At 41.4% G+C, this 243,793-nt stretch overlaps 1 protein-coding gene and 1 pseudogene across 2 annotated transcripts; both read right to left on the bottom strand.

The window, feature by feature from the left end:
- Positions 1–10,343: 10,343 nt before the first annotated feature.
- GREM2 (gremlin 2, DAN family BMP antagonist) lies at positions 10,344–137,906 on the bottom strand. Of its 2 annotated transcripts, none has more exons than XM_077985865.1 (2): positions 15,845–15,951; positions 10,344–13,351 (listed from the first exon to the last, which is right to left on the bottom strand). In XM_077985865.1, the coding sequence occupies exon 2, from the start codon at positions 13,348–13,350 to the stop codon at positions 12,844–12,846; it is 507 nt and encodes a 168-aa protein (XP_077841991.1). In that variant the 5' UTR covers position 13,351; positions 15,845–15,951; the 3' UTR covers positions 10,344–12,843. The 2 variants fall into 2 exon arrangements, with proteins under 2 accessions (XP_077841991.1, NP_001253037.1); NM_001266108.1 differs by lacking the exon at positions 15,845–15,951 and adding an exon at positions 137,681–137,906 and having other exon boundaries at positions 12,515–13,351.
- Positions 137,907–156,766: 18,860 nt separating this feature from the next.
- On the bottom strand, positions 156,767–159,627 carry LOC100430084 (small ribosomal subunit protein uS17 pseudogene; annotated as a pseudogene).
- Positions 159,628–243,793: the final 84,166 nt, after the last annotated feature.

Here is a 243,793-nt window from a genome sequence, read left to right as displayed (position 1 = left end):
GGCCATGGAGAAGTGGCGGTAATTCCTGGAAGGCTAGGATGATCATATGTGTATTGCCTTGCATATTTTAATATATGTGTATTTAAAAATCATATGCATGTGTGGAGGAAAAAAAACACAATTTCCTCAAAATGCTAACAAATTATTTAAGTAATTTTTGAAGAAAAAACTCTGAATAACATAAATATGTCCTTGAAGAATCAAATACCTCAAGGTAAAGTCAGCCTGGGGCATCAAGGGGAAGCTTTAGAACTATTTCTGGCCGGACACGGTGGCTCATGCTTGTAATCCCAGCACTTTGGGAGGCCAAGCTGGGCGGATCACGAGACCAAGAGATTGAGACCAGCCTGTCCAACCTGTTGAAACCCCATCTCTACTAAAAATACAAAAATTAGCTGGGCATGGTGGCTTGCGCCTGTAATCCCAGCTACTCGAGAGGCTGAGGCAGGAGGATCACTGGAACCCGGGAAGCAGAGGTTACAGTGGGCCGAGATTATGCCACTGCACACCAGCCTGGGTGACAAGAGCAAGACTCCTCCTCAAAAAATAAAATAAAATAAAAAATTTTTAAAAAGAACTATTTCCATTAAAAATCAGGGACAAGAGCAGGCTGTCTACTTTCACCTGCTATTTATCACTGTTCTGGCAATGAACAAAAAAAGGTACACGATGGAAAAGGAAGAGGTAAAGTTAATTTTTATTTGCTGTTTATTAGATTATATGCTCAAAAAACAGACAATAATCAAGCAACTATTAAAGATAATAATAGAATGACATAAATAGACTAGGTCAAAAATTAATATACAGAAATCAAGAACTTTCGTGTAAACAAACAATACCCAGTCAGAAGAAAATTGGGAAATATCCCCACTTAAAATAGCAAACAAAAAATCCAAATAATATGGAATAACTGTAATAAGAAATGTGTAAGGTCTATATGAAAATAGTCGAGAGACGCACAAAAATGGAAGGGCATTGACAATGCCAGTACTCCCTAAACAAATTATAAATTTAATATAAATTTAGTGCATGCCAGTACTTTTAATGCGATCCAAATAAAAACACCTGCGGAATGTTTTGTCGGGGGAAGATGGAGGGTGAGAACTAAAGAAGTTGACTTCAAAGTTTGAACATAAAAATAAGCAAGAACAGTCAAGGTTTTGGGGAGAAACAACTAGTGGAAAGAGAAACTGGCCCAATTACATTTTACACATGTTAGAAAGTGACAATAAGTGTTTGTAATAGCAAAACATTGGAAATGTCTAAATAATGAAGTAATGTTTAGGCTTTAAAAGAGAAAAAACAGCCGGGTGCAGTGGCTCACACCTGCAATCCCAGCACTTTGGGAGACCGAGGTGGGTGGATCACCTGAGGTCAGGAGTTCAAGACTAGACTTAGTAAAAATACAAAAATTAGCCAGGCGTAGTGGCGGGTGCCTGTAACCCCATCTACTCGGGAGGCTGAGGCAGGAGAATCACTTGAACCTGGGAGGCGGAGGTTACAATGAGCCGAAATTGTGCCATTGCACTCCAGCCTGGGCAACAGACCAAGACTCCATCTCCCCCGCAACAAAAAAAAAAGAGAGAAAAAACAGACCCTTTATGTACTGATGTAGATGTTCAACGTTTTGTTAAGGGGAAAAAAAAATCCATAAAAAGTTTCTATCTTTGTCATTGGGAGGAAAAATCAGGAAGAAAAACAATGTTTATAGTACATTCTCATTTATCAAAAAATGATGGCAGCATGATTACTGAATTTCTAGAAATTAACATACATAGAATATCTCTGGAGTCATTGACAAGAAACTGATTATTAGTTACTTCTGGAGAAGAAAAATAGGTAGAATTTGGGATAGAGGAGAGAGAATTTTAATTGTTATTTCCTTTGATTCTTTTGGATTTTGTATGAGATGAAAACAATATAGAAATATTTTATAATTAATTTCGTGGAACTTATCTCATTTCAAATATCAAATGACACCCAGCTGGTCAATTCTGTTAAATCAAGGAGACAATACAGGTTGGGTGGTTTACGTGTTTCCACATCATAATATCAACTCTATCAGATATCCTCTCCAAGTACAATCAGGACAATTCTCACTCTAGACCACTACAGAGAGCTATCTGTAAGGGTAGCAAGCCAATCTTGTTTCCCTGTTGCCAGAATGAAAAAAAAGTCGGGGTCATCTGTAGGCCACTGGGCATATTTTCTCCTATGGTGGTCTGATTGTGACAGTAACATTGGGCTTTTTGTTTCACAATAGGCCCATTTTGGTTCTACTTGTGCAAAACTCCCTTTCACCTCAATTTTGGAGTTGCTTCATGCTGCCCTCCTGGACTATGTAAATGTTCCTAATTTACAGCTCCACTCCTATCATACGCTCTAAAGTTTTCCAGAGGTTAACATCACTTTCTAATCCAGGCAATGGATCATAGGAGCAATTTACACTTTACATGTTAGTCAACAATGAGAATTATCTGTTGGTTTCAGGCTTTTTGGAGTCAGAAACTGGCAATATACTTAAACATGTCCCAACAAGCCCTATGATAATGAAGTTTAATTAATCTAAATTAGGCCCTGCAATACTTGTTGTTTCCTATCCATGTATTTTACCTTATAAATGCTGTCTGTAATTTGTCAGCATACCCTTAAATTAGGGAGTTCATATTTTTCAAGCAAAGAGTGAGAATAAAAAAAAAATGAGTATTTAGCTTACAGAATTTCAGGATAGATCTAGAAATAGACCCCATCCACAGAGTTCCTTCCAGCACAAGGAAAACCAGACGTGTGGTGCCGATGGTAACACAAATTGTATATTCTTTGGCTCCTCAAATAAAACAAAAATTAAAATATATATATACCATGGTGAAAACAAAAACAGAAAGCAAGAAACTCCAGATGTAAATATTTGGATAACTCTCAAACCTTTTTGTTAGAGTTTCAAACATCAAATTTAAAATCTCCAGCCTTGATTAGACACCCAATTCATAATTTGGTATCCAATATCCCCTTCCCACAAATTAGCCATTGCATCATGTTAAGTAACTGTGGTCTTGCTAGATAAAGAATGTCCTGGCAGCAGAATATGACAGATAAAGGTGGTGGTTTGGAAGACTTCATGTGTGCCTAGTTTATTGAACACACTCTCCTTGCCTTCAGGAATGTGAGTTGGGAGTGGGGCTCAGGCCATCAGTGCGTCATCAGGAAGATGTGGCAAAGCTCAAAGAACAGAGCAAGGAGGGTTGCCACCAGGAAGGTGAAGAGGAGCTGGAATTGTCCATGGCAACAGATACGCATGGGAGGAGGGAGGTTTAGAAGCCTGTGTACAGCGAGAGGAAGGCAGTGAAATGAAGGATCCAAAGGTCCCACTTTTACATCAGGCAACGGGCAGACATTGCCTGAGAAATGTTACTCATTTTCTCTGATGTTTCTTCATCTCTGTACTCTTACAAATTTTTTTTTTTTTTTTTTTTTTTTTCTGAGACAGAGTTTCACTCTTGTTGCCCAGGCTGGAACGCAATGGCGCGATCTCAGCTCACCATAACCTCCGCTTCCAGGATTCAAGCGATTCTCCTGCCTCAGCCTCCTGAGTAGCTGGGGTTACAGGCATGTCCCACCACGCCTGGCTAATTTTGTATTTTTAGTAGACGGGGTTTCTCCATGTTGGTCAGGCTTGTCTCAAACTCCCGACCTCAGGTAATCCGCCCGCCTCGGCCTCCCAAAGTGCTGGGATTACAGGCGTGAGCCATTGTGCCTGGCCAAAGCAATTTTGTAATTGACAAATAATAATTGTACATATGTATGGGGCACATAGTGATGTAACATATATAATGTATAGTGATCAGATCAGGGTAATTGGCGTATCTATCATCTCAGATTTTTATTATTTCTTTGTGTTGGGAAATTTCAATACCCTCCTTTTAGCTATTTAAAATGATATAACATATTATTGTTAACTTCCTATTTTTCTAAAGAAGCATTTTCTAAGGTTACTTGGCCCCGTGTTCCTCCACTGCCCCTATTAGAAGTCTCATATATGGGCTGGGTGTGGTGGTTCAAGCCTGTAGTCCCAGCATTTTGGGATGCTGAGGTGGGTGAATTGCTTGAGCCCAGGAGTTGAAGGACCAGCCTGGGCAACATAGCAAAACCCCAACTCTACAAAAAAAAGAAAAATTAGCCAGGCATGGTGGCATGCACCTGTAGTCCCACCTACTCAGGAGGCTAAGGTGGGAGAATCTCTTGAGCCCGGGAGGTTGAGGCTGCAGTGAGCCAAAATTGCGCCACTGCAGAGGACAGAGCAAGACTCCGTGTCAAAAAAAAAAAAAAAAGGAGAAAGAGAGAGAGTTGGAGGAGACTTGACTGATTGAGACCAGGGCCATGATCCCACCACTGCACTCCAGCCTGGGTGACAGAGTGAAACCCTGTCTCACAAACAAAACAAATTTTAAAAAGTCTCATGTATGTTCATGAGTTTAGTTACGATCTTTTTGCTCCAAAATCAGTTTCTCCAGATCCCGCTGCTCACATAAATTTGTCGTATTTCTTCGGACAGGGAAAAAGTTTCGTTTACATAAATGTTTCACTGTCACCACAGACTCAGCATCTATGAAAACCTGCCCCAGTATTTTCTATGACCGGATCCTCATTTACACTGGGCTCCCCATCTGCTGCACTAACATCCCTCTTTCATCACCGCATTCTGTGACTACTTCACACATTTGTCTCTTCTTTCAGACCCAATTCTATGACCTGGTCTGGCCCTAACCTTCAGTTTATGTTGTCGCAAGAGCCCCTGAGCTGGCCTATCTGGACTCAGATTCTGTTCCCCCCAGTCACCTGGCATGTCATGACTGGAATAAACCTTAATTCAATCTACCAGCGATTTTCTATTTCCTACGATGTCAGGTGGAACTTGCTCTGCCTCTTTTTCAAGGCCCTTCGTATTCTTTCTTCTCTGTCTCCTCCTTCCCCCCATGCTGCAGCCCCCACGCCTACCCCTAACACACGGGGAAAGGAGATTATTATGATGCTCCCTGCAGATACCCTCTTCAGGGCTGATGCACCCATCCCATCTCACCGTCTCACCTGGCTGCTGACCCTCACTGAAACTAACAGTGGGATCCTCACTGAGATTTGCCCTTAGAGGCAACACATGCCCCATCCTAGGGATGGCTTGTGCGCAGTGACTGAGGGATGTGGGCTACAAAAACCTGTCTCTCTTTCTTCAATTTGGCACCACTCTAAAATGCGCCCCCCAGCTCCAGAGCTCCCCATAGGATCAGACAAGTCCTCAGTTGTGACCTGATGGCTTTTCCCACCGCACAGTCCTCATGTGCTTAGAGGCGTCTGTTCTGCAGGTGTTCCCCAATAAACCTTCTGCTCACAACTCTGGCTCAGAGTTTGGAAAACCAATCTAAGATAGACAATTCCAGTTCCCAGAGAAGGAAACTCGAACCCAGGATTTGGAGAAAGCTCAGTCGCTGGGTAGCTGCTGAGTATGGGTCCTGGCGTGCTGTGGCCGTGCATTGTTAAAACTCTTCCCAGAGGTAAGTCAGGATGGGATGCTGGTTGGGGAACTCGCGGCTGGTGCAGTATTGACACAGGCAGAGGTAAATCAGGATGGGATGCTGGTTGGGGAACTCGTGGCTGGTGCAGTATTGACATAGGCAGAGGTAAATCAGGATGGGATGCTGGTTGGGGAACTCGCGGCTGGTGCAGTATTGACACCAGAACTCAAATGAAATTATTTAGACAGATAATGAGGGTAAGAGAGTCCTCAATAAAGTTTCCCTTTTCATAAAAAGCAGCCCCAAAATCTTTTTTGTTTTTTAATAACAAAGAGCAGCCTGAAATATCAAGCTGCAGATATAGAAAAGCAGCCAGAAGCTTGCACAGGAGAATGCCGGCAGCTGTGCCGATAGGAAAAGGCACCTGGGGACCAAGCATGTTCTACAGGGAGGCTCGATCTTCGACAGGGAGGCTCGATCTTCCCTTTTCTTTGTCACTTGTGTGCAATCAGGGAACAGGCAGGGAGATAACTCATCTGCATAATAAAAGATGAGGGTGGGGCGGCCAGCTTCACTATGTAAATGACACACCTAATCCAACCAATCCGTTGCACCCTATGTAAATCAGACACTGCCTCCTCAAACTCATCTATAAAACCAACTGCATCTCCCCACGAATGGGGACATCCACTTGGAACCCTCTTCCTCTGCACGAGGGAGCTTTTCTCTTTTGCCTATTAAACTGCCGCTCTTAAACTCACTCCTGTGTGTCTACATCCTTGATTTCTTTGGCATGAGTCAATGAACCTCAGGTGTGACCCAGAGGAATGATGCTGCTTCGATATATTTGGTGCTTAAAAGTTGTGAGGGGCAGAGTGATTATAAGGGCTTTGGGATTGGGTACCTGCTTACAAGTGGCATGGACTTGTTTAAGAGATAATAAAAGACTCAAAGTGATTAATCACCAATTCAGACAGAATGTAAAAGCCCTAGATAGGGTCTTCTAGCTAGCATTCAGTTAAGCCCCAGTCTCCTGCAGTCAGAAGAAGGCTCAGTTGTAAAAAGGAGCTCTGTTTCAGAGAATTGTGTATTCTCAGCTTCAGCAAGTCTCTTGTCCCAAGATTAGAACCCTAATAGGGAAGTAGAACCCCTAAAATTGGGAGAGGAGTACTTGGGTAGATGCAGTTGGAACTCTCAAAGTCCTCTGAGCCTGCTAGGTCTGTTGTTAGCCTCTTATCTCTGCTGGGGATCTGCTGCATTGGCCAAGGGAGGAAACAGAGTATATGGTGAAATCGCAGCAGGAGCTGGGAGAAGGATGGGAATGTGTCCCAAGGCTGCTGTATCAAGGAAGAAGAGCAGGACATTACACTGGATAATGCTTATCATCATGGGAGCAGTCTCCTGTGATTCAGGATTTGAACCTGTGGAAAAATCCCCCAGGAATGGTGATAATAAGCTTCTAGGATGATTCTTGGAGTGTCTCAAACGCTTTGATTCACACTCCATGAAATAGAAATGTAAAAACTTCCATGGTGCGTGATGGATAAAACCACCCTAAGGCTCAGAGAAGTGGGCGTGCTAAAGTGGGTTTGTTCTGTAAAGCTATGAAAACTAAACCACTCACCAACTGTGTTCCCAGGAAGGTCTCTAGTTACCAAAGCTATGATGCTTGTGTTCATGAGAGGGGTAGCAGCTCTAGTGCTCAGCAGTGCCATCATCTGTAGGCCAGGGATAACTGTAGGAAGAGATGCTGCTATAAAACTAGGTTCCCTGAGGGACGCGAGAATACCAAGATCTCAACATAAAATGAGCCAGGTTGTAATGTTTACCTTTCAGAAATGGGCACAGTCATTGCAAAGAGGGGTAGGACTGTAGTGGCACCCGTGGACTCCCAATTTGAAAATGGTTACTAGAACATGATGCTTCTGAAGGCAAGATGGATAGGGGGTTGTAGGGGGAGGGAAACAAGAAGTATTGCTTAATTTACACAGTCAAAATAAATCAGTAAAGGAAAATCAGAGGCAGAGGGCAGAATCTCAATGAAAATCGCAATCCCTTGTTCGGTTTCCAGATCAGACCTGAAACCCATTGGCTGAAGAAGTGGCTGATTCCTTATGACCCGGCAATACCAGGGCAAATCTATTCATTTGTTATTTCCCTACTTCTTAACCAGGGAGCTCTCAGGATGACTTTATTCAGGTAAATGTGGTTTGGGAGAGAAGAACGCTCAGCGCTTTTGAGAATTATTGAATACTGCGTCTGAACTGACGCCAATACCTGGAGGCCCAGTGAACCACCATGGCTCCCTACTAATGTAGAGTCATGTAGGGTCTACTAGAGTCCTCCAAGCTCTGGCTCTCAGTGGGCCCACGGGTCCACAGACTAACCTAGTGATCCTTTCCCTCATTTCCAAATATGTAATTAGAAAGGGCACTCTTGGTAGTTTGAAGAACCCTCAAATTGATTCTTGAGTTCTTAGGTAAGAGCTATTGCAGTGGAGAAAGACTAATGGAAGACTCTGAAGCTGCTCCCCAGCCTAGAAAAAAAGAGTAAATAAAACATGATGCTAATTCCAGAAGGAATCAGGGAAATTATGAACCCGTCAAAGACTTTAGTACTGTAGTAGCCCTGGCTATATTTCCATTTACTTCACCATGCTGGCTCCTACGAAAATCAAATGGAACATGGCAGGATGTCCCAGCAGTAGCCCCAGTTACTCCTGCTGCACTCAGTGTGATCTCTTTGCTAAAGCAGATTAAAACAACCTCCAGAACTTTACCTGGCAAGCGTGTTTTCTGTCATCCCAATAGGTGGGAGGACCAGAGGTAGTCTGCGTTCCAATGGGATGAACAGTTTATGTTTATGACCTTGTCCCCGGACTATGTAAGTTATTACGCTCTTGGTCAAAATGTAAACTGAAGGGACATTCTGTAAATCACTACACAGATCCATCATGTGATTGGCATCATGTAATAGGACCAGATGAGAAGTATGGGGCAAGTTATGCTGGAGGACTTGGTAAGCGCACACTCCATACACCTTAGAAAGTGGGCAATAAACCTTATCAAAATCCAGGAAACTTCTGATTCTGGGTAAGATCCATTAGACATATTTTTTTCCTATTCCCTCCACTAAAATCTGCAGATGTTATGTGTGTGTGTAAGTGTATACACTATATACACTATACCCTTTATAGACACCATTCTCTACTTTTTCTCACACAATATATACACTATACACTATATATATATTGTGTATATACACATGCATACACACATATAACAAACATATGAGGCTGTAGAAGGTGGAGAAAAGAAGGCAGACAAGGTAGAAAACTCAGGATTCAAGGAGTGGTATGGCAGTGATTTCCCTGGTTTTGTTTGTTTTGCCTTCTATTCTAGACTAAATACTAATGAAGTCAGTAACATCAATGGATACAAAAAACAACAACAAAAATAAGCACAGTTTGCCATATTTTGTTTTTGATAAGTTGAATGGGCATCTGCTCTGTGTGGGAAGCAGGGTGAAGGGGTGACAAGGTTGGGGATTAAGGAGAATTCAGAAGATAACATGATGAATAAGACATTTTAGGCTGCTCTGCCTATGCAGTAGGAATTCTTTATTCCTTTACTTTCTTAATAAACTTACTTTCACTTAAAAAGTTTTCATTGCATTATTTATGACTTGGTCTTATTGCTATCACTCATGCAGACATTAATAATCAGTGGTGACAGGTCATTCATTAAATAAGCTTTCTGGGAATATATACATTCTAAGTTGTTCACACAATAGCAAAAGTCATTTTCATTGACTTTGTAACTTAAAAATCAGTTGACCAACTTCAAAAACAAGTGAGTTGAAATATGTTAGCACACAGTGAAATATTCTGTCCCATTTAATAAACGAAGATGAACTATTTACTAGGAAATTGAGTTTAATTCCTTTGAAGTCTACACAGTGGATCAACCATGTGCAATTTGATTCTGAATTTTATTTTATTTTATTTTATTTATTTATTTATTCATTCATTCATTTTTTTTTGAGACAGAGTCTCACTCTGTTGCCCAGGCTGGAGTGTAGTGGTGCGATCTTGGCTCACTGCAAGCTCCGCCTCCTGGGTTCAGGCCATTCTCCTGCCTCAGTCTCCCCAGTAGCTGGGACTACAGGCACCCCTCACCATGCCCGGCTAATTGTTTTTTGTATTTTTAGTAGACACGGGGTTTCACCGTGTTAGCCAGGATGGTCTCCATCTCCTGACCTCGTGATCCGCCTGCCTGCCTCAGCCTCCCAAAGTGAGCCACCACGCCTGGCCTGGATTTTATTTTTTATTGATAGTTGAGTTTTCTTGAATGGCAGATCAAGTCAATTCATAGAAAAATGCAGGCGCTGTAAACTAAGAAATATTTATATGAAGAAATGGTGCAACTCATGAGAAGTAAATGTGAAAATGAACAAAATTCAGGACAAGTGTGTCCCTGGTGCTAACGGGGAGACTAATGGTGGGCTTCCATTTGCTGCAGTTTCTCAAGGCTTCCTTGTTTAGTGTTTCTCATTCAGCCAGCACGTGAGAATACTCTGTCTTCAGCTGGTGGGGGATCTGGAAGAGGCTTGGAAGCTCCCAAAGACCAGGATTGAGGGCCACCTCCATCACTTCTGCTCCTTGGATGCCTGATTCTAATTATCTTAGAAGATTCCAGACTCCAAAGGAGATCATGTGACATAAGCCAGAGGTTGAACTCACTGCGGTTGAACAAAAACACTCTGAATCCACAGTGCTGTTTCATGGCTCACTGCAACAAGTTAAAAATTCCACTTTTATGGCACATCACACCAGGATCACATATAATCCTAGATTATCTTTATTTGTTCTATAATTTAATAGTATACCTATAAAATAATTACATTATACTTATAGCTTTTCTTCATTTATAAACAAAACAAAAAAATTAAATACAATTTGAGCCACTATAAGGTAAACTTTGTACATACGATAACCCCCAGAAGGAGCTTCACACTGCAGCATATCATATTGCTTTCATTGCTACACCCACAACTGGGTTCGAAGAGAGTGTGCTCGTGTTTGCATTCTGTAAGTTCTTACCTTAATCCCTCCCCTATCTGTGTGGGTTCCGTGTTAATCAAATGATAGGGGTTGGCTCTGCAGCTGGTCAGAGACTCTCCTCCACTCACCTCCCACTCCACCCCTAGCCTCCATTACAATCACGTAAATTTCCTTCCTTCACAGCTTTTCTGCTGCGTGTTCTGCCACCGAGTCAGACTTGAGGTTTTCCGCTAAATGCAAAAATCAATCCTGACCTTGAACACCCTTCTCTCCATTTTCTCTCTATCCTCAGGTTCCAGCCCTCAAGGATTTCTTTTGATTTCTGCCTCCTGAGTTCAGGCTGTATACACCCATTTATGAAACCAAGAGGCCCTCTGCAACAGTACATTCTTGCTCAGGTCTCATGGTGTTGCAGAAGTGACAGAAATGGACCTTGCAGTGCAGTGGCCTGAGATAGATTCACTAACCCACCCCACCCCAATCCTTGCTCTTCAAGTGAATGTCTCTAGATCCACCATCACTACCTAGTATCAGGAAGCCAAGTCCCCACAGCAGCTTGCAGAGGGTCCCTCTCACATACTAGGGAAGTGGCCCCTCACAGGAGCACTTGCTGGGGAATCATCAGTGAAAGGTTTGCAAAGTTTACTGATTCCCACCAATGGCAGCCTCATTCACATTTGTCAGATTCCATAAGCATTACTCACAGGGAAGCCTTCCTGGGGCAACTGAGCAAAGGGATCTAGAGGAAGTACAATTTTGCTGGAAAATAAGTTATGTCTACTTCCTTATATCAAGAGACCACGACATGGAAACTTCAATAATTCATTATAAAAACAAAAGGTGACCTGATGTTTGTTCGTCCCTTTTGAAGTCTATTCTTTGAAAAGGAAGCAAGTTTTGTGCAGAACAGTTCAACTAGATTACTATTCCATATATTTTATTCCTTATTCCCTTCTATACCACAAAGCGACTCAACTCCTTATATGTTTAAATATCCCTTTCTTTTTCTCTTTCTTTTAACAGGAAATAGTTTTTGCTTAGTGTCACGGCAGTGAAAATAGTATACCGCTTCACTCCACATATGCATATTCCACATTACAGGGGCTTTCGAGTTTCCGGTCATCAATTTCCCGACGAATGCCCCTCCCTATACCTATCCATCCCAAGCCAGTTTCTACATTGTGCTGCAATGTTTTAGTAACTTCAGTGAAATAATATTCAAAGTAAAAATCACGACTCCTCCCATCTCCCTGCCCAATCTAAAATAGGTGCATGACAGTGAATTGCTGACCAGGCATTTTTTTTTTTCTGAGTAAAACACCTTCTGGGCAGATCATCGCCTCCTCTCATCCTTACTCAGAATGGTGCTGCAAGCCAGAGTCAAAACATGTGAAATAATACATGAATAGGTCTATAATACTTTTTAACAGCTCTTTACAATATACGGTCACTTATAAAACCAGCGTTAATATAGAGACCTTTGTGTGTGATAATATTCTAATTGCAGCAATAATAGCATGCACACCAGAGTTCATCTTTAGTCCACAAATAGGGGGTGGGGACAGTGAGGAAGAAGAGGCGGTGGTGACTGAGGGTGGGGGATTGTGCAGCCTGCTGTGCTCAAGGTTTCCCGGGAAGCCCACTTCGGGATCCAAGTGGCTCAAGTCGTCTTCTTGGTATCAGGTTTATTAGGAGACGCCCCTGTGCACCGACATATTTATGGAGGTTGTACATATCCCCATCACAGCAGCAGCCGAGGGCAGCCTGCCAGTCACAAGAATGAGCGCTTCCAGCCAGAGGTCCAGGGACCAGCAGGAGAGGTCTAAGGGGCAGCTCAGAAAAGTGACGCATCCTTCACTTCGCGCGGGAAGGGGGCGAGCTGGAGTGCAGGGGGCGGGGGCGGGGCAGAGAAATCCTTGCTTTTCCACATGGTGGAAACATCAATGTCGGATTTACAGTGCATCACCTTGAAAGGTCCTCTCTGACTGCTGGGTGGCGGGTGGTGGTTTTCCAGCATTTTCCTTCGGGCCTGATCCACCACCTGGTTTCGGGGGGCACAGGTGGGGCCCGGGGTCGGTCAGGAACACATCAGCAAAAGCTCCACTTGCGATCCACCTTTGTGACAAGGACACCGTCAGCCCTAAGAGACGTGCTTGCTGCTGAGGGGGGACACCAGGCAGCGTGAGAGTGGGCTCGGAGGGCAGGGACAGAGGTGGCGGCGGCGCCACCCAGCGGCCGGGCGCGCGCGGGGCTGAGCTGCGTCCGGCCCGGCGCTCACTGCTTGTCCGAGTCGCTCAGGTTCACGGACATGCAGCGGCACTGCTTCACCTTCTGGATTTTCTTGAGTCGGAAGGGTGGGTCCAGGCCGGGGCACTCGAGCTCCACGAGGACGGAGGTGACGCGCTGAGGCTTGCAGAAGGCGCAGGACTGGAAAGACTCCTCCTCCTTCTTCACGTGCCGCGGGATGTAGAAGGAGTTGCACTGGCCGTAGCAGAAGCGGTTGAGGATGGTGCGGCTCCGGCAGCCCTCCTCGCTCACCGTCTGCCGCAGCGGCTGCGTCTTGCACCAGTCACTCTTGAGGTACTTGCGCTCGGTGACCACCAGGGCCTCCTGGCTGGAGGCCAGCACCTCCTTGATCTGGTGCTGCCATCTCTCCGAGTTGTTGCTGCTGCCGTCCTTGTAAGGCGAGGGGATGGCGCCCGCCGGCCGGTTCTTCCGGGCTTCCGCCACCTTCACCAGCACGGCCACCAGGAACAAGGACAGGGAAAGCTTCCAGAACATCCTGCAACGAGAAAAGAGAGGGGCTGGCTGTGAAGGTCGTAGAGTAGGGGCTCGGTCTTTTTTTTTTTTTTTTTTTTTTAATTTTAGACATGGTCTGGCTCTGTTGCCCAGGCTGGAGTGCAGGGGCACGTAGCTTGCTGCAGCCTCAAACTCTGGGATCCTCCTGCCTCAGCCTCCTGTGTGGCTAGAACTACAGGCTTGCACCACCACGCCCATCTAATTTCTTTTTATTTCTTTTGTAGAGATGGGATCTCACCATGTCGCTCAGGCTGGTCTGGAACTCCTGACCTCAAGTGCTTCTCTGCCTCGTTCTCCCAAAGCCCAGGGATTGCAGACCTGAGCCACGAAGTCTTTTTAATGCTGTACGGTTTTACTAGCAGTGTCAGTCAGGTGGAGCGTGGCTGACTGATGGCTGCCCAGGGGCTGCCGGAGGTGAAAAGGGATTCAATGGTACAAGTGTAGACAGTTAGGACTCCGCCCCAAATAATGCCTGGAAGGCAAGGAGGCAAACAAAATGGCCAGTAACTTGTGCAGTAAATGCAGTTGGGAGACATACACATGCTGAACAGTTACAGAATTACAAAGCAAATGCTGGGAAGAGAGAACTCAAGCCAGTTTGCAGAAGTACCAATGATAGTTAATACTCAACATTTACTGTGTTTCACCATGCGCCTAGTGCTGGCCTAAGTGTACATCTCATTTACATGTATCTCTCATTCATCTTAAAAATAGCCTTCAGTTGGAAGTGGTGTTATGACCCCTACTTTACAGTGAAGGAAACTGAGGCTGGGGCCCGCAGAAGTTGAGTCATTTACCTGAGGTCACACAACCACTCAACAATGCCCAGGATTTGAAGCCAGCCAGGCATCTACCTCCAGAGCCATCAGAGTTAACCAGCAGACATGGATATGATTACAAAAATCAGTAAGTACAAAACAGAGAGAAGATGGGTGTCATTCACAAGTTTCTTTAAAAATGAATATTAAAGATAGAACTGGACAAAGGCTAGGAAAATTACTAGTTGCATCTGTATTATTACATATGAATAATAACATTAGCATTTAAGATCTGCACACAGATATTCAAATCATTCAAATGAGTCATAAATTAGAGTCTCCTAGTAGAAACCAATTCCCAGGTGTGAATTAAGAAATTTCCCTAGTTGTATTAAAACTGTCTGGTGACAATGCGAAGTTTGTATTAGGAGACTATGACACAAATTCAATAGGAATGGGAATCGGAGAGAAATTATTCTTACGCTATCTAAAACGTGGCTTGCAGGGGGTAAGCCAAAGTCTGACTAAAGTGAAAGACAGACTTCAAAGTGTAATTCACGTTTTAAATTTTTGTATTTTTATTAGTAGCCCCAAGGAACACTAATACCCAGCAATATAGAGGACTCCGATCTCTTTTTACAGCTGTAGCCACCAATGTAGCTGTTACCAACATCATCATCCTCTTTACGTTTACTCATTTCCTCTGTTTTACCATCTCTAGGACTCCATGAATTCCCATTCTTTTAACATGCATACCCTAAAATGGACATGTAACAATTATATATATATATCATATGTATCATACAGTAATGTATATTCAGTTATAATGTTATTTTTATCAATCATGAGTATATAGAAATGACTAAAATCGGATATTAAGTATGTTAAATGTTTGAATATTTTACGTCTTACATATATCCATGCTAATGGCAATAGCGAATATTTATTGGTTCTCAAAGCACATCAAACACAGTTTCCTTTGATGTATAAACGTATTTAATGATCAGAGTTCTATGAAGTAGGTACTATCATTTTCTGCATTTTATGGATGAGGACACTAAGGCATTGACAGGCTGCCAAGATTCTACAGCCAGTATGTGAAATGTTTGAATCCAGGCATCCTGGCTCCAGAATCTGAGCTCTGGGTGAGTGTAGCTGCCTCTTTGTTAAAAATATTCACGTTAAAATATCTATGCTAAAATTATTTCTCTGAGTCTTAGTCTGTCTAAACCACAAGACGCCTTTGCATGCTACCTCGGAGATGATTCCTTTATTCATCAAGTATTCATGGAGCATTTATTCTGGAGTAAGCACTGTGATAGGCTCACTGCAACCTCTGCCTCCCGAGTTCAAGCAATTCTCCTGCCTCAGCCTCCCAAGTAGATGGGATTACAGGTGCGTGCCACCAGACCTGGCTAATTTTTGTATTTTTAGTAGAGACAGGGTTTCGCTATGTTGGCCAGGCTGGTCTCGAACTCCTGACCTCAAGTGATCCGCCCGCCTCGGCCTCCCAAAGTGCTGGGATTACAGGCCACTGCGCCAGGCTAGGGCAAAGTTCTCACAGGGTCGGACGAGCCTTTACAAGATCTCCCCTTTCCCCCGCATCTCACCAGCCTCCTCCATCCTCTCTCCCACTTGCTCACTCTGCTCCGGCCATACTGGAAACAGCCTATCTGTTTCTAGAATGAGCTTGGCATTCTTCTGCTCTAGAGCCTTACCTTGTCTTTCTCCCGAATGTCTACTTGGCCTTCTTCCTCACAGTCTTCAACTCTTTGCTCAGTTACCACCTGTGTAGCAAAGGCTTAGTGTTACCTTCACCACCATCCTGGACTTCACCATCTCCTCCTTCCCTGCTTTATCTTCCTCCAGGGAACTTATCATCTAATGAGATAGTATTTCATAATCTCACTTGTTTTTATCGTCTGACTTTTCTCCTGGGAATGTAAGGTCCAAGAGAGAAGTTCTGCCTGTTTTGTTCATTGCCATGTCTCCTGCTCTCAAAACAGTGCCTGGTGTACACTAGGCACTCAATAAATGTGTTAAGGCCAGGCGCGGTGGCTCATGCCTGTAATTCCAGCACTTTGGGAGGCCAAGGTGGGTGGATCCAGTGAAGTCAGGATTTGAGACCAGCCTGGCCAAAATAGTGAAACCTCATCTCTACTAAAAATACAAAAAATTAGCTGGGCGTGGTGGCACACACCTGTAGTCCCAGCTACTCAGGAGGCTGAGGCAGGAGAATTGCTAGAACCCAGGAGGCAGAGGTTGCGGTGAGCCGAGATTGTGCCATTGCACTCCAGCCTGAGCAACAAGAGTGAAACTCCGTCTCAAAAAAAAAAAAAAAAAAGTGTTGAATGAAATATGGATACTATATGGGTCATTGCCTTCAACAAGCCTGTAATTAAGAAGCTAGAGAAAGGCGTACAAATGACTGTGTGACGAAGGTGTATCGGAACAATGGCCTGGGTCCTCGTGGTAGTGATCCTGTGACCAATGACATCTGAATCACCTTACTTTACGGTGCACGTTCCTGGGCTCAAGAAGCATTATTTTTTTTAAAAAAAGTTTTAATTAAATTTGTTTTAGTTTTTAATTTGTGTGGGTACACAGTAGGTGTATATATTTATGGAGTACATGAGATCTTTTGGTACAGGCCCCAAAGCATTCTGAGTCAGTCGTGTTGGGGTGGGTTTCAGATCTGTGTTTCTAAAAATTGCCTCACATAATTCTGATGGGATCCAATGGCCACAAAAGATAGTGAAGGCAAAAGGAAAAAGCATTGGTTCTACCTGGAGAAAGAGCAGGAGGAGCCTAGGAAGTCACAACTAAGTAGGTCCCCTAAAATCTGAATAGGATTCTCAGGGCGATGATATGGGCAAAAGCAAAGGGGTTTGGTACTGTCGATGACACTGGGCAAAGGGAGTAAAATTAAAAAATTAAAAGCAGAAAGGAGAAAAAAAGGAAGTTTTTTTTTTTTTTTTGCGAAAACATTTTGTCCAGCACAATTATTAAAATTTTAGTGCCTCATTTTTAAAGGGTTTTTCTCATGCCTCCTTAGTTCCACACATGAAATGTCATATGAAAGCGGCCACGCTTCCAGCTGGCTCAGGCCAAGTGTCGAGTGTTGGACTTGCTCAGCTTACATAGCTTATTATATTTGTGGAATGATTTGTGATCTCAATAGCCTCTTAAAAAGAAAGTATTTTGGTTCCATTTTAATAATTTCCGAAATTATTAACATTCTGAGTAAACATAACCAAGAATTTGCAAGTCCCAGCCAGGAAAGAGTGACAGAGTCAGTCTGGTCCTCAATTCCTAGTTCCAGTAACAGCTTCACATGTATGGTTGATAGGCTCAAAAATGCACGCTTTCCTTCAACAGATCCTAGATCTTATCAGAGAGAACAGAGCTAAGACAGAGCTAACCGAGCTAAATCAGATCAATTTGAGGCAAAAACGGTTAGAGCCAATAGTATTAGATGTGGTGATGGGCATTCTTTGAACTCATTAACATGTTTTCAAAACATCTGGCCATCATCCTTGGAAGTTGTGTCTCATGGGAAGCTAAGCAAAAATGCAAACCTTCGATTTTCAGGAAGGGGGAAAAGAGGTTGAGGAAATCTCGATGACTGGGCCAAGTCAGTCTCTTCTCTCTTTCCTTTCCTATATCTCGTTTCTTTTCTCCTTCACACATAGCAATGGTAAGATGGCCAAGGATCTGGCATCTCACTGTCAGACAGGTGAGTAGGCTAGAGGTGTTTGGCCATGGTGACCCAGAGCGATTGTGAGGCTGTATCCTCCTACTTCAGAGCATTAAGGCAGTTGAGCCAGCAACTGCTAACAGCACCTACACTGCTGGCCCTTGGCTGTGCAGGGTTCACCAGGGGAGAGAACGTGCTCGCCTCTGTCAGTTCGCTAACCATCCCTGTGCAAGCATGTCAGTGGCCTCGCCAGGACCTGAATTTAGCACTTTATAGAAAGTCCTGCTCTGTCCTGAACCACTTTGCTACTCAAAAAAATGGTTGGCACACAATTAACCTCTCAGGAATGCTGCCACCCTTGCCAGTAACGACAGCACGAGGATACTTCATTTTATTCTCACATCTTGTATTTGGCTTGTATCAGAAGAAACTCATAAATAAATCCTGTTGGTTCTATTAACCATCTTTCTGGCCTGATGATGTTCTCAATTTGCAAGGGGTGCCAGGACTATAAATGCTGATGGTCTAAGCAGACTGGGTTGGCCAAAGTTGGTTGTGCAAAGAGAGGTAGTGGAAGTGCTTTCCTCTTAAGTGAACGCCCTCGGGCCTGGCCTCTGTAGATACCAGAATAAGGACTGCACAGGCCAAAGCAAGCTAGTATTTAGGCAGCTAAAGAATCAATCACAGGCCCCTTCTATCAGCCATTCCTAAAAGTGGCAAGACCTGAAGAGGGGTTCTACAATAGGAGCTTGACCAATAAAGCTTCCTGATTTCTAGGAAAGAATACAGTAGTGCTGAGTCATCCTTCCTGACAGGCAAATGCAAGTGACCAATGGCTAAGGGTACAGCGAAGCTGATGGACTCACTCCCAGAGTGGCCTTCTTGAGTTTTAGAAGTCAAATCAAGGTAGCCCTGGGCTGTGCAGGAATGGTGAATGGGGTGGGGCTGAAACTTTTTCTGCAACCTGAGAATTTTATGGCATTCTTGGAAAGTTGAAGGGAAGTCCCCAGGACTGAAGAGCTGAATACTGATAGACACATCTGGGATAAACTTGTTTCCATGAGCCAAGTGAAAACCATCGCAGAACCTAACAGAAATCTCCCTAACAAAACTCCCAACAAGATTACACTTCAGACGTCATTTTTATGAGGCTAAGTATTGCCAAAGCCTCAACTACTAAAGGCACTTCATCGATAACTTGAATTCTTAGGCTGGGAGGGTGGTGGTCTGGCTCTTCAATTTTAAACCTTTAGAGACAGAGGTCGATGTTTCTTGGCCCCAGGATCATCCCCGCAGCCAAAGATTGCTTGCTTGCTGTAACCACTTACCTCCAGCTTCTATAAACTAAGGCAAACTATGGCCCACAGGCCAAACCTAACCTGAGATCTGTTTTGTAAATAAAGTTGTATTGGAACACAGCCACAGCCACTCATTTAGTCTATGGCTGCTTTGGTGCTATAAGGGCAGAGTGAGTGGTGGAGACATGATAATATAATGCCCATAGTGTAAAATATTTACTTTCTGGCCTTTTACAGAAATACTTTGCTAAGTCCTGGTCCAAACATTTTCTGTCCAATTCAATCTTTGCTTTCCCTTTAGCGTTGAACTCTTTTGCCAAAAAGGTAGCTTTCAATTTTAAAATGTCTAACTATGAAACATTTCAAACAGAGAGCAAAACAGAAAATATAAGTACTCACCAGAAAGATGAAAACAATACTGACATTTCCCATTTTTATTTTGCAATCTCTCTTTCAGTTTTGAAAACGTAATATAAGTAAAGCTAAAATGCTCTATCTCCTCTCATCCCTCACGGAGATGACCAGCATCCTGAAGTTGGTATTCATCATTCCTGTTGATGCTTTTGCTGCTTATGTTCTGTGTATCAGAGTATGTTTGTGTGTGTGGACAATCTTTTTATTTATTTATTTTTTTGAGTCGCAGTTTTGCTCTTGTTGCCTAAGCTGGAGTGCAATGGCGTAATCTCAGCTCACTGCAACTTCTGCCTCTTGGGTTCAAGTGATTCTCCTGCCTCAGCCTCCCGAGTAACTGGGATTATAGGCCCCCGCCACCATGACTGGCTAATTTTTTTGTATTTGCAGTAGAGACAACGTTTTACCATGTTGTCCAGGCTGATCTCGAAGTCCTGGCCTCAAGTGATCCGTTTGCCTTGGCCTCCCAAGGTGCTGGGATTACAAGCGTGAGCTACAGTGCCTGGCCAATAATCTTTACATAAATTATATCACACTCTTCTATTGCAACTTTTTCCCCAAAAAATATGTGTTTGGGATTTTATGCACATGGATATTTGTAGAAGGAGCCTGTTTATCCCCACCACTGAATATTAAAGCACAGTTTATTCATTCAGCTTATGGAGGAAGAGTTATTTTCCTTCTAGTTTTTCACTATTGCCAATAGTGCTGCACTGAACATTTTTGCATGTGTTTATTTATGCCCATCTGTTAGAGTTTTTCTAGAGGAGACACCGGGCAGTGGAAATGCTGGGTCATAGGATATGTACAACTTGAGCTTGACTAAGTTGTGCCAAGTTGCTTTCCAAGTGCTGGTACCAGCATCCTTTTCCCTGGGTAATGTGTGAGTCCCTGCTGGTGCACGTACTTGCTAATTCTTGATGTTACCAGATTCATCACCTTTTGCCTATCTGAAACATTTGAGATGGCATCTTATGATGATTTTAATTGGCATCTCTCTGATTGTACATCAAGCTTAAATGCCGTGGCTGTGTAACTGAAAATAAATGATTACAAGTTACCAAGTGAGAGAAATTAAAATATGAGGAAAGGAAAACTAAGAAGTTCTAACTATAAATCTTCTGAACTGTCATGGAAATAATAGGAAGTGACTTGAGACTTCAAAGCAGAAAGATCAGGGCATCCCACATGACTCAGAAGTTTGAAACCCAAATGGATTCATTTACTTTTCCAAGTGACATTGCCTGAGTGGAACATTGACTATCATTTTGTTCCAGGAGAAGTTTAATTTCATCTGGAAAAATTATATTATGTTTTCTTAAAAAGGTTTTCAACAGAGAAGAAATGATACTATCATTACTTACTTTGACTTCTGGACAGCAAATGCATCATTAGGGAATTTGTAATCAACGTTCTAAATCTTTGAAGAAATTGTTGGGATAAATTCAGGTTAGGAAATGGAATGCTAAAGCAAGATGGCAGCAAAGCATTAAATGAAACAAGGAGATGAATGAGGAAGCTCTTGGAAAGCTGTGTGTTTCTACACACATGGGCTGCTTCTCTCTAGGTCACATCCACGTGGGGATGGGTGGGAGAACGTGGTTTCTGGGCCCTGAGCTGCCCGTGTTGTGACCCTATGTGACTCACTCCCAGGCTTCTCCGGGTTCTCCCCTGTAAAATGGTGTTAATGGCACTTGCCACCCTCTGGACCCTGTTGCTGTCAGGAGGAACGTGGCACTGAAATCACATCAAAACCCAAGAACGCTCTGAGCAAAAAGGACCATGAGTTTTATTTGAAAGGAGGGAAGAAATCAGAAGCCATCCATTAGAATTTTACAGCCAGTGACATTGTGCTCTGCAGCCATTAGGCAGTACCTAAATATATCTATTTTTTTCAGATAAAGATTTTAGGCTGCTGCCTGAAACACCAATCATGCTATCGTGATTCCACACCCCAAAGACCCCTTCTTCGACCTTCCTCGGACAGCATTCTGTGTCCAGTGAGAGCTAAAATAGAGATGTCCACTGTCCTGGGAGCAGAGTATAGATTTTCTGTCTCTATATACATAAAAATTCGAGAGGCCTGTCTAAAATGCTTTGAACAAAATCAAAAACATCCTGTCCAGGCCGGGTGCAGTGGCTTACGGTAATCCCAGCACTTTGGGAGGCTGAGGCGGGCGGATCACGAGGTCAGGGGATCCAGATGATCCTGGCTAACATGGTGAAACCCTGTCCCTACTAAAAGTACAGAAAATTAGCCGGGCGTGGTGGCAGATGCCTGTAGTCCCACCTATTTGGGAGGCTGAGACAGGAGAATCGCTTGAACCCCGGAGGAGGAGCTTGCAGTGAGCCGAGATCACGCCACTGCACTCCAGCCTGGGCAAAAGTGCGAAACTCTGTCTCAAAAAAAAAAAAAAAAATTCCTGTCCATGCAACCCACCAATTCTTCCTGTTCACTCTTACTTCAAGCTACTTCATTATACTTGCTGTATGATAGTTTGGAGGAATGGTGACAGAGCACATAGCAAAGCCTGACGAAACTATCACTGCAACCCCTTTTTCCTCTGGAACTCTTGAGAAAATATTTTTAATTATTTTGCTTTACTCTTCCAATATCTTTTCGTGATTTTTCTTTCTGTGCTCTCCTCTTAAAAGCTGGTGTTCCCCAAGAATTTTTCCATAACCCTGTCTTCTCATTCCTCACACTTCCACTAAGAATTTCATTCATGCCTACGACTTCAACTAGCTCTCTGCTCATGACTCATAGACCCTCTACTCAGCTGCCTATCAAACATTCCCCAAATGTCCTGTAGGCACCTCAAATTCCATATGTTCCAAATCTCATCATATCTTCCCACTCATCTGCTCCTCCTCTGATAGATGCTATCCCAATGAACAGAACAGCACTGATCCTTTCACCTCAACCAGAAAGTTGAATTTGAACAGATTCTGTTCACTTACTTCCTGAGAGTCGAGATCTCCATTCTTCCTTACTAACAGAACCACAATTTGTTCAGGTATAGGATTTGGAGTTCTTCATAGACCTTTCTATGCACCATGGAGTTGAAAGTTGGTTGGTCCAAGCCAACTGGTTATTCCACTCTCCTTGCAAGCGACTGATTTAGGCATGGACAAAAAGGTAACTGTGAGGCAGGGTGCAGCCTCCTTGGAAAGATTTTTTTTCCCTAATAAAAAGAGACATGCCAGGAGAAACTACTGTTCAGGTCTTTATTGTGGTTAGGCAAGGATGTGATGACTGAGGCTATAGCAGCTTCCATGAGGGAGCAAGCATGGGACGCAAGTCACATCTTTGCAGTATAGAGCACAAAATGGAAAGCAACTGGATTCTTGATTATGTTATTAAGCCACTGTACTCAGCAGCCCTGGAACTGCTTACCTCTGGACTTCGTGTTCTTGAGTTAAAGTCTTTAGTATTTAAATCACTTTTGTATAGCTACTGGAGAGTATCCCAGTTTATCTTCCCATATATTAAATCCATCAACAAGACCTCATTTTCTTTCATGCCTCACTTCTTAATCCCACTGTTACCACTTTGGTTTAGATCCTCATCATCTGAACATGGTGATAGTCTCTTCACTGGCCTGCCTTCTCCCTTCTGACTCTCACTCTCAGATCCATCTTCTCAACTCCTATCGGAGTAGACATTTTAAAATGCAAATCTGTCTGTGTTATTCCTTCATATTAAACCCTTTAAAGATTTCCCATCACTTACAAACAAGTTCAAAATCTTTGGCACAATGCATAGGCCTTCTGCAATCTTTGTCTTCTTCCTGTCTCATCAGATAGTATCCCTTTACCTTACACCTTATGCTTGAAACGCACAAAACTATGTGTTCTATCTACCACATGCAAGGCTGCTTTCCACTCCCAAATAGCTATTGCTTTAGCCTGAAATATTATTTCTCTGGCCACTGTTAGTCGCTTAGGTTTCATTAAAATACTATGTGCTTTGTGAAACCATGCATGTTTCCTGTGCTCTGTATTTTTGCCATTGTCATGACAGACGGCCTTAATATAGCCAGTAGACAGGGTGTAGCTACTGTCTGCACGTTTTCTCCCCCACTGGAGTCTAAGTAATTGGAAGAGAGGGGTATTTAATTGTTGTTTCCACAGTCACTCACCATGGGTCTAGAGCATAGTTTTAAATGTTCATTAATTTATGAATGAATGAAGGACTGGATGATTGGGTAAGTTTTACCTACACTAGTAAAGATGTGATGTTTTTACTATTTTTCAAAACTATAAAGAAGAGCTTGAAACTGGCTTAATTCTCAACAGGAGTGATACTTTCTACATAAGCATTTAATCACAATAATTTAATGCATATCTAGGTATCAAAATCAGAAGTGAACATAATTATTACAAATGGAATATTTGAAAAAAATGGGAAAAAAAACTGTTTAGTACTATTAATTTTTGCAGGTCCTTATCTTCCTTTTATTTCAAAGTGTTTTCCACTCCTCTTTGCTCCTTCAATCACTGATCTAATATTCTTTATTATTTCTCATCTTAACTACTACAACAATTCTGGGTAATTGGTCTTCAAATCAGCATATGTCTAATCCTCAGGGGCTACACGTAGGCTTTCCAAGAAGTATGTGTACAAGGGTAGTTTTAGGGGAATCACTATACAAATCCTCAACTTCCATTTGTTTCTTTTCTTCCATGAGATCTGCTTGAGGAAGTGCTTACAATGGAATGGACAGATTATCATTTCCTGCCTTGCTTCTTGCACTTGACAAAAGAAAGTGATAGCTCCCATCCAACCCACTCTTATTGTGGTGTATCACCTAACATACAACAAAGGCTCTAGGGCACCAAGCAAAGGGAGAATTCTAAATATTGTTACCCTCACTAAAAAGTAAATGACTAATCAATTCCTTTTGCAAGTCAGGCTGTTTCCCATAATTTTCTTTAAACTAAAATTAAAGGAGAATCTAATTACATTAACAGCTAATATATCACCAAAAATAATTTTTTGATAATGATTGCTGTTAGATTTTTTTCACATCTAAGTTTGAAGGATTTTAAGAAATCAAGACATTGCTATTAAGAAAATGCATTGTATTATATTCTATTTATGTGAACACATTTTCTTAGTATATATTATATATATAACAGATGATACAGTTTGGATCTATGCCCCCGCCCCAATCTTATGTCAAATTATAATCCCCAGTGGTGGAGGTGAGGCCTGGTGGGAGGTGATTGGATCATGGGGGCAGTTTCTCATGGTTTAGTACCATTCCCCTAGTGCTGTGCTCATGATAGAGATGTCACGAGATCTAGTTGTTTAAAAGTGTGTGGCACCTCCCCTATCTCTCTCTTCCTCCTGCTCCGGCCATGTGAGAAGTGCTGGCTCCCGCTTCAACTTCTGCCATGACTGTAAGTTTCCTGAGACCTCCCCAGAAGCTGAGCAGATGCCAACATCATGTGTCCTGTGCAGCCTGCGGAACTGTGAGCCAATTAAATCTCTTTTCTTTATACATTACCCATTCTCAGATATTTCTTTATAGCCGACTAATACAGCATATATTGCATATATGATTATACTATATAATCATATATGTCTACATACACACATAAAGTAGGGAATTTCTGCTGAGCCCTGTCTCTTTTCTAGGAAAAAGTAGTATTCATATATGAACACAAAAACAACAATTAAAAAACTCCATTCATGGGGCATCTATTTAAGAGACGAAAATCATTGAAATTTACCTTTTTGTATTTAATAATTATTTACTAAATTTATAAAATATTTATGCCATTTTGTCTTCTTTTTTTCAGCATTGCTGGGTGTATTTATGCCTTTTTTATCAAATACTGCTCTTCACTCTAATGTGTAATCAATCCAAAGAGCCAAAATTAAACCCCAAATTAAATCCCCAAATTAAAAAAATTAATCCCCAAAATTTAAATACTTACATCTGACCATAGAATTAAAATCAAAATCTACATGCATTCCTTTTATCACAGAAAAGAATGATAGGAAAAAAAGAAAAGAATGATATGGTGAAAAGCCTTTTAGATATAAAACCTGTTATGAAATAGTTCTATGGGTAGAACTACAATAAAATATGAATTAAGGAGAAAAATGTAAAATTTCCTTTAAAGGAGTATTTCTACGTGTATTTTTCTTAAAAAAATGTATAATCATGGGTATAAAATAGCAATGGTATTTATATTCCTCTGGAGACATTTTAAAACGTGGTTTAACCATTTTATTTTAAAAGATTCAGTTTGCAATACTCTTTAATATCCACCGCAAATTTTAGATGTCTACTAAAAAGTGTGTGAGAGGTCATAGATTTAGAACTAAAAATGTTTGGAGAACAGTACACTGAAGTATATTAAAGTATATTATTATATTATTATTATTTGCAAGCATGAGAATTGCATTAATGATTCTGGGCAAGAAGAATAAGTCATTCTTGAACTCTTTGATACATAAAAATTTTATGTCCACATGAAAATGTTTTTATAAAGAAAGACCTCAGGCTTCATTCCTCTCCTAGTCACTCACTCACGTCTCTTGAATTCTGCAGCCTCTCTTTCCTGACAGTTTTTCAAAACAGTCTATTAGCTAATGGGTCCATAGAGGACTGGAAAGTCCCATATTAAGTAATTTAATTGAAACAAGAAGTCTGGTTTGGTCGGTGTTAAGTCTTACGCACCCTGCCTTTTTCAAGTTAGCTTTATTGACAACTGATGCTGAATTCAGACAAATTAGAGTGCAAATTCAAGGCTCTCGACCAAGGAAAACAAACATAATCAGAGACAACCAGGAGACTTAAAACATGCCAGTGGATATGGAGTTACGGAAAAAGTGAAGAAAAAAAAAGTGTTGAAAACGTATTAAAAATGAATACCAATTCCAAAATCATTCTCCATGTAGGAGCCTATGCTAGGCAGCACTTTTGTTAAAGTTGTACACATTAATTTATTCATTCATTCATTTTACACGTTCCATGCGCCTTCGTAAGGTCTGAGATACAAAGAGGAATAAGACATTGACTTCATCCCCGGAATGAGACAAAGAAACCAAAAGGGACAATAAACCTGATATTGGAGGCCAGGGAATTGGCGGTTTGAGTAAGCCATGAAAGACAACGTGAGCCTGAGCTAAGTGGTGATGGGGTGAGGGGTGAAGGAAACATTTTAGATGTTTGGGCTTTAGTGTGTTGAAGGGATTGAGTGGACGCAACAATGAAGAAGGGGGATATCTAGGTAGCTGCTTCAGGCAACTGGATGATGGGGCTGGAGTGGGGGCTGGTATTCACCATGATAGAGAATATCAGAGGAAGAGCTGGTTTGGGGCGGGATAGGGAGTTTCTATGGCACAAGGAATGAAAGATGTCTGGTAGAACATGGGCCTCAGAAAATTGCTCTGCAGCAATGCCCAGCTCCGTGTGGGTAATAAGATTACTGAGTGGTAGAGTAAGAAGAAAAGTGGGCTGAGCATGAAACTCAGGGGAACACCAGCTTGCCTGCCTGCCTGCCTTCCCTTCCTTCCTTCCTTCCTTCCTTCCTTCCTTCCTTCCTTCCTTCCTTCCTCCCTCCCTCCCTCCCTCCCTCCCTCCCTTCCTTCCTTCCTCCCTCCCTCCCTCCCTCCTTCCCTCCCTCCCTCCTTCCCTCCCTCCCTCCTTTCTCTCTTTCTCTCTTTCTCTCGCTCTGTCATCCAGGCTGGAGTGCAGTGGCACGATCTCGGCTCACTGCAACCTCTGCCTCCTGGGTTCAAGCGATTCTCCTGCCTCAGCCTCCCAAGTAGCTGGGATTACAGGCGTGTGCCACCATACCCGGCTAATTTTTGTATTTTTAATAGAGACGGGGTTTCACCATGTTGGCCAAGCTGGTCTCAAATTCCTGACCTCAAGTGATACACCCGCCTCGGCCTCCCAAAATGCTGAGATTATAGGCATGAGTCACCGTGCCTGGCCGGAATACCAGTTTTTCAAGGAAGTAAAGAAATCTACAAAAGAAGACAAGGAAAAGCAGGAATAGCAAAGGCTATAAGAAGGCAGATGAGAGAAAGGCTGAAAAGTCTTCACTGGATGGAGAGAGGTCACCTTGGTGGAAGAATTTCAGAGAAGGAGGGTGGGGGTGGGAGGGAAACAAGATTGCAGTGAGGAAGAATTGAAGACAATGTGTACAGAATCCTACTGACTATGCTTTAAAATATTGCTGATAAACCATAATTCATCTGCCCTTCCAAATATTTAAGGATCTGCTCTAAGTGAAGTAAATGAAATAACTAGAGAGGATGGAAAGTATTTTCTGACCCACAGCATTGGAAACCCAAGATGCATCCTCCTGAAAAGCTAAACAATGAGGTATGTGCCGAGTTGGTGCCTGGGCTTGAAGTTCCCTCTACTTTTTCTGAAATTTCGCTTGTTTCTCAAATAATTAACCTTCTCCTCCAAATACCTAACTTACTAGCTCTCTACAACGGAAAACTTCATCAGGGTAGAGACTAAGTCTGTTTTGGTCACCACTGTATCCCTGGATTTTAGCACAGGTCCTAGACACATAGTAGATGACCAATACATATTTATTGAGTGGAAGAACACACATCTAATGTTTCAGAGAAACTGTAGATGTTGTATTTGCTCATATTCAAACAGCCAGAATATAACTGATATTTGAGAAGGGGAAAGTCTGGGAGGTTAGGAGAATCATTCCTTGGCCTTTTTATTTTGGAAATAAAGCAAATGTAAGTGTACCATTCATGCAGCAAATATTTACGGAGTGCACATGTGCTCATGATATTTCGTGTCCATTCTGCCTTTTACAACTCTGTTTAGATCTTTCCTAGGATCGGCCTAATTATAAATAATGTAAATAAAAAAGACTTCTACTGAACTTTTGAAGTATTTGTAGAGAATGTTTCTCGTTAACATCAAACAGAACCAGTTATACCTTAAGCCAAGCTTATCAAGTATTTTTAATACATTGTTTCCAAACACAAGTATTGGCACATTTTTCCATAGAGCAAGTTCTATTAACAATCTATTACTTGTATGCAACACAAATTCAATAAAGGACTCTCTTTCAAATTCAAATTCAAAAAAAGGACTCTTTTTCTTTTATAAGTGGATCTCAAACTTCATTATGAACACAACACACCTGGGAATGCAGACTCCAGGTCCACGTACTTCCGGAATTCCCTGACTCAAGATCTGTGCTGGAATCTGAGAATTGATATTTTTAATAAGCACCCCATACTCTGAAAAACAAAGCCCAAATTATTTGTCTGAAATGTAATTATTTGTGCTCTGGTCCATTGCCTGGGGCAAACTTCATTAATTACATCCTCATTAATAAGGACCAGAGACTCATGCAGTGATACATAGCAATCAGTGTTAGAGTTAATTGAAATTTAGATCTAACATCTCTTCTTTCTTTGAGCAATTTCCCCATGTTTAGAGTAGAGGACTTCTTTAATGATTTGTGACAGGAAGATGTGAGGGAGATGATTTGAAAGTAATTGTGACATGTGTTTCCAATTAGGATGCGTTTCTTCTCGAGCCTGTGTGCTGTGCCTCTGCAGCTCTATGGAGGCTCATGTTGAGAGAGGCCCCTGCACCAGGCCCAGTGGATGGGGTATGAACCAGGGACCTGGCTCACTCCCGCTCATGTGTAGTGAAGGTCAGCATGCATGTTCACGCAGAGGTCTGCCCAGGAGCCAGCTCATTTGATTCTTTTTTTTTTTGGAGACGGAGTTTCACTCTTGTTGCCCAGGCTGTAGTGCAATGGCACAATCTCAGCTCACCGCAACCTCTGCCTCCTGGGTTCAAGCGATTCTTCTGCCTCAGCCTCTCGAGTAGCTGGGATTACAGGCATGCGCCACCAAGCCCTGCTAATTTTGTACTTTTAGTAGAGACAGGGTTTCTCCATGTTGGTCAGGCTGGTCTCGAACTCCCAACCTCAGGTGATCTGCCCGCCTCAGCCTCCCAATGTGCTGGGATTACAAGCATGAGCCACAAGGGGCAGCCACCCTGCCCCTTTCTCTCCCCACTTTCCCATGAAATTCGAATCTCTTTCAGGCAACATACATTGAGTGGGAACTTAAGAAACAGAAGAGAATCCGTAGGCAGGCGTCTGTTATGGTGGAAGGGGTCATAGAAGGAATTCTACATATTCAGTATGAAGAATATCGTATGTATTTGGTGGAAGTAAGTACTGGAGAGGGTAGTGATGGGGTGTCAAGAAATCGTGATCCCTGAGAGCTGCTGTGAAATATTTGGAGTGCTGTCCTGTGGAAGCTATAGTTAAGCCTTCCTGGGCTACTCCAGAGCAAAGCTAAGACCAATGAGCAGAGAGACAGGGAGAAGTATTCTTACTCAATACATCCATTTTTAAAAATAATTGTAGTTCTTTAAAAAGCAAATGGTAGGCGGGGTGCGGTGGCTCACGCCTGTAATCCCAGCACTTTGGGAGGCCAAGGCAGGTGGATCACGAGGTCAGGAGATCGAGACCATCCTAGCTAACATGGTGCAACCCCCGTCTCCACTAAAAATACAAAAAAAATTAGCCGGACGTGGTGGCAGGTACCTGTAGTCCCAGCTACCCGGGAGGTTGAGGCAGGGGAATGGAGTGAACCCGGGAGGTGGAGCTTGCAGTGAGCCGAGATCACACCACTGCACTCCAGGCTGGGCGACAGAGTGAGACTCCGTCTCAAAAGAAAAAAAAAAAAAAAAAAAAAAAAGCAAATGGTATCCGGAATATGTAAATCCATAGGGACAGTTTGCAGATTGGTGGTTGCCAGGGAATAGGGGTGGAGGGAGAAAGGGAGAACAGCTCTTTAATGAGTACAGGGTTTCTCTTGGGGCCAATAAAAATGTCTTGGAACTAGATAGAGCTGGTGGTTGCAAAACTCTGCAATACTTTTCAGTACTAAAGGCTACCGAATTGTACCCTTAAGATGGTTAATGTTATGTCACGTGAATTTCACCTCAATTAAAAGAAATGAATTAGCAGAGACATTAATTAAAATGGAGATTTAAAAGTTCCACTTGTTTTAAAACTATTCGATGAACAAATTCAGTTTGTGCTTAACATTTAAATTAATAAAAAATCAAATATTGTTCTCTTTTTCTCTGAGAAAATACGTAAATGAAGGTTTTGTGATTATCTTCTAGGAGACCAAAAACAGACATCTGCATTAAGTAGAAAGTGGCAATAGGTATGAACCAAGTTAACCAGCTTTTCTTTTTAAAAAACTTAATCCTTTTGTCTTTAAATTAATTTTAGTTTGGTTACAAAAATTATTTGCTATTTGTAGAAATTTGCTATTTGTAGAATTTCGAATTATTTGCTATTTGTAGAATTTAGAATTATTTGCTATTTTGTAGAATTTAGAAAACATTAATGACAACTACAAGTAACTTTCAATAACTATATAATCTAACACATATGTGTGTTCAAAGTAGTAAATTATTCTTCTATTTAGGTTGTTTCCAGTTTTCAGTTTTACAAGTAACACTGTTTTGAACACTAGTATATATATTAATTTTGAATTATTATAATAAGTTAGGTATCTAAAAGTAGCATTAGTTTCTCACTAAGAGACTTTGAACTCTAACATTTGATAAGTTTGAGTATAGTCAGCCCTCCATATCCACAGGTTCCACATCTGCCTATCAAAAATATTCAGGAAAAAACCCAAACAATGAAAAATAACACAACAATAAAAAATAATACAAATAAAAATACAGTATAACAACTATTTACATAGCATTTATGTTGAATTAGGTATTATAAGTAATCTAGAGATGATTTAGAGTATATGAGAGAATATCCATAGGCTATGTTTACGCCTTTTATAAAAGGGACTTGAGGCCAGGCCTGGCGGCTCACGCCTGTAATCCCAGCACTTTGGGAGGCTGAGGCGGGTGGATCACCTGAGGTCAGGAGTTGGAGACCAGCCTGGCCAACATGGTGAAACCCCCTCACTACTAAAAGTACAAAGAAATTAGCTGGGTGTGGTGGTGGGCGCCTATAATCCCAGCTACTCGGGAGGCTGAGGCAGGAGAATCGCTTGAACCTGGGAGATGGAGGTTGCAGTGAGCCGAGATCATGCCACTGCACTCCAGCCTGCAACCTGGGCTACAAGAGTGAGACTCCATCTCAAAGAAGAAAGGGACTTGAGCGTGCATGGATTTCGGTATACTTGGGGGATCCTGGAACCAATCCCTTTTAGATACCTAAGAATGACTGTATCTATCTGTTTAGGAAATCAGGTGTCTGTGGTCCAGGGAGAGATGAATGAGATAGCTGCTGTACCCCCTCATACCCCAAAAAGAATAAGTGTGGAAACTGACACTTCAAAACTCCAGACCAGGCCAAGGAGCTAGCAGACCAGACGGAAGTTAAGCAGAAGAAGGGAAAAGAACATGTACTTTCCATCTTCTCTGTACACTTGTCACACCATTTTAATTGTAATTTTTGTTTGCTTGGGCAAATGGTTTTTAAGCATAATAGATTTATGTTGAAGATCCAGTTACCATTTCAAGGCAAGGGAATAATGAAGGACAAAGGAAAATTATTTGAGGGAGATTTTCTCTCAAGAAAAATACAAAAGAAGAATTTACTGGCGAAGAATAAAGAATATATGTGACTACAGCATCAGTATGAAAACTTCTAATAGTGTGTTAAATAAATACCTATTAATAAGAGAAAAGTCTCAGCATCAAATGGGACAATATCCTTCAATATTAATAGAAAATCTAAAATTTAAAAATAAAAAGCGACTTGTCTGGATAACTCAGCACCGGGCTAGTAGAATGATTCCGGAAGTGATAGCTAAAATTCCATCCATTTTCCTACTACTAAGCCTCTTTCCTTCTTTTCACAATGGATAACTTATTCATCTTGATCAGTTTCTTAAAGTGAGGTTCCCTGACCATAGTATAAACATCATCCGAGAACTTGTTAGAAACGCACGTTTTGTGCCGCCGCCCGCAGACCTACTGAATTAGAAACTCTGTGAAAGAGATGAGGTGCTTTGGAGCCCTGTTTAACAAGCCCTCCAGATAATTCTGGTTTTTCACACTTGAGCTTTCTGTCACAGAACTTATAAGCAGAGGACTTTAATGAAAAGAATTGGAACCACTGAATGCAGTTTGGTCTGCTTTTTGCTAGTTGTAATACATTCTTACTTCCGTGACACATTGATTTAAAGGAAAACAACGATAAAAGCAATATGACATTTGAGATCTTACTTGTTTGAAATGCTGTATATAAAAAAGTTTCCAGAATCATTCCATATAAGTTGTCGTGTAAAATACATTCATATTTCAGTTTGTTGACAGAATTTGTTATACATTTCTTTTAAGTTTTTATTTTTAAAGTTATGGCCCTGATATTAGTAGAAATTTCATATCCTCTAGAATCCCAATTCCTGTTCCTGAACTCTCCATTAGACTACACCACTTTAGCACTTTCAAGGAGATGTAAATTAATTCATTCTCAACACGTACTTTTTGTGAGCCTACTATGTGCCAGGTGCAGTGGTAGGTACTAGGAATACAGGAGATATGCTCTTGTCCTTCCTAGAATTTACATTCTAGAAAGGATACACAGATAATAAACTAGTAAATGATATAAAATATTTTCAGATAGCAGGAAGTTCTACGAAGGGCATAATAAAGAGACAATGGTAGAGAGAATGGTGTGGGGTAGGACATAATTAGATTGAATGGTTAGGGGACTTCCCTATGGCGTGCAATGTGAGACCTGAATAACAGGCAGGGATGATACCCAGATGTGTGAGAAGAGAGAACAGCTAGCATGAGAATGAACTGGGATGAGGGCAAACTCTTCATGTTCTTAGACGAGAAAGGCGGCTGGGCGCGGTGGCTCACGCCTGTAATCCCAGCACTTTGGGAAGCCAAGGCAGGTGGATCACGAGGTCAAGAGATCAAGATCATCCTGGCCAAAATGGTGAAACCCCATCTCTACTAAAAATACAAAAATTAGCCAGGTGTGGTGGCACGCGCCTGTAGCTACTTGGGAGGCTGAGGCAGGAGAATCATTTGAACCCAGGAGGCAGAGGTTGCAGTGAGCCGAGAACACGCCATTGCACTCCAGCCTGGCGACAGAGCTAGATTCCGTCTCAAAACAAAAACAAAAAAATGAAAAAAAAAAAAAAAAAACAAGAGGCCAGAATGGGTGAAACTTACTGTGTGAGGGGGGCAGTATCCAGAGGTGGCGATGAGGCAGATGGCGACCAGATCACGCATGGTCTTATGGACTATGATAAATGTTTGGATTCTATTGTATGTTTGGTGAAAAGCCAAAACAGGGTTTAGAGTAGCAAAGTGACATCATCTAATTTTATGTCTTGGAAACTTAACTCTTACTGCTTTATAGAGAAAGGAAGGTATATTGGTGAGAATGGAAGTGAAAGACAATTTAGGAATTACTGGAATAATCTACAAATGAAAAATAATGATGGTCTGCACTAGGGTGGTAGTGGTGGAGAAAAAGAAACAGAAATGGCTTTAAGAGTGTTCCAGAAATAGTCTGGGCATGGTGGCTCACGCCTACAATTCCAGCACTTTGGGAGGTTGAGGCAGGTGGATCACCTGAGATCAGGACTTCAAGACCAGCCTGGCCAACATGATGAAACCCTATCTCTATGAAAAATATAAAAATTAGCCAGGCATGGTGGCACACACCTGTAATCCCAGTTACTCAGGAGGCTGAGGCAGGGGAATCGCTTGAACCCAGGAGGTGGAGGTTTCAGTGAGCTGAGATCACATCATTGTACTCTAGTCTGGGCAACAATAGCGAGAGTCCATCTCAAAAAAAAAAAAAAAAAAAAAAGTGTTTCAGAAATAAAAACAACCTGTCATAACTTCCACTAGAGGTGAGAGTAGAGCAAAATTTTTGAAGTAAGCAAGACTAGAGGAAGAAGAGGTTTGGGCCAGAACTCAAGGGTTCAATTTTGGCCATGTTAAGTTTGAGATGTCTATTAGTTTTACATTTGAAAAACTCAGGTTTTCTAAAGTTTACGTGAAAGGTGAGAGTGAAATGTACACACTGGAGTAAGAACAATGCTTAAAGTTAGGGATATGGATGAACATATTTAGACAGAAACTAGAGAAGAACAAGAGGTAGAAGAAACAGCTCTGTGGTCCTCCAGCCTTCTAAAGAGAACTGTCAACTTTAACAAGAAGGCCATGAGCAGTAGCTCACACCTGTAATCCCAGCACTTCAAGACGGCAAGGCGGGAGGATTGCATGAGGCCAGGAACCCAAGACCAGCTTGGGCAACATGGTGAAACCCCATCTCTACAAAAAATTTTAAAATTAGCTGGGCCTGTATTCCCAGATACTCAGGAGGCCAAGGCATAAGGATGGTTTGAACCCAAGAAATCAAGGCTGCAATGAGCTCGATCTCCTCTGCACTCCAGCCTCTGTGCCTCTGCACTCCAGCCTGGGCTACAGAGCAAGCCTCTATCTCAAACAACAAACAAACAAACCAACAAAAACTGAACAAAACAAAACATATTTTAACAAGAACACTTTCAGTGGAAGCGTTTTGAAAATAAAGCCACATTAAATAGGAAAGAGGTGAGGATGTAGAAACCATACCTATAAGCAAGACTTTTTGGAGGTTTTACAAACACATAGGACAGAAATAGCAGCTGGAATGGGGAGGGGGACCGACGAGGTTAAGGAAGGGTTGTGGGTGATTTCAGTCCAAGTGATGTGTAATTGTGCCATTAAGCTTGCTCTTCAATAAAACAACTACAAATGATTCCAACAAATCCTGTAAATCCTCAATACATACACTTTTACAAGTCTAATTAATTGGGTACTAATTTCCTCCATTCATAGTTTTGATTATTTACTAAATGATCTTTATTAAATGGACCTACTAGTCCAACTTCTTTTTGCCTCGCTTTCACTCTCCATAGTTAAAATACTCCGTTACTTTCTCCCCCTTTAATGAGATCAAAGTACTTCAGAATTAGATAATATCTCAGAAGTGCTTTAAGCCTCTTGGAGGTATTCTATATCAGGGAGACTTTTATTATTTTTCCTCATTTACTCATTTCCTTTCTCTCTCTGGGAGGGCACTTTTGAGATTACATGAGGTTGGAATTTATGAGTAAAACAACACAAATACTTAACCCAAGTACTAGCACTTAAAGAAAAAGGGATAGGGGTCATTGCAAAATATTGTAAATTTGAGGACTAACAATTTGGTTTTGTGGGTTTTCTTCCTGAGGCTGTGTTCCAGAGAGGGCAATAAAGGGTAAAATTCATTAGTGCATCATTATCTTTTGTCTGAGGAAAACAATGTGTGGTTTCTGGGCAGCCCACTTGGTGTTTGCATTGGTCCTGGAAGTATTTCAAACCAACTATATTGTTTGAACAATTCCCCCTCTTGAACATAAAAAGGACCACCACTAAACCACAGAGTTGATGCTAAATTACTAGGTGATGATTCCTCTGGCTCCTAAAGGTTTCTAGATCTCAGTCATTGAAATCATGGATCTTTCTTCTAATGAGAAAGAGCTAAGCCTCTATGGTAGACCTCCCATGCAGTCCCCCGCCCCATGCCCCAAGTATACTCCATGGACTTCTGAGAAGTTTCGTTTGGAATCAAGGTCATTGAGTTCTCTCCAGTCCTGAATTTTTTTTTTTTTTTTTAAGAGATGGGGTCTTGTTATGTTGCCCAGGCTGGCCTCGAACTCCTGGGCTCAAGCAATTATCCCACCTCAGTATCCCCAGTAGGTAAGTCTAGAGGCATGCGCCACAGCACCAAGTTCAACCCTGACTCTTAGTAGTTAATTCTTTAGGAAGTGCAAAATGATCTTAGGCCAGATCTGCACATTCACAATTATGAGCAACTGTATAATAGATTAATAGATTTAATTGAGCAACTGATTAATAGATTTGATGTTGAAAATCCAGTCTGTTTTTTCTTTATCGAAATGAGGCATTCAATGGATACTGATGATTTTATTCGTATTCTGTTGTTCCCTAAACTTACTTATCTGCTTGGGGATTTCATAAGACTTTTCCTTTTGAATGATATTATTAGAAGAGCATTTATGAGGAAACCTTAAAAACATATTTGGGGGCATCTGGGAAGAAAACTCCTTCCATAGGGACTTTCAGTAAAGCATAACAGCATAGACTGTGTCTCTCCAAAAGAGTGTTGTTTGATTTGCTTTTCTCAGGTTGTAATCTCTTGTCTAGATTTAAACAACAACAACAAAAATCACCTACCTCCTCATTTATATTATTTCCCAATTATGAGAAAGTTTCAGGGCTTTAGAGACCAAGACAACTGTAAGTGCCAGCACGTGAGCCTTAATTCTGAGCCAGAATTGTGGGTTTTAATTTTTGTTATTACTGTTATCAAGTGCTCAGTATGATCCAATGATGTAACGTGTATTGGAAGATGGGGATCAGCCAGGCTGACTTCAGTCTGGGCCCTGGAGCTACACCGTCTAGGCTCCAGCTCCATCTCCAGTACTTATCACTAGTGAACACTTGGTGAACACTTTAGAAAGTCTTAGAATCGCTTTGTGCCAGAGTTTCCTCATCTATAAACTGGGGAAAATAATACAACCTGCTCATAATATTATGGTGAGGATTAAATAAGGTAATACACATAAGGTTCTCACAATAAATATTTGTCCAAAAAAAAAAAAAAAAAAAACCATGAAGTCCCATTTTCCACATGAGAAAACTGAGCTTCCACCATTTTTAAGAACCAGAATTCAAACTTATGATTTTAAAAGTTCCTGGCTTTTCCCAAATATATCACAACCACCTCCCTTTACCTATTTATAGTTTAACACTGTTCCTTTCCATTTGTATCCTTTTAAGTATTTAAGGAAAACCACAAAATTACATTTAACAATTGTAACAACCCTTTGTTGGATCATCTTGAAATTCTTAGTAAATTTTGTACAAGGAGTCTCATGTTTTTGTTGTTCACTGGATCTTACATATTATGGAGCTGATCCTTTATGCAGTACTATTTATTTGGAAATACAAATACAAGGAGAACTGGACACAAATACAAGGAGAACAAATACAAGGAGAACTGGACTTCTCAGGCCTCTGAATGGAAATTATAGTTGTGATGCTACGATAAACCATAGTATGAATTCTTACTCCTTACTGGACTAAGAGCTTCATAGCATAATGTTTTAAGAAAACGAACAGTCAAATTATCTTAAATCCATTAATGAAGTCAAACTTACTTTAGAGTTCACTATGTTTCAAAGCTATGGTTCACAATGTTTTTGTGTGCCATGGCATGCATGTGCAAGCACACAGATACAAACACACACATTAAGTAGCTCCTGGGGATAAATATGTAAGTCTGATTACACGTAGAGGGTTGGCTATTCCAGAACTCTCGTGGTCATCCTGAATTTCTGAGATTATTTCAAACCAACTATATTGTTTGCCAACTATATTATCAGGAACTTTATCATCTACTCAAGAGAAATTCCTTGCTTTTTTATAATAATGAATTTTGTTAAAAATGATACAGATTTCAAAACATGGCATTATAGCTAAGAACACACATAATGCTAGTAGAAAATAAGAGTCCTCCTACATAGACCCACTGCCTAATCCCCCAGCTTCCCAAAGCCCAAATCCTGCATAGCATCAATCAAAGGCATTTCAGAGATGCTGAGATAGTGAAGGCAATATCCTATGAAGCAGCAGATTTTGTCATCAATGTTACTTTTATTCATTTCCACAGTAAGAGCAAAATTTCATAATTCCTGCCAATCATGTCTGCTAAACTCCTTTTACGTCAGCCAAAAAGTTGTTTTTCACATTCCTAAAAGACGCCAATTTCTCCCAATTAATTTAGGCTGTACTTGGCCCATTTATGCTCTGTGAAAGGCTATATATTCTTGGAATAGAGAGATGCTTGGCAGAAGCAAAAATTGCCATTTTGAAATATTATCGTCTATCAAACTCTATCATCAGTTGGAGAGATAGGCCTAATTAAGTCATTCATTTGTAAAAGGCAAAATCAACAACTTTTCTTGACAAATGTACTTGCTTTGCTTTAAAGGATGGACACAAATTTTAAACAGAAAATACACCCTTAGTTTTTTTTGTGTGTTTTTTAAACATTTTATCTACTAATTCTTCTCGTGTCTGAAGGTCAAGAGTTAACAACTGACATCTAAGAGTTTCTGGATTTGTTGTCTCGATCAATTAATAAGAACAGATAATTCTATTTGAAAATCATGTTCTGATCAAAGAATTATATCTCATTCAAAAACATCCACCTCACTAAAATAAACACCCTTTTTCCTGGCAACAAATTTCACTCTGCTCCTATTTCAAAAGTTATGCCCTTGGTCAAAAGAGGCTTTAGATGAAAATTTGCACGCATGGCTTGGTGCTACTAAACATCACTAATTGGAAAACAAAGGCTCTCAAAGTACTATTGTCTTTACAAGTGACAGCATGTTTACGTTTCTTGATGAATTTATTTCTTGACAGACTTCAGTTATTTCTAAAGACTAGTGTTCTTGTGGGTTTTCAGGGTGTAATAAATAAAGAGACAATAATCTTAGTGGAAACCAGATTTCAGGAACTGATTCATTACACACACACACACACACACACACACACACACACACACACACAAATATATATATATATATATATATATGGCTAAAAGTTTATAACTATGTGAAAGAATTTTACAATAGATTCTTTCAAAAAGCAAATATTTTTGGAAGGTGAAGAAACACTCCTCAAGTTTTCTAAGTGTTCAATTCACATATTAGCCTAAGGAAAAAACAAAGGGCAGTGATATGTATGGGACCATGTGTCCACACAATAAATACTCTTAGACTGGATATAAAATTATAATTGGAAGTTTTGTCTCACCCTCCCTATGACGATACAGGTAACTCCTTGCTAATGTCATTGTTTGAATTGATTCTACTGTCACAACTTTCTTTTAACTTCTCTAGTTTTTTTCTTCCTTTCTTTTTGCCACCTTTAGTTTTTCATGCTTCATCTCTATCCTGGTAACAGGACTTAGCCTTTATAACCACCGTTTTCCAAAAATAAAATTGTCATATTCCCACTGATAAACCAGCCAGTAAGACTAAGTTTCAAAGATTCTTTTTGGACTCTTGGTAAGTTAGATATCAACATATATGGTATTCACTTAACATTTTTTAAAATCTGAAAGCATATTTGTTTTGATAGAGATTAAATATTCTTTCTTCCTCCATCCTTTTATTTCTCAAGTTTTCTGAAACTAATCCTTATCGTTTGTCTACTCTGTACTAGGAATAAAAAGATAGATTTTTTTTCTTGAGGGCATCATCAACTTATTTCTATCTTCCACAAAAGATATATAAAGCAAAATTAAAAAGACTTAGCAATGGTGTATGAGAAGGTCATCAAGGCCAGGAGCGGTGGCTCATGCCTACAATCCTAGCACTTTGGGAGGCCGAGGTGGATGGAATGCCTGAGGTCAGGAGTTCGAGACCAGCCTGACCAACATGGAGGAACCCCCGTCTCAACTAAAAATACAAAATTAGCTGGGCATGGTGGCGCATGTCTGTAATCCCAGCTACTCAGGAGGCTGAGGCCTGAGAACCACTTGAACCCGAGAGACGGAGGTTGTGGTGAGCCGAGATTGTGCTCTTACACTCCAGCCTGGGCAACAAGAGTGAAACTCCATACCAAAAAATAAAATAAAATAAAATAAAATAAAATAAAATAAAATAAAACATCCTCAAAACTATAATCAGGAATTGCTCTCCCACTTATAAAAGCCAGTTCAAACTTACTTCTTCAGTACACATTTTTTGTGTGTATGAGTATGCCAAGCACGTGGTCAATTACCCTAATTTGCTCTTAAAGCCTTTGAGGGTAGGAGTCACATGTTAGAGCTGGGATGAGCCCTGGTGGTCAACTAGTCCATTCTCTTTCAGACACAGGACTCCAAGCAGCAGAATGCAGGGGGACAAATAACCACCTCAACCTTTACTGTCTCTTTTCACAAAATGGTCATGGCTGAAAGAGGCTTTGGGATAGTGTGAGTGGACTCTGCTCATAGATAAGTTGCTTTGAGGAACAGGACTAAAATAGATGTTTCATGAGAGTGTCTTTTTTTTTCCCCTTCATTCAGATTATAAATTCATTGAATGCAGAAACTTTTTCTTTTTTTTTGAGACAGAGTCTTACTCATTACCCAGGCTAGAGTACAGTAGTGTGATCTCGGCTCACTACAACCTCCACCTCCTGGGTTCAAGCAATTCTCCTGCCTCACCCTCCCAAGTAGCTGGGACTACAGGCATGTGCCATCATGCCCAGCTAATTTTTGTATTTTTAGTAGAGATGGGGTTTCACCATGTTGCCCAGGCTTGTCTCGAACTCCAGACCTCAAGCGATCCTCTTGCCTCGGCTTCCCAAAGTGCTGGGATTACAGATGGGAGCCACTGCGCCGGTCCAGGAATTAATGTTTTTACATATGTTTATCTTTTCAAGGTTTTTTGGTATGATATTTTGTCTTCGTGAGCAAAAAAAAAGCATTTTAGTTTTTGTTTGTTTTTGCTAAATTTATCTTAGAACCAACAATCTGGTTCAGTATCCCATCCTTTGATTATTTTTTGCAAAAGCAGAAGGATAAAATAAAGTATCAAAATACGCTCTTCGTATAACTGTGGTTTAGGTGAAATCTGAGTTTGATGCCATTAAATTCCATCTGGGAGTCCCTTGCTCTGTTCCATTCCCTCTGCTGTCAGTTATGAAGGCTTTGTATTTTCGTGGTTCTGTCTTGTGAGTGATGGAAGCAGCTTATAGATGTCCACACACAAAAACATTGGTATGTTCTCTCTTTCCCCTGCTTTCTCACTGTTCTATATTTTACAAAATGAAAAGGAGGGCCGGGCACGGTGGCTCAAGCGGGTAATCCCAGCACTTTGGCAGACCGAGGTGGGCGGATCACGAGGGCAGGAGATCGAGACCATCCTGGCTAACACGGTGAAACCCCGTCTCTACTAAAAACACAAAAAACAATTAGCCGGGCGTGGTGAGGGGAGCATGTAGTCCCAGCTACTCGGGAGGCTGAGGCAGGAGAATGGCACGAACCTGGGAGGTGGAGCCGAGATCGCCCCACTGCACTCCAGTCTGGGAGACAGTGCGAGATTCTGTCTCAAAAAACAAAAAAAAAGAAAAGAGAAAAGAAAAGAAAAGGAATAGGGAAAGGCAGTTAGTATCCCAAAGGAAGCGCAAATGGGGAAATGGCAGGCGAAAATGACGTGTTAGAATATTTTCTAGTCACAGTAGAGAGCTTCCCTGGGGTCGCCCATATTGTGCTTAAAATGGCCAACTCTTTCTACCTGTAAGGCCACCAACATTTCATACACATTGGTGGTCACATATGTAATGTACATTTTTTTCTGTGTTTTTAAAATATAATTTTAAATGTAGGCCAGGGACGGTGGCTCATGCCCATCATCCCAGCACTTTGGAAGGCCAACGCGGGCAGATCACTTGAGCCCTGGATTTTGAGACCAGCCTGAACAACATAGTGAATCCTCATGTCTACAAAAAAAGTTATTTTTTTAATTAGCTCGGCATGGTGGCACACACCTGTAGTCCCAGCTACTCGGGAGGCTGATGTGGGAGGATTGCTTGAACCCAGGAGTTTGAGGTTTCAGTGAGCCATGATCGCACCACCGCACCCCAGCCTGGGTGACAGAGCAAGACCCTGTCTCCAAAAAAAAAGAAAAAAGAAAAAAGAAAAAACTAAGACAATAATTGAAATTTCAAAGAAAATCCTGAAACAAAAAGAAAGAGATGAAAAAAGAGATTATACTGAAATGAAAGAGCAAACACAGAGCACAGACTTTTGAAATGTGATTGCCAGGGAAAGCCGTGAATAATACTCTGGGCAAAGTCCTACCCTGACCACAATGTATTTGGCTTCTGGCACATTCAAGGCCCCACTGAATGCTTTACCTTGGCAAAGCAATTTTGGAACAGTGGTAATAAGACAGAGAGAAGAGATGTAATGGTAAATACAATTTTACCACCAACATCTAGTGGTAAAATGGAGCTGGAGCCATTAGTAACGAAAATTTACAGCAGATTTATAAAATGACTCCAGAGAAATCTTTAAAGGTCCTCAGAGAACGTCACTGTTGTCAGGAGTAAAAGGCACCTCCATGCTATCAGTTCCTTTTATAGGAATGTTTGCCCTTGTCCCTGAGAAAACATTGACTCACACATTTGTAACTTTTAGTAATTTAGGTGACAATTTTCTCTGGTGTTTGCTAAGACCAAAGCCTGTTGGTGAGATACAATACGTTGCAACTTCGTGCTCCTGTGTCACTGTTGTTTGGAGTTCCTTTCCAGGAAAGAGCACTTCATCTATCTTGAAACAACCAACGTAGATGTCCTTGAGCTTTCTTTACTTACAAAAGAACAAGGGGCCACGAAGGAAGAAAAACCACAGGTAAATCACAAGCAAAATCAAAGAGTTTTCTTCCCATCTCCATGAAAGACCTTTTTAAAAAAAAGATTCAACAATGACTTTAACCACGAAAAAAGAAGACAGTGCTATTTATATATTTTTGAATGGATAACATGTGTGCATACAGGTACATAATTCAACAACTACAAAATGGAAGGCAGCGAACACTTTCTACCCATCCCCGAATCTTAGCTCAATGGAATATAGGTATGGAATATAATCAGTTTCTTTTTCTTTTATTTTTGAGACAGAGCTTTCGCTCTTGCCCAGGCTAGAGTGCAGGGGCACGATCTTGGCTCACTGCAACCACTGCCTCCCGTATTCTAGCGATTCTCCTGCCTCAGCCTCCCGAGTAGCTGGGATTACAGGCATGCACCACCAGGACCGACTAGTAATAAAATCAGTTTCTGATCATCAGTCTAGAGCAGGGTTTCTCAACTTCAGCACAACTGATATTTTGGGCAGGATCATCCTGTGCTGAAGAGGCTGTCAAGTATATTGTTGAATGTTTCGTAGCATTCCTGGCTTCCACCCATTAGACACCAGTAGCAGTTTCTCCCTCCCTCTCCAGATGTGACACCAAAAATGTTCCCCAGACACTCCCAAATGTCCTTTGGAGAGACATTTAACAATATAAAAAAAACTCCCTAACAATACACAAGGAGTGTTCTTACTGTTTTTTGGGGAGCTGCATAGTCATTCATTAAATGTATTGTAAGAATTTATTTAACCAGTAACTTATTGATGATCCTTTAGGGTTTTTTTTGTTTGTTTTGTTTTGTGTGTGTGTGTGTGTGTGTGTGTGTGTGTGTTATTTGCCACTACGTACAGGATTGCAATGAAAAATCTTATACATGGGTTACTTAAACATATGAAATTTACCTTTAATATAAACTCCTAGAAGAAAAGTGGCTACGTCAAATGCTACGTGTATTTGTAATTTTGATAGGTATTTCCAAACAGTCTTCCTTAGAGGCCATGGCAGTTTATATGCTCAGCAACCACATATTTTTGCCAATGTTGTATGTTACTAACATTTGGATTTTGCCAGTCTCATATGTGAAAAATGGGATCTCAGTGTCGGTTAAGTTTTCATTTCCACATTAAAAGATTAAGTAACTTTGGATTTATTTAGGATCTATTTATATATTGTCTGTTTAAATCCTTTACTCCTCTTTTAATCATTTTGATTGATTATTTTTTTTTAAGAGATACAGTCTTGCTCTGTCATCCAGGCTGGAGTGCTGTGATGTAATCATAGCTCACTGCAACTTCAAACTTGTGAGCTCAAGCAATCCTTCCGTCTCAGCCTCCCAGGTAGTTAAAGCTATGGGCACATGCCACCGTGCCCAGCTAATTTTTTATTTTTTGTAAAGACGAATCTTGCTAAGTTGCCAGGTTGGTATGAACTCCTTGCCTCAAGCGATCCTCCCATCTCAGCCTTCCAAAGTGTTGGAATTAGAGGCATGGGCCACCACACCCGGCTCAATGGATTTTTTAGACGTTATTTACATATTATACTCATCTAGTTCATTGTATTTTGATTTGCCTATGAGATAGAATAGGGAGTTCAGAAAAAAAAAAAAAAACCTAGATACATATGGGAATTTAAGAAGTGATACATGGTGGCATTTTTAATAAGTGTGGAATTATAGATTATACAATAAATGGTGTTGGGACAACTGACAAATAATCTGTATAATACAAGGTTGGGCTAATGGCTCACAGTGCACCAGTACAAATTCCCCAGGGACCTAAGATATAACTGAAACAGAAAAGCATTAGAAGAAGCCATAGAAGAATTATTTTTTAAGATCATCTCGTTGTGGTGAAGGCCTTCCCAAGTGTGACATAAAACAAAGAAAGCCATACTAGATTGAAATGTGTTTATTTTTTGATGATCTTTCTTTTGCACGCTTTTTTCCTACTATGGTTTTCTGAACTACTTCCAAGACAAAAATAGTCATATCAGCAGGGCCTCAGCCCCTTTAGCACGAGCCCAAAGTGGCCTCATGATAATGATGTTGAAGCAATGGGATTTAACAGCTAGGCCAGTCGTGGAAAGCCCAGGGGCTTTGGGGTCAGGCAGGCCTAGTTCTCACCTCCTGTCCCAGCTACTGAGACACCATGACCTTGGGCAGTTCACACATTCACTCTGAGCCTTAGTTTTCTCTACTTCCTCAGGAACCTCAGCTACATTCGATGTGAATGTAAAGCACCTAGTGGGCGCAGGCCCTAAATGACTGGTACTCACTTCCTTTCTCTCCCTTCTCCCTTTAACACTGATTCTGTGCAAGCTTCTGACCATTTCCCGATGACACACTTACTGGGCAGGATATGTCCTAATTTCTTTCTTAAGATTTCTGAGCTGTGCCCAGTGCCGTGTCTCCATGTAGGGATTGTGCTGCAGGTAAGTCTACTGCTCCTTGCTTATCTTCTCTCTGGAGAGACAGGCAGCAAACCCTAAGGATGGATCTTAAGGCTCTCCTGGCTCTCAACCTGGAACCATAAGGGGCTTTTCTGGAATGAAGGGAAATGGCGAGGGCTCTGCCTCTGCAACCTGTAATCCTCCTGGATTTGTTTTCTGTGCAGCCGTAGCAAAGGGCCACAAATTCAGTGGCTTAAAACTCCACAAAGGTAATTTCCTTTTTTTTTTCCTAAACAGAGTGCTGGAGTACAGTGGCAACCAATCTTGTCTCACTGCAACCTCCACCTCCTGGGTTCAAGTGACTTTGGTGCCTCAGCCTCCTGAGCAGGTGGGATTACAGGTATGCACCACCATACCTGGCTAATTTTTGTATTTTCAGTAGAGATGGGGTTTCACCATGTTGGCCAGGTTCATCTTGAACTCGTGACTTCAAGTGATCCACCCCTCCTCGGCCTCCCAAAGTGCTGGGATTACAGGCGTGAGCCACCGCACCCCGCTCCAATCTTACTATCTTATAGTTCTGTCGGTTAGATATCTGATACAGGTCTCACTGGGCTGGAATCAAGATGTCAACAGGGATGTGTTTCTTTCTGGAAGTTCCAGGAGAGAATCATTTCCTTGCCTTTTCCTGCTTCTAGGGGTTGTATACATTGATTGGCTCCCGGTATTATTTCTCTATCTTCAAAGCCAACAACATTGCATCTCTCTGGCCATTCTTTGCAGCCACATCTCCTTCTGACCACAACCGAGAAAGGTACTCCTGCTTTAAGGAATCAAGTGTTTATATGGAGCCCGCCTGGATTACCGAGGATAATCTCTCCATTTTGAGGTCCTTATCACAACTACAAAGTCCCTTTGGCCAGGTTAGGTGACATATTCCCGGGTTCCAGGGATTAGGACGTGGGCATCTTTGGAGGGGAGCATTATTTTGTCTGCCACGCCTCTCTAACGTGATTCAGGGACCCAGGTGGTGGGCAATTCATCCTGAGACATTAGGAGTCTACTTCATAGTCGTATCATGACAGTAATTACGATGGATGGGTAGTTTGGGGGTGATTATTTTGTCAAAATTAAGGCGTTTCTTACAAACAGCACATAAGCTTAACATGCTGGTGTCTGCAGAAATCAAAGCAGCTCAATCTTCACTGTGCCTTCAGCACTAATCCAGCGAGCATTTGAAGCTGTGTTCTCCCTGGCTTGCTCGGCCATCAAGGAGAGCCGTGGTGCAGCTGCTAGCCTCGGTGCCATGGCCGAGATCAGGTTACTCCTGCCTTCTTCTCTAACTTGGCTCTCTCCCAAGAAGTACTTTGATTTAAATATTCTATTACTGATCTCCCAGGCACTCTCTGACCCCCATCTGTCTTTGAGGCAATTCCAAATCTCTGTGCTTACGTGGACCTGCCTTCAAGAGCATCTAATAGACAGATGCACATTGTTCTTTTGCTGTTCCAAATTACAATGTTCCAAATTATGAAAAAAAAAAAAATCTGTGCTTCAGTGAAAGTCCTTCAATATTTACACTCAGCAAAAAATGGAATTTGGATGTTGCCAGGTTAAAACTTGCATTTCTAAATGACTTTTCTGAGCATATGAAGAGATGGCTTAAGGGCACTGGCTGGAGAGAAACTTGAACCTCTAGGATGGGGTCACTTATCTTGTTACCTTTTAACCCTATTAGCTGATGTTCTACCAGCTAAGCAATACTTACTAACAGCAATCTTCAAAGCCCAGACTAGGGAGATGGCTGAGAAGTAAAAGAACAGAAAGAGCTAATGAGCAGGAAAGAAGAATTAAGTCCACTTCGAGCAGAGGGTACATCTTCAATGTCAGCAATCTGTCTCCTTGACATGTTGATTAATCCTGTTCTAAATCTGGCAGTATGTTTTCTACTTATCTCAGCAGCCCAGATATAAAATGTCATTAATTTTTATTAAAGACAGAGAAATTTAAGATAGATTTTACAAGATGTACAGTTTATCATCATGTATCACTCTGTATTAACTTGAAACCATTTATAGGACTCATTGGGAGTCTTTAAAATAATACTGCATAAAGATAATTAGGGCAATTTTATATCATTAAAGTAGATTAGTATTAATTTTAGTGTCTGCTTTTGAACCAACTTCTTAGTGTAAATACTCAGATTTTACAAAAATACCTTGTTTAAGGACAATCAAAGAGGACAGGGAGAAAATAAAAATATTTTATAATTCTGCTTCTCTGCTGACAGGAGAAAACATTTTGAATGTATGTGTTAGTGTGTTTATGAGAGGTCTGAGGATGGAGAGGGACAAGGGAGGTAGGTAGGTGTGACAGAAAAGGAAGAGGGAAGAAGGAATTTAGCTGAAACAAATTCTCATTTATTCAATGTGTATTACACAGCTAGACTATAATGTTCATGATCTCTAATCTCTACCACAGTACACAAATGCGGTACTGTTATCCCTACTTCGTATATAAGCACACAAAGTCTTTAATTACTTGTCTAAGGTCACACAGCCATGGTGATGTGAATACAAAACTCAAATCCAAGTGTCGTATTTCTATCTTTGTTTATTCCACCACACAGTATGTAAAATTACAAAACAAACAAACAAAAAATGTTATGGCCTCATGGTTGCGTTCTGGTTTTTTTAGCACCAGAGGAATATGAAATTATAGAAAGAAAACAAAAAAGGATTAAGTAGAAAATCCAGATAATAATTTTCAGAGATACAGAAAAGTTGGGTTAAAAAAAAACAATACTTATAATAGATAATCCTCAAAGCTAAGCTATGTGCCGGGCACTGTGCTAACATCTTGACACACATTATCTCATTTAACTGTCACAATAAATTATGGTAAACTTCTTATTCCTTTGTTATATTTGAAAAGACAGAGGGTCACAGAAGTTTGAGATCCATTTAAATATCTATCTGAGTATCAAATTTTACTCAGAGGGATATAGTTACCTTTTAAATAATGAAATTTCCTATGGGACTTTGACTTTGCTTTTTTACTGTGCCTCAGAGACAAGTTCAAGGGACTTTGACATTTCTGGGGTTGGATTTTACTATGTGAATTTCATGAAGCAGATGCTCAATAATGTTTATTACATTAGTCCATTTGAAACCCCAAATGGCCATGATTCTCACCAGCCAGTCATTCATTATTCACCTGTCTCCAATCTCTAATATTTTAGAAACATTATTGGCCACAAGGAGAAAGTTGTATCTGGGTTGAAAAAAATGTATAGGTATTTTAGGAATGGTAGGTACTGTTTTCTGTGGATAAACCCATAAGCCACAAATCAACTGCACTGAATTATTTAATTACCTAAGTAATTAGTACCATGCCCATTCTCGCTGTGCTTGGTGAGTGGCTGAGACGAATCTGCACTTGAAAATGCTTCTCACTGGCCCCTCCAGTGCAGGTCCAAGCACTCTGGCTTCTCAGTTGCAGCCGTACCAAGGCCTTGCCAGGGAAATGATGAACAGCCTGCCTGCTGGGGTTTTATGAGTTTTCTAGCCTTAGAACAGTCCTTTATATCCGAGTAGAGCTTTGGTTTTAGCATCCAGCTTTGCCAGAGCCACATCAAGGATAATCGCTTCACCTGAGTGGTTTTCCATCTCTGTCTCCTACACATCCCCGAGAAAGGGCTCTCAGGGCTTTCTTGAAAGGAGGACTTCATGAGTCCCTGTATTCAGCAGTCAGAGTTGCCCTAAGGTGAAATACGATGGAAACTGTTTGGATTGTATTTGCTTGACTATCTGACCATTTCTGACGCTCACACGAAACTTCTAGACTTCATTCAGTAGGTCTATAAAGGCCTTGGCTAGGAATTTTTCTGCAGGATTTCCTGGTGAGGCTGGGAAGACACATGGATGAGCTCTTAGGAAGTTTGGACCCAATGATGTCATCAAAATCCATCTCGTACCTTCTTGTTGACTCATTTGAACCAGTGAATAGGATTTTTTTTTTTAAACTGCCTGTGATTATGTTTTTTTTTTTTCTTTATAAAGTTTGTTCAACTGGTGATTGCACATTTGCATCAAATAATTTAGGAAATGACAACACGGAATGGAAAGTTGGAACCATTTGAATGAACATAGATGATAACAGCTCATTTAACAAAATCTCGGTCTTCCCACGTTGTCATTCTCATGACCCCAGCTAAAGAACCATCTCACTGTGAAATGACTTCGTGGAAGAATAACTTATGTGGGTACCTACCCTCCAGCAAGCTAATATACATACATACCTGATATATCTGTTATACAATATGGCAAGTAAAGAGATATGTCAGATGAATAAAAAAACAAAAACAGAAACAACTTAAGTTTGCTCAAAAGCCTCTTAATGAAATTCCAAGATTATCAGAAAGTCCTATAAATACATTTTTAATGATTTTTAAAAATGGTAATGGGGTGAGCATATTAGTGCTGTAAATTGCCCTAAATTTTCTGAGAGTAGATGCTTTGCTATTATACTCCCAAGCAATGTCAGGGTATCCTTAATCCCTTCAGATTCCCAGGTTTATTTCATATAGTCTAGGACACTGACATTATCACTGCAGCTTGAATAAGAATGACTTATTTAATAAGCAAACACAGAGGCAGCCCTTACTTTCACCACTTGAGGACTTTGAAAAGGTATTCTTAGGACACCGGTTGTCCTGAAATTCTGGTTCACATTTCAGCTTTATGTATGAAATATTGGACTTGAAGTCAGAAGACTAGGGTTCTAGTCTTACATACTCATTGACCATTTGACAACCTCATTGGGCACCAGTTTTTCAACAAAAGGGAGTAGCTCAACATTCCCTAAAACATCAATCTCTAAATGCTAGTTTCGTGGAACAATAAGGAGTTCTATAACCGTACAAATTAAGTCAACCAGGGTTAAAAAGAGCTACAGAAGCCCGTTTTCTGGAAGACTTAGATGTGACTAATGTGGTATGAATCTCTAAAACAGTTATAATGCACAGATTTCCTGAATTCTCAGACAATGGAAACTGTGGAGAAGTATCTCACTGGACTAGCATTACAAGCAAGGGACATATTTTGGAACCTGCCAGACAAGATGATTTCTAAAAGCCTTTACTGCTTTGAATTCTCTCACCATTTTTGGTTCACACACACAAAAACCAAGTTATTCTCCAGATACTTTCTACACGCCTAGCTCTCAACATTTGTCTCTAAAATATACGACTCTGTTTACTAGTATAAGGATCAAAAGAATCACATGTGGCTTCCATGAAAAGAAAGATATCTTAAATTTGTAGTGCATAAAACATACAATTCAAAGGAAGCATTACATAGAGTTATAAATAATAATTATCATCACTAACCACTCTAAAATAGGACTATCGCAAATGAAACCATTATTTTAGAAACTAAAAAGATCAGTGATCCATCAGGTAATGCAATGATAAACCACCAAAAAGTCCTGAGATTCTTTCTACACTAGCCGCGTATGAAGAACTCCAAGCCAAAGGCTATTCCTTCGGTTGTATTTTTCCTTGAATCTAAAGGACAAAGGGCCTCACAGTTTGAGAGAATCATTCACTTTGTCTAGCAATCAAATGTTTGTGAAAGATAGTAAAAAGTGAAGGAAATGAATGGAAAATCACAATGCTTTCTTGAGCTAACTTTTGCAGTTTTAGAGCAGAAGTAAACCGTCCTATGAACTTTCAAATGATAGACATTGAGAAGCCTGTGTTATTAAAGATTTTCTTCTGTTAAGTCTTCAATCAGATTTGGTGACAAATAATTGGGATAACTGAACTTATTGCCAAAATACTCATGGAATTAGAAAACTCCCTTAACCAAAGAAGACTCAGCCATTTGGATTCTCATAAGAGGAAGAAATATTCTCAGCCATATAGCTTTTTGCCCCCTTTCTGGCACAAACTGATATTTTTATTTCATGCTCTCTCCACTGTGTTCATCTCTATTTATATGAATTTTCTTTCTAACCCACTGGAGAAACAAATTGGTGACATAATTACAATTTTACATTTTTCTGGAAGATCAGTTAATAGGGGAAAAGCAGCACAGTCAAAGCTAGACAGAAATGTTGAAATTAAACATGATCAGAGCTGCATGTCAGCCTGGGAAATGTGTCCGTCTCAAGTTAAGGTTTACAGTTGCTGCAATTTTAATCAGATTTGTATGTAATAGTATTCAGAATTTTCCATTGAGTGCTTCTTCTTTTCATTGGAAAAGAAAAGCTTCCCAAACAAAGGGAATTAAGAAACAGAATAGTGGAGTTGGTGTGTGGTTATGTGGCAAGAGCACTGCTCTGCCCATTACCTGTAAGGCATCTGCCTGCTCCCTGACGTGGACTCAGCTCTGAGTGCCCTCATTTTCCTTTTCTTTTCTTTTTCTTTTTACTTTTTTTTTTTTTTTTTTTTTTTGAGACGGAGTTTTGCTCTTGTTGCCCAGGCTGGAGCGCAATGGTGTGATCTCGGCTCACTGCAACCTCCACCTCCCGGGTTCAAGCGATTCTCCTGCCTCAGCCTCCCAAGTAGCTGGTATTACAGGTGCACACCACCAGGCCCAGCTAGCTCTCATTTTTCTTAAAATATAATTGTCATGTGAGTTTCTTCAATCCAAACAACTGGAAACGATGGCCATTGGTAGACACTTGGTTTCCTGTCCAAGACAAGAAACAATTAGCCTTTAACAAGCTCTTTGACCTAGAACTTGATTTCCCTATATAAAAAGTGAGGATTTTGAACTAATTTTTTTTTTTTTTAAAGACAGAGTCTCGCTCTTGTCTCCCAGGCTGCAGGCTAGAGTGCAGTGGCACGACCTCATCTCACTGCAACTTCCACCTCTCAGGTTCAAGTGATTCTCCTGCCTCAGTCTCCCGAGTAGCTGGGATTACAGGTGCACGTCACCATGCCCAGCTAACTTTTGTATTTTTAGTGGAGACGGGGTTTCACCATGTTGGTCAGGCTAGTCTTGAACTCCTGATATCAGGCAATCCACCTGCCTCGGTCTCCCAAAGTGCTGGGATTACAGGCGTGAGCCAGAGCGCCTGACCTTGAACTAAATTATCTTAATTGTCCCTTCCATCTCTATAAATCTATGAGTCTCTAACTTAGTAACAATTTCCCAAAGTTAACCAAAGTTATGCAATTGGGTTTCATTCTTGCAATCATTTCTAACTAAAAGACTAATGAATATAAAAAGTGCAATTTAAAGCAATCTGCCAGATTTAAGGAAGAAGTAGAAGTGACATTCACTGAGAGCCAATCTTATGTCAAGTACTGGAATAACCACTTTATATAAGTTATATATATATAAGTGGCAAGAACCACCTCAGTTAAGCATCATCATTGTCATCATCATCACCATTTTATAGAGAAGAAATACTTAGAGAAGTGAAGTCTCTATCTAAATATAGTTAATTAGTAAATAGCCAAGATAGGAGTCAAACCCAGTTTCTTTGTTTCCCAAAGTCACGCACAGAAGCTGTGCACTTTACTGGCTATAGCATTCTGCTTTAATGTGTACACTGTTTCGCTTCATACTCTTCATACTCTTCAAGTCATTTAAGTTTTCTGAGCTTTATTTACATTCGTTTATTCATTCAACCTGTAACAAGCAAGTCCTCATGCACAGCAGGCACTATGATTGATACTGCGATACAGAGGGGACCATGATCCAGAACCTACTCACAAAGAACTCAGCATTTTGTTGAGGAGTTGGACAGGAAAAGGAACACTTACAATACAATGTAGTCAGCATTATGAGATGTATGAGACAGGTATGCCTGAGGTATGAAGAAGGGGGATCTGAGAGTAGAGATTGGGAAAATGAAAATCAGTTCCTATGAGAATAATAAAAAGTGGAGGAATATCTGAGTTGGCCCGTAAAGAACTAATAGAAATGAGCTAGCTGTGAAAAGGTTGGGAAAAGGAAAGTCATTCTAGGCAAAGAGAACAGATGAGTTTAGCGGTTTGTGAGGGCATTGCATGTTCTGAGAATTGAAAGTAGGTCTCTATAGCTAAAGAACACAAGGCACGATCAATACTTGGAGCTGAATCTGGAAAACTCTACAATTGAGAAGCCCTTGGTATCTCATGCTAACGTTATAGAACTCTATCCTGAAGAAACGAGGGAGTCCTTTGAGAATTTCAAGCATAATATATTTATGTAATAAGGAAGTCCCATCGGAAGCAGTGAGGAGGCACAAGTGGGGTAAGGGGAGTAGGTGGCTCTGCATAGTAGGACAAAGTGATTGGCATCTAGCAGTACACACAGCCCCCCACAAAGTCCAAGAAAGAATCAACAGTTGGGATATAGAGGAGCAGTTGGATCTGAGAGACATTTGGAGGGTGGGTGGGCAAGATAGAAAGGATTTTGGTGGTTGAACAGATATTGAGATACCATTGGCTGTGCCTCCAGGGTTTCCAGTGTGGCTGATAGAATGGATGGTGACTGCTTCCATTATTGGGAAACTAGTCTACAGAGAGAGGGGACAATTGTGATGAGAGGCTCAATTCCATCAGGAGCATGTCATTTTTGAGTTGCCTGTGAAGTTTAGTTCACATGGAAAAATGTTACTACTATTAAATATGTAAAGTAAGACCTGGTGCTACTTTTGGATGACATGTATTTGTTGGAAAGGCAGAGTTGCAAACAGATAAATTGAATCAAATGTGGAAAATGCACCAAAATAGTTATGAATGGGCTAGTCCTGAAATTGAAATCAGTTTAACTTTATGGTGTTGAATAAGGAAGTAGGGGCAAGCCTGAGAAAGATCTTAGAGTGTGTGCAGATGATGGACGATTCAGGAAGAGAGGGGTGAGGCATCTCAGGAGGAGAACAGCATGAGCAAAGAAATAGAACATACAAAATGTGAGAAAAACAATCAGTTTCCACTGAAACATAAAAGGCAAGGCAGGGACAAGGTCATGGAGAAATCTACATATGTGCTACTCAATAGATTGGGTTTTACGTCAACTATGAGGAATCATGGAAGGGTTTTGCTCTGAGAAGTGCAACACCACATCTGCAGTTAAGAGAGTGCAATAGTATGGAAGATGAACTGAAATGAGGAAAAGCTAAAATGCAGGAGACTAGTTAGGAGGCTACTGGAATCACTCCCGTAGGAGAAAATGAGGGCCTGAACAAGACGTTGGTGTATGGGTGGGAAGAAGAGAGAGAAATATGTTGAGAAAGCTAGGGTTTGGAAAATTTGGTGATGCCAGATACTTAGCTACCAACTGAGGGAAGAAACACAGCAGGATGAGTGGGTCTGGAGATGAAGAGACAGACGACCTCTCTGTTTCTGTACATTGCATCATTGAGGTACATCTGAGTAGACACCTATTTATTATATAAATCTAAACTCTGAGAGGACTGTTTAAGATGGTAGATTTGAGTCTATAACATACAGCTATTAGTTGAATATAATTATAATATATAATTATATTATATTACATATTATATATTATAATATATAATATTATATTATATATTAAATAATTATATTATGTTATATAATTATATTACATTATATATTTATATATTATAACATAGAAAATAATTATATTATATATTATATATTATAATTATAACACTATAATATATTATTATAACACTATATAATATAACACTATAATATATTATAATATATAATATATAATATAATTATATATTATGGTGATATATATATTATATATTATACATTTATTTATAATTTTATTTTTTATTTATAAGCCTAATTTATATTTATAATTTATTTATATACAATATATGTAAAATATATAATTATAAAGACAATAACAATAATAAAACTATAGTAGTAAGCACTTACTAAGTACAGGCATTAATACTTTATATTACTGCATATGTTATATCCATTGTACCCATGATAAAAATCTGAGTTCATATGAACACTTCCCTTTACAGAGGTGACAACTAATACTTAAAGAGATAATGCAACTTATCCACAGTTGTGTTGTTAGTAAAAGTGAGTGGAGAGCTGAGCTTTGTTTAGGTTCTCAAAACCAGTTTTTTGTTTGTTTTTGTTTTTTTGACTACAACATTTCTGTGAATTTGTAAAGAAGAAAGATAGTACAAAGGAGAGATTGTGAAAAAAAATTCTTAAAAGCCAGGAATGACATCCTTGGGAAACCAATGTTTAAAGGATGAATGTGAGAAAGAAATATTGGCTGGGCACGGTGGCTCATATCTGTAATCCCCACAGTTTGGGAGGCCAAGGCAGGGGGATCACTTGAGGTCAGGAGTTTGAGACCAGCCTGGCCAACTGGTGAAACCCTGTCTCTGTTAAAAATACAAAAATTAGCCAGGCGTTGTGGTGCATGCCTGTAATCCCAGCTACTCAGGAGGCTGAGGCAGGAGAATTGCTTGAACCTGGGAGGCGGAGGTTGTAGTGAGCTGAGATTGCTCCATTGCAATCCAGCCTGGATGACAGAGGGAGACTCCATCTAAAAAAAAGAAAGAAAGAAAAGAAAGAAAAAGAAATATTTATACCAGATAACCTGAGTAAAAAGAGAGAAAGCAAAGCCTAGTCAAGACTCCCATGAAAACCTCAGAAAGACAATTCCAAGAAGTAGGGAATGAGCCGGTGTCAGCTGAGTGAAGTGGAGTAAGATAATGACGGAAGTGAGCCCTCTGAGTTTGGGAACATGTAGGACCTGAGTGTGAGCAGGTTTCACTCTAGCAGGTGTCACAGAAGCCAACTTGCAAGGAGCTGAAGACTGGTAAGGACAAGAGAGGAAGTGGAACCATAGTACCTTCAATTTCAAGAAATTTGGTTAAGAAAAAAAGCCCTCAATTATGGTGGTTAGAAAGAAGGCAGCCCCAATGGAGAGAGTGTATTATTCATTCACTTATTTATTTGGATGGGATATATTTAAATATCTTTTTAAAGCTAAGGATGAACACCTAGCCTAAAACATGGGGTTTAAAACATATGAGTAAGGGAATATAACAAATCCTGGAGTAAGGTCTGATAATTAAATGGGAAGGAAGGGTCATGCAGCCAAGCACACAGGTGGATGCAGTGACCTTGAATTGGCCCATGGTTAATTTGTCTCTAACCCTAAAGAAAATGTGCAGGGATGGAAGAGTAAACTGGTATGAAGAGGGATGAGCAGTTGGTGTTCATACCTGGGCAATTTAAATTTTCTCAATCCCAGAGGGGGGTTGGTAATTGTTCCTAGGATGGGGAAACATGACATGGCAAAAATATGGGTCAGGAGTTGCAGACAAAATGGCAGCGGGGGCTGTAGATCTGGAAGCCATCTGTAGTTCTGTACATGAGGGTAAGATCTCCGAGGCATAGTGTGAGAGTTAAAAGAGGCAAACATTGAATCTTGAAGAACACTGATATTTGGGCAGAACAGAAGATAACAAACATTCAAAGAAGACCGGGAGGTTTGGAAGGAGGAGTACCACAGAATCCAAGCAAAGCAAGAATACCAAGCAACTAAATGCTGACCAAAGTGAGATGCCAACATACTAAAGAAGATAAACTGGAATGATCAATTAATTCCTAAGACTTAGATACGTTAGTGAAAGCACTTTTAGTTGTGCTGTAGTAAGATAAATTAAATACAGATTTTGTTCCCCAGAAGCCAGAATAGATCTTAGAAATGGTAGCCTCCCTTCCTCCCTTCCTTTACCTTTAAAAATTTTAAACTTAGGCCGGGCGCGGTGGCTCAAGCCTGTAATCCCAGTACTTTGGGAGGCCAAGGCGGGTGGATCACGAAGTCAGGAGATCGAGACCATCCTGGCTAACATGGTGAAACCCCGTCTCTACTAAAAATACAAAAAACTAGCCGGGCGCGGTGGCGGGCGCCTGTAGTCCCAGCTACTCGGAGGCTGAGGCAGGAGAATGGCGTAAACCCGGGAGGCGGAGCTTGCAGTGAGCCGAGATCGGGCCACTGCACTCCAGCCTGGGTGACACAGCGAGACTCCGTCTCAAAAAAAAAAAAAAAAAAAAAAAAAATTTAAACTTAAAATGGAAGCTATTTGAATATATTTAAACACTGAGAGCAAACAAATAAATGAACAAAAGCAAAAAATAGGGGAAATGTAAAAGTAGAGAAAAGAAAGAAAATGCTGGACAAAATTAGATATCTTTCTTTGAGATAGAAAATAAAGAAAAAAATACAGTTAGTTGTGGAGAGAGATGAGTTTTAAGGAGCAAGGAATTCCTGCCTGGTAGCCTCTCTGTTCTCTGAAGGTGTCTACCCAGAGAACACAGAGATGGACACTTAAAAAGTGTAGTAGATGCAAAAAACAGCACTGATAAAAAAAGAGGGGGAAAGGAGTTAATGCCTAAAGAAACAACAAAAGGAGTTCAGGCCAGGCGCGGTGGCTCATGCCTGTAATCCCAGCACTTTGGGAGGCTGAGGTGGGCGGATCACGAGGTCAAGAGATCGAGACCATCCTGGCCAACATGGTGAAACCGCATGCCTACTAAAAATACAAAAATTAGCTGGGTGTGGTGGTGTGTGCCTGTAGTCCCAGCTACTTGGGAGGCTGAGGCAGGAGAATCACTTGAACCGGGAGGCGGAGGTTGCACTTCAGCCTGGCAACAGGGCAAGACTCTGTCTTCCAAAAAAAAAAAAAAGCTCAGCAAGCCCTGCAAAAAGTGAGAGTACATGACTCTGTTCTATAAATAGAAAATATTAATCATATAAGTCATGCAAAATATCCATTATTTAAACAATAACTTTCATAATCTCCTGGAGAACCTTGCTTCAGATGTTGAACCCTGAAAGTGATTGGCAGAATGCCATGCCCATTTAAAAAACCTGAGGTTGGCTTTATTAAAACTAAAGAAACACTGAAGCTCATTACATTTCATATGTTTGAAACAACAGAATTCAAAGTAATGACAGTCAATAAACAGAGGAACAAGTCAAAGTAGGATTGTCTAGAAAGCAAAATTTCTTGACTACTCTGATCTTAAATTTAGTCACCCTTATTATCTATAAGCTAACCTAAAACGTTCAGGAGTTCAGGTTAGATGCACCCCTCAAATGCAATGATGGGTGGCTTTGTCTTGACTTGCACTTTTTATCCTCTTTAAACTTCCTTCTTAGCTCCTTTGTGATTGATTACTTATCTAACAAAGCCAACTCTTTCAGTAACCTGGGAAAAGGTTTAAAACAGCAAGGAATCATCCAGTGATTTCACCTGCCTGCATTTGTATTAAAGACATGCAGAGACTTTTTAGAGGTCAGGTGCGATGGCTCACGCCTGTAATCCCAGCACTTTGGTAAGCGGAGGTGGGTGAATTACTTGAGCTCAGGAGTTCGAGACCAGCCTGGGCAACATAGTGAGACCCCTGTCTCTCCAAAATAATGATAATAGTAATAATAATAATAATACAAACATTAACCAGGCATGGTGGTGTGTACCTATAGTCCCAGCAACTTGCGAGGCTGAGGTGGGAGGATCCCTTGAGTCCAGGAGGCGGAAGTTGCAATGAGCCAAGATTGTGCCACTCACTGCCCTCCAGACTGGGCAACATAGCCAAATACTCTCCAAAAAAAAAAAGTAAACCAAAACAACAACAACAAAAAACTATTTAGAACCATGTTTGGTAAACTGTATGTACTCTACTAATACTAGTCATTTACAAAACACTGAATTGAGTGAAATACTATGTGTGGGTGTCTCTCCCAAAATGAATCAGAAACTTGGCACATTGGCTACAAATGCTTTGAAATGTCTCTCAAATGAACAATTTCTAGATATTGCATTTTAGAAATGAAATAACAGCATCAGATAATTGGCAGCCAAGTCATTTTCCCAAGTACTGATGCCAAGTACATGGCAGACATCCACCATGGGTTGATGTAGATCAAAAGGGGCTGAGACACCATCTCATGCTTATAGAATTTCAGAATTAGAGACATCAGGAAGGGGAAAGTCAGCATCATTTGCCATGTTAAAGCCAAGCCTTGTCCACTGAGCAACTTTTCCTCACTAACCAGGCCCCCGTCATCCCATTCTTATTTGCCATCCCTTATGGATTTCTTATAGTAGCCCTACGCATGCCAAATTGGTCAAAACCAAGTGCCTCACTGCAGTTACAATGGCTGGCTTGGGGTCTTCCTGGTGGTGACAAGTCTCTTTGCTATGATGTGCCTAACCAGCCAGGATTTTGTCCCCTACTCAGGATCCACTCCCTGAGCTTGCATGAGTGACCCATCTATAAAATTAAACAAAAGAGAAAAATATGTACCTACTACTTTGAGATGAGAGGGGAGCCACACATCTCTTTCCCTTCCTGGACATCCCCTTCCCAAAGCCCTAATTTTTCTTCTGTTATTAGATTTTACTATACCCTCTGATCAGTCAGAACACCGAGCTTCTTAACAAAAGAAATTTCTGAGTTGAAATACAGTTTTTTAAATGCATGAGCATTTCTAGGACTTTGAAAGGCTCGAAATAACGTATCCAGGCTCTCTGGAACACATAATCCATATACCCATGAAGAAATGACTTGGAGCTAATGGTAGGTAGAAGGAGGAAAAGGGCAATTGACTCCTCATGTTCAACTCTGGGTAACACGGATGGAGTGGAGATTTTAAACTGCAATGTTATTGTAAATTTTCCAGTAATCTACATCTCTGAATTGCAAATACTGGAAACCAATTCTGCCTTCCTGCTTCACACTGACAGCAACACTTTGCTTGCCCACATCTGAGACCTTGTGGCTTTTGATTCATTCTGTTGTTGATGCCTCCTCTTTTGTTTTCTCAAAATGTAAATATTTGTTCTGTCTGCATTCTAATTGCTGGTCTTGGTGTCTTATTGAGTATGAGGGCTGCGGTAACTCAGATGCCTCAGGATCCCTTGCTATGTGCTGAGATTTTCTGTCTTATGACATTAGCTTGGCATAGCTGACAGCCCCTCTGTTCCTATGCTCCTGACTAAATTGCAGTTATGTCTTTAATTGAAACCCAGTATTATTTTATTCCTCTCTGCAGAGAGGAAACCCAGAACTATCATTCTGTACACACACCAAACCACAGGAGCCTGAGTGAGGGTCGGTAATGACAGAGCCTCCTACACAGCACATTTGCTAGCTTTCTACTAATTGCCCTAATTTTCTTTGTCTAGACTAACTTATTGCATTGAAGAGCTCCTTCTCCAAAAGCGGGGGATAAAGGAGCATCGTGAGTCCTTCAATTGCTGCCAAGTGAAGAGGGGAGAAAAACATGGCTAGGACCAAGAAAACAAACAAAACAGGATCAGGGGATTTGTCCTTGAACGGGCTGTTTCCTAGAGCACATATTGGTTTAAAACTGAACTGAGAGATTGTGTTCTAGTAAGACTAGAATCACTACCATTAACAGCAAGGAACACAAACAGCACATAAGCCAAAAGAAGAATGGTACTTTTTTTTTTTTTTTTTTTTTTTTTGAGATGGAGTCTCACTCTGTCGCCAGTTTGGAGTGCTGTGGCGCGATCTTGGCTCACTGCAACCTCTGCCTCCCGGGTTCAAGCAATTCTCCTGCCTCAACGTCCCGAGTAGCTGGGACTACAGGCATGCGCCACCAAGCCCGGCTAATTTTTGTATTTTTAGTAGAGACAGGGTTTCACCATGTCGGCCAGGGTGGTCTTGATCTCCTGACCTCATGATCTGCCAGCCTCGGCCTCCCAAAGTGCTAGGAATACAGGCGTGAGCCACCACGCCCGCTGGATAGTACTTCTTAAAAGAAGATAGTTACTAAGGAGAGAGATGGCACTCATTAATCAGTTTGTCGCCTTCCAGCATTCTGGACCTTACCCAACAAGGACGAGAACTCTCCTGTTTGTTCTGCTTTTGTGGCATCTTCCTAGTTCGGCTTTCCAGATTGAAAGAATCTGGAATACCCTGGGAATACCCTGCCTTCTCTTTGGCTCACACCAGTGGTGAACACTAAGAGAAATGTAGTATCTTGGCCATAAACCCTTTTGCAACTTCCCTGGGATAAAAGGGTGGGATCAGCTTGAATAATAGCAGATTGCCTTTTCGCCGTTCTTAAAAGTCTGAGTTGAAATGAACGTTGATGCGTCCAGATCGCATGGCCTCAGAACTAAGGAGAGGAGCCCCACAGGGTCCATGGATTGACCCAGTGGATTGAAAGAACACAGGGCAAGGCTGGAGCTGCCCTTCAGTTCAACATGCCAAAGCCTTGGGAACAATGGGATTGGCCAGGGGCCTTAGAAAAAGGGCCAAGAGTCCTTTGCTTGTGGGACATTCTCTTTAGCCAAATTTTCCAGTGCCTTCTGGCTAACTCACTTCCCACTTCTCTTCTGTTCATTACCTTACATTTTCTCCTGTACTTGCCACGTTCAAAGACTGATTGGTTTCCTAGAATATGATGACGGGTTTCATTTTACTGCTGTCTTTTGCGTCAATCATGTTTCCCTTGATGGATCTACTTTTCCATTTGGTTGCACTAACTCTCAGTGGGCCAAAAATTTCAAGGGTCTTTTTTCCCTGGATTTTTTTTTTCATGTTTACATGTTGAACATGGTAAGAATTTTTTTTTCTTTTTGGAGTAAGTATACTGATGAATTCTCAAACTGGGCATAAATTGAAGAACTGATGCAATGTATTCTTTCCAGCAAGACAAGGAAGTGGCTTGGATTTCTCTTTCTAAATCTGAGGGAACCACTCATGCAAAAGTCATAAAGGGCCAGTTTGTGTCACTGGTCCTAGGTTGGGTGCAGAGAATCCAGAATGGCAGTACACAGTTGGCTGTGAGCAATGCCATCACTGTCTTTGTCACTCATATCTCCATGTCTCTACTCTGGACTCCATTTCTGGGAGAGGAAATGATATATTGATGACATTAATGGTTTTTAACTGGTTGTGATTTTGCCCCTCAGGGGACATTTGTCAATGCTGGAAGGCATTTTTGGCCATCTGGCCAATATGAGGGCTGCTACTGAAACCTAGAAGGTTGAGGCCAGGGAGGATGCTGAACATCCTGCAATGCACAAGACAGTCCTCCACAACAAAACACCATCCTGTCCCTTGTCAATAACATCAAAATTGAGAAAACATAGATAAGATGTGCTACCTGATCACATCTCTCCAGACCTGTGGAATTCAGAGATATCTCTAACAAATCCACAGTAATTGATTCATCATTTTAATATCTAAGGAGCTGATATATTTTTCTCGGAAGGCTTGGTCACGCTTTGGATTTTTTTTTCACTCGGTTTTGACAGAATTTGAATTATCTGATGGTTTGGCATAAGAAGATTATGAATCAAGCTAATCTGCCGTGAAACTTTGCTATGCTTCTGATTTGAGACAAAGATACTGTAATATTTTGTGCTTATCAGGTTTTTATCTTGCAAGGTATATTAAAGCCTCCTCGTACATTGAAGGTTCTTGCAAAATTATTTGATCCTCTCTGAGAAAGAAAGCACTCTCTCCACTCTTAGAAGTTCTGTAAGAGCCCACCAAAAAATATCACCTTCTTTCTGAAGCCTCTTGTTTTCCTTCCTATCCATTGTCAAGATCCCACTAAAATATCAATTCCTCTGGGAAGCCTCCCAAAATGTCCTAGGCTGCTCTCCTTCTGAGGTTTCAAAAGCATTTCCTAGATCACTCTGTCATGATTATTTGACTATTATGTTTGATATATCCCCCATCAGATTGTGAATCACCTAAGGCTAGGGCCAGGCTTGCTTCACTTTGAGACTGCTCTACAGCCGAGGACAGTAATCAGAGAAAATGCACTGTAAAATGTGTTAGGTAATCTATTAGTCTGTCCTCATGCTGCTAATAAAAAGACATACCTGAAACTGTGTAATTTATAAAGGAAGGAGGTTTAATTGATCACAGTTCCACATGGCTGGGGAGGCCTCACAATCAAGGCAGAAGACAAATGAGGAGCAAAGTCACCTCTTACATGGTGGGAAGCAGGAGAATTTGTTCCAGGGAACTTCCATATATAAAACCATCAGATCTGGTGAGACTTATTCACTACCATGATAACACTAGGGGGGAACCGCCCTTATGATTCAATTATCTCTACCTGCCCTTGCCCTTGAAACATGGGGATTATTACAATTCAAGGTGAGATTTGGGAGGGTCACAGCCAAACCATACCAGGTAAGGAGTCTAACAATTCCCACAAAATATTCTATTTAGTTTTAGGAACAAGGCATACCTTCTAAAAAATTGATGTAAACACAAAATATACCATCAAGGGCAGCTTACTATATTAAACCTACCTTGACATAGATCTTTTTATAGAAATTACTAAGTAATTATATTTCAAAAGGGATTGATATATAGGTCTAACGCTTTTTTTGACACTTGATATCTTAAGAGAAATGCCCTATATAATATGAGACTATTATAATTTTAAAAGTACACTATTTGTTTTTCTTTTTTTTTTTTTTTTTTTTTGAGACGGAGTCTCGCTCTGTCGCCCAGGCTGGAGTGCAGTGGCCGGATCTCAGCTCACTGCAAGCTCCGCCTCCCGGGTTCGGGCCATTCTCCTGTCTCAGCCTCCCGAGTAGCTGGGACTACAGGCGCCCGCCACCTCGCCCGGCTAGTTTTTTGTATTTTTTAGTAGAGACGGGGTTTCACCGTGTTAGCCAGGATGGTCTCGATCTCCTGACCTAGTGATCCGCCCGTCTCGGCCTCCCAAAGTGCTGGGATTACAGGCTTGAGCCACCGCGCCCGGCCCACTATTTGTTTTTCAATGGAACAAGCACAGAACTAAAGGGTGACCCTCCATATCTACGGGTTCTGCATTCATGGGTTCAACCAACCTCAGATCAAAAATATTCAGGAAAATTCCACAGTTATAAAAAGCAAAACTTGAGTTTGCTGTGCATCAAGTACTACCTTGAATCCATGCAAATGAAGGGATGTATAGACACTGTGTTAGATGTTATAAGTAATCTAGAGGTGATTTAAAGTAGAAGAAAGACTGTGCATAGCTTATATGCAAATACTAGGCCATTTTATATGAAGGACTTGATAATTCACTGATTTTGGTATCACTGAGAGATGAAGTCCTAGAACCAACCCCGATGGCTACAAAGGAACAAGTGTATTCAAAATACTCCAACTGTGTCTTGAAAAACTCTTTATATCAATCAAGGCTATGTGATTTCTATGTATAAGAAAAATTATTTCATTCCTCTGTTTTTAACCATTTTCCAAGGCATCCACACCTCTTCACACATCTCTTTCACTTCATTTCTTTTGTGATCTTTGGAGTTTCAAAATATGTGATTTTAGTATCTTGACTGCTACTACCCTGTTCCCTTTCTCTATCTACAAAGCCAATGTTGTTTTATGTATAATTTACATATATGTTACAAAGAACTCAACTATCAGGCCTCTCTGGATCTTCTCATTCTTTCAGTCTGTGAAAATTCTCAATTTTCAAAGTTCAAAACTCAAGTTACTCACACCAATTCATTTCATAAAGAGAAAAAATAAGATCAAATGTTATTGTGATATTGTGAAATACACATTTGCTCTTCCTCCTAGTTTCCTGATGCACAGCTCCTAAAATCCTTGGGCTCTCCAAAATGATAAGGATCTTTCTGTCTGCTGATGTTGTCTGATGGGTGGAGGGTCCTGGATAGCTTCAGGATGGTGGCTGGTCAATGGAAAGACCACAGCAGGATTAGACGGTTGGGACTTTCAGCCCCATCCTCCAACCACTGGGAAGGGGAGAGAGGCTGAAGGTTAAGTTCATCAGCGATGACCAGTGACTTGATCAATCATGCGTATGTAATTAAGCCTCCACAAAATCCCCCAAAAGGGGTTCTTAGGGCTTCTGGATAGTTGGACATGTGGAGTTTCCTAGAGAGTGGTGCCCAGAGAGGGCATGGAAGCTCCACGCCTCTTCCTGCATGCCTTGTCCTAGATATCTCTTCATCTACATCCTTTCAAATAAGCCAGTAAATGTAAATAAGGTGTTTCCCTGAGTTCTGTGTGCTGCTCTAGCAAAATCAGTTGACCCCCAATTTATAAATGATGGGTCAGGAGCACAGGTAAGACAACATAGGACCTAATGCTTGGCATCAGAAAGAGGGTATCGTCTTGTGGGACTGAGCCCTCACCCTGTGGGATCTGATGCGATCTCCAGGTAGATAGTGTCAGAATTGAATTGAGTTAGAGGGCACCCAGTTAGTGCTCACTGCAGAACTGATTGCTTGCTTGGTCTGTGGGGAAAAGCCCCACACGTCTGGCGTCAGAGTGCAACATTGAGCAACTGAGTGAGAGGAGAACAGGAAGAGCGTATTTCAGTTGATTTTTTCCCATATCCTCAGAATTATATATCCCTTTGGTGCATCCAGAGCACCGCTGCTTTGCATAAAATGAAACAAAAAATTCTAAGTTGTTTAATTAACCAAGTAATGCAGATTAGTTATTATTTTAAGGATGAATAAATAATGTTTAATACAGAATGGATTAACAACTGTTAATTTTCTTGCTAATTTCTCCACAAACTCTTCCAATTTCTCTAAGCAGAATTTATTGCTGGCCCGGCATGGTGGCTCATGCCTGTAATCCCAGCACTTTGGGAAGCTGAGGCAGGCGGATCACTTGAGCTTAGAAGTTCAAGACCAGCCTGGTCAACATGGTGAAACCCTATCTCTACTAAAAAATACAACAAAAATTAGCCAGGCGTGGTGGCACACACCTATAATCCCAGCTACTTGAAAGGCTGAGGCAGGAGAATCTCTTAAACCTGGGAGGCAGAGGTTGCAGTGAGCCAAGATCACGCCACTGCACCCCAGCCTGGTTGACAGAGTAAGTGAGGCTCCGTTTAAAAAAAAAGAAAGAAAGAAAGAAAATTTTGTTGCTTAATCATTTGCATTAACCACTTTGTATATGTCTCACAACTCCACTCACACCCAGCGCTACACTCACATCCAGCACTAGAGGATGGGAACATGCGCATGTCACTACAAGGTCAAAACTCCTCAAGGGCAAGATTTCATCATATTATCTCTGCCTCCGCCATGTTCCTACCTAAAGTTTTGCACATAACAAGCAATCTACACGTAGTTGTTAGATTGAACTAAATTCTGTAGAGGTATGGACTACAGAGAAGCTTGCAAATGATACTAATTGTATCTGTATTTGAAAGATATACATTAGTTTCAGAGTTTTTAAAATGTACTGCAGCCGGGCGCGGTGACTCAAGACTTTAATCCTAGCACTTTGGGAAGCCGAGACGGGCGGATCACGAGGTCAGGAGATCGAGACCATCCTGGCTAACCCGGTGAAACCCCGTCTCTACTAAAAAATACAAAAAACTGGTCGGGCGTGGCGGCGGGCGCCTGTCGTCCCAGCTACTCGGGAGGCTGAGTCAGGAGAATGGCGGGAACCCGGGAGGCGGAGCTTGCAGTGAGCTGAGATCCGGCCACTGCACTCCAGCCTGGGCTACAGAGCGAGACTCCGTGGTAAAATGTACTGCAATGTGTTGACACTGTTCATAGTATCTTTTGGGAATGAGAGAGAAAATGAAATTTTTATCTGATTGAAAGAGTTGTCAACACAGGCAAGTGTATTAAACTTCACTAAATGTTAGCATCTCACATGTCAGTAACACGAAGAGGTAACTTGTTCTTCAAGGACTTATCATTTAGTTAAAAAAAAATGAGAATGTTTGCTTACATGTGTAAAAATACATAGCAACATTGGATATCACATGGAAATTGCTAATGGAAGAGAATAGACGATTAGTGCTGCAGGAATTCAGACAAGAGAGAAGACACTAAAGACTGAGAACATTGTAGGTGGCCTAATGAGGGATGTGGTGCCCAGCTTGGCCTTAACAGGAAGGAAGGGATTTACAGTAAAGGCTATGCTAGATGAAGAAGGGTATTCTTGGCAAGAAGGGTGAAGGAATGCTTTGGAAGTTTGAATGCACATAGCACAGTTACAAAAGAAGGAGTAGATAGGAGAAGAGTCTTTTGATGTAAAAATATGAATGGAGGCTGGGCACAGTGGTTCATGCCTGTAATCCCAGCGCTTTGGGAGGCTGAGGTGGGTGGATAACGAGGTCAGGAGATTGAGACCATTCTGGCTAACACCGTGAAACCCCATCTCTACTAAAAATACAAAAAATTAGCTGGGAATGGTGGCATTTGCCTGTAGTCCCAGCTACTCAAGAGGCTGAGGCAGGAGAATCGCTTGAACCCAGGAGGTAGAGGTCGCAATGAGCTGAGATCATGCCACTGCACTCCAGCCCAGGTGACAGAGCAAGACTCCATCTCAAAAAAAAAAAAAGAATAGAAGTTATAAAGATGGATGTGAAGAGGGAATAGAGGTGGAGAAGAGGGGATTCAAACTTTTAAGAATCTCCAATGCCAGACAAAGAAACTTGGATTTCATCTTGATAAATGAAAAGCTTTTTAGCGCAGCTTTGATGTGCATGAAGAGATGACTTAAGAACATTAATATGGTAGTTTAGGGGGAAATCTGGGAACAGAAAGATCCTTGGGAGAAAACTAAATCTCTCCACTTATTATATGTGTTAAAAACCACCCAGAAGAAGTCAGGCACAAGCAGAGAAAATGCTGACTCGCCAGCTATTGAAAAAGTAAGTAAATGCATGAGAGAATACTAAATATGTTATTTGATGAGAGAAGAAAGATAAAGGAAGGTAGCAGTGATAAATCAGTGTAGACAAAGACTCGGCTGGGCATGGTGGTTCACACCTATAATCCCAACACTGGGAGGCCGAAGTGGGTGGATCATCTGAACTCAGGAGTTTGAGACCAACCTGGTCAACATGTTGAAACCCCATCTCAACTAAAAATAAAAAAAAAAGAAAGAAAGAAAAAAAAATTAGCCAGGTGTGGTGGTATGCACCTGTAAGCCTAGCTACTCAGGAGCAGGAGAATCGCTTGAACCCAGGAAGCAGAGATTGCAGTGAGCCAAGATTGCGCCACTGCACTCCAGCATGGGCTGTAGAGTAAGACTCTGTCTCAGAAAAATAATAATAATAAATTAATTAATAAATAAATTGCATAGAAATAGGATCTTGGCTGCTCAATCTTTTTTTTTTTTTTTTTTTTTTTGAGACGGAGTCTTGCTCTGTAGCCCGGGCTGGAGTGCAGTGGCCAGATCTCAGCTCACTGCAAGCTCCGCCTCCCGGGTTTACGCCATTCTCCTGCCTCAGCCTCCGGAGTAGCTGGGACTACAGGCGCTCGCCACCTCGCCCGGCTAGTATTTTTTTTTGTATTTTTAGTAGAGACGGGGTTTCACCGTGTTAGCCAGGATGGTCTCGATCTCCTGACCTCGTGATCCGCCCGTCTCGGCCTCCCAAAGTGCTGGGATTACAGGCTTGAGCCACCGCGCCCGGCTGCTCAATCTTAAAAGACTCAAAATTTTCTTCTTAAACAACTCCCCATATCTTTTCCAATGCTTCAGATTTAACTTCTTAGTCAACCATATTTCTTAGAACTTTTGCACATAGTCCTCTTATCATACTTAAGTATATAATGTATTATTTTTGTGCAGAAAGACTTTGTTCAAAATCTTTAGGTTTGGGTTGATGGAACAATGATGTTTTCAGTTATATCTAAAAATTATAACCTGGTTTTGGCTAAAAATATGAGTCCAGTTTAAGATGCTAACAGTCTGAAGTAATCACAGGACTTTAGTAAGAGGTATCTAATTGCAGATAAAGATAAAGAGTGAGTTCAAGACTGAAGATTTGGGAAAGGTGTTCTTTTGAGCCATGAAAAGAGATGAAATGCCTGAGGGAGAAAAAAAAGGGAGGTGGGGGAGGCTGTGAATAATGAACGCTCAGGTTGAAGGAAAGAATGAGGGAGAAAAAAAGGAAAATGAACAACCTTGGTTAGAAAGAAAAGTTCAAGGTAAAAAGAGAACTAGATCCATGTAGAATCCTAGAAACTTAATAAAGAAAAGGATTTTAGGAGAAGCTACTGAGTAATCCAGAAGAATAATGACTAAACAAAAAAAGATCTCTGGGTTTGGCATTTAAGAGGACATTGGTAACCACTGAAAACAGATCCAGTCAAGGAAGCACCCAAATTCAGATCAGACTGTTAAGAAGTATAGCAAAGCCGGGCTCAGTGGCTCACGCCTGTAATCCTAGCACTTTGGGAGGCCAAGACAGGCGGATCACCTGAGGTCGGGAGTTCGAGACCAGCCCGGCTAACATGGAGAAATTCCATCTCTACTAAAAATACAAAAATTAGCCAGGTGTGGTGGCACATGCATCTAATTCCAGCTACTCGAGAGGCTGATGCGGGAGAATTGCCTGAACCTGGGAGGCAGAGGTTGTGGTGAGCTGAGCTTGCACCATTACACTCTAGCCTGGGCAACAAGAGCGAAACTCCATCTCAAAAAAAAAAAAAGAAAAAAAGAAAAAAAGAAAAGAAAGAAAGAAAGAAAGCAAAAAGTGATAGAGAACAGGAGTAGGGTGAAGACAATACATTAATTGGTTAAACTAAAAAGAGATAAATCCCAGCAGAGTCAAGGAAAGGGACTTTTTGTTTTTAGATAGAAGGTTTGAGCAGATTCACAAGGTAAAACCCAATACAGAATCAAAGGTTGAAGACACACACAAAAAACAGGTGCATCAGAAAGTGTAGAATTCAAAAGAAGGTGGGGGTTCCATGGAACTGAGACATCTGGAAAGGCCTTGGTCTTGGAGAAGAGGTGCTACAGCTTCTTCTCTGAGGTAACACTGAAGAATGAGAGATCCCTGAAGCTATGGTGATGTGCTTGGAGACAGTGACAAAGATGTGGCTCTGAATCACACAGAGTTGGCAAGGCAGAAAGGGGAAGGTCCGGATCTCCATGTATGAAAAGCAGTGTGGCCATCAGGAGTGGATCACCTAGAACAGACTCTGTAGGCAACATAAGGAATGATTAAGGGATAAATTAGAATCACAAGCCAGGGCATAGACTGTTAGCCAGTTCCGGCACCTGCTTCTACCATGGATGAGGCAAGTAGGAGTAGAAAGGATGAAGGAAGAATTCAAAAGTTTCTATTGTTTATTCGAGGGAATGTCATGTCAGGGGAACCGACTGTTTTTTGTTTTTTGTTTTTTTTTTTTTTTTTTGAGACGGAATTTTGCTCTTGTTGCCCAGGCTGGAGTGCAATGGCGCAATCTTGGCTCGGCGTGATCTCGGCTCATCGCAATCTCCCACCTCCTGGGTTCAAGTGATTCTCCTGCCTCAGCCTCCCTAGTAGCTGGGATTACAAGCATGGGCCACCATGCCCAGACAATTTTGTATTTTAAGTAGAGATGGAGTTTCTCCATATTGGTCAGGCTGGTCTCAAACTCTCGACCTCAGGTGATCCACCCACCTCGGCCTCCTAAAGTGCTGGGATTACAGGTGTGAGCCACCACACCCAGCCAGGGGCACTGATTATTAGGGGAACTAGTCATTTGCCAAAACCCCCAATTAACTTAGGCGGATTTACAGATTAATGATTTGTTAAAACAAACTAACTAACTAACTAACTAACTAACTAACTAACTAACTCCTGGCACAATGTCCTGCTCTTCTCCAACAATGCTCAGAAGACTAAGTGAATGTGAGTGTGATCCGGGATGGAGGATAGCATAACAAAAGGTAAAATGATCAGATTCTGTGCAGTGGTACTTGGGGAGTAGTGGGGAAGTTAAATAGGACACAATGTAGCATCAATCGTTTTGCATTAAAAATGGCAGGTGGAAATAGAACTCTATTGAGTATCTTCAGTAGTCAATTTATACTCTGGTTTTCTTGCTTTATAATGACATTTCCTTTTCTATATTCGCATTGGCTACTGATCTGTTGGGACAGTCTGAAAAGATTTAAATAATGTTTTTGTTACAAGTTGACTAATTCAAAATGTCTTTCATTGAATATTGCTATTATGAATGATCAAAAGCAGATATTGTGCTGACATATGCAATAAATGGACATTTTCAAACATCCCCAGCCTACATTCTTTAAAATACATCCTTCATTATTTGGACAGATTGCAATTACTATAGCAAAATCATGAAGACCAATTAGGATGGAAACTTGGAATTAAAAGGAATAATTTTGGAAAAAGAACCTTTTATGGCCAGAAAGAACCCATTTAAAGTTTTCTGTCCTGGGCTAAGTATCTCTGGATGTTCTTAAATTTGATTTATACTGTTGCATTCTGAAATTGAGCTGGTTTCTCGTCTTCCCCATGCTTTCTGTGGAGCTGATCCAAGCACAGAGTCTACTTTAGCACTGAAATAGACTCTGCATTTGGATCTTCTCCATGAGGGTTCAAAGTAAGATGAAACACTGGTTCTTGGGAATGGAATGACTGTGGATCTCAAACCCCTGATATCTGAAAATGAAAATTGATTTGCCTGGAAACTGAGTTCAGTGAAAACTACGCATTTTCAGAATTGAGGTCTAATTGCCATTAGGTTTACCTATCAAATAGGTTTACCTTGTTTGTTTGTTTTTTTTTTTTTTTTTTTGAGATAGAGTCTTGCTCTGTCGCCCAGACTGGTGTGCAATGGTGCAATCTTGGCCCACTGCAACCTGCGCCTCCTGGGTTCAAGCAGTTCTCCTGCCTCAGCCTCCCCAGTAGCTGGGACTACAGGCACATGCCACCACACTGGGCTAATTTTTGTATTTGTAGTAGAGACGGGGTTTCACATGTTGGCCAGGCTGGCCTCAAACTCCTGACCTTGGCCTCCCAAAGTGCTCAGACTTCAGGCATGAGCCACCATGCCCGGTCTAGTTTACTTTTTTTTTTTTTTTTTTTTTAGTTTACCTATTTTTTAAATGAACTATTGAATGAGGCACACTTAACATGTAAGCACAAATAAGAATGAAAAAACCCACAGAAATAAGATCTTCTGTTTCTTTTCTTTCTTTTTGCCTTCCTAAATGCTGAGTCCGGCTTTTGGTGAGGATATTGAAGACAAAAATGTGTTAAATTAATGGAGAAGGGAGGAGGAACCTCAGAAAGTCATAGTTTCTTAGAGAAAGAAGGGATCTTAGAGATTATGCCAACCTTCCTTACAAATTTTATAGAAAGGGAAAGTGTAACTTCTGCAAATAAGAGGGTGTGTCTAAGATTATACCTAATTTTAGTGAATAACCGAGGACTATGAAGCCAACACTCTCCACTGAACCACAGTGTCTGTCATAAATTTCTCTTACTCTACATACTTCATATACTGGATGACCTTCCATAGAGAACACAGATTTTTCTTGTAGCAGTAATATTATGATCCTTGGGTATAAGTGATGGTGAGATGATACCTAATTCAGTCCTCTGCCTTCAGCAATCAACTAAATCAAAGACACTCAACTAAAGGAATTTCTTATTGTTATCTTTGAAAGTCATATCCAATTTTTAGGGAGCTTTCATTTTCTAAAAAACACATTTCCCTATATACAAAGACAGTTTCAGCTGGGCACAGAAACTTGTGCCTGTAATCCCAGTGCTTTGGGAGGCTGAGGTGGGTGGGTCGCTTAAGGGCAGGAGTTTGAGACCAGCTGGGCAACATAGTGTGATGGTCTCTACAAAAAATAAAAAAGTAAACAAGTAAAAATTAGCCAGCCATGGTGGTATACGCTTACAGTCCTAGCTACTTGGGAAGCTGAGATGGGAGGACCGCTTGAGCCCAAGAGTTTGAGATTACAGTGAGCTGTGATCGGGCCACTGCACTCCAGCAGAGCAAGACCCTATCTTTAAAAATGTTTTAAATTGAAAGGCAGTTTTTGCTGGAGCATGAAAAGCTTTAGGGCAGGTGTCAGGAGATCTGGTCTTGTAGACCTGCTGTCTAGATACTCATGCAAGACTCAGCTTTTCTGAACCTCAGATTCATGAGGTATAAATGCAGAATGATAACGTCCTTCTAACCGATTTTGGTGCGGGGATGCATCTTAGAAGATGCTATAGTTGAAAGTTCTTGAAACATGCATATGTAAGGTGATATAACATTAAAACATTCTTTCTTTTTTTTTTTTTTCTTTTTTTGAGACAGAGTCTTGCTCTATCGCCCAGACTGGAATGCAGTGTCATGATCTTGGTTCACTGCAAACTCCGCCTCCCAGGTTCACGCCATTGTCCTGCCTCAGCCTCCTGAGTAGCTGAGACTACAGGTGCCCGCCACCACGCCTGGCTAATCTGTTGTATTTTTAGTAGAGATGGGGTTTCACTGTGTTAGCCAGGATGGTCTCGATCTCCTGACCTCGTGATCCGTCCGCATCGGCCTCCCAAAGTGCTTGAATTACAGGCGTGAGCCACCGTGCCCAGCCTAATTATTAAGCTCTTCTTCTCTTGTGTAGTGTTCTATAAATATTAAGAGTAGTTGATCACATTGTAAATATCTGAAGGCTCTTAATCTCATTTTAAGTCTTTCATCCCTTTCTTTCACATTACTTGCCTTAAGTACCAGGAAAGTATCTTTTAAGAAAGGAATTCAGTGGTATTTCTGGCAGAAACTCTGTACTGGAAATTGTATATGGCAACCTGATCTCAGCATGCTTTGATCGGGGCATCAGAAGTCTATCAGAAATCACAAAGACTTTGAAAGTAAACCCAGAATTAAAAGTGAGACAGCTGGTCTTTTCAGACATTGGGTGAAGCTACGCAAAGTCAATGGGTTTTATCGAGAGTGTTAGTATAAGCAGAAGAAAGGTATTTCCAGCCTCACCATTCTATTGCTTACAAGGGGAAGCTAGTCTGACTATGGGAAGCTAAGTTATTCTCTGAATCTCTTGCATTTGAGCTGTGTGCAGTTTTCAAGATCACAGGGCAAATAATACATGCAATTTTTATTGCCATTTCCTCACTTCCTAGGAGTCAAGTTATACGAATTTCTTTTGATATCCTCACTCGTGGTCCCTACATACTCATCAACTTGTCAGATGCATAAAAATATCAACTCAGCATGAAATGTGGATGTTGACACAGCTTGACAGGTCTCCACATTTAATTAGGCACAAGATCCCAATTAACAATCATAGAGAAGCTCACACACTTTAAACGGTTAACACTTCATGTTTAATGCAGTGTGAGGTCTCCAGCTCGCCATGGCTCATTTATATAACGAATACTTCTGAGACCAATTGAGATGAAACATACGTGGAGAAATATAATGAAACCCTGTGCATGCGTGTATAAATAATCCAAAGCAGAATTCATATTCCTCAATGGATAACAGCTGAACTCTTATCTTTACAGAGTTTGGTTATCTTAATTCTCCTCAGAAAGTTCCATGGAAAATACTCCACAGGTTCATGGAGAATGAGAATCTGATCTACAATATACAGACCAAGGAAACAAGAGTGAAAGTGAAAAGTAAATCCTAGGTATGTATGAAGGAAATCTCTACTCAAGAGTGAGCAATCAGCTGTGAGTGGCTGAGGGGCTTGTTGGCATTCTGCAACCTCAGCAAGGCCTCCAGCTTCTGGGGTTGCTTGGATCATCAACTCCTGACTTGGTTGCTGCTTGCATTAGGGTATTGCCTTCCACTCTGCATCATCCGGTTTTCCTCTTTTATTATTTATTTATTAGTAAAGATGAGGTCTCTAGGCCAGGTGCAGTGGCTCACACCTGTAATCTCAGCACTTTGGGAGGCTGAGGCGGGCGGATCACCTGAGCTCAGGAGTTCAAGACCAGCCTGGCCAACATGGTGAAGCCCTGTCTCTACTAAAAATACAAAAATTAGCCAGGTGGTGGCAGGAGACTGTAAGCCCAGTTACTCGGGAGGCTGAGGCACGAGAATCGCTTGAACCTGGGAGGTGGAGGTTGCAGAGAGCTTAGACCCTGCCACTGCACTCCAGCCTGGGTGACAAGAACAAAATTCCATCTCAAAAAAAAAAAAAAAGGCCGGGCGCGGTGGCTCAAGCCTGTAATCCCAGCACTTTGGGAGGCCGAGGCGGGTGGATCACGAGGTCAGGAGATCGAGACCATCCTGGCTAACATGGTGAAACCCCGTCTCTACTAAAAATACAAAAAACTAGCCGGGCGTGGTGGCGGGCGCCTGTAGTCCCAGCTACTCGGAGGCTGAGGCAGGAGAATGGCGTGAACCTGGGAGGCGGAGCTTGCAGTGAGCCGAGATCGCGCCACTGCACTCCAGCCTGGGTGACACAGCACGAGACTCCGTCTCAAAAAAAAAAAAAAAAAAAAAAAAAAGACAAGGTCTCACTATGTTGCCCAAATATTCATAGAAATAATATGTATATAGGTATTTTTTGGTGGAGTCTGCATTATTTGGTTGTAATAATTGTAGCTTCCAAACCCAGTGAATTTATCCAAGTAAGCAACGATTTTTCATAAGTAGGCGTTGACATGAACAAACACATTTTCACAAGCAGAGTACCAGCAATTATTAAATCGTTATTTTAAAATTGTGATTTTTACATTGTCACAAAATAAACAGAACTGGGATTTAAATTTCACAATTTGCACAATGGTTTTCACATATTGTTAACAGTTTTTATTCATTCCAATAATTACAGCATGTCTTCCTTCTTCGAGAATTTCAGCTGGCATATCTTGTGCCTTTTCCTCTACTTCTCCCCATTAATTATGCTAATGTTAAGATTCTATTGTAATTTAAGAATTGTGGATGGGCGCAGTGGCTCACACCTGTAATTCCAGCACTTTGGGAGACTGAGGCAGGCGGATCACCTGAGGTTAGGAGTTTGAAACCAGCCCGGCCAACATGGTGAAACCCCATCTCTACTAAAAATACCAAAAATTGGCCGGGCATAGTGGCGGGTGCCTGTAATCTCAGCTACTCAGGAGGCTGAGACAGGAGAATCGCTTGAACCCGGGAGGCACAGGTTGCAGTGAGCTGAGATCGTACCATTGGACTCCAGCCTAGGCAACAAAAGAGAAACTCTATCTCAAGAAAAAAAAGAAAAGAAAAAGAAAGAAAGGAAAGGAAGGAAGGAAGGAGGGAAGGAAGGAAGGAAGGAAGGAAGGAAGGAAGGAAGGAAGGAAGGAAGGAAGGGAAAGAAAGAAAGAAAGAAAGAAAGAAAGAAAGAAAGAAAGAAAGAAAGAAAGAAAGAAAGAAAGAAAGAAAGAAAGAAAGAAAGAAAGAAAGAGAGAGAGAGAGAGAGAGAGAAAGAAAGAAAGAGAAAGAAAGGAAGGAAGGAAAGAAAGAGAAAGAAAGAAAGGGAAAGAAAGGAAAGAAAGAAAGGAAAGAAAGAGAGAGAAAGAAAGAGAGAAAAAAAGAAAGAAAGAGAGAAAGAAAGAAAGAAAAAAGAAAGGAAAGAAGGAAGGAAGGAAGGAAAAGAAAAGAATTGTGACCGTATTCTGGGAGGCCTTATTTTGTAATATTGAAGGATGAAGGATTTGGGGACAGTTTAAGTCCTGCTTTTATTACTGACTAACTAAATGACCTTGAGGAAGTTATTCTGCCTCCTTGGCCTTAGTTTTCACATCTGTAATATTGGATTGCTGTAAGGGTTGAATATAGTTAATATACATAAAACACTTAGCACAGGACCTGGTGCAAAGTATAAGGCCAAAAAGCATTAGCTATGATTATTGGCAATGTGGAAATGGATGAGTAGATTTGGTTTCTAAAATTGGTGTAAATAATTCAAATATTGGTAAAAAACAAAAAAATATTTAGGACAAAGAGCCGAATCAGATAAAATGAAAGTATAGCAGTGTTCAGTGTGCCCTCTGATCTGAGGATCAAAATGAAAATTGTGCATTAACTAGTATTGAGTGTTCACGCTGGGAATGTTGGTATCGTGCATATTTTGGATGTAGATGATATAGTTAAGAGAAATTTATCAGGAGATCAAGAGTGATAAGTGAAAAATGGACCTTCAATAATTTGAGAGTTTAAAAAATTTGTACTGGAAAGATATGTAAAGTATGTTATCCATTAGCCACTCACCCCAGCTATCCTTGGAGAATAGCTTGATTGGAAACAGATGCAAAAACTGTAGTCAATTCATAATTCCCACAGAGTAGGCAGATTTTAATTGCCAGGATATTTTAGTCACCTTTGATTTAATAGCCTTTGGCTCTTATTTTCCCTTTTGAATTTATTTTTCTAAGATATGACAAAAATTAGCTTTCTAACATCTCTTTACAGTTTTTAAGAGTTTCTAATAAAGCATATCCTAATAATGTGTACTCAGTAAATACTGAAAATAACGAGAGATTGATGTTAGCCATCATTTATTATCAAACTCCATTTCTTTCTATTACTAGATTCCAATACCCTCAAGTAGCTTTATAAAGAAAATTCACTTAGGCCGGGCACAGAGGAACATAGGACACCAGTTAAAAGTGAGGCCATGTGCTAAGGTAATGGAGCAAATGTTTGAATAGTGAAATCCCCAGACTTCCTCCCCAACTCAGCCCCCAGAACTCTGCAGCTAGGCAGAGGATAAGCCTTCCTTGGGAAATCTATTAGCACCATGAGGGGATAAAAAGGCCTAATGACACTGGCTTTGGAGCCTTCCCAAATAAAGAGCCAAATTAGATCACTCTGCAGTACGTTCCACAACCAGGAAGTCTACTTATTAGTCTTGCCCTTCAAGTAAGTTTTTCAGTGCTCTAATTTTGAATACAACCCACAAACTACCAGGCATCAATCAGCAAACATCTGAGGAAATCCTCTAAGATTAGAGACAAAGCTCCGAGCAAGCTAACCAAAAGGCAAAAAACTCAAAGAAAAGAGAAATACTGAGGCAGAAAAATACTTCAAAATCTCATAAGAGATAAGAGAAGCATTATTCCTATGAGAAAAAAAGAAGACGATACTAAGAAAGCATTATTCAGAGAATAAGAAAGAGTTCTTTGAAATGAAAAAATAAAACAGCAAGGAATAAAAAATAACAAAAATTGGAAGATAAACTTGAAGAAATCTCCACAAACTAAAAACAAAATGACAAAAATGCAAAATAGGAGAAAAATGCTTTTTTAAAAAGTAAGGGACCACTGCAAAAGGTCCAATATCTGATTAAAAGAATCATGAGATGGCTGGGCGCGGTGGCTCAGGCCTGTAATACTAGCACGTTGGGAGGCCAAGGTGGGTGGATTGCCTGAGCTCAGGAATTCAAGACCAGCCTGGGTAACATGGTGAAACCCCGTCTCTACCAAAATACAAAAAATTAGCCAGGCATGGTGACGTGCCCCTGTAGTCCCAGCTACTTGGAAGGCTGAGGTAGGAGAATTGCTTGAACCCAGGAGGCAGAAGTTGCAGTGAGCCAGGATCACACCACTGCACTTCAGCCTGTGTGACAGTAAGACTCTGTCTCCATAAAAAAATAAAATAAAAATAAAAAATAAGATAAAATAAAATAAGTAAAAGGAATCATGGGAAGAGAGACCTGAGAAACTAGCAGGGAAGAAATCATCAGACAAAATAATTAAAGAAAATGTTTAGGTGCTGAAGAATTCACCAATATCCAGACAGTAAACTGAAATACATTCCCAAAGCACACTAATTTTTAGTAGTGGGGTCAAGGAGAAGATCTCAAAATTTTCCTGAAAAATAAAACAACCACCAAAACAGTTTTTGTACAAAGAACCAAGAATGAAAACAGCTTTGGTCCTCTCAACAGCTGTCCTGAAAGCAGAAGACAACAGAGCAAGGACTTTAAATTTCTGAAGTAAAACGATTTTCAAATGGAAATTCTCTTCCAAATTATGAAATCTATTTTTTTTTGGTTTATTCATTTACAATGTATTAATCCATGTATTTTTAGGCATATACATCTGGGGAAGTTTAATCTTCCATGTACCCTTTTTGGGGAAGCTACTAGAGTGTGACTCACCAAACTAAGGCAAAAAACAAAAAAGAGAAGGACAAGGGGTCAGCACCAGAGGGTGAGTCCTGGTGAAGAGATCCAAGATGGCCACCACGGAGGTGCCTGGAGAGCAACCACCCAAACAGGGTGACTACCTCAGCAAGATGAAAACAAGAGAACAGCTAATGTGATTACAATATCACCAGCAGATTATGCAAGTAAAGAAAAGTTTGAGGCTGAAAAAAAGTAAGCAGAAAGAAAATGAAAATTATTGATCTAGAGAAAACAAAAAAATTAAGAAAAACTGATGACTATGCAACATGGTTTTATTGTGAATCATGCATGCATAGTTGTCTAATAATGTATGCAGTTAAATTCTATCTAACTGAAATATTGGTTCAGGGAGAATCAGGACATGAGGAGTGTTTGGAAAAGGAGAGGGCTGGTTTAGGGACCAGGAGGTGAAAGGAGCTCAATTCTCATCTTCCACTTGGGGAGTGAGTAGATAGCACGCTGACAATTGCAAAATTAAGGCTTCATAGCATAGGTGTGTTATGGAAAGAGATGGAAGAAAATACCTGAAGAATCAGCTGGAAACTTTGACAGTAATTGCCTTTGGGGCTGAAAATTTGAGGGTGGGTTGGCAGCTGAGAGAGATCCAATTTCTCTGTCAAATTTTGTAGAAAATTTGCCTCAAAACTACGCAAAAACAATTTTGATGAATTTTTCAAAAAATATTGAAAAGAAAAAAGCCTGCAAAGCATATATGACATTGAAATTAAATAAATAGAATGGAAAGGGAAATATATGACATAAAAATGGCAGAAGGAGGAAGCTTAGCAAATTCTGAGGAATAGCTGCACCCTGATAATTAGTGAGCTTCACTGATTTCTATTAATCAGAGGGTAAAGGAGTACCTGAAACATGGGAAAAGCCTTCCCTGGATGCCCTATGATTGGTTAGACCAGCAGTTCTCAAACTTGTTCGTGTCAGAATCCATTTTGCCCTTAAAACATTAATAAGGACCTCAAAGAACTTTAGTTTATGTTGGTTATATCTATCATATTAGGAATAAAAACTGAAAAATTTTTAAATATTTATTTTAAAATAATGATAATAAACTCATTACATGTCTTATGAAAATAAACTATATTTCCCAAAACACCAAAAATATAAGTGAGAAGACTAGTTTTTTTTTTTTTTTTTTTTTTTTTTTACCTTTTGGCAAATCTCTTACATCTGGATTCCCCTAGCTGTCTCTGCATTTAAACTGTTGTATTGTTATTTTGGTTGAAGTATACAAAGAAAATGTGGCCTCCCACATACAGATTATGATCGTCCCTTTCTATGTAATTATTGTGGGTATTCTTTGTTAGTACACCAAAATTTGACATAAAAAAGTTTTTTAAGGGTTGGTTAAAATGTGACCTTTAAAACTACATTAATGAATTTCTTGAACTTTGTTACATTGAAATTCACTGGTCTACAGTGCACTTGAAATGGGTCTTTTACTTAAGCATGATTTTATAACCTCATACATTGGCTTAATGAATGTGCAAATCTACAGAATGTTGACACATCTATTGTACAATACATACTTTTTAAAATTAGTCATTAGTATCACTGCCGATCTGATCAAAAAGTCTTTTTTTTTTTTTTTTGAGACAGAGTCTTGCTGTGTCGCCCAGTCTGGAGGGCAATGGAGCAATCTCGGCTCACTGCATCCTTTGCCTCATGAGTTCAAGAAATTCTCCTGTCTCAGCCTCCCAAGTAGCTGGGATTACAAGCACCCGCCATCAGGCCCGGCTAATTTTTGTATTTTTAGTAGAGATGGGATTTCGCCATGTTGACCCAGCTGGTCTTGAACTCCTGACCTTACATGATCCACCCGTCTCGGCCTCCCAAAGTCCTGGGATTACCGGCATGAGCCATTGCGCCTGGCCAAAAAGTCTTTAAGTATTTACAAGCTGAGAAGTTACTGGTGGCAAATAAATATTTCCAAAATTCTAATGTTTTCCTAAAAAGTTAAATTTTTTTAATTTGCAAATACTGTCAGTTGCGTTTCTCAAAGTGATAGCTTCATTTTGTTAAATTTTGAGAACATTTCTCCCAGACGCTCATATTGGACTAACTGTAGTTTGGCATTTTAATTAAAATGTTCCCGGAAACATGCTGTTCAATGGTGCCCCAATATGTTCAACTCAAACAATGGCACAGGCGCCTTTAGCTTGAAACAGTCATCATGTTTCAGTGTGCGGCAGAAGTGCTTTATGCAGTGAGTCACAGGAAATATCAAAAAGACATCTGAGTCCCTGGAGCACGCCTGTTGTCCCAGCTACTTAAGAGGCTGAGGAGGTGGGAGGATCCCTTGAGTCCAAGAGTTCAAGACCAGCCTAGGCAACATAGTGAGACTTCACCTCATTTATTATTATTATTATTATTAAAAAGAGACATCTACTCAACTGTTAAAATTTAGTATGGTTAAGAATTTTTACCGTTGTATGGAGAACGTTCTTAAGTGAAATTGGCAATTTTTGTTTCTGCCATTGCCTGACAAAAGAATATGACAACCAGTACAGTTGGGTGACACTGCCGCCATGGGTGCTCAGGTGCCAGCAGTTGCACCCACCCCTGCTTTTGTGCTATCAGGGTTTATGGCAAAATGGCAAATAACATACTATCATGACCTTATGGACACCCAGAAAATGTCTCAGAACTTCCGTGCTACACTGTAAGCTCCTTGAGAGGGCGGATTGATTCTCACTTTGTTTCTTTAGGACTGTGTTTAGCACATGATAGGTGGTCAAAAAGTGTATGAATTGAACCAAACGAAGAGGACAGTTAAGTGAAACGCTTATTTGAGTGGGGAAGACAGTGGGTAAATTAATGGAAAAACAAGGCAAGAGGTGAACCCTCGAAAAACAAGTTAAAATTTCTATATTGAATATTATCTTATTGTGTTTACTACTTTCTTCTAAACCTCTTCCTTCCAATCCTCTTTCTGCTAACTGGCACCATAATGGCTTACAGAATGAAACAGCATAAAGCCCAGCCTCGTATTCAAGCCTTTCTCATCTAGCTAAAGGCAATGTCTCTAGCCACACCTTCTCCTCCCTGATCCCAAATTAATCATCCGGCCCCTTATAAATATCTGGTGACCAGACTGCCCACAAGTCACATACTTTCACTATTTCACAGTCACTCTTTTTTTCTCCTTGTCTTTAACATCCACCTAAAATGCAAACATTTCCATGATGTAACTCTTGGTGACCCCACCCCTAGTGATATATCCCATTTCTGGCCAACTGTTTAAGAAAGTTTAGGTCACACGACTTAATAAATAGATAAGCATCAATTGCTTGCTAATTGATTAAAGTGAGATAATCTTATTTCTCTAGATTTCAAGTTCCTAGAGTGTGGAAATTTTCTTTTTCAAGGTGAGACTAAGAAGTAAGGGGACATGTTCTACTTGTGGTTTGTGAACCACTAAGTACGATATAATCTGTCATCATTTACTTTTCTTGCATACCCCACAGTGTTTAATATGGCACAGTCTCAGTGGAAGTCTTTAATAAATACTTGTGGATTAATTGAATGCAGAAAGCTAGAGTTGTTATCTGGGAGAAAGATCACCAACAAGGGAGTTAAAAGACATGAAGGATTTTATGTGGTAAGTTTGAACAGAGCAAAGCCAAATAAAATTTGCCAAATTCCAATTTTTCCATTATTTTCCACTACATTTTATTTGCCCAACCTAACAGGCCCAAGCCAAATGTGGAAAACTAATAGAGAATTCAGTTAAAAAGAAGACCTTTTGATTCCATAAATAAGCTACTTCATATTACAGAGTTCTTTTAAGAATAATAAAATTAAATTTTCCCAGAATCAATCATTTTAATGCCTTGATAAGAGGCTTTCATGGAAAGAATTATTTGAGACCTTTGCTGAAAACTTAGGAAATTTTGTCATAAGTCACACAAAATAATCCTGCACACACACACACACACACACAAAACTGCCATAGGAACTGTGAAATGGAAATATCTATTGTCTACTTATTATTTGCCAGATATATGGATAATAGTTATTGAATCCTCCCAACAAATCTCCAACAGAGATATTATTATTTCCATTTAGAGAAAAAGTAACTGATAGTTAGAAAGAATAAGAAGCTTTTCCAAAATTACAGAACCTTCAAATTGAGCGTTCAGCATTGGGAACTATTGTCATCTGAATCTGAAAGCCATACTCTTTCCTTTTCACCTTATAACGCCGCTTCTTGTTTCAACAAGATGTCAAGTAGGCCGATGAAGAATTGACCAATTAAATGCATTACAAGCTACTATGTGAATATTAAATAAAATACCATGCTGCTTCTGGTTACTTCAGAGATTCTTTACACAAAGGGGGAAAAAATGAAACATTTTTGGGATGAAGTGTGTATTTGGGGTGACGTGGTTATTTGGAGGGCAGATGATGCAACTGCCTGCTTGTTGCTGACTCAGAAATGTAGAGAAATGGTCAATATAAACAGATGGCCCCAGGGCTGCATTCCTTTTGTGAATGATATGACCTGATTCAACAAATCTACAGTCGTGGCACTGGATGCCCTTTTACTAAAGTCCTTTTACCTTGTCAGCCTAGCAAAATGACTGAAATTAAAAACTGACAGGGTCACTTGTGAACTTTACTAGCAGTCCTGCCTCTGAGCCATTTTGTGCCCTCAGCGGTTACGATTCTTACACTAACAGGTGGTGTCAGAAATCAAAACCTAATCCTCCAGGGGCTGCCTTGGTGTCAGTTTCACCTTTCACCGAAGGTGTAATCCACGACATTAGTTTCATATTTCTCTGTGGGAAAGACACCAAGACACACAATCTTGGAGAATGTCCTGGGAGTTCCAATATCTCCAGAGGAAATTATTTATATTTGACATAGGTTTTTCTCTTTAGCATTTACTATATAGAAATTTGGGGCACTACAGGATTGCCGTGTGTGTGTGTGTGTGTATGTGAGTGTGTACGTGTGTGTGTGTATATGTGTGAGTGTGTGTGTGTATGCGTGTGAGTATGTGTGTGTATATGAGTGTATGTGTGTGTGTATATGTGTGAGTGTGTGTGTGTATGCGTGTGAGTATGTGTGTGTATATGAGTGTATGTGTGTGTATATGTGTGAGTGTGTGTGTGTATGCGTGTGAGTATGTGTGTGTATATGAGTGTATGTGTGTGTGTATATGTGTGAGTGTGTGTGTGTATGCGTGTGAGTATGTGTGTGTATATGAGTGTATGTGTGTGTGTATATGTGTGAGTGTGTGTGTGTATGCGTGTGAGTATGTGTGTGTGTATATGAGTGTGTGTGTATATGTGTGAGTGTGTGTGTATGCGTGTGAGTATGTGTGTGTATGAGTGTATGTGTGTGTGTATATGTGTGAGTGTGTGTGTATGAGTGTATGTGTGTGTGTGTATGTGTGTGTGTGTATGCGTGTGAGTATGTGTGTGTGTATATGAGTGTGTGTGTGTGTATATGTGTGAGTGTGTGTGTGTATGCGTGTGAGTATGTGTGTGTATGCGTGTATGTGTGTGTATATGTGTGAGTGTGTGTGTATGCGTGTGAGTATGTGTGTGTGTATATGAGTGTGTGTGTGTATGCGTGTGAGTATGTGTGTGTGTATATGAGTGTGTGTGTGTATATGTGTGAGTGTGTGTGTGTATGCGTGTGAGTGTGTGTGTATGCGTGTGAGTATGTGTGTGTGTGTATGAGTGTATGTGTGTGTGTATATGTGTGAGTGTGTGTGTATGCGTGTGAGTATGTGTGTGTGTATATGAGTGTGTGTGTATATGTGTGAGTGTGTGTGTGTATGTGAGTGTGTACGTGTGTGTGTGTATATGAGTGTGTGTGTGTATGCGTGTGAGTATGTGTGTGTGTATATGAGTGTATGTGTGTGTATATGTGTGAGTGTGTGTGTGTATGTGTGTGAGTATGTGTGTGTGTATATGAGTGTATGTGTGTGTATATGAGTGTATGTGTGTGTGTATATGAGTGTATGTGTGTGTGTATATGTGTGAGTGTGTGTGTGTATGCGTGTGAGTATGTGTGTGTGTATGAGTGTATGTGTGTGTGTATATGTGTGAGTGTGTGTGTGTGTATGCGTGTGAGTGTGTGTGTGTGTGTATGAGTGTATGTGTGTGTGTGTGAGTGTGCGTGTGTATGTGTGTGACTGTGAGTGTGTGTTTGAGTGGGTGTGTGTATGCACAGGAACATATTTGTTTTTAATTTAGTGTCTCTTTGGAAACCCGCTGCAGTGTTCTAAAAAAATATGAAGACTTGTGACTAAAGAATGCAATGCTCCTCAGGCTAAGTTCATGGTGGACGGACTTCTCTCTGTTACTGCACATGAAAGGGCAAGAAGTAAGCAAAAATTGCTGTATGAATACATTCTGTAACATAATGGCATAACAAATTGATTTAGACAAGAACAGAATAGCTGAGGATGGAAAAAATGTTCCGTGCCCAGCTATTAATCCAAGCATGGGATAGGGTTGCTACCTTGTGTCTGAGTTTCCCAGGATGTTTAGTCAACGGCACCCATCCATGGTAACCTTAGGCGGTCTCCATAGCAACTGCTTAGGTGGTCAATGACTGAGTCAGTGGATGGAGCTAAGAGGGCCAGGTAGACCTGGGATCCTGGGGCATATTGTAAATCTCTATGCTAGCAGGACCACATATCTAGATGACATTTCTAGTCCATCTCCCCATTTCTCACCCACTTGTTTCCTTTAACCTTCCTTTTTATGTTCCTGGTTAAATAAAACCTATAGGTAGACATGTACCCAATGGCCTTCGAACTTTCTGTGTTTAGGGATGTATTAAAGGCAAGATCCCCATGAGTGCCCAATGTTGAGGTTTTTAAAAGTTACTTGTTTAGACCTGGCCTGGGGGCTCACACCTGTGATCCCAGCACTTTGGGAGACGAAAGTGGAAGGATCACTTGAGCCCAGGAATTCAAGGCCAGCCTGGGCAATATAGTGAGACCCTGTCTCTCCAAAAAAATTAAAAATTGGCTGGTCATGGTGGTGCACACCTGTAGTAACAGCTACTCGGGAGGCTGAGGCAGGAGGATCGCTTGACCCAGAATGTGAAGGCTGCAATGTGCTGTGACCATGCCACTGCACTCCAGCCTGGGGGACATAGTGAAACCCTGTTTCAAAAATAAATAAATAGGGCTGGGTGTGGTGGCTCACGCCTGTAATCCCAGCATTTTGGGAGGCTGAGGCAGGTAGATCACTTGAGGTCAGGAGTTTGAGACTAGCCTGGGCAACATGGTTGAAACCCCATCTCTACCAAAGAATATAAAAACTAGCCAGGTGCAGTCACATGTGCCTGTAGTCCCAGCTACTCAGGAGGCTGAGGCAGGAGGATCACTTGAGCCTGGGAGATGGAGGCTGCAAAGAGCCAAGATTGTGCCACTGCACTCCAGCCTGAGTGACAGAGCAAGATCCTGTCTCAAAAAAAAAAATAATAATAAATAAAATTAATAAATAAATAATGAAGTTACTTGTTTGAAGAGAGATGATTTTAAGTTGTGTCAGTCTGTACTTCCATGAAGTGCCCTCCCTTCTTTTTCTCATAGGTGGGGTTAGGAGAAAGCTAATGAAGCATTACCTCAGGGACCCCAGGACCTAACACAATATGTGGTCGTATGGTTCCGTAACACCGGCAAAGGTAAGGTATATTAACTGCAATGGATTGATAGTGAATGTCTTTCCGTTCCCATTTGCCTTCCTGCACAGTTTTCCTTGTGTCAGGTGACACTGGTGTGGCCATGGACATATTTTGTACTTTTCATCTCGGGGAGACTTGAGTTTGAGCTACGTTTTGTTTGGGTTGGGTATGAGGTATTGATGTGGTTTATAGTTGCTCTTGAGGGTAGATCAGCCTTCCAGGACTGGAATACCTTTCAGGAATACTGTGTTGACTTTCTTTTTGTCAGAGTTACATATTTGAAATTTGGGATTGTGTTCCTTAGGGAAAACCTTCAAATTGTATATGTTTTAGGTTCCAGCAAATCTGGATCTACCCTTGAATTTGTTTTGTGTCTTGAGGTAACATATTTACCTATGTTAATATTTTATTTTACATGGATAGGGGATGCCCCTTATTGTTGAATGTGTGATTGTGGGGTTTGGAGATTAGCTTTATGGCACTTTCTGTCATTATTACACCTTTTCTTTTAGATCAGGACCAAGTTCTATTCAAGAGTTATGCATGGTTGTATACTATAATGTCATATCTTCACTTATGAAATGGTAACATCAAATTAGCAATATGAATCATTAAAATTGAGAGCACTCTCAATTTTCCAAACTTTGACTGTAATATTTTTTCAATGTACTTCATAAATTAATGCGAGTAAGGCTTCAGATAATAATATTTTACAAAATGGTTTTGTAGGCTATGTTTTTATCAACTCCGATAAGTATCATCAATTAAAGCAATGTTTTAGGGAATTCATACATTTACTTTGATCTGTTGGGTACCATCATTCCAAATAAGTATTTAAGAAGTTATTCCTGACCAGCCCAGTAGCTCATGCATGTAATACTAGCACTTTAGGAGGCCAAGGTGGGCAGATTGCCTGAGCTCAGGATTTTGAGACCAGCCTGGGCAACATGATGAAACCCATCTCTACCAAAAAATACAAAAAATTAGCTGAGTGTGGTGGTGGGTGCCTGTGGTCCCGGCTACTCTGGAGGCTGAAGCAGGAGAATTGCTTGAACCTGGGAGGCGGAGGTTGGAGTGAGCCAAGATCGCGCCACTGCACTCCAACCTGGGTGACGAAGTGAGACTCCATCTCAAAAAAAAAAAAAAAGTTATTCCTATTTATTGTGTTTTCCATAAACTCAATTATTTTACAGTTTAGGGTACAGTCATCCTTACCTAAGAGAAGAGACCCCTGCATGGTCATATAAAATTTTTTTTGCAGTGGTTTGCATTAGGGTCACAGACAGATAATAAATCATTTAACCTCTTAGCTTTTGCATATTTCTTTGAAACCAGAGGTCTTTATTTCCCCCATGTGATATTTGTACCATTAAGCTTTAAATTACTGTTTAAAATGCTGAGACATATAAGTATATAAAATCTTTCAAAAGAAAATGTAGACTAGTTTTAAAATAGGTTACAAATTAAATTGAGGACTTCTGTTTCTGGCCAAAGTGTAGTAAAGGGACTTAATTTATGCTCTTGACTGAAACAGCTAAAACCAATGCCGAAACCCAGACTAAACCAGAACAAACCACACAAAATATTTGAAACCATGGCTTTCAAGACACCAAACACCAGGAAAGAACAATGATCTTTGGAGGATGGAAAATAAAGTGAACCTTGTAATTTGCCCCCATCTTACTGCTTTGAGAGAGTTTCTAGGTTGCATTGCAGGGAGGGGAAACTCAGGTGGAGCCTGACAAACTTCTGAGTTGAGGAGATGAAACCAACTCTGGGGAGATCAAGTCCCAGCTGCTCAGGAGGCTGAGGCAGTTCTCAGGACGGAATTTGTGAGATGAGAGAGAGCTGCGGCGATCTTCAGAAAGCCTTCCTCTGGTATTCAGCTGAATCTGATCAAAGAATGCATGTGAGGAAACTATTCAGGGCCAGGGAAATAATTAATCCAATGGATAAGATACCTCGAAAGATCAAAATATTTTCATGTAATGTCACTGCTCCCCAGAACAAAACTCAAGAATATTTACAGGATTAAGGCCTGGTGCGGTGGCTCACGCCTGTAATACCAGCACTTTGGGAGGCCGAGGCGGGCAGATCACAAGGTCAGGAGATTGAGACCATCCTGGCTAACACGGTGAAACCCCATCTCTACTAAAAATACAAAAAAATTAGCCGGGCACGGTGGCGGGTGCCTGTAGTCCCAGCTGCTCAGGAGGCTGAGGCAGGAGAATGGTGTGACCCCGGGAGGCAGAGATTGCAGTGAGCCGAGATTGCGCCACTGCACTCCAGCCTGGGCGACAGAGTAAGACTCCGTCTCAAAAAAAAACAAAAGAATATTTACAGGATTACAAAAATATCCAGTACCCAACGACAGGGTAAAATTCACAATATCTGGCATTCAATCACAGATTACCAGGCATGCAAAACAAAACAAAACAAAAACCCAGGAAAGTATGAACCATAGTGAAGAGACAGAACAATCAACTGAAATGAAATAAGAACTGACACAAATGATAAAATTAGCAGAGTACTACATTGAAAAGTTATTATAATGACATTCCATATATTCAGAAAGTTGAGACATGGAAAATATAAAAAGTCTCAAACTTCTAAAGATGAAAACTACAATAGCTGCGATTAAAAATACACTGGATGCTGGCCGGGCGCGGTGGCTCAAGCCTGTAATCCCAGCACTTTGGGAGGCCGAGACGGGCAGATCACGAGGTCAGGAGATCGAGACCATCCTGGCTAACACAGTGAAACCCCGTCTCTACTAAAAAATACAAAAAACTAGCCGGGCGAGGTGGCGGGCGCCTGTAGTCCCAGCTACTCGGGAGGCTGAGGCAGGAGAATGGCGGGAACCCGGGAGGCGGAGCTTGCAGTGAGCCGAGATCTGGCCACTGCACTCCAGCCTGGGCGACAGAGCGAGACTCCGCCTCAAAAAAAAAAAAAAAAAAAAAAAAAAAAATACACTGGATGGATGAATAAGATTATGTATTGCAAAAGAAAAGTTTAATAAACTTGAAGACATAGCAACAGAAACTAAAAAGAAACACAGAGAAAAAGAATTAAAAAAAAATACAAAGATCATCAGTGAGATGTGGGATAACTTCATTTGATCTAATATATGTATAACTGAAATCCCCAAAGATATAGGAGAAGAAAAATAATTGAAAAACTAATAGCCTACTATTTCCAAATTTGGTAAAAATTATAAACCAAGAGATCCAAGAATTTCAATGAACCTCAAACACAAGAAAACTGAAACAAATCACATCAAAGAACACCATAATTGAATTACTCAAAATCAGCAACAAAAAATAAATCATGAAAGTAGCAAGATAAAAAAACACATTATATACAGAGAAACAAAGAAAAAAGTGCATTCTTCTTTGGAAAAAATTACAATGGAATAATGTCTTAAAAGTTTTGAAAGAAAAAACCCTATAAACCTAGAATTCAATACTCAACGAAATGATTTTTCTAGAAATAAAGCTCTCTATATATATCTTTTCAGATATACAAAATCTGAAAGAATTCATTAATAGTAGACTTACATAATAAGAAATGTTAAAGGAAATCCTTAAAGTGTAAGGGAAATGATATTAGGTAAAAATGTGCACTTGTACAGAGGAATGTAGAGCAACAGAAATGGTAACAAGTGAGTAAATATAGAAGACTTTTTTCTTATCATTTGAATCACTTTAAAAGATAACTGACCATTTAAATAAAAATAAAAACAGGCCAAGTGCGTCGGCTCAAGCCTGTAATCCTAGCACTTTGAGAGGTCCAGGCAGGCAGATCACTTGAGGCCAGGAGTTTGAGACCAGCCTGGCCAACAAGGTAAAACTCTGTTTCTACTAAAACTACAAAAATTAGCCAGATATGGTGGAGTGTGCCTATAATCCCAGCTACTTGGGAGGCTGAGGCATGAGAACCACTTGAACTTGGGAAGTGGAGGTTGCAGTGAGCTGTGATCACACCACTGCACTCCAGCCTGGGTGACAGAGGGAGACCCTGTCTCTAAAGAATAAATAAAAATAATGTATTGTAGCATTTATAACATATATATAAATACAATATATGACAATAATCACACAAAGGCCAGAAGGGATGAAATGAAAGTATACTTTTTTAGGGCTCTTATCTCATACACAGAGTTGTATACTATTGCTTGAAGATAGACTGTAATAAGTTTAAAATATGCAGTATAAATTCTAAAGCAAATGCTAAAGCAATAACAAAGACTTATAGCAATATGCCAACAAAGGAGATAAATTGTATGCATAAAAAAATTCTCAATCCAAAGAAGACAGAAAATGAAGTATAGTGGAACAAAGGAGAGATGGGAAAAATACGAAGTAAATTGTAGGATAATAGACTTATACCTAACTATATCAATAATCACATTAAATGTAAATGTCCTAAACAGCTCATTAAAAGAAAGATATTTCTTGACTGGATTAAAAAAAAAGCATATGCCATCTATATTCAGAGTAAACTCTGAATATAAAAACTAAAATAGGTTAAAAATAAACATACGAAAAACAGTATACAATGCTAACACTAATCAAAAGAAAGCTAGAGAGGCACCTAGCCTTTCTTTCTTGATTGAAAGAAAGCTAGATGAAGAATTAACACGTTGTTTATATTCTCAAACAAATGACATAATTGTCTATGCAGAAAATCTAATGGAATTTATAAAAAGATACTAGAAGTAACATATAAATTTAGCAAGGTTGCAGGATAAAAGGTCAATATGTAAACATAATTCTACTTTCATGTACTAGGAAGAAACATTTGGAAATAAAAATTTAAAAAGCAGCCAGGCACAGTAGCTCGCGCCTGTAATCCCAGCTACTTGGGAGGCTGAGGCAGGAGGATTGCTTGAGCCCAAAAGTTTGAGGCTGCAGTGAACTAGGATTGTGCCTCTTCTGCGCTCCAGTCTGGGTGATGGAGTGAAACCTCTTGAATTAAAAAAAAAAAAAGCAATATCACTTAACAATTACAACAGAAATATGAAACACTTTGGAAGAAAACTAGAAAACTGACGAACAATGTACAAATATGTACACTAAAAACTACAGAATATTGCTGAGAGAAATTAAAGAAGACTTAAATCAATGGAAAGAGACATCTTGTTCATGAGCTGAAACACTCAGGATTGTTAAGATTACCAATTCTCTCCAGATCGATCTACTGATTTGATTCAATTTCAATAAAAATTCCAGCAGTTTTTGGTAGACATTTACAAGATGATTCTAAAATTCGTGTGAAAAAAATGTAGAATAGCCAAAAACTGTTTTGAAAAAGAATAACAAAGTTGAAAGACTAACACTGCCTGATTTCAAAACTTCTTATAAGGCTACTATAATCAACAAAGTGTTTAATTAGTGTCAAGATATATAAATTCATCAAAGAAAAAGAATAGTTTGCCCAGAAGTAGAACTACACATACCTAGACAACTAATTTTTGACAAAGATGTAAAGTCAATTTGTTAGAGAAAGGATATATAGCCAACAAATAGTATTGGAACAACTGGCTATCCATGCATGGGGAAAAAAATATGAACTCTGATCCATACCTCACACCACATACAAAAATTTACTCATGATGGGTAAGAGATATAAGCGTAAAACTTAAAAATATAAAACTCACATAAGAAAAATAAAGGAAAGGTTTGTGACCCTGTGTTAGGAGATTTCTTATATATGATACCCAAAGCACAAACTATGAAAGAAAAAATTGATAAATTTGACATCATCAAAATTTACAGCAAAGTGAAAATGGACTAATACACATAGTTTATTGTATGTCAATTATACTTCACTAAAATTTTTTAAATTGCAGTAGAAACTTGTGTTGATTCTGTATCGGGCTGTTATTTGCCTCCCGCTGGATTTTTGGTAGTTACATTGATGTCTGATCTCCTATGTTTTTACAGTTCAGTTGAAAATATCTTCTATTCCGTGGATGCTTTAAGTGGTTAATACATAAACAAAGACACTTATTTGATTTTCATAGGCATTGAAATGTTTTTATTGGAAAGCTAGGTTGTTGGGTCCATGCTATTGTCTTTTTAAAACTAAATTAACAGCCGGGCACAGTGGCTCATGCCTGTAATCCTAGCACTTTGGGAGGCTGAGGCGGGCGATCACGAGGTCAAGAGACCAAGACCATCCTGGCCAACATGGTGAAAACCCCGTCTCTACTAAAAACACAAAAATTATCTGGGCATGGCGCGCCTGTACTCCCAGCTACTCAGGAGGCTGAGGCAAGAGAATTGCTTGAACCCAGGAGGTAGAGGTTGCAGTGAGCCAAGATCACACCACTGCACTCCGGCCTGGTGACAGAGCAAGACTCCGTCTCAAAAAAGGAAAACAAACAAACAACAACAACAACAACAAAAATTAAATTAACTAGAATATGGAAGGTTTGTGAACAAGTTTCAGAAAGCTGAAGAAACTAGCAAAAAACCAATATGCCCCCTTTTAATAAAAGGACTGAAACACTTATTGTCCACATATGACAATATGACAATATTCCTATGTAGACAATAAGAGAACCAATCAAATTGTGTTTTACACAAGGAGGGCTTTAAAGTGAGAAGAGAACTCACTTGGTATGGACAGTCCTGTTTTACAGTTTCACTACTTTGTTCATTACCCCCAATAAAGTCATTCCAGCAAAGACGGTATCAGGCAAACAAGATCCAAGTAATCAGGTATGTGTAGGCTGTCATGAATACTTTCACCATCACATACAATATTCAAGTCCTTTCTCTCTTTTTACATTAATCATCCCCGCACTGAGCTTAGTGCTGCTTACCTTGTGGACTGGAATGGACAGAGACTGACTCTGTGACTTAGGCAGGAAACAGTGCATACAGGAGAGAACTGGCATATCCAGGTTAAATACCTACATATTGAAATCACATATTTCGGCCGGGCGCGGTGGCTCAAGCCTGTAATCCCAGCACTTTGGGAGGCCGAGACGGGCGGATCACGAGGTCAGGAGATCGAGACCATCCTGGCTAACACAGTGAAACCCCGTCTCTACTAAAAAATACAAAAAACTAGCCGGGCGAGGTGGCGGGCGCCTGTAGTCCCAGCTACTCGGGAGGCTGAGGCAGGAGAATGGCGTAAACCCGGGAGGCGGAGCTTGCAGGGAGCTGAGATCCGGCCACTGCACTCCAGCCCGGGCTACAGAGCAAGACTCCGTCTCAAAAAAAAAAAAAAAAAAAAAGAAATCACATATTTCAACATTTGGAACACTTTAAAATTATCTTTGATAGGAATTATTTTGAAATTGAACTAGTATGTCTATAACATAAACAACCCCAGGTACATTTTTCATCTCAAATTTTTCTACTTTGTGTAAAAAAATCTTCCAATTTTATTCCATAATATTCTAACTATATTCAACTTAACAAAGAACACTCCCTACAACAGGCAGAATCAAGTGGTAGAAATAACATCAGTCATTAATAGGAAGTCTATAAATCTAGGTTTATTCTAAAAGATTAGATGACCTTGAACAAGTTTCATTATCTGTAAAACAAGAAGGGTTTGAATTGGCCAATTTCTAAGATTCCTCTAAAATAATTCTTTTTCTATAGAATATTTCTGCTTGGAACTACTCTATAGAAAAAGAGGCCGGACGTGGTGGCTCATGCCTGTAATCCCAGCATTTTGGGAGGCCGAGGCGGGTGGATCACCTCAGGTCAGGAGTTCAAGACCAACCTGGCCAACATGGTGAAACCCCATCTCTGTCACAGAAAAAAAAAAAAGAAAAGATTTGGGTCAATTTCTTATCTGGCATGTATGGTAATTCCTGCCTTATGATAAACTTTTCAGGGGTGCTCAGTGAACCTTCAAATGCCATTACCAGTCACTTCCCAGCATTCAGATTGAGGAATTTGAAACTGCTGATTTTGTTTGAGCACCAAGGAAATAAAGAAGCCAAACGCCAGAGCTGGGCTGTCCATCAATTCTCCCATTTCGGAGACATTCTGACTGCCAGGACCAGCCACCTACGTCAGCATGACCACTTGGAATTGGCCAAGTCCAGCAGGGAGTTTGATTACACCCACAGGGCCTCATGAGGATTTTGGCACCTTTTGATCCAAGATGTAATTGACACTGAACGAATGATAAATAAGCATCTTTTTCCCTGTCTCTTGTTGTCTTCTCCAGCTTTAATTACAACTGGAATATTTCAACAGATTTATTAGGTCAAAGGAAGCCCAGCATTTTTTTTTTTTTTTTTTGTATTAAAAAGATGTGTTCATGTCTGAATATTCAGACAAATCCTTTACATTGCCCATGGTTTAGAAGGATAGAGTGATAGCTAATCATGGAATCAAATTTAATCCACTGGTGTGTTCCCTTCATTTTAATCACCTCTGAAGTGATACTGTAAGCCTGTATTCCTGGAACAATAATGAAAGTAGTTGTCATTACTTGACAGATAAGACATAGAACGACTTTTCTAAGCCTTACTTGTTTGCATTCTATGAAATTAGACAAACCACTGGTAACTCAAATTACTTTAGAGAGTACAAAGTCTTCCCCAGCTGCTGACAAATTATGTCCCTATGTCAACAGAAGGGAAACACTCCCTGTAACTAGTCCGTTTTGTCCCCTGCTGGACTTGAAGCTAATGACTATAGGGAGTTAAAACCAAACTGTTTTCTTTCAGTTGTGAGATACACATCTCCCACAATTCTTGTTCCTTATAGATAATGTTCTAGTTTTCTTAGTGGATTTGTTGTTTGGGAAACCACCAGTTGAAAAATTTTGATGGAATCGCCTAAATATTTCAGGCAAGCAGTTGACTGAAGTGGCTAGTGGTTGAATAGTCATTGGATCAAGCACTTGTTTTAACTACTTGTCAGTAAGGAATATGCAGAGAGAGAGGGATGCTGAAAAGGGATGATCGTTGTGATAATGCAGCCAAAACTAACTCTCAACTGGCTTTATAGGTAAAATAAAATGTTTTCCTTACCTGAATAATAAACTCTTTACTCTTATAGTAGAATTATTTATTAGCCTGTGGAATTAAAACTATCAAAATAATGCTAAATAGAGCTCAGACTGGAATGATGCAAAGTGAGGCAGTTGGCTTCAATTCAAATTTTAAGTGAGAGCAAAAAGTACTCAGTAATTAAGATAAATAACACTAATAAAATATTTTTAAAAGAAATGGCAAATCAATTTGGAAAAACAAAAATCACAGTGAATAAAACATCAAAATTGGGCCAGGTGCAGTAGCTCATGGCTGTAATCTCAGCACTTTGGGAGGCCAAAGAGGGAGGATCACTTGAGCTCAGGAGTTAAGACCAGCCTGGGTAACAAAGGAGACCTCATCGCTATTTTTTTTTCAACTATTAAAAACATAAAATAAAAGACATCACAATTGTAAATCAGGACAGGATCAGTATTACTGATTTTTTTTCTTTGGCTCAGGCTTCATATACAGAAATCTACACGGCATTATTGCTGCCGCTGTCTTTATTTAAATTTTTGATATTTTGTTCACCATGGATTTTTTTGGCATTAATTTTGATTTTTTAAACCGTTGCATTTAGATTTTATTTATCTTCACGACTTAGGCTCTGACACCCTCTTAAGTCTTATGCCAAAGACGCTCTGGTCTTGCCCTGGCGTCCTACAATCTTGATGCCTAATTTGAGGTATAAAATTCCAGCCTAATTTGAGGTAGAAAATTCCAAAGTCACACAACCAATAAGTGGTGAAGTCTGGATTCAACACCAGTCCTCAGGAGGCCTTCCTTTGATGACTGTGCTATTAATGCTTTCCAAGTGGCTGTGGAATCTAACAGTTCTGAAAGAAGTTGCTTTATTCCTTTCCAGCCTGGGACCTTCCTTAGCCTGAATTGCGGGTAGAGAATGGTAAACTCTGAGCTAGGGGTCTCAGAGCTGGGACTGGGATCCAGGAATGAGTTAAGGGTTTCAAATAAGATAATAGAGGTAGGTTTGTTTTGTTTTGTTTTGACAAGCTCTCACACTCTCGCCCGGGCTGGAGTGCAGTGACTTGATCTTGGCTCACGGCAACCTCCGCCTCCCAGGTTCAAGCAATTCTCCTTGCCTCACCCTCCCAAGTAGCTGGGATTACAGGCACCCACCACCACGCCTGGCTAATTTTTTTGTATTTTTAGTAGAGACAGGATTTCACCATGCTGGCCAGGCTGGTCTCGAATTCCTGACCTTGTGATCTACCCACTTCGGCCTCCCAGGTGATGGGATTACAGGAGTGAGCCACCACACCCAGTCTGAGATAGGTTTAAAATTTATTTTCTGTTGTATAGAATTCAGTATTAAAATGACCTCCCCACTCCTCAGAAAAGAAAGAAAAAAATCAGTAATTCAAAAAGGTATCATCTAAGAACTAAGTTCTTAGAAAAGAACCTACTAGTAATATAAAAATAACTTCTCTTACGTGGCACGTGTGCTTTTCTTACATAACCTCACCTATTTATTTATCTGATGCAATGGAGTTCTGCGACACAGATGTAGATCGTAGAAGAGGAAGGGTTGCTTTTCCTCTAAGAAGGGACAGAAGGAGGAGGCCTTTGATAAAAGTAAGGAGAAATGTTTGTTTGCAGAAAAGAAGAGGAATATCAGGCATTTGCAGATGGGTCAAGTAAACTTAAAGGAGCTCTTGGTAATTAGCCTAGAACTCAGCAAAGTAGGACCCTGGAATTACTGGTGGGGACGTGGGGGTGTCGAGGGTGTGGAAGAAGAGGGCAAAAATGAGTGGGTGATTTTGGAACAGTCTTGGTGATCAGTATGGCCTGTAGTCAACAAGATACGGACACACACAGGAGGTTCTCTAAAATGCAACAAGATATATTGACAGACAAGTCCAAAATTAAAATAATATTTTGATCCTGGGCCAGGAGCGGTGTCTCACGCCTGTAATCCCAGCACTTTGGGAGGCCGAGGTGGGCGGATCACAAGATCAAGAGAGCTAGACCATCCTACCCAACATAATGAAACCCCATCTCTACTAAAAATACAGAAATTAGCTGGGCGTGATGGCATGTGCCTGTAGTCCCAGGTACTCGGGAGGCTGAGGCAGGAGAATGGGTTGAACCTGGGAGGCGGAGGCTGCAGTGAGCCAAGATCACGCCACTGCATTCCAGCTTGGCGACAAGAGTGAGACTCCATCTCGGGGAAAAAAAAAAAAAATTGATCCTTACGCTGCTACCCAGCTCCACAATCTGTTCCTTGATGTGCCTTGTTTTTCTGTTTTATTTAACTGTGATAGTATTCAACCCTCAGCCTTAGCTAGTAGTCGTCTCGGGGTAAATGTTGGTTCTGCCTCCTCTTTTATCTTTCACAGCTAAAAGCACCAAGTCTTGTCCCTTTTATTTCTAGAATGAGAATTGCAAAGCCAAATAGTTCTCAAGAATCAGGCAAGTAAAGCAGGCTAGGCTATGGCAGTGGGGGTTTCACTGTGTAAGGGGAACTGTCCTCTTATATTTAATGTGTTGCTGCATTTATATGATTAATATGTTGTTCATTCCAAATACCACTGTAGCAAGATCCACTTTTTAATTTTAATTTTTTTTTTTTTTGAGATTGAGTCTCACTCTTGCTCAGGCTGGAGTGTGGTGGCACGATCTCGGCTCACTGCAACCTCTGCCTCCCAGGTTCAAGCGATTCTCCTGACTCAGTCTCCTGAGTAGCTGAGATTACAGGTGCGCACCACCAGCCTGACTAATTTTTGTATTTGTAGTAGAGACAGGGTTTCACTGTGTTGGCCAGGCTGATCTCGAACTCTTGACCTCAAGTGATCTGCCCACCTCAGCCTCCCAAAGTGCTGGGATTACAGGCGTGAGCCAACACGCCCAGCACAAGATTCACTTTTTAACAAAGCTTACATAGAAGGAGAATCAAGAACAACATCAGAGCTTGGGTGTTGTGTGCTCTGCTGGGGAAAAAAAAAAAAAAAAAAGGTGGGGCGAGGGAAGAACAAAATCTTACCTGTTAAATTACAGAATGCTATCAATGGTAAAAACCCAAGAAAGAAAAGAGACGTGCCCGAAATAAGAAGAAAGATTAATTAAATTGCTATGCATCTTGTGAAAGTAACTTTAAAAATATTTTTTCCAACTTTCTTCTATGGCAAACAACCACATACCTTGTAGAAGATGAATTCTCTGGAGGATACGGGCAATAAAGGAAACCTGTGAGCTCAGTGATGTACACCAGCTGATTCATGGAGATAGCATACAAGCTTCGTTAGGAATTTAAATTCATAGATAATTCACTTTCATGAGCTAGGGCCAGCAATAGAATTGTCTATGTTTTCTTTGCAACTTGATTTGCTGCTCCACCTCCTTCCTCTCAAATGTAGCCTCTTACTAATCTTGTAAGGAGACCTTCCTTTCCTCTCTTGACGAAGCTTCCTGGTTTTGCTTAGGGTGTGAGGAAGTTTTTGTGACAGCTGCTCACGTTACTAGCATCACCAGTCCATATTTCCTGTTCAGATTTCAATCAAGCCACAAACCCTTGGGAATCATCGCTTTGGTTTGGTTTGGTTACAAAACTTTTTTTTAAGAAACCATAAAACCACACAAGGAGTCCATAATCCCAAAGGCTGTCAAACAACCCTGGTTGACCTAGTTAGTACTGTAGTGGGAAGTGGGGGAGGGGCAGTCAGATGACATTATTCTAATTAAAATATTCAGAAGACTCAAACTTTTTAAACTTAACTCTTTGTTTGGAGTAAAAACAACCAAATATTGAGGCCTGACAGACACTATATCAAAAATTAAAACAATTTTTTCTTTAAATTTCAGATACTCCAACTAGAATGAAATTAAACTCAATGAGTTTAAACTCTGAGTCGAGGTTTATTAAGCTCTGCCAGTTCCTTTTGCATTAGTTTACAGTATTTTATTTTTAAAATAACCACATAATTAATACTGCAGAAAGCAGTATATGATAAGAACTTACTTGGTAAGTTTTTAAATTTTGTTTCCGACGTGTATTTCTCAGTAAAGTGCTACATGGTGTGTCTTACAATTACTTATTTGAAAAGCAGATCAATGAGATTCATACTTGTAACATTTACACAAATTTTCCAAATTATTATTTGTCTCTGCTTACAGTGGGTGCCAAAATAAATCTTGGATCTTTATATTTTCCCTTACCAAGTCATGCAAAGCAAAGATCTCTTCTTTAACTGAGCTTTAAAACCATTGCTGGCAGTGTCAAGATCAAAATAAATAGAAGTTCCATTCCTGAAAACTGACATGGAATTGAGTCGACCATAAAAGTGATGTTGTCGCAACTTATTTCAACAAAGAAAAAGTCCTAAAATTAAAAACATGTTTCTTCTGTCATGTGTCATATAAGGAAAAAAAATGGAAAAAAAAAAGGAAATCTTAGTGTGTTCCTAATTTAGATTCTTCTTCTTTACTATAAACATAACTTTCTCCAACAATGACACACACAAATATGTTGTGTGTATCTTGAGAATTGAGGGCATTTCTTTGTTCAGTTTGGGTTCTCACCATTTGGACATAAAAAGAATGGAAGTTATATATGCATGTAAGAGTGATTGATGACGGGAGGTGGGCCTACAATTTACGTGCATGTTTTCTGAACACAGTTCTGTTCTTAACTTAAAAACCTCAACTTGCGAAGTATCATGAAATGTATTTCTTTGGGAATTACAGTTTGGGATGTCAGTCTTAGTGTCAAGTTGAAGATGTTTTGGTTAATTCACAAATGAGTAAATTGCCTAGTTCACAGTATTAGCGATTTTTAAATCATAACATGGTTACTTGTATGTCTCTTCTGAATAAAATATTTTATAAGTTTAGCCAGTAGGTTTATGGAAATTCACAATGAAAATAAATCAGGCTCAGACACATCTACGTGCGCAAATCTGTATTTCTAGATAATTGAACTACAAAAATCACTCATTAAAGACAAAATATCCAAGAGTTCAAAGTTACCCTTTCGTGAGAGCAGTTCATTAATCCTTGTAGCTATGTGGCAATAAACCCAAAAGTCAAGAAGCTGAAGGTGGGTCACAGGGCTGTTAGGTGTGGAGGCAATAGAATTACTGTTTTGTTGTTGTTGTTGTTGCTGTTTTCCAGACTGAGTCTCACTCTGTTGCCCAGGCTGGAGTACAGTGGTGCGATCTCAGCTCCCTGCAACCTCTGCCTCCTGGGTTCAAGCTATTCTCCTGCCTCAGCCTCCCGAGTAGCTGGGACTACAGGCACTCGCCACCTTGCCTGGCTACTTTTTGTATTTTTAGTAGAGATGGGGTTTCACCGTGTTGGCCAGGCTGGTCTTGAACTCCTGACCTCAAATGATCTGCCCACCGTGGCCTCCCAAAATGCTGGGATTACAGGTGTGAGCCACCACACCCAGCCACAGCTTACTCTTTTTTACAGCTTCTTAACCACACGACCTTTGACAAGGCAATTCTCTTTCAGTTTGCTCATCTAAAAAATGGGTATAAGCTGGGCACGGTGGCTCAAGTCTATAATCCCAGCACTTTGTGAGTCTGAGGCGGGTGGATCACTTGAGGTCAGGAGTTCAAGATCAGCCTGGCCAACATGGTGAAACCCCATCTCTACTAAAAATACAAAACCTAGCCAGGTGTGTTGGCGGGTGCCTGTAATCCCTCTACTCGGGAGGCTGAGGCAAGAAAATCACTTGAACCCGCGAGGTGGAGGCTGCAGTGAGCCAAGATCACGCCACTGTACTCCAGCCTGGGTAACAAAGCAACACTGTGTCTCAAAAATAAAATAAAAATAGAAAAAAAAAAAAAAGCAAATTCCAAGACTGTCCAGTAGACCCTAATGGATGAGAAGCCCTAGGGCCAAGATTGGGAATCTGCATTTTGGAACAGCTGCAGGCTCAGTGAATCTGATACTCTGCCTTATTAGAAAGATTGGGATTAAAAGGAAGACCCCTTCTCATTCAGGTGGGGGTTCCTCTGCGATTTGGCACTTTCTAGGTCAGAAGATTCTTTCTCTTTTCCCTTCAGACACTCATTGTCAGGTCATCCTCCTTAAACCTTTAGGGGATGGGAGATGAGTCCCCCAGGCCACATCTGTCTGATTCTACATGGCAGTTACATTCCACACCCATTCTCCCTGTCACCCCCGTCTGTGGGGAAGCTTGCAGATTTGTGGAGAAGTCTAGAAGGTTGTGGAGAAGCCATGGAAGGTTGTAACATCAACTTTGCAGTAGAATCCTTGATCCTCCCCAGAATTGATTAATTCATCTTTTAAATATGTCATTTCATTTAACAAATATGTGAAGGCAGATATGTACTAGAAGGAGCACAGATCTGGGGTCAGGAGACCCACAGTGGCATTATCCAAAATGCCTCCTCAATCTTACTCTCTGATTCTTCATCTGTAACAATGAGATAATAATCATTCTTGCTTCACAGGGTAGAGGTGAGGATAGAGTGAGGGTTTTAGTGAAGGCACTTTGTAAACCGTAACAACAGAGCAAGCTTTCTTATTTTCATGTGCAACACGCTGTGATAGGAGCTATGGGAGCACAAGGGTGTTTCGTTCACTTCTCTCATGAATTTGCAGACTCATAAGGGTGTGAACATCTATCTACATGAGTAACTACAATATGAACGTTGTGGGATTGGACAAAACGCTCAGGGAGTGCCCATGGATTCTGTCTGGGGTCATCAGGAAAGGTTCATCAGAGCTTGAAGGCTTAGCATTTGGGCTTTGCGGTGTGATGGATTTCAATTGGTAAAGCTGAAACAACAGGGCATTTCTGGGGGAGAGAAGGACATGAGGAGTGGCATTAAGCATAAAAGATAGAAGATGTTCCTAGCAAAAGAGACCTAAGTAACTTTGCTCATGATGCTGTCCCTACCTTGGGCATCCCCTGGCATGGGGCAGTGTGAGGGAGCAGACATTAAAGTGGAGGGGCTGGTGTCAGACATATGTATGTGTTTGTCCTCTGTGATATGCACATAAATCCAAAACCAGAACACCTGTAGAAATGTAGAATTCTCTTCTGGATGCTAAAATTGGAGCAACTTAAAACATGATAAAAAGTGCATGTCTGGCTGGGTGTGGTGGCTCATGTCTGTAAGCCCAGCACTTTGGGAGGTCAAGACAGGCAGATCACTTGAGCCCAGGAGTTCGAGACCAGCCTGGGTCATATAGGAAGACGTCGTTTCTTTTTAAATAAAAAATTGAAATCCAAATTTTTAAAAGTGCATGTTAATCCTGCACAGTAGTATGCACACAAAATGAAACATGAATAACTATTAGGCTTTTGTTAAATGTCTATTCTTAACCAGTTTACAATAAAAATGGTTTGAAATTTCCTAAGCTTTTCTCTTCATACCAATAATCAACTAATATTTTCATTTGCTGGCATGCCTAATCAAGATACAAGTTATTGTTTAAATAATTGATGACTTGCTTTAACAAAAAGTTTAGGGAGACACTTGACTAAACTTGTTAATTACTGCTGGTAGACATTACCTTCTGTGCAACATTTAGCTGAAATATATCCAATATATCCTTCCTTCCTTCCTGACAGGGTCTCACTCTGTCACCCAGGTTGAACTGCAGTGGCACGATCATAGCTCACTGTAACCTCAAATTCCTGGGCTCAAACAATCCTCCTGCCTCGGCCTCTCGAGTAGCTGAGACTACAGACAGGCCACCACGCCCAGTTACATTTAAATTTTTTGAAGAGATGGTGTCTCACTATTTTGCCCAGGCTGATCTTAAACTCCTCACCTCAAGCAGCCCTCCTGCCTTGGACTCCCCAGGTGCTGGGATTACAGGCATGCACCACCATGCCCAGCCTAGATATGCAATATATTGCCTATTTAATATGAACATTTGTGTTTAAGAAATTGTAATAATGGAGGGTGTAGCTTGTTAGTTAAGAGCACAAACTCAGCCCAGCATGGTGGCTCACGCCCGTAATCCCAGCACTTTGGGAGGCTGAGGCAGGTAGATCACTTGAGGTCAGAAGTTCGACACCAGCTTGGACAACACAGTGAAACACTGTCTCTACTAAAAATACAAAAATTAGCTGGGCATAGTGGCGCATGCCTGTAGTCCCAGCTACTCGGGAGGCTGAGGCAAGAGAATTGTTCAAATGGGGGAAGCGGAGGTTGCAGAGAGCCAAGATTGCGCCACTGCACTCCAGCCTGGGTGACAACAGTGAAACTCCATCTCAAAAAAAAAAAAAGAGCATAAACTCAAGAAACAGCCTAAGTTTGTCACCCAGCTCTGCCATTCAAGTAGCTGTGCAATCTTGAGTCGTTACTTAACCTCTCTGTCTCAGTTACCATCTGCAAAAATCAACTACTAGTACTCATCTTACATGGTTGTTATGAAAGCTAGCAGGGCCTGATATGTGGTAAAGTCTCATAGATGGTAGCTATTATTAAGTTCGAACATTTGAAGTTAAAATAACACCTATCTAAATATTTTTATAACTTTATAACAAAGTCATTAAAATCAAAATGAGTAACTTTTAGTTAATTTATACAAATCAATACATAATTTCTATCAAAAGTAATTATTTTTCTGAATTGTATTGCTTTAGAATTCAGTAAAACAATATTTTAGTATGAAATATTTTATCTAAGAATTGAGCTTTCTGTTCACTTGGAATTAAGCTTTTCTGTGCCTATTTATATATTTAAACAGCTGTTTTCTGAATATGGGTTCTAAAGTAAAATTTTTCATACAGATATTTCTGCCTTTTAAACTTAAAGAAATGTTGATTACATAATACATTATAGGTACACAGAATTTGATTTAGTTGGTTCTCCAAAATAAAGTAATATAAGTAACAGTTTAGTAAACTCTACTTTGGTTTCTACTTAGAGGCAATTCTGTAATACAGTGGTTCTCAAACTTTAGGATCTCCTGAAGCCTTATTAATGCACAATTGCTGGGCCCCACCTTCAGAGTGTCTGATTCAGAAAGTCTGGGGTGGCAACTGAAAGGTGCCTTTCCAACAAGTGTTCAGGTGATGCTGGTGATGCCAGTCAGGGAACCACACTTTGAGAACTACTGCTATAATTCATTATAAGAGTTTAAGATGGCCGGGCTCGATGGCTAATGCCTGTAATCCCAGCACTTTGGGAGGCCAAGGCGTGTGGATCACAAGGTCAAGATATCAAGATGATCCTGGTCAACATGGCGAAACCCTGACTCTACTAAAAATATAAAAAATTAGCCGAGCGTGGTGGCACATCACTGTAATCCCAACTATTCAGGAGGCTGAGGCAGGAGAATCATTTGAACCCGGGAGGCGGAGGTTGCAGTGAGCTGAGATGGTGCCGTTGCACTCCAGCCTGGGCAACAAGAGCGAAACTCCATCACAGAAAAAAAAAAAAGAGTTTAAGATATTAAATTCTTATTTTCTGACTTGAATAAAATTTTATTAAGAAATTTGTTGCCCTGGCTTGGTGGCTCATACCTGTAACCCAGCACTTTGGGAGGCTGAGGCAGGTGAATCACCCGAGGTCAGGAATTCAAGACCAGCCTGTCCAACATGGTGAAACCCCATCTCTACTAAAAATACCAAAAATTAGCTGGGTGTGGTGACGTGCACCTGTAATCTCAGCTACTTGGGAGGCTGAGGTGGGAAAATCTCTTCAACCCAGGAGGTGGAGGTTGCAGTAAGCCAAGATCATGCCATTGCACTCCAGCCTGGGCAAGAAAAGTGAAACTCTGTCTCAAAAAAAAAAAAAGAGAAATTTGTTATATATTTTTCTCCTCTTTGATCCAAGGAACAAAAATTTTTTCAAGTACATAGCTATTAGATTCCAAAAGACAAATAAAGTATAGGAAAATTTACTTCTCAGAAAACTATTTCTGGATTCCATGGCTGATTTAACTTTTTTCATGTTAGATTTGCTTGACTAAAACCTTTTGTATTTTCTTTCTCCTTTTTACCACACCTTCTTATTTTGATAGTGATGACGATCTTCTTTTGCGGGATTTTAGGATTCTGTTTTGCCTGGGTGAGTCCTAAAAAAATCATTTCCTGTATCTGTCTGTACAGTGCCTTGTAATCTGTAACTATATCGAATCATCATTTGAAAGTACAGTTTCTGAAATGTGACACTTTGGAAATAATCCTTAATTACAGAAAATGTTGCTTATGTGGCATATATACATTAATCTCATGGAGGAAAAAAGGGGGCGGAAAAATGCTCAGCCCAAGGAGACATCTAAATTATCCAACCACATAAACATGCAGACATGCAGACGTTATTTAGGAAAAATACAAAGATGTGACAAATAGCTAATGACAAATGGCCAATTTACTTATATAATTAAACTTTGCTACTAGAAACTTTCCATTCATGGAATAGCACCAAATGTACACGATATCAGTACCTTTTTTCAAGGCAGGGCTGCATTCAGCCAGCTGGACTTGTCTTCTGTAATTTGCTCTGATGACCAAATATGCTCTATATAAATTCTAGTTTTCTAAATCACCTTCTTCTCTTCCCTTTCTCCCACTTTCTCCCTTCATCTTACTCATCTCTATCTTTTTTTTTTTTTTTTAGACGAAATCTCACTCTGTCGCCAGGCTGGAGTGCAGTGGCACCATCTCGGCTCACTGCAAGCTCCACCTCCCAGGTTCAAGTGATTCTCCTGCCTCAGCCTCCCGACTAGCTGGGACTACAGGCATGCACTACCATGCCCAGCTAATTTTTTTGTAATTTTAGTAGAGATGGGGTTTCACCTTGTTGGCCAGGATGGTCTTAATCTCTTGACCTTGTGATCTTCCCACCTCGGCCTCCCAAAGTGCTGGGATTATGGGCGTGAGCCACCACACCCGGCCTTCATCTCTGTTTTATTCTGTTTTATCTATTTCTGTTTTTTTTTTTTTTTTGGGACGGAGTCTCGCTGTGTCTCCCAGGCTGGAGTGCAGTGGCGTGATCTCGGCTCACTGCAAGCTCCGCCTCCCGGGTTCACGCCATTCTCCCGCCTCAGCCTCCCAAGTAGCTGAGACTACAGGCGCCCGCCACCACGCCCGGCTAGTTTTTTGTATTTTTAGTAGAGACGGGGTTTCACCATGTTAGCCAGGATAGTCTCGATCTCCTGACCTCGTGATCCACCCGCCTCGGCCTCCCAAAGTGCTGGGATTACAGGCTTGAGCCACCGCGCCTGGCCTTGTTTTATCTATTTCTGAAATTAGCCTCTGCTAGTTGAATCCTTTAGAGAGGTTGCTGTCCCCTTCCCCAGGCAGGGCTGGAAGAAGAATAAGTGATAAGAACTGTAGGGTTTGTCTTTACAGTTGAGCCTCTGTATCCTAATTTCTGCATCAATGGATTCAACCAAACTCCAATCAAAAATATTTGGAGAAAAAACAAAAAGAAAGCAATGAATACAACAACAAAAATAATACAAATGAAAACAACGAGCCTGGGCAACACAGTAAGACCCCATCTCTACAAAAAAATTTTTTAAATGGCCAAACTCAGTGACTCATGCCTACAATCTCAGTACTTTGCGAGGCCGAGGCGGGTGGATCATCTGCGGTCAGGAGTTTGAGACCAGCCTTGACCAACATGATAAAACTCTGTCTCCCCCAAAAACACAAAAATTAGCCAGGCGTGGTGTGAGTGCCTGTAATCCCAGTTACTGGGGAGGCTGAGGCAGGAGAATCACTTGAACCCAGGAGGCAGAGGTTGCAGTGAGCTGAGATCGAGCCACTGGACTTCAGCCTGGGTGACAAAGCAAGACTCCATCTCAAAAAAAAAAAGTAGAATAATAAAAATTAAAATTAAAAAATAAAAAAAATTAGCTGGGCATAGTGGCGTGCACCTGTGGTACTAGCCCTAGCTACTTGGGAGGCTGGAGAAGGAGGATTGCTTGAGCCCAGGAGGACAAGGCTGCAGTGAGCCACGATTTCACCATTGCCCTCTAGCTTGGGTGACAGAGTGATACCCTGTCTCAAAATAAAGAAATAAAAAGCAATGCAGTATAACAACTATTTACATAGCATTTATATTGTATTAGTATTATAAGTATCCTAGAGATTATTTAAAATATATGGGAGGAAGCTCGTAGGTTATATGAAAATACAACACCATTTTCTATCAGAGATGTGAGCATCCTCTGATTTTGGTATCCACAGAGGACCTGGAAACAATCCCTGACAGAAGCTGAGGGATGACCGTGCTGCCATCCTTTCTCTCCATCCCTTGCCATTTTTGTGGGTTCCCTTCCATTTGAGGGAGGAAAAAAAGAGCATAATTTACTAGAGAGAAGGTGGCATTAAAATGAAGCTCTTGGTCCTAGTCCTGTTCCAAGACCATTACCTTGAAAATTCAGGCTCCTTATCAACTGGTGGGGAGGGATCCTTGTATTCACTTGATTTCCTCAGTTTGTAGTGAGAATCAGTTTAGGCAATGTAAGTAAAAGTACTTTGTGACCATAAGCACATGTCAGGGCCAAGACTAGTGTGAAAGAAGGTCCTGAGGGTGCGGCTTTGAAGGAGGCAGCCCCTCTCAGGACCTTGCCACCGTAGGGCACTGTGAGGACTACCACCTGTGACTGTTATGGTCGTCTGCAACTCAGCTGTGAACAAGGGTTAAAATCTGGCATTAAATAAATTAAATACCCTTATTTCTCTGATGGGAGATATACTCAACACAGACTGCAGTCTTGGGATTAAAGAAATAAAGTTCCGACTGGGCACGGTGGCTCACACCTGTAATCTTAGCGCTTTGGGAGGCCAAGGTGGGAGGATCACTTGAGGCCTGGAGTTCGAGACCAGCCTGGCCAACATGGTGAAACCCTGTCTCTACTATACACACAATAATTAGCTGGGCGTGGTGGCGAGCGCCTGTAATCCCAGCTACTAAGGAGGCTGAGGCGGGAGAATCACTCGAACCTGGGAGGCAGTGGTTGCAGCGAGCCAAGATCATGCCACTGCATTCCAACCTGGGTGACAGAATGAGACTCCGTCTCAAAAAAAAAAAAAAAGGAAAGAAAGAAAGTTCCAACCTGGTGGAGGGCCCCTCAGAGGTTCACAGTGGAGACATGGTAACCTACTCGACCTAGGAAGGCCAACCCTTGGTTTAAAGAACACTGAGTTAAGAGTATGAAGGGGAAGGAAGCTTGTGCATTTAAAAAGAACTTGCATCTGATGAGCTCTTTTTCAGAACAATTTTCCCACTTGGGCCCTCAAAATAAAGATTATTAAAAGAATCTTACTATATTTAATTCAGAACCCACAACAGGGAAAAAAAAAAAAAAAAAAGACAAAACTCACACACACAGCAGAAAAGTCCTTTCTGTGACTTCCTCTAGAAACTATTATGCTTCACAAGCAAATTTAAGAAAAATTTTTCTCTGCCTCAACATAAGATTAAGACAAAGGTTACTACATAGTGACAAAGCTAAGTCATCTCCGGAGGATAGAGTTACTTGCTCACTAATGACTATCATCTGCCAAGAACTAGTATGCTATTAATACTTGTAAAGCTCCCTGGACTAGAAATTCATTACTAGCAAAAGTACAAGTCCATTTTTATTCCAGGTAATTAATCTAATTTGACTTTCTCCTGATCACTGCTTACCAGAAATGGATGCTGACTCCTTTCTCTGTGAAGAACAAATAGATCTTTAGAGAGACTTCTCACTGAGTGACCTTAAAGAAATAGTTCCCCCTCTTGTTCCTGCTGCTTCTGTTTAGTGAATACTCCTTGTCCAGGACTAAGCTTATTAGCAGAGAAGAGACCCAGTTCCTGATGCTGGTGTGTAAGGAAGGAAGTGGACCCTGGGAGAAGAGCCGAGGAGAGACGCATGAAGCAGGCTCCCAACCCCAACAGAAAATAACCAAACTGCACGTGCTCATGATGTTTGGACACAGAGAATACAGAATAGTGGTCAATCAGGTGTCACCCTGGTACCTCGGTTACTTCCTCCAAAGAGAGTTGAAAAAGGGTTTGTCTTGAAGAATGAAGTTCAAAAGTGTCGATTTCAGTTTTTTACCCAACCTCCACTTAAGGTGCCTTTGGCAAAGAAACTCCATGTTTAAAAATGCCTATCAGGGGTTCTAGTCAGTTCTACTTTTCTACCGAAAGTGAATTACACTGGAAAAGCGAGAGACTGCAGCAGAGAGAGGAGAGAACTTAATATACATGTCACCAAAGCAATCAGGAGAGAATTCTTGGAAATATATATAACACACATTGTAGACATTTCTGGATCAAATTGACTTGACCCTCTCAAAGGCTTTATTTGACTGATCCTACTCCTGGGTCTGATTATTTTTTCCCATTCTGAAGTTAAGTCTTTGTAAATCATACGGATCAATTAGAGAAAAATGAGAAACTATAGATCAGCAGAAAATTAAAATCACTAAGAAGCCTACCAGTCAAAGACAGCCCTGTTAAAATACACACCATCTACATACATATGTACGCCCAGATTTTTAGGCATATTTATATAGACATGCTTTTAAAAAAAATGTAACTGGTATTTTCACTTTCTTTTTCTTTTTCTTTCTTTCTTTCTTTTTTTTTTTTTTTGCGACAGATTCTTTCTTTGTTGCCCAGGCTGGAGGGCAATGGTGTGATCTTGGCACACTGCAACCTCAACCTCCCAGGTTCAAGTGGTTCTCATGCCTCAGCCTCCCAAGTAGCTGAGACTACAAGCATAAACCACCATGACTGGCTAATGTTTGTATTTTTAGTAGAGACGGAGTTTTGCCATGTTGCCCAGGCTGGTCTTGAACTCCTGGGCTCAAGTGATTCACCTGCTTCAGCCTCCCAAAGTGCTAGGATTATAGGCGTGAGCTACTGTGCCAGCCATTTTCACTTTCATGAGCATTTTTTCATGTAAATAGTTTTAATATATTATTCTTATTAGCTGCATTATGTTACATTGTGTAGATACAGTTTATGCATTGATTAGGTTGAAATATACTATAATGAATGGCACTCTTAGCCATGCAGATGGACTACACAATGCTTAATTCTGTGTTTTCATTGTGAAAGAACACCCTACATGCTAGATTTTGATCCCACTGAGGTAGTGTTATTCTCTTCGGCCTGATTTGTAGGCCTGTTGGGGCAGATGTTTTCAGAACTCTGCCCTATTCCCTCCAGTCCCTTACCATTTCTGTGCCCTCCAGCCTGGCTGGCAAGGGCCAGCTCATTGCTCTTTGATGGAAAACTGCTGTGAAAAGGCATGGAACCCACAGTGCCTGCAGGCACAGGGAGCTGGAAGTGCCTGGGAGTTCACGTCCTCACAGGGGTGCTCCTTAACCAATGACTGGCAGACGTGGAGTATAAATATCTTTGTTTTGTGACGTCCCAGCAGGGACAATTCTGAGATGTGTGTTTTGTACTGTTTTTCAGTGCTTTCCCATTGCACTAACAGTCATTTCCATTGAGATGACTGGCTTAGAATGCACCTTTTATTGACTATCTTCGCTTCCCTGGTGATTTCTTCCATCACCTACCCTTGTTCCTTGCACTTCTCACTACACCGCTTGTACTGGAATCCTTGACTCAGCGTTTGCTTCTGGGAATACCCAAATTCAGACACCTGTTAGTTATGGTCAATTCAACAGCAGTTTCGGAGGTTGTGGCCTGTCTATTGCTGCAGAGGTATTGGGGACTTGATCCAGTCCTCATATGGTGGTAACTCTTCTTACCACCATTGTAGACATTCACAGGAAAGCAGGCCAGCTAAGGTCATCTTTATTTTTCTCATGGAAAAATTGTAGAGCCTTTTAGTCTCTAAGAGCTTTTTCGTGCAAGGTCATGCAACTAATTAGAAGTAAAGCCTGAACTGGAACGTATGTTTGCTGACCAGACAATTGTACCTCTACAAAATGACACTAATATGTCAAAAGTGAAGTTGAGTTGGGATGAATATGCTGCTCGAATTAAGTTTAGGAAGCCTAAACCTTAAAATGTAGTCTTTGAAGCATTTTCGAAACATAGTTATTTGTTTAGTAAGTTTGTTTCTGGCTGGGCTTGACGGCTCAAAGCTACAACTCCAGAACTTTGGGTGGCTGAGGCAGGAGGATCCCCTGAGACCAAGAGTTCAAGACCAGCCTAGGCAACATAATGAGACCCACATCCCTATAAAAATTAAAATTAAAATTAAAAATCAGCTAGGTTGTGTGACATGCACCTGTGGTTCCAGCTACTCGAGAGGCTGAGGTGAGAGGATTGCTTGCACCCTAGAAGTCAAGGCCATAGTGAACCGTGACCACACCACTGCACACCAGCCTGGGCGACAGAGCAAGACCCTATCTCTTTAATTTAATTTTAAAATGAAATTAAATTAGGCCGAGTGCAGTGGCTCATGCCTGTAATCCCAGCACTTTGGGAGACCAAGGTGGGCAGATCACCTGAGGTCGAGAGTTCAAGACCAGCCTGACCAACATGGAGAAACCCCGTCTCTACTAAAAATACAAAATTAGCCGGGCATGGCGGCTCATGCTTGTAATCCCAGCTACTCGGGAGTCTGAGGCAGGAGAATCGCTTGAACCCGGGAGGCAGAAGTTGTGCTGAGCCGAGATCATGCCATTGCACTCCAGCCTGCCAACAAGAGCAAAACTCCGTCTCAATAAATAAATAAATAAATAAATAAATAAATAAATAAATAAACAAACAAATAAGAAATTAAATTAAATTTTTAAAATGTTCTTTCCTCATCCTACTCTTCACCTTTCATTGCCTTATGTTCCTTTCCCAGTATCTCTTCTACTTTCTTTGGTACCTAAGGGTGCCTTGTTCCTACGAGAACAAGGGGATCTCCTATGAGGAGGATCAATCCCATAGGAACAATGATCCTATGGGATCATAAACTGATCATTGCCACCTAGCTGAACTTGAGCGGGTTGTACTCAGGAGGGAAGGTAATGTGCGTAACAGGTATAGTTCAAGGCAGAGTGTGGTAAGCACTCTAAGAGAAGTGCAAAGTCCTTTGGGAGGACAGAGGAAGGAAAGAAAAATTCTGGCAGAGACAGAAAGGCAAGGCTTGCTGGAACAGGTGGCCTTTAAGCCGGGTCTGGACGGATGGGTAGAATTTCAACAGGCGGATGTTGGAGTGGGGAAGGAGGAGAAAGGACCAGCATGAGCCTAGAAAAATGCAGTACGTGTTCAAGTGGAGGGTTGGTTGGCTCCCAGGACACATGGTGGGTGGTGGAAGAGATGTGTGTACAGTGAGATGAAGAAAGACCCTTTCCTCAGTGCCTGGGAGTTTCCATTTTCTCTGAACGGTGATGTGTGAGCAGGAAAATGTTATAACTATATCTGTATTTTAAGAACGTTTATCTGAAGATGCACTTATTTTATTATTAGATGCTATTCATTGTGTTGTGTTCAGCCATTCTTTTAATGTAGAATAACATTCACATAGACTAACATCAGAGCTCTTTACCTTGGCTGTGGCCCTAAAGTATCTTGATAGCTTGCCAGTTTTTGCACCTCAAATTGTTCCACTGTCATTTGCATACTAAGTTCTGAGCACAAGTGTCTTCTAGAAGTTCCTAGAAAACACCTGGTCCTGCTCTTTACGGGTTTGAGGATATTTTTTCTTTTTTTGGGGGGTGGGGTGGGACAGAGTTTCATTCTTGTGGTCTAGGCTGGAGTGTAATGGTGTGATCTTGGCTCACTGCAACCTCTGCCTCCTGGGTTCAAGCGATTCTCCTGCCTCAGTTTCCTGGGTAGCTGGGATTACAGGCGTGCGCCACCACACCCAGCTAATTTTGTATTTTTAGTAGAGACAAAGTTTCACCATGTTGGTCAGACTGGTCTCTAACTCCTGACCTCAGGTGATCTATGCGCCTCAGCCTCCCAAAGTGCTGGGATTACAGCTGTGAGCCACCCCACCTGGCCTTGTTTGAGAATTTTGTGCTTGTTCTTCCCCAAGTCTCATAATTGACTTTTTTTTTTTTTTTTTTTTTGAGACAGAGTGTGTCGCCCAGGCTGGAGTGCAGTGGGGTGATCTCGGCTGACTGAAACCTCTGCCTCCCGGGCTCAAGCGATTCTCCTGCCTCAACCTCCTGAGTGGGATTACAGGCATGTGCCACCACACTTGGCTAATTTTTGTATTTTTAGTAGAGAAGGAGTTTCACCAGGTTGGCCAGGCTGGTCTCAAATGCCTGACCTTGTGATCTGCCCTCCTTGGCCTCCCAAAGTGCTGGGATTACAGGCGTGAGCCACCATGCCCAGCCAGAAATGACTTCTTAACTGCCTTCTCCTTAACCGACATTGATTTCCTCAAAGGAAATTTCCCTGTCCACCCAATCAAAAGAAACACTCACGCTGTTTTCTGTATAGCAACTAACACAATTATTTATTATTTCCTTGTTTACTTGTCACTCTCTACCACTGTCATTGGCTCCATGAAGGCATGAATCATACAGTTATGATCCTCCAGGGTAGTCCCAGAGCTTGACAGTGACTAATACGTACAAGGGACTCAATAAACGCTTGTTGAAGGAACATATTGAATGAAGTGGAATTAATGTTGTTAGAAAACTGAGAAGAGATTATGTAGCTTAGCGATATACCTAAGTAAATTATTCAGTATTTGATGAAGGGGGCTGGTGTTGGGGAGGCCCATGTGTACAGAAAAACTTAGGTCTTTGGTATTCCTTCCTCCCTCATGTTAGTCGATGTTCATGTTTTGGTGGAATTTCCTCTTGGTACATTTATTCCTTCTTGCCCACATCTCCCACCTTCAACTTTTCTGGCCTTTATTTCAACCAAGTGCTAGGCTTGGTAATTTTCCTAATGATCTGGAAATGGATTGCTTTTTCACAGATGGCCACGGATTGGGTTGCCCAAGACCTGGTCATAAGTCACGACTTGCTGAAAAGTGAGGGAGTTTTTTGAAGTGAAAGGGGCCTTTGGAGGTCATCCAGCAGCTTTTGAAACAGCTCCAGCAGCCGAGCTAGTAGGCCCAGTACCTTCCCTGGCAATCTGGTTTCCTGATTTACTACAAGGTATGGAGCTGTTTATGATGCTTTTGATAGAAAATAAATGGTTCTTAATTCTACTGTAGGATGAAGTTTGTATTTGAAAGGTTTGAATAGGTTTTTCAGACCACGGTTCTACAATTGACTATAAAAGTTTACAGTCTTGTTCCAAGGAAATAAAAGTGTGTGACGGAGCCTCTACTCCAGGCTACAAGTAGAAGAATTCTAAAGGCTGTGGCTATAGCTGAGAGACACTCCATCTTGGCACTGGAACCAAAAATACATTTTACTAAAGAGTCAATGTAGACAGGTAGGCAAATTTGCTTTGAGACTACTTCTAAAATTTAATTTCACCTGGAAGGTGAATGAAATATTACTAATTATCACATCTCATGATTTTTAGAGTGAAATGCAATCAGACCTGTAAGGCACAACTCATTTGAAAGGTAAGTTTACACGTGAAGAGACTGACTTATAACTTTTTATCATGCCAGTGGACGCGACGAGATCCCATCATAACAGCGGCCTTTTGGGTAATTTGGGGAAATAAATAATAGTTTTTGAAAATATTTGCACCAAAAAGAATTTAAATGTTAAAAAAGCCATTAAAATGGTCCTTTTTAGTTGTCCTCAGAATTCACTTAGGTGGAACTCCAACATTTGATATCCTCTGACAAATACGGTTTGCTGAAGTCTTTCTTGACAGATTCCTTGACTGGATGTTTAACACAGACAGTCTACAATCCTGACATGTGCTAGAAACCACTTCCTAGGGACCATACAACTCTGCACGTGATTATGTATTTATGTGCCTCAAAAATCTTGTCAAGTTGGGGCCCTTTCCTGCTCGCCATTGCAGAGATAGGCAGCCTTCAATATACAGGTCCATCACTGCCCCTGACGCATTGGTGTTACAGAGGAGAAAATTGCTCCCCTGCCCCGTGTACTGGCCTGTGAGGCTTGGACTTGCCCTGGAATGTCTCCATTGCCTCTCTGCTCCCTGATGAAAGTCTAGGTAATCTTGGCCGGGCACGGTGGCTCAAGCTCGTAATCCCAGCATTTTGGGAGGCCAAGGCAGGCGGATCACCTGAGGACAGAAGCTCGAGACCAGCCTGGTCAACATAGTGAAACCCTGTCTCTACTAAAACTACAAAAAAAAATATTAGCCGGGCATAGTAGTGGATGCCTGTAATCCTAGCTACTTGGGAGGCTGAGGCAGGACAGTCGCTCAAACCCAGGAGGCAGAGGTTGCAGTGAGCCAAGATCATGCCATTGCAATCCAGCCTGGGCAACAAGAGCAAAACTCCATCACAAGAAAAAAAAAAAGAAAAGAAAGTCTAGGTAATCTTTAAGGCCCATCTCAAATGTCATCTCCTTTGTAAAACTTTCCCTTCTCTTACGTTCCCCATGCATGACAGGAATGGGGAAGAGGCTGCTTTGCAGTCCACTATCACTTGGCTCCTATCTCTTCCATGACATTTATCTCAGTGTCCTGTGCAGGGAAGCAGCAAAGCACGGAGCTATGAGCTCAGGCCTTCAGATTCCACACACTGAGTCCTGAATCCTGTTTCCACCAGTTGTAAGTTGGGAGACCAGTGGAAGACCAACATACAACTTGCCTCTCTGAGTCTCAGTATCCAGATTTAAAAACCCAGCACAATGAGTCTACCTAGTTTGTAAGATTAGGTGAGGATTAAATGAGATCATGAACAAAAGGCAATCAGCAACGTATGTGTCATGTGGAAAGTTCTCAATAAAAGTTGGTCAGTATCATTACTGTTGCTCGTGTAAGTCACCTTTGTGTCTTGCAGTAGACTCTGAGCTTCATGAAGGAATCCTTCACAGGGCCTAGCCTAGGCCTGGCGCGTAGTAGTTTCCTAGTGTTTGTAAACGAATAGGCGCGATTGTTCTCAGTGTCTATTAAATGACATATGTGATTTGCAAGGACTATGTTACCTACAAGGGCTGACACGACCTTAGTGGCCAGACTTCACTCTTTCTCCTTGCTCTTTCTTTGCCCTGCAATGGCCTACCTTCTGCTTGCTATCCCGGTGTTCACAGCACCCTCTTTCAATGTGAAAAGCAGTCCGGTTTGGGTGATTTATTTTATGGTCATCTTAGTTCATTGGTTGGTTTGTTTTGAGACAGGGTCTCACTCTGTTTCCCAGGCTAGAGTGCAATGGCATGATCACAGTTCACTGCAGCCTTGAACTCCTGCGTTCAAGTAAATCCTCCTGCTGCAGCCTTTCAAGTAACTGGGACTACAGGCACACAACACTACATCCTGCTAATTTTTTGATTTTTTGTAGAGATTGGGTCTTGCCAAGTTGCCCAGGCTGGTCTTGAACTCCTGGGCTCCAGTCATCCTCCTGCCTTGGCCTCCCAGAGTGTTGGGATGACAGGCGTGGTATGAGTCGCCGCTCCCGGCCTCGTCCTGGTTTTGAGACTTTTCATCAGCTTGATTCCCATAAATTCAGTTCCTCGCTACGCAATATTCAGACCACATTTGGCAGGCACTGTGGGGAGCATTCAGTCACTGCATGGAATTGATAAAAGAGTAAAAGGAGAAAAATGGATTCATTCTTTATTTGCTCTTTTCCCAGCAATAAACCAGGAAAGAATATTCGGTTGAACCTATGAAGATGGGAAAACTGGACTAAGAAACTCAACCATTTGGAGTAATGGGATAACCTTATATGGGTAGAACATTTGAGAATTTAGTAATAAATCCAAAAGAAGATACAAGAGAAAGAACCAAGAAAAACCAAATTGAGTTTATATATGTTCTTTGGCATAGATCTTATAAATAGTATCTTCAGGGAAATTCAAAGTGAAAATCAAAGCAAAACTACGTTGAGTAAAAAGTATATATTTTTATATATTAATATTTATATATATGTGTTATATATATGCAGTCGTGTCAATGACAGGGGACACATTCTAAAAATGTATTTTTAGGGATTTCATCCTTGTGCGAGCATCACAGAGCATACTTACGCAAGACACCTTGCCTATATGGTATAGCCTACTGCTCAGAGGTTACAAACCTGTTCAGAACGTTGCTGTACTGAATAGTATAAGGAAATCAACACAGTGGTAAATATTTGTGTGGTAAGAATTTTTCAGCTCCATTATAATCGTATGGGACTATGTCATATATGCAGTTTGTGTTAACCAAAATGACATTATGTGGCACAGGATTGTATAATATATATAAACAAGGCAATTTAATACCCACTCTGTTAGCCCATATAAAAAAAGTAAAGTATGGCTGGGCACGGTGGCTCACGCCTGTAATCCCAGCACTTTGGGAGGCCGAGGCGAGTGGATCACCTGAGGTTGAGTGTTTGAGACCAGCCTGACCAACATGGAGATACTCTGTCTCTACTAAAAAATACGCAATTAACCAGGCGTGGTGGCGCATACCTGTAATCCCAGCTATTTGGGAGGCTGAGGCAGGAGAATTGCTTGAACCTGGGAGGCGGAGGTTGTGTTGAGCAGAGATCGCGCCACTGCACTCCAGCCTGGGCAACAAGAGTGAAACTCTGTCTCAAAAAGAAAAAAAAAAAAAAGGCCGGGCCAGTGGCTCACGCCTGTAATCCCAGCACTTTGGGAGGCCAAGGCAGGTGGATCACGATGTCAAGAGATTGATCCCATCCTGGCCAACACGGTGAAACCCTGTCTCTACTAAAAATACAGAGATTAGCCAGGCGTGGTGGCAGACACCTGTAGTCCCAACTACTCGGGAGGCTGAGGCAGGAGAATCACTTGAACCCCGGAGGTGGAGGTTGCAGTGGGCTGAGATTATGCCACTGCACTCCAGCCTGGCGACAGAGCAAGACTTGGCCTTAAAAAAAAAAGTGAAGTATGTGCTTTCTTAATTACCTCCCAAGGCTTCTTTTCTTAAGTTCTTTTGCTCTCTTGGAGGCATAATTCACCCCCGCCTCCTGGGCAGCCCTTGGCAACCCAGAGTTCTTTGGGTCAATCTTCAAATACCCCAGCATGATTTTGCTTTTCCAGTTATATTCCAAATTATGGAATGGAAGGTGTTATTCCCTAATAAGGGAATTTCAGGGGGAAGAAAAGTCACTGGGAAGGCAATTCGGAATGAGGATAATGGCCTGGAAGCCATCTGGAGGCGGCATATTGAGTGGACAGAAAGCCTGGGCTTTGGAGTCAGGCCGAGTTGGGTCTGAATTCTGGCTCCTTGCTTTTGGCACTGCAGCTCTGGACTTTCATTTGTATGAAAAAGGACAATAATAATACCAGGCTTGTCTTGAGAATTAAATGAGACTGTGTTTACGAAACACCTAATAATGTGCCCAGGTCTTAGTCTAGCATGAAGGTTAAGAAGAAGTGTTTTGGAGGCAGACAGGAAAAGGGCCTACCTTTTCCTCAAGAGGAAGTGACCTGATGATCTGGTTTCTGGAGAATGGGGATAACAATGCTCTTGTCACAGGACTGTCGTTAAGGCTTAAATGCTCTAGAGGATTTACCTGAGTCCTTGGCATATAACAATTCCTAAATAAGTTGTGATGAATATAATATCAGTTATTATAGTAGAATACTCCAAATAAGTGTTCTGCTATTGTGTAGGCTGAATGATCGGTAGACATTATTTTTGTTGTCATTATTATTATTGCATCATGAACATTCTTGAATTCATTTGGGAGATGAAGATCCTACTTGTTTAAATATAACTTAGAATCCTAAGTCTAATCAATCATCACATATAAGAAGTGTTATGTAGGTCTTAGTCAGTGTTTAAGAGATCCATTAGGATCTCTTAAAGTTAAGGAAAAGCAACTAGAGAGGAATGACTCAACTTTTCTGTCCTAATGACCATGGACCAAAGGTCAATGGTGTATGCAACCACCCTATGAAACAAGGTGGCTTGCCGGGCACGGTGGCTCACGCCTGTAATCCCAGCACTTTGGGAGGCCAAAGCAGATGGATCATCTGAGATAAGGAGTTTGAGACCAGCCTAACCAACATAGTGAAACCCCATCTCTACTGAAAATACAAAAATTTGCCTGGCATAGTGGTGCGCAACTGTAATTCCAGCTACTCGGGAGGCTGAGGCAGGAAAACTGGTTGAACCTGGAGGCAGAGGTTGCAGTGAGCTGAGATTGTGCCATTGCATTCCAGCCTGGGCAACAAGAAAAAAACTCTGTCAAAAACAAAAAAAACAAGGTGACTCAGTCTATTTTTAATGCCATCTCAGGCTGTTGAGAGCAGTTTAGAGCATTCCAGGTAAGCCTATGACATAGGATTTCAATTCAGTTGCTTTTAGTCACGTAGATGTACCCAAACGTATGCTCTGATAGAAAAACAAACATTTGGTTATCTCCTTGTGCATACTTAGGGGAGAGAAAAAAAAAAGGATCTGACCTTTTGATAGTCACTTTCTCCATCCTGCATTCTGGCCAGTGCACAAGTAAATAAAAGCTGGAAGCTACTGGCCTGCTCTGTCCTTCTTTCTCATGAACTGAAATTCAGCCAATGCCAGATATGAAACCAGAAACAGGGTATTACTACTCTACTATGGCGCATTCCCTTCCTAGGATCATATTTTTCCAAAGAACTACACGTGAATGTGTCTTGCTTGGATTCCAAGAATCCATTTTAATGACCCTGGTTATGATACTTTAGAAGAAAGCCAGGAATGAGACCACTATCTCTGGTGTGCAACAAAGCCCAGGAGCCAGGGCTCTCAGAGCACAGATTGCCAAAGGGCACTCCTGAGCTACAAGCAACAAATCAGCGGCGTGTTTAGATGCCACAAACTGTAGACCTGTCCTTGTAGTTCCAGGAGCTAGGAAAAAACTTCACAGCAGAACTGCTATGCCGTCACGACAACAAAACTAAACTGCTAAGAAGGTGATGTGAGAGCTGGGAACTGCTGAAAATAACAAGCACACCATCTCTTCTAGTACGATATGTGCTCCACAGTCCCTGCTGAGCAAAACCAGTGTTTCAAATGTCCCTTTCCGCCTTGCTCCGGCCTCATTTTGCTCAGAGGTCACCCTTAATATTGAATGTGGCTGTTTGTTTACATGTTTGTTTCTCCTAGTGACCTGGGAACTGCTGGGAGGCAGATCTTATTCTTTTTTATATTCCCAATGCCTGGCACGTTGTAGAAACTCAATAAATGTTTGTCGAATATACACAAATCAGAACTGACGAAATAGGACTAAAGTTCTAAGCAGATGGCTGATTTGTTGGTATTATCTGTGTCTTTGTTAGATTTTTTAAATTAACAGATCCTTACTTTCAAATCTCCATGCTGAAGTTACTCTTTTTTTCATACACCCCCAAAACATTTTCTAAGCAACTACTCTCTGCCAGCTACTGAGGGGGTTACACAGATGGAAAATATATTTTCCCTTCCTTCAGTGAGATTACTGAGTGTGTCATAAACTACCCTCTATATATTCAGAAGCCACCCTGATAAATATTTTTGGATTTATTTGATAGTTTTGGCTGTCATTTGAAACAGAAAATCAGTTCAACACCACTGCAGTTAATATCGACTAAACAGCTCCAAACCTCAACTGGCCAATGTTTTAATCATATGGAGACAATTTGAATTTTACTGCCATCAAGAAATAACAGGAATATTTAATGCAAGAATTAGGAATGCATATTGGTTTTCACAGTGCAGCTTGGTAATTATGAAAGCACACTTTCTTCTTGTCATTAAAGGGACTTTTGGTAGCCAAACTATTGTTCTGGTGTGTGGTGAGTCGAAAGACCCCAATGGCCTCTGCCTTTGATCTTTTAAATGTCTGAAGCTGTGGGATTTTGCATGCTACACTGATAATCTGGGAAAATGTACAATCACTATAAAAGGAAATTTTTCTATTAGTCCAAGAGTAATCATTTATAGCAAAACCACCTGACAGAAGCATGTGGGTACATATCACCCTTATGAAGACCGAAGATATTTTTACAACTGAGGATTATTTTCTTCCCTTTTTACAAATCCATATGGTGCCTATTCAGACATCAGTCATCAGCAATCCTGTCTCATTCAACCCCAAGAATAGAGCTCATGAGTTTTGCTCCAAATTTGGATAAAAAGAACTTGGTATTAGGAGTTAGTTTTTTTATCTTCCCTGGCCTAATTACTCAAAGTCAGTGGCATGTGAACTGAACTGGAGTAGGATGGCAAGCATAAGTGAGTAGCCATGGAATATGGCTTTTCTGCCTTGGGCATACTCTGCTTGATCTATGCCCTGCACTGTGCTGCTTTCTCTTCTGGAGTCAAATGTCTGCTTGTCTCTCCAAAGGATAATACTTGCCCCATAGTGAATAGTCCATCTGGCTACTGACTTTCATAGTGCTCTCAAAGTACCACAGAAAAGAGTGACTGCATTTTATCCATTCACTTATCCACCCATCCATCCATCCACTGATTCATTCAATAAAGAGTTAAGTGGTCAGGTGTGGTGGCTCATGCCTGTAATCTCAGCATTTTGGGAGACCAAGGCAGGCGGATGACTTGAGGTCAGGAGTTTGAGGCCAGCCTGGTTAACATGGTGAAACCCCATATCTACTAATAACACAAAATTAGCTGGGTGTGGTGGTGCACGCCTGTAGTCCCAGCTACTTGGGAGGCTGAGGCAGGAGAATTGCTTGAATCCAAGAGGTGGAGGTTTCAGTAAGCCAAGATCATGCCACTCCACTTCAACCTGGGCGACAGAGTAAGACTCTGACTCCAAAAACAAACAAACCAACAAAAAAAAAACCAACAACAACAGTAAGTGAGGGCTGTGTCTATTATTTATTGGGAAGTTTCTCATCCCAGGTTGCTGCCTGGTTCTGTGCATGTATGGCTCCAGATATAAAAAAGGGATGGGGTGAGCAGAGGAAGCATTGTGCCAACATGATCTGGCTAGAGAAGAACAGGATGTTTTCCTCCAGGGAGTGACCTTCCTCTGACAAACAGAAGGGAAAAAGCTCTGGATGGACACACTCATTTCTGTTCCTGAATCCAGTCCAGAAGCTGCCTTTGTTAGTTGAAAGTCTAAGCATGACCAAATAAACCAGTCCAAATGGCGCATTTGGACTAAAAGAAACACTAGTTTGGGGAAGGGGAAAAACCTGAGCATATATATCACAGAGAAGACCAATCTTTTGGTCCAGACAGAAGAGAAGAAGAGTCATAGCTATTACTTGGATAAGTCAAAATGTACCACAACACTTGAAAACCTGGGAAGGGTAGTCAGTGGCCAGAGCTGCTACTTTATCCATCACACCAGCTGAAGGCACCACTGGGCTTCTAGAAATGATAAGGACTGTTTCAGTGGACCTTAGCCTTGGAGTATCGAAGCTTCGGGATAATTTAGTGCCGCAGTGAGCACTAGGAAAAATGATCCAAATGAAACAACAACAACAAACTTTGTTGCATGTATATGAAATCCTTCTATTGCCCCCAAAGCAAAATGATTTCTCCCCCAATCTGGCACATATCCTGCAGCTGTACCTTGGACCTTTGTGTAATCTATCTTGCAACACTTCGTGTACTGTTGGTTTAGGCTCAGCCAAATGGTGGACGCTCAAAAGGGAGCATGGTGTAGTAGAAAGAAGAGTAGACTGGGAATGAGGGAACCTGGATTCAAGTGCTAATTTGACAACAAGCTAGTTTGCAGTCTTAAAACACACAACTTTTTGGGCTATCACTTCCTTGTGTGTAAAACAAAGAGATTACATGTTTTCCTTTTATCTTGAGTTGGAAGGCATGAAACATCCAACATGTATCATGGAGTGGAGAAAGCAGAAAAAAATCGTGAAACGTGGCACAGTGTAATTTTCCCAGACCTTTACAGGAGCACTCAGACCATTTTCCTTTGAAATAACAGTTCACTAATCCAACACTCAGGGTACCTTATATGTCCATGTCTTTACCAGTTCTATCCAGTTTTTACCTTGTGTTTTTATTGTTTTCTTTTCTTTTTTTTGAGACGGAGTTTTGCTCTTGTCACCCAGGCTGGAGTGCAATGGCATGATCTCCTCTCACTACAACCTCCACCGCCCGGGTTCCAGCAATTCTCCTACCTCAGCTTCCTGAATAGCTGGGATTACAGGCGCCCACCACCACACATGGCTAAGATTTGTATTTTTAGTAGAGACGGGGCTTCACCATGTTGGCCAGGTTGGTCTCGAACTCCTGACCTCAGGTGATCCACCTGCCTTGGCCTCCCAAAATGCTGGGATTACAGGCTTGAGTCACCATGCCTGGCCGTGTTTTAATTGTTGACATGCATGTCTTGCCTTCCCCGTGAACTATTAGCTCCTTGAAAACGTGGTCCCATCTTTTGATCTCCTGCTATTTCTAGCTCTGGTTCCATAAATAATTGTTGAATGAATCAGTGGTTTTGTTTAGAGTGCTTGATTAGCTCTTCCTCCAAATAATTATTATTTCCATTTCAAAGATAAAATTCAGGCCCAAATACTTTGTTTATCTCAGTTCACAAAATTAGATTTGAAGCCTCAATTCCAAAGTAGTAATAATAATAAACCATTCTTCCAGCAACCTTCACAGATAACATTCTGAAGACCTTTGCTTCTCAGCCCCAATTCACTAATATCAAAAGCCTGCAAAGTAATGATAGTAACAATAATAATAAAATTGAGTTTTTATGCCTGTGCGAAAAGCATTATCTCACATAATTCTTAAGACAGCACTGTACAACTTCAGATAAGGATTACTGATACAAAGTGATAGTTCCACACATACAGAAACAAAGCCAGGTTTATTTGACTTCAAAATTCATGCTCCAAACCAATGGTACACATCCCTCTGTTTGACTACCCACTCAACACAGCCTACATGGAGTCTTATGCCTGTGTCTCCAGTTTGAAGCCTAATATGATGTGAGGAGCTAGAACCAAAGTTATTAAGGGAAAAGGCTTCTGAAGCCCTCAGTCTGAATGCTTATTTAGCCTCTATAAAGAGGCTGTGTGAAGTTAGGAAATTTACTGGACCTCAGTGAGCTTCAGTTCTTTGTTGGTAAAGTGTGGACAACAGCATTTACCTCAAAAAGATGTTACAAAAGCTTATTAAGACACTGTGTGTTAGGCCGGGCACAGTGGCTCACACCTGTAATCTCAGCACTTTGGAAGGCCGAGGCGGGCAATCACCTGAGGTCAGGAGTTCGAGACCAGTCTGGCCAACATGGCGAAACCCCGTCTCTACTAAAAATACAAAAATTAGCTGGGCGTGATGATGGGCGCCTGTAATCCCAGCTACTCTGGAGGCTGAGGCAGGAGAATCGCTTGAACCCGGGAGGCAGAGGTTGCAGCGAGCCGAGGCCGAGATTGCACCATTGCACTCCAGCCTGGGCAACAGAGCAAGAATCCATCTCAAAAAATAAAAAATAAAAAAGATATTGTGTGTTAAAATACCTGGAACATATAGTAAGTGCTCAATAAATCCTCCCTTGCCCCCCTCCCTACTCTTCCTTTCAGCAAAAGCAATACCTTCCAAAACTATTTCCATAACCTTATGGATATGAAGGATACACTTATAGGACTATCTTGGCATCCTTTAATACAGAGAAGTTCTCAGCTTAGGTACCAAATAAAACACTTTGTTTACCTCCCTAGAAATTTTCAGAGCTTGCCTAGGCCCCAGCAATCCTAAAAGCTATTTTCTGTCAACACGTCCATTAAGTTGAACAGGGAGAGAGGTTGCTTGCCTTACCATTAACAGAATTATTTTCTGAGGTTTTTATTTGGGTACTTAGTGGGTCAGAATTTAACATTATGACCCCATCCCATGATACTTATGATGAGTAAAGTCAGAAGTATTCTTTCTTATATGTTTTTTCCTTAATTTATTTATTTTTTTTAATGGAGCCATTGGTTCTGTAACAATAGTGACCTCTACAGGGACATTTATTCATTTATTCACCAAACACTAAGCATTGTGATCCCCTGTAACATACAAGATAAAAATAATTATGACTCCTTAAAGAGCTCACATCACAGCAGAACAGAAAAGAGCATGAAAAGAGAATTCCAGCCTGTAATCCCAGCACTTTGGGAGGCCGAGGCAGGAGGATCACAAGGTCAAGAGATCAAGACCATCCTGGCCAACATGGTGAAAACCCGTCTCTAATAAAAATAAAAAATTAGCCAGGTGTGGTGGCAGGAGCCTGTAATCCCAGGTACTTGAGAGGCTTAGGCAGGAGAATTGCTTGAACCCAGGAGGCGGAGGCTGCAGTGAGCTGAGATCGCGCCATTGAACTACAGCCTGGTCACAGAGCGAGACTGATCTCAAAAAAAAAAAAAAAAAAAGGCAACAAAAAAAAGAGGAAGGGTGCGGTGGCTCATCGCCTGTAATCCCAGCACTTTGGGAGGCTGAGGCGGGTGGATCACGAGGTCAGGAGATCGAGACCATCCTGGCTAACACCGTGAAGCCCCGTCTCTACTAAATATACAAAAAATTAGCCGGGCGTGGTGGAGGCGCCTGTAGTCCCAGCTACTCGGGAGGCTGAGGCAGGAGAATGGCGGGAACCCGGGAGGCGGAGCTTGCAGTGAGCGGAGATCGCGCCACCGCGCTCCAGCCTGGGCGACAGAGCGAGACTCCGTCTCAAAAAAAGAAAAGAGAGAGAGAGAATTCCAATGGGGTGGGGAGCTATCAATGGGAACTCAGGCAGATAGGCTGTGGCTCCAGGGCACCAGCCACACCTGATCATCAACTGTGGCCTTGAGCCATTCAATTCACTCATCCAACAAGTAGTTACCGGTGCTTGAAACCATCCAGTTTCAAATCCAGTTTCAAATACAAAGAGAAGTGGCATAAGGTATGCCCTCAAGGACTCTTCCCTCCTTATAGAAGCCATTTGGCTCAAACTAGAGCAAATTCAAGTAGAGGAAAGAGATACACATCTCCTCTTCTCTTTCTCTTGAGCCTAAAGAGCCTCAGTGTTGGGTTTTACCATCAAGGCCCAACTCTATATCTGATGCATGACTCCTCTCACATCCATGTTCCCATTCATCACCCATCCATCTCTCCCTCCAGCACAAACTTCATTGGCTCACCTGGCGACCCATCCCATTTAAGACAGCTGAACGTGTTAGAAGTTAGAAAGGTTGACTTCAAATTTACTGCCCTACTGCATGGGATTTTTTACCTGTTCTTCCCCATGGACTGCCTTAAAGTCTGATGAACCTTAATGACTCCTTCTCAGAATAATGGTTTTAAATTCTAAAAGTATATAACATTACAAGGGAAACTATATATACACATATTTACATATACACACATACATATGTTATTGTGTTATATATGTATTATATATATGCTATTGTGTTATATATATATTTTATATATATGCTATTGTGTTAGTCCATTTGCACTGCTCTCAAGGAATGCCTGAGGAGGCTGGGTAATTTATAAGAAAAAGAGGTTTATTGGACTCACAGCTCTGCAAGTGTGCAAGACACATGGTGCTGGCATCTTCTGCTCCGCTTCTAATGAGGGCCTTAGGAGGCATCCACTCATGGCGAGAGGTTAAGGGGAGGCAGGGGTGTCACACGGTAAGAGAGGAAGCAGGAGAGAGAGAAGGGAGGTGCCAGGCTCTTTTTAAAGAACGAGCTTTCAAGTGAATGAATTGAGGGAGAACCCAGTCATTACTGTGGGGAGGGCACCAAGCCATTCATGAGGGATCCACCTCCAGGATCAAAACACCTCCCACCAGTCCCCACCTCCAGTATCAGGGGTCACATTTCAACATGCGATGTAGAGGGGACAAATATCCCAACCATAGCAGCTTTGTATAACTACACATGTATGTGTGTGTGTGTGTGTGTGTATATATATATATAAAATGTATGATATACAATTGTCTGGTCTTCTTTATAAGGCCCTAAATAATGAGATCTAAAAGCACGTATGATAACTTCCATAATTTTCAAGTAGTTTTAAGTACTAGGTAAGTGCAAGTGATATTTTGAGACATTGGTATCAACTGTAACATGATATGAAAGCAATTCTAATTTCTATTGGTGCCAAAGCCATGATTCTATTAATATTACTGTGGTTTGTTACATTCATAACTAAAGAGAATGTGATATTTCAGTTACAAGTAAGTGGAAATCAGAAGCAATTTTTTCCCATCAAATTTCCCAGATTCCCCTCAATTCTTATAGAACACCAAAGTAGGCTGGGCATGGTGGCTCCCGCCTATAATCCCAGCACTCTGTGAGGCCAAGGCAGGAGGCTCGTTTGAGCCCACGAGTTCGGGACCAGCTTGGCAAACATGGTGAGACCCATCTCTACGTAAAAAGTGAAAATAGAGGTTCCTTTTCAAAGACTTTCCTCACCATCTAATTAGGAATAAATAGTAACTTCTCTTAGAAGCAAAATTTATTCAAAGACCTGTGCTCCTAAAACTTTGCCCTGGCATGCTTATACTGGTCCAAGCAAGCATTAGGTCATAGCCTGTTCCTATTCCTTATTTAAAAGTGTTTTTACCTTTCTCAGCATTCCACAAGTTACTTCCTCCTTCCTTTGTTCCCCTTTACCTTTGCCTCTTTTAAAAAGTTCTAAGTTGCTAGCCAAACGGGACAAATACAGAATGTGAGGTCCCTTTACAGCCAATGGAAACCGGACACAGCAGTAGGGGGGACACGTCAGGTTATAAATGACCTTGTCTCCTTTGTTCAGTGTACTCTCGTGGCAACACTGCTGGCGAGTGTCCCCTTTCTGCAGGAAGTAAAAATGGTCTTACTAAATAAATTACATTTATGTTCAAGTGCTATTTCTTTATGGCACCAAGGAACAAGCATTTCAAACATCTACAAAAAATTGAAAAATTAGCCAGGCATGGTGACACATGCCTCTAGTCTCAGCTACTGGGAGGTTGAGGACAGGGGATCACTTGAGCGTGGGAGGTTGAGGCTGCAGTGAGTCGAGATCATGCCACTGCACCACTGCACTCCAGCCTGGGCAACAGGGTGAGACCTTGTCTGAAGAAACAAACAAACAAAAAAGTCACCAAGGTAAAGTATCCTTACAGAGATTTTTTTAAAAATCTAACCTTTGAAAACCACATAGAACAAATTAGTCCTCTTAAAAACTCTCCTGCATCTCCTAAATTAAGTCTCCTAATCCAAAAATGACAGTGTTTCCAGAATTTTTAGTAATCTTATCATTTTCTTCTGCTTGAGCAAGAATTTGTTAATTTCCAAATGGAAGCAATGAGCCCAGAAGGTTAGCATGCATTCCAGGTTGCTATGACCAGCCCATCCCAGGGGAATGACAGATAAATTTACAGGACCACCTCGGCATTCTCTAATAATAAATAAATAAATTTTCTTTCACTTGGAAAAACAAAACCTGTCAAAATGGTTCATTTAGTATTTTAGTATCTAAGTAGTAAATTTAAAAAACGTAATTGATTTTTCTTGACATTTTTATTTTCTCACTGCAGTGATCATTTTAAACAGTTAGGAGTCTGTAACATAAGGGATAAACAACACAAGACAAAATGAAAAAAAAACCAAAAAGTTCCCAGGACAAAAGACTGAGTCTGTCATTTGTCTAGCCTGTGATAGATGCGTGTTGAGAATGTTTTGAAGACTGAGCCTTTCAGCAGATAAGCAGCAGTCTCTGATCCTAACTCTAAATTAGCTGCAGCTGGATCTCAATAGAGTCAGATCAGAAATAGTTCCTTAAGCATCGATTTTGTGCTGAGAAATAAAAAGAGGAACAAGAAATAGCCTCTGCCCTCAGGGGAGCTTGAAAGTTAGTGAAAGATGTAAACATGTCACAAAAATAATTATACAAGGAAGATTAAAACCATATTAAACTCCAGTGGAAAAAATATCTGAAATGATGTAAAGAAAAAATTTGAGCTATTACAATGAAAAGACTTATATTGTCAAATGGCTTTGTCAGTAAGGCCGAAACAATGCCATAGATTTTCGGAGGATCCTGGTTATAATACCCAATAAACACCATTGTAATGATTAGGTTATTCTTGGTCTTTCGTACTAGTATTGAGCTCGTTAAGGTACCTTAACTGTCTTCTTCACTATTATACCCTATAATCTTGCACAGTGCTTTGCACATAGTATCTTCTCAGTACTTATAAGTGAATGAAGGCACAACATACTATAGGAAGTGTGGAAGAGATAGGATTGAAACAGTTCTTTTTTTTTTTTTTTTGAGATGGAGTTTCGCTCTTGTTGCCCAGGCTGGAGTGCAATGGTGCGATCTCGGCTCACTGCAACCTCCACCTCCCAGGTTCAAGCAATTCTCCTGCCACAGGCGCCCAAGTAGCTGGGATTACAGGCATATGCCACCACGCCTAGCTAATTTTGTATTTTTGGTAGAGACAGGATTTCACCATGTTGGCCAGGCTGGTCTTGAACTCCTGACTTCAAGTGATCCACCCAACTCAGCCTCCCAAAGCGCTGGGATTACAGGCGTGAGCCACTGCGCCCGGCCAGATTGAAACGGTTCTACAGCATGCTTGACTGTGTCACTTTTTGAAAGCTCTAAGTCTTAGTAATGTCATCTGTAAATGAGGATGATAACACTATTAACTAAGATTTTTGTAAAGATTAGATGATACCTATAAAATGCTTAGCAAATAGTCATTCTTTAACTAACAACTGTCAGCCATTTCTCAGAGGGAAGCATGTAGAATTGACGTTTACAGCTGGAATGAAGCCCGAAGAGCCACTTCCGCCTTCTCAATGTAAAGAGTGAACTCAAGAGGCAGTGTAGACTTTCCCCAAGGATGTGAAAAATGGAAACAGGTGCAAACCCAGGTCTCCTGAGTTTCTTAGGTTAATATTTTTTTTCAAAGTACCAGATAACTCTCTTCTAGGTGAAAAAAAGTCTTAGTACTATTTGACCCTCTAAAACAAAGTGATGCTTTTTGCCTGTTTGTTTCAAAGTTTACATTCTCTGAGTTCATAGAAATGGCATCGTAAGTGTATTTTCCATACCATTAGTCAAGCTGAAGTCTTAAATACATATGTTTGAAGATATATATTTCTGTATTGCTCCAAGTTTTCATAAGGAACAAGGAAAGGTGGTCTCTGCAGCCAGGGGATGCTGCCCCAGACACCGAGCACACTCTTAGCAGAGAAGTTAAAGTTTACACAGATCTATTTTGCTCTCAAGTAGTGGGTCTGAGGGTGAATATTTTCCATCTGTTTATCATCTATTAGATGGACGATAAACATCTGATCAAATCCACTCCTGTGGATCTGAAACTAAATCAATCAATATTCCATCATGAATGAAATCATATATGTAAATTCGATCATTTAGTGACGGGCTAGTGCTATAGAAGATGTTTGCTGTTATTGTTTTTGCATATGTGAATGACTGGCAGGAATTAAATGCAAGAATGTGTGAAATAAACACAAGAATGTATGTGAAATACATGAATTAAACGCAAGAATGTTTGTGAAAATATAATGTAAAGGACTATACTAGTAAAAGCAACTATACAATTGATGATTAATTGTTATTCTCTTCTAATTATACAAAGGGACTCAATAGATATCTGTTGAATGCACCAATAGATATCTGTTGAATGCGCGCCTGTAGGACTGACTAACTGAAGGGATATGTTCTCAGCTATCAGATGTTATGGTTATGAGAAATTCTCTTAATCGGTAAAACTTGCAGAAGATAAACTCCTGAGACTGTGGTGAAGACTGAATTAAATAATCTGTGGGATGTGTCTACTTTAATCTGGCACATGATATGCATTCAACAAATGTTAGAACAATCTCAATTTTTAAAAATTATTGATAAGGAAAAATTAAAGATTGTTTGAAATGCTGATGAGATTTAGATTCCCAGTAAAGGCAGGAAAATCTCATGACAGAGCTGCTGGATTTTTATTAACTCTATGTACAATGTCACACATCTATCAATTTTCCCAAAACACAGCTACTATAATTAGAAAATATAATGCATTATCCAGGGTTCATGTTATAATTGCATGAAAGCAGAGAGAGGTGGTTAGTTTTCCACAGATGATAAGATTAGCTTCCTCTCAGCCTTTAGAGTCGCAGCTGTAGAGCCAGGTTGAATAATATTTTTAATGCAGACAGTGTTTGTACTAGACAAAGTCAACTTAGCATTTCATAGGAGCTGGTCAAGTGTTCCCCTGCTCAGCGTTCTCTTTTTTCCCCCTCTCTCATTGTTTACATAAATTATAGGACAGAAGAATTTTAGCTTGGAATGGCTCCTCATCCATAACATGAAAGTGGCGTTTGGGAATATTTGTGTTCTTGGCCTCCTGTCCTTCAAAAAGTGTCCTTTAAGAGGACTTTTCTACAAGCCATGTATTTCTTTTGTTTCCAAATCTCTTGCCTTCACAATGCAGACATGGTTTCTTAGTGAAACGTACCCTTCTAATATGCCTTTTAATGAGGGTTGTGGTATCTGCTGGAGTCTCACTCATTCTATTATATCTCTCAATCAGGTAAGCACCTTCAAAGAGATTTCTCCTTCAGTTATTAGATTTTTTTTTTCAATTGGAAAGTAATCTGCAAAAGAGAGATGGAGCTTGGGGTTTTTCTGACTAAAAATAATCGGAATGTGCTACATTAAAATCTGCAAAATAGCAGCAGAAACTTGGTCTTAGACTTTGGGTGATAAATTTTACAATTCCTCCCCACCCTGGCCTCTATGGCTTATTTTTCCCCCTCATTTGTTAATACCTTACTATTATGGCATTGTGTTTGATTCCATGGAGACCCTGGGTGAACCTCTCACACTCACCCATGCTTTCCTTGCATCAGAGCACGACGTACTTCTAGGCAGCACATGGAAGTGCAGCAGAGGCTAATCTGGCTGAAAACGGAGGAGACAAACAGTGACCTCCCTGCTCCTCCCAGATGCCAAGAATCTTGCCTTTGTCCTTGAAAAAACCTTTGCTTTGATTCAAGGCCACCACACCTCCCAGCAGAGTATGGTGGCACGGGAAAGAAGTGGAGATCTGAGCTTTCAAGTCCTCATACATGCACATGAGCTGCTGAGCCCTCGATGGGCACAGCCTCTTGAGCCTCCTGGAATCCTCCGCACCCAAGCAGCAGAATCACTCTTTCCCCACACAGATGTCTTTACATCCTTGCCCCAATGCGTCCATCCCCAGCCCAACATCTCTCTTGCCTTCCGCTCTCTCAGGAGTAGCCACAGCGTTTTCCTCCAGAATGCTTTTACTCTGGCCCTCTCAGATGTTTAAAAAGCCCCTCTCTGAGCTTCCTCCTAGGTCCCTCATATGTAGTAGTGAGTTGTGCAGCAGCTGAACCAACGACAGTAAAGAGACAAGGTTGCTCCTGAAACTAACATCTCCGGCCTAGCGAAATTGTGATGAACCATTTGGAAGTCATCACTGCCAGTCACAGGACACCCACTTTAAGAGTGACTATTTCTCTCTTCTATGTGCAATTATAGTTTGTCCCTAGAAGATGACTCATCTCTGATGGTAGCAACTGCACAAGGATACAACCGATTAGCCACGAGCTTTCAAAAGTTTTAACTTGCTGGGCATGGTGGCTCACACCTGCAATAATCCTAGCACTTTGGGAGGCCAAGGCAGGTAGATTTGAGACCAAGAGTTTGAGACCAGCCTGGGCAATGTGGTGAAACCCTGTCTCTACAAAAAATACAAACATTAGCCAGGCATGGTGGCATGAGCATGTGGTCACAGCTACTGGAGAAGTTGAGGTGGGAGGATCCCTTGATCCCAGGAGGTCAAGACTGCAACGAGCTGAGATAGTGCCACTGCACTCCAGCCTGGAGGACAAAGTGAGACCCTGTCTCCAAAAAAAAAAAGTTAGGCTAGGTTTATGATTGACTAGTTTTAATCGTTTTTGAACCTCTAAGAGGTGGATACATAATTCTTATTTTTTAGCCTATGTCTTTTATTTATTTTATTTTAATTTTTATTTTTTTATTTTTTGAGATGGAGTCTTGCTCTGTCGCCCAGGCTGGAGTGCAATGGCACGATCTTGGCTCACTGCAACCTCCGCCTCTTGGGTTCAAGCGATTCTCCTGCCTCAGCCTCCTCAGTAGCTGGGATTATAGGCACCTGCCCTCATGCCCGGCTAATTTTTGTAGTTTTGTAGCGATGGCGTTTCACCATGTCGGCCAGGCTGGTCTTGAACTCCTGACCTCAGGTGATCTGCCCACCTTGGCCTCCCAAAGTGCTGGGATTAGAGGCGTGAGCCACCGCGCCCAGTCAGCATATGTCTTTTAGATTCTGGGTACAACCAAGAGAAGCTATTCCAGTTCTTTTGTTTTGAAACCAAATTTGCTAGGATTCTGATTGTCAGTGGACAAAATGGATCCTTGTGGCTCTGAACTTGTATTTGAGATATGCTTAAAACAAAGGCTGGGTCTACTGAGAAAGCAGCTCATAAACATTTCCCCTGGAGAACCAACTTGAGAAACCCCATTCTTTCTTGTCCTCTTTTCCCTGCATTCTCTTTCCCTTTCTCTCACCCATCTCCTAACAGATTCAAGATCAAGACTGCTTGGATAGGATCAAAGGGTAAAGCTAACTAAAAGAAAGGGAAATTGAGCTCACTGTGAAATACGCTGCTACTTTTCTGATTTTGCCAGGTAGCACCAATTTTGGAGGCCAAAATAGAAACGAACCTTTCTGGATGGTGTGCCTTTACTAAGATTCTAGAGTTGGTACTCCAAAGGGAAGAGGGTACTTCAAGTTGGAGAGACATTTTTTAGCCATTTGGAGACTGGAGTCTTCCTCATGGTCAAGAGGAGGTAGCAAATCACTTTTTCAGAGTTTGCATGCTGCCCTCTCCTGGCCTGTATGGACAGGAGTGTTACAGTACATCAAATGCATTTATTTTAATCCCACACCTGTGTGGGATATACCTAAGAACACAAGAGAGTTTATTTAAAATATTCAGGATGTCTCATCAAAAATGTATACTTGAAGCTAATCAAAAATGTATATCCGAAGCTAATTAGAGGAAATACATTCATTTTCATTTTCCTTTGGCTCCGGGATTTATACTGAAGCATGTCAATCTTTATGTCATCTCACTTTATACCCTTGTGGCTTCCACCCGCTCACTTTCCAACCTCTTAACACCCATGTGGCTCTGGGACTCCGTTCTGCAAATCAGTGCCCCAACACTGTCTGCGTCCCGTCAATGCGCTGGCCACTTAAAGACATATTTCCAAGTAGAAGTGGTGGTGATAGGAAATCTGCTGAAGTCATTGGTCAGTGTTGAGTCTGAGGACCACATTTTAGCCTGACATGTGATCAAAATTAATTCTAGACATGATTAGATCTATTATACCGAATATTATTAGAAACAAAAGAACTATCAAGAAGCAGCTAATCCAAGAAGTGGATGGCACCATAGCTCTAATTTTTCACTGAACACCTTGTCCTTCAAAACAATGTCTTTCTTGTGGGTGCTTTATGTGACCCATTTAAGCCCAATGCTGGGCATGTTTTCCCTGGTTGAAATAATTCTTTTTTTTTCCCTAGATAGTTGAAGGGCCCTGATACTGAGAACACGCCTGCAACCTGGCACATCGCACAGGAGCAATTTGCTGTAGGAACACTGAAGTACAGCAGTGACTGAACTAATCTGTCATATGCCTGCGCCTCTGCAGTCTCTCAGTGTCTGCCCTTGACCCAGACAGGCCAGTCCTCTCCATATCAATAAGAACTGAGAGTCTAATACCATTCCTTTGCATTAGAAAAAGGGGTGTTTACTTTAAAGAGATTTAAAGACATGTACCTTGTTTAAACTTTACCAAACTTATAACTCGAGGGTATGTAAAGCTCTGGCTGGCTCTAGTAAGATTCATGAACTGTTGATTACCTCTCTCAATGAAGAATGATAGCACAAAACAATGAATAATCACAGCATTGTTTATATTTATCTTTGAAAAGCCTTCAGTGTCTCCTAGTCTATACAAAGTGAATATAATCAGTCTCACACTCATAAAGTTGCTACCAACACGCCCAACATTGCTTTAGAGTTAGAAAGGTAAGAGGGAAATAGATCCCAACCTATTGCATCTATTCTATTTATAAAAGATTGACAAATACTCACAATCATACAAAACAACCCTTTACTGATAGAATGTAGTTGGGTCGATTAACTTATATTTATGTGAACAGCTAAATTATTTACAGTTTCTTTCTGATGTAAAAGGAAAAAAGTATTCATCTATAAAATCAAATGCCTTCTCCTAAACATAGTATTCACTTGCCATGTCTATACTTTGACAGGATTTCAAAAAACACTCTATAAAATCATTCAGATCAGTCAATGGGCAAAAACTATGAAGTTTTCCTGACTCCATGGGAGAGCTAAGCATGCATTTCCTTTAATGACAGAAAGAACATGTTCATCTGATAAGAAATAAAAAACAAACAAACAAAAAAGGTCGACATAAATTCTCCACTGTGATATACAACACAAATACCTTTCTTATAACTTCCTTATCTTCCTTGGCCGGGCACATGTCTTGGGACAAGGGCTACCTTGAAAACTAAGCACTGCTGAATGGTGAGTCGATTGCAAATTATCAGTGAATGGTTTGGATGTGATCGACTAAGACTCCACCGGGAAGAGTGTTACTTAGACAGAAGGTAAGGTATTTGATTGCCCCTGCACCAGCTGCAGAGCCATTCTCTGGCTGTACTGGAGTTCCAATCTGTTCCACTGCAGAAAAAGCGTTCTTCATAGGGATTCAAAGCCACATGAATACCAGCCAGCCCTTGAAGACTGCAAAGCAAGACCGATTTTTTAACTGAGACTTCATGCGGTCCCCTCTGGCTTTTCCCAGGAAAAACTGAACTCATTAAGCAATGCTAATTTAATCACAAGTAATCAACGGGGCGGGGGAGGGGGGAGTTATATAACCATCTTTAAAATTTCAAACCAAACGTGATAAAATCTTAGGAAATAGATTTTTTTTAAACAAAACCCACACCTCAAAATTAAAAAAAAAAAAAAAAGAAAAAGAAATAGAAGTCTATGAGTTTTAGGATCAAATAAAATAAAATCAAACATCAATATTTTCTTACAACTATCACATCTACTAGATAGTTCCAATTCATGACTTTTTAATGTAGTAATACATGAGATCCTGGAACTGATCCTTCCTGGCGTGCAGAATACAAATGCATTTTTCAACTCGTAAGACAATGTAGAAATAAGTCAGGTACACAGGATCACTGACAATCACATTAAAAAATATCTACCTCCCTTCTCTCTTCTTCAACCACAGGATAGTGATAGTAGTGATATTTCACTCATGAGGCGAGTGCACCTTGGCCATATGTTTTTAAAAAATCAGAACTCTGCCGAAGTCCGCTGTGGTTCTTATTCCTGTAGGGTGGATATTAACCTGATAGGTAGGTGGGAGAGGTTCACAGCCCGCTTTCTAACAATCGGGTGGTGTTTGCCTCGCTATAGGCATAGTTAGAATGGCAGTCACCAAGAGGTATCTATTGGCGGTATGACAACATATTGGTATGGATGTTATTTAAAAGAGAAAGAAAGAGCGATCACGGTCAAGTTTGAAGGTCCTTATTTTACACCCCCGCATCATTCAATAGGTGAATAAACCTTGTGGCCCCAAAACACACGCCAACAGCTTGAATTACCCGGGGTGAAACCGGCGAGACCTTCACTCGGGGCTTTCCGTCCTGACCGGCCACGGAACAAACCACGTCAATTCATTCCAAGTGCCTAGTGAAGGTAGAAATCAGAAACCTTGTCTGTGTCACGTTAGTCGTGACAAGCTGCGTACCTGCAATGACGTGACGGAAGCCTCCTCCTCGGGTCCCTTCTCTCTCTCTCTCTCCCTCTCCCTCTGCCTTCTCTGAGTTCTCTAGCGCTCAGCGGGGTCTAAGTTTGGTCTCCCGCCGCCGCCTTCAGTTCCACCGCAGCCCGCCTGCAGCAGACGCCCATAAGAGAAGCGCGCCGGCCGAGGGTGCAGGAGAGGCGAGAGCGCGCCCCGCGCCGCGCGGTCCCAGGCTGGCTGCTCCTGCAGATGTGAAAGGAGCCCGGAGACTTAGCTCTGAATCCTCTCGGCGCTGCATGGGGATATTATCACAGTCTGGGATTTCTATTGGCTCTGAACACCAAACAAATCACACCAGCCACCCCCCTTCTCTGTTTCACTCAGCGCTTGTTTCTCATCTAACCCACAAACATTGCAGCCACACCACACACTTCAGTCGCTTGCAATGTTTCTCTTTTCCTCCTTCCAGTCAGTGGATTTACAACCCTGTGGTCAGCTCTAACATTTTTTTTAGCAGACTTCCAATTCTAACCTTCTTGTTTATGTGGAGAAATTCTCCCTCCATCCCCTAAACCAGAAAAAAAAAGCAAAAACAAAAATACTCATTCCCTTCAGATCTTCCTTTTGTTGATGGATTTGCAATGTGAAGAATGTAGAAAGCCTGTGTGTGATATGTCTGACATTGTCACACACACACATACACGTGCGCTTACACACACACACACACACACACACACACACACACACACACACCAGGCTCCTTTTGTTTGCAATAACTGAGGCCAGTGAAATAAAAAGCAAGCTGAGCCTAATAACCTAAGTGAGAGCTTAACTAATAAAATCTTGAATGAATTCAGTGCAAAACACTCATTGCTTGAGTTTGTTTTCTGTTCCAAATAGTACTTTGGTCATTATTATCCTGATTTTTGTTTATTGAATGCAGAGGTTTCTAATGCAAATCAGACTCTTCAACATCCAGAGAACATAAAACAATGACGCCAGACCAATTCTTGTGCTTCATGGGTTTGGTGCATTATATCAGAAGCGTACTGTGATGCCTGCGTGCTTGCTCTTTTTATTATTTTTTGAACTTCTCGCCACTGATCATCGCAGGACTGAGACTCCCTTAATGTGATTCACTAGCCAAAGAAGACTATTCAGACTCTGCTGATAGAGGTCCCTGGATGAAATTTTTTTCTCTGTATGTGTCAATAGAGATAAACCTTTGGCCCCTTGGCAGGGAAAGGGCCCAAGAAAAATCTGAGATCTTACAAACTTGGCTGGGAAAATTCAGAATAAAATAAAGTCTCACTGTGTCTTATAAAACAGACCCTCCCTTAGACTTTCCCCCAAAATCAATTTCACTGGTGCTTATGGAAATTTTAATGACAGTTATTCTTGACAGGAAGCCATTGCTTCTGAAATCTCTGAGCTCTGTTTTGATTTTTGACTTGAAATTTTTTTGTAGTGTTATTCCTCTTGTATACTATTTGGTATTTGATATTCTAGTTCCAACTCAACTCACAGAACGTTGTGTTGCAAATTCACAGGAAATAACAATTAGCTCTTGAAATATATTATCACCAAACAGACTACCTGCCTTCTTTTCTTACGTGGGCACATTCCAGGAATTGTGAAATGCAGCCTTATTTTCAGAATGGGTCAGCCTGAAATCAGCTGAAATTGACAAAGGAAATACAAAACAAAACCACATTTAGCTGTTGGTTCCTGCTAACCACAGTCTAACCTCAACTGGCATATCCTTATTACTTTAACAACTCCAGTTCATTCCCTTTCTTTAGGTAGGCAGCAAAAAAAAAAATACTGTCATAAATCTTTGAATGTGTAGAGTGTAGTTCTTCTGAAGATCTTGACAGTCTTAGAAAAAAAGGAGTTATAGGCATGATATTCCAGATTTTCCAGATGGAGAAACAGAGTGGAGGAATGATAAAGTGACTTGCTGAAGGCAGACAGCCACTAGAGCTGGGAGAGTGGATGACTGCCCCATTTATTCATACCAACTCTTCTACTCAAAGGAAAGCAAAGGGTTAACACAGCTGACTCTCATTCCTGCCTGCCTTTTCACAGAAGAGCTAACAATTCATGAAATCATCTGTCCAACTTGGTAAATAGTCATTTATGTTACTTCAGAACAGGTCATGATATTTTCAGATAAGTTACCAATAATTTGCCTTAGAATTGCCTTTCTAGAAAAGAGAGAAACAGTGACTGATAAAACCATTATATTTTCTGCTTGTTATTTTCAGGGCTCATTACAGCTCTTCATATCACTGAAAAGACAGTGTAAGTGAAATCGTGGATGATTTAAGTCACAGATATATCTTAAACTTCATTTTAGATAATAATTCAAGCCCTCTGTCCTTCAGTTAAGGAAGAGCAAAACTGGATGATTTAAAGGACATCTCCTATACCCAACCAGTTGTGTGGTTAAGGGAAAATAAATCATCAGTGTTTATTCTTCTACATTTAGTCTTTTGGTCATTTTACTACCTTTAGAAGAGTTTTTCGAAGACATCTCTTAAATCCTTTATAAATGACCTAGACGTTGGTAATAATAAAAACTCTTGCATCTCAGCATGCACACTAGCGGACAGCCAGGCAGATTCGTGACAGAACCATCATTTTATTTTCCACTTATTCAGCCACATCAGGATCATCCTGCTTCGTTCAGCGTGGCACTTTTTACAGGAGACATTCACAAACTGGCATGTATCCAAAGGAGTTGATAAGATGATGATTCTGAATATTATAATTTATAAGAAATGCAAGAGAGAATTAGGCATCTTGGAGCAGGAACTGAGGTGAAAATGATAACGTTTCCAAACAGTAAAGGTAAAAGAGGAAATATGTGTATTATTCATATAAGGCTTCAAATGTATTGTCATTTTCATAAACATTTTCTTTCTTGATTTTTTAAACAACTCTATGAGGAATGTAGGATAAATCCTACTAGGCTAATTTTACAGATTGAAAACGCTTGTATAGTAAAGTCACCCTGATGTAGTCGTAGTTATGATGCCAGAAGATGGGAATAAGTTGAAGTGGACCAGAAACCCAGTGCTGTTCTGGAGAGAAAATAAGGGTGGGCAAAACTCAGGATAGTGAAAGGCTTCTCAAAGTTAAAGCTTTCGGAAACTGAAAGAATTTTCTGGCAAATTGATGATTTGGAGATTTTGATTCAGGTCAATGAAGTGGTCAAGAAAAGGACTCTCAATTATTTGGGGAGATTATGAAGGGATTGTTATAAAGGTAAAACTAAGTAACCTAGGGTTTACTTCAGCTCGAAATAATCTTTGAAGCTATTATTGGCTTTTAATACATTACAGAATAATTTATAATTTTATTGAATAATTTTCACAGTATGTCATTAAATTTTTTAAAAGATTATGATTATGATCTAAGTATATTTCTGAACTATAGATGACCGCAGATGGCCTTTTATCCTTCTTTTGACATATCTGTGTGTTCTGTGATGAATATGTATAATTTGTAATAAGAAAAAAAGTAAAAAAAAAACAAAAAGAAAAAGTAGAAGAGCTTATAATTCTTCCTCTAGTATACAAAGATACAAGATTTCCATATGACTAGTTTGCTGAAGACTGACATTGCATTCCCAGTGTGATAAGCGTAAGATCACATTCTTGATCTTGTCTGTACCTCTTCATGTGTTTTCCTTCTAGCCTAGGTTGGACGGCATTCTAATGCTAATGTTTTCCCCTTGGTTATCTCTTTATTTATCTTAACAGCTTCCTTTTAACCTATGGATTTATTGATAAACCCATACATGCTTGTTTTGTCCTTTGATAGCTATAATTCTTTCTTAGATTATCATAGTCTACATTTTAAATTGTTAAAATTATTTTGATGCACGAAGTTTGTAAATTCTTCAATTTACTGATTATTAAATATTTATTCCTCCACCATACAAGAAACCTTTATTTTCTACAAAGTCATAAACTTTGTTTATTCATACTGTATGTCTATATCAAAACCTCAAAATGAAATCTATATTTATGATTCACTGATATATATGACTCTATGCTCTTACGGTTCACAAATTTCAACTGTTCACATGTATTAAATAACATTTATCTCTCTTGTGTCACGGTGATTCTACCCAGAATATATGAGTGATTTATAAGAGTTTTATAGCAAAATATATAGATCTCACTGTGTCGCAGAATAAACTCCTTGTCCATGAGAGTGCCATCTGTCATGTTTGTGTCACCCCAGTGGAGCAGAGAGCACAACCCACAGAGGAGCTGGGGAGATTAATAGGACAGGGAATGACCACGTATTCAGCTCAATCTCTACATTTTCCCTTAAGACCCAGGGAGCAGGTGGCTGTGGCTTTTTTTGATTCATTAGCCCATGCTTATTAGATGTCAGCAAGGCCTCTGCGCTGTACTCTTACTTCTGAGATATGGATGGGAAGAGGTGAAGAGGGCAAAACGAGAGTGAAGAGAAGGCAGAGCCACCTTTGACCTGCAAGTGCTGATGACATCATATAAGCGGTGAACGCAGGAGATGGTTAAACTAAGATTCAGATTGACAAATGTAGCTGAAGGAGTGGCCAGAATGGCTCCACCATGGCACCTGCCACTTCCTTAGCTCTTTCCCAGACCCGATAGGCCAGATGAGGAAGGATACCTAGATAGTGTTATAGATAGCTGTAGAAGTATCACGTTCATCTGTCCCTACAGCTACAGACATCAGACTAGGAGAGCATGCTGGACTCAAAGGGATCCAATCTGCCACCCATGCAGAGATAATGGGAGTTGACTGTCCATCAGATTTCCCCTTTTGAGGAGATTGAACTAGGGTTATCTATCTGTCTATCTATCTATCTGTCTGTCTATCTATCTATCTATCTATCTATCTATCCATCTATCTATCTATCTATCATCTCTCTATCTGTATCTATCTAACTTTGTCATTTGATAGCAATAACATAAGCTTAAAGAGTCAGAAAATCAAGCCAGGCACGGTGGTTCACATCTGTAATCCCAGCACTTTGGGAGGCCAACGCCGATGGATCACAAGGTCAAGAGTTCAAGACCAGCCTGGCCAAGATGGTGAAGCCTCTTCTCTACTAAAAATACAAAAATTAGCTGGTGGTGGTGCACGCCTGTAATCCCAGCTACTCAGGAGGCTGAGGCAGCGAACTGCTTGAACCTAGGAGGTGGAGGTTGCAATGAGCCGAGATTGCACCACTGCACTCCGGAGCGAGACTCCGTCTCAAAAAAAAAAAAAAAAAAGTCAGAAAATCAGAGAAGAGAGAGTATACTAGTTATGGTCATGGTTAGAATATGTCTATGAAGATCTAATAGACCTCTAATGTATGTCTTGCATATGAGCAAGAAAAGATGAGTTCCAGTTGTTTAATCATTTTGAGCTTCCACAGGCCCTGACTGTGTTTATTTCCCTTGTTTCTGTGTGTATCCATCACCAAATCTCTCAATGTTTGAGGTCAGTTGTGCAACGTTCTCCTCCTTGAAGAGTACATGAGGAAAAAAGCCCAATAGAAAATCAAAGCAGGTACCATAATTTAAGAAATTTGAAAATTTAAGAAGTTTGAAAATTTATGAAATTTCAAAAGTTTGAAAGCTCAGGCTAAGTTTCAGACAATGAACACTATTGCACTGTAGTTTGGTGCCTGGACTTCGATGTCAACATTGGGTTGAATCCTGAGTCACTTACTGCTTGGATATCCTTGCTTTTTTGTTGTTGGTGGTGGTGATGGTGGTGGCGTTTTTTGGAGAGGGAGTCTCGCTCTGTCACCCAGGCTAGAGTGCAGTGGCGCAATCTCAGCTCACTAATACCTCCACCTCCCGGATTCAAGCAGTTCTCCTGCCTCAGCCTCCTGAGTAACTGGGACTACAGGTGCACGCTGCCATGCTTAGTTAATTTTTTGTATTTTAGTAGAGACAGGATTTCACTGTGTTGCCCAGGCTGGTCTCGATCTTACGAGCTCAGGCAATCCGCCCACCTTGGCCTCCCAAAGTGTTAGGATTACAGGCATGAGCCACCATGCCTGGCCTCCTTGCTTTTTTCTGGAGTTTCAGTTTTTGCATATACAAAATAAAGTTTACCTGACAACGATGTAGGTTCTAGGAGGATTAAATTAGATTTTCGTTTAGAAGGATTACACAATGTCTGGCCCGGAGAAAATACTTTATAAAATTCAGGATCCAAGCTCAATAGAGCAGGCATTTCACATGCTGGGAATAGCAAAGGCTGCTGAAGGGAATAGCAAAGGTTGCTGAAGCTCACTAGCCAGCGTTTGAATGTGGAGGGAAGAATCTATGTGTTCAAGATAGTTTGGGGGAGTGTCCTCTCTGGGATTGTTTTGGGCACCCATAGAGTAGTATACTGATTTGGCTTTTAGAAATCAGCCCAAACCATTCAGAGCTATTCCTCACCAGGGAGATTAAACTGGCTATTTCCATTTTAGAGTACAATTAAAGTAATGTGATATATGAAGAGTCTCTAAGTTCTCTAAGGGCAGAAACTGTATCTTATTCAACTTTTTCTAACCAGTGCTTGCCACTATTCTGGGTACAGAGCTGGCACGCAGTAAAGGTGAGTTGAATAACAATTTATAAATTAATTTATTAAAAAATTAACTACTGGGTGTGGTAGCTCATGCTTGTAATCCCAACAGTTTGGGAGGTCAAGGTGGGTAGATCACTTGAGGTCAGGAGTTTGAGACCAGCCTGGCCAACATGGTGAAACCCCACCTCTACTAAAAATACAAAAATTAGCCAGGCGTGGTGGTGGGCGCCTGTAGTCCCAGCTACTCGGGAGGCTGAGGCAGGAGAATGGCTTGAACCCAGGAGGCGGGGGTTGCAGTAAGCCGAGATCACACTACTGCACTCCAGCCTGGGTGACAGAGCGAGACTCCGTCTCACCACAAAAAAAAAAACAAACAAAAACAAAACAAAACAAAACAAAAAATTAACCAATTGATGATTTATTGAAGGAAAGATGACTTCCTTATATGGATTGTAAACTGGCACAGAACATAATTCTAAAGAAGGAATCCCAGTCTGTTTCATCCAATAGAAATATTGTTTGAATTAAATGTTTGATGGTGGTTGATTGTATTATTGTCCAAAATATTCACTTCCCTGCCCACAGGACCCATTCCTAAGCAAGGATAATATAGGCCTACTCCCCTGACTGAGGCTTGGCAATTTGGCTTATTGTAGCCATTAGAATATGTCCAAAAGTTCTGTGTGTGCTTCCAAAACAAAGCTTTAAAAGCCACTGTGTGGTCTACCACTTCTCTTTTTTCTCTTCCAGAAAACCAGTGAGGTCCATGGTTCCCTGAATAAGAATGGCATGCAGCAAAGCCAGGTGATGTGAGGCAGATTCGTCATACAGGTGAGAGATAAAACCTAGCTGTCACAAGCCACAGGGATTTGAGGTCATTTCTTGACTGTAGCATAATACAATCTAAACTGACAGATGCTACGCATTTCTACAGTCACTATTGTGGAGACCAGAACTCTTATGCACAGATAAGATGAAGCAAGCTTGTTAATAGATACATGTACATTTATCTTAGTTATACTGGATATTGTATAATTATGAATGCTATGTTGTTAAATTCCCATCCAAAAAGCCAACAAAAAACGTTTCAGGGTTGGCTCCTAGCTTCCTTTCATTCCCAGTTTGTCTTCACCCCAGTGCCTATTCTCTGAGTATAGAGTTCTTAAGAACCCAGGAATCACTTGGTGACTATGACCAAAGCTCATTTGCCAACAGGTGGCCACAGAGGACAAGGTGTGGGGGACACTGGAAGGAGCCCATGACTGACAGGCGTGTTGCCTGATGCTACAGAAGATCCACTGATCGCATCTCAAAGCAGTTTCTAGAGAAGCAGGAAGAATTTAAAATGCTTGGAGAAATTATTTTCACCATTTGTGCTTTTAAAGAATAGGACGTATTAATTTTTCATTAATTCTTGTTACCCATGGCAATACACAGTGCCATTATTTCTTAAACTCTGGGTCAGGTTATTTACAAAATAGGTCAGGTCACCCATTTCCAGCCCAGAGCCAGAATTAAAATGAAACCACCCTCACTGCAGCTTCAGTTCTCCCCCGCACACATTCCTGCCGTCTGGAAGGACCCGGAGCAAACGTTCCTGATATATTTGGAAGGGAACAAAAGTTAGTACGGAACAGCATTTGACCTCTGTCTTGTATTAATGTGAATCTTAGGCTGCCCTGCACGCACTTCCGAAAGCGACATATCTCCCTGCGGGATCAGTGACAGGGAGACAGCTGGCCGGCCTCAGAACGAGCTCCGCCCCGTAAGGACTGCACGGCTGTCCTGTTAGAAAAGCAATGGTGAGGGGCTCCTCCCCAGCTGGTGCCTTTGTGAGGACTTTCTCATCAAGAGTCATTACACCGCCAGCGTGGTGCAGTTACATATCCATGGGGATTTGGTAACAACGAGATTCTGTACTGTAGGCTCATGAATTCAGGAATTCATGAATATTGAAGAAATGCACATGGTTCACTGCAAGAAAATATCGATTGAACTTCTTTACCCAAGTGTCAGCATATTAGGAGTTAATAAGGTGAACTAAATTGATAGGTAACATTGATCTCTGACTCAGGCAGTAGAATTAGACCTTGGGTGGGTAAATAAATCAAAGCTAGTAGAGGCACCTGATGTCCTTGTGAATAGCTCTGAAGTCAGTCTATTCTTTGGTTTCATATTATCAAGAAGACTCTTTAATTTAACTTTTATTTTATTTGAGATGGAGTTTCGCTCTTGTTGTTCAGGCTGGAGTGCAATGGCGTGATCTCCACTCACTGCAACCTCGCCTCCTGGGTTCAAACGATTCTCCAGCCTCAGTCTCCCTAGTAGCTGGGAATTACAGGCGTGCACGCCACGCCCAGCTAATTTTTGTATTTTTAGTAGAGGCAGGGTTTCACCATGTTGGCCAGACTGCTCTAGAACTCCTGACATCAGGCAATTCGCCTGCCTCAGCCTCCCAAAGTGCTGGGATTACAGGCGTGTGCCACCACGCCAGGCCTTTTATTTTATTTTTTTTATTTATTTTTTGAGACGGAGTTTCACTCTTGTTGCCCAGGCTGGAGTGCAGTGGCATGATCTCTGCTCACTGCAACCTCTGCCTCCCAGGTTCAAGTGATTCTCCTACCTTAGCCTCCCAGGTAGCTGGAATTACAGGCATATGCAACCATACCCGGGTAATGTTTGTACTTTTAGTAGAGACAGGGTTTCACCATGTTGGGCAGGCTGGTCCCGAACTCCCAACCTCAGGTGATCCACCCGCCTTGGCCTCCCAAATCGCTGGGATTACAGGTGTGAGCCACTGCACCTGGCCTCTGCCTTTTAATATTTATTTATTTATCTATGTGTATGTATATGTATATGTATGTATTTATTAGAAATCACTTTTAAAGGATGCGAAACAGAGTCAAGCTTGGTGTGAGACCCTAAAGTCTTCATACAAATCACATTGTATAAGCCTGAGCACCTTGATCCTTTGTGATTCTCAACGGTTGCACCACTCCTCACCTTGTTCAACCAGAAGAAAACATTCTAGAGATTTTCTAAGCTTCACCTCATTCCCATGTAGACTTTCCTATCTATTTCAGGCCTTAGTGATGTCTCTTCATTATGTCCTGTCTTTTGGCATTACTTCATTTAAAAATACTTGGTATTACATAAACCTAATACTAGCATCCAACTCTGCCTGCCTTAGTATCCCAATATACCACGTGAAAGGCCGTGATCTCATGTGCCAGGTGGAGTCCTTAAGACACAAATCAATGAGTTATTTCCTAAATGTTATGTCTACCAGCTGCCATCAGATGTTGAATACCAGCCACACTAAGACAGTTCCAGGGACAGGTTTCATGATCTAGCTTCCTTTGGCCTATTTTACTTTCTTTAGTATATGAATTTCCTGGCACTGACATGACGAAATACATATCACAAACAGAGTGTCTTAAAACAACAGAAATTTCTTCTCACAGAGTTCCAGAGGCTAGAAGCTCATAATCAAGGGGTTGGTGGGGCAGTACTCCCTCTGAAATCTTAGGGGAACCTTCCCTTGCCTCCTCCTGGCTTTGGGTGGTGGCTGCCAATCCTTGGCATCCTTGTCTTGCAGCTGCAGCATTTCCATCTCTGTCTCTGTGGTCACATGGCATTCTCCTCTCTGTGTGTTTCTGTCTCCTCCTCTTCTTACAAGGACGCGAATCTTATTAGATTAGGGTTCACTCTACTGACCTCATTTTAACCTGATTACATCTGCAAAGACCCTATTTCTAAATAAGTTCACATGCACAGAACCCAGGGGTTAGAACCTCAACACGTCCGGGGGAACATAATTTGACCTGTAACAAGCGGTAACTGATATTCTGTCACCGTATCTCCCTGGCTTTTCCCAAGGCCTTTTCCAATCCAATGAGCTCCCTTCACTCACTCATCTCTCTTCTTTTTTTTCTTTCTTTTCTTTTTTCTTTTTTTTTTTTTTTTGAGACAAGGTCTCATGTCCATTGGAGTGCAGTGGCAGGATCCTGCCTCAACTTCCTGGGGTCAGGTGATTCTCCCACGTCAGCCCCCAGAGTAGCTGAGTCTATAGGGATGCACCACCAAGCCTTTTCGTATTTTTAGTAGAGATGGGTTTTGCCATGTTGCCCAAACTGCTCTTCAACTCCTGGGCTCAAGTGATTCTCTCAACTCAGCCTCTCAAAGTGCTGGGATTACAGGCATGAGCCACCATGCCCCACCCACTCACTCATATCTGATCCCATACCTTCATCTTTGAGTCATACAGAAACCTTAGATCCACTAGTTGTTTCTTTAACTAGCTTGCCTCTGCTCAGATAGGGATGCTTCTTTTTTTTTTTTTTTGAGACGGAGTCTCACTCTGTTGCCCAGGCTGGAGTGCAGTGGCTCAGCTCACTGCAACTTCCGCCTCCCAAGTTCAAGCGATTCTCCTTACTCAGTCTACTGAGTAGCTGGGATTATAGGCACGCTCCACCACACCAGGCTAATTTTTGTATTTTTAGTAGAGACGGGGTTTCACTATGTTGATCAGGCTGGTCTCAAACTCCTGACCTCATGATCTGCCCGCCTCAGCCTTCCAAAGTGCTGGGATTACAGGCGTGAGCCACCGCACCCAGCCTTGGAATGCATTTCTTTTACAAAATATGCTGCTGTTCTTCAATTTACTGGTTGAACAAGGCTCAGTTTCTTCACCTATAAAGTGTTGTTGTGAGACTCAATATGATATAAGACATGATATAAGAACTGTGGGCCAGGTGTGGTGGCTCACACCTGTAATCTCAGTACTTTCAAAGGCCGAGGCAGGCGGATCACCTGAGGTCAGGAGTTTGAGACCAGCCTGGCCAACATGGAGAAACCCTGTCTTTACTAAAAAACACAAAATTAGCCGGGGGTGGTGGCACATGCCTGTGACCACACCTACTTGGGAGGCTGGGGCCGGAGAATCTCTTGAACCCAGGAGGCGGAGGTTGTGGTGAGCCTAGATCGCGCCATTGCACTCCAGCCTGGGCAACAAAAGCAAATCTCTATCTCAAAAAAATAAAATAAAAAATAAGAAATTAAAAAAAAAGAACTGTGACAATGCAGACGTCTGCTGAATTTCAAGGTCAAATGCTGTCATGGAGCACCTCAAGCCGTCTGCTCAACTGTTGATGAATCTGGAGATATAACCCACAAACCACGCAAAACTCTTATGATGTTAAACATATTACATCGTATTACAATCTACACAGGATTGGCTAACCTAAAGTTTGCAATCTTTTGGGATTTCCTCCAAATAAAATAATCTCACAATATAACAGGTTTAGATGAAAGAAAATCATTCTCACACAAAAGATATATTCTAGGTGAAAAAAGAAAAAAAGGTAGATAAAAGAAATTATTAGACACAGCCAAAGTGCCAGGTAGAGTCCCTAAGACACAAATTAACCAATTATTCCTTAAGCATTATGTCTACCAGCATTTTTTACACCTCATTCTGATCTTTACGATATTTCAGTTCTTTGACTATGTGCTTAATAATAAAAACTAAAATCAGGAGATGCGTGAAATCCCGAAAATATACTGTAAAAAATGTACCTAAAAAGTGAGGTATAATTTAGGAATGTTACATGATTTTAGCTACATGGTAATAGAAACGTCCTCTCAGAACTATTTATTAGCATGGTGCCCTGTAGCCTGTCTGCCTCAGGATTACCTGGGGTGCTTTCCAAGAATGTAAATTCCTCTGCCTCAACAGGGATAAGGATTGGAACCAGAAATGGTATTTAAACAAATCTCTCAGAGGGACCTTAGCCACTTTAAAATTTAAGAACAATTGCCCTTAATATTTATTTTCCGAGGGGTCAGTCTTCATATGTCTGGCTTTTGAGTGGGTTTTCAGAAATGTGTAATAAACTCGAGGGATGTCTGTATAGTGCATAGCGTGATTAAAGGCTATTCACACACAGATTCAAATTGCTTGAAAATGTATTTTCCCACATTGCCATCCCATGATGTATGAGACGCCCACTAGTATCGTTCGTTGAAATGGAAGCTTTCCTCATTCGCCCAAGTTAGGGTTTGTTGTTGTGTTTGTCATAGTTGTTTTAATGAGAGTGACGTGACAATTACGGGTGTGTGTTTAAAAGAGAAACAGTGGTTGTGTTTTACCAGTAGATTTGCTTATGGATTCCTCTTGCCATCCACTCTTCCATCCTGCAGGAGTGACAGTGTGGATGCTGAGGTTCAGACGCACACTCTGACACCCCAAGGGAAGACCCTGGGCAAGCTGCCTCAAGTGAGCTGTGTGCATCCACATCCTTGGAGCATTTTCTGCAAAGTTTATCTTAGCCATCTGTTTGCTGTTCTGCAAACTGTTTACTTACTGTTTATTTGTGTGTGCTCTACTCCTTTAACTTTTAAGATCTTAGTATTTTTCCCGACTCTATGCAGCGGCTCTTTTTTTCTGAGACAGAGTCTCGCTCTATCGCCCAGGCTAGAGAGCAGTGGTGCGATCATGGCTCACTGCAGCCCAGAGCTCCTGGGTTCAAGCAGTCCTCCCACTCAGACTCTGAGTAGCTGAGGCTCTAGGTGCATGCCCCCATGTCCAGCTAATATTTTTATGTTTTGTAGAGACAAGGTCTCATTATGTTGCCAGGCTAGTCTCAAACTCCTGGGCTTAAGCAATCCGCCCACCTTGGCCTCCCCAAGTGCTGGGATTACAGGCGTGAGCCACCACTCCTGGCCATGCAACAGCTCTTTATATCATCATATTAACCTTTTGCCACATGTATTATATTTTCCCAGCATATTGCTTCTCTATGCATTTACCTATGCTGAAATGAAAAGATAGCATTCAGGTTTTAAAGCATATGTTGTCAATATATCAATAGTTTTCTTCGTTGTTTATTTTATTATTTTACTATTTGCAATGAATTTCTCATCCAGGGTTGAAGTCAATTTGGGCCGATATTTTCTTCTATTTACTACTTTAATTATAGCATTTAACATTTTAATTTAATAAAAGTAATTTATTAAAGTAAAGTAGATTTTAAGTAATAGTTAGTAAAACATTGAATGAATCTGGCCAGGTGCAGTGTCTCACGCCTGTCATCCCAGCACTTTGGAACGCCAAGGTGGGTGGATCGCCTGAGGTCAGGAGTTCGAGACCAGCCAGGCCAACATGGTGAAACCCTGTCTCTACTAAAAATACAAAAAATTATTCGGGCGTGGTGGCACATGCTTGTAATCCCAGCTACTCAGGAGGCTGAGGCAGGAGAATCACTTGAACCTGGGAGGCGGAGGTTGCAGTGAGCCGAGATCATGCCATTGCACCCAGCCTGGGTGACAAGAGCAAAACTCCATCTCAAAAAAAAAAAAAAAAAAAAACTTGAATGAATTTAACTTAAGTGAAATGTGTTTTGTTACTTAGTATAAGGTAATAGTGTTGCATCCTGAATAACACTTAGCCACTGATTTATAGTTGATTAGATTTTTATATGTGTCCTAGATTATATATAGAATACGTATAGATTATTTTATACATATATATATATAGATTGATACAATTTCCCTGCTTTAATCAGCCCTTATCTAATCAAATACTGATCCTGATCCTACTGGCTATGAGGACTTTCACGTCTTCTTAGGACTGTGACATTGGTAAGCAGCTTTGGCTGTTTTCCTCCCGGTTTAACCTTAATGACTCATGACCACTAAATAGTGTTTCCCCCATTAAGTATAGAGTGGGCTCTTGGTTTCATATAATGGATATTTGTGAATTATCATAAGGCAACGTTCTGGTTTTGGGGGATAAGGGAATATTTTGAACATGTAGTCAGCGTGCTCTCTTTCTCACACTCATTCCGTAAGAGCCACCCCTGCTTTCGGGTAGAGTTGTAACAACAGGAAGAGGAGAGAAAGAATTTATTCAGAGCCCAGCTTTTGAGTTTCAAAATAGATCTTCATTTGTCTTCCAAACCAGAACACTTTTGATTGTGAAAGGAGGCACCATTAATAATTATGCTGGGACAACAGGCGTAAACCTGGCCTGAGAGACCGTCACCCTAGCCACAAACAACAGAGCTGGAATAATGCATGAACATGCAAAAGGATGTTTTTCTTGCTAAAGAGAAAAAAATGATCAGAGCTGCGAGAGACAGAGTAGTCTGAGGGAAAGCAATGAAGTTGGGAACTGTTTAGCATCCCTCAGAACAGGCCCCGAGCAGATACTACAGTTGAACCCGTGCTTAGTCCTGGGGGGACTTAGGAAATGAAGCACCCTCTTGCAGTTGTTCTTATCCTGTTAGTATGAAGCTGACAGGGCTGAGGGTAAGTATTAGGCACAGGAGGCTCCAGCCTGCTCGAGGGCCAATCCCAGTACTGGGTGGCATCAGAAGCAACCAATGGAGAGAGGCCCAAGCAAGCCGGAAGACCTCCAGGAGGCTCTTTGGTTGGAGAACAGAAGGATGAGGTAGCAGATAAGCGTCTCTCCCTTGTTTCAGTAGTTCTTTATCTTTTGGTGGACCATGAACCCGTTTGAGAATCTTTTAAAATCTATAGACCTCGGCGCGGCGTGGTGGCTCACTCCTGTAATCCCAGCACCTTAGGAGGCCGAGGTGGGCAGATCACCTGAGGTCAGGAGTTCCTGACCAGCCTGGCCAACATCACAAAACCCTGTCTCTACTAAAAATACAAAAAATTAGCCAGGCATGGTGGCGCGCCTGCAATCCCAGTTACTCAGGAGACTGAGGCAGGAGAATTGCTTGAACCCAGAAGGCGGAGGTTGCAGTGAGCTGAGATTACACCACTGCACTCCAGCCTGGACAATAAGAGTGAAAACTCCATCAAAAAAAAAAAAAAAATGTATAGACCTCGGCTGAGCGTGGTTGCTCTCACCTGTAGGTCCCAGCAATTTGGGACGCCAAGGTGGGAAGATAGGTTGAGCCCAGGAGTCTGTGACCAGCCTGAGCAACATAGGGAGACCCCATTTCTACAAACAAACAAAATGTATAGACCTGCACTGTCCAATATGTTAGCCACTAGCCACACGTGGCTCTAGGGCACTTGAATTGTGGCGGGTCCAAATTGAGATGTGCTGTAAGCGTAAGACGCACAGCTGATTTCAAAGACCACATACGAGGGGATAAAAAGAGAATGTAAAATGCATCTATTAATTTTTAAAATGTTGATTGCATGTTGAAATGATAATGTTTTGAATATATTGGGTTAAAGAAATTATTTAAATATTATTAAAATTTATTTCATCTGCTTCCTTTTTTTTCTTTTTTGAGACAGAGTCTTACTCTGTTGCCCAGGCTGGAGTGCAGTGGCACAATCTCTGCTCACTGTATCGTCTGCCTCCTGGGTTCAAGCGATTCTCCTGCCTCGGCCTCCAGAGTAGCTGGGACTATAGGCGCCCGCCACCATGCCTGGGTAATTTTTGTATTTTTAGTAGAGATGGGGTTTCACCATGTTGGTCAGGCTCGTCTAGAACTCCTAGCCTGAAGTGATTCACCCACCTTGGCCTCCCAAAGTGTTGGGATTACAGGCATGAGCCACCACGCCCAGCTGTTTCCTTTTATTTTTTAAGTAGCTACCAGAAAGTTTTAAACTACGTGTGTGGCTCACATTATATTTTTGTTGGACAGTGTCAGCCCAGACTCTTTCTTCAGATAAATGCACAGTCACATACACGACTTAAATTTATATCTAATTGTTGGTGTCCATGACTCTATTCGGAATTGTTGGAATGCAGGTAGAAAACCATAGCTCTCGTTTATTCTCCACAAAGCTTTCTGACAGGTTGTTCAAAAAACAAATATAAAAATGTCATGGCCGTGGCTTAAAATTTTGAATGAATACCTCATTGCCTACAAGACAAGGTATAAATTTCTGTAACATTATAGTCAGAGCTCTTCTCAACATTACTCTAATTCACTTTGCCAGCCTTCTTTCCTGACACGTCCTGACCACACACACACATCTGTTCTCTAGCTCCTCCAAACAATTTGACCTCCTCTCAAACGGGCACACACACGGCTTCCGCCCTGTCCTCATCCTCTCCTCTCAGCCTAGGGATGCCCTCCTTCCAATTTTTCACCTGTCTAAATCCTCTTCATTCAACAACGCCCTGTTCAAATATCATTTCCTCTGTTAATCCCTTTCTGTCATCAAAGACTGAATTGATTCCTCCTCTCTAGTTTGTCCCAAGGCAGTTTGCTCAGATCACTGTTACGTCAATTTATTTCCTATTGCAGTTAAATATACACATGTCCACGGGTATTTCACATAGATGCACGTGCCTGTCTCCCATACTCCAATATGAACGCTTTTAGACAATGACCTTATATGTTTTATGTTTGCTTCTCCAGTGCCTTGTATATGATGGGTATGCCAGAAAAGTTTGTTAAATGAATTTTTTTAAAAAAGAAATTATAGAGAAAGGATAACACATTAGATTCCTAGGTAAATCAATAAGAACCTAGGCTGTGTCAATAGAAGAGTAGAATTTGAAAAGGGGAGAAATAAAGGAGATCTGTGGCACGGTTTGGATAGAGGAAATAAAAGAAATGGGACCCAGAAGACCTTGGGTGCCCGCGATGGGACTGAATGGTGGTACTGGAAACGGGAGAAATGGGAGAAGACGGGAAGAGCAGCATTGGCGAGAGGGTCGAGATGGAGTGGGCGGAGGTAGGTGTGGAGTTCTGCTGGGTCTCAGGTGACAGCAGGGCAGACAGAAGAGGTCCCAGCAGATATAAAACATGTGAGTCAGGGGCTTGGGTGACACTGAGAGCTACCTACTTAAAATTTGTGCATGATATCCTGGGAGATGAACTCAAGAAAGACAACATGGGCCGGGCGCGGTGGCTCAAGCCTGTAATCCCAGCACTTTGGGAGGCCGAGGCGGGTGGATTACGAGGTCAGGAGATCGAGACCATCCTGGCTAACATGGTGAAACCCTGTCTCTACTAAAAATACAAAAAACTAGCCGGGCATGGTGGTGGGCGCCTGTAGTCCCAGCTACTCGGAGGCTGAGGCAGGAGAATGGCGTGAACCTGGGAGGCGGAGCTTGCAGTGAGCCGAGATCGCGCCACTGCACTCCAGTCTGGGCGACAAAGCGAGACTCTGTCTCAACAAAAAAAAAAAAAAAAAAAAAAAAGAAAAAAAAAAGACAACATGTGGGAAAAAAGAAGGGAATTGAAGCCAGAGACTTGGGTGATAACGTTTAAGGGTTGGAAGGAAAAAGTAAACCCAACAAATAAGATAAAGACAAAAAATCAGAGGCAGAATTTCCTAAACTGTACCTAGAACTTTAATGATAAAGGATCCTGGAAATTCCAGTTTGTATCCTTTCATCCCTTGAAATACTGATTTAGGGGGATGTAGAAGGGGAAAGAATGGACACCAAATGCCAATTGACCTATTCAGTGTTTTGGAATTCAGAGGTTACATGTGACCCATGAGAGAGCAGTTTTAGTAATGTGGGAAGATGAAAAAGCAAGTTGAAAAGGTAAGAAATGAAGAGTAAGAAGGAAGAGAAGCACTGGGGATAGACTGTCCTTTTGCAAAGGTTGCATCCCTTTTCTTAAAGAATCCATAGAATCTCCTAAGGATTAGGAGCACAGTCTGTGGATTTCTTTGTTGTTGTTTTTTGCTTTTTTGAGCTGGAGCTTTGCTCTTGTTGCCCAGGTTGGAGTGCAATGGCACAATCTCAGCTCACTGCAACCTCTGCCTCCCAGGTTCAAGCGACTCTCCTTCCTCAGCCTCCCGAGTAGTTGTGATTACAGGCACCCACCACCATGCCCAGCTAATGTTTTGTATTTTTAGTAGAGACGGGGTTTCACCATGTTGGCCAGGCTGGTCTTGAACTCCTGACCTCAGGTGATCCACCCGCCTCGGCCTCCCAAAGTGCTGGGATTGCAGACATGAGCCACTGCGGCCAGCCCCAGCTTATGGATTTCAATCTCAGCTCTGCCACTGATTAGCTGTGTGTTTCCAAGCAAGTGCCACAAGCTCTTTGATTCTCTGTTTTCTCATTTATAAAATGAGAATAACAATACTGTCTGTAGGATTTACTATGAGGGTGAAATGATTCAATCCACGCTGAGTGCTCAGCACAGTACTTGGCACCTTGCAACAGACTGAGGAGTTGTTGCTCTTGTCAATTTTGCTCCATGCCTTTTTGAGCAAGCATCCCTGGTTAAGCATCAATTTCTTTTCTTTTTTTGAGACATAGTCTTGCTCTGTCTCCCAGGCTGGAGTGCAGTGGCATGATCTCGGCTCACTGCTACCTCCGCCTCCCAGGTCAAACAATTCTCCTGCCTCAACCTCCTGAGTAGCTGGGATTACAGGTGTCCGCCACCACTCCCGGCTAATTTTTGTATTTTTAGTAGAGATGCAGTTTTAGTATGTTGGCCAGGCTGGTCTTGAACTCCTGACCTCGTGATCCACCTGCCTCAGCTTCCCAAAGTGCTGGGTGTGAGCCACTGTACTCGGCTTTAAGCACCAATTTTTAAATTTGGTGTTGTATAAGTTTTATCTTAGTTTGGTGAGTTGTTGTATTAGTTGTATTGCTGGGGCTGCCATAACAAAATACCACAGCTGAGTGGCTTCAGCAACAGAAATGTACTTTTTCACAGTTCTGGAGGCTAAAATCCGAGCTAACGGTGTCAGCACGGTTGGTTCCTTCGGAGGCCTCTCTCCTGGGCTTGGAGATGGCCATCTGCTCCCTGCGTCCTCACATGGTCTTTTCTTCTGTATCTGCCGGTGTTCTAATCTCCTTTTCATGTAAAGACATCAGTCATATTGGATTAGAACCCTAGTGACCTCATTGTAACCTCATTACCTCTTTAAAGACCAAATCCCCCAATATGGTCATATTCTGGGTACTGGGGGTGAAGATTTCTTCTTCTTCTTCTTCTTCTTCTTTTTTTTTTTTTTTTTTTTTTTCTTTTTTTGAGACAGAGTCTTGCTCTGCCGCCCAGGCTGGAGTGCGGTGGCCGGATCTCAGCTCACTGCAAGCTCCGCCTCCCGGGTTCCCGCCATTCTCCTGCCTCAGCCTCCCGAGTAGCTGGGACTACAGGCGCCGCCACCACGCCCGGCTAGTTTTTTGTATTTTTTAGTAGAGACGGGGTTTCACCGTGTTAGCCAGGATGGTCTCGATCTCCTGACCTCGTGATCCACCCGTCTCAGCCTCCCAAAGTGCTGGGATTATAGGCGTGAGCCACCGCGCCCGGCCTTCTTCTTCTTTTTTTTTGAGACGGAATCTCACTCTGTTGCCCAGGCTGGAGTGCAATGGCACGATCTTGGCTCACTGCAGCCTCTGCCTCCCGGGTTCAAGTGATTCTCCTGCCTCAGCCTCCTGAGTCGCTGGGATTACAGGCACCCACCATCATGCCTGGCTAAATTTTGTATTTTTAGTAGAGATGGGCTTTCACCATGTTGGCCAGGCTGGTCTCAAGCTCTCGACCTAAAGTGATCCACCTGACTTGGCCTCCCAAAGTGCTAGGATTACAGGTGAGAGTCACCACACCTGGTCCCATGACAGGTGCTTTTGACAAAAAAAAAAGGCACCCTGTTTATATTTTATTCTTTAAGAAGGCAAATTTTGAGGCATGTTAAAGGACTAAGAGAAAAGTTTCCATTGGAGGAAAAACTCAGAAACTCAGAGTGGTGAAACCCAGATTTGCTTAGGTTTAGTTAGTTTGGTTGTTTGTTTTTTTTGTTTGTTTGTTTTGTTTTTTATGAAACAGAGTCTTGCTCTGTCGCCCAGGCTGGAGTGCAGTGGCGCGATCTTGGCTCACTGTAAACTCCACCTACCAGGCTCAAGCGATTCTCTTACCTCAGCCTCCCGAGTAGCTGGGATTACAGGCACAAGCCACCACATCCAAATGTTTGTATTTTTAGTAGAGACAGGGTTTCACCATGTTGGCCAAGCTGGTCTTGAACTCCTGACCTCAGGCGATCTGCCTGCCTTGGCCTCCCAAAGTGCTGGGATGACAGGTGTGAGCCACCGCGCTGGCCGCTTGCTAGGTTTAGATAGTTAATGAGTGGTAAGGGATTCTGCTGAGTTCTAACCCAACATTCGTATCTACTTCCCCCGACCCTGCCCCCATTCCCCAGCACCACTTCTGCGTGTCATTCTAAGTCTGCATGCCTCTTTGGATATGAGAATGATTCTTACAGCTTATGGTGATTGGATGCTTTATTAAATAGTGCTGTTATTTCCCTGGGACTGAAAGGCAGAGATATAGGCAGTTTTACAAGAGAGACTGAAAAATACAACAACGACGCAAAAGGGTGGGGCTGTCCCAAGAGGACTGCTTGCTACTGTGTGCTTGCTCCAAATCTCCACCAACTCCTCATAAAACCTGGGACTGGAATTCTCCAGGCCCCACGGCTGCTATCACAGCCGCCTGTACCACACATGTGCCTCCCTGATGTGGCAAGGGTGGCCATATGTGGCTTATTAATGAACTTTCTCTGTCTTACAGATTGCCTCGAAGATGCCAGATTTCCCCAAAGATTCAGTTTGCTGGACTCTCTCCCTCATTAAGTCTCCAGTAGCTATAAACACAGCCATCTCTGTCTGAATTCTTAATGACTGGAGGTAAAAGATTCTGCTGCTCTAATGCATTCATTCTAAACAGGTGATCTGTTACTACAAAGGATTAAATTAAACAGTGTATCACTTTGATATGGTTTGGCTGTGTCCCCACCCAAATCTCATCTTGAATTATAGCTCACCTAATACCCTCGTGTTATAGGAGGGCCCCAGTGGGAGATAATTGAATCATGGGGGCGGTTTCCCCCATACTGTTCTCGTGGTAGTGAGTAAGTCTCATGAGATCTGATTTTTTTTTTTTTTTTTTTTTTGGCCCGGAAATCAGAAAATAACTTTATTTCATCGTGGGGAGCAGGCTGACGTCCAGCATCAGAGCTCCTGAACAGCTTCTTGGTGCTGGCGACCTTGGTGACCTTGAGCACATTGAAGCACACCATCTTGCTCAGGGGCTGGCACTCACCCACTGTGACGATGTCACTGATCTGGACATCCCTGAAGCAGGGGGACAGCTGTACGGACATGTTCTTGTGGCCCTTCTCAAAGCGGTTGTACTTGCAGATGCAGTGCAGTCTCGGCAGATGACAATGATCCTCTGCATCTTCATCTTGGTCACCACACTAGAGAAGACCTGCCCTCGAATGGAGACATTCCCAGTGAAGGGGCATTTCTTGTCAATGTAGGTGCCCTCAATAGCCTCTTGAAGCCCAGACCAATGTTCTTATAGTACCACGGGGGCTTCTCCTGGGTAGTTTCTGCCAGCAGTGTCCCTCTTCTTGTTTTGAAAGATGGTTGGCAGCTTTTAGTAGGCACCCACTGTCTGAATGTCTGCCATCTTCCTGGCCACCTGAAAAAAGGGTCTGATGGTTTTAAAACAGGAAAGTCCTTTCACTTGGCTCTCATTCTCTCTTGTCTGCCACCATGTAAGATGTGCCTTTTGCCTTCCGCCATGACTGTGAGGCCTCCCCGGCCACGTGGAACTGTGAGTCCATTAAACCTCTTTTTCTTTATAAATTACCCAGTCTCGGGTATGCCTGTATCAGCCACGTGAAAATGGACTAACACACATTTCTTTCTTCATTGTCTTCTGTGAGGCAGTAGATTTTGGAGGTTAAGAGAGTTTGATTTTGATTTTCGGCTCTGCCTGTTCTTACTAGGTATTAGCTTTTTGCAAGTTACCTAGCCATCCTAATACTATTTTCCTTATCTCTGAAGTAAGGATAGTAACAGAGTCTTCTCCTGAAGGTTATTGTGAGGATTAAGTGAAAAGATGTAGGTGACACTAGTTGTGTAGTCTGAGACATAATATGTACTCAATAAATGCTAGCTATTATCATTAGTATACATCTTGGAGGAGGATGGGAATGAACATGGGAAAAGTAACTAAGAATTAGTTTTGGTTCCCACCTACCAACTGGAGTTTGGGTCTTAAGTTTTCAACTTGGTATGTCATAGGTAAAATTATTTTGTGAACCACCTATCAGGTACTATATTTACCACTTGGAAGACTGGATCATTAGAAGCACAGACTTCAACATCAAGCTATAGATTCATGTAATAAACCTACACATGTACCCCCTGAATCTAAAATTACAAAGCAAATAAATAATTAATTATTATTATTATTTTTTTGAGACAGAGTCTCACTCTGTCACCCAGGCTAGAGTGTAGTGATCTCAGCTCACTACAACCTCTGTCTCCTGGGTTCAACCGATTCTCCTGCCTCAGTCTCCTGAGTACCTGGGATTAACGGCACCCACCACCACATCTGGCTAATTTTTTTCTATTTTTGTTAGAGAAGGGATTTCACCATGTTGATCAGGCTGGTCTCAAACTCCTGACCTCAGGTGATCCGCCCCCCTCGGCCTCCCAAAGTGCTGGGATTACGGGCGTGAGCCACTGCGCCCAGTCTAAAATTCTTTTTCAGATGGCGCATCTCCTTTCCTAGCTCATCCTTGTCATATGAATGTGTTTGATATTTCTTTCCCATTTTTGCCATTCTCTTTTTATTATTATGAAACAATTCTGGCATATAAAAAGTGTGGAGAACAGTACAATTAGTAAGCATGTACCCATAACCTACGTTACGGGTAGGTTGTGGGTACATGCTTTACAAAGCATTACAAAACATAGTTAAAACCTGAAAGTTTCTTTTTTTTTTTTTTTTTTTTTTTTTTTTTTTTTTTTTGAGGTGGAGTCTTCACTCTGTCGCCCAGGCTGGAGTGCAGTGGCACCATCTCGGCTCACTGCAAGCTCCGCCTCCCGGGTTCGCGCCATTCTCCTGCCTTAGCCTCCGGAGTAGCTGGGACTACAGGCGCCCGCCACCTCGCCCGGCTAATTTTTTGTATTTTTTAGTAGAGATGGGGTTTCACCGTGTTAGCCAGCATGGTCTCGATCTCCTGACCTCGTGATCCGCCCATCTCGGCCTCCCAAAGTGCTGGGATTACAGGCTTGAGCCACCACGCCCGGCCCAATTTTTTTGTATTTTAGTAGAGACGGGGTTTCACCGTGTTAGCCAGGATGGTCTCGATCTACTGACCTCGTGATCCGCCCGCCTCGGCCTCCCAAAGTGCAGGGATTACAGGCGTGAGCCACCGCGCCCGGCCAAAACCTGAAAGTTTCTATACACGATCCCCTAAACCTCTCCCAGGTCATCAATCTAAGAAGTCCTGCACACTTTTATTCCACCTTAAAACGAAAATTCTGGCTGGAGCTTATCATTTGGACAAAACTTCAAAACGGTAGCTCTGTTTGAGAGCTAGTAAAGGAAGAAGGCAATGAGTAAAGGATAGAAAAATGTATAGCTGGGCCTCAAACTCTGAAAATTTTGTTTTCCTGATTGGGATTGTTCATCTGTTCACTAGCTCAGAGAGAAAACTGCAGCCACCATTTTTCTCTCATCTACAATATTCAGAGCAATGTTTTTCAAACTCTATTTCCTGACCCCTTAGTAAATCATGAAATCAATTTGGTGGATCAGGACCAGCAAGATTAAAAATAACAAAGCAGACAAAATAGAACAAAAGGAAGGATAAGCAAGGAGAAAATATCAAAGTGTGTAAGGGGGCCGGACGCGGTGGCTCATGCCTATAATCTCAGCACTTTGGGAGGCCGAGGCAGGTGGATCATCTGAGGTCAGGAGTTCAAGACCAGCCTAGCCAACATGGTGAAACCCTGTCTCTATTAAAAGTACAAAAATTAACTGGGCATGGTGGTGGGCGCCTGTAATCCCAGCTGCTCAGGAGGCTGAAGCAGGAGAATCACTTGAGGAGAAATCACCGGGAGGCAGAGGTTGCAGTGAGCAGAGATTGCACCACTGCACTCCAGCCTGGGCAACAGAGGGAGACTGTCTCAAAAAAAAAAACCACAAAAATATGTGTAAGGGTAGATTTTGTGGTGGAAGCTTTTGTTTACTATTTATATATGATTATGTATTTGTATATGTGCACACAGTTGCTATGTACTATTATATTCCTCTCCCGTGGGTTCTAGAGAAAAAACCCTGACACCTACTGTTGCGAAGACTTGACAATGTTCCAGAAGGCCTGATGTCCAGTCTCCAGCTTCTAGGTGAGAAGGAAGCGATGAGGCAGGAGGGTAATATCAAGGCGTTGCTTCAAGGACCAAGGTTTCCACCTAGAAACATGCAGCATGAAATATACAACCTCAGCACTTCTCTCTCCCCACCTAAACCGTTTACTTCCTGGGGCTATACGTGGACAGAAGTACACCCTCTGACCAGAATGCTGAAAAATCTGACAGGCAAGCTTGAGTCTTAACTTATCCTTGTGTTCTCAATCCCTCCTACTGCCCAGTGATTTTCAAAGCCATATGCATAAAGTAGGTATTTCATTAAAGGTGTTTCAGGGATACCTGAAATGTGTCTGAATCAGGTATGGTAAAGCACGCAGACGTGGAAACGACTGTCATGAGGGAAGAAGTTATTTGTACTCACAGATCCCTGGAAACAGGGGCCACAGCAGGCCGCACAGGGCCACATGGGGAAGCACTGGGGTCTGTCGGGACACAGAGGGAGCAGGGGGGCAAACAGGGGCAACAGACTTCACTGTGGCTCTGCAGGAAGGAACAGGCTGGGCAGGGGAAGTAGGCTGAGCAGGTGCAGGGCCAGCTGGTTTGAATAATTTCAGTGGGCCTTGGGGTTGGGGGTGATGCCCCTCATTTTGGTAACTGGTCCTGAGGTAAACAGGACACATGATGGATAATGGCCCTGAGTGTGAGAGCCTTGAGAGAGCCCGAGGAAGGAGGTGGCTGGGAGTCTGGGCTCTGGCTTGGTTGGTTTGCACGTGTGAGGTATGCTGAAAGGCAAATTGTTGCCTACCTCTAGGAATTTGCTAGCCCTGAGAGGAGGCCTCTTTCCAGGGTCAGTAAGGCCCCAAGATGTCAAAGCATCAAACATACAAAAAACGATCGCTTGAGGCCAGGAGTTCGAGACCAGCCTGGGCAACACAGTGAGGTCCCATCTACACAAAAAATAAAAACTAAAAGAAAGAAGACGTGATTAAAACAGTTTTTGAAATGGAGATAGAGTATCTGACTGATACAGTTTTTATGTGCTCGTTCTATTGTGAGGAAAAAGGTAGAATATTTAGGCCGGGTGCAGTGGCTCATGCCTATAATCCCAGCACTTTGGGAGGCCAAGGTGGGTGGATCACCTGAGGTCGCGAGTTCGAGACCAACCTGACCAACATGGAGAAACCCTGTCTCTACTAAAAATACAAAATTAGCCAGGCGTAGTGGCACATGCCTGTAATCCCAGCTACTCAGGAGGCTGAGGTAGGAGAGTTGCTTGAACCCAGGAGGTAGAGTTGCAGTGAATCAAAGTTGTACCACTGCACTCCAGCCTGGGCAACAAGAGCAAAACTGTCTAAAAAAAAAAATGTAGAATATTTGCTCATAATTCATGTTCTCTCTCTCTCCTTTTCTTTCCCCTCTTTACATGCCTAGTTTGGTGCTTGGTACACAGTGGGCATTCAAAAGTGTTCAATTTTCTTCCCTTTACATTTAAATATAATAATTTTGGCCAGGCACAGTGGCTCATGCCTGTGATCCCAGCACTTTGGGAGGCCGAGGCGGATAGATCACGAGGTCAGGAGTTCGAGACCAGCCTGACCAACATGAAGAAACCCTGTCTCTACTAAAAATGCAAAAATTAGCCGGATGTGGTGGCGCATGCCTGTAATCCCAGCTACTCAGGAGGCTGAGGCAGGAGAATCGCTTGAACCTGGGAGGCAGGATGCAATGAGTCAAGATCATGCCACTGCACTCCAGCCTAGGCAACAGAGTGAGACTTTATCTCAATAATAATAGTAATAATTTAGAATTAGTAGATATAAACTAAAGTAGTTTCTGTATGAAAGTGAATTTATTAGATCATATAACATTATTAAACGATTGTCTCTGCACATGTGGAAATTAGCATTTCTGGCATGCTAAAGCAAAGAAAGTGTGATAATAGTGGATTATATTTATTAGAGTTGTCAGGTAAAAATATGGAATGCTCAATTAAATTTGAATTTCAGGTAAACAACAAAAATGTTTATGTATGTGACGGATATTGCATGAGACATACTCAGGCTAAAAAAAAATTGTTGTTTTCTTGAAATTCATATTTAACTGGAAATTCTGTACTTTTATTTACTGACGCCTTAATGTGGCAGGCAGAATTCTAAAAATAGCCCCCCAAGACTTCATATCCTAACCTCTGGAGGCTTTGGATCTGGAAAGCTACCACTCCCATGATTACATTCTTATATACAGGTCTGCAGGACACAGTTTACCTTAAGAGAGGAAGGTTTTCCAGTGGGCCTGCTCTAAGCAAATGGACCTTGAAAAGCAGAGAATTTGCCTTGGCTGACAGAAGAAGGGGGCAGAAATGAAGACCGAAGAGGAAATCACAGAGACTCAGAAAGTGAGGACTCCACGCTCCATGGCTGACTTTGAAGATGGCAAAGGCTGCTGAGAAGAAATGTAAGCAACTTTGAGGAACCAAGAACAGCCCTCACCAACAGTTACCAAGCAAAAAAGGCACTTCGGCACATCAATGGCAAGAACTCAAATTCTACCAAAACCAGGCTGAACTTGGAATGGATTCTTCCCCAGGCTCCAGATAACAACTAACCCCAGCCAACACCTTGACTTTTGCCTTTGGATATTCTGTGCCTAGGACCCAGCTGAGCCTGTCTGGACCTACAGAACTATGAGCTAATATTATGAGTATTATGAGTGTCGTTTTCAGCTGCTAAAGTGGTGATACTTTTTTCTTTTGTTTTTTGAGACAGGGTCTCTCTCTGTTGCCCAGGCTGGAGTGAAGTGGCGCAATCATAGGTCAGTACAGCCTCCAGTGCCTGGGCTCAAGTAATCCTTTTACCTCAGCCTCCTGCGTAGTTTATGGGCGTGCACCTCCACGCCTGGCTAGTTTTTAACTTTTTGATAGAGATGGGGGTCTCACTATGTTGCTAGGCTGGTCTCAGACTCCTGTCTTCAAGCAGTCCTCTTGCCTCAGCCTCCTGAGTAGTTAGGACTACAAGTGCCTATCACCATGCCCAGCTAATTTTTTCAATTTTTTTTTTTTTTTTTTCAAGAGACAGAGGTATCTTGCTGTGTTTCTCAGGCTGATCTTGAACTCATGGTCCCAACTGATCCTCCAGCCTTGTCCTCCAGAGTAGCTGGGAGTACAGGCACAAGCCACCCTGCCCAGGTATGCGGCACTTCCTCATGCAGCGAGAGAAGATGAATACACCTAGTATTTATATGTTTTTTTTTCAAAGTTTGTCACATACTTTTTAAAAAAATTTGATTGTCAAATGTGTGAGAGAAATCAGTCCATCAGTAAGATTTATGGTGGCCAGGCGTGGTGGCTCACACCTGTAACGGCGCTTTGGGAGGCCAAGGCAGGCCGATCACTCGAGGCCAGGAGTTCTAGACCAGCCTGGCCAACATAGTGAAACTCTATTGCTACTGAAAATACAAAAAAATTAGCCAGGCATGGTGGCACTCACCTGTAATCCCAGCTAGTCAGGAGCCTGAGACACAAGAATCCTCTGAACCCGGGAGGCAGAGGTTCACTGAGCCAAGATCGTGCCACCGTACCCCAGCCTGGGTGACAGAGTAAAAAACAAATTTTTTTTTGAAACCAACAAATGTTGAATAAAATACCTGAAGTAACACATGGATATTTTTGAAAACCTACATTTTTCTGCTTTTTCCTTTATCTTTTCCTTCATATTCTGAATAAGGAAGCCATTCTTTTGGAGAGGGTTTCCCTCGCTCAGTACTACAGAAGAGTTTTCAAAAGAAGTGAGCTTTCACAAAGGATTGAAAACTAAAGAGAGAGAGTAGTTTGAGGGCCTAAAGTTGATGAGATATAAACAATTAAAGGTCTTTATACAAGATACAGGAAGAATCGTTTCAAAATGATTCCGTCACTTTGGCTATAGAGATCATGTAAAGCTTTGTGTGTGTTCCACAAACTCCTAAGTGAGTACATTTCTTTTTGTGTGTGTGTGTGAAGCAGGGCTAACCCATAGGCAGTGACTCCAGAGCCAGCCTATCTTTTTTTTGAGATGGAGTCTCACTCTGTGGCCCAGGCTGGAGAGCTGGAGTGCAGTCATGCAATCTCAGCTCACTACAACCTCCGACCACCCTTCCGGGTTCAAGTGATTCTCGTGCCTCAGCCTCCTGAGTAGCTGGGATTATAGGCACGCACCACCATGCCATACTAATTTTTGTGCTTTTAGTAGAGATGGGGTTTTACCATGTTGACTAGGCTGGTCTCTAACCCCTGCCCTCAAGTGATCTGCCCACCTTGGCCTCCCAAAGTGCTGGGATTACAGGCGTGAGCCACCACGCCTGGCCATATCTAAGTAAATTTGAAAAGTAGCCTGCCCCATTCTGCAGTCTACATATTGAGGAATAGGATTATCAGGAGAGCTGCAGTCAATAATCTGGTCTATGGGGCTTCTTAAAAGAAAAATCTTAGACAAATTGACAGAGTGTAATTGAGCAAAGAACAATCTGAGAGTCAGGCAACCCCCAAGCCAGAATACCTTCAGAGAGGTTCCAACACAGCCACGTGATGGACAGAAAAAGGAAAGGACACACAGAAAACGGAAGTGAGGTGCAGAAACAGCCGGATCGGTTGCAGTTCGGCATTTGTCTTCTTTGAACCCAGTTCGAACAGTCAGTTCACTGACTGAAACTTAGTGATTGGCACAAGAGTAGGTGATAGCCTATTTACACCTCCATTTAGGGTATAGTTCACCATGTACAGAGAAACCTTTAGGCTGAATTTAAGATATGTAAGGAGGCAGCTTTAGACTAAACTTAATTTAACAGATTCTAAGAAATGTAAGGCTGGGCGCCATGGCTCACGCCTCTAATCCCAGCACTTTGGGAGGCCAAGGCGGGTGAATCACGAGGTCAGGAGCTCGAGACCAGACTGGCCAACATGGTGAAACCCCGTCTATACTAAAAAAACAAAAAATTAGCTGGGTGTAGTGGCAGGCGCCTATAATCCCAGCTACTCAGGAGGCTGAGGCAGGAGAATCGCTTGAACCGGGAGGTGGAGGTTGTGGTGAGCTGAGATAGCGCCATTGCATTCCAGCTGGGGCAAAAAGAGTGAAGCTCCATCTCAAAAAATAATAATTAAAAAAAAAAAAAAAAGAAATGTAATCCATGTTTTCATGGAGAAGGAAGACAGTCTAGTGTAATCGTCCATTAGGTTCTTCTTGCCTGCTGCACAGATAAAACCAGTTTACTGAAACAGCATTACTGCACTAAAGAAATAGTTTAAGCCGGGCACGGTGGCTCAAGCCTGTAATCCCAGCACTTTGGGAGGCTGAGACGGGCGGATCACAAGGTCAGGAGATCGAGACCATCCTGGCTAACACGGTGAAACCCCGTCTCTACTAAAAAATACAAAAAACTAGCCGGGCGAGGTGGCGGGCGCCTGTGGTCCCAGCTACTCCGGAGGCTGAGGCAGGAGAATGGCGTAAACCCGGGAGGCGGAGCTTGCAGTGAGCTGAGATCCGGCCACTGCACTCCAGCCTGGGCGACAGAGCCAGACTCAGTCTCAAAAAAAAAAAAAAAAAAAAGAAATAGTTTAATTGACACATGGCAGTCGAGTGGAAGCATGGGAGTTATTACTCAAATCTGTCTCCCCGAAGGTTCAGAGGTGAGGGTTTTTCAAGGATAGTTTGGTGGGTGCAGGGCCTAGGAAATGAGTGCTACTGATTGGTTACAAGTGAAATCATAGCCGGGCATAGTGGCCCATGCCTGTAATCCCAGCATTTTGGGAGACCAGGGTGGGCAGATCACTTGAGTCAGGAGTTCGTGACCAGCCTGGCCAACATGATGAAACCCCATCTCTACTAAAGATAAAAAATATTAGCCAGGCATGGTGGCATGTCCTATAATCCCAGCGACTTGGGAGGCTGAAGCAGGAGAATTGCTTGAACCCAGGAGGCAGAGGTTGTTGTGGTGAGCTGATATTGCACTCCAGCCTTGATGGACAGGGAGAGACTCCATCTCAAAAAAAAAAAAAAAAAAAGAAAAAGAAAAAAGAGTGAAATCTTAGGCCTATGGAAAGGGAACGCTGTGTGCTGAGTCAGGATAGGGCCTCTGGATAGGGGCCACGGGACTGACTGAGCCAGGAGTCACAGGTCTGGGTGGGGTTGTCAGTTGCAAAAGTCTGAAAAACATCTCAAAAGAGCAACCTTAGGTTTCACAATAGTGATGTTATCTATAGGAACAATTGGAGAAGTCACAAATCTTGTGACCTCTGGCCACACGACTCCAGAGCAATAAGGGATTATGGAAAAACAGGCTAGGGCACATGACTGGTTATCACTTAGCTCCACCTACATTTTAGCAGAATTCAGGCTAATCCTAATCTTGTGGGCTTTCATTAGTCTTCCAAAGGCAGTTTCAGTCCCAGAGCAAGGAGGGGATCAGTTTTAGGGGGAGACGTTGATCATCATTGCTTTAAAGTTAAATTATGGACTAAATTTCTCCCATGGTTAGCTTGGCCTATGCCCAGAAATGAGTGGGGCCAGCCAGCCTGTGAGACTAGAAGCAAGGTGCAATCAGCCACGCTAGACTTCTTTCACTGTTAGAATCTTTGCAAAGGTGTTTTCACTAGAGGCCTACTTGTGCTGGCCTGGGGACTCACACTGCTCAGAGATGGTGGAGCCTGAGCCATGCTAGGTGGTTATCCACGCTGGCCGCCGAAGTGGCCCCTCAGAGGGAGGTTCACAGCATTTATGCCACCCAGCTTCTTTTGATTCCACAGGCAAATTCCCCCTTATTTCCATGATCCGGTTCGTGATCCAGGGAGTCAATACCCACTTTTCTCTGTGCTTTCTTTGACCTAGTAGTTAAAATCATAAGCTCTAGAGGCAGATAAACTTAGGTTTCCTGGTTCTGGAGTTAACTGCCTCTCTAATTTTCAGTAAGTTGTTTGATTTCTCTAAGCCTCAGTTTCCACATCTGTAAAACTGGAATTATAACCAAACTCAGAGTGTATTGTAAGCATTAAATAATGTAGGCTGGGCATGGTGGCTCAAACCTGTAACCCCAGCACTTTGGGAGGCTGAGGCGGGTGGATCACTTGAGGTGAAGAGTTCAAGACCAGCCTGGCCAACATGGCAAAACCCTGTCTCCACTAAAAATACAAAAATTAGCTGGGCATGGGCCGGGCACAGTGACTCAGGCCTGTAATCCCAGCACTTTGGGAGGCCGAGGCGGGCGGATCACGAGGTCAGGAGATCCAGACCATCCTGGCTAACACAGTGAAACCCCGCCTCTACTAAAAATACAAAGAATTAGCCGGGGGTGGTGGCGGGCGCCTGTAGTCCCAGCTACTTGGGAGGCTGAGGCAGGAGAATGGCGTGAACCCGGGAGGCGGAGCTTGCAGTGAGCCGAGATCGTGCCATTGCATTCCAGCATGGTGACACAGCGAGACTTCGTCTCAAAAAAAAAAAAGGAGCCGGGTATAGTGGCATGTGCCTGTAATCTCAGCTACTCGGGAGGTTGAGGCAGGAGAATTGCTTCAATCTGGGAGACATAGGTTGCAGTGAGCCGAGATTGCACCAACTGCACTTCAGCCTGAGTGACAGAGTGAAGTCCAATCTCCAAAAAAAAAAAATTATTAAATAATGCATAAATGCAGTCAGCCTCATGCCTGGCATGTGTTACATTGGTTTTGTTTTGTTTTGTTTTGTTTTTTGAGATGGATTCTGGCTCTGTCCCCCAGGCTGGAGTGCAGTGGCACAATCTCAGCTCACTGCAAGCTCTGCCTCCCGGGTTCACGCCATTCTCCTGCCTCAGCCTCCAGAGTAGCTGGGACTACAGGGGCCCGCCACTACGCCCAGCTAATTTTTTGTATTTTTTAGTAGAGACGGGGTTTCACGGTGTTAGCCAGGATGGTCTCGATCTCCTGACCTCGTGATCCGCCCGCCTCGGCCTCCCAGAGTGCTGGGATTACAGGCGTGAGCCACCGCGCCTGGCCAAGTGTTACATTTTTAATAATTGCTACCCAATATTATGATTGATATTATCATTACTTTGTTGTATTATTACTGTGTTCCTTGGTATTTCTTTCCTATAAAGCTCTGGGCAGCTTTGGAGGGCAGGGACCATATTTTATTTTTATTAATTTTCCTGAACATTTACCATGATGTCTGGCACGTAATAGACACTCCATAATTGTGTGCTGAATGAATGGATCAATGAATCAGCAATTGCTTTGAAGTGTCCCTGCTGGAAAATGTGTTTGTATGCTTTTTAAAAAAAAAAGAAAAAAAAAAGGATAAGTATGCAATGGGTTTGGGATAGGCCTGAGGTTTTTCTTTCATGTAGGTCTGGGACAACATGTTGTCAGCATCCCCGTGAACTTGGAGAGAGAGAACTGGATGACATCCCTTCCAGATATATCACATTAAGTGACAGAAAGCCAGCCACGCTTCATTCCTTTCCCTATGTACTTTTTAAACAACAAGTAATCGCTGTAATAACTACCTTGTCCTGTGTCTTGCCTTCTCTCTGCTCATGGTCTGTTTCCCTAATCCATCCCCACCACCAAAGCGAGAAGACTGCTCTCAGACTCCTGGCTCTGTGGACATGCCAGCATGGTGTTCGTTCACATTTTGCCTGAGGTGTTACAGCCATGTGGATTCACTTGAACAACAGGAAAGCCAAGTCGATTCCCGAAGGATTCCAGAAATGACTTTTTGGAAGCACATTTAAAAAAATTCCCAAATGGATGTGCCTGGAGTAAGAAAAGGCTGCAAACAAGTATATCCACCTTCACCGTGAAAATCTCTCCCATCTCAATTGCATTCTTTTAGGGTTGGTGCTTCCAAGTGTTGGGTAAGACCCCCTACATTATATATATAATATTATCACATCTCTAAATATTTAAGCACAATTCTCTATCTAAAAAATTTCCACATTTTCCATGGAACTCTCCAGTTTTTCTAAATTCACATGTACTCTTTTTGTGTGTGTCTGTGACAGAGTCTTGCTCTGTCATCCAGGCTGGAGTGCAGTGGCGTGATCTCAATGCACTGCAACCTCTGTCTCCCAGGTTCAAGCGATTCTCTTGCCTCAGCCTCCCAAGTAGCTGGGATTACAGGCAGGCACCACCATGCCCAGCTAATTTTTTGCATTTTTAGTAGAGACAGGGTTTCAGCATGTTGCTCAGGCTGGTCTTGAACTCTTAAGCTCAGGTGATCCACCCACCTCGGCCTCCCAAAGTGCTGGGATGACAGGCGTGAGCCACTGAGCCCGGTCCACATGTACTCTGTATGAGGTGAGGCTCCTACACTGTTACCCTCAGAAAGGAAGTGTATTTGTGTGTGCACGCACATGTGTATGAGAGGTGGGAAGGTAGCACTTACGGGGGAATTATCAAAAGATTTCACAGATTCTAGAAGTAGGTCATGTATCTCATGATCTTCATGTTGGAAAGATTTGTTTGGTTCCTGACAAACCAATCACTTATGCCTATAGGGATATTTACTCACCAGATATTCATTGAGCACTGCTGTACACAGGACTCTACTAAACATTCCAGAAAATGGAAAAGGCTCTGAATGGGTAAGAGTCCAGTCGTGTACAATTATCCAAAATACAAGAAAAGGCAGAAATAATGCCGGTTATGGCGTTTAATAAAGAGTGATTATTTCTGGCTTGAGTGAGCTGGAAAGGCTTCAGAAGGAAGTGAAATCTGAACTCAGTCTTGAAGAATGGGTAGTTCTGTCATTAGTGGAATAGAAAGGATACAGTGGAAGAACATTCCCAGAAGGTAGATCAAGAAAGAACAAAGAACAGAGCTGGAAGGTGACTCAGGGATACACTCAGTCCTGTTTGTTCCAATAGAGCTTTTACACTGGGAAGTAACAGGAAGAAATTCTGCAAAGTGGACAAGAGTGTCCAAGAAAAGACCAGAATGGCAGTAGTATTAAACAGGACTCATTAGTTTGTAGTGGGTAAAGATAAAACGAATTAATGAATGACTTAGCATCTTTCAGGAAAGCAAAACAAAACAGAAACTCTCAAGCTTTAGGAAAGTAAGGGGAGGGGAGACTCATTTAGCTTGAAAACACATTGAGGCAGTTCAAGGTATCAAGAGGACCCTAAGAGAGGGTGTAATAGGGATTTAGTGGCTCTTATACTCCAAACTGCTATCTATTTCTTTTACTTTCTTTCCTTTGTTTATTTGTATTCTCTTCTAATATGCAAGTCTTTGCCTGTAGCCCCAACTTTTTAATTTTGTTTATTTTATTTTTAATATTTTATTATTTTATATTTTATTTGAGACAAAGTCTCACTATGTTGCCCAGCTTGTCTCAAACTCCTGAGCTCAAGCGATCCTCCCACCTTGGCCCCCTAAAGTGCTGTAACTAGACAGCCTCACCAGACAGCCCCAACTTCATAGTCCTCTATTATTGTGATTTCAGAGGCGAAATTGCCTCTTGTACAGCTCCACACAAAAAATACTAGGGTGAGCCAGGCGTGGTGGCTCACGCCTATAATCCCAGCACTTTGGGAGGCCGAGGCTGGAGGATCACCTGAGGTCGGGAGTTCAAGATCAGCCTGACCAACATGGAGAAATCCCATCTCACTAAAATTACAAAATTAGCCAGGGATTGTGGCGCATGCCTGTAATCCCAGCGACTCAGGAGGCTGAGGCAGGAGAATCGCTTGAACATGGGAGGCAGAGGTTGCAGTGAGCTGAGATTGTGGGATTGCACTATAGCCTGGGCAAATAGGGCAAAACTCTGTCTCAAAAAAAAAAAAACCAAAAAACCAGGGTGGAGCTCTGATTTCTGTGGCTTCAGTCACAGGACCACCCTAGTTGAATCACATGACTATGGGAAAGGGGCATTTTGATTGGCCAGCCCTGTGTCACATTCCTACTCTGTGAGTCATGAGAAAGCTTTGTGGACAGGCAGGTGCAATAACCACCAGCATTCATTGCACCATGCTAAGAGTTTTATTCTTTCATGAATTAATTCATTCCTTCATGTATTCATTTCTTCAGATTTTTTTTTCTTTTGAAAAAGGGTCTCCTTTGTTGCCCAGGTTGGAGCACAGTGAGAAAATATGGCTCACTGCAGCCTTGAACTCCCAGGGTGAAGGGATCCTCCCACCTCAGCCTCCTGAATAGCTGGGCCCACAGGCGTGTGCCACCACTCTGGCTGATTTTTGTATTTTTTGTAGAAACAGGGTTTCACCCTGTTGCCCAGGCTGGTCTCAAACTTTTCAGCTCCTGCCTTGGCCTCCCAAAGAGCTGGGGTTACAGGTTTGAGCCATCACACCCAGCCTGACTTTCATCTTATAGATGATGGAGAATTATTACAAGATTTTTCATCTAGTAAGTGACAGAGATTGTAGTGGTCTCCAGGGTGCATTAGGATGGAGCCATGTAACAACCATATAAAAAGTGACGAAGCCTGAACCAAGGTGGGACAGAGAGGGAAGAAAGGAGGTGACAAATTGGGTATGTGAGAGGTAGGTCATCACGTCATGAGATGACCCAATAGCTCTTTCATCAGCGAAGGTCCCAAGTATTGCGTAAGATTACTGGAGCCTTTGCTGAACTCCAAAATTTGACCTCTGTACTAAGTTGTGTTAGGATCCAAAACATTATGTAGCAAGGAATGGAAAGCGTTTTATACAAATACTTTTTTAAATGTCCATGAATGTCCAATGCAGTGTACAGATTCATCAAATGTCAGCAAATTAGTGCTGACCTTGTAGCCACAACACCCATCTCCTATCCCCGTGCCAGGAATAGGCACAATCCTGGCTGGACTTTACCCAGCAGCGTAAGTGTGAGCTGAAATTCACCGCCCTCGGTATGCCCACAATCAAGGATTTTGAGTTGTACTTGAGATGAGGCCAATATGATGGTGGAATTGTTAGGGAAACAGGAACATAGGAGAGCCAGGGTGACATCATTTTCAAATCAATTCCATCTTAAAACTAGCAAGACACATTTCTTGCCAGTCACGACCCACAGTCTTAAGATGTTTACCACCAAGGAAACAGCTTAATAACGCCTGCAAGGACAAACTCCTGTGACAGCAAAATGTCCACATGTCCCAATATTGCAAAACAATATGTGCTTTTAAGGTGACTATAGTCATGCTTTGATGTACTTACGCACTAAAATGCCAAGAATAACTTTCTTTAAATCAACAAAGTAATAAATGTTGTCATTTTTCCGGCTCACCCGCATGTAGACATAGCTTAGCTTTTACATAGATAAGATCCCTATATAAGAAGAGTTTAAAACAAAGATGGTGCATTCCTCGTTTTGCTTCTGAGAACATCCTTACTCTGTAACTGAGTAGCTTTCAATAAACCATCTCTTCTCATGGTACTCTGCAACCCACTTTGAATTCCTTCCTGCAAGAGATCCACGAACCCTCTCTTAAGGCCTGAATCGGGACCCTTTTTCCTGATCGAAATGTTTTCTCTAGATATGTGCATTTCCTTCATGAATGAAGAAATCCTTCCACAGCTTAAGCCTTCGGAGAATGAATGTCTCTAAGGCAGTTTCCTTCCATTTTTATTCATGTCATTAGAGAATTACACAATAGGGAGGTGAAGGCTTTCTCCTGAGTTTTCTGCAAAAAGAAATGGTTTGTTACCACTTGCAATGGTGAAAGTCCCACAGCAAATGGGCACACAGTCCTACTAGATGTGTGACTGGGTGAGTGAGTCACTTTCCTGCTCCAGCTTACAAGCATCTCTTATGGAAAGTGAGCATTAGATCGTTTCTGAGCAGGTTGACCATATAATTAACTTTCTAGAGTGAAAAGTGAGTGCCTTTGAAATTATACCAAGACAACAGGCATAAACTGGGACTCTCCTGGAGAAACTGGAACATCTCTCAGAAGCTTTGAAGCTCTAAAACTATATGGTTCTCAGGTTCATTGTCTGCACCCAGATCCAATCCTTGAGAGGGTCTTGATGTTATAAACTTCCCTTTGGGCAGGATATGCTTGTTCTGTTTTGGGGAATAGTTCAACCGAACAGAAATGTCCATCTATCCCTTAGCTAGAGCAGAGGTAAATACTTCAACTTGGGTCGCTGCTGGGGAATAGTCAGCTCTGCCATGTCTTATCTGAGTGAAATCCAACTCCAGACATAAGCTTCTCCCACAAGGGTTGATACTCGGGTCCTGAGAGAGAATACTTTTTCTCCACAACTGGGGACCTGGCTGATCATGAGTCAGTTCTAACACTTTGTTGTTCTAGGACTGATGTTCGCTGGGCATGGTGGCTCACGCCTGCAGTCCCAGCACTTTGGGAGGCTAAGGTGGGAGCATTGCTTGAGCCCAGGAGCTTGAGACCAGCCCTACCAACACAGGGAGACCCTGTCTCAACAACAACAACAAAAAACAAACAAACAAATGAAAAGTTATTTAAATATCAAAAATTTTTAAAAAAGTGTTTAAAAAGATTGTAGTGAAGACTGGTGCACATGTGTCATTGTCTTTCAGTTGTGGCAATGATAATAACCATGATCCTTGCTATCAGTTTGCTTCTCGTTGAAGGGATTATGGAAGTAAGCTATGAGCAGCTGTCTTTTTTACCTGCACATCGACGGCAGGAGGTGTAATTTTCAATTTAGGGCTATCCTATTTCACTGATTAATACATTCATTCAGCAACTATTTAATGATTATAAACTATGCACCAAACATTGTGTGGGAGACCCAGAATGAAGCGGGAAATGCAAGTGAAGTAAGTGGTTAATTGATGATTACAGCACAACATTATAATTGGTGGAACAGAAATCTCAACAAAACACTGAAAGAATACATATTTTGTGAGACAGTTGATTTCTGTCTTTAAATGGTTTTCCTGCCTACATCATTTAAAATTACCTTAATTCATGAAAATGCAGGGATATAGTTAACCATCTCGTCATCCAATTCTACTATGCTTTACAACCCAGAGGAGCTGGATTAAGATTGAATTTCTTGTTGGTGGTACTGGAATGACATGCAATGTAGTCACACCAAAGTGACATCATATATGTATAAATCCCCTCTTGATGGAGAGAATCTCAGTCTCATCCATATTTTGTATCCCTCCTCATTTATTTCATTTATTTTCCTTCTCTGTGTGTTCACACACACACTTAGTCACACATCTGGTGTCTTTCTGGGACACATATTCTTTCCTGCCTTCTTCACTGTCTCACACGCTCACTGTCCCGGGTGCATTTGCATCTCTATCAGTCATTCTGCCGAAGTCTCTTCCACACTGAGTTTCTCACTCTTAAATACACATGACCTCAAGTTTGTAATTTCCTACAGATGCTCTCTGTCCCGGGGGACAAATTCTCTCTGCTTTGAGCACAGGGCCATTCTCCAACAGTCTCGTTTTCAAAGGCACACACCCACATCTGCAGGCACTCACGCTTTTGTCGACAGCCCCTCCCACACCTCAGGCGTCTCACTGGTGATCGGAGTAGGGACAGGAGACAGGATGGGTGGAGGAGATACCAGTAAGTCATCTGTCCTCCACCCACATTTTCTTTCTTAATTTGTTTTCTTGAATTTCTTTCTTCCTTTCTGGTAAGCAGAGAGAGAACTCGCTGAATAGCATGGTAGAACTCTTTCCAAGTGTCATTGTGGTGCTAAGGATGAATGAAGGGGAGAAGGCATCGCTTAGAGGGATAATTGGAGGAGGCAGAGAAACATTTCACTGTCCCCAAAGAGAAAGACCAGTCTCACTGAACAGTTGCTCTTCTAAGAATTCTTACAACTGGGACATTTTGTTGACATAAGGCACTGTGTCTCTATGAAACAAATTGGACCTCTAGCAGAGAAAACATATCAAATTATTGGAAAGATTCTTGAGTATTGATTTATATCGGGGGTTGACAACCATTCTCTAAAGGGCCACATAGTAAACATTTTAGGCTTTGAAGGCCATATGATCTCTGCTGCAACTTCTCAACTTGGCCATTATAGCGTGAAAGCAGCCATAGACAATACATAAGTCAATGTATGTGGCTGTGTTCCAATAAAACTTTATTTATAATGCTCATTCTTTAGAACGAATACATTTTTTTGCCATTTACTCAAAGTTTCCAAGGAGAGCAACAGTGTGAGTTGATAACCAAATGTTTTGAGGTCTTGCTTGGGCAGGGCTAATAAAAAGTTTTTAAAAAAACTTTATTTAGGGCAGGCACATGGCTCATGCCTATAATCCTAGCACTATGGGAGGCTGAGGTGGGTGGATCACCTGAGGTCAGGAGTTTAAGACCAGCCTGGCCAACATGGTGAAACCCTGTCTCTACTAAAAATACAAAAATTAGCCGGGCGTAGTGGCACATGCCTGTAATCCCAGCTACTTGGGAGGCTGAGGCAAGAGAATTGCTTGAACCTGGGAGGCAGAGATTACAGTGAGCCAAGATTGTGCCACTGTACTCCAGCCTGTGTGACAGAGCAAGACTCTGTCTCAAACAAAACAAAACAAAAAACTTTATTTATAAAAACAGGCAACAGGCTGAATTTGGACCATGGTCTCTAATTTACAGACTCCTGATCTATGCAAATGACATCATATTTTGCTCTATTTTTTTTCTTTATTTGTGATTATGATTTAACTTGAAAATGACCAGATAACTTTTTCATCAAATTTGGAAGATTTATTTATGATTCTCAGACATAAAAACCTGGATATGTACTTTGAGAAAAAATTCCCTTTTGGCTAGCCATGATGAAAGATAATAGAGAGAATTGTCTGACCGAGTCACCTGACACCTGTCGTGGCTGCCTCCGAGGGCCGGGGTAGAACGAGTGCCAGGGTTCTGCTGTGGGCTGCCAGGGACACCTAGTATAACAGACCCAGGAGCTCTTTAGGGTCCAGGGAAGTGTAGGCGCCGGCAACAGCCAGGAAAATTCAGGAGATAGGCTGATGTGCCAGGCAGGAAAGGAAGAGCCCAGCTGCCCCGAGCGGCCCAGGGATGTGGTGAACATGGTGTTTGTAGACCTGTCAAGCTGGGGGATCCTAGTGAGCTGCAGAGTCGGTGGACAATATTCTCCACCTGACCCAATGCCATGGGGTGAACCTGAAAGGCACCTGTGAAGCCTTCCTGGCTTGCTCCGCCTGCCATGTGCATGTGAGCAAAGACCAACTGGGCCTTCTGCCTCCTCCCGAAGAGAGGAAAGAGCGTGCTAGACGTGGCCTCCCTCCTCCAGGAGAACTCCCCGCTGGGCTGGCAGATCGTGCTGACGCTAGACCTGGAAGGGGCAGAATTCAGTCTACCCTAGAACACCAGGAACTTCTACATGGACTGCCATGTCCCCAAGCCCCACTGACATGGACAGCTGGACCTTCCTGGATTGTCATGGCCTCAGGGCCAAGACTGAAGGAACAGCCGAGTGTCAGCCAAGCCCAGCTCAGAGCACATATAGTCTCAAGAGAGACTCCAAGGAAGCCTCCAAGAAGGACAAAGCCCCCTGCTTGAAAGAGATCCCATGTCCAAGCTCTGGTGAGGACAAGGTCCCTAGTGGGGTGGCCTTCCCCAAGCCCCTGAGAATAGAGTGTGAGTAGGGTAGAGTCAGATTGGAGCTACAGTAAAACTATGTCATGGGCCTAAAAAAAAAAAGAGAGAGATTGTTTTCTGGAGTATATAGTGACTATCACACAACAGGCACAGATAAACAATTTATTCAGTTATGAGCCCCCGTTGGATTTTCATCAGCATCAGGCTGCCGCTTCTTAGATGGGCAACTCTCCGTAGGATGCCCCCGGCGTGAAAGAAGATAATGTACCATGGGAACGAGCCCCAGGACAGAGGAGTTGGGGTGTTGGGAGTGGGTGAGACATCGCCAGTGTGCAAAGCAAGATTGAGGAGCAGCTACGGGTCTAGTTCTGACTCCAGCAATCGATGGTCCAATTAAGGTTTTTAATTTTTTTCTGCTCTGGGAAAATTTCATCTGAAAGTTTCTGCTTCTTGAGCCAACTAGCTGTAGGGTACAGAGATGGACACTAGAGAACAAACACACTAGAGATACACAATATAGGTAGTTTCAGATTTGCATGTTGTTCCACTCTTCATTAACTTTATTTTGCTCTTGAAATGATATTTAAGTTTGGTAACCATTTCTAAATAATAGAACATAGTGCAGCTCTTACAACGAACTGGGTAGCTATATGCATCATGAGATATTTAAACAAAATACTGTTAAATAAATGAGAAAAGCAGATTGCACAGAAGCCCTTATAAGAAAATCTCATGTTTGTGTGTGTCTATGTGTACATACTTAGACATACGTATGCATTTGCCTAGAAGAAAGTTCATAGAAATACATACAAATTTTGAACAGTGATCATTTCTGGGTAGCATGGGACTACCAAGGAACTCTACTTTTTCCTTACCCATTTTTCTTTCTCTCTCTTTCTCTTCCCCTACATGAAGAGGTATTGGAATTATAATTCAAAAGGGCAATGAGGATTTTTCCATTTAAAATGTTTATGAAAAATTTGGTAGTTATGACTTCAATTCCAAAAGGAGGAATTATCCATATGTTGAGACTAGGGAAGAGAAAGTCTTACCCTACAGCATCTTCTTTGCTGTTTCTGCATGGGTTATTTGGGATACAGCACATTTTCTATGATGATTCAAAAAGTGTGTTTTATCAAGCAAAAGGATCACTTTCTGCTTGCAATATACATCAGCTATGAATGAACAGGAGACTCATCATTTAATTAAGGGTGAAAACAGATAGATTTTGAAAGCAGTGTCCTGTGCAGTTTTAGGCAAATTACTTAACCTTTCTGAAAGCCTGCTTCTTGTTTTCTGTAACAGGGTTAATAATACACACCTTCCAAATGTATGAGGATTAAATGACAGTATATGGAAAACACCTAGCTGAGCTTGACATCTGGTAAGTGCTAAAAAAAAAAAAAAAGTTACCCTCTTTCCCATTCTTACTTTTTTTTTTCTCCTCCAGCAACAGCCTTCCCAAATAAGAAGAAAAAGCACTGGGTTATGCTGCCATCTTTGCTAAGTCCCATTGCGTATTCTTCCCCACATCCTAAGCCGTTTGCCTTCCCTTTCTTTCTCTGAGAAGGCAAATACCCAGACGGCAAGAATATGCTGGAGTAGGAAACAGATGGCAATCCAGTCTGTGCTTTGAGTGGCCAATATAATTTTATTTTAAAATGAAACTCTAGAAATAACATTTGAAATAATCCAATTACTCTTGATAATACCATGTTCGAAAAGGAAATGAATCAGGGAGGTCCTATTTTAAATCCAAAATATGGCTTACTGCATGTAATAGCATTTCCCCATTATTCCCCAGTTTCCCACTGAATCACCACCCCCCTGCCAGGCGCTCCTATACCCAAAAGACTGCCAGGATTTATATAAAGTCCTATTTCTTTCTGTCAATGAAAGATTGCCATTTTGACGTGTGCATATTTCCTGATTCTCTCTTTACATGTCACTGTCTTACGATGTGCATTGGCATGTCATACCTCCCTACGAGGGATGATGGGACTTTAATTATAGACAAAGGTATTACTGTCAATTATGTGATGTTTCTTTTCTTTTTTTTTTTTTTTTTGAGACGAGTCTCGCTCTGTCGCCCAGGCTGGAGTGCAGTAGCCAGATCTCAGCTCACTGCAAGCTCCGCCTCCCGGGTTCCCACCATTCTCCTACTCTCCCGAGTAGCTGGGACTACAGGCGCCACCACCTCGCCCGGCTAGTTTTTTGTATTTTTTAGTAGAGACAGGGTTTCACCGGGTTAGTGAGGATGGTCTCGATCTCCTGACCTCGTGATCCGCCCGTCTCGGCCTCCCAAAGTGCTGAGATTACAGGCTTGAGCCACCGCGCCCGGCCAATGTGATGTTTCTTATCAAAGGGGAGCAATTTCAACATTAGCATAGCCCAAACTGAACTTAGAAACTTCCCCGATAATCTTTTTCTCCCCTCTACCTATTTTCTCTTGTGGTGCAATCACATTCCATCATATCACACAGTTGTGAAGCAGAACATTGTCCTTTATTCCTCCTTTGCTTTTCCCCATGTCCAAACAATCATCTAGTCCTCTCCATTCCTGACACCGAGGCCCTAATTCAGGCCTTTATCCTCTCTTACTTGATCATTGCAAGACCAGTTTTCCAACTAGAGTCCTTGCTTCTAACCTTTTTGCCCTCAGATCCATCCTCCATTCATTCTGTTACCAAATGCAAATTTGATGATGACATTTTTTTTGTTTGTTTATGGGCACTCATTGGCTCCTCAGGACCTATAGGATCAACTTTAAGTGTTCTAATATAGCATTTAGGGCCCTTTGTAATACATTTCTAGATATATTTCCTGCCATTCTCTGCTTCCAATATTCCATTGCAGAAGCATTAAACTGATTCCAAATCGCAGCATACAGCATACTACCTCATGAATTCAGCTTTGGCCAATAACCGTTTCTTCCTTGGAATACATTTTATCTCCTCATTGACTGATTCTCCTTGTTCTGAAAGACACAATGTAAGTATAGTAGTTCTATGAAGCTTTACCAAACTCTCCTCGATAAACTTTCTCTTTTTGCGTGCTTTTTAACGTAACTTTTTCATTGCACTTACCAATTTGAATTAACACTATTTATGCATTTGTGTTCCAAATGGTTCTGTTAGCTCCTTGAGGAGATATATTGTTTTATTATGACTCTGAAGTGTGTTACAGAGATCGAAAGACCGTAGACTTTAACAGGTACTTGTTGAATAAATGAATTTGTAAATGAATGAATTCACGGGTAGTCTATTAGTTATCTATTGCTTCATAACAAATTACCGCAAAGCTGAAAGGGATAAAACAACAAATATTTATTATCTCGCATAGTTTCTGTGAATCAGGAATTCAGGAGGAGCTTAGCTGGGTGGTTCTGCTGCACGGTGTCCCAGGAGGTTGTAGTCAAGCTGACAACCAGGGCTACAGTAAACTGAGGGTTTGGCTGGACTGGAGCATCCAATTCCAAGCTCACTTTGGTGGCTGTCGGCAGGAGGTTTCAGTTCGTTTCCACAGTGGGCACTCATGACACGGTGGCTGGCTTCCCCAGAGGAAGCGATCTAAGAGACAAAAGAAAAGTGCAATCAAGAGCAAGCTGTGGTGTCTCTTATAACTTAATTTCAGACATGACATGTCATCACTTCTGCTGTATTCTCTTGGATACACTGACCAACCCTGTCCCAATATGGAAGGGAGTTATACCGGGTGTAAATATCAGAAAGTGGGGATCATTGGAGGTCATGTTGGAGGCTGGGTACTGCAGGCAAGTATTCTCAATGTTCCAAAAATCTTCCCAAGTAAATATTCTCTTTTAACTACTTATAAGGCCATTTCTACTCATACAAGTTATTCAAAGAATGAACAAGAGTGAATCATGCAGGGTTTGGACAAAGTCTCTCTAATTTCTGTAAATTGTTTATTTTATAATTTTTTTTTTTTATATAGACAGTCTCACTCTGTTGCCCCATTGCCCAGGCTGGAGTGCAGTGGCGTGATCTTGGCTTATGCTGCAGCCTCCCGAGTAGCTGGGACCACAGGTATGTGCCACCATGTCTGGCTAATTTTTGTACTTTTTTTGTAGAGACGGGGCTTTGCCATCTTAGCCAGGCTGGTCTTGAACTCCTGACCTCAAGTGATCCACCTACCTCAGCCTCCCAAAGTGCTGGGGTTACAGGCATGAGCCACGCTATCCGGTCCATTTATTTCGTAATTAATGAGGACAGTGAGAGACAGAGAAAGAGAGAGAGAGACAGAGAGAGATAATTTTCTTGGTGAAGGAGATTAGAAGAGGGAGAGACACATTTCTATTAGCAGTATTGATTTAGCGGCACTGGATGAATTGGTCCAACAATGAGGTATTTATTGTTGCTGGTTTTAAAGGCTCACACTTGATTATTTACGCATTTTTGCAATTTATGGATATCAGACATATAATCCAAGAATACCCTGAATGAACGGACAGGTAAGGAATGACCACTGCAACTAGGTTGATTGTTAGAGTCAGGAAAGTGGGCAAGCAATGGAAATAACAACAACACAAACAGCCCAGTGAGGTTCCTAAATCAATGTTGCTCAGCCCAGGGCTAGAAAGGAATTCAGTCAAGAGCACAGCCCGCAGATACAGCTTGCAACAGGTTCTGCTGATAGCAGTTCTGCTAGTCAAGTTCCTTTGGCTTATTGATGCGGTTAAAATATGAATTAACCTCATTCAGATATACCCATAAGGCAAAGGTTTGAAATGGCTTCTTTTTTTTCTTTTGAGATGGAGTCTCACTCTGTCACTCAGGCTGCAGTGCAGTGGCATGATCTCAACTCACTGCAACCTCCGTCTCCCAGGTTCAGGCAATTCTCTGCCTCAGCCTCCCGAGTAGCTGAGATTACAAGCACCCACCATCACGCCCAGTTAATTTTTGTATTTTTAGTAGAGATGGGGTTTCACCTTCTTGGCCAGAGTGGTCTTGAACTCCTGCCCTCGTGATCCACCCACCTCAGCCTCCCAGAGTGCTGGGATTACAGGTGTGAGCCACAGCGCCTGACCTGAAATGGCTTCTTAAAGGAGGATGCACTTGCTCAGGACAATGGCTCCCCATTTCCCACGTTTTACTTTCAAGCCTAAGCCTTCCTTCCTCCTCTAGACTCTCACTTTCTCTCTAGTCTTACTTCCTCTGCCAAGCTTATCTTTATCTTTCCAATCCCTTAATAGCTCTTAAATCTCGTCACTCAACCAAGCTACATTATAGTAAGATAATAAATGCCTTCCATTCGATATGGGTGAAACTTCCCACATCAGAAGATTTGCATAAATATCTCAAAGTATTTTCTTTTTCTGAAAAGTTCTAGATTTGGGGTAAAAGAAATCTCAGTTCATTTATCAGGTAGTTTCCCTCAACTCAAAAATCTCTGGTTGATTTGGAGAAACCAATTCATTTATTCATCTGATTAATTTACATATTCAGTGACCCAGAGTTTTAAAAAATCAGTATTATCTGATAACCATGAATACAAGAACATTTTAAAAGACTTGTAATGATCATTCTTTACAGTACCTATAAATAGTTGCTTGATGTGTGCCTCATTGTCTTCCACCATAGCATTCATTTATAAACACTGCATCAACCAAGGCACTGTTTCTAGTAGGATCTAGGAAAACAAAAATGAATAAGATAGGATTTTTCTTTTATTTATGGAGTATCTCTTTCCTTTCTCCTTCCATGGTTTTTTAAAATATACATTTCTCCTCATTTCCTCACAAGGTAGATCTGAAAAAATGTACCAGAACAAGTATCATTTAAAATTATTGTTTTTTAAATCGAGTGTGTTTCTGACGCCTAGAAAAGCCACAGTCTGCCGCGCCACCCCTCACGTCGGTTCTCGTATACTTTCCAGGGGTGGGTTTAGAGGTCGATTTCTCCCTGGCTACATGCGTATTTCCCGTGCCTCACAGGTCTAACAAGCGGTGGCACTCTCCCCTCCAGAAGAGAAGGATGCTTTTCACTCATTTGCTTTCTCTATTCCTTACCGGCTTCCCTTCACAGGGGAAGTAACTTAGCTGGTTGAAAACTTCGGGATAAGGATGAGTGAGTGTGCAATTCTCCACCTTCACTTTCTCTGGTGTTGCCGACCACCCACGGGCTACACCTGTTCTGGATTTCTACTTTCTTCAGGCAGCAAGCCCAACCCAGGGAACACTAATGGTTGAGCATCTCTGTTTCCACTGAGTGGCTAAATGTAACTTGTGATGAGCAGGAGGTGGAAGTCATTTTGCCTTTGGGTTCAAGCCACTTTCTCTGAACCATATCAGCAACAAGGCTGACATATTGAAACCTATTTGATTTCTGTGTCTATTTTTCAATTGGTCCCTAACACTCCAGAGAAGGCCAGGTTCCATTAGATTTTTCGGTTATACACTCTCATTACTGCCCAAGTCTTCATGACTCTCCTATCACCATTCTTTTTCTTCTGCTGCTGCTATTCCCATTACACACACGTTGCATCTTTTGAAATTGTCCCACAGTTCTTGGATATTCTGTACTATTTTCCTTTTTTTTTAATTTTTGCAGGTTTTTTTTTTTTCATTTTCCTTTTGCAAGTTTCTATTGACATCTTGTTAAGCTCACTGGTTCTCTCCTCAGCTGTCTCTAGTCTACTGATGAGCCCAGGAAATGCATTCTCTCCAATTTTTTTTTTTTTTTTTTTTTTGAGACAGAATTTTCACTCTTGTTGCCCAGGCTGGAGTACAATGGCATGATCTCGGCTCACTGCAATCTCCGCCTCCCAGATTCAAGCGATTCTCCTGCCTCAGCCTCCCGAGTAGCTGGGATGACAAGTATGCGCCATCATGCCCGGCTAATTTTTGTGTTTTTAGTAGAGATGTGGTTTCTCCATGTTGGCCAGGCTGGTCTCGAACTCCTGACCTCAGGTGATCCACCCGCCTCGGCCCCCCAAAGTGCTGGGATTACAGGCATGAGCCACCACACCCAACAAAATGCTTTGTTTCCATTACAGTTTTTGATTTGTGGCATTTCCTTTGGATTCTTTCTTAGAGTTTTCATTTTTCTGCTTCCAGGTTACCTCCCTTTCTGCATGTTGTCCACTTTTTCTATTCAAGCCTTTAGCATATTAATCATAGTTATTTTACATTTCCAGTCAGATAATTCCAGGATGTCTCCCGTACTGAATCTGGTCTGATGCTTGCTGTGCCTCTTGGGATGGTTTTTTGCTTTTCAGCATTCCTTGATATTTTTAGTTGCAAGCTGGACATAATACACCTGGTAAGAGGAACAGAGGTAGTGTGAGGGTTTGCGTTTTCATGCTTTTCTGGCTCGGAGTTAGTCTATGCATATTATTGCTTTAGCTCTGGTGTCAGAAGGTAAAATACCTTCCAGTGTCATTGTTTTTGTCTCCTCTGTTAGCTTTCGGTTTTTCTAGAGACTCTTTAAATATAGTTAGAGGCTTACAGTTATTTTAGCTGTAATCCTCTGTTATTACACTGGAACCCTATTGATATGGTGGTAGGGTGAAGAGGATAGAAAATATTTTGTAGTCTTATGATTAGATCTCAGTCTTTTGGGGAGTCTGAGTCGCTTATTTTTTTCCCCCATGTGGAAGTCAACAATGTACTAGAGTTCAATATATCCCTTGCTATAGATTGGTTAGGTTTTGGTAAAAATGCCAGTCAGAGGCTCTGGTAAAATAGTTTTCCTTTGAGGGTAGCCCCCTTTTTCAGGAGAATGGAGGTGTCTGGTCACATTTCAAAATGGCCCCTCTTCTTCCCCTGCTTTTTTCAGATCATCACCGCAAGAACCTGGTAGAGCTCCTGGAGATAAAACTCACCGAAGTGTGAAGGCTCCTTAAGACTGGGCTCCCTGGAAGCTTTAGGCCTCGGGTTAATCTACACCCAGCAATTCATTAATCACAGTTTTCAGTGTTCCTGCCATACTAGGTCTAGCTGTGGGGATTTGGCTGGAAAGCTGTGATTCTCTGTATCCACCTGTCTTTGTAGCTTTCAGGGCAGCAGTTTGCCCTGTTGCCTTAATTCTCCGATGGATCTAAGAAGAATTGTTGATTTTTAGTTTATTCAGCATTTTTTTCTTGTTAGGAGGATGGAAATAATAACTCCTAAGCTTCTTACATTTGGGAACAGAAACTGGAACTTCATTCAAGTTATGGTACTTTAACTTTTTTGTGTGTTTCATTTTCTTCATCTGTAAAATGAGGATAACTATAATATCTAACTCACAGGATTGATGTGATGCTTTAATCAGTTAAGTGATGTACAGTGATTGGAATGGACCCTGGCATGTAGTAAATTCACAATGAGTATTATTATTAAGAGGTGTCAGGGCAGGGGCCAGATCTCTCTTGTTCATCGCTGCTCCCCACTGCATAGTAGGCCATGATTCAGTGATCTGAAAGCCTGGCTAAAATATCAGTAGTCTCTGTCATATCACAGACTTTCTCTGGCTGGTAGAATCAGGGCACTCTGCTCATGTTTGTGGGCCTTTCACTCTGAATCACAGGCATGTGGGGGTGATTCCATGATTGAGGACAGGGCCATCTTAGCTACTTTTTGTGTATGTTCATTAGGGATGAGGGATTCATAAATGACTCAAGAGACTTACATTGTGATATCATTTTATATTTCTCATGGATCCAATAGAACCTATGATACAGGTCTGAATCGGCTGTCAACCCACTGCATAGGATGATGGCTTCCGTCATCAACTTTGTCATCAGTCCCTCTGAGATCTTCGGTTGATCATTTTATCTTGCTGGTTTCTTATTTATCACCTGTAAGAAGGCAACATCACATGCTTCTTATGGGAATGTCTTGCCAGTCTAGGATGTCATGGACATGACAGAGAACATATCTAGAACTCCTTGCCTGAAAAAATTTGACCACGTCAGTGAGAGCACTTTATGATAGAGGAAACTTGGGTAGCCTCACAATTTCAATACCAATTATATAGTTTTGGCTTTACTTCATCTAGTGGTTAAAACCAGAAGTATTTATTTATTTTCCAATTTTGTGTTTATTGATACATAATAGACGTACGTATTTTCAGGGTAGAGTGATAATTTAATACATCCATGTAATTTGCACAGATCAAATCAATGTACTTGAGATATCAATCACCCTAAGTATTTGTCTTCTCTTTCTGCAAAAACATTCCAATTATTCTTTTCTAGCTGTTTTGAAATATGCAATAGATCATTGTCAACTACAGCCACCCTACTCATCTGACAATCACTAGGTCTTGTTTCTTCTGTGGAACTCTGTATTTGTACTCATTCATCAACCTCTCCAATCAGCAGTATTTAAATTTAAATTGGGTCTTTGCTTCTTCTCCTCTCCTTCCTTAGTTTTGTTCTAGTTTCTTTAACAACTTATTTTCTCTTAGTCTTATGTCATCCAGTCTCCTCTATAAACGGAGCAGTCATCTTCTGTAACAGTCATCCACCTTCTATAAATGGAAAGAGTTGTCTGAAGTTACAGATTTTTTGTTTTGCAACTGTTGGCCTTTTATTGGGACGCTTTCAAATGGTAGACAAAATAAATGAACAAACACAATTTATGCTGTTTTTAAAGACAGATTTTGCTCCTGTCAATTAAAAAAACAAAACAAAAACAAACCTATACCCATAGAGGGGAGGAAAGATTGGCTACAAGAAAAATAAATTAGCACTTGCCAGGCGTGGTGGCTCATGCCTGTAATCCTAGCACTTTGGGAGTTCGAGGCAGGTGGATCACAAGGTCAGGAGTTCAAGACCAGCCTGGCCATTATGGTGAAACCCTGTCTCTACTAAAAATATAAAAATTAGCCAGGCATGGTGGCGCACGCCTGTAGTCCCAGCTACTTGAGAGGCTGAGGCAGAATAATCGCTTGAACCCAGGAGGCGGAGATTGCAGCGAGCCAAGATTGTCCCACTGTACTACAGCCTGGGTGATAGACTCCGAAAGAAAGAAAGAAAGAAGGAAAGAAGGAAGGAAAGAAAGAAAGAAAGAAAGAGAGAGAGAGAGAGAGAAAGAAAGAAAGAAAGAAAGAAAGAAAGAAAGAAAGAAAGAAAGAAAGAGAAAGAGAAAAGAAAGAAGGAAAGAAAGAAAGAAAATTAGCACTTATTCAGCATTTTATTCCATTTTCCTAATCCTACTGTTACTTGTTCTAGAAACTATTTAAGGTGGTTTACAAAGTCTTATAAACTTCAGTAATATCTCATGCAATAAACAGAGGAAAATTAAAAAGAAGAAAGAGAAAAGAGGCGAGAGCGTAACATGGAGGTTAAGACACAAAAGTGATCAATCAACAAGGGCCACAGATTGGCTCTAAAGTTTCCAGTAGTAACTCCTAAAAGGGGAACCTGATTAATCACAGATTTCATAATTAATAATCAAAAGAAAACAAATCAAATACTCTGAAGAAGCACAGCCATTACAAACATTCCTAAGAGACTGGAATGAGATGTCTGCCCAGGATTATCCTAAAAATCGTCCAATGTGATATAGCGAATCCCAGCAGCAGCACCGTTCTTAGATCAGTGTGTCGATACAGGCCACAGAACTCTCCTTTGACACACCTTGCTCTCACTGGTGGTCTCACATGAACTGAAATTCAGTTAGTGCAATTCAGGCCAAGGTGATATAGCTCGGAATCCTTATCTCCTGGCAACACTGCCTCCATAAAGGGGTGAATTTCAGAGTAACCAGAGAAATGACTGAGCGTATAGTTTTTTTGTTTTTTCTGTTTTTTTTTGTTTTTTTTTTTGAGACAGAGTCTTGCTCTGTTGCCCAGGCTAGAGTACAGTGGCGCAATCTTGGCTCACTGCAACCTCCGCCTCCTGGGTTCAAGCGATTCTCCTGCCTCAGTCTCCCAAGTAGCTGGGATTACAGGTGCACACCACCATGCCCAGCTAATTTTTGTGTTTTCAGTAGAGATGGAGTTTCACCATATTGGGCAGGCTGGTCTCAAACTCCTGACCTTGTGATCCGCCTGCCTCTGCCTCCCAAAGTGCTGGAATTACAGGCGTGAGCCACCGTGCCCAGCTGCGTATAGTATTAAAACTATGTATCTATCCTGAACCTTGCTTCTCTCCACGGTTGTTTATAGATGTTGTGTGAGCTGAGATCTCTCAGGAGTGGGGTGAAGTCAATGATGCAGTACCTAGTGCCTAGTGACAATGTAGTGGTCTCTGTACTCCTCGCCTTATGCACATGTCTGTTGCCACCACCACTATGGAGAGCCACCTCTTCACACTCACTCTGTTTCATTGGCTTTCTTGTGGGCATCTCTGCCTCCAACCTGTCTCACATACTCCTTCTGATGAGCCTCACAAAACTTCCCTTGATCATGCCACTTCCTGTTTATGGTGCTTAAGTAGTTTCCCTACTGCTTGAATAATAAAAAGCATCAATCTTACCTTAGTATTTAAGACCTCACCATTACAAACATACCTGTTGCATCTCCCTGCACAAATATTTGAATCCTCTGAGAATAAATGCCACTGTTGGAAGTTTTCTTTGCATCACAGTGTTATTCATTCTCTCACACACTATCATGGCCTACAGAAAACATATCATGCCTTCAAATCTCATCTTAAAATACCATCTCCTTAGACTGGGCGTGGTGGCTCATGCCTGTAATCCCAGCACTTTGGCAGGCTGAAGCGGGTGGATCATGAGGTCAGGAGTTCAAGACCAGCCTGGCCAAGAGGGTGAAACCCTGTCTCTACTAAAAAGGCAAAAATTAGCCAGACGTGGTGGCGTGCACCTGTAATTCCAGCTACTTGGGAGGCTGAGGCAAGAGAATCGCTTGAACATGGCAGGCAGAGGTTGTAGTGAGCCGCGATTGTGCCACTGCACTCCAGCCTGGGCAACAGAGTGAGACTCCATCTCAAACAAACAAACAAACAAAACCCACAAAAAGCAAAAAACCAAACAAAACAATAATAACAACAAAAACAAAACATTAATAACAACAACAACAAAACAAACACCATCTCCTCCGTAGTATCTTCTGACTCCTGCTTCATGCTTTGCCCTCTGCATTCTTGTGTAGCGTGCACCTCTCCAGTGCTGATCTCACTCCAGTTTTCCTTTCCTTTCAAGAGGTCTTTCCCACGTGCACTGTGCTCCAACCACACTGGCTTCCTTCCATCTACAGGAACACGGTGCTCCTTTGTGCCTTGGAGCCTTTGACCACCATCCTCCCTCTGTCTCAGGAGCTGTCTCAGTCCTTGAGGGATGCCACACATAGGCCTCCTTTAATAAAGCTCATTTAAGCAGATGTCCTTCTTCCTTCTTCGTCTTCACCCTGTGTGACTCTTTTCCTAACGTGTAATTCAAGATGTCATTTGTTTGCCTACCTACTACGTCTGTCTCCTATAGATTGTGAATGTCAAAAGGTAGGCTTAGGAGAAAGTTTTGTTCAGTGAATGAATAACAGATATCATGCATGCTATTATATTACAATGTTGAAATTATTTTGTTTGTTTGTTTTGTTTTGTTTTGAGACCGAGTCTCGCTCTGTCACCCAGGCTGGAGTGCAGTGGCGCCATCTCGGCTCACTGCAAGCTCCACCTCCCGGGTTCATGCCATTCTCCTGCCTCAGCCACCCGAGTAACTGGGACTACAGGTGCCCGCCACCATGCCCGGCTAATTTTCTTTTGTATTTTTAGTAGAGATGGGGTTTCACCATGTTAGCCAGGTTGGTCTTGATCTCCGGACCTCGTGATCCATCCACCTCGGCCTCCCAAAGTGCTGGCATTACAGGCATGAGCCATTGTGCCCGGCCGAAATTGTTTTTATTAAGCATCACAACTCCTCTGTGCCTAGCCCCGTATGACAAATAGAAGATGGCTGGTAAATAAAGATGGTTGTTGAATTTAGTTGACTGTGTGGCTTGTTCCCCTTCATGATTTGTAAAACTCTTGCGGGCAACAGTGGTACTTTAAAAAAAAAAAAAAAAAAAAAAGTTTTATTTTGAGACAGGATCCTGTTCTGTCACTCAGATTGGAGTGCAGTAGTGTGATCGTAGCTCACTGCAAGCTTGAATTCTGGGGCTCAAGCGATCCTTCTGCCTCAGTCTTCTGAATGGGTTAGGACTATAGGCGCACACCACCAAACCCAGCTGATTTTTAATTTTTTTAGGGTTGGGGTCTCACTATGTTGCCAGGGCTGTTCTCGAACTCCTGACCTCAAATAGTACTTCCTCCTGGGCCTTCCAAAGTGTTGAGATGACAAGTGTGAGCCACTGCACCCACCCAGTAGTACTTTTTTTTTTTTTTTTTTGAGACGGAGTTTCTCTCTTTGTTGCCCAGGCTGGAGTGTAGTGGCACGATCTCGGCTCACTGCAACCTCCGCCTCCTGGGTTCAAGCAATTCTCCTGTCTCAGCCTCCTGAGTGGCGTGGGATTACAGGCTTCTGCTACCACACCCTGCTAATTTTTTTTTTTTTTTTTTTTTTGTATTTTTAGTAGAGACGGGGCTTCACCATGTTGGCCAGGTTGGTCTCGAACTACTGACTTCAGGTGATCAGCCTGCCTCGGCCTCCCAAAGTGCTGGGATTACAGGTGCGAACCACCGCGCCCGGTCCCCAGTGGTATTTTTATGCTGTTCTATGTAACACGACTTTAACAAAATGGAACACATTGTAGTGCGTATTACCTTTATACACTCAATGGATAGAACATTGGATTATGGAAAATACTTAACTTTTATTTCTTCTGGGAAACTAGTAGATCAAATACATATAATTGAAATTATGGTATTTTAGGACAGATTATCACAGTGAGTAATTATACTATCACATATAATTAAAGCAACAAATTATAATGTGCTATAAATAATAGGCATGTTTATAGAATACTGTATATTTTTTTGGCCATTGCTTTAGTTTGCAATGTTGTCAGACCAGTCATCCTCATTTACTTCTAAAAGGAGCATGCTGTCATTTCTACTCTCTCTTTTCTGGGATCCAGTGAGTATTATACTTACCGGCTATATATATCATACCCACAAAAGCGTTTCTATAAAAGGTGTTATTTTGGTTATTGCAAGTTCCAAATTTGAACAGCAGCATGGTTCGTAGATCAGTAAAATGATGTATTGGAAAGAGCTTTGCCTTCAGCTTATGACTGACATAGCTTCAAGTTGTGGCTTCACAATAGACATGTTTTGTTTCTGTTTTTTTGGGGAAACGTGCAATTTGGTTACAAGCATAGATTGCATAGCGGCCAAGTCAGGGCTTTTAAGGTATGGATCATGCAAATAACACATTGCAGCCATCAACTAATTTCTCATAATCCTCCCCCTTCCACTCCCTCACCCTTCCGAGTCTCCATCGTCTATCATTCCACTCTCTATGTGCATGTGTACACATTTTTTTAGCACCCACTTAGAGTGAGAACAGGTGATGTTTGACTTTCTGTACCTGGCTTGTTTCACTTAAGATAATGACCTCCAGTTTCCTCCATGTTGTTGCAAAATACATGATTCCATTCTTTTTTCTGGCTGGATAGCTCTCCATTGTGTATATATACCATATTTTCTTTATCCATTCATCTGTTGATGGACATTTATGGTAAATATTGCTGTGATAAACAAGGAAATGCAGATGTCTCCTCCATATACGGAATTCCTTTATGTTGTGTGTATGTCCAGCAGTGGGATGTATGAATCCCTTGGTAGTTCTATTTTGAGTTTTTTGAGGAACCTCCATACTGTTTTACCATAATGGCTGTACTAATTTACATTCCCACTGACGGGGTGTAAGAGTTCCTGTTTCTTCACGTCTTCACTGGCATTTGTTATTTTTTGTCTTTTTGATAACAGCCATTCTAACTGGGGTGAGATGACATCTTATTGTGGTTTTGATTTGCCTTTCTCTTAGTAGTGCTATTGAGCATTTATTCACATACTTGTTGGTCATTTCTATGTCTTCTTTTAAGAAATGTCTATTCAGGCTGGGCACGGTGGCACTTTGGGAGACCAAGGCCAGTGGATCACCTGAGGTCTAGAGTTCGAGACCAGCCTGGCCAATATGGTGAAACCCCATCTCTACTAAAAATACAAAAAAAATTAACTGGGCATGGTGGCGGGTGCCTGTAATCCCAGCTACTTGGGAGGCTGAGGCAGGAGAATCGCTTCAACCCTGGGGGCAGAGGTTACAGTGAGCTGATATCATGCCACTGTACTCCAACCTGCACAGCAAGAGCGAAACTCTGTCTCAAAAAAAAAAAAAAAAAGAAAAAGAAAAAAGAAAAAAGAAATGCTTATTCAAATCCTTTGTTCACTTTTTATTTTTCTATTGTTTTTATTTTTTGTTTTTATTTCAGTAGTTTTTGGAGGTACAGGTGGTTTTTGATTACATGGATAAGTTCTTTTAGTGGTGATTTCTGATATTTTAGTGCACCAGTCATCCAAGCAGTGTATACTGCACCCCATATATAGTCTTTTATCCCTCACCCCTCTCAGCCTTTCCCCAAAGTCCTCAAAGTTCATTATGTGATTCTTATTCCTTTGCATCCTCATAGCTTAGCTCCCACTTATAAGTGAGAACATGCAATATTTGGTTTTCCGTTCCTGAGTTACTTCTCTTAGAATAATGGCCTCCAGTTCCATCCAAGTTGCTGCAAAAGATATTATTTTATTCCTTTTAATGGCCGAGTAGTATTCCATCGTGTATATAAACCACATTTTCTTTTCTTTTTTTTTTTGAGACAGAGTCTCGCTTAGTCGCCCAGGCTGGAGTGCAATGGCGCGATCTCGGCTCACTGCAAGCTCCGCCTCCCGGGTTCACGCCATTCTCCTGCCTCAGCCTCCCGAGTAGCTGGGACTACAGGCGCCCGCCGCCTCGCCCGGCTAATTTTTTGCATTTTTAGTAGAGACGGGGTTTCACCGTGTTAGCCAGGATGGTCTCGATCTCCTGACCTCGTGATCCGCCCGCCTCGGCCTCCCAAAGTGCTGGGATTACAGGCGTGAGCCACCTCGACCGGCTACCACATTTTCTTTATTCATTGGTTAATGGGCAACTAGGCTGGTTCCACATCTTTGCAATTGCTAATTGCGCTGCTATAAACATGCATCTGCAAGTGTCGTTTCCATACAATGAATTCTTTTCCTTTGGGTACATACCCAGTAGTGGGATTTTAGATTAAATGGTAGTTCTACTTTTAGTTATTTAAGGAATCTCCACACTGTTTTGCATAGTGGTTGTACTAACTTACATTCCCACCATCAGTGTTCCCTTTACCTTTTTGTGTGTGTGTGTGTGTGTGACAGAGTTTCACTCTTGTTTCCCAGGCTGGAGTGTAGTGGGTGATCTTGGCTCACTGCAACCTCCACCTCCCAGGTTCAGGTGATTCTCCTGCCTCAGCCTCCTGAGTAGATAGGATTACAGGCACCTGCCACCATGCCCAGCTAATTTTTTGTATTTTTAGTAAAGACAGCATTTCCCATGTTGGGCAGGCTGGTCTCGAACTCCTGACCTCAGGTGATCTGCCCACCTTGGCCTCCCAAAGTGCTGGGATTACAGGCGTGAGCCACTGCAGCCGGCCTAAGTGTTCCCTTTTCACCACATCCATGTCAACATCTATAATAGACAAGTTTTGACCCCTAGAAAATAACTTGACTCTTTTCAACCATATTTCCCTTCGCATCTCTCTTAAGGTTGTAGAGAAGACTGTAATAGTAAATTATTAGGAAAACTTCAAAATAGGAGAATAAATTATTATCTTCTAACAATCTTCCCAATAATCAGAAACAAACCCATGTATATGGCTTCAGAAGTAACTCAATTATGTGCATGTTCATTTCTCACCTGAAGACATAGTTATTATCTGCTTAGGTCTTCTTACTCAAATCTTGCCTCTGGCAATATGTTTTAGCCTAGTACCTCCATTTTAAAGCAAATAATTCGAGGTTTTTTTTTTTTTTTTTTTTTTTTTTTTTTGAGATGGAGTCTTGCTTTTGTTCCCCAGGCTGGAGTGAAATGGCCCGATCTCAACTCTCTACAACCTCTGCCTCCTGCGTTCAAGCAATTCTCCTGCCTCAGCCTCCCAAGTACCTGGGATTACAGGAATGCCCCCACCAGGCCTGGGCAAATTTTTGTATTTTTAGTAGAAATGGGGTTTCACCATGTTGGCCAGGCTGACCTCAGGTGATCCACCTGCCTTGGCCTCCCAAACTGCTGGGATTATAGACGTGAGCCATCATGCCTGGCCAAATAATTTGATTATTAGATAAAACAATCATCAACGCCTCTGTTTTCATGTCTAGTGGACTCCATTCTTAGCCCATCAAATCCACATGGAGCAATGGTTTGATCTGCAAACAAAAAAGCTGCTTGATTTTAAAAAAAAGATAACTCCTTGTGATGTGACCATTATTCAAAATAGTCTGCAAATATCAGATGTGTGGTTCAAGCTCTAGTCAAGTGAAGTGAGTAATTTTCAGTCACTTGTCCAGTGGTTGAACCAGGAGATAGTAAATATTTATAGGTTTATCCTGGGGTGCTGGCTAACAGAGTGCCTGGACTGCCTTTTAGAGCAAATAAACAAGGATCTTCTGCAATGTTTAAACTCATCCAGTATTTCTCAGCCAGCTTCTCTCTTTCCTCTTCACAATGATTATATACCACTCGTTTCCAACCACATTTTGATTGTCCTGCTGTTAAATTATAACAATTAATTTACAGAGAACAAGAGTTGTTTTCTTTTTCTCTCGACCACATGTTTAGATTATATGAGCCAATGTGTTTATACCATTTTTTGCTCCTTACTTTGCTTATTTCATCTCAATAGGTCACCACAATGTTTGCTTTTGTTCATTAAGCTTTTTGAACATCATGCAAAACATTGTAACAGACAAGAATTTAAACAGTAGAATATATAAACTGATCAAGTCATTTCATCTGAGATCAAATATCTAATTTTCAAGAGACTTGAATTTGAGAGATAATGGATTTTATGAGATTCTGAGAACTCACAAAGAGTTTAACTTCCTGTTTAAATACTTCATTGATTATGTTAATAAAATCGTGTCTGTTGCAAGGATATTGTAACCAAGTGTCTTGTTTGTTTATTTTATTTTTTTAAAGTTTATGTGTGAGTCTTCAATACTAATCCTACAATTTTACAGCTGGGGGTGATCTAAGAATTCATCTTTCTAGCCCAAACTTCTTATTTTACAGATAAGGAAACCAAGGGTCTGGGAGGTTGTAAGGGTCATACTCTGGACTTAGAGACTGTTAGTGACAATGTGGTATGTTTTTCCAAGATGAGCCTCTTAGCTTTTCTGATAATATTTAAGTCTTTGGCCTCATGAGCACTGGGTTTATAATTTCAAAATAATTGGGGATGGAGAGGAAATGTTATTTTTTAAAATCCCTAAAGCATGGTGTTTAACCTTTTTTTTTTTTTTTTTTTTTTTTTTTTTTTTAGTGGTGTCTTGCTCTGTCTCCCAGGCTGGCAGGCTGGAGTGCAGTGGTGCGATCTCAGCTCACTGCAAGCTCTGCTTCCCAGGTTCACATCATTCTCCTGTTTCAGCCTCCGGAGTAGCTGGGACTACAGGCACCCGCCACCACACCCAGCTAATTTTTTGTATTTTTAGTAGAGACGGGGTTTCACAGTGTTAGCCAGGATGGTCTTGATCTCCTGACTTCGTGATCTGCCCGCCTCGGCCTCCCAAAGTGCTGGGATTACAGGTGTGAGCCACCGCACCCAGTCTTTCTTTTGGTCATAATTGCTTTGAGAATCTGTTGGAAACTCAAACCCTCTTGATTAAAAAAAAAAACTCACATACACTCAGAAATTCACAATCAATTTTATAGAATCCATAGACTCCCAAACCCTTAATTCTAGATTCATGTATGTGTTAACAAATGTTTATCAGAACAATGGTTGCCTAATTCTATTTCTATATTTGAATCAATTTAGATCATCAATAACATTTGAAGTAATGTGGTGGTTATTCAATAAATGATATCATTTGTTGAATACATTAAGATGTATGAATACTAGGAAGATAATTATAATTGTTATAAAGTAAAATAACTGATTTACAATGAGTAAAATTAACACACTGCAAAATATTGTTTTTGATTCCATTACATCACTGTCAAAAATAATGCAGCTCTTCCTATCAATTTCTTTCTTTTTTTTTTTTTTGAGACGGAGTCTCACTCTGTCACCTAGGCTGGAGGGCGGTATCATGACCTTGGCTCCTGCAACCTCTGCCTCCTGTGTTCAAGCGATTCTCTTGCTTCAGCCTCCCGAGTGGCTGGGATTACAGGTGCACGCCACACGTCACGACACCCAGCTAAGTTTTTGTATTTTTAGTAGAGATGGGATTTCACCATGTTGGCCAGGTTGATCTTGAACTCCTGACCTCAAGTGATCCGCCCGCCTCGGCCTCTCAAAGTGCTGGGATTACAGGCATGGGCCACCACACCCAGCCAATTTCTTTTCTTTCTTTTCATTTTTTTTGAGGCACAGTCGCACCCTGTTGCCCCAGGCTGGAGTGCAGTGGCATTATCTCGGTTCACTGCCACCTCCTTCTTTTAGGTTCAAGTGATTCTCCTGCCTCAGCCACCACGTAGCCGGAATCACAGCCATGCACCACCATGTCTGGCTAATTTTTGCATTTTTAGGAAAGACAGGGTTTTATCATGTTGGCCAGGGTGGTCTTGAACTCCTGAGCTCAAGTGATCTGTCCACCTTGGTCTCTCAAAGTGCTAGGATTACAGGCATGAGCCACTGCGCCTGGTCCTCTTTCTTATCAATTTGAATTCACTCATGTAAACAGGTTCTGTCTGACAAAATGGGATGCTTTATAGGTAACACAGAATATATATTCAGGAGATTCCCTAACATGTATCTCAGAAATTTCAATAGCAAATACTGCTGATCAACACTTAGGTACAGGAGTGCAACCGTAGATCATAGCAATGTGTCATCTGCTCTTCAGTGGCTAAACTGAAGCTGTTACCAGGTTGTGAGGAGACTTCTTTTGAGGTGGGGAGACTGGCTTGAATTTTTCATCATGAGGCTATTTCTATCAAATTTGCATTGATCAAATATTCCCGCTACAAATATCGGCTGTGGTATTGTCAGGGCAGTTATGAGGGAAAATGTTCACACTTAAACATAAGAAGAAAGGGCTGGACACAGTGGCTCATGCCTGTAGTCCCAGCACTTTGGGAGGCTGAGGCAGGCAGATCACCTGAGGTCAGAAGTTCAAGACTAGCCTGGCCAACACGGTGAAACCCTATCTCTACCAGAAATACAAGAAATTAGCCGGGCGCCGTGGTGGGTGTCTGTAATCCCAGCTATGCGGGAGGCTGAGGCAGAAGAATCACTTGAACCCAAGAGGTGGAGGTTGCAGTGAGCTACGATTGTGCCACCGCACTCCAGCCTGGATGACAGGAGCAAGAGTGTCTCAAAAAAAAAAAAAACAAAAACAAAAAAAACAACAAAAAAAAGAGAGGCCTTAGGTTAAAAGGACCTAAATTAGCAGTCTCTAATCCAGTTGCTCCTGATGGTCATCCCATCAAGATAACAAATAAGAGGGACAAATTACCATACAAAAAAATACAATTCTGGATGGAATTGCTACCTGAAAAATCAACTACATTAAATTAATTGAAAAATGTCTAATGAAAAACATGCGTTTGGGAGGCCGAGGTGGGTGGATCACTTGAAGCCAGGAGTTTGGGACCAGCCTGGCCAACACAGCAAAACCCCATCTCTACTAAAAATACAAAAAATTAGCTGGGCATAGTTTAACATCTACATGCTTTTAATTTTTTGTTTTTATTTGTTTATTTTTTTGGAGACAGGGTCTCGCTCTATCACCCAGGCTGGAGTCCAGTGGCATCTCAGCTCACTGCAACCTCCTCCTCCCGGGTACAAGCAATTCTCATGCCTCAGCCTCCACACGCCTGTAGTCCCAGCTACTCAGGAGGCTGAGGCACGAGAATTGCTTGTACCTGGGAGGTGGAGGTTGCAGTGAGCTGAGATGCCACTGCACTCCAGCCTGGGTGATAGAGCGAGGCTCTGTCTCCAAAAAGATAAATAAATAAAAATAAAAACTAAAGAGCATGCAGATGCTAGAGTTATTCCACCAAAACAGACCAATACTGATTGCCTGAAATTAGGTCGGGAAACATTTTATCTCTCTTTTTTAAAAACAATTAATTAATTTTTTACATTGTAATTACGCATATTTATGAGGTATAACTTGATGTTTTGATCCATATATATTCTGTATAATGATCAAATTAGGGTACTTAGTATGCTCATCATCTCATGCATTTATCATTCCTTTATGGTGAGAACATTCAAAAGCCTCTCTTCTACCTGTTTGGTAATATGCTGTCTCTTCTCTCAGTTCCTTTCTCCTTACACCCAGCCAGGGACTCTCAGAGGAGAAGCAGGCAGAAAGATGAAGGCAGAGGAGACATCAGTGCATTAGGTTGCCTTGCAGGGGAAAGCCTCCCATGCCAAGAGCAAGAAGTAGATGAAGAAAGTGTTGATGGATATACTTGTTGAGAATCATGGTCGTCAACAAGTACTTAGTGTTCTCTCAGGTCACCAGGCAACGTAATAGAAGATCCGCTGTCATTCCAGCTGAATGACAGTTTTCCAGAGTTTGGAGCTAGTTGGCAGATGCTCACGTCAACCCACCTTCCCTCAATAGATAGGAAAAGTGGATTCCTCCAGAATCAACATGAACAGAACGAGCCGAGAGTAATCCAGGCAGGCCGCCGACTTTGGAATGGTGAGATCTTTTGTCATTCTCGAGTTAAAAGGGATAAAAAAGGGGGGGATATGTGATAAAATGCTACAGAGGCAGGGACCAGAACTATCAGCATCTTACAGAATTTGATTAAGAGGCGACCACAGGCCTTACTTTAGGCCCAGGAAAAGTTTTCGGAAAACAGCTGAACAGTTTGGCAGAATGTTAGAAGATATAACCTGTATGTAACAGAAGCAGAAAGCCATACGGAGAGAGTGATTTAAAATGAGCAGTTGCAGAATAAGATTAAAAAGCTGGGTGAGAGTACTAAGAGAGACAAGAAACTGAAGGTCCAATATTGGATTGAAATTTGTATTGCAGAGAGAAAGACAGAAATGAGACTCCAGAGAAACAAATCAATGATGCGGAGGACAAGCTTTTCCCTTCCATGAGGCAGAGAAAAATAAAATGTATGAAAATGATGAAAGAGAAGACATTGTGAGACAACGTACATGGAGATAGCTGGGAATTTTGAGCGGCCCTGAGGAAAATGCGCCCCTCCACTCCAAATTATAAGCAGTACTCAAAGATGTATTTGAGGAAATCATCTAACGTGATTGAAATCTGTGTATGTAGACTTTTCAGTCTGACTACGTTTCTAGGAAAAAAATACGTAAGAGAAACACACTAGACAAATTCAAGCAAATTGTTTGGAAATGAGACAAAGGGAAAAATGGTAAATACTTAGGCAGAGAGAATAACATGTTTACTTTGAAAAGTGCTGTACGTGTATTAGACTGACCTCAAACTTCTCCACGCAATGGAAGGATTTATAAATGTTTAATTAAAACATACTGTGATTTAGACGCCGGGCGCGGTGGCTCACGCCTGTAATTCCTGCACTTTGGGCGGCCGAGGCGGACACATCACTTGAGGCGAGGAGTTTGAGCGCAGCCTGGCCAACGTGGCAAAATCCCATCCCTACTAAAAATACAAAAATTAGCAGGGAGTGGTAGCGTAGGCTTGTAATCCCAGCTACTAGGGAGGCTGAGGCAGGAGAATGGCTTGAACCCAGGGGGCGGAGGTTGCAGTGAGCCAAGATTGTACCACTGCACTCCAGCCTGGGCGACAGAGTGAGACTCTGTCTCAAAAAAAAAAAAAAATTGTGATTTAGAATTTTATGACATTCATTCATTACATTCATTGACTTTTATGTGGGAGGAAACCTGAAATACATTTTCAAATATACTATTAGTGTATTTGAAGAATACCTTAAAAAATGATGTCATCAGGCCATGGCTTGAAAGGTTTTGAAGTGAGCATTGAAAACCACCAAGTCTAGATGATTACTGTACATTTCATTCCAAAAGGATATATCATACTATTCAAAAGTATGTAAGTATATATCGTAAGTATATATCAAAACTATATAGGTATTCTTGAAAGATAAACTATTTTGTTAAGATTATTTAAAAAATAATCTGCTTTCAGTGCCTTCAAAATTGTTATGAATAGAATTTGTGAACAAGACAAATAAGTCTTTGTTACAGAAGACACACACACAAAGGAAACAGCAGAAAAACACCAAAAATCAGAAAATGTTAAATCACATATTAACATGTTCATGATATGATATTAAGTGTAAACATCAGAGCACAAGTCTATATACATGCTATGAACTTAATTTCATTTAAAAATTATATACATACATAGATACCTAAATATATACACAGATACTTAGATGATAAAGTTATAGATTGTTTTTAGTTTCACTGTATATTTTTATATATCTTTCAATAATTAACAGGTCTCATTTTCATATCCAGAAAGTAGAAAAAAACCTTTTTTTTTTTTTGAGACAAGGTCTCGCTGTTACCCAAGCTGTAATGCTAGGCTCAGACAATCCTTCGAAGCCTTCCAAGGAGCTGGGACTCCACACCTACTCCACACGCGTACCACCACACCTAACTCATTTTTATATTTTTTGCAATGGCAGGTTTTTGCCGTGTTGCCCAGGCTGGCCTTGAAGTCCTGGGCTCAAGTGATCTGCTCACCTCAGCCTCCCAAAGTGCTAGGATTATAGGCATGAGCCATAACACCCGGCTGAAAAAACAGCTTTTAAGAAAATTGATAAGAATATTAAGGAATTGGCTGAGGTAAAGAAACTTGATCTCCAGCCCAGTTTCAGCCCCCTTTCAGTCCTCTGAGTCTAAAGATAAAGGCTGTAAAAACTTTGTCTTATATTTGACATTTTGCCTTTTATTGCAGTTTGTATTGCACACAGGGTGAGTACATTAGCAGTTTGTTTCTTCTGAGTGCTTAGTAAAAAGCTGTTTTAAAATTCACTTTCAGGTTCGGTGCAGTGGCTCACGCCTATAATCTCAGCACTTTGGAGGTTGAGGCAGGAGGATTGCTTCAGTCCGGGAGTTCAAGACCAAACTGGCCAACATAAGGAGACCCTGTCTCTTATTAAAAAGTATAACCTTCATGAACATCAGTGCAAAAATCCTCAAAAAAGTACTGGCAAACCAAATCCAGCAGCACATTAAAAAGCTTATTCACCTCGATAAAGTAGGCTTAATTGATAAAGTAGGATGCAAGATTAGTTCAACATACACAAATCAATAAATGTGACTTATCTCATAAGCAGAACTAAAGACAAAACCATGATTATCTCAATAGATGCAGAAAAGGCCTTTGATAAAATTCATCATCCCTTTATGTTAAAAACTTCCAGTAAATTAGATATTGAAGGAACATACCTTAAAATAATAAGAGCCAGATATGACAAACCCACAGCCAATATCATACTGAATGGGCAAAAGCTGGAAGCTTTCCCCTTGAAAACCTGCACAAGACAAGGATGCCCTCTCTCACCACTCCTATTTAACATAGTATTAGAAGTTCTGACCAGGGCAATCAGGCAAGAGAAAGAAATAAAGCGTATTCAGATAGGAAGAGAGGACATCAAACTATCTTTGTTTCAGATGACATGATCCAAAACCCCATCGTCTCAGCCCAAAAGCTTCTTAGGCTGATACACTTAAGCAAAATCTCAGGATACAAAATCAATGTGCAAAAATCACTAGCATTTCTATATACCAACAACAGCCAAGCAGAGGGTCAAATAATGAATGAACTCCCATTCACAATTGCTGCAAAAAGAATAAGATACCTTGGAATACAGCTAACAAGGGAAGTGAAGGACCTCTTCAAGGAGAACTACAACTCACTGCTCAAATAAATCAGAGAGGACACAAACAAATGGAAAAACATTCCCTGCTCATGGATAGGAAGAATCAATATTGTGAAAATGGCCATACTGCCCAAAGCAATTTATAGATTCAATGCTATTCCCATTAAACTACCATTGACATTCTTCACAGAATTATAAAAGCTACTCTAAAATTCATATGGAACCAAAAAAGAGCCCAAATAGCCAAGACAATCCTAAGCAAAAAGAGCAAAGCTGGAGGCATCACACAACCCAACTTCAAACTATGCTACAAGGGTACACTAACCAAAACAGCATGGTACTGGTACAAGAACAGACACATAGACCAATGGAACAGAATAGAGAACCCAGAAATAAGACCGAACACCTACAACCATCTGATCTTTGACAAGCCTGATAAAAATCAGCAATAGGTAAAAGATTCTCTATTTAATAAATGGTACTGGGAGAAATGGTTAGCCATATGCAGAAAATTGAACCTGGATCCTTTCCTTAAACCATATACAAAAATCAACTCAAGATGGATTAAACCCTTAAATGTAAAACACAAAACTACAAAAAACCCTAGAAGAAAACTTAGGACATAGGCATGGGAAAATATTTCATGATGAAGATGGCAAAATCAATTGCAACAAAAGCAAAAATTGACAAATAGGATCTAATGAAACTAAAGAGCTTCTGCACAGCAAAAGAAACTATCATCAGAGTAAACAGACAACCTACAGAATGGGAGAAAATTTTTACAATTTACCCATTTGACAATGGTCTAATATCCAGGAACTTAAACAAATTTACAAGAAAAAAAAACCCATTAAAAAGTTAGCAAAAGACATAAACGGACACTTTTTCCTTCCTTCCTTCCTTCCCTTCCTTCCTTCTCTCCTTCCTTCTTTCCTTCCTTCCTTCCTACTTTCCTTCCTTCCTTCCTTCCTCCCTCCCTCCTTTTCTTTTCTTTTTCTCTTCTTTTCTTCTCTTTTTGTCTTTCCTTCCTTCCTTCCTTCCTTTCTCTCTCTCTCTCTCTCTCTTTCTCTCTCTCTCTCTCTCTTTCATTTTTGCTTTTAGGCGGAGCCTTGCTCTGTCGCCCATGGAATGCAGTGGCGATCTCGGCTCACTGCAAGCTCTGCCTCCCGGGTTCACGCCATTCTCCTGCCTCAGCCTGCTAGGTAGCTGTGACTACAGGCACCTGCCACCACGCCCGGCTAATTTTTTGTATTTTTTTGTAGAGACAGGCGGGTTTCACCATGCTAGCCAGGATGGTTTGGATCTCCTGACCTCAGGTGATCTGCCTACCTTGGCCTCCCAAAGTGCTGGGATTGCAGGTGTGAGTCACTGCGCCCGGCCTCAGTATACACTTCTTAAAAGAAGACATACAGGCGGCCAACAGACATTCTAAAAGAAGCTCAACATCGTTGATCATTAGAGAAATGCAAATCAAAACCACAATGAGATACCATCTCACACTAGTCAGAATGGCTATTGTTAAAAAGTGAAAAAAAAATTGATGCTGGTGTGTTTGTGGAGAAAAAGGAATGCTTTTACAGTGTTGGTGGGAGTGTAAATTAAACCATTGTGGAAGACAATGTGGCGATTCCTCAAAGACCTAGAACCAGAAATACCACTTGACCCAGCAATCCCATTACTGGGTATATGCCCAAAGGAATATAAATCATTTTATTGTAAAGATGCATGCATGTGTGTGTTCATTGCAACACTGTTCACGATAACACGATAGCAAAGACATGTAATCAACCTAAATACCTATCAATGATAGATTGTAAAAAGAAAATGTGGTACATACATACCATGGAATACTATACGGCCATAAAAAGGAATAAGATTATGTCCTATGCAGGGACGGGGATGAAACTGAAGCCATTATTCTCAGCAAACTAAGGCAAGAAGAGAAAATCAAAGCATGTTCTCACTTTTAATTGGGAGCAGAATGATAAGAACACATGGACACATGCAGTGGGGAACAATATACCCTGGGGTCTGTCGGGGTTGAGGGTGGGAGGAGAGAGAGCATGAGGAAGAATAGCTAATGGATGCTGGGCTTAATACCTAGATAATGGGATGATCTGTGCAGCGAATCCCCATGGCACACGTTTAACTATGTAACAAACCTGCACATCCGGCACATGTAACCCTGAAAATAAAAGTAGGAAATAAAGGAAATAAAAGTAATTTTAAAAATTAAAACATTCACTTTCAAAATGATCTTTATTATTTTATAACAAGAAATGTTTAAAACAAATTGACTATTAAATGTGCTTTATTTGCCCCCATCAAACAAACAACAAAAAGCTAAACCTATGTAGGCTTGTGTTTTATTGTTTGAATTTTTGTTTTTCGTAAGTCCAAACTCTTAGGATTCCTGTGGGCCTGTTTTGTATTTGAAATTTCATGCTTTGGCAAAAGCACTAGATTCCTTTGAGGAATACTGGGGCCTACTGTGAGCAATAATCTTTGTCAGAGATTCCATGATTGGCACACCTTGTCTTCAGCTAGGAGATTGTTACGGTGTTTGTGGAACCATTCAGTCTTTCCAATTCAAGAAACTACTAGAGGTAAAGTCCAGTAATACTGTGACCTTTTTTTACATATGCATATCATGCCAATGGTGCCCTGTGATTTCACTGGCTTGTAGGCAATTCACTATTTGCACTTATGAGAAACAACTGGATGTTTCAAGATAAGTCAGGCTATTCTCAGACATGCTATAAGCACGAGAATGTGTCCAGAGTTTTGGTTTGCATTTTTCCACATCAGTGGGCTAAAATTGGACTTGTGTTAACATAATTAATCTCTATACATGTGGAATAAGAATTTTCTTACAATGTTAGGACAATAACTCTTCTCTTTTCAAAGTCAGCAATACTAAAGATTGCCTTGTTGTCTTTTTATCCAACTCATTTATTTTTCTAGTGTTACATAGAACTAATGAATCTTGAATATTGAGTCCAGCTTTCCCCTTTTAGTGAGAACAAATTGATTAAAGTGTCTGTGTTAGTATTTGTGTCACTGGAATTTATGCTGCCAAAGAATAATGCTTTCCAGTATTAAGAGAGAGAGAGAGGAACTGAGTGTGGAGCTGTCAAACGTGCATGTACCCTTGACCTCACTGTCCTTTCCCTCTTTCTTTCTTACTGTCCTTTCCCTCTTTCTTTCTTTCTGTCCTTTCCCTCTTTCTTTCTTTCTTTCTTTCTCTTTTTCTTTCTTTCTTTCTTTCTTTCTTTCTTTCTTTCTTTCTTTCTTTCTTTCTTTCTTCTTTCTTTCTTTCTTTCTTTTTCCTTCCTTCCTTCCTTCCTTCCTTCCTTCCTTCCTTCCTTCCTTCCTTCCTTCCTTCCTTCTTTCTTTTTTCTTTCTTTCTTTGAGTCTTGCTCTGTCGCCAGGGCTGGAGTGCAATAGCGTGATCTCAGCTCACTGCAACCTCCACCTCCCAGATTCAAGCGATTCTCCTTCCTCAACCTCCCAAGTAACTGGGATTACAGACACCCACTGCCACACCCAGCTAATCAGCTAACTTTTTGTATTTTTAGTAGAGACAGGGTTTCATTTTGTTGGCCAGGCTGGTCTCGAACTCCTGACCTCGTGATCTGCCCACCTTGACATCCCAAAGTTCTGGAATTACAGGCATGAGCCACTACACCTGGCCAACCCTCCCCATTTTCTCAGGTGATGGCTGATTATGCTGTAGGTGGGAGGGAGGGCAGTTATAAACTTTTAAAAGAGAAGTCCTGTGTATCAGTTAGTATTTTCATCTTATTGAAATAATGGTACATAACATACACTCCCAAAATCAGTGTCTTAAAGTCACGGTCATTTATTTCTTCAGGACATGCTGGTTGGCTATGGTGACTCTGAGTCTGTGGCTGAGCTCATTCATGAGTTTGTGAGAAGGCTTGAGTTTCTCGATTTAGCTGGGGCACAGCCAGGCAGTTCAGCTTTAAGCTTTAAGCTGTAGGTTTGTGGATTGGTCAGGAAGCGGCTCCACATGTTTCTCATCCTTCTTGGAGCAGCAGGCCAACTAGGCGAGCTCTTCCAATGGCATAACAAGAGATTATGAGCACGCTGAGCCAAGCAAATGCATCTAAAGTCCCTGCTTGCATCATGTCTGCTAATATCCCCCAAGCCAAAGAAAGCCACAAGGCCAAACTCAAGGCCAAGAAGGAAGGGAAGTAGCTTTCTGCCATAGTAGTTAGAAGGTTGAAAGCAGGAGAACTTTTTGAACAAGAATTGAATCTGTGACACTTCAGGAGGTTTAAATACTAGTTGAAGAAACTACTTCTGCCAGGCGTGGTGGCTCATGCCTGTAATTCCAGCACCTTGGGAGGCCGAGGTGGGTGGGTCATCTAAGATCAGATGTTCAAGACCAGCCTGGTCAATGTGGTGAAACTCCTTCTCTACTAAAAATACAAAAAATAGCCGGGTGTGGTGGCCCATACCTGTAAATCCCAGCTACTCAGGAGGCTGAGGCAGGAGAATTGCTTGAACCTGGGAGGCAGAGGTTGCAGTGAGCCAAGATTGTGCCACTGAACTCCAGCCTGGGCAACAGAGTGAGACTCTATCTCAAAAAAAAAAAACCAAAACAAAATAAAACAAAAAACCAAAAATAGCAACAACAAGAACAAAAAACAAACAAACAAACAAAAACAGGAAGAAGAAGACTACTTCTAGCCATGTTGACATGGCTTCTATCAAACTAATTCCCATATTGGGAACCATCATAAAAACTGGATAAAATTAAAAAGAAAACAACTGGCCAGGTGTGGTGGCTTAAACCTGTAATCCCAGCACTTCTGGGAGGCCGAGGTGGGCGGATCACTTGAGGTCAGGAGTTTGAGACCAGCCTGGTCAACATGGTGAAACCCCGTCTCTACCAACAATACAAAAATTAGCTGGGCACGGTGGCACATGCCTGTAATCCCAGCTACTCAGGAGGCTAAGACAGAAGAATCGCTTGAACCCAGGAGGCGGAGGTTGCAGTGAGCCAAGATTGTACCACTGCACTCTAGCCTGGGGGACAGAGTGAAACCCTGTCTCAAAAAAATAATAATAATAAATAAAAAATAATATCAGCAAATAAGAAAATATTTTGAAATGAATGATAATGAGAAATGGTACATAAAGTGAGGGATGCACCTGAAGGCCTAGAGTGAAATATAAATGCACATATTAGAAAAGAAAAAAAATCTAAAAAATGTCTAATATTCAGCTGAGCGCCATGGCTCACACCTGTAATCCCAGCACTTTGGGAGGCCAAGATGGGTGGATCACAAGGTCAGGAGTTCGAGACCAGCCTGGCCAATATGATGAAACCTGGTCTCTACCAAAAATACAAAAATTAGCCAGGCGTGGTGGCAGATGCCTGTAGTCCCAGCTCCTTGAGAGGCTGAGGCAGAAGAATCTCTTGAACCCGGGAGGCGGAGCTTGCAGTGAGCCAAGATCACACCTCTAAACTCCAGCATGGACAACAGAGCAAGACTCTGTCTCAAAAAAAAAAAAAAAAAAAGTCTAATATTCATCAAATAAGCTAGAAAAAGGATATTAAACTCAAAGAAAAATAAGAAATGAAATAATGCTGACAGCAGATATCAAAGAGCAAACATAATAAAAAGGAAATCAATAAAGCCAAAGTTGAGTTTGAAAATTCTAGTAAGATGTAAATTACTAGAGACCGGGCGTGGTGGCTCATGCCTATAATCCTAGCACTTTGGGAGGCCGAGGTGGGCGGATCACCTGAGGTCAAGAGTTCGAGACCAGCCTGACTAACATGGAGAAACCCTGCCTCTACTAAAAATACAAAATTAGCCTGGTGTGGTGGCACATGCCTGTAATCCCAGCTACTAGGGAGGCTGAGGCAGGAGAATCGCTTGAACCTGGGAGGCGGAGGTTGCAGTGAGCCGAGATCACGCCACTGCACTCCAGCCTGGGCAACAAGAGCAAAACTCCGTCTCAAAATAAAAAAAAGATATAAATTACTAGAAAAACTGATATCATAAAAATAGGAAAACACAAATTGACAGATTGACCACAAATCTTACAGATATTAAAGCAGTTAATAAAATAATCTAATGAGCAAGTTACACTAAAATTTAAAGAGTTATTGTCAAATGGACACACTTCTTCAAACAAAAAGGATTATTGAACAAAATCAAAATAAGAAGAAAAATAAAATCTGGCATGTGTTTCCGTAAACTACTCCCATCTCTCCCTGCCACAAAATTCTAGGCCCAGATTTTTTTACTCATCAATTCTTCTAACATTTAAGGAAGAATCTCCTCCAGATAATAGAAAATGTGGGAACACTTCTCTTTTTCTCTCTTTTTTTTTTTTTTTTTTTTGAGACAGAGTCTTGCTCTGTCGCCCAGGCTGGAGTGCAGTGGCACCATCTCGGTTCACTGCAAGCTCTGCCTCCCGGGTCACCCCATTCTCCTGCCTCAGTCTCCGGAGTAGCTTGGACTACAGGCACCCGCCACCAGGCCCCGCTAATTTTTTTTGTATTTTTAGTAGAGACGGGGTTTCACCATGTTAGTCAGCATGGTCTCGATCTCCCGACCTCATGATCCACCTGCCTCGGCCTCCCAAAGTGCCGGGATTACAGGCGTGAGCCACCGTGCGCTGCCCACTTCTCTTTTTCTGTAAAGGTGAATAGACATGAGAAAGGTTTCAAAGGTGTTATTAACATTCTGTGTCTTGATCTGGGAGGTGGTTTTATAGGGGTATTCCCTTTGTAAAATTCAGTGAGCTCTGTATTGTACTTAACTTTTGCGCACTTTGTGTGAGTTATATTTCATAAAATTTTGCCAAGATATGGGTAATGTAGTGATAAAATTCTATATAATATAATTTCATTGTATATATACAGATAACATTATTATATATTATGTATATGTGCATACATGTAATATAATCTGTATATCTGTGTGCATATATATAACATATAGCAACATATATCTGTACCTACAGACATAAAGCATTATTTTAATATGTTTTTAAAATATTATATATACACACATATATAATGTTCTAATAAATAGTAGCAGAGCCAATTTTTTTTCTTATGCTACTTCAAATGATGTGATTTTTGTTCCCTTATATGACATCACTGCTAACTTCAGGGCCAGTTCCTAAATTTAAAATATATATATATTATAAAAATATATATATATTATAATTTTTTTTAGAAATAGAGATGAGGTCATGCTATGTTGCTGAGGCTGGCCTCAAACTCCTGGTCTCAAGTGATCTTCCTACCTTGGCCTCCCAAAGGGCTGGGGTTACAGGCATGAGCCATGACTCCCAGGCCAGTCCCTTAATTTGAAAGCACAGTTCTTCCTATAGTCATTAGATAATATGATTACTATCACACCTGTATAGTAACAAAGTATCCTCTAGAAATATTTTTTGATTATAGTCTGAACACAAAAATTTGATCCTATATTCTTAGACATAACTGAAATCAGTGATGAATATGGATGCTATTTCGCTTACCCATTTAATTTGTGCCCATGTGCAAATCAACTCAGGTGTTGGTAACGACTATTGTGTGGACAGGAGCTCCGAGATAAGTGCCGGTAACAATTAATGTATAGGATTGTATCAAAAAAACAAGTTGTCCACGCTATAAACTTCACTGGAACACAAAAGAATTATCGGAATTGTCTCTTATCGTCAAACACATCACTGTCCTTTGAAATCAAGGAGTTCATTGTTTAATACCTGAATTGTTTATTCACCTGTATAAAAAGCAGGTCACAAATTTTTTTTGTAGTTTTGCCAAGCAACCTAGGGTCACTAAATTTCATAAGTACAGATCACTGCTATGCTCTCTAAACAAGGCGGGGCAAGGCAGCCTCTCTGTAATACACAAAGGACATTCAGAGCTAAAATGATGCCCTCGTTACACTTTGGAATGAAACAAAATGTAAAAAAAAAGTCTCTATTCTGAAGGGGGTATACACACTTGGAATTCAGGTCAAATGTGTTAACCATTTTTATGTCTTCTGATAAACTGAATTTTTCACAATTTTGAATAGAATACTTTCCTTAGGTGGCACAAGGAGAAAAGACTGGGAAATATCTCAGTTGGCAGTCAGAACGAGTCTCTGAATTGGTCTGAAGGCCGTGCTTTTTTATATTTCCAGTCAAACAAAAGATTTGTTTTTGTGTGCAAGCAAGCCTATCCCAGCTATCCAGATCTACCACGCTACCTGTAGTTAGCCTTTGTCCTTAGTTTTAACTCCACAAAATGTCAAGGTAACAGGCACAGCTCTTTTGGTGTCAGTTTTAACGTGAAATCTATGCCCACAAAATGCCACTCTCAGATTTGTGTTATTAGCTGTTCTGAATCTATTCACCAATCTACGAATGATAAACACTCAGACCTAGTTTCCTTTCTTGGGTCAAAAAGCATTCCCCAAGTACCATTTACATTGAAATCTGGAAATGTGGCTAAAAGTCTTTGTGTGTGTGTGTGTGTGTGTGTGTGTGTATGTGTGACAAGTCTCGCTCTGTCACCCAGGCTGGAGTGCAGAGACCATTTGAGGCGTACTATAGCCTCAAACTCCTGGGCTCAGGTGATCCTCAGCCTCCCAGTGGTCTTTGTAGGCAACCTGATGGAGTCTCATGGCACAGGAGATTAATTAAGCAATGTCTTTTCATTTTAATAAATTTTTGCAATCCAAAAAAAAAAAGCCTCATTCGGCCAGGGTGAGGAAAGGATGACAGGATTGTTCAGCAGCGTTTCTACTTGACTTTGTCGGATAGTCATTTAGGCTAAGGAAACTTGGAGAATCAAACTACTGGTGTTAAATTGGCTAAGCATATCATTTTAGGACACTCCTTTCTGATCTTCATTAAGGAAACCAATATATCGATGGGGAACTCATTCAAAAGAGAGACGAGTGTTCAAGTATTTTATATTTTCAAGGATTTGGAGGCTGATGCCAACACTAGTGCATTAATTGCCTGACGTTCTGAGCTCAGGCCCACTACCTTTTGGTTCTGAGGTTTTGACTGATCTACATATTCTGGCTTTCAATAAAGGCCTGTCACAGCAGAAAAACAGAAAAGGGATGCTGAGTATGAAGTCAGTTGTAAGCTAAGTGGTTCTTCAGGCTTTTGCCGCTTTGCCATGAAATTTGCATCTTGCAAAAACTGGATCTGTGCTCTAGGCACAACAGATGCTTCAAATTTGCCAAATAAAGTTTCGGTACCTTTGCCTCTTGTTCACTGACTTCCTGTCTGTGACACACACCTCTTCCTTTTTCTCTGAACGACAGTAGTAAGTCACAGTGCTCTTCCTGTTCAGATTACCATCTTAAAGTGACTGGCACTCACTCATGGCTTCAGAAATGCTATTTTTTTCCTCTTCCTTCTGGAATGTGACCAAATGAGATCATTCCTATGGCAAAATATGATTGAGAAATAATATTTTAGAAGCTAGGAGATATTGCTTCATGCCACATCAGGTAACTGTCTTAAGTAAAAGACATAAGAAAGACACAATGATGTGATGCTTTTCAAAGACCTTAATGATTGAAACAAATGCAACCAATAAGTAGAGATGCAAGAAAAATGTCCATGTGTTTACATGCCGGTTTACATTGAGGAGCATTAAGAGTTCACCATTATTTATTAGCTGGGTGTGGTGGTGGGCGCTTGTAGTCCCAGCTACTCGGGAGGCTGAGGCAGAAGAATGGCATGAATCCGGGAGGCAGAGCTTGCAGTGAGCTGAGATCACGCCACTGCACTCCAGCCTGGGTGACACAGCGAAACTCCGTCTCTTAAAAAAAAAAAAAAAGAATTCACCATTCTTGGTATGCCATTGTAATCGCTTATTTTGTTTATCCATATTTTTTCTTTGAAGTAGAATGGGAGGGAAATGATTCACCGTAACTACTATTTATTTAGGACACAGTTAATCACCTTCCCTCACCAATAACCTTGCCTCACACTACCTTCCCAAGGTTTGCAAAACCCATTACCAAACAAACAAACAAAAAAGATGAAAAACAAAACAAAACAAAGCCAGAAACTCTATTCTGTGTACGAGTTATTAACCTGTCATACGTGCAAAATAATTATAAGTGAAATTTCATGAATGGAATGGAAAATTATGCATTTATATTTGGGGGAAGAGGATGCATAGCATTTTCCAGATTCTCAAGGCAATTCAATGCTCCCAAAAGGTTAAAAGCCACTACAATTGCAATTGCTTTTTCTTCAAACACCTCCAGTCTCCGTTTTCCATGTAAAGTGTTGAAGTTTTAGGCTTCTGCTGCTTGCCTACACTGCAATCTTTTCTTTTTATTCTCTAAATTATCAAAATAAAGGGATCATGTTGTTCTACATTGCTTGTTTTTACTTTATTCTTGTCTATGTCTGGGTGACTTTCAGAAAAGCAGAAATCCACGTCTGGCCTCTCAGCTGACTCTTTCAGGGCTGGCAGAGCGGTGTCTGCCCATCCCAGTTGTTAACAGGATTTTTCTTTTTCTTAACTCTTATCTGTTTCTGGGAAGCTTTTAAAATACATTTTCCCCCTTCTCTTTCAAATATCCTCAGCTTTCCTAGCTCAGGGGGGATTCATGCAAATTGTGTGTTCTCTGGGGAGATGCATGCTGGTAGATTATAAAAAGTCTCAGCTTTTATCCTCCCATTGTCAAATACAATGATAATTTCAGGCTTATCTTAAAGGAGGTTTTGTTTCCATAACTCACTTCAGTTGTGGAACCAAAATATCCTTTAATGTAGAAAACATTAAATGTGCAGAGAATTTGCTCTGCATCTCCAGAGGAGTTTTTAGGATGTCAGTAATTGGAATTGCTATATTCCATCTACTAAAGAAAGATCTAGTCTCCTTACTCTATCCCCCGACTTTGATCGCATGAGACCACAAAGCCACCCAGGTAGCCTACAGCCCGGCTATATTCGCCAAATGTATACTTGATTTAGCCAAAGATACCAGCCTAGGGCCACCCATGGTTTTCTCACCAGATCCCCTGTGGTGATGATTTGTCAACAACTGGGCAGGAGGACAATGGACTGGGATAAAATTCAAACTTTGAAAGTACAATTTTCAAAGTGTTTTAAAAACATTTTGAAAGACTACAGTGGAACATCTCTCAGTGACTGGAAATTTTTCTTTTTCCTTCTTCTTCTTTTTTTTTTTTTTTTGCCAATAGGTTCACATTTTAAATTGGCAAAAATGTGTATAATGAGTATGATTTCATAATTTATGTATTAGAGCAGATGGAGATTAATGATTTAGCTAATCCTACTCATCTTCCTAATCAGTTAATGTTTGCTAGTGGGAAACCAGAGGCAGCCAAATGGCTCATCCTAACAATGAGGCAGAAAAGTTGCTTAAGAGAACGTTCTTGCTTACTCCCAAGTTGTGCTAAAACTTCAAGTGACTTTGAGCCCCTTAACTTTGCTCCGCTGGAAAATACATTTGAGGCTAGGCACGGTGGCTCATGCCTGTAATCCCAGTGTTTTTGGATGCTGAGGTGGGCAGATCCCTTGAGCCCAGGAATTTGAGACCAGCCTGACTGAGAAACATGGTGAAATCCTGTCTCTAGTAAAAATACAAAAATTAGTTGGGTGTGGTGGCATATGCCCGTGGTTCCAGCTATTTGGGAGGCTGAAATGGGAGGATTGCTTGAGCTCTTGAGCCCAAGAGGTCGAGGCTGCAGTGAGCCATGAGCGTGCCGCTGAACTCCAGCCTAGGCAACACAGCGAGACCCTGTCTGAAAAAAAAAAAAAAAAAAGAGAGAGAGAAAGGAAAAGAAAATACAAGTGAAAGTTCTTCTCAAAACCAGCGTTCTTTCTATGAACCCAACATTTGGAAATCTATTAGCCAGACTTTTGTTAAGGTGATTGCCCTGTTTCTGAGAAAGGACAGCCGATGATAGTCAAGAGTAATTGCATGAAAGTCTGACCTCCATGTCAATGAACCGCTGGGAGCATATAAAGCTTACAAATGCCGTTCAGTATTGAAGTTACTTTAACAATATTGAACTCAGGAAGTTAAAGTGTTAGGACCTGTGATCCTAATTTCTTATAGGACTGATTTCATGAAAAATACAAGTTTCCATAACCCAGCTTTGTAGTATTTGACCACAAAACTGAATGATCGGCATAAGTATAATTTACTGGTTATGAAACATAAACCAGGTTAACAATCTGTTGAATTATGGAAAACACAAAAGAACAGATACCTTTTAGGTTTTAGCACAAAAGAGAAAGAATACAAGTTATCTAATAACTCAAGAAGATAAGACCAGCTACCTCACCTCGCACCCTCTGTTCCTGTTAAGCCACTGGAAACCCAAACCTAATCAAATCCCCAAATCCCAACATCACTGACAGTGCTTACGGCTTACTGACTTCAACATAGATAAATGACCCCATTAATGTCAGGGTAGTTACTTTTGTCTGAAGAATATACGTCTGTATTTTAAATTGCATTATCCAGTTTATCCATGGGATAAGAGTTGTTTACCTTCACAAATTCCAGGCTTCTGAGCTGAACTAAACAGGGCAAGTTTAAAGCAGGAGCTCAGAGCAGTTCATAGCCTTTTGACAGCTCTGATGTGGTCTGCCAAGCCTGAATTGGTAAAATCCAGGCTTATCTCTCAGCACAACGCAGTTTGCCCTCAGGTCTTTTCTGCTACCTGCAGCCCCCATGAAGCCCCTACAAAGCTGGACGTTGCAAAATGGATGGAATAATTCTGCAAAATGTTGTTTGGTGTTGGATTAGCATTCACAGATGTGGGTCCAAGGAATTGCTCAACAGCCCATGGAGGCCAAGGAAGATCTGCCACGACATCAATGCCACGCCTGACTAGGTCACCTCAGGCTTGAGTCCAGTTCAGTGTGTCCCGCCAAGCCCCAGCTTTTCTCTCCTCCTCTTGTTTCCAGTTTGCTGTGCTTCTGTGAAATGAGGGGTTTGTTCATCACTGAGCAGGGCACAAAGGTAGGGACAGAACAAGAGATGGAGGATGGGGGACTCTAACAAATCAACATCCATCTTTGCCTCCATTCAACCTGACTGGTGCTGGCTTGAAAACAGTTGCTGACCAAGGTTTGGAAAATGCAGCAGCTGCTTGCTGCCATCTGCTGTACTTTCTGTTGCTAGCAAGCATGGGACCATGGCTGGCTGCAAAAGAGGGAAAAATGGAAAAGTGGTGGAAGCAAGAGATTGGCAGTCTCCTCTTTACCCAGGAAACCCCCACAATAATGCAGTTATGGATTCATGTCACAGAAGTGGCCACCTTTTTCAGTGTGAATAAACCACAGTGATTTTTCAGGACGTACAATATACTTTCCTTTACACTAAACGTGATTATGTCTTCCATGTTGTAACTATGGAGGGGAAAATTGTGTGTGCAAATAAATATAGATTAGGCTCAATGGAATTTAAGTTGTCTGCCCACTTGAACTACTTCTTAATCTTGAACTACTTCTGGATAAACACTGGATCAAAATAGAGGGTAAAGAATTACTGGTGTGGCCGGGCGTGGTGGCTCACACCTGTAATCCTAGCACTTTGGGAGGCTGAGGTGGGTGGATGACTTGAGGTCAGGAGTTCGAGACCAGCCTGGCCAACATGGTGAAACCCCATCTCTACTAAAAATGCAGAAAAATTAGCTGGACATGGTGGCGCACACCTGTAATCCCAGCTACTTGGGAGGCTGAGGTACAGGAACCGCTTGATTGCAGATCACGCCACTGCACTCCAGCCTGGGTGACAGAGTGAGACTCTATCTCAAAAAAAAAAAAAAAAAAGAATTACTGTATAAAATTCTAGGAGTGAGTCTCTAAGATATACATCTAAAGATGATCAAGACTTTCTAAAGAAACCATCACATCATTCTTCCTTCCTTCCAATAGCTCAACCTCTTTATTTTCGCTCATTATTAGACTCCTTAAGTGACCCTATTTCCTTTTGGTGAACTAACTTCCAGATGCCCACTCTAATGTGTCTTCCAGTATCAATGCTCAGATGAAATGCATAAAATGAAATTCATCCATGGTCTACTCAGCTCTTGACTTGGAAATAGTCCCTTTGGACTCATTCCAAATCCAATTTCTGAAACAACATCTGTTGATGGTCTCTTCAAAACTCTTCCATTTTTCCTTTGAAGGGCTTTTCACTTCCCTCTTCCTACTAATTTTGGAAATTCAAAGGGAAGGCTCAATTTTTAGAAATTCTAATTGTAGGTAATAGGAATAAATCTGAGCTTGGCCATGTGTAATTTGCTTTTCTAACTCAGAGCTTGTTTTGCTTTTTCCATTCATTTATTCAATTTCAATGATAATGACTTTGCTAGTGACGTCCATAGGAAATCTTAATTTTGCCCTTCTCATTGTTGGGTTTCTCACTCCCTAGCACTGTTTGATGAGATAAAGACCTTTTGTCCCATAATGTGTACAGCATAAACCATACAAATTCCATAAGAGAGACTACAGAGTAAGTTGAAGAAAATAACCATGCAGTGGTAACATCTGACCTTTGGGGAATCATGATTTATATGACTTTTAGTGTTGGGTTAACATCCTCTGTCCACATACCCAGTATCTAGCAGCATCTGGCAGCACACTCCTAAAAGAATAATACCATTTCTAGATGTTTAACTTGCAGCGAGGATATGTTCTTTTTATTCTCAGTCTTCCATAGGATGGCATAAAATATTTCTCTCACTGCATGTGGGACAAACTGAGGACAAGACACCAGTAACGTAATGAGCAATGGATCTCTTTGTAAAATCTGGTAGACAGTGTTGTGAAGTGGAAATGAGAAACTGTGCTGGGACTGGCAGGCTCCTGCAACGTGAGTACTTAGTGATAAGAAGGTGAGCATGTGCCCCGAACTATCCACATATATTCAATATCCACATATATTCAATAATGTACATCTTTAAAGACAATCTTTGGAAACTGCATATTGGGTTTCTGCTTATTTCAAAAAGTGCCAGCAGCATAATAGGGACCAATGGGAAGAGAATGATAAAATCTAAACAGCTTTTCCTTCCTTTGTGAAACTTTTACGTCCTACTGCCATTTCACAGTACAAACACTTTCTCACTCTTCTGCGATCCCATTGCGCTCTGCATAGACTTCCACTGTGGATATGTAATGATTATCGAACTCTTTGTTTTCACTCTTCTCTCACAATTAGACTGTAAACTCATGGAGGTGAGAGACTGCTTTTGTCACTATGTATTTCCAGGTCCTATTAACTTGTATATAGCAGATGCTTAATACATGTCTATTGAATTAATAAATTAATGGTTTCCAATCTTAAACTAGATGGTCAGAAAAGATTCAAACACATAAATTATAATAGAGGACAGCAACTAAATGTGCCAAATTCCGCAGACAGTATGTGTCAAGATTGGAACCCCAAGGCAGTTGCTATTATATTTTTATCTCCTGTCTGAATGTCACTGAATCTTTTAGCAAGAAGTAATAATCTGGTCTAATATCTTTATTTCACAGAAAGAGAGAGAAAGGCAAGTAAATTTATTATTTCTTAAGTGCTAAATGTTATCACTGCATAGTTGTTCTTTATAAAGTTTAAAAGACTTATCCAAGATAAACAGATGCTTTATCTGTTTAGAGTTAGCACTCAAGTTTCTTCATGCTTCAAAAATTCCATGTACTTTTCATGTTGCTAATTGTGTAATGTGTTAATTATTATAGCTTTACCTCTATGATTTATTCTTTATGAATTTGTGTGAAATGTGAATACATGTCATCATTAATTAAAATAATTACTAACTAATCATTAATTTAAAATTGTGGTTTTTATTAAATTAAATGAAAATAATAAAATTATTGCTATGACATTCTTTGACATAAAATAATCATCATAATAATTTATCTTATGGAAGGCTTACCTCTCACCATGTGCCAGGCACTCTTCTAAATGTTATATATATGTGTACATCTATAAATTTATTTAATCCTCCTAGCAACTACTCAAATATATAAAGAAGAGGAAACTGAGGCACAGAGCAGTTATGTGAATTGGCCGATATCACAATCTCATCAATGTCAGAGGAGGATTTGAATGGAAATCATCTAGCTCTGGAACCCAAAGAATTGACTCTGAGGATGTACCCTCCCTCAAATCAGACATAGTTTTCATCATCAAAATGGAGAAGCTGGTACATAAATGAACATAGTACAAGGCAACAAGTCCCAAAGTTTAGATATTTGGGAAGCCCAAGGAAGGAATAAATAGGTAATATTCATGAGGCCTGTAAAGGTGGCCATAAATCAGCATGGAGTTATGTATGCACTACCATTCATGAAACTCTTAGGGTAATGAAACCCCTCACTTGGCCACTGTCACTGGAGCCCACTCCTTCACCTCCTCTTCCACTTCACCAGGCTTGGTGTTGAAAATGTCACTAGGTCCTGAAAGAAATGCCACCTGTTGAGTGTGCCCTTTACTCTCTGCCATACAGATTGATGTTCACTAGTGAAGAGCTCTAGCGCTTGGAAACAAGGGGAAATTTGACTCCATTCTTTTCTGGATGTCTGTATTTGAGTTTCTCTACCCATTATTATGCCATTTTCTTTTCTTTTCCTTTTCTTTTTTTTTTTTTTTTTTTTTTGAGACGGAGTCTCGCTCTGTCACCCAGGCTGGAGTGCAGTGGCATGATCTCGGCTCACTGCAAGCTCCACCTTCCGGGTTCACGCCAGTCTCCTGCCTCAGCCTCCCGAGTAGCTGGGACTACAGGTGCCTGCCACCTCGTCCAGCTAATTTTTGTAATTTTGGTAGAGACGGGGTTTCACCATGTTAGCCAGGATGGTCTCCATCTCCTGACCTCGTGATCCAACCGCCTCAGCCTCCCAAATTGCTGGGATTACAGGCGTGAGCCACCGCGCTGGCCTCTTTTTTTTTTTTTTTGAGATGGAGTCTCACTCTGTTGCTTAGGCTAGAGTGCAGTGGCGTGATCTAGGCTCACTGCAAGCTCCACCTCCTGGGTTCATGCCATTCTCCTGCCTCAGCCTCCCCAGTAGCTGGGACTATAGGTGCTCACCACCACGCCCGCTAATTCTTTGTATTTTTAGTGGAGACGGAGTTTCACCATGTTAGCCAGGATGGTCTCGATCTCCTGACCTTGTGATCAACCCACCTGGGCCTCCCAAAGTGCTGGGATAACAGGAGTGAGCCACCAAGCCTGGCCTATTATGCCATTTTCAAAACCGCCAACATATCACAGTGATTAAGAGGTCTTCTTGGCAAGAGATCAATCAATATTTATAGGATTTTGATTTAGTGTACATTGAATTTAGCATCAATACTAACGTATTCTAACACATCTCAGAATTACTCTGTTATATAGTTGAGGTCCTGGTAACCTATTTACCACGAGGTTGCTTTGAAATGTGTCCCTGAATTCTCCCACCAGGTGGTGTCACTGTCAATTCCCCCTTCATTTAAATTTGCCCATGGGAAATTGTAATTCCCTATCAGTGCAGTCAGCTGGGACATTTTTAAAAAAAGAAATTGTAATTCCCATGAAAACTTGAAATACATTGGTGAAATGACTTTATGTAACATAACTTTGCCTCTGTTGAAAGAACAAAGACAGGTTATTGAAAAACACATTATATGCTTGCTTGTTCTTCTGCTGTTCTCTATCCATCCCTGAGTGGAACAGTGACAGTAATAAGGTTGGGGTAAAGAGACTGGCCTTGTAGAAGTTGGGCTAAATGTATTCTAGATTAATGAGCTAAACTAAGAGCTGATATTGATATAGGAATCAAGGCATCCCATAGCAGACACAGTATGCTGATGTTAAACTCAGTGTGGTACTTAACCAATCAGATTAAATTGATTTACACCTCTAATTTTGCACTTTACAATAAAATAGCATCATGATACAATGGAAGAGCCACATAAATCTTTCTTAGCAATGCTACTCAGAGGTTATATGGCTTTGAATACATTATTTAACCTGGTTGTACATTATTTCCCTTTCCATCAGCTGAAGGTGTTGGTAAGGGATGATTTCTGAGGATTCTACTAGCTCTCAGATTCTGTATCAAAGGACATGGGGTGTTTAATAAAGCTTTCAGAGTAAAATATTAGGGAAATTATAAGGGTTCTGTTAAAGATCAATAAATCTACCAGGCCCGGTGATTCATACCTGTAATCCTAGCATTTTGGGAGGCTGATCACGAAGTCAGGAGTTCAAGGCCAACCTGGCCAACATGGTGAAACCCCGTCTCTACTAAAAATACAAACATTTGCTGGGCATGGTGATGTGTGCCTGTAATTCCAGCTACTCAGGAGGCTGAGGCAGAAGAATTGCTTGAGCCAGGGAGGCGGAAGTTGCAGTGAGCCGAGATCACGCCACTGCACTCCAGCCTGGGCGACAAAGCAAGACTCTGTCTCGGAAAAAAAAAAAAAAAAAAAAAAAGAACAATAAATCAAATAATAGGGATATTGTTGCTGATTTTCAATAATCCAACAAGTAATCGAGGTGACAGAGTGACAGTAGTACAACTTGGATTCAAACAAAACTGCGTTTAAGCCCCATTCTGCCACTTCCTAAGTGTGTGAACTTAGACAACAAACTTCAAATTCCTGAGCCACAGATTCTTCTATAAAATAGAGTGAGTCCCTTACGCAACTCTATCGCCATGTATATTAAATAAAGAATGCACGCATAGTCATTAACACATATGGATCCGACATCGAATGAATTCCAAATAAACGATTGTTTCTCTTTTCTCATAAGCCCTTGAGCAAATTATTCTTCTTACAAATCTAACTAATTATAGAGTCATCAACTAAGAGTCCATATCATTAGGTTTTATTTCTAATGACTGGAATAGACTTAGGTATTCATGACTTTTGGTTATACAATTAATCCCATGACATCTGAACCAAGCAAGGTATAATTAACACAAAACTGAAAACTGTTACATAAAGAATATCGTATGGATTAATTTTATTAGAATTTATTTTTAAGTATTTTATTATGAAAAATTAAAGAAATAGAAATATTCAAATATTACAACTAACACTTAGACACCCACCACCCATGTTCTACACTGACATTTTAGGATATTTTAATATATTTGCTTCTTCACATTTCTATCTATCCATTTATCTCTCCACCCAACTGATGGCATTTACTGCTAAATTAAAGTAAGTTTACTTTCATCAAAATTCTAAGAACAAAAATAATAATAACTATTAGGTTGGTGCAAACGTAATAGTGGTTTTTCCCATTGGAAGTAATAACAAAAACATCAATTATTTTTGCACCAACCTAATAGAAATATGCTTCTCCCAAGAACCAGACAAACGAAATGTCAAGTTTTCAAAACTCTTTGAAAATAATAATGATAATAATAATAATGTTTCATAAAATTTGTAAAAAATTTTTTTAACCTCTTTGATAACTACAATATATAGTAGGAGGATAGTGAGAATTGCAGAATTGAATGATATTGTAAAACGAGAGGGCTTAGTAGTCACAGCATAGCACACATGTGTGTCTTATTTTTCTAACTTGGGAATCAAGCTAATTAATTACATATTTTCTACGTTGTAAAAATTATCTCTAAAACGTATTCTTGTATGAATTGAAAGTATTATCTTCCAAATGACATATTTTGACACTTATGTAACACAAATATTGGGTGAAATGATCTTCTGGGAAAGCTTTCTCTGCCAAGTTCAAGTCCAGAGGGATCTTTCTGTTCAATCATCCTATTATAACCCTTTGAAACGAGTGCAGCTAATGAAAATTCCAATGGCCACTCTGTTAAGACATATAGTTGACCATGAAACTCTCCACATTTCAGTTGGTTTTATTAAAAAACCCAGCTTTTCAGCCTCCCTGTCACTCTCTTGAGTCAAATATTCAATGGCATTTTTTATTTTCATTAAAATTGTCTTTGTGCACACATTGTTTCTATACTACAATACTTCTTTTCTTTTTTTTTTCTTTTCTTTTCTCTCTTTTTTTTTTTTTTGAAATGAAGTGCTACTCTGTCACTCAGGCTGGAGTGCAGTGACGCGATCTTGGCTCACTGCAACCTCCACCTCCCGGGTTCAAGCGATTCTTGTGCCTCAGCCTCCCAAGTAGCTGGGACTACAGGTGGACGCCACTATGCCTGATGAATTTTTGTATTTTTAGTACAAATGGGGTTTTACCATATTGGCCAGGCTGGTCTCGAACTTCTGACCTCAGATGATCTGCCAGTTAATATTTTGTATTTTTAGTAGAGATGGGGTTTCACCATCTTGGCCAGGCTGTTCTTGAACTCCTGACCTCGTAATCCACCTGCCTCGGCCTCCCAAAGTGCTGGGATTACAGGTGTAAGCCACCATGCCCGGCCATATACGATATTTCTATGTGAGCTCTGTCCATCTGCAAGTAAAATCTTTTGGCATCTGAGCCTTTCTCCAGCTAGTCTTAATTTCATGGGACATACTCTTCTCTTTCTCATCACAGCCACTGGGACCATTCCTTGCTTCCTTGCTGTCTCAGAAGTCTCTGCCATAGCAAAGTGTGGCTTCTGTTTCTCCAGAAAATGCTCATCCAGAATTGTTTTCCTTTGATTGTTTTCATCGTTTGCCTTCAGTGGGAAGATAATCTGTTGCAGTAGAAATAATAACACAGGCTTTTAGAGTCAATTACTCAAAAATGTCCACTGTGTTCCTGCAGAGTGCCAGGCACTGTCCAAAGAGCTTGGGTTACAGGAGTGAGAAGCATCCCTTACCCTTATGAAGCTTACTTTTATTCAAGTGGGAGAGATAAGAAGGGTGTAAAACTGGCCGGGCGCGATGGCTCAGCACTTTGGTAGGCTGAGGCGGACAGATCACCTGAGGTCGGGAGTTCAAGACCAGCCTGACCAACATGGAGAAACCCCGTCTCTACTAAAAATACAAAAAAAAAAAAAAAAAAAATAGTGCCTGTAGTCCCAGCTACTCGGAGGCTGAGGCAGGAGAATCACTTGAACCCGGGAGGCAGAGGTTTCGGTCAGCCGAGATCGTGCCACTGCACTCTAACCTGGGTGACAGAGTGAGACTCAGTGTAAAAAAAAAAAAAAAAAAAAAAAAAGAAGGGTGTAAAAAAATGGCTAAGATAACTGTTGGTGCTAATAACTGCAATGCAGGTGGTAAAGCAATGCGGGGAGGAAACTTCGGGATCGCAGGAGAAGCCTCTTTGAGAAGATAACGTTTGAATTTTTAGCTGAATGATGAGAAAATGCAGTTGTGGGAACATCTGGGAAAAGCACTTTTCGAACAGTTGAGGAGGGTAACAGTAGTCATGTGTCTTAAGAAGGTCATGTGGACTCCAGTGTACAGAGCAGAGAGGTTGGCCTTAGACAGGGATGCTTATTGCTCTATAACAGGAGACAGACAGGAGACAGACAGGCGTGGCACTGACTGTGGTTTAAGGGATTGGATGGTGTAACAATGGAGGCATTCTGGATGAACTATGAGGTGTGGCCAACATCTGTTAGTAAGGTGAGTGGGGAAAGCGGAGTTTTTTTGTTTTTGTTTTTGAGACGGACTCTTGCTCTGTCGCCCAGGCTGGAGTGCAGTGGCACAATCTCAGCTCACTGCAACCTCCGCCTCCCGGGTTCAAGCGATTCTCCTGCCTCAGCCTCCCGAGTAGCTGGGATTACAGGCGATTACAGGCGCCCACCACCACACCCAGCTAATTTTTATGTTTTAAGTAGAGCTGGGGTTTCACCATGTTGGTCAGGCTGGTCTCGAACTCCTGACCTCGTGATCTGCCTGCCTCAGCCTCCCAAAGTGCTGGGATTACAAGCATGTGAGCCACCGTGCCCGGCCTGGTACTGGAGATTTGAGAAGAGGGCAAAAGAGAAGAGACCAGGGAAGCATGGAAGGATTATATGACTTTGTTGAATTCCTGTTTCATACTTGTGGTTTTACATTTGAGATGTATCCAGTTATCCTGGTTGTGTAACTTTTCTCAGACTATTTTCAGCTGCTCTGGGGAGGATATGGAGTAAGCAATATCTGGGAATTCTAGACAAATGTGATTGTGGGAAAGAGGAGCAACCTAAGAAAACGCTGTTTGCAAGGGAATGGATTTTGAGCTGTATCATGGAAGCTAGGCTGGCTAGGAAGGACATTCTTGGGGTGATAAATAGTAAAAAAGTGGTAGAGCAAATGAACCAGAGGGCTCGATGCAGGAGGATATTTGATATAGGGTGAGAACTAGAGTAAATTAGATGAAATGAGTGGAAAGAGATGTTCAGACATGGACTTTTAAAATACAGGATTTAGGCTGGGCGCGGTGCCTCAAGCCTGTAATCCCAGCACTTTGGGAGGCCGAGACGGGCAGATCACGAGGTCAGGAGATCGAGACCAGCCTGGCTAACACAGTGAAACCCCATCTCTATTAAAAATACAAAAAATTAGCCGGGCGAGGTGGTGGTTGCCTATAGTCCCAGCTACTCGGGAGGCTGAGGCAGAAGAATGGCGTAAACCCGGGAGGCGGAGCTTGCAGTGAACTGAGATCCGGCCACTGCATCCAGCCTGGGTGACAGAGTGAGACTCTGTCTCAAAAAAATAAAATAAAATAAAATAGAGGATTTATAAGTGGTAATAGTAACCATAATAAGAATAACTGTTATTGAATATTTCAAACAAGACAGGCAATGTCCTGGGAGGTTTATATTCATCAACTCATTCAAACTATACAACAGCTTTTGGAGTCAGAATCATAGATACACTCATTTTACAGAAGAAACTGCAGCAGAATGAGACGTTAACTAACTTAAGTCATAGAGAGAAAGCGTCTGGGTCACTTTACAAAATGATAAGCAGATCTAGAGTGTGACAAGATAGGTGAGTGGCTAAGGTGGAGTGTGAGAAAAGATTATTGCAGCAAAAGAAGAAGACGTGGACAGGAAAACAAGGGTGAAGAATAAATCATTCAAGTAGATTTTAACATTAACGAGAACTATGAGAGGCATTGCAGCAGTGGAAAGAAGGCTAGGTACTCATATTCATCAGTACTGAAGGCAATTAGCTAGGAGACTGACACATACCAATTAGAGGAGTAACAGGTGCAAACTTCTGATCACTTGAGTTTCAAGGGATCTAGGGGCTTTGAAGGACAGAGGAGAGATGATTTGGAAGCAGCAATGAAGGGCTGGGGGCCGTGGCTCACACCTGTAATTCCAGCACTTTGGGAGGCCGGGGCAGGCAGATCACGAGGTCAAGAGATTGAGACCATCCTGGCTAACACGGTGAAACCCCATCTCTACTAAAAATACAAAAATTAGCTCAGTGTGGCGGCACACGCCTGTAATCCCAGCTACTCAGGAGGCTAAGGCAGGAGAATCACTTGAACCCAGTAGGCGGCGGTTGCAGTGAGCCCAGATCGCGCCACTGCACTCCAGCCTGGTCAACAGAGGGAGACTCCATCTCCAAAAAAAAAAAAAAAAAAAAAAGAAGTAGCAATGAAGAACAAGGAAAACCTAGCCCACCTCTAGGATCTGAGGCATTTGGAGATGTGGGAACCAAAAAACTTCCTCTTAAAAAGGCCATGAGAAAAGCAGGGACCTCAGGGTACAGCAAGGTGTTGGTTAGTGCTAGGAAGTGAGGAGAATGTTCAGAGAAGAGTTTGAAGATATTGGAGACTTCCTGGCACCAAGGAAAGATTTGGGAGGGTGACTGATGGGTCAGATTGGGGGAAGTATAGATGTGTGTGAATGAACTGGTGGGGACATCTGTGTAATGATACATGGCCTGAGACTTGGACTTCTTATGGGGTTCAGGAGAATGAGGATGGGGGTGTGATGGGGGGGGAATTGAGTCACTGGATGGAGACTGGGAATAGGGCTTGCTTATGGCTTGCGTCCCGGGCATAAATGTTGGTTCTACCATAGACCAAGTGGTTGACTTCGGCCAAGCCATTTAAACTCAGTTCTCTCATTTATACACTGTTTAATCATATCTACATTTCATGAGTGTAATTAGGATGAGAGATTATAAGTGACTAGCACAGATTGAGCACCCTAAAAGAATTCACTAGAACGGTGATGATGAGGATGATAGCGATGATGATAGTTTATGATGCAATATTCTAAAAACTCATCAACATCTCTTACTTTTTTTTTTTCTTTTGAGACAGAGTCTCGCTCTGTCACCCAGGCTGGAGTGCAATGGCGCAATCTTGGCTCACCGCAACCTCTGCCGCCTGGGTTCAAGCAATTCTCCTGCCTTGGCCTCCCAAGTAGCTGGGATTACAGGCATGCACCACCATGCCCAGCTAATTTTGTATTTTCAGTAGAGATGGGGTTTCTCCATGTTGGTCAGGCTGGTCTCAAACTCCCGACCTCAGGTGATCCACCCGCCTTGGCCTCTCACAGTGCTAGAATTACAGGCGTGAGCCACCACGACCAGCCAACATCTCTTTATTTTCTACCATATTTCTTGCTAATATGTCCAACTTTATGGAACCATGCTGTGTTAGGATTTGGAGCTCTGGCAGCCTTAGAAAATATTTGGGGGAAAAATACAGTTGAGTTAAACAGTAGGAGAGCAGCAATAGCAAATAATGTTTATATGAGAAAATAGTATGGTCATTCTAAGGGATGAGAAGCCAGACAAATGGAGCCGGGAAAGAACTTCATCTGGAATCAGAGCGGGCCGTGTTGAAAAGGTGGAAAAAATTGACTTGCACATACCCATAACTTCTGGCATCTCATGCCTGAAGCCTTCAGCTACAGAAATGCTAAGAAATAGCAATGAAAAGACGTGCAGGGCTTGAAGGATGAGTTACCCTCAGTGTTACTGCGGTCTTGCTTCTTCGTCTTCCCCAGTGCCAAGCACAAAGGAGAAACAGTCATGGACTGGCTTGAAAGATAGCCCTCAGCCCTCAGCACCCCTGCCCTCTCCTACACATACATGTTTTGTTTTCATAGGATTAAGTAGGCCAAAGAAGAAATAACTTTTTACTTTAAGAGATTACTGATATTTTTGCTAATGTATTTTTAGCTCTTTTTCTCTCACACAAAGCTTTCCATCCTACATTACTTGAATGGCCCATTCAGCATGATGCTGATAACAGTATAAGTAGAAAAACAGAAGTAGAAAGATACTCGGGCTTAAAGGCAGGATGTCATGGTTTGAATTCTGGCTTTGCCATTTAGGAGATTGTGGTTCTTGAGAAAGTTTTTTTTTTTTGAGACAGAGTTTCACCCTTGTCATCCAGGCTAGAGCGCTATGGCATGATCTCGGCTCACTGCAACCTCCACCTCCCGGGTTCAAGCAATTCTCCTGCCCTGGCCTCCCGAATAGCTGGGGCTACAGGCGTGTACCACCATGTCTGGCTAATTTTTGTATTTTTAGTAGAGATGGAGTTTCACGATGCTGGGCAGGCTGGTCTCAAACTCCTGACCTCAGGTGATCCACTACCTCAGCCTCCTAACGTGCTGGGAATACAGGTATGAGCCACCATGCCTGGCCTTGAGAAAGTTCTTTATCCCCTTTGTGCACTAATTCCTGTGAGTGGAAAATAACTATATGCCTCAGAGCCCGTCATATTAACAGAGAGAATGGCTAAGAGAGTGTCTATACATTTAAGAGTACATAATCAATATGTGAAAATGTTTATTTATTTGTTTATTTCTTTGTTTATTTATCTATTTATTTATTTTGAGACCGAGTCTCGCTCTGTCACCCAGGCTGGAGTGCAGTGGCGTGATCTCAGCTCACTGAGTAGTTGGGATTACAGGCGCCCGCCACCACACCCAGTTAATTTTTTGTATTTTTAGTAGAAATGGGGTTTCACCATCTTGGCCAGACTGGTCTTGAACTCCTCACCTCATGATCCACCCACCTCAGCCTCCCAAAGTGCTGGGATTACAGGCATGAGCCACCGTGCCTGGCATGAAAATGTTTATTTTTATACATGTGTATAAAGATGTATAAATACATATAATAATGTAATATAAATTGTTGAATATAAAAATGACTAGTAATCACTGGCCACTGAAGTGCAGTGATTTCTATGTAGCTAAAGTGATGACAGAGTTGGTATTTTCTTTTCCAGTGGCACAGATAATAGGTTTCTTTGATATATAATGTATGTGCCAGAAGTAGAAATAGGAAAATACTTATACTTGCCAACAAAGTAACAATAAACAAGTTAGTATGAAGATGGAAATGGAGATCAAATAACTCAGAAAATAAGGAAAGGAGTAAATAGAGAAAAATCAGAATCCTGGGAAAATCCATGGAAAAACAGAACATTAATGGCAAAAGAAAAGAAGGAAGGAAATGCATACTGCAGAAAGAGGAGACCACAAAACAGTCTGGCACAAGGAGAGGAGAGAGCACGTCTAAGAGAAATGGAATGAAGCCAGTGGAAACGGGACTCATGAAAGAAAAACTACTGGAACAGAATAATTGGGTAAGAATAGGAAAACCAGTGAAAGCGGTTCAGAACAAGGATTAGAGGTAAAAAGACATTTTTAAAATAATGTGCTAATATAACAAACTGCCTTAAAGGTGGAAATTTAAATTTTATTTTAAAACATAGGCTAAGTGTTCTTTTTACATTTTTCTTTTTTAAAGAAATTATCTAGCGCCCCTCTGATGATGTACCTGGATGAAAAGTTAGACATAGTATTGTCATCCGCAAACGTTGTTGCTATTTGGTGTTTGGACTCTCTTGAGGTCAGAGAGTTTCATCAATTTTTACATTTTCGTTTGATAATTTGGATGTCATTAGAGTATTGGGGATTACTTTAGATCAAGTTGGCCTGTTCTGATTTAATCTAGTTGCCAATGATTTCAAAAGTCCTTGACTGCCAAGAGGAGATGCCAGCACATTTTTCCTGTCTTGGCCTTTCCTGAGTTTATCCCTCTTTGTAGACATAAATCTGGGATGGAGCCAAGCACGTCAGAGAGTCACATCTCTTTGCTCTCCCTGTGCAATATTTAATCACTGGACTTAGTGAAATCACTAAGATGAACTTATTGCAGCCAAGATCCAGAGATGGATGGCCGCTCCAAAGGGCAGTGCTTTGAAACTGTTTTTGACATGATGTCAGAAAGCATTTTGACTAATGGTAGATTCTTAGGAAAGCATTCATTCCAGACTCTTTATAGCTCTTTACCTAATTTCCCCTCATCTTTCAAGTCTCAGTTTAAATGTCACTTTATCCAGGAAGGCTTTTCTGATCCCCTTCGACTAAGTTAGGACCACCTATTTTATGCTTCCTTAGCAGCCTGCTTTCTTAGTAATACACATCATTCTTATAATGACTGACTCAGCGTAGAACTTCCCAGCCCCGTTACAAGTTCCACTATAAGATGCGTAATACCAGATTCTGTGACATGTTCAATGCTGAAACCCCAGCACCTAACACATCTGATTGGCAGATGGTCAGTCCTTAGTAAGTATTGATTTAATGTATGAATTAGTAAGTGCATGAGCAGCTAAATGAATAGAACCAGAAGAAAGATTTAATAGTGCTATGAATTACAAGGAAAATCTCCCATGTCCTTTTAATCACTTGTCTTCCTGGCAGAGCTGTGAGGTTGATGAGATAGGCAATATATGTCAGTCTTACAAATAGGGACATGGTTAAATGACCACGTTTTTATGTGGATCATAGGTTTCCTACCTTTGTGAAAAGGAAAATGTTTATTTCACAGAATTCATGTCAGCTCGTTAGAATATATGATGACAGTAAACTCTGTATGTTCACTGTTTTTTTTTTTTTTTGAGATGGAGTCTCGCTCTGTCACCCAGGCTGTTGTGCAGTGGTGCAATCTCTGCTCACTGCAAGCTCCGCCTCCTGGGTTCACACCATTCTCCTGCCTCAGCCTCCCGAGTTAACTGGGACTACAGGCGCCCACCACCACGCCTGGCTAATTTTTTTGTATTTTTAGTAGAGACGGGGTTTCACCGTGTTAGCCAGGATGGTCTCGATCTCCTGACCTCGTGATTCACCTGCCGTGGCCTCCCAAAATGCTGGGATTACAGGCATGAGCCACCGCGCCTGGCCATATGTTCACTTTTATTTGACTTCCAACATAAGAAAATCTCATATCAGTTCTCACTTCCTTTCTTTTTTTTTTTTTTTTTTGGAGATGGAGTCTCACTCTGTCACCCAGGCTGGGGTGCAGTGGTGCAATTCCAGTTCGTTGCAACCTCCGCTTCCTGGGTTCAAGTGATTCTTCTGCCTCAGCCTCCTGAGTAGCTGGGATTACAGGCGTGCACCACCACCCCCAGCTAATTTTGTATTTTTAGCAGAAACGGGGTTTCACCATGTTAGCCAGGCTGATCTCCAACTCCTGCCTCAGATAATCCACCCACCTCCGCCTCCCAAAGTGCTAGGATTACAGGTGTGAGCCACCGCGCCCTGCCTGATTTCTCACTTTCTAAGTTTAGTTTGATGTTGTCAGGTATGCTGCCTTTTAACCAGCACACAGAGAAAAGACGGCTGAACTTTCATAAATCCCGAAGGATCCTGAGGACCTTCCAGATTGATACAAAGGACCAAGGTTTAGGATACTTGGGAAAAGCCAGAGTTTATTCAGCGAAGCTTCTTTGAACACGAACAGAAGAGAAAAAAATTGACCCCATGATGGAATGACAGACCCTAATTAGAGATCTTTCTTGGCACTCTAAACCTTGACTAGTAACATCTTGAGGTACTTAAAAGTGCTATAGCCAGGGACTTAGAGTTTAAAAAAAAAAAATCTTGCCCCTTATTCCCTGGAAAGTCAGTGGCAACTTCCCAGGATGGCAACCTCAGGATCCCCCATGGTACTGAATCACCAGGTCCATAAGATCTCTAGATTTAAACCTAAAACCTCCCGATGACCCCTTAAAAATACGTAGCAACAAGTCTGAGAACAGATGTGTGTTACCCAAACACTCTCCTCCTCTCTCTGGACTTACTGCACAAAAACCCTATTTTATCTCGTGGATACGAAAGAGGGATTCAGGAGTCTCATTCAAGACCAGTCCTGTGGATTGAAAGTCTTTGGTGAGAGCATGACTGAGAGAAGCTGGTGTCTGCATGGACAGCTGGGTGCAAATCGCCATGTATCAAGCAATGAACTTCAGTTGTTACTGGTAACAGATTCCCTATCTCCAAGGCCAAAGTAAATTATGTTCACAAGATCAGAAAATCATCTAAGTCAACTATTAAACCCATCTCTAGGAGGAATAAGTTATCTGCAACAAGGTATTTCTTCTTTGGAAGTTTTTCTATCCTCAGAATAGACATGCAAGAAAAGCTTCATGTATTTTCACTTGATGGTGTCTTGAATCAAATGAACAAAAACAGACATAATTTTTAGAAGGCAAAATTTCCATTCCATTCCTTTCCAGACAGGCTTTTACTAAAAACATTGATCATGAAGGCACCAGACTTAGTTTTCTAAACTTCAGAATTTAAAATAAACAACTATCAGTCTCCTCTCTGTCTCTCTTTTCACCCTTCCGACTGAGGAAAGTTAAATAGCACATTCTTTCCCACTAAACCAGAAGCAACATAACACAGAAATTCTACTCACAGCTTTAAAATAAATTACTGGATACAAAAATAACAACAATCCTTTGGTTCAGCCAACCAATCAAACGTTTTGCATGATTAAAACTTGCTCACTGCCAAATCCCAGATTTAAAAGAAAAATTTAGATGCTATTAGAATTTCCATTTCATAAAGTAAATCCAGTATACTAGCTTTTATCTTCAGCAACTGAAGCTTTTCTCAAGAACCATTACTACGCCTTAGTGCAGGGTCAGCCTCTCATCATTTCATAACTAAAGTATTGTTTTTTCATTCCAGTCTGGAGTACTGTCTCCAATCTTTCATCTTTTCCATTCTTTTTTTTTTTTTTAAGAGACAAGATTTCTCTATGCTGCCCAGGCTGATTTTGAACTCCTGGGCTCAAGGAATCCTCCCGCTCAGCCTCCTGTGTAGCTGGGACTACAGGTTCATACCACCGGCCCTGGTTCCACTTCCACTCTTAGCTTGATTATTCAATACAGAACAATGGTTACCTACCTTAAATTTCATGAAGTCTGGATGTGAAGGCTGTTCATTCTCTACTCCTCATGCTGTTGAACGTCCTCACTCCGTGCCTCCAGCCCCCACACCTTCGTGTCCCCACACAGTGCCTTTCCACATATCTAGGGCATAATCACCTACACATTCCTGCTCATGACTTTCTCTGGTCCACCATGTCTGTAATGCTCAGGTGTGTTCTGCCTCCACTCAGAAGCCTTCCCTGGGAAAGAAAGCGATTCTGATCACTTCTTTCTTCCTTCTTGTGCAATTGTTATTCATTCTTTTTTCTTATATTTCACTCAGTGTCAATGCTTTTCTTCTCTCTTCCAGTCACTTTATGCTTATGTTTGCCACATGAATTGGTTTCTAAAAGTTTTTGGTTTTCAGTTTGTGTGGGTACATAGCAGGTATATATATTTATGAGGTGCATGAGATGTTTTGACAGGCATGCAATTCATGATAATCACATCATGGAGAATGGGGTATCCATCCCTCAAGCATTTATAATTTGTGTTACAAACAATCCAATTATACTCTTTTAGTTATTTTTAAATGTATAATTAAACTATTATTGACTATAGTTACCCTGTTGTGCTATCAAATAGCAGGTCTAATTTATTCTTTCTAAGTATATGTTTTGTACCCATTAACCATCTCCACCTCCCCCTTTACCCCCACTCCCCTTCCCAGCCTCTGTAACAGTTGAGACCTATTGATTTCAAAATAGTTTTTTTTCTAAATATATAGTATACCTTCTAAACATAAATTGGTTGATTAACTCCGGCTCTGTGGCGATCTCCAAAGCTCTTCTATGCCATTATTTTCAAACTTTACTGACGAACATCAAAGAACACCACAGACTAATTTTTCTCATCTCTCTTTTCCTATTATTCTCTAAAACAAACTTTAATAAGACAAATCAGATAAAAAGGAAGCACAACAACACACGGTGGAAACATTGAGGAGATGAGCTTTCCACATTCCATGTCCTAGAATAAATTAATCCATAAATATTGAGCTCTAAAAACAAACCTTAGTCATCAGCACATTTTCCATGTTCTGATCCTCTGGAGTAGAGACTCCCACTTCCAACAGCTCTCAGGTGGATTCTGTGATCACGCATCTTCACCCCGCCCTCTCTCCCTGCCATGTTTCTGCTTCCTGCCCGCCACCCTGGGCGCCTCCATCATGGCAACCTTATCTGTAGCTTTCTGCTGTGCGCAGTGCTCTCTGCTGCTTGTTCGGGGCTCTACCTGCAGCATTCCCTGACCCCTCGCACTCTAAGGGCAGGCACAAGGGGCTTTTGCGGGACTTTTCTCTGTAGGGTTGAAAGGCCGTCAAGCATGGTATCAACTGAGAATGAGTTAAGCATTCTGCAGTCAACCTGGATAATTGACAAAGAAGAATCTATTGGATCTAGATTTTCTTTTGGGGGTTTGGAGACCACAAAACATATTTTTATATTGAGGGGCAGGAGCAGAAAAGAAAGCAGCCCCTATGGTGGGCCCTATTCAGTGGCAGCGTCTTGGTCCACAGGGTTAAGGAAGACTTTGAGGAAATAAAAGTTGTTTGGAAAAATCCTGGTGTGGTTGTTTTGCATGCCGTGATGGGTAGAAAGGATGAAGTGTGAAGGCCCCTTGCCCCCTGCAGCCTGCCTTAGATTATGTTCTGGAACCCTCGGGTGGAGAAAGCGCCATTTTCATTCCTGCTTCCTGGGATTGCTGGTGGCCACAGAGCGGTAGAGAACCACAAAGGAGAAGCGTGGCACGCCCGGCATGCTGGCCAAGATGGCGAGCTGTGCGTCCCTGGTCATCCTGATCTGCTTAGTGGGGCTCCATGCAGTCTGCGCACAAGCTCTCCATCTAGGTTTTCTAACCAGTCTCTCCATCACCTGGATGATGTCAAATAATTGTGTCAACATCAACTTGACTTTGACCGGGAGGCACATCAGTAGGCTGTACAGAGAGAGATTCTAGTCTAGCAACAAAACCCACCGCCCTTCTCCAAATCAGACCAGCTTCTCTGTCCATCTGCAGCCTGTACTATTTCATCCATGTACTGGTATCACCGTGAAGTCATCATGATTTCCCATCCTCCCTATTCGTTTGTTAATTCTGGAAAACTAAAGGAAGGGCAGTCTTCTTTAAGAAAAAATTCTCACATTCTCTCCCTGGTCCTCCACAAACCCATGCTAATGGACCTCTGTGCAAGCTGCTTTTAATCATATTTCTCCCATTCCAAGCTTGCTTTATCACTTCCTTCCGTCTCCCAAACAACTTTCAATTTCAAACTTTCACCAGAAAACGTTCGGGTCAAACAAAAGATGTGATTACTTATTCTCATGCAATCTCATCCTGGTTCAATACATGCTACGCTTTCATCTGTTTTTTTTTTTTCCTTTCCATAGAAGTTCTTTTACTTAGATATAAGTTAAGTGTAGTATTTATTTTTGTTATGTAATCCATTCATAGAGTTCACAGGGAATTCATCTGTTTCAATATCAGTTCCCTGTCTTAGGTTACTGCAGTCTCCCTAGAAAAAAAGGTATATGCTATAATAAATCTTGAAAAACTACTAAGTGCCAGGCACTGTACTGGCTGCTTTTTTATGTATGCATTATCACCTTGGTTTCCACTGAATGGGACTATGTTCTTCTTTTTCTTCTCCTTTTTTTTTTTTTGAGTCATGGTCTTACTCCATCATCCAGGCTGGAGTTCAGTAGTGTCATCACAGCTTACTACAGCCTCAGGCTCCTGGGCTCAAGCAATCCTCCTGCCTCAGTCTCCTGAGTAGCTAGGTCTACAGGTTCGTGCTGCCATGTCCAAGTAACTTTCTAAAATTTTTTTTGTAGAGAATGGGTCTTGTTATGTTTCCCGGGCTTGTCTCAAACTTCTGGCCTCAAGCTATCTTCCTGCCTTGGCCTCCCAAAGTGCTGGGATTATAGGTGTGAGCAATCATGCCCTGCCCATGCATTTCTATTTACATGGTACCATGTTCAGTAAATCACTGAGGACACAAGTATACTCAATTCTCTTTTCGGGTAGAAAGACGGTGATATGGTCAGGATGATGATACACTTCATTCAAGCAAAACTACCAACAACAGCAGTCAAAACACAGCAATAGATCATGCCTCCCAGAATAAAGGAAGCATCTTTCTAGAAAAAAACAGAAGTTCTTTTAAGTGACCAGGCTGTGAATATCCTCAGGGAATATTGTTTTGTTTACTTGTGACACAAGTAAAGCTGATAGAAGCCCTAAGCCCTCAGCCCTCACACACACACACACACACACACACACACACACACACACACACACACTTTTTTGGAGTCTCGTTCTGGCGCCCAGGCTGCAGTACAGTGCCACAATCTCAGCTCACTGACACCTCTGCCTCTCAGGTTCAAGCAATTCTCCTGCCTCAGCTTCTGGAGTAGCTGGGATTACAAGTGTGCACCACCATGCCTGGCTAATCTTTATATTTTTAGTAGAGATGGGGTTTTGCCGTGTTGGCCAGGCTGGTCTCAAACTCTTGACTTCAAGTGATCCACCTGCATCAGCCTCCCAAAGTGCTGGGATTACAGGCATGAGCCGCTGCGCCCGGCCACATATATATCTTTTTAAGATGGGGGGTCTCCCTATGTTGCGCAGCCTAGTCTCAAACTCCTGGTCTCAAGGAATCCCTCTGCCTCAGCCTTCCAAGTAGCTGAGACTACAGGTGCCCAGCTTTCTTCCTTGTTTCATACTCCTCATTGCTTTAAGCGAAACACAGAAAGGAGAATGAACAGAGCAATAGGCCTCCATTTCTCAGGGGCCAGGTACCCTCAGAGCCCCTGCCTTTGTGTTTCAAGGCTAACAGAGAAATAGTTTTCCCCAAAGCCTTTGTTAATGGAATTATTTATGTCTTGTTCACTTTTTTTTTTTTTTTTCCCTGAGACGGAGTCTTGCTGTGTTGCCCAGGCTGGAGTGCAGTGGTGCGATCTTGGCTCACTGCAACCTCTGCCTCCCAGGTTCCAGTGATTCTCCTGCTTCAGCCTTCCGAGCAGCTGGGATTACAGGCATGTGCCACCATGCATGGCTAATTTTCGTATTTTTAGTAGAGACAAGGTTTCACCATATTGGTTAAGGTGGTCTTGAACTCCTGACCTCGTGATCCTCCTGCCTCAGCCTCCCAAAGTGCTGGGATTACAGGCGTGAGCCACTGCACCCGGCCTTGTCTTGTTCACCTTTCAACATGTCTTTCTTCTCCCTTTGCCTCTGCTTTCTCCCCCACTATCCTATTCACTCGTTTCTCTAAAGTTGGTCATAAAAGACTTTGCATCTTGGTTTTGGGGCCGGAGTCACATCAGTTCCAAGCATAGCAGGCAGGCTCCAAGCCTGTTGCCAAGGGGAGGCTGACAGAAGCAAGGCGGTCTCTATGCAGGAGACAAGCACACAAGGGGAAGTCAATATTTCAACCCTGGAGGGGCAAGAGTGTTGGCTCCAGGGTGACAGATGGCAGATTCCACAGCCTGCTAAACAACACGGAGCCGGGTAGAGATTGTACCTGCTGCTTGGAGATACACTTTGCATGTTTCAGCTGGACCTTCATTGTCCCCTTCTTTTGCCATTGAAGCCAGTGATTGATGGAGGGATCCAGATATTTGAAAGTTATGCAAGTGCTCTGTGGTCTCTGGGGAAACTGGTGCCAATTCAATCAAACCCATCATGTGATACTGAGCCTCTATGAGGCACTTGTGACTGAACTAGGTATATTGGAGAAGGGAAGACACAAAAGAAGCAAATGATGTCATCTCTAACTTTCAAGATCACGATACAGATTACAGACAATATATTAAAATTCTGTGATATGTAAAAGACACTCAGTAAAAAAGAGTTTGAAAATCCCAATGGTATATATGTGAACTAGGCTTATTCACTTTTTAGATACAGAGGTAAATATTGCCATGTGCCCTACAAAATGTGTAGGTAGAAAAAGAGGTATAGGCTGGGTGCAGTGACTCACGTCTGTAATCGCAGCACACAGGGATGCCAAGGTGGGCGGATCACCTGAGGTCAGAAGTTTGAGACAAGCCCGGCAAACATGGTGAAACCCCATCTCTATTGAAAATACAAAACTTATCTGGGCATGGTGACATGCCTGCCTGTAATCCCCGCTACTTGGGAATCTGAGGCAGGAGAATCACTTGAACCTGGGAGGTGGAGGTTGCAGTGAGTTGAGATCACACCACTGCACTCCAGCCTGGTGACAGAGTGAGACTTCGTCTCAAAAAATAAATAAATAAAAAAGAAAAGAAAAAGAGGTAAAGGGGTGGGAACTAAGTTTCGCTTCCCAAACATGGAGGTGTGACTATAAACTATAAGTACCTTTTAAAGAAAACCTTATTTCAGATAACCCAATGGATAAATAACAGGTAAATGGGGAGGAGGCCTGATGGAATCACTTTCTGCCAACAGACATACTTGGGATCATAGGCTTTGAAGTCGAATACAATTGGCTTCCAGATTGTGTCTAAATTACTTCACCCCTCTGAGGTTGTTTCCTCATCTGTGAAACAGGCAATAACCATACCTCATCGTGCTGCAGTGAGAATTAAATGAAATAAAGGCTGCGGGGTAGCCCATGGCTTGCCACACTGTGATTACTCTAGCAGTAACGCAGCCCAGGAGTGAAAGAGGGGAGAGGAGAAGGCCAGTTTAAGATGCAGCACATCTAAAAATAGAGAGACCTGTGTTCAAGAGCTCACTTGGTGATCAGTGCATCGGGTGGTGGTGGGCAACTCACATCACCTCTCTGGGGATCAGTTTCTCATTCTGGAAAATATGGGATTAGTCTTATGGGATTAGCCTATAGGGAAGTGTCCTTTTTAGCTTCAACCTTCTGAGATTCTTCAAGTTGATGTCATTGTCCCTGAAATTCTCCCCTCCAGCCAGGTGTCAGTGGGTTTACTGGGGGAATCATTGAAACGTTTCAGAAATTGCAAGACTTCACTCATCTCCTGACTCTAATGAGAATTTAGTTCTGTTTTCCCAAGGGGAAGAAAACACTGCAGTCTTTCCTAATCTCCTCACATTCTGCTGTGTGACCAGGCAAGCATTATTATTATTATTCTTTGCTGTCTCTGCACATTATTAAACTGATGCCAAATTCAACTTGGCATTTCCAAAAAAAGGGTTTCTGAAATGCAGACTGCTTTGGGATGTAAGATTTTTATGCAAATACAAAACATTAATATATTTCAAAACTTAAAGCACTTTGGTCTCCAGGAGAGAAAGAAGCTTATTTTCAGATGCTCAATTCAGTGTTTACTTAATAAGTGGTTACTAGTTGTGAGGCAGATTCTTTAACTCGTCCCTTTCTGTATAATAGTAGGAAGTTAGGCGCCGACTGAATCAGTCTTCTTGAGATTTTGGTGGTGAATGAGAATAGAATTAGCTTTTTCTTTTTCTTTTCTTTTCTTTTTTTTTTTTTTTGAGACATTTTTGCTCTTGTTGCCCAGGCTGGAGTGTAGTGGTGTGATCTTGGCTCACTGCAACCTTCACTTCCTGGGTTCAAGTGAATCTCCTGCCTCAGCCTCCCCAGTAGCTGGGATTACAGCTGTGTGTCACCATGTCCAGCTAATTTTTGTATTTTTAGTAGAGACAGGGTTTTACCATGTTGGCCAGGCTGGTCTTGAACTCCTGACCTCAGGTGATCTGCCTGCCTCCGCCTCCCAAAGTGCTGGGATTACAGGTGTGAGCCACTGCACTTGGCCTATTTAACTGATTTTGAAAATAATATATATTCATTAAAGAAGACTTCTATGAAATAGAAAAACAGAAAAAGGCACTGTGTAATCCCGACATCTCGAAATAACATTTCATTGATAGACTTCTGATATAATATACACATATATTTCAGATTATGATTAGATAATAGCTACAGCCCATATATTTAATATATATTTAAATTTACATTGTTTCTTTTCTCTTTTTTCTTTCTCTTCCTTTCTTCTTTTTTTCTTTCTCTCTCTTTCTCTCTTTCTCTCTTTTCCTTCCTTCCTTCCTTCCTTCCTTCCTTCCTTCTTTCCTTCCTTCCTTTCTTCTTCCTTCCTTTTTTTTTTTTTTTTTGACAGAGTCTTGCTCTGTGGCCCAGGCTTGAGTGCAGAGGTAAAATCTCAGTTCACTGCACATTCATCTCTGGGTTCAAGTGATTCTCCTGCCTCAGCCTCCTGAGTAGCTGGGATTACAGGTGCCTGCCACCACGCGTGGCTAAGTTTTTTGTATTTTTAGAAGAGACAGGGTTTCACTACGTTGGCCGGGCTGGTTTTGAACTCCTAACCTCAAGTGATCTGCCCACCTCGGCCTCCCAAAGTGCTGGGAATACAGGCGTGAGCCAGCACGCCCAGCTCTTTTTTCTATTTTGTATTCCACTTTAACAAATTTAATAATAAATTATGAACATTTACCCAGATACCAAATATTCTACTATAACGTGGTCAGCAACTTTTCCTGCAAAGGCTCACATAATAAATATTTTTGGCTTTTAGAGCCACAAGGTTAGTCACAACTAGTTAACCCTGCTGTTGTCTTGAGAAAACCATCACAGATAGTGAGCTTGGCTGCATTCCAATAAAATTATATTTACTAAAACAGGCAGCAGGTCAGATTCGATCCTTCTACTAAAATATCATTTTAGATGACAGCATGATATTTTATTTTGTGGATGCACACTCATAAGAAAAAACACATAATCGCCTATTGTTGAGCACCAGACTTTTTCAGCATAGTAGCAATGTATATTTTTGTAAATAATGTCTTTGTGTGTCTATAAATTTCTTTCCTTAGAAAGGAAAGTGTAATTTTTTGGCATGGGGCTGTTCAAAACGCTTCTGATACACTCTGAAAGAGTGCCCTTCAGAAAGGCTGGGACACCTTTCCTGTCAGAAGAGAACAGTTTTGTAGAAGCCCAGGGTTGACAGAGTGTAGAGCATTTGATGCAAAGAAAGAGGCTCACTACGACACAATCAAAGAGATCAAGGGTGCGGAAATGTCAACACAGCTCACCACCAGCTGTGTCACTTTTGCTGCAAATATTTATTTGTGATGCTTTTTTTTTTTTAAAATGTAGGAAGCTTGCAAGTTTTATTTAGCCAAATGAATCAGTCTCTTCCTTCATTGATTCATGTTAAGAAAGTTGCCCCCAATATGAAAAACATACACTCTTATACTTTCTTCAAACTCTCTTTAGTTTGAGTTTTCTTTCCTTTCTCTCTCTCTCTCTCTCTCTTTTTTTTTTTTTTGAGACAAAGCCTTACTCTGTTGACATGATCACGGCTCACTGCAGCCTTGAACTCCTGTACTCAAGCAATCCTCCTGCCTCAGCCTCCTGAGGAGCTGGGACTACAGGCATGTGCCATCACACTGGGCCTAGTTTTCGTTTGTACATTAAAAATGTGATTGCATCTTCTATTTACTTTATGGCTGATGTTAAAGTCAAACTTTCTTCTTTCTTCCTGTTCTCTCTCTTTCCTTCCTTCTTTCTCTATTTCTTCTTTTCCTCCTTTTCTCATTCTCATTCCTTTCCTTCTTCCCTCTTCTCTAATAGCCAGTAATTATACAACCAATGACTGAATAATTCCTCCTTTTTCTACTGCTAAGAAATGCCACTTGCTATGATCTGAACATTTGTGTCTCTCCAAAATTCATATGATGAAACCTAACCCTCAAGGTGATGGCATTAAGAGATGGGGCCTTTGGGAGGTCATTAGTGCCCTTATAAAAGTGCTTGAGAGAGCCTGTTTGCCCTTTCTGCCACATAAGGACACACAGAGGCACTATGTATGAGGAATGTGTCCTCACCAGACAATCTATCAGAGCCTTGATCTTGGACTTCCTTCCCTCCAGAACTATGAGAAAATAGATTTCTGGTTTTGTAAATTACCCAGTCTAAGTTATTTTATTATGGCAGCCTGGAATGAACTAAGATACCATCTTTATCATTTCACATGATATTAAATATCATGGGTCTGTTTCTGAGTTATCCATGCTATTTCATGAATTTCTGCCTGTATCAGCATCAGTACAATACTGAATACTGTCTTGATAATTATGGCTTTATTTATGTCTTTTAATATACATCAATCTTCCTTTGTGTAAGTTTCCTTTATTATCTTCGGGAATTTATTCTCCTGGAGTCTTGGCAAAATTAAGTTTAAAAACATATTCAGAATATTTATAATAATTGTATTAATTCATAGATTGATTAAGGAAGGCCCACCATATTTCCAGGACTAGTTCATTATCTCTAATATATAGTATGCCTCTTCATTTAGGAATGTTATCTTTTAGGAAATATATTTTATTTTATTTATTGTTGTTCTTATTTAATAAATATATTTTATTTCTAAAAGTTGTACGTATTTTTCTTAAATTTATTCACAAGAATTTGGTACTTTTTGTTATCCCTGTGAGTTGTATCACCTTGTCTTATATGCTCTATTTTTTTTTAATTGGAGCAGCAGTAAAGAAAAAAATCACTGAGATTTTAGCATTTTTTGTAATTAGCCAGCTTACTGAACCCTGTATTATTTATTATAATAATCTTTAGGCTGATTTTCATGGGCATTCTGTTACATTTCACTTCCTTTTGTATATAAATATTTTCATTTTTTTCTCATTGTATTATGACATGATTTTCAGCAAAATATTAAGGTAGCAATATCAAGAATTCTTGTGTTCTTCCTTATGCACTTAGGTTGGCTCTATTATTTTTACTATTCCATGGAGCTTGGCTATTCTTTAATTTCTTAATGCTTTATCATATTAAGAAAATATCCTTTTGTTATGGTTTATGAAGATATATTTTAGAATTATGAATGGATATTGAATTTAATCAAAAGAGTTTTTTCATCTTTCAGAGTGAGCATATGATTTGTCTGC

This window comes from Macaca mulatta, chromosome 1, assembly GCF_049350105.2.
Source record: "Macaca mulatta isolate MMU2019108-1 chromosome 1, T2T-MMU8v2.0, whole genome shotgun sequence".
In the NCBI taxonomy this organism is placed as follows: domain Eukaryota; kingdom Metazoa; phylum Chordata; class Mammalia; order Primates; family Cercopithecidae; genus Macaca; species Macaca mulatta.
Note: the sequence above shows the minus strand (reverse complement) of the source record. Positions and strands in the feature narration are given on the sequence as shown.

Bases quoted from the DNA above. Each gene is read 5' to 3' on its own strand.
- GREM2 (NM_001266108.1), bottom strand. From the start codon at position 13,350: ATGTTCTGGAAGCTTTCCCTGTCCTTGTTCCTGGTGGCCGTGCTGGTG.